The sequence below is a fragment of the Crinia signifera genome, chromosome 5 (genome assembly GCF_055691185.1).
Source record: "Crinia signifera chromosome 5, ASM5569118v1, whole genome shotgun sequence".
Lineage (NCBI taxonomy): Eukaryota > Metazoa > Chordata > Amphibia > Anura > Myobatrachidae > Crinia > Crinia signifera.
Genome location: NC_139221.1, coordinates 280,637,453 through 280,883,278, shown reverse-complemented (window position 1 = coordinate 280,883,278; position 245,826 = coordinate 280,637,453). Strand labels below are relative to the sequence as shown.

The window sequence follows — 245,826 nt, the reverse complement described above, 5'->3', positions numbered from 1 at the left end:
CCCCTCAGGGAATTCATCTAGGGGTATAGTGTACATTTCAAACCCCCAGGGGTTTCACCAATTTTGATACAACTGGGCTGTGCAAATGCAAAATTACATTTTTTACACAAAAATGCAGTTCTGGCTCAAAATTTTTCATTTTCACAAGGAATGAAGGAGACAAAGCACCCCAAAATCTGTGCCCCAATTTCTCCCGAGTACGGCAATGCCTCACATGTGACCAAAAAATACCATTTGGGTGCATGGCAGGACTCAGAAAGGAAGGAGTGATTTTTGGATTTTGCAGCTCAGATTCTGGTGGAATGTTGGTGGGTGCTATGTTGCATTAGCAAGACCCCCCAAGCACCAATACAGTGGAACCCCCCCACAAGTGACCCCATTTTGCAAACTACACCCCTCAGGGAATTCATCTAGGGGTATAGTGTACATTTCAAACCCCCAGGGGTTTCACCAATTTTGATACAACTGGGCAGTGAAAATGAAAAATTACATTTTTTTACACAAAAATGCAGTTCTGGCTCAAAATTTTTCATTTTCATAAGGTATGAAGGAGAAAAAGCACCCCAAAATCTGTGCCCCAATTTCTCCCGAGTATGGCAATGCCTCATATGTGACCAAAAAATACCAGTTGGGTGCATGGCAGGACTCAGAAGGGAAGGAGTGATTTTTGGTGGTGGAATGTTGGTGGGTGCTATGTCGCATTAGCAAGACCCCCAAAGCACCAATACAGTGGAACCGCCCCACAAGTGACCCCATTTTGCAAACTACACCCCTCAGGGAATTCATCTAGGGGTATAGTGTACATTTCAAACCCCCAGGGGTTTCACCAATTTTGATACAACTGGGCAGTGAAAATGAAAAATTACATTTTTTTACACAAAAATGCAGTTCTGGCTCAAAATTTTTCATTTTCAGAAGGTATGAAGGAGAAAAAGCACCCCAAAATCTGTGCCCCAATTTTTCCCGAGTACGGCAATGCCTCATGTGTGACCAAAAAGTGTCAGGACTCAGAAGGGAAGGAGTGATATTTGGATTTTGCAGCACAAATTCTGGTGGAATGTTGGTGGGTGCTATGTCGCATTAGCAAGACCCCCAAAGCACCAATACAGTGGAACCACCCCACAAGTGACCCCATTTTGCAAACTACACCCCTCAGGGAATTCATCTAGGGGTATAGTGTACATTTCAAACCCCCAGGGGTTTCACCAATTTTGATACAACTGGGCAGTGAAAATGAAAAATTACATTTTTTTACACAAAAATGCAGTTCTGGCTCAAAATTTTTCATTTTCAGAAGGTATGAAGGAGAAAAAGCACCCCAAAATCTGTGCCCCAATTTCTCCCGAGTACGGCAATGCCTCACGTGTGACCAAAAAGTGTCAGGACTCAGAAGGGAAGGAGTGATATTTGGATTTTGCAGCACAAATTCTGGTGGAATGTTGGTGGGTGCTATGTCGCATTAGCAAGACCCCCAAAGCACCAATACAGTGGAACCACCCCACAAGTGACCCCATTTTGCAAACTACACCCCTCAGGGAATTCATCTAGGGGTATAGTGTACATTTCAAACCCCCAGGGGTTTCACCAATTTTGATACAACTGGGCAGTGAAAATGAAAAATTACATTTTTTTACACAAAAATGCAGTTCTGGCTCAAAATTTTTCATTTTCAGAAGGTATGAAGGAGAAAAAGCACCCCAAAATCTGTGCCCCAATTTCTCCCGAGTATGGCAATGCCTCATATGTGACCAAAAAATACCAGTTGGGTGCATGGCAGGACTCAGAAGGGAAGGAGTGATTTTTGGATTTTGCAGCTCAGATTCTGGTGGAATGTTGGTGGGTGCTATGTGGCATTAGCAAGACCCCCGAAGCGCGGTGAAATGATGAACCTAATAATCCATAGATGTGTGGTATATTTTAAAACACTCCTTTATACATAGGCCGGGTTTGTCGGGGCAAGTTTCACAGTGGAAAATAGTTTCCTTTCTTATTCCCTTTTTATAGCAAACTTTGCACCTTTTTTGTGTCCTGCCCTTTCTTGCAGTGGAGGGGATTTCGTTCGGAAAATGCTGCCCTGGTACAATACGGAGCCAGTACTAGAAGTACTGGGGCCCTCTGCCTGCTGGTTCCCAAATACTAGGCCCTTTATGACTTCCTCTTGAAAGTGCATAAATGTCCCCCTCTGGCCGGTAGAACGGAATAGCACGTAAGCGTTATACAGTGCCATCTGGATGATATACACGGCCAGCTTCTTGTACCAGATTTTTGTTTTCCGCAGGGCACTGTACGGCTTCAGTACCTGATCTGAAAGATCCACTCCGCCCATGTACCTATTGTAATCCAGGATACAATTAGGTTTTGAGGTGTGGGTACTGGTACCTCGTACAGGGACGGAGGTGGTACTGTCTCCGTGAATTGTTGTCAGTATAAGGACATCCCTCTTGTCCTTATATTTGACCAACAACATATTTTCGGTGCATATTCCCCTGCTTTCACCCCTTCTCATTACTTGGGCAATGTGCGTTTTTGGGAGGCCTCTTTGGTTCTTGCGCACAGTACCGCAAGCTGCTGTACCTCTTGAACCAAGGGCCTTAAACAGGGGGATGCTAGTGTAAAAGTTATCCACATAGAGGTGATAACCTTTATCCAGGAAGGGGTGCACTAAATCCCAGACAATTTTTCCACTAACACCTACGAGGGAGGGGGGGCATTCTGGCGGTTCAATTCTTGAATCCTTCCCTTCATATACCCTAAACCTGTGAGTGTACCCTGAGGTGCTTTCACACAGCTTATACATTTTTATGCCATACCTTGCCCTCTTACTGGGAAGGTACTGGCGGAATTTAACCCTTCCTTTAAAATGTATAAGGGACTCGTCTATGCAAATGAATTTATCTGGGATGTACATCTCTTCAAATTTGGCACTGAAATGATCAATGACCGGCCTGACTTTGAATAGCCGGTCAAAGGTGGGATCATCTCTGGGTGGGCACTGTGCATTATCGTTGTAATGCAAAAATTTAAGGATCGTCTCAAATCGAGCCCGGGGCATGGCCATACGGTAAAATGGGGTGCTGTACAGAACATCTGTACTCCAATATTGCCTAATTTCTGGCTTTTTTACTATGCCCATATGAAACACCAGACCCCAAAACGTCATCATCTCTACTGCATCTACAGGGGTCCACCTAGCAAATGATGACGTGGGGTTTTGAGCAATAAACTGCTGGGCATATAAATTAGTTTGGTCCACCATTAAATTTATAAAATCATCAGAGAAAAATAATTTGAAAAAGTCAATTTCTCTGAGACCTGTGGAATCAAATTGGATTCCTGGCATGGCCAAAAACTCAGGAACCTGGGGCTCAAAATTGTCTGGTGGTGGGGTCCATACGAGATGAATTATTGGGGGGTGGGTCTCAGCTGCTCTACGGGGGCGTCTTTGAGGGGGTCCCTCATCACCAGAGGAGGAAGAGGAGCTTAAGACGAATCTTTCAAATTCCCCGCTTGCATCACTGGCTGTGTCAGAGTCAGAGGCAAGCATGGCATATGCCTCCTCCGCTGAATACATTCTTCTGGATGACTGGGATGACATTTGGGATGACATTTGGGATGACATTTTTATTTTTGTGTTACTGGTAGTGAAATGTTTCAACACGTGTATAGTGTAGGGGGGGGGGTACAAACTTTATTTCAACCCGGGGGGTATGTAGTGTGTAGTGTGTATGTAGTGCAGAAAAAAAAAATACTTTATAAAAAAAAAAAAAATTGAAGGGGTTAAAAAAAAAAAAAATTGAAGGGGTTAAAAAAAAAAAATTGAAGGGGTTAAAAAAAAAAAAAAAAAAAGGTCCTGCGCCAAAAATTGAGCACAGATGTTGGTCAGTAACGTCCGTCACTGAACAGCGCTCAAAGGCAACAGGAATTTGATCAAAAAAAAAAATAGATCAACCCTGTGCCGAAAAAGATGATCAGTGATGTACGTCACTGATCAGCGCACAGTGGCCACAGGACACCCACAAAATCACAGTGTGTGTAAAAAAAAAATTAAAAAAAGACCCCACAGCACCCACAAAAAAAAAAAAGGTGATCAGTGATGCGACACTGATTACCAGTGAGGGGCAGCAGGTGCACAACCTTTGGTGCAACTGACAGTGCAACTGGCAGGTATATATATAAAAAAAAAACCTCTGCACCCCCAAAAAGTTGCTGATCACCTCAGATATAGTAAACAGCACAAAAGGCGGGGGCAGCAGACACAAAATTTAGCACTCTCTATCACTCTCTGCCACTATCTCTCTCTATCTCTCACTATCTATCACTCTATGACACTGCAGCAGCAGCACTGACAGTTATATATATGAAAAATAACCCCTGCACCCCCAAAAAGTTGCTGGGGGTGCACAAAATGAGGGCAGCAGACACAAAATATAGCAGTCTCTATCACTCTCTGTCACTATCTCTCTCTATCTCTCTATCTATCACTATCTATCACTCTATAACACTGCAGCAGCAGCACTGACAGGTATATATATATATATAAAAAAAAACCTGCGCCCCCAAAAAGTTGCTGATCAGTTAATTTATACTGATCAGCACAAAAGGGGGGGGCAGCAGTCAGTTATATAAAAAATATATAGCACAATCTGTCACTATCTCTCTATCTCTCTCTATCTCTCTATCTATAACTCTATTACACTGCAGCAGCACAAAATATAGCACTCTCTGTCACTAGGCCTCTCTATCTCTCTCTATCTCTCTCTCTCTATCTCTCTATCTAATAACTCGCAGCAGCACAACACAGCACAACACAGCACAGGATGTCACAAGAAGAAGCAAGATCCAGGCAGTGATCAGGTAAGTATTTAGCAAGGTTCTGGTCAGTATATGGCGGCAGCTGGGCACGGTGACCGCACTGCACGCTATTCCAGACCGGAATGGAGTCTGCAGTGCAGTCACCGTTAGTTTAAACCCCCCTCCATGGCTGTGATTGGTCCGTCGGTCCGACGAACCAATCACGGCCTTTGGGGGCGGGCGGGGTGAGGTGGGGTGACACCAGTGTCACCCTTACACCCCGCGGTGATTGGTGCTGTACTTTACAGCACCAATCACCTCCGATCCCGTGTCACCGGCGAACGTTATTCGCCGGTGACACAGAAAACGCTGTGAATGGCTGTTCACACTGAACAGCCAATCACAGCGATCGCCGACGGGGGGGCGGCATCGCAGCCCCCCCTGTGCATGCAGGGACATGTCTGCTGTCAGGTACAGCAGACATCGTCCCTCTGTCACTGCGTCTCTAGACGCAGTGACAGTTTGAAGTCATGACGTATATATACGTCATTAATTGAGTCCACAACTGCAAAAACGGACCACTGCTAGTTTGTGCGCTCTGTTGTAAAGTCTGTGCGCACACTCGATGAGTTGTGTGCGCGCGCACGCGCGCACAGCTTAGAGGGAACACTGGCTGCCACCTGGTCCTCTGTTCACATCTTTACCATATTCTTCAGGTTTCATGAGTTTGCGTCGGAGGACGCTTCATTTGGGCGAGCAGTAATGAGAACTGCAAACCTGAGCATACCCTCCCAAAGGACCGGCTCTTGATTGTCCCATGGTTAACTGTGTCACCAGGATGGACGACAGAGAAAAGGAGATTTTTGTAAGAATTTACCGTTCAAATCCCTTTCTCTGAGTCCATCCTGGTGACACAGCGATCCCTCCCTTACGCTCAGTAAGTTTATACCGGTTCATATATTGTGATGTTATTTGGTTATATTTGATTGTGCATATTAATATGTTCAGGCGTTGTGCAGAGTTATGTATCCTAGTGTTTTAGAAGTTGAACTGAGGAATGCTGGGATGCAGAAGGGAGGAGCCTACCTCTCAAAGAAGTTAGCATAGGTGCCTTGCTCCTGCGGACCCTCCTACATCCCATGGTTAGCTGTATCACCAGAATGGACTCAGAGAAAGGGATTCAAACGGTACTGTAAGTTCTTACAAAAATCCCCACTTTTTTTGTGGGCACGTCCAGGAATGCGTAGGGTCAAATTTAATAGGATGACAGATTCAGAAAGTGAGAGATTTGGTAAGAAATCTAAATTTTTTGTAAAAAGTGGCAATCATTTACACTGCAAAATCACCCCCTAAGTGCAGCGCTATCAATACTGTGGGGGTAGGAGGATAAAGGCGTTTCACTGTGAGCTTTTTTGAGATTTATTGCTGTGGGGACTATCCCCATCTCCGAACAGTTGCTAACAAAAATTGAGCCTTTGACTTTATTCCTATAGATAATCATTCTTTCTGAATATTGCGGTGCAGTACTTTTCTTTTTTAGAAGCTTCAGTTAAATCTAGCCATAGGACTGGTTCTCCCTGCAGGAGTTCTAGATACTGTGATTTCTTAAATGAACTCTTAAGGAGTCCTGCCAAACAACAGACATTCTCCATCTCACTGGAACACTGCCAATCCCAGCATGCTTCAGTCCAAACAGTTACTTATCATACAGGATTTGCAGAGTTGTCCATCTATGGACAGGGTGTCAGGAGAAGACCAAAATCAAGTTTAACTCCTCATGTTTTGCAGTAAACTTACTGTGTAGACTGGTGAGCGGAGAACCATCTTTTGTGATGTCCGACTACAATTGGAACATTTACTAAAGTTTCAAAGAATGAAAAGAGGGGACCGAAAGAGTACCCGATAATGCAAATTGCGCTGAATCACATCATCATATGATACAACCGTGATAGGTATGGTACATACCAAAGCAGATATCGAAAGAGGGATGGAAGAGAGAAAAGTATGTCAAACATTTCCCCATTCCTTCTTTTGGGTCTTAATGGGGCCTACAATGATTTAGAGGCATTTTCTATTTTCTCACTAGATCCCTTAGAAACTGCCCCTACATTGCTCTGTTTGTAGGGGCCATAGCGATGCGCATTGCAATTTCCTGATGATTAATATCCACCACGCTGGATATTAAATCGGCCAGGGACAGTGTTCTCACCAGAGAACACTGGCCCAGACAGATCGCTCAGCACTTATCGCTGTGTACTGAGCGATCTTGATGAGCAATCTAGGTGAGGTGCCTGCATCGCAGTACCCCTGCTGTGGCCAGAGGCAGGCCCCCTCCCTCGAAAAGGTACAGGCAGCCACTGAAAACACAGGAGAACACAGGGATCAGAGATTCCCGCTGCAGTCCCCATTTGGTACATTGGGGTGATACTTAATATTTGCGGCTATCCCCCGAAAATGGGTGTTTTCAGGGATTTAGCCAAAATATTGCTTGTTAAATGCGGCCCTAAGTCAACAGAAATGGGCATTGTGGTTGGAGCCTGCCCTTCTCTCACACATCAGGAACCCTAATCTGACTTTTATAAAAAATCTCTCAGCAGAGCAAACACAAACATCTTCATAGGGTTTGTGAAATACTCAGTCCAGGAACTTGGAATAAATATTCTACCCATTTATCACTTATCAGTATTTCTACAACATGTACTGCAATTATCTGCTTGAGGAATAACACTTGCTTCAATACCCTAATTACTAATCATATACTACAAACCTTAATACCAGCTATGAGCTTACATACTTATTACAGTATTTTAACATTGCGATTGTGGAGTTTGGTCCAATACATAGCTCCAGATTTATAACATTGCGAGACTCTCTACAGTGGTTATATTTTTAATAATATTACATAAAGAAATAATAGACATCATACTTTTGAAGATTTTTTAGCTATGTTATTTTTACTCTGATTACCCCCATATTTGACTATTATTGACTATTTTGTTTATGCAATTTACAATTTACTCCCAGGAGTAATTTTTGTATGTGTGTAGATTCAATAAACTTTATTAACCTGTTGAGTGCCAAATGAATTTCACAAAATTGTTGTGAAAATTGCCAAGAAAACATTTTTGTTCATCATTAATGACCTGGAGCTTATATTGGATATATAATCTTTTTATAAAACAACATATCTTATTTGAATTTATATAACAAAGGTGAGCGACGCTGGCATTTTTTGCGGATATTTTGGACATCTCTCACAAAGATTTTGGCACTCAAAGGGTTAGATATTTATACAGTATTATTTCTGTACAAGTGCCACCTACTTGTCTTGAAAGTATGATTTTACAAGAGGAGTCTCTTCTAGGTACATGATTGCTAGTTCCCAGACCGTTACTATTACACACCTTAAGGCACCAGGATCTTGTTTGTGTTTATTGAGAAAAAAAAAAATGTACATGTATATAAGACTGTACCTTAAAAAAGATACAGAAGAAAAACAGGAGAACCTCAATTCACAGCCATAGAACTTTACCAGCTCTTCTTATATCTTGCTTTGTACTCACCTCCTAATTACATTAATTTTCATCCCTTACCAATCCTCAAATATTTTTTACTGCCTTTACAAAATGTACTGCCAAAGATGATTACTTCTCAATACACATCTTGTGTATTAAAAATAAATGTATTACGGAAGTTCTCAGGTCTAAACCACGGGTGCGCTGTGGGTAATCTTTAGTTTAGTATTATTACCTGGCAGTGATATATAAAGCAGACGAAGAAATGAAATGGGAAAATACACTGTTTTTCAAAGTTCTTTTTTTACATGTATACACTTTTATTTAAAAAATAATCAAAATTAAAAGGATAGAAATACATAAACAAGAATTGACATTTAAAAATGCTGAATTGTGATCTCACTTCCGGATTTACAACATAAACAAAAATGGTGGCCATGTTGAAGGAGGCTTCAATTACTATAGTCACAATTACCAGTTAACAATATCCTCTCTGTGACCATGACAATGCCTGAAAATGTATTTTCTTTAAGTTGCCTTATACGCAGCTCTGCTTGTGCACATACTTTGATAGTATTTCTAAAAAAATGGTTGCCGTTGTAATATGACTAAAAGCGGAGACGACATTTACTGTATTAATGCATACAATAATGATCCATCCTTTGTGTCCCATATTTCTTTTATTTTGTTAGATAATTGTAATCATACACATGAAAACAGTGATGACAACAGACATTGCACAGTAGTTAAATAGAATTAAATGTAACTTATTTTTTTGTTCATATTCTCCCTTTATAACTCCTGATCACAATAATGTTCAAGATGCCAGAAATGGATTATCACAAATACGCTATTGCTATCTCAGTTATCATCAAACATGCAAGTTAAATGCAAGTTATTTCATTGGTCATGTAATGTATACATTCACGTTTTTTTTTCTTTTGTTTACAGAGGACTTGTCCTGTCAGCGGCTCCTCACAGACGCATCACTTCCTGTGTTCTAAATATGCAGGATAAGCCTGTGAAAAAGCCTTTGAACATATTTATAGTGACATCACAATCCAGCATAGCAGTGCCAAAATCCTACATTTACAAGCATGAGAATTGAAAAACCCGCATTTTACATTGCATTGTCAGATGTGCTTTGGCTATAGCACAGGAATGTCTACCCATTATAATTAATGTGTATTGTTTACAGGGCACATTTATAAATAAATACACATTGCTGCATATGTGATAGGGCTCTCACTCTTGAGTTCATTGATCCCACTATCTATTCTATTTCAATAGAACTAAAATATAACGTTTATTTCCTCCTTTGGAAATATTAAAATCTAAGTGGCTTCCATTAAATATATGAGGTACAAACATCTGTATTTCCCAATAAAACAGAGTACCCGAAGATACAAGAGTGCAGTAATATTGCTTAGTATGGTTGTCCTGTGTGTGATATTCAGAGAAGTATGGTCTTATCCTATTGTATTTCCATTGTGTGTAACCTTCTCTGCAGGCGTACGGTGCAGCGATTCAGCGACTAGTTGATGCAACCAGACAGCAGGGTGATAATATCTCAGAGGTGAGGAGAGACGTGTTCCAATCAAAATTTATCCAATACCTGCACTAATGTAATGAGTTGTATTTTATTACCACAATCATTGCGCATGGTAATATCACTGCCGGCTGCCCATACCACACAAATATATTAAAGAAAAAAATGTATTAAAAGTCAGAAAACTGCTTCTGAGATTTACAAGAGCCTCTCTAAAAGATAATACTAGGTACTAGGGCCACGATAATAAATCACAGATGCTTTTCTTGGAAGAATTTAAGCTTTACTAAAAATTTACTTAAAGCAAACTTGCCTACTGTCCTAGAATGTCATGGAAACTCACAAACTGTAGTTAAGCTTTTCTGCTCCACCTCCTCTGTTTTACCAGATTTGATGCTATTTGTGTTGTATTACAGCTATGGTCAGCAGGGCTGCCATCAGGGAGTGACTGCTGAGACCCAAGTGCCAGGGCCAGAACAAAAATGGGGCTCCATGGCAGTGGTGTGGATTGGAGTGCACTGTAGCCTGCCTTGAGTGACAGTTTGAATTTGCACCTGGCTGCTAGTCAATCGGAGCTCATGGACTGTGGGGGAGTGGGGTTTGTTGTGTTGACTGGGCGAGGGGTCCTGCCTGTTCTGGCAGTCCCAGACCCCATTTTTGATTGCAACCCTGAAGGTGATTATAATGGCCATCCACAGGAGTGGATGGTAATATCTGAAAAACTTTAGAATAAGCACCTAAATCTGCTGAACTTGTGACAGAATGCTTACATTACCATCTAAAAAGGCACAATATTCATTACAAAAATGATTTAGATCAGAAAATATTGTAGGTGATGTCTTCCAAAACTCATTACAGGGGAGGGGTGTTCGCTAAGCACATCAACCTATCACTTACGGCAGTGATAGGATTTACATGCGACACTACCTCAACTCAATCTGAGCTCTGGGAGCGAAATCATTTTGCACTGCTGGAGTTGGGGAGATTTAAAATGGACACGGAGATTTAGATTGGGGGGGGGGGGATCCAAAATCAAATCTATATTATTCAGTACTATAAAAATAAACAGTTCAACACGGGCTTCGTGCAAAAGCTGGCAGTATTTAATCTGCATACAAAATTAAATAAATGTATTTGGTCCCTTTGCACTGAAACATGGTTTGTTCAGATGCAAAGTTACTTGTTTTGTCCTTTGCTCCTAATTTAGTATAAGCCCCTCTGTGAGAACCATACCCACCAAGATCTATACAGTGTTCATTCTAGCATCCATCTTTGAAAACCCATGCAGTTCCTCTTCCCTGCCTGAAAGCACTACAGCAGACAGCGACATCCCAGGCAGGGAAGATGCACTGCATGGGTTTTCAAAGATGGTGAGTGCTAGAATGAACACTTGGGGCCAAATGTAATAGGGTGAGAGTTTCAGAAAGTGAGAGATTTTAGGAGAGTTTACCCCCTTTTTTTAAAGGAGCAATCAATTACACTGCAAAACCAGGTAGATTTTGCCAAGTAATTGATTGCTGATTTAAAAATCTCTCACTTTCTGAAACTCTCACCCTATTACATTTGGCCCTATATTCTCTAATACAATTTCCACTTTGTGATTATGTAGTACAAATTCATCTGTAATATAAATAAATGGATTCCCTGACTGATAGAGGAAAATAAATGTTTTATAAATTTACATATAAAGAATATGAAATAGAAAGTATCTGTTTGCATAGACCAATTAAACTGTTACAAATCCCTATGGTAACCACCAATTTCTTTTTATAAGGCATTTCCTAGTTCCAAGGCACTGTAGTACATCATATTACAATAGCAAGCAATGTTTCACAATCTGAAAAACATGTCCTGTGAAGAGAACTTTATTATCATCGGATTTTGGTCACTCTGGTTTATTAAAAGACAATAATTTGAATAATGGAAATAGACATTGCAGAAATCAGCTAATTTAACATTAAGGGCCAGATGTACAAAGCTTACAAAAGTAATTAAGTGGAGAATAATTATCTACCAGCCAACCAGCTCCTGACATTTTTCAAACACAGCCTGTAGCCAGGGGTGCCAACAGGTCGGCCGGGCCTGGTGAAATGGAGGGGGTGTGGCTAACAGCCAGGGGCATGGCCTCTGGTAGAGGTAAAAGTACCCGCCCCCCCCTCTCGGTGGCTCTCCTATAGCATGCCAGTTAGGAGTTGATTGGCTGGTAGATTATCACTTTCCACTATCTCACTTTTCAAGGCTTAATAATACATCTCGCCCCAAGTGTTGCACACAAAGGTTTATATGGTGCATCATAAATACAAATATATATTTAATCTATCATGTACAAATATATACTGATTTACCAATCTTAGTCCAGTGCTATTCTCTACTGCAAAATTGTGTTTTATTTAGCTTTAAATATATGTTTTGCATGTCTCTAAGGAAAAACTAGGCTTACATAGGTATTGGTCGTCTCTGTTACATTTTCCACTTTATAATTATTATTTCATTGCTGAAGTATAAAGGTGCTGGTGCCATAAAGGAGAAATAGTAGCTCTTACTAAACAATATCTTACATGAAATGAAACATGCTAATAGCAATGCTCAGTATATTGGAATGGGATTATTTTGTTGTATGTGTGGGGGGACTCTTACAGAACAAAATAGGATATACTGGGGCAGACGTATTAAGCCTTAACAAGAGATAAATGCAAGTGTGATAAGGGGCGGGATGTACTAAAGGGAAAATGCGGTAAAACAGGGGTTTCACCGCATTTTCCAATGTGCCATTACCCGTCCGCCCCGTCTCCGCCGGGGCAGGGTATCGCCACCCTCTGGGTGGCGATACCCTATAGAAGCCTATGGGCTTCTATCGCTGCCCGCGCGACCCCCCCCTCCCGTCCTCCATCGATCTCCTCCTCCTCCAGCAGGTGTCACAGCCGGGAGGACATCAGGGGGACACTGACAGCCGCCGGGATGTGACCGAGACCCCCGCACACCACATTACAGGTATCGCGGGGGTCTCCGTCACAACAACCTGATGCTAGCCGCATATGTTAGTACATATGCGGTAGCATCGCGGCGGCTGGGCGGCGATGTATATTAATACATCCCGCCCAAAGAGAGATAAACGTCCAGCCAATCAGCTCCTTACTGACTTTTTTCAAACACAGCCTGTAACATGGCAGTTAGCAGATGATTGGCTGGATGTTTATCTCTCTTTATCACCCTTGCATTTATCTCTTGTTAAGGCTTAATACATCTGCCTCAATGACCCATGCATAGCAACATTATACAAGTCAGACTCCCTGAATGTCAGTGAGAGTCCCTGAAATAGTGGTGATCTCCCTGAGTCTAGGAACATTCCTAAAGCTGGGCGGGATGGTAGGATGTCACGACTCTTTGTAACCTCAATATGCACTAACATATGCAATTATTAACACAAAGGACAGCTCTTCCGATAAGAGCAGTCCTTTGCGAAGCAGCTCTTGTGCTGGACTTAAGGGTCTGAGCCCTGGGAGTCCCACTGTGCATGTGCAGATTGACGGCGTTGGTCGTGGGGTATGCTGGGAGAGATCCGTGACAGATCCCTCAAACAGAACTGAGAAGAGAAGTCCATAGGCTTCTACAGGGTAAAGCCAGCTTTTGCTGGTGATTCCCACTGCAGCGGACTTTAGTGCATTCCAAAATGCGGTGAAACCCCCGAAAACTGGGTTTTTACCGCATTTTTGCTTTAGTGCATCCCGACCTAAGGCAGATGTGTGCTACAAGAAAATGGCTGCCACTCTTCAATACATTAATGGTCCAAAGATGTGTAATGCATTACAGGTCATTTGTGCACAAGGTAGTGTGCTGATCTCTTGGAGAGAGCGTATGGCGTATGTACTGCATTATACACTTTGTGCACTGCATTACAGGGTCTGCGCGTAATAACGTGTGCCGCATTACGAGGAATGTGTGACAAATTGCATGGAAGGACGGGTTACAGGGATTATTTAAGATGCTATAATAAGTGATGCATCTTAATAATGCACAGTCTTCAGTTAATTTTATGACTGGCCACCCAGATGGTGTGGTACAACCAACACATAGGCGTTGCTTTCACAATCTCCCTGATATGCATTTTCAAACTTTGGCACATTAGATACAAGTTTATCAAATCTTTATGACGTAGAAGATCAACATCTTAATATTGTAGTGTTTGATGCATTTAAGTCAGTGGTAGGCAACAGCCAGCCTGCAGATGCATGTGGCCATGTAGTATACAGGGTGATTAGACTGCAAACTTACGTTCTTGGATTTCAATGCTATTGTGCACACTAGATGAGACTGGTTATGCTCCTTCCTTTTGAATCAAAGCCGTGATGGAGAGTGAATAGAACACAGAGAAGCCAAATCATGGAACATATATTATGGACACATAAAACTGTAACACAGACAGTTTGGAGAACACAGTACTAAAGTACTGTCATCAAATACAGTTAAGAATCATTGATAGAGTGGGTTAAGGCACACCATTTAAACATAACTGAGTCACACTGTCAACAGTTGCCATGTCAGATTCCTAATGTTGACACCACAATGTTGACATGGATCAACATGTTGATATTCTCAAAATTCGGAAGTTTTGGGTTAGGGTACGGAAGTGATGGCCACATGACTGCTGGGTTAGGTTTACATTCTATCAAGTAGACATGTCATCCGTGTAGACATGATGCATGGCAATCTAGCATAAGAAATCCATTTAAATGCCAATCAGCTATTGGACTCTGTATAATTCCTAAAACAGAAAGAGGTCTAGGCATACAATGGCATGTAGTGGCGAATTTTACCTTGTGGCAGCAGCCGGCCAGTAAAATCCACCACAGCACACCACTCCCAGTGAGCCCTGGTCCCACCATTCGCTGCTTGGTGTTGTAAGAGACGGCCCATGCTGGCAGTGGCCAAAATCAGACGTCAGTGAATGACATCATCATTAAGAATCGCATGCAGCTCTCGGAAGCCGTTACAATGCACAAAGCTGTACATTCACATAAGAAAGTAATGGTAACAAGGCAACTGCTGTGTAATGCACCTTCCTCCAAGCTAAAGTGTGGTTCCCATCAGAAGCTTCTTACACACAGCTGTTGCTCATCACTGTTTTAAAGACACCAATATGGTTTCAATGGGAATAAGACTCACAGTTTAAATCAAAGCATATGGCTGGTAAGTTAAAGTTATCTGTCTGGTGACCCTTGACCTTCCTTCTAGTTTGGAATATATATACTATAGACCTCTTACAAAACGTTCATTATGCAATACATTCTCTTCCAGTAGTGTCCACCAAACCCCAGGCTGGTCTAACAGGATGTTTTCCCAGTATCATCTCTGTGGCACCTGGAGGACTGCGATCAGTAGGAAGACAGATGTATCTGAGGGCTCCTCTTTCTGCATGTTAGAATCCTTCATTCGGTTTACATTTTTTCAGTGACAGGAAATAATTAAATACTATGACTAACAAAAGAATGCCTTAAAAGTTCCTCGGCTGTAGGCCTCCTTTTCTCTTCCACAAATATTTGTTTCATGAAGTCTCTACAGGAGTCGGAAACACTGTCTGGGAGCCGGGGCTTGGTTGGCTGAGTAGCAATTTTGAAAATGGCAGCCATGGCTTCATACTCCGCCCACGGTGGTTTCTCTGTGAGCATTTCCACTACCGTGCATGCCACACTCCTTCAATATGAACAGGAGAAGAGGAAGACCATTAGTTTGAATCATTCCATTGACAGGATCACTTACAGTATGACTCACAGAATTGGTATGTTCCTTATAAATGAAAAAAAATAACCATTTTCAGCCACAAAACATAATTTAAGTATTTATACTAATGCTCTCTCTTCCCAGTTTAGGATGAGGAAGACGTCTAGCTGATCAGTTACAGATGTTAATGTTAAAGCCCGGAAACGCCAAATATTTTCTTTATTTATGTGCACAAAGTACAGAGGAAAGCAAAAATGTGCCTGTAAAATGCAGTGTGTAATGTTGGTGCTATATAAAACTCAATAATAATGATAAGGCAGGAATAGTGTTATGGCAGTGGTGTCAAACTCATGTCCAGCTGTTATGGAACTACACATCCCAGCATGCCCTGCCACAGTTTTAGCAATCCATTATATAAAATCTGTGGCAGGGCATGCTGTTGGTGTTGGCCTGTGAGTTTGACACCGCTGTAATATGGTTTCTCCATCTCTGTAGGCTACGAGCGAGGGAAATTGGGAGTTTTTTCCTTGCCTACAGGCTGCAGGGAGGACAGGCGATTAAAGGATACAGGGACTTTCATAACCAAAGCTTAGCCTGACCTCAGAAGGTAGATCCCACTGGGTGCTTACTGGAAGCATACAGTCTGTGCCTTTACGTAACCAGAACAGTGGCCCTTATACTGATTCACTCACAAGGCAAATTCCTTCTCGAATGGATAAAACCATGTGCACTGCAGGGGGGCAGATGTAACATGTGCAGAGAGAGTTAGATTTGGGTGAGTTATTTTGTTTCTGTGCAGGGAAAATACTAACTGCTTTAATTTTACACTGCAATATAGATCTCACTTTGAAGTAAAACCCCACCCAAATCTAAATCTTTCTACACAAGATACATCTGCCCCCTTCCACCCTGCAGTGCACGTGGTTTTGTCCATTTCAGAAGGAATTTGCCTTTGCAAGTGAACCAGAATAAGGGCCAGTGTCTGATGACTGTGCTCCCTGCTCCTTACAGAAGGCAGTACCCCAACATCCCACAATGGCAGTGCCAAGTGCACACCAGATGTCAATGGAACCACCGGATCCCATAAACCCAGATAAGTGATCTTCCACTTTACCACTTCATGATTGGAAACTTTTTCTCACCTTTGTGTCTAGGCCAATAATTTATGTTTGGTGGGGGTATGGGTCATAGGGTTGACAGTCAATAGGTCAACCACTATTAGTCGAAAGGCAAAAGATCGACACATGCATTATGCCAACACAAGCAATCGGTTGACACGGAAAAGATCAACATGAAAATGGTCGGCATGCGGTTCTCATGTTTTTTAGTGGACTATGAAAAACCACCTGGGGGGGGGGGGGGGGGCATGAAAAACTCATGTTGACTGGTTCCATGTCGACCTATTGCTTGTGTGAACTTTTTGACCTTGTGACGATTTTTGTCTGTCGACCAATAGTGGTCCCCCTATTGACTGTCTACCTAATTACGGATGTCCGATTGACCGCATCTCGTATGGCAGGCAGTGGCGGATTCAGGGGGGGGGCACCCGGGCACGTGCCCCCCTGTCATTCATTTTGTAGATGAGGACCAGAGCTTTCCAACGAGCCCAGCCCCATGTCTCTAGCCCCCCGGGAACCGGAGATATCGCCTGGCAAATCTGTAACAGTTTTTCCCCATAGGATAATATGGGACCCCTCAATTCCGACCCCCACCTGGTTCCGACAGCTGCCAGTTGCCCCCCTGGCATCACAGGAGCTTGTGATTGATGTTATTCAATTCCAAATCGCTGGTCCTTCAATATGGTACCAGGATGGTCCACATCGGTCAATCGGTTCCAGAGATATAGCGTGTAAATCGATTTTTTTATTTTTGAAATGTAATTTCATGGCTGTTCATGTTCTTTGAGGGCAGATTACTCTGGAACCAAACGTTCCAGTTTTACTGGACCAAAATCATTCAAAGCCCACTCAAAAGTTCTTCAATATTATACTTGTCTCATGTAAATGGGTCAGTTATTTCCAAAGATATAGCCGGTTAAATGAGATAACTGGTTAAAGGGGGGGAGGGGTGGTTTTCTCTCCCCCTCACACCAGAAAATGCAGGGACTAGGCTGGTGTAAAAGGGGCCAACCTGGGAATGCATTTTCTGGTGTGAAATGGGTATTATTTCAAATATCTGGGACCTGCAGTGCTCGGAATACAGTCAGGCTCTGCCACTGTCAGTGGCTATCACTTCTGCCTGGCGGGGGCTGTCCCCCATTTACCATGAGCATGTATTCCCCATTGGCAATGAGCATGTAATCCCACATGGCAACGAGCATGGAACCTCTGGCAATGAGCATGGAACCCTTGGCAATGAGCATGTAGATAAGTAGCACTTACTGTATGTAGCATAATTTTTAACAGGCATTATGGTGTTTGGCATAATACATAATGGACATCATGCCGTGTAACTTAACGTGCAATGGACATTATGGTGTAAATGTGTAATGCGCGCCTTTGGTGGACAATGTCCCTGTTTATGAAGCGTATTGTGAATTTTGTCTCAATCCGTGTGGCATTATGTGAATTCTGGCTCAATCCATGTGGCATTATGTGAATTTTGGCTCAATCCATGTGGCATTATGTGAATTTTGGCTCAATCCTTATGGCATCTTATGAATTTGGCTCAATCCGTGAGGCATTATGTGAATTTTGGCTCAATCCATTTGGCATTATGTTAATTTTGACACAATCCATGTGGCATTATGTGAATTTTGACACAATCCATGTGGCATTATGTGAATTTTGGCTGAATCCATTTGGCATTATGTGAATTTTGGCTCAATCCGTGTGGCATTATGTGAAATATGACACAATCCATGTGGCATTATGTGAATTTTTACACAATCCATGTGGCATTATGTGAATTTTGGCTCAATCCATTTGGCATTATGTGAATTTTGGCTCAATCCGTGTGTTATTATGTAAATTTTGGCTCAATCCGTGTGGCATTATGTGAATTTTGACACAATCCGTGTGGCATTATGTGAATTTTGGCTCATTCTATTTGGCATCATGTGTAAGGGGCAAGTATAATGGGGTCTAGTATTTTGTTGCATAATGTGTAGAAGTTGTATATGGTGTTGTACACTACACTCAAGGACATGCCCCCTGTTGTGTGGCCTCACCCCCTTTTCCAGAGGGCGCCATCGGCGCGCGCACAACTACATCCTTCACTTTTGTTTCCATGGTGGGCCTGCGTACTTTAAATGCCAGGGCCTATTTTTAATCCCATTCCCACCCTCTCTCTGCTGCTCTCTTAGCATGTACACTGGCACCACTAACACTGGCCCTCCCCCACCTAAACCCTCTTTTATCATGGTGCCCCCCCTGTCATTTTATCCTGGATCCGCCCCTGATGGCAGGTGTCCATATTATTGCCTAGTAATGTGAGTTTTGTATTGTTTTTCTTGGGAAATATATGGATAGCTTTTATTAGGACAATGAAATAAGTGTGAAAGTATGTGAAAGCTTTATTGCCACATTTTAAAGTAGACAATGCATAGACAAATAATTAGATATATAGATACACACACTAGTATATTGTTCTGTTCCCCACCCCAAATACATGCCACTACAGGCTTGACCTAATACTACTGTTTGTTGGAGGAAGTCCTTCTTATGTCATGCAATTTCCTGTCTAGGAACAAAGTCGCTGCTATATGGCTGTGACCAAGGTGTCATGAAGCGAAGGAAATGGCTCCTGGCATATCCTCTGGGCACAACCAGGTTTCTGCACGTTTTATAGAGTGGCAAAGGGAGGCTAACGCATCACCATTTCCCATAGTGGCATTTCTAGAATAGGAGCAGAATTAAGGGGTCACACACACACACACACACACACACACTCAGCACCTCAGAAAACGACAAGACTGTGCAGAAGTAAAAAAAATAAAATAAAGTGCCACACATGCAGAAGATAGGAAAGAGTCATTGATATTTACTGTGCATGCACAGACACCATTTTTCCAATATACTGTAGCCCGAACCATCTTGCACATGTGCTCCCTTCATTTATAAATACATTCCTGGTTTCACAATGTCAGTGTAGTGCAGCTCAAGTATTGAACAAAAACATTGACAAACATTTTTTTTTTTTTATGAGCGTGCCCAAATTCTTTCTGTGCACAGTGCACGGAGCGAGAAATGCATACCCTCCAACTGTACCGTTTTAGCCGGTACAGTACCGTTTTTTAACGGTCTGTACCGGCTAAAATAAACTGTACCGATTGCACCGTTTTTTTAAACATCAGCTCAGGCTGACTGAGGGACTCTGGGAGATGTAGTTTATAACACTGCCGACTGCTCCCCAGGGAGCGTGGGGGAGCCGCCGGCCAAAACTACATCTCCCAGGGTGGCACGACGAAGGTACATACATAGCAGCCTCGCCTCCCCCTGCTCAGGTGGAGACTGCTGTGCTGTTGGGGGAGACGAGACAAGTCACAGTGTACTGTAGTGTGTGACCAAGCCGCCGCTGGGTTGAAAGAGTGGGCGGCGTGACGTCACCAGCGGGCGGCCAAATGTCCAACAGCATGGGGAACGCGGCGGCGGCAGGGACTTACAGCGGGCAATCTTCCTGCAAGATCCTGCGCAGCTGGCGGGACTGTGACTGACACTTAAAGAAATTGGTATGATATGTAATGGAACAGTTGAGGCCACGCCCCCTTTACCTATGACCACGCCCCTCTGTCTATAGCCACACACCCCTGTACCGATTTTCCTGTTGGAAATGTTGGAGGGTATGGAAATGTAGCGTCATTAGTTTTTTTTATTGTATACACTATTTCTGACATTACTCACCAAACTATATACAGTATATATTTTTGTTACTTGTCAATTGTTTTGCTATGTTTTACACCTCAGGTTGACAGACTATTTCACTGGTTGTTTCTTCATATTTATGGGACTGAATTTCACATCAATCAAGTAAATCTCTCAGCAGGAATTTTCTGCAGTACCTACCACACATCCGCCTTCCTTCCGTATCCTTCCCCGCTGATCACCTCTGGACTCATCCAGTATGGGGTCCCTGTCACAGATTTAATTCCGGTCCCAGACATACAGATGGTTTGGATTCGTTTGCTGGCCCCAAAGTCACCAAGTTTTACATTTCCAGCTGAGTCTCTCAAAATGTTGGCACCTGCACACAATGGATAAAACATCTGTAAAACAATTTGTTCAGAAGATAATCCAGTCTCTTGCCATTGTTATATATAAGTACTCGCTTTGCAAATCCAGGAAACAGCCAGGCAATATGCCATAGTTCAGCGGAGCTCAACGAGCCAGAGTTTTATCTCACAAACTCAGCCTTCCTGTGATTGCTGTCATTTCTTGTCTGCAATAAGTTCTCGTATCTCAATGATATTGTTTTCTTCTTCTTCTTCTTCTGTGCACTGCTACCAGATTGTGATCTAAAAATGGCATCACTCGATCGTCTTGTCCCCTGAATCATTCTTGTATAAGTACTAGCAATGAACGATCACTGTCCCACAATGTTAAACAGAATCTTGCAGATTCCCCTGAATCACGTCAGACAATATGTTGGAGTATACAGATCTAACAAGGAAAGTGCACTCTACCTGTTGTCCTGACTTGGCATTACTGTTATAGTAACAAATTATCATTATGCCCCCCAACATTTTTGAGATGTGACCCTAACGTTCTGTATTATTAAGGAATTGGAAATTTGACTGTCGACCTATCTCAGGTGTCGACCGTGACAGGTAGGAGCTGATTGGCTGGCTGTTTATAACTCTCCATTTTATCACTTTTGAAGCTTGATACATCTGGCTCTCTGTCTCTGAATAGTTCCTAGAGACCTGTGTAACTAAATGATGTCCGTGCACTATTTTGTGACAGACTTTCACCCCTAAAATTAATTTATAGATTGTAAAGAATGTAATTAAATGGATTGGCCACATCTCTGGAATGTTGGGGTTCCAGATACATTGCCCTCATCTGGAGTATGCTCCAAAGGTGCAAGCAGAGCGGGCCAGAAAATATGTGGTAAATTGAATCCATATTCTGCAATAAATATACCACTACTTGAGGTAAATCTGTGAATATTTTCCAACATTTGGATAGATAGTAAAAATAAGGTGAGCTTCTTTTTTTCTCTTTTTGTTAATTTTATTTAACTACCTGAGACAGCTGCAGATTGTTTCACTCAAACTAAACATTAAAAATGGAGTCTCTTCAGCAGCACAGCGGTGTCCTTTGTTAATGTTAATTTTGTCTTCTTAGTGCTGTTTTCTATGTATATATAAAATTGTGTATATTATTTGATTTTGTTTTATTTATATTAGTTTGTTATATTATTACTTTTAAAATACAGTTATTTATAGAACGGTATTAATATTGACATTGTATCTGTTGCCTATCAATCAGCAATAGGATTATCATGAACACAGTTCTGCAGAATCCAGACTGATACACCCGTCAGCCTCCCACATACTCACCTTTAATGTCCCTGTGCACGATCATATTGCTATGTAAGTAGGACACCCCTTGTAGGATTTGTCTTGTGTACCGCCTGGTAACATTCTCTGTGAGTGCCCCATACGATTTCAGCTGATCCTTGATTGAACCCTATATAAAATATATGAAATGGAAGACCTGTATCAGGGAATATGAGAGTGCCTTAAACCACAGAGCACAGAGATAGCAATGAATCACACAATACATATATTTAAGATCTGGCTTTGCCTGTGGATTGTGTTTGCGTCTAATAATGTCACTCTTAGTTGGCCATCATTGACATTATAATTACTGCTTCAAAGCACTGAGTTCTTGGGTACAATTCCCACTACGGTCCAAACTGAGTAGTTTTTATATTCTCCCAGTGTATTCCTGGGTTTCCTCTGACTTGTCCAGCCCCCCTCACCCTATCAAATTCCACATAATAATATCTGCCAAATTATAATATTTGCCCTCCCCCCATCGCACTTAAAGGGGGGTATCCAATCAGCTCTGACAAAACATCAGTAGCAAAAAACACAGTTTATCCCCCCCCCCATGATATTTCCCAAAATGTTTTCAAATACAATTTAAGGCTTCTATGAAATGTGTTATATACATCATACATCTAGCTTCAATACGCCGTGTAGCCCAAGATGCCTTGCAGGAGTGAGCTGCCAGGTTCCTCTGCTAATGTTGAGTGTCTTTTTTTCCTTACTGAAAAATGTTGGGAAAGGTGCCCACACACTAGAAAGATCTGCGCATAAATTAGCCTTGAAATCTTTTCTCCGTCCTGGAGTGCACATGTTCACCGAAGACTTCTCCTAAGATCCCATGTGCATTCCTAGGAATCTTTTTCTAAATCTTCTGATCTTTCATGCAGCATGTAAGATGAAAAGATTTAGCAAAAGATCCGCTGGAGCGCGCATCCGATTAAGATCGGCTGATTTGTGACCTATTTTGTGGTAAAAACCGGCTGATCAGTCGGCAAAAAAATCGTTCTAGTTTGTGGGCACCTTAAAGGCCCCCATCGACTAGTCAGATTTGGCCTGTTTTCTTCAGATTCAGAACAACCTGACAGACCGATCTGAAGAAAAAAAGGCCAAATTTGAGCTTCCTCAAATCAGATGAGCGGCTGAGTCTCAAATCCAGCTGACAAAAAAATCTTTTACGTGCTGCACCAAAGATCCATCTGATCTGAAGCTGTCAGGGGTTTAACATAGAATTGATCAGATGTACCTGAAGTGAAAAAAGTGAAAAATTAGCAAAGGGTCAGATCGAATTCCTGGGAGAGTTCAAGGGAAATCTGAAGAGATTTGCAGCTTCATATATGTCTGCGTAGTTAAGATGCACCATTAGACTGTGCTGATTAATATATGTGTGCGACTAAAAGGTGCCCATACATGGTACAATAATTGGATGCGTTTTGGACTACATTGCATCACGTCGTACCGTGTATGGGCACCTTTAGTCTCTGAGTCTGTACACAAAGTGCTACAAATGTTGCAACAACAGCTTTGTATGAGGACACATTGTATGTACATTGTTGACACAGAATACTGCACTGATACATTGTTCTATAGATAAAATACATATGTTGCCTTCCACTTTTTCATTCCCTTTGCATAAAGCTACAAACTTTAGCATGCTGGGTAATGTACTTCAGCAATATTCTGGATTGTAAGATTGCGAGCAGGGCCCTCTTTTCTCTTTATCGGTCTGTTACTACCCAGTTTGTTTTATCACTGTTGTTTCCAATTGTAAAAGCGCAACGGAATATACTGCGCTATATATAAAAAAATAAAAATGTAAATAAAAAAAGAAACAAAATTTGAATGAGAAAGGCTCTCCAGCCACCAGAGCCAAGGATTACACCCCACATCCCTTAGATATCCATATATGGGCTTCGCCAAAGTGAATATCACATGGCTACAAACACACGTGTGCCTAATTGGATGCAGAGTTTTTCCATTCCTAGATGTTATGTTTCAGTAACCCTGCAAACATCTCGCTGTAATCAGTACCAGTGCGTGCTTCTCTATACACGGAATTTCCTGCTCACCCCTGGCATGTATTCCACAAAGATGGAGAGCTTCTTGTCTGTGGGGTCCCGTAAGCAGCCATAATACTGAACTATTCTTTCATGTCTGTGAATTTTCAGCAGCTGGATCTCACATTCTAGAGCATTCACCTCCTGCAACCAAAACACAAGATGTTCTCGTAATGATCCCAACAGCCCAATACCTTCTACAGCAAACTGTGAGCTGTTGTGGAATTTTTTACTAAATGACAAAATAAAGTTTCTGAAATACACATTTAGTCACTTTAGGGGTCCACTACAAACTATTTCATGGGTGGGCAACAGACCTGGTTAATAAAAGATTTAGTAGGTAGGAGACACTTGTCAATTTTTAGCTCAAATGCTTTGTATACCTCGCCTTTCATACTAACATTTTACCATGTAAAGCAGGGACCACTATGGTAAGCAGCATAGAGGTAGTACCATGTAAAGCAGGGACCACTACGGTAAGCAGCATAGAGGTAGTACCATGTAAAGCAGGGACCACTATGGTAAGCAGCATAGAGGTATTACCATGTAAAGCAGGGACCACTATGGTAAGCAGCATAGAGGTAGTAACATGTAAAGCAGGGACCACTATGGTAAGCAACATAGAGGTAGTACCATGTAAAGCAGGGACCACTATGGTAAGCAGCATAGAGGTAGTAACATGTAAAGCAGGGACCACTATTGTAAGCAGAATAGAGGTAGTAACATGTAAAGCAGGGACCACTATGGTAAGCAGCATAGAGGTAGTAACATGTAAAGCAGGGACCACTATGGTAAGCGGCATAGTGGTAGTAACATGTAAAGCAGGGACCACTATGGTAAGCGGCATAGAGGTAGTACCATGTAAAGCAGGGACCACTATGGTAAGCAGCATAGAGGTAGTAACATGTAAAGCAGGGACCACTATGGTAAGCAGCATAGAGGTAGTAACATGTAAAGCAGGGACCACTATGGTAAGCAGCATAGAGGTAGTTCCATGTAAAGCAAGGACCACTATGGTAAGCAGCATAGAGGTAGTACCATGTAAAGCAGGGACCACTATGGTAAGCAGCATAGAGGTAGTAACAAGTAAAGCAGGGACCACTATGGTAAGCAGCATAGAGGTCGTACCATGTAAAGCAGGGACCACTACGGTAAGCAGCATAGAGGTAGTACCATGTAAAGCAGGGACTACTATGGTAAGCAGCATAGAGGTAGTAACATGTAAAGCAGGGACCACTATGGTAAGCAGCATAGAGGTAGTAACATGTAAAGCAGGGACCACTATGGTAAGCAACATAGAGGTCGTACCATGTAAAGCAGGGACCACTATAGTAAGCAGCATAGAGGTAGTAACAAGTAAAGCAGGGACCACTATGGTAAGCAGCATAGAGGTCGTACCATGTAAAGCAGGGACCACTACGGTAAGCAGCATAGAGGTAGTACCATGTAAAGCCGGGACCATTATGGTAAGCAGCATAGAGGTAGTAACATGTAAAGCAGGGACCACTATGGTAAGCAGCATATAGGTAGTACCATGTAAAGCAGGGACTACTATGGTAAGCAGCATAGAGGTCGTACCATGTAAAGCAGGGACCACTACGGTAAGCAGCATAGAGGTAGTACCATGTAAAGCCGGGACCATTATGGTAAGCAGCATAGAGGTAGTAACATGTAAAGCAGGGACCACTATGGTAAGCAGCATATAGGTAGAACCATGTAAAGCAGGGACCACTATGGTAAGCAACATAGAGGTCGTACCATGTAAAGCAGGGACCACTATGGTAAGCAGCATAGAGATAGTACCATGTAAAGCAGGGACCACTATGGTAAGCGGCATAGAGATAGTACCATGTAAAGCAGGGACCACTATCGTAAGCAACATAGAGATAGTACCATGTAAAGCAGGGACCATTATGGTAAGCAGCATAGTAGTACCATGTAAATCAGGGGAATACAATGGTTAGCAGAATAAATGTACCATCATGTAAAGAAGGGGACAGATTTGGTAACATAGGTACTGAAAGGTTAATCAGGGGGCACAATGGTAAGCAGAATAGATGGTAGCACCATGTAAAGCAGAGGACCAATATGATAAGCAGTGCAGGGATGCCACCTTTTAAAGAAGGGGGCAGACTTGGTAAGCAAAACAGTAATGCCGACATGTAAAGCAGGAACCACTTTAGTAAGCAGAATAGCGGTATGTACTACCATGAAAAGCAGGGGACCACAGTTATAAGCAGAATAGGTGTAGCACCATGTAAAGCAGGGGACTACAATGATATGTAGAATATAGGTAGCACCAAGTAAAGCAAGGGACTGCAATGTTAAAGAGAATAGGAAGAACCATTCTGTTAATCTACAATGGAACATCATGTACATAAAGTGGGTTTTCTCACCTTGCTCGTTTCTTGACTGTCTGGATCAAATGGCACCTGCTTTACTGCCAGTTCTCTACCAGTGTCCACATCATAACATAGGAAGACTTCGCCAAACGCTCCCCTTCCAAGCATCTTACCCAGCCTCCAGTTCTCCGGAGCCTGTGGGGCTACAGGAAAGAAGAATAACATGCAGTTGATCACCAGGTTTCATCATTTTAGAGACTTGTACGGGGATCCAGGAGAGATATAATTCTTCTAAAGTGAAAGATTATCAATAGGTTCTAGAATGAAGGAAGCCAGAGTACACTATACACCCAATGTTTCATAAGTTCAATATGAGATAACTTAATAAGGCTAGGAAAATATCTGAATATTGAATATGAATGCATTTGTCTATGGAGAGCTACTGGTACAGTATGAATGGTCAATTACCAAAGCACCAGGCACAACAGAGGAAAATATGCAAGTTTGTGCCCTAAACCTGCTCTACCCATAGTTGCTCTCCTCTGCTCATCCATCAACAACAATATGGAAGAGGCACAAACTAAAAGATGCCATAAATCCTGATATTCTCAGCTTGTATTACGTATCCCCTGATGGTAAAAATCACACTGAGCAGAATTGGTAGCTTCACTGTAACCATGTGCACAGTTTCACTTCATAAATCTGTATACAACATATCTAAAGGAAATGGGAACTATTTCAGCCATCAGCGGGCCCAGCACTTACACGTAGTGCAGTGGTCAGTCGGTGATGAGTGTGAGAACGGGAAGCTCTGCTCTGAGCTGCTCCATCTCGTCTTTCTATACTCCTCAAATTGCATGGTGCTGTCCCCGTTAACGCTTCTCGTTCTGCTACTGGGACCAAGCTGGAACAGATTTTCAGGAGGAACGTAACTTCTCGGAAACGTCTGTCGACCTTTATTAAACAAGAGGAACACAAGCTATAATGCCAGCCACACGGGACCTTTCTATGTAAAACTCAATACAGTATATCAGGGTTTTCTTATTCCGTTAGCTTGCTTAGCGGTAATTAAATAGCAGCAATCCTGTTCTTATTCCCAAACACCAAAATCTAGCAAACTCCAGGGTGTTATGTATAAAGGGAGGGCTAACAGTTGCATTATATAGGGATGTACCTTAACTAAGTGACTGAAAATCAATGAGTATTACCTCTTATACTGCCTTTGATTTATATGGTGTAGCGAGTGATCAGCAAAGGGGCATGAACCAGTGTAAGTGTCTGTGGGGTATTCTTTGAATAGACTATGGGGGAAATTTACTAAGATGGGAGTTCTATTTCAGATGGGATGTTGCTATGGGCAACCAATCAGATACTTTCTATTAACTTCTAGAAGGTGCTAAATCAATAAGAAATCGATTCTGATTGGTTACCCATAGCAACATCCCATGTGAAATACTGTAGAACTCCCATCTTAGTAAAGTTCCTCCTATCAATGGGGTGAAAGCCTACTCACTCCCTTATCTCCCTTTAAACTTGTTAATGGACTTTATATTAAAAAAAAATCTAATTGTCAGTTACAAAAACCATTAAAATCCACATTCACTTGAAATCGGTCCATGTTCTCATGAATGGCCGGGGCTAGGACCCTGATTTTCCCCTACCAAACCCCCTTTGTCTTCCTGAGCTGTCTGACCTACAGGTCATTTCTATTTGGGGCAGATCCAGTTCTTTATTATCCACAGAATATACTATATGCCTGACAAACTGTACCGTATGGGAAGTATTTCTGCCCCGCATTGCCCTGAATGTGGTGCGCAAGATGGCTCCTTTTGGCATTTACAATGGTCGTGTCCCCACATAGCTAATTTTTGGTTGGAGGTTACTGCCATTATAACAAATACCGGCATCCCGAGAGATGTTATCTCTCCTGCGGTGTGTCTTATAGCTACCTTGGATGAGGAGACTTTGGCTGCACCACCTAGACGCTATGTAATTGATCTCTGCACCCTGGCCAAGGTCTGTATCGCCAGAACTTGGCTTGCTAAAAATTTCTCGACCACACAATATTGGTTGTCATTGGCCAACGCAACTATTTCTCATGAGAAATTTACGTACCTGGCCAGGAAAGCATGTAACAAATTTCTAGCGGTATGGTCTAGATGGCTAGATTCCCCATACATGATGTATAGCTGCTTGTATGGCCAACTTTAGCCCTATGGCCCATTGTCAACCAACGACCCTATCGTTTTGCTCCGATTTCAGTCCTGAATGCTTTTACTGTATAAGCAATTGTTAGAGAAAGGGTTTTTTTAATTCCGCACTGAGAATTCTTTTTGTATGTCTTCCTATTGGTTATATTTTTATTTCCTTATTTATTTTTGTGCTACTATGTAGATTTTTACTATACAATTCTTTGTATCATATTCGTAAGGATACGGTGCTACCCTTCTCCTATTGGGAATTCACAATATAAGACAAAGAAGAAAGATTGGTGAATTGTGGGGTGCACTCCAAAAATATACCTGGAAGACGTCCAACTGATAAATCACAATCCTAAAATGTAACTTTTATTTCTGTTTTTTTTTTTTTAAATAGCACACCCCCCCCCTTTAAAAAAAAAAACAAACAAAAAAAAAACCACAGAAATAAAAGTTACATTTTAGGATTGTGATTTATCAGTTGGACATCTTCCAGGTATATTTTTGGAATGCACCCCACAATTCTCCAATCTTTCTTCTTATATTGATTTTACTGTATACCTTGTTAATAAGTTAGGTATTCATATATTGTATAAACTTATTCTGATCTGTTTTCACTACGAACTGTATACAAAGACACCACGAGAGGCTCTGTATGATCTAAATAGGTGTTTTATTTAGATTTCTGTTCTTTTCTGTTTTGCTTTTATTTCCTTGTTTAAATGTACTCTTTACAAAATTTCAATAAAAATTATTGCATAAAAAAAAAAAAAACACATTCACCCACATCTGAGCAATGTTGGTTGCACAGACAACCTTTAGGATTGTTCCTTAAAAAAAAAATGAACAGAACAAATCCATATTTCATGGAGCTATTTACATATTTCAAATATGTTTGAAATGTGTAAATAGTTCTATGTAGCTGCTGCTCTCTGTTATCATCAGTTGCCAGCTCAGACAAACACCAGTCTCAGGCCCATGCTGAAAGGAAGTTTGATATGGAGAAAGTCACGTCCTTGATGTAAACCTTAGTTACGCTTATACATTTGTGTGTGCTAGCCTACAAATGGCTTTCTTGTGTGAAGGAATTAGCATATTAGATCTTTACTCCCTGTAGAAAAAAACCCAGATCCATGTTGATCACCATCATTTAAAAAAAAATGCTTTATAGTTCCTGTGAGTATAATGTCCCTTTGCCTGAATATATTATAATGTTCAGTTACCACAATACCTGCCAACCTACTCACCATCAGTGTACGCCTTCCGGCTGTGGGAAAGATGATATTGTCTGGGAAACGTTCCTCCTTTACCAAACCGCTCACACATAGGAATTTCAAAGGCTGAAAGGAATACAGTATTTTTATTGGATAGATCTGGTTTATGGTCTGACTCCGTAGAGTGAGTTTATTTGTGAAAAGGCCCAGAGCCTGGGTACAGAGGGCAAATCAGTGCAAAATGCACAGTAGCGTCAGGAATAACATATTTACATGATAAGAAACAGACATTTTAAACGTATGGTTGATGCATAGACTTTAGTTTAATTATATGGGTTTAAAAAAGGAAATTGTGATTCTAGACTTTTATTTACTTATTGGCCCTTATTCTGGTTCACTCACAAGGCAAATTTCTTCTCAAATGGGCAAAACAATGTGCACTCCAGGTGGGGCAGATGTAACATGTGCAGAGAGAATTAGATTTGGGTGGGGTTTTACTTCAAAGTGAGATCTATATTGCCGTGTAAAAATAAAGCAGTCAGTATTTTCCCTGCACAGAAACAAAATAACTCCCCTAAAACGAATTTTCTCTGCACATGTTAAATCTGCCCCCCCTCCTGCAGTGCACATGGTTTTGTCCATTTGAGAAGGAATTTGCCTTTGTGAATGAACCAGCATAAGGGCCATTGTGTACAGTCATATGTGTATTTATAATGGTTGCAGGGTGTGCGGCATACACAGGCCCCTGGGTCATCGGGAACCCACACACCCTTTACCCAGAGCATGCTAACCTAGTACAGGCAAGTGTGTTCCTCCAGCCTACACAAAGCCATCTTCTCAGTGACATATCCAGACAGACGGCACCACATAGTCACGCCATGCCATCTTCTCAGTGACATATCCAGACAGATGGCACCACATAGTCACGCCATGCCATCTTCTCAGTGACATATCCAGACAGATGGCACTACGTAGTCAAAGCAAAATCTCTGGCACTGTGCCACTTTACTGATTATCGCTGGGCAAATGGCGGTGCATAGTAGTGGAAACCCACATTGTCGGCACCAGGTAGGATGTGGTAGGATTGGAAGGACGCTGCTCAACACAGGCACCTCCACCTTAACACAGCATGGTCACCTTAAGTCAAGAGATAAAGACTGCTCTGGAGTCCATATGCCCTAGAGCTGTGACAGGCAATCTGATACACCTCAGGAGCTGTGCTGAGTGGTCCAAAGGGCCATACATTACATTAAATATCAGTAATACATGTAAACGTCACATGTATTCAGGAGACACCTATCTGTAATACCATCAATAGGAAATCAAAACAAATGTTAAAGGTCAAAAATAAAGCTGGAACGAGACTTGGGCCACTGGTGAGGGCTTGCAGGGCTGCATGTGACCCAAGGAGGACTGGGCCTATAAGAATATTGGCCATTATTCAGATCTGATTGCAGTACAAATTTATTCTCAAACTGGGCAAAACCATGTGCACTGCAGGTGGGGCAGATGTAACATGTGCAGAGAGAGTTACATTTGGGTGGGGTGTGCTGAAACTGAAATCTAAATTGCCGTGTAAAAATAATGCAGCCAGTAGTTACCCTGCACAGAAACAAATAACTCACACAAATGTAACTCTCTCTCTGCACATGTTACATCTGCCCCACCTGCAGTGCACATGGTTTTGCCCATTTTGAGAACAAATTTGTACTGCGATCAGATCTGAATAAGGGCCATTGTCTCACTACCATTTGGCATTGTACAGATTTCTCATTGGAATAAAGCACTGTATAATATAAATACCATGGGCTATTGCCTCTAGCTTAACAAGTGTTGATTTCTATAGATGTCCTGACCCTTTCATTTGATACTAAGCATACTTTACCCTGCTTCGTTGTGACCACTTTATATTGAACCCCATAAAATCCACTCCCCACTTCTCCTCCCTGTTCTCTAGCTGCACACCTATGACATCACACCTAGCTGACATTTCTGCTTCATTTCTTGCCAACATGAAAGATGAATGTAGTGAACGTCTTTACCTAAATAATCAAAGCTGTCTTTGTGCAGGCCGTTTCTTCTTGGAACTGGTGTAGAATAAACTGGGCTGAAAGCCAAGACAAGAACCGTTGTGTTACACAGGGATTCCCCAGAAATAACATAACCACAGTACTGTTACAGGAAAAACAGAGTGAACTTGTGCTGCCTGGGCCTCAGAGATCTGACAAAGCTGGACTTCCACATACTGTGAGATACGAGGAAAGACCTGCATAAGATCTGCACATACATGACATAGATTGCCCTATTTATAGCTAGTGTAGAGCAGACACAACTTCCAAGTATTAAGATGATTTTTTTGTTTGCTGCAGTCGCACCCGTGTCTTTATGCTAACACCGTTACATTCCCCTTTCCTGGTGTACATCCAAATGTGAAGGGACTGAGACACCAGCAAACAGCAATATCTCTGTCAGGGCCAGATGCGTCAAGCTTCAGAAAGCGATCAAATGAAGAGTGATAAACAGTCAGCCAATCAGCTCCTACCTGCCATGTTACAGGCTGGGTTTGAAAAATGACAGGTAGGAGCTGATTAGCTGGTTGTTTATCACTCTACACTCTATCACTTTTTGAAGCTAGATACATCTGGTCCTCAGTCTTTTCAGCCACCCCTCTGTTATATCCCAGGCACGGTCCACAAATGCACATGATATTTTTACTACCATGTGACTGTACAAATAAAATCAGGGCACACGTGTGGCGGTTTGTATGAATGTAGGTGTAGCGAGTGACTCTGAATCACACCATTTGTCACCGGGCTGGCGCATCCACAACAATGTTCTGGTGGACGATGGAGCCCTACAACTCCCAATATGTGTACCGACAGGCTAGCAATGTACTTGTTTGCATTTAATAAATGCCTTTTAAGTAAATGAGAACATCAGTAGATTAAAGTTGAAGAATAGATGGTTGATAAAACCAGAATCCTATAAGTACATTTCCTGGCACACCTACCCTGAAACTAAGGCACAGAGGTGACTACGCATTATATCATCTGAGCCACATTGAAGCTCTAAAGTACAAATTGCCGTCAGTGAATAGATAACTGTATGTATACAACCACCTTTACATACTGTACAATGGTATTTAGCACTTTCACTTTACATAGTTTATCCATCTCTTGTCTCTCATCAGGTTAACTATACTATTAGCTATACGTTAGTTAAAATAAAGTGTAATTTAGCCTAAATCATCGCATAGTGTGTACCCGTCGATATGAGCACAGTGTCGATGCTGGTGGCAGGCAGCAACGGAGCGGTAAGTGGGGGCCATGTTGCCCTCATTAACAATACTCTCCCTCTTCTGTACACACTAATATTTCTTTCTTAGATTTGCGTTCAGTCTCCATCACACACACAGATTAAGTATGGCTGGATTTACTCTAGCGCTTCCCACATTCAGAAACACTGAAGCCTCATTTTTTAAAACCTTTTTATCAAAACAGTTTCTAAAGAGTATTTATTAAGCTACTTAACAGGCTGTGTGTGACAATCTGCACAACTCTAATGTACATAGGCGCTGATTCTGATCTGCTTGGCAAGCTGCGAAACTCGCAGCTTACCGAGCAGTTGTTGCGCCGTCCCGTCTCACCGACCATCAAATGATTTCTCCAAGGCTCGCAAATATAAGTCATTGGAGACTGACCTATATTTGTGGGTCCTGGACCAAAGACAGGGCAGACCACATCACTCCCACATTTACATGGGAACACCTAGCATTTATGTGTATATTTCTCACTCAGTGTGCAATTGGGATACAAAATATTTTTTTCCTAACACCTAGCATTTGCAAGGAAATTCCCATGAAACGCTGGGCGTTCCCATTGTCAGAGTGCTTCCACCAAAACCCCCATGGACTCCACTACCTGGTTCCAGGCCATTTACTTAAATCATACATTGTTACTATTGGAGGGCCAGGTACATGGTCCCTAATGGCAGTGCAGGCTGGTGCCATTTCATAAACAGGTGCGCCTACAGCTGCATTCCCCTGTTAGGCCTTTCATGCCCCAGTCTGACACTGCCACCCAAACGTCAACATTTAAACAATAAATATGGTAATACCTGCAAAAATGGCTGTAGCTCATTTATTACATAAGAAATGAAGGAACAATGTATTATTGTAAAAAATCAGACACAACATTTATTTAGCACTTACACATTTGCTACATGTCCGGAAACAACTCTGTAGGTTTGTCTATATAGTATTTGCGCGTGTGTGCTATCATTCAGTTAAGACTGTCACTAAACTAGGAGCAGCCACCTCTGTTATCTGAGGAATGTTTACCCAGGAGACACCCAGCTATGGGCCAAGGTTCTCTGTTTCCTATGGACACACTACACTTCCGTCTCCAAGGAACACAGGGGGAGATTTAGCAAACCTTCAGAAAGATGAAGTAGAGAAGTCAATGAAAATAATCAGGTTCTATCTGGCATTGTTCTAGAACAGCCTATAGAATGTCAGAACCTGAGACTTGATAAATCTCCCCGATACCCTGCAGATCACATGACCTTATCTATTCATGTCACTGATAGACTGTGGATTTATGGTTTGTTTAAACAGCAATGTTGTTAACGCAATGTGACACACTAGGGCTCTTGTTAAAAATTCCATTTAAGTGCACATTTTTATTACATCATAATAATAATAATAATAATATAACATAACAATTATTGTATGCTAAATGTTAAGAGGCATACAAACGGGGCAACCCATCCTTTGTGCTAAGCAATGGGCTTAAGAACGATCGCTCAGCACACCAGCGATACCCCCGTAATGCTGTGTGCTGAGGAATCGCGCTGAGTGGGGCATTGCCTACTGTTTATAGGTAAAGCCACGTGATCTAGCAGGAAAGCCAGTGCAAGCACTGGCTTTCCCTGCGGGCGACAGTGATGCGCGGCACCAGGCATTGTCCATCGCTGCAAGGCATACACACGGAGCAACCAGTGCTCAATTTCTAAGCGATCTAGTCAGATCGCTTAAAAATGGGGCTGAAATCTCCCCATGTGTATGCCCCTTTAAACACTGAAACCAAACTTCCTGGGTACGTTATTATAGTGTCATGCAATCTACTCTCTGCTTTGTATTTATATGGATGCTGTTGTCTATTGTGACAATTTGACATTGTTATTAACTGGCAAATACTTCCATGTCATGTGTTACTGAAAGACTTTTATTTTCATTTAGTAATGTGTAAAAGTGGCTGTGAGTGACCGACATACCTGTCCAATGACTGATCCAGGGACTGGCAGCTACTAGACAGGGAACCACTAGGACTAATAAAAGAGTCCAACACCTGAGGAGAGAGACAGAGATACTGTAGTGTAGGTTCTAGCAACACAGAATATCAATGTACTAATGTATGTTAGGTCTAGTAATACAGGACAAATGATCTAAGAAATGTTATCATCCCAGCTACTGTTGGAACCTTTAAGGAAGATTTATTAAACCAAACACAAACTATGTTTGAATAATGAAAGGAGTTGATTGGTTGATACTTTATCTCTCTCTCCAAGCTTTGATAAATCTCCCCCTTTATAATAATACAACTTTATTAGCAAAACTCAAATAATTGAATAGCCGCAATGGACGCGATCAACGCGATTTTCTGTTTCACCTGCAAATTAAGTGCTGAGTGACAGAAAATCGGGTCCATCGCGTTGATTGCATGCCTTAAGTACCTTAAACTTAAGGCATACAATCAACGAGACGGGTGCCGTGCTAGGAAACAAGTACCAAAAAAAACACAGTTTTTGGAATATTTCTGTTTTAATGTCACGTATGAAAACAAAACCACAATGCAGTGAGTAGACACTAATGCAGATCATCCCAGCACACGGGTGATTTACCTCAGGAATGAATTCTCCCTCACTGTTGATGCTGGTAATAGATTTCTGGCGGGCAATTTGCTGCTGTTCATCAGGAACGCTGCCCGGAGGGGGAGAACTCCGTCCAGTGTGTAGGGATCCTGTCAGGGGGAGAAGACGACAGAACGTTTGTTTGCAATACTGGCGTTTCATGAAGTAGGGGATGGATTGGAAAAGAAGGAACCTATTACAGCAATTCCTGAGATGTGTTTATAATCCCCATTTTGTCCAGCCAACTAGGATAACAGGGGAACGTAACTTGGTGTTGTAGAATACCCTATAGCTGGCACTGTGCAGGTGGAATTCATCTGCGGAGTACTGATAATCACATTACTGCACTTTCCTCCATACATGGGTTTTGTGGTCCAATAGACAAAACTGTATTAGGGTTCACCTGTCCAATAACAGGACATGGACGACCAGGTGGTTATTGAAATATTCCCTGATACAATGCCCGGAGAACTGACTATTAGATGGCAGTGAGAGTCACACTCTGCTACTGTATAGCGGGACCTGGTCATTCTCAAAGGAGAGAATTGTAACCTGACCAAAATGTTTCATCCACCGAGTACACTTAAATGTAATTATACTGCACAATATACTTCATTAGGAAAACCAGTTCTAGAGCTTTTCTATTAATAAGTTACATCAGCCAGTTCTCAGGTCATTGTTGTTGCTGCCAGAAAGATTTTATCCTTGGAAGAACAGTGCTCTGTAGTCAATGCGACATGTATAAGCTGTAAGTGTACAGTGGGACGCACGTGTGTGTGTGTGTGAGACACTGGCACATTCCCGTCTCAGCAAATGGCGCACAGAGACAGTCTGGCGTGCCGGCGGGTTGAATTAAGTGCAGCTCCGTCTGTATGCCAACTCATTAAAAGCAAAAAATATATATAAACTACCCACACACAACCAGATCAGCAGATATATCTTTAGATGTCAGATGTGTCTATAAACATCGATCACAGACATATCGGGTGCACACACCTGCCAACCAACTTTGCTCGAATGGTGCCTTTATTGTCTAGTGCACAGGTTCTCAAACTCAATCCCCAGGACCCCAAACTGGTCAGGTTTTTCAGGTCACCTGTGGATTTTTAAAATGTGACTATTGGTTATACACAGTGCTCCTGCTGGGGCGACCTGGAAAACATGAACTGTGTGGGGTCCTGAAGACTAATGCCACCCATACACGTCCCGATGCGGGTGTGCGTTCTGTGCTTAACTAGCACGCATCGCATTGCATGCCTTGTGCATGCGTTGTGCATGCAATGCGATGCGATAAAAACTAAGTACAAAACGTATGTGCAGCCCATACTGTTTGTACTGTGCGATGAGGTGCCGCGGGAGCGCGCACCTCAAAGCACACATCGCACAGCCGTGTGTGGCCACATTAAGTTAGAGAACTTGTCAATGTTGGGGTACCAAAATCTACTGCAATGCCAGCAGTTGACCACATTGCACTGAATTGAATTAGGGAAGAATATTGCCGTACTTACCTGTGGAACATTTTCTGCTCTTTCCAGAATCTTTATACAAAGAACCCAATATGTCTCCCATGGATTTTGATATCCTCATTTCATGGTGTTGCCTTGATCCAATTGGCTGGAGGTACTATGAATGACAAGACCAAGTTACTGCAGTCATTCAAAGCTCTATGTAACGGACTACAGCTGTATTCGCCATTTATAAGTGACGAGTATTACACTTTAATTTAGTCATCCATGAAATCATTTGTAAAATAAATTACAGATTTAGATTTTTATTTATAGCCCACTGAGAACAGAAACTCTACTTACTATGTTTTTATTTGGCACTTTCGCTATTATCTTCAAGTTCTTGTGAGAGCACATGTCCATGTTTTCTAAGGCTTTGTCCAAGTCATTCTGGGACTTGAGGGGGACAAGGAGCTGTAAACATACCAGGATAAACAGTTATTAAACACCTTATCCACAAATATCACAGTTGTATAGCTCTGTATAGTCTAATCCATGGGTCCTCAAACTGCGGCCCTCCAGGTGTGGTGAAACTACAAATCCCTGCATGCCTTGCCCCAGTTTTCCTATAAGGGAGTGTTAAAACGGTGGCAAGGCATGCTGGGAATTGTAGTTTCACAACATCTGGAGGGCCGCAGTTTGAGGACCCATGGACTCTATTCCAAATCATTCAGCTTTGTGACTTTTACATCTTGAGAAATGTGTTGGAACACCAGCAGAGGGCGCAGTGATGAAACAAACCAGCTCAAATTCAAGTCATTTCTAGAAACCAATTGAAAAAAAAAAAATCTTTACAGTGTGGGTATTAACCCTTTGAGTGCCAATATCTGAGAGATGCTCAAAATATCCACTAAAAATGCCAGCATCGCTTACATGTGTTATATAAATTTAAAAAAAAAATGTGTGTAAAAAAGGATAGTTCCTATATAAGATAAACATTAGGACATTATGATGAAATTAAATGTTTGCTTGGCAATTTTCACACCTCTTTTGATAAATTCACTTGGCGCTCAAAGAGTTAATATCATATTACAAGCCAGGTAATACTATCCGGAAAATGTTTGCTAATGCCAAAACAACTTATCCCGTACGAATGCCAAAATGAGCCACAAACAGCGGGACTTGGTTATAATCTTTGTTTGCTAGATTACAACAGATATTTTATTACACCATGTTTTGTTATTACTAAAATAAAACAAATGGTGAATTAGTGCTCACGATTAAACCGTTAATGTGTTTAGTAAGGTTGCTGGTGCCATTTCCTGCTCTGTTTACATTTTACAGTTTAACATTTTAAGAAATCAATCAAGCAAGGCTTCTGTTTACCCGGAATATAAACAATATGGTGTGGCTACAGCAGGCTCTCTCTTGCAGTGTGGCATTTGTAATGTGAACCACCAAGTAAGGGTAATGCTATAATGTTGTGTGTAGTGGCTGACCACTCATATTCAGAGTATTCAATTTACAATTAATCACATAATTGCGGTAGACTTTTCCGCTACCTACATTGTTTAGGCTAAAACTGGCACAGATAAAGCCAGCACGGCCAACAAGACTGGCACCACTGGTGAGTGCAAAGGGTTGATTACAGCATTGGACAGAGGCATAAAGGGCCCACCAGTTTATATAGTGGAAGTAGGCCCAAGCCTTTCAGTCACGACATAGGGACTTGGCCCACCATAAGAGAGGACATTCAAAATACAGGGCCCCGTTATAAAGGAGGCTTTTAGGACCACCCTCTTGGCAGGAGAGCTAATCTTGGTGTAGTTTCCATAAAAAGAAAACAAGCAACAAGTTAATCCATGATGGTGCTCCACCCAGTTACTGAATCCTAGAGAAAGGAGTAAGGGCTCTCTGACAGTGGGACCCAGTAGGCATCTCCCCAGTACACCTGTGGGCCAGTCCAACCCTGGTTAACTCTAGTGAGAGGTGCAATTCTCACACCTGTGAACTACCATGAGCAACCAATGAGAACATTAAGAAAAAATAAATTTAACACCAGCGAATGAGAACAAGTGACAAAACCCACCAGTCCTCCACCCCAAAATGTCATAATTTCTCCAGTAGTCAGAGAAGTATGCCTCCTATACAATTACCTCATCAGAGGATGAACATATTGACAATGGCATAAAAAAAACAGAGATCAATTGCAAAATCCTCACTATTGATCAACCAGGTCACTAATGTGTTACAGGGGTACACTTGCTGAGATCTACAACCTAGAGAGTGGATTGTTTCTATAAGAGCCTGGAGATCAACACCTTCAATCCAGGGTTCTTACACCTCGTCCAGCCCACCTCAACCAATAGAAATAATAATAATAATAAAAAAAAGTTCTACTACGTGTTATATTTGCTTCCATAATACAAAAAATGGACCTGAATCTTGTTGGGAACGGTGCTTTTGTTTTGTCCCCTTCTGGCTCAGTACTAGAAAGTCTACTCACAAGGGGCCAGATGCACTAAGCTTCAAAAGTGATCAAATCGAGAGTGATAAACTGCCAGCCAATCAGCTTCTACCTGCCATGTACAAGGCTGTGTTTGAAAAATGTTAGGCAGGAGCTGATTGGTTGGTTGTTTATCACTCTCCATGTTATCACTTTTGAAGCTTAGTGCAACTGGCCCAGAACTTTTGCTGACTCTAAAAAAAAGAGATTTCTTTCAAATTCATGATGAGAGGATCTTTTGGATCACCCACAATTCTGAAACATGGATCCAGGGCTATAAAATAAGGTGAATTCAGTTGTATTTCAATTCGTCTTTCTTGCCAAAAACTTATGAGAGACTCTACAAAAAATGTATACAAGTAGAGAATCCTAGGTTCTGATCTGTTCAATGTCTTTTATCGTCAAAAGATTTGTGTACACTAGGACACTCTCCACAAGAACATGGAGTAGGTACAGACAGAACAGAAAAAGTGACTTCACTTCTGTCTGTATAAGGGGGTTTCACATAAATGATGTAAAGTCAGTTTTGATTCCTGCTCAGAATATTACATCACGAGACATGACTTTTTTTTTAAAGATCACAGAGAAAGATAACATAACGGGCGGTATACAAAGCCACAGCAAGGTGGAAACGGCGAATGAAGGGGAGGCAGTTGAATACTCTGATGGCGAGCTATCGGCTATCTTACTGCTCACAGAGAGATGGGGAGGTATCAAACTTACTAATAAGGTGTTGGCCATAGTGCCCAATCAGATTCTGACTATCATTTCATATAATATACTTGATAAATGATAGGTAAAATATGATTTTTTGTTACAGTATAATAATTTCTAACCATGGTAAACTAGCCAATCGAGTCTGTAGTTTTAGCTTATATATTGTTAGGTCTCAGAAAGAAAGATGCTTCCCCACCACCAGAGTCTCAGCGTGGCTTCATTCCCACTTACCTTACAGAGCTTCCCTCACCCATCTACCAAATGCCAGCTAGAATCTGATTGGTTGCAATGGGCAACACCTCCATGTGTTATATTTGGACGGTGCTATAAAATCTCACCCTTTAGTTTAATGGGCCCCCAGGATCTAATTCGGGGGTAGATGTATGAAGCAGTGATAAGGGAGGAGAAGGGATAAAGTGCCTGGTACTTTATCACCAGCCAATCAGCTCCTGACTGTTAAGTTACAGGCTGGCTTTAAAAAGTAACAGTCAGGAGCTGATTGGCCGGTGATAAAGTACCAGGCACGTTATCCCATCTCCTCCCTTATCACTGCTTCATACATCTACCCTTCAGTTACCACCAATTTTTCCATAGGTCTTCTCAGAGAGCAATACGTATTACCTTGTGGATTGTTTTTGGTTGAAAGGCTTCAACTTTAAGATCTTATTGTTCAGCTCTGGAGCTACTGTTACTAATAAAAGCGGGGCTAATTCAAATCCTGCATACAGATTTCCCATTCTTCGCTCATTTAAAGGACACGTTCTGCGCCAGAGGGTCCTTCCACATAGAACGCAGTACCGCATAAGATGATTGGGCAGAACAGGTCCTGCGCATACACAAAGTAATGAACATCGGTACTCTGCGTATGATATCACAGGTGCGACCACACCTTAATGACCCTATTATTAGTTAGCAAACAATTGTTTTAAAAAAAGATTTTGAAAAAGGAAATAGCAATGAGCCACCAAATGCAAATAGAGGCACTACCAGCAATGTGCAGCCACATCTATAGTGTTACTATTTAAGCTGCCAGAATGTATAAGACATTGTAGTGCACGTTGCCTGGGTATGCAAGCTGCTGCAGAACTCTCAGGAGTCCATCATGACTAGATAGTGACTGACAGAGAGCACCAGGAAATGCAGTCACTGCACGCTAGCAGCACCGGGATGTGCCCCTCCAGTGACACGAAGCACACATTACCTCATTGTTTGCATAGTACAAGTCCATTGTTTGCCCAAAGACATCTGTAACTTTCTGCAGCACATCCTTGAGTTTTATTGGCCTCCTGAACTCGATAATTCTGAAAAGGGTGAAAATAAATAACCATTGGTGACACTCGTCAGTAACATACACACTGCAGTCAATAATACACACTGCAGTCAGTAACAATACTGTCAAAGGTTCATGTTCATGAGAGAATTACACCAAATACCTATTAAAGGTGTAAACAAACCATGGACAAAGATCAAGATTTTGTTTACTCTTTTATACAAAACCTTGAACTTTGCCCTTGGCTATTAAGGCAGGGTACAGATCAGAACGATGTGTATACAGCCGGCCCAATTCCCGATGGGACAATGTATCGGGGGTCAGTAGACCAAGATATCCTTTTGTCCCACATTTAGGGGCACATGTATTAAGCCTGGTGAAGAGATAACATGGAGAGAAGTACAAGGTGATAACCCACCGGCCAATCAGCGATGTTTGAAAAATGACAGTTAAGGGATGATTGGACAAACCATGCTACACTGCAAGGGTCCAAATACATACATTTTGTTTGCATGCAGGGTGAATACGGTCTGCTTTTGCAGGTAGCAAACAAACACTGGGCAGCTTTATTTTTAGGTAGTATGAAGAAAGAAAAGAGTTTGCTCGGTGGATGCACACCAAAGAGTTTGATTTCTGTTTTATTTAAAACTTAACCTTTATTGGTTTATTTTTAAAAGGGTAGAGGGGGCCTTGATGTCTGTGTTCCTTTCCATTGTGTGGAATCACAGGTCATGGTCCGCTCCGCTCAGCTTTATTTTTACACTGCAATTTAGATTTGAGTTTGGACACGCCCTTCCCAGATCTAAATCTCTGCACAATTTACATCTGCCCCACCTGCAGTGCAGTACTGAGTTTATGCGAAGAAGAAAAAGGCTTTGCACTGTAGACGGACACCAATGACATGTTAAAACTTAAACTTTTATTGATTCTTCTTTGAAAGGAAAGAGGGAGGGATCCTTGCGGTCTTTTAATGTATAGGACCGTGGTGGAGGCTCCTCTTTGCTAGGGCAAAATTTTTAGGGGTTAAAATAATGACATACACAACACATAAACATTTAATAAAGTGCTAACAAAATAGGTAGAAATAGTTTGTAAAGATTTTAAATTGAAGGGTTAGCAATCAGATATGGTCTCTATATTGCAATTTTAATTATTCCCTATTATCTGGGGATAAATTCACGGGATCTGTGTCAGAATGACAGATGATCTGTTTTCTTTCTTACTTTATTCCTAAATGAGAATCAGGCCCATCGGTGCATCTGTGGGGCACTTTTCCATCTGCCTTTGCCAATTAGATTAGTACATGATGGCAATACGAGAATACAACTATGCATATCTATGAAGCCTATCTTGTCCTCTGTTCTTAGGTCTGCAAATGCTATTAGTATCAGGGCTTACATCAGCAAGGTGTACAACAGACATCTCATATCTGGCCATACGATGGGTAATAACATCGCTCAACTCACACTACCATGAGATTGATCAGTTACTTGCGATCAACAGTCATCTCCCAGTTATCGCACAGAAACGCCTGATTAACAGATAGTGTGCTCCATGCGTGTACACTAGCTAGTTTACGCCTGACCTGGTGCATGAGCAGTTGGCAGTTGTCGCATACACTGTCCATATTGCCAGTTGCACCTAGCCCAATGTGCACAAACATATGAATTCTGTATTGTGTATATTCCCCCTGCTCTTCTTTGGGGCAGAAGAGTGGAAGGGAAACTGATGGGAGAGGGAGAATGCAAACAATTCAATTGGAAAAAGTATGACTGAAACAGGGCAGGTATATGGATTTAGGGAGAGACACAGTGGTTGAGATTTAATAGGATGAGAGATTCAGAAAGTGAGAGATTTGGGAAGAAATCTCCAGTTTTTTTTAAAGCAGCAATCATTTACACTGCAAAAACCAGTTTGGTTTTGCAGTGTAAATGATTGCCGCTTTAAAAAAACTGGAGATTTCTTCCCAAATCTCTCACTTTCTGAATCTCTCATCCTATTAAATCTCACCCAGTGACTGGCACAAAAGCGGATAAAATAATGTAGATAAGAGCACCTCAAAATGTATTTTACTTCAAACTTCAATAAACTGTACTGAGTAACGTCCCTGAAGATTGGGGCTATTGATGTGGTATGCGAACTGGCACTGCTCACCCCTCTGATCGGTGAAGTGAGTCACATTTGCCTGTTCTCTTGTCCAGATCATTTGCAAGTAATTCCATCATTCACTAATACTGTTATTGTGTCTGGAGTGTATGGTGGAGACATATTAATGTTTAACGACTCTGGCATGTTAAGCCTCTTTTTATATTGATGTCCAGTAATAGAAATGGCGCTGGTAGGTGGTGGCATTCTGGCAGTACTTTCCGCTGCAGATCAGACCACTTTAGCTGTTTCCAATTTATTTGGAAACCTCAATCATGTCTCTGCTATTTTATTTAACCACCGAAGATCCCTCACTGGTGCTTAAATAAATAATAATAATTTCTGTTTACCCAAAGAATATTTGGTACTTGTTTCCTAGCACGGCCACACCGATTAAGATCGGGGTGGTCGTGCTGAAAAAAATCGGTCGATCGCATCGCATGCGATTTGGTCGCATGCGATGCGATCAACGCGACCGACCGATTTTTGACCCGATTTTTTTCATTGAATCCAATGTAAATTGGGTCCCTGGGACCCAATTTTACATTGTATTCAATGAAAAAAATTCCCAACCCCCCCAAATTGAAGCGCGTAAACAGCAGCCCACGATAGACGCATACCCGAAGCGTGGCGAGCGCAGCGAGCCCGCCAGGGGCGGCGGTACGCGTCCTCCGACCTTTTCATGCCCTACTATCCACTAGGGCGTGGAGTGAGAATAGAATAGTGTGGCGAGCGCAGCGAGCCACCGAGCCCGAAGCGTGGCGAGCCCCGCGAGGGGACGCGGATACCTTCACAGGTAAACGCGTCCCTTCGCGGGCTTCACAGGTGTCCGCGTCGCCACGGACACCTGTGAAGCCCGCAAGGGGACGCGTATAACTGTGAAGGTATCCGCGTCCGCTCGCCACGCTTCGGGCTCGGTGGCTCGCTGCGCTCGCCACACTATTCTATTCTCACTCCACGCCCTAGTGGATAGTAGGGCATGAAAAGGTCGGAGGACGCATACCGCCGCCCCTCGCGGGCTCGCTGCGCTTGCCACGCTTCGGGTTGGCGTCTATCGTGGGGCGACGACGGGGACATCTATAATGTGAAATGGGTCATATGGACCCATTTCACATTTTTTGACATTTTTACACCATTTCAATGTTAAAATTTTTTTTAACATTGAATCCTATGCAAAAATCGGGGGCATCGCGTCGGGACCAATGTTAATGGTCCCGACCGACGCGATGCCCCCGATATTTTACCTTCCCGACAAGATTTCAATGTTAAAATATTTTTTAACATTGAAGTCTATGGAAATATCGGGGGCATCGCGTCGGTCGCGTCGGGACCAATGTTAATGGTCCCGACCGACGCGATGCCCCCGATATTTTATCCTAGCCGGCAAAATGGACCTGATTTCAAAAGAAATCGGGTCCATCGTGGGTAATCGTGTCCCTTAAGTAAGGGACACGATTACTCACGATTGTGGCCGTGCTAGGAAACAAGTACCGAATATTTTTACTCTTTGCTGGGCACTGCACAATATTCCCCTTCATCGCCATCAAGCGTAAACGTGATAACTGCGCTGATGATTATTACTTTTTATCTGTAACCAATTTGTATGATGGTGTTAACCTACTGTATTTATGTATAATACAGTATGTCTGACATTGTGAGAACCAATGTCTTTCATTCCCAGTCAAATATGTGCTGTACACGATCTGCTTCTTGGTTTCTTAGTAAAGTTGCCTTAGTTACTGTAATTCTACATACTCCAAGGTTTATAAGATTACTTAATTAGTATGTACTCCATGTTCCCTAAATTAATCAAAAGTGGTGATGTTCCATTGGAGTACATGGCTAATTTAACTCCTAGGCAAACACAGGGTGGATTCCAGTTTTAACACCATACACAGTAAACGCTTAAGGCCCATACACACTGGGCGACTTTGAGCTGAAAGACGCTCGAAACAGCAGGTTTGAGCGGCTTTCGGCTCAAAGCCGCCAAGCTGAGCGGTGAGCGCTGCTGCGCACTCCTGCTACACCGCTGGGAAAGCCGTTCATCTGCTGGTTATACCAGCAGATGAGCGGCATTCAGGACGGCTTTGCATAGCGCTCCACTATGCAACGCCGTCCTCCCCCTCTCCGTCGGCACCGGGCAGGGGGAAAGCCGCTCGGTGTGTATGCACTAAGCGGCTATCATCGCTGTCCATACACGCTGGGCATAGTCGCCCAGTGTGTATGGACCTTTAGTGTCTTTTCATCAACAAGAAAATCTTACTAAATACTTTGGGGTTCATTTGCATTTAGATGTAAAGCCTCATACACACAAGATACTTTGCTCCGGGAGCGATATCATTGACAATATCGTTGGAGCTCCCGGGCAAACGATATAGTGCATACACACGGAACAATATCATTAATGATATCGGTCAGTGACATCACCCACCCCCTGTTGCTAGCATGCCTTTGACAATATACTGTAGTCAACATTGAGCATGCGGGCAGTGGACGAGGGGGTTCGTTAATGAGGCTAAGTGATATTATAAACACTATAGCTCAGAAGAGCCAAAATTAGCTATATAGTTTATAATATCGCGTAGTATGATTTCAGAGACCATCGTTTAGGTAAACGTCGCCCTGCCGCCGCACCGCTCCTGTGCATGGCTGCGAATCCATCCGCACCCATCGACGAGTAAGCCTTGACTTACTCAGCGCGGTAATGCCGTGGGGAGAAGCGCTCCTCCAATGACCGGGAAATATCTTTGTTTTCTGGGACACTATTGGAAAATGCTGTGTTTTTGCCTCCAGGGTGTCACTCACCCTGCGGGAAGCCTGCGGAGGTTGGCCGTCGCAGGCTTCCTTCGGACAAATGGCTCGCGCATGCAAGCCGTTTGATTGCGCAGTCATTCGATAATAGCCCATGCTGAGATTTATTGTAGCTCTGATACCATAATAAACACAATTCTGTGTAAAACGGATATATTTTTAATGTAACAACTGCTCTAATCTGTCTCTGTTTAAAAAGATAAATGGCTTTTTTATCAAAATATATATCATTTGTAGATTGTGGCTAACACAAAACCAATCTCTGACTGATTCAAGCTCCTTATTTTGAACTTGTGTTAGAACCTACCGATGTGTGTCTTGTTGGCCTGTGTATTGTGTATGTTGAATATTTGAACAAGGCCTTCTAAATGTGTCTTTACCTAGCTATCGGGCATAGATATCAAAGAATAACAGTATTGTGACAGCAAACATGTCAATGCTTGTTCTGTTTGCTACTTGTATGGAAAGTACAGGACAGAGGGGGAGAGGTCTCAAACCTGGGAGAGAGTACCATATAATTAGCTTACTAGCTAGAATTTTATGGGCTGTGTTTAAAACAAGGACAATTGGAAGCTGATTGGCTGGTACTTTATCTCTCTTCAATGTTTGAGAAATCTCCCCCACAACCGTGGATCACAGAAACTAACACAGGAGTGCCTACTTTACATGGATAGTTTGAATCGACCTATCCTCTAAACCAGGCATGTCCAAACTATGGCATTCCAGCTGTTTTGAAACTACACATCCCATAATACCTTGCCACAGTTTTGCTATTAGGGAATGCTAACACCATGGCAAGGCATGCTGGGATGTGTAGTTTCACAACAGCTGGAGGGCCACAGTTTGAACATGCCGGCTCTAAACTATCCCATGTCCCTCCACAACTTTTCCAATGAAACAAATTCTAAAATGTATTATAAGACAAGTGAACAGGCGTTATGTAACCTAATATTACGCTGCACCTAAAGGAGCCCATATACTAGGGGGACTTATCTGAGGGTTCCATTGAATTCTCCGGTAGCTTCCCGGGAGTCCTACAGGTCAGATTTTGTACTTGAGTGCTTCTTTTATAAGAGATCATTTATCAAGCCGTGAGAAATGTGATCAATCTTACTGCATACACATGTACCATATGATTTATCTTATGGGCTGTACTGGGCTATAATGCCAATCATATCACCTGTGATTCTGATAAATCTATTGTGCAGCCCGTGCGATCTTCAGGCTCCAATGCTAGACACATGCGATTTCTCATCTGATCTCTCGGAATCTGAGAAAAAGGGCCCAAATTGCCCTAGTGTATGAGCACCTTAAATCTATAGATATGTAACTAGAAGTAGTAATAAGAAAGAACTGCTAAAGAACTATGGGATATCAGAACTTTAACACAAGTCACTCGGTGTGTTTGATGCTTTTTATGCAGCCATTAAACGCTAATGGAGACGTTCTCCAAGAACTTGGATATGGCAGAAATAAGGATGAAGAAAGTGTCCCCTGCTCCCCCTACTGACATGTGCTAATATCTTGCTCTCAAAACCTGTGTCTCCCTGTCAATATTAATAGCAGTGTAGCTTAGAACTGTGGTCATCATAGTGTGGTCATAGTGAGAGGAAGAACCTCCTTCTCATTATCATGTCAGGCCCAATCTATCATATCCCTATCACCCCCCTTTGTTGTCTCACGGACATATCAGCATATTATGCCACATAGTAGTGCAAGCAGGAGGTTGGCGTAATTAAAGTGTGGCGGGGGTATTCTATGTATGTGAGTCACTATCAGGTGGTTTTCTGAGTAAAGTTAGGTTTCTATCATTTGAATCACCCCTCCTAAAATGTAGTAAAATTACATTTAGCAAGGTTTAATCCTATATATATATATATATATATATATATATATATATATATATATATATATATATATATATATATATTGCAGCGCTCCTCATAGTGACTGCAGAAACAGACTCCTGGTTACCTTGTTTGTAGGCATAGCAGCATATACCTTTGCTTTAAATCTGTAAACAACACATCTCCGAACATGCAATCCCATATCTGTGTGCAGACAGCAGGGTTTACCCCTTCTCATGCACAGCTACAACAAGTGACACGTGACGTGGGAGTGGGAAACTACCTTTTCTCTCCATTGTATTCAAACTTGATCCTGGCGTCCTGCTGGAGAGAGGAGAACAGACCAGTTAATTACACTTTCACAGACATATGAGCATGTGGAATTATTGCAGCAGCTAATATATAATGTAAGAATCATTTTTCTTTTTCCATGGAATTTTTTTAAGAGCGGAGAATACAATTTAGTAGCAGCCAGCAGAATATTGTAGGCACAAATTGCGTCAGTGTCAATGGTTTACAGTATCATCCTGAGAATTGGCTCAGAGACAGATATAGTATTGTACGCAAACCAAATGGTACAACTTTGATGGTGAGTGGACTGCACAAGTGACGGAACTGCAGTGTGCATGTGCTGCGATGCAGCTGCGCCCCCAGTCACAGTGCCAGGGTAGCTGCAGCTTGAGTGACAGGCTGCAGCTGCTTGGGGCGAGAAGGGCGTTAGAAGCAAATCAGATGCACTGGAGTGGAGGGAGCATCATTATGTATGTTCTTTTTATAACATAGGATAAAGCCAGGGCCGGCGCCACCACTAGGCAAATCTAGGCATTTGCCTAGGGCGCCGGCCACTGGAGGGCGGCACTTCGCCCCTCACCTCTCGCATGGAGGCTGCAGGGGTGTCCGTGCCGGGTACCTGCGGCGCTGTGTGATCTGGCGACGGGGTCCTGCAGTGATGCGCTCTATCTGGCAGCCTGGCGGCGCGGGAAGCGCTGCTGGGTTTGAAAACATTCCGCATGCTGATTGGCTGAGATTCAGCCATTCAGCCAATCAGCGTGCGGCGAGTTTTCAAACCCATCAGCGCTTCCCGCGCCGCCGCCTGGCTGCCGGATAGCGCGCATCACTGCAGGGACCCCGCCGCCAGATCACACAGCGCCGCAGGTCGCCCCCCCACCCCCCCCCCCCCCCTCGCCTGGGGCGCTCCGGAGCCTTGCACCGGCCCTGGATAAAGCACTGTAAGGTCTCCAGCAAGTTGGTGAACAATCATCAGGTCGACATAACTGAAGGATGACAGGGTTATTAGGTTGACACAAGCATTAAGTCAACATGGGGAAGGTTGACAGTCAAAGGGTCGACATGGGGTTTTTCACATTTTTTTGTCCCGAATTTCGACACAGTTGACATGGACACTGAAACCTAGCACCACGTCCACTCAACATGCTTTGGGCACGGTGCCTCGCTATGCTCGGCACACTATATTATTCTCCTTCCATGCCCTAGTGGATGGTAGGGCATGAAATACCGCCTGTCGGCACATGTCGGCTCAAAAAGAAGTGAAAAACCTCATGTCAACCTAATGCTTGTGTCGACCTAACCCATGTCGACCTTCAGGCATGTCGACCTTCCTGCATGACGCCCTAATGGTTGTCGACCCAATGCTTGTAGCCCTAATGACCGCATCCCCTACTTAGTACAGTGTTACTTACAAAGGTAACTAGGTTTGCTGCAACTTTTATCAATCCAGGTGTATGACGGAGTATGTGGAACAGACTTTTTAATAAATATGGCAGCCTACAGTGAGCATTTTCTAAATTGAGTATTACGCAACACAGTTGAATAGAAACAGATTTCTCCACACCATTCTTTACTGGGTAAACTGTGACAAATGTGACAAATGTGAACTATTCATCTTTTACAGGATAGATATGAATTTATTGTAACTAGTGCTGACCATACCACGGAGTACCAGTGATGGATTCTATCACCAGCATATGGGGAAGTAATCCTAGAGCGAGGGGTTTGCTTTACAGTACAATAACCTAGGGGAAGTGCATACTGTAGATAGGTATATATGAGAACAGTAATGTATGGTACATATCAATATAGACCTGACATGCAGGTGTACATATAATAGATAGTACAGCATGAGTAACGCCTATTTACAATATATAATTATAGACGCACATACTTTTGAGGCCCAAACATGAAACTCTGCCATCCTCCATCATTGCCCGATACTTACTACAGTAACGCCTTTATAATGTATTACATTGGCTGCATGTAGTGCATATTGTTTATGTCCCCTTAACAGGGCTGATCTTGTGGCCTAACTGCGCTGGTTACTTATGTCCCAGTGACACACCTCAAATCTCTTGATTGGAAAATAATCAGCGTTGTGTGGGAGGCCTGAGGAATTTCATGTATTTACAACTTGTCTGAAAGCCTAGAACATAAAAGCCTCAAGTTTCCATAATCTCATTCTCTCTCCATGAGGAGGAAAGAGAGAAAGTTCCTCCTATCTGCTCTTATTGAGCTGAATAATACAGCTGTTCTTACTTAGCTTTAACCCCTGCACAGGCAGCTGCCCAAACAGCGCAGCAATAGAGCCATCCGCCTGACAGCAGAGGAGGACCGATGAGTGCATCGAGCACAGAGCTCTTGCTATTATTTTTGCTTAGTATTTTTTTCACAAGAATGCATTCTGGCCTACATACTGTAATTCTATCCGTAAATATGTTGGAGGGCTGATTCTGCATCTCCACTGTATGGATGATACTGACTTCGGCAAAGAATCAGCGGTGCTTTGATTTCGCTACTATCTAAGGGGCCTATTCATTAAGGTTAAACAAAGACGAGTGATGGGTAACTGGTTGGATCAGATGCATAGGTGATTGGCTACATCAGATAATGCCCAGCTGTTCATCTCCTATATCCAGGGCCGGCGCCACCACTAGGCAGCTTTAGGCATTGGGCGACACCACTGGGGAACGGCAGTTCGGAGCCAGGTGTCCCTCCCCCCTCGGATGGAGGTGAGCGGAGGTGAACTCCTCCCCCCCTGGCTATATGCAGCAGGGGGGTCCGTCCATGCTGTCTGAGGGGTCCCTGCGGCGCAGGCCACGGTCAGAGGGGTCCCTGTGGTGCTATCCGGCGGGGGGGCTATATGCAGCAGGGGGTCCGCGCGGTCTGAGGGGTACCTGCGGTGCCCCCACCGCAACTTACAGAGCCCCGTCGGGTGCCGCCGTTCGGCCAGGAGAGAGGGAGCCGCCCGTTGTACCGCCCAGCCGGAGTGAAGTGCTGCCCGCTGCGGTCCATCACTTCTGGGTTTGAAAACACTGGCTGCACACTGATTGGCTGAGATTAGCCGGACTGAGGCACTCGACGGGGCTCTGTAAGTTGCTGGGGGTGCCGCAGGTAACCCTCAGACCGCGCCCGCGCCCCCCCCCCCTGGTGTAGCGGGTGGGCACCGGGGCGCCCCATCCCCCCTGCCTTGCACCGGCCCTGCCTATATCAAGTGGGCCAGACCCTTGTGGCTTTAGTGTGGCCTGTCAATGTGATCCACAGATATCTGCTTTTATTTCTGTGCTCGAACACAGCTTTATTACCTTTTATAGGATCAGTCTCTGGCATCTTGGTTGTTATAGGGTGTATGCACAAAGCTTATTTCTGTGTATCAAGAAAGATATAACCTACAGTAGACCTGGGCACAGATGGACACTGAGGATTGGCGCTATACACAAAGATGCTGGGGCTGAGCAGCCATTTTCAAATTTATTAAAAATACTGTCCAGACTCTGGCCCAGTTGTATCAAGCTTCAAAAAGTGATACAATGGAACCAGCCAATCAGCTCCTACCTGCCATGTCACAGGCTGAGTTTGAAAAATTACAGATCGGAGCTGATTGGCTGGCTGTTTATCACTCTACATTTTATCGCTGTTTGAAGCTTGACACATCTGGCCCACTATCCTTTATTGTGTATAAGACACTGCACTACATTATACTGTGTACAAACAGGGTAGTGCACTTTTGTCTGTACTGCTAATACGGTGTTATTTTGAGGTTAAAGAACACACACTGTGCATCAGTGTACATTCATAGCACAAAAACATTCAGCTCTACATTGCTGTCTACCAACGGTTATTAAGTCTTCCACCAAGTCTGGGCTAATATATGAACAATTTCATTAATGGAGAAGAGGCAAAAGTTAAGTATTCACACTCAACTACAGTATTTCAGAATACCGATGGTGACATCCTGACTAGTAGCCAGAAACCCAGTGCCTTAATCCCAACATCGATGAGTATACCAATGCCAGAATCCAGACTTGAGTAATTATACAGGGCGGGTTAGGGTAGGCCAGGGGGAGGGTTAGGTTTAGACACTAGGGAAGGACTTCCAGTTAGTGTAGAGGCAATGAACTAGGAAACTACGATATATATGTGAGGTACGCTCCTCTATGACCATAATATCGACACCTTGAGGACATATTTATTAAGGTTGTATACAAAATCCCGCTGCTCATCATCACAATGGTCACGATCCTGGCAGTAGAATACAGACGTTCAAAATCCCAATGGATTTTGGTATTTTAACGCTAATTTCAATCCGGCCCTCGCACAGCATAACCCTATATATATATATTGCTGTTCTAGGCTATATCTTTGCATATAATGGAACATTTGTATCCTATGTATGCACTATTTTGCCTTTCCATTTAAAATCAGTGCATGTAAATCCATACAATATATACTTTCATGATGTAGTAAGTGCATATTTCTGCCAAACTACACAAGCCTGTGGCACATGACATATTTATACTATGGCGTTGTAGTGTAACATTTTATTGAAATTATGCGGCTTAGTCACACACAGTGATCACACCTAGAAAATGTCTGATGTGGGCAGGTCTCCCAGAATAACCTTCCTACAATCCAGAATTGGCTCAACAGTTTAGTTACCATGGCATCGGCCCTATGGCACCAAATGCCTAAACGGTCTTCTTCCTTCCAAGGGAACATTCGCAGTGTAGCCCAGTAAGGCCAACAGACCTGCTCCGTATCCCTGGTTATAGTGACATTAAAACAAAACATTATTATTATTAGCCATAATTTATTAAAATGTAACATATTAGTCACAAGATGCTGTTTCAGAATACAACGCAACCTGGGGGTTATTCTAATTTCTTTGGTCCCATGTGCATTCGATGTTTTGCATCTGCACATGCGCAGGGTGTGAGCGGGCATGGCGAACTACATGTTCACCAACCCACTTGCACCTAACCGTGCAGGCGCGCGGGGGGGGCATGGGTCGGTGGCAGGGCGCACAGCCCATGGGAATGCCCAACGTTTCATGGGTGTTCCCATGAGAACGCTGGGTATTCCCATGCAAATCGCCCGTTGATGCGGGTGAAGGGGGCGGGCAGCTGACATCAGCAGATTGCTTCCGCAATCAGATCTGCGAGCGCTGGAGAAATAATCTGATGGTCGTTGACCATTGAATGATTTCTCCCCTGCACCCAAGGCTGCAAATGGATGATTATGCAAATCATCCATTCGCAGCCGTGTGGAGGTCCGAGGGTGGGCGGAGGCGGCAGCAGGGGAGCCCCCAGCGTTTTATGGCCGTTCCCCTGGGAGCACAGGCGTGTTGATGCCTGCGTCGGGTGGTCAGCTGAAATGACATCAGCAACCGCCCACTTTTTAGTGATCTGCAAATGGAAAAAAAGTCAGGTTAGACTGACTTATTACCTAAGGGGAGAGAAATCATTTGACTAACGAATGATTTCTCTCCCGTTCAGCCACATACATCCCCTTACATGCTAGCGACGGGACATTCAGCCGGCCGGCATTTACCTGTTCGCTAGGCTGTGGACATACGCAGCGTAGCCAACAGGTCTGAATCAGGTCCACTGCCTTCACGAGAGCACTCTGCAACAAGCCAGTTCGACCTCCTAATCCTTTCCGGACAGGGACGGGGGAGGGCTGCATGCAGCCTCTGTGTGCAATACTGTCCTCACTGATGCATTTCTTCCTTGAAGCTGTGCAATTGCATACAAACATGAATCAGGCCCACAAGTAGGTTATATACAAAGAAACATAGAAACAGAAGATACGTGCTCTGCCTACACAAGCATACACATTTATCAGCACAAGGAGAGATACATTTAAATACAGTAAGAAATAATGAGTAATATTCTACATAGGGGGTTATTCAATCTGTGACGATATTTCCGACAGTCGGAAATATCAGCACTTTCCAACAATTATCGGTCAAATTATATTAACATTCAACCGATTCAAGCTCAGAGCTCATAGTCGGAAAGCACGTAGATCGGCAAATAACTCACTGACGCACGTGGTTACCGCGGATGTACAGTAGATTCAACTTTAAACAAAGGTGGCCGATAACGGACACATTGAATAGGGTTGTCCGGATGGGTAGCCGAAAAGGATAAAATACCCATAGGCTGATATCCTATTACCTGCGATAGATTACTGCAGGTAATAGCCTTGCCTATATTCCTGATAAGTTTATTGAGGATTAGTTCCCCTACATCAGGTAAGCAAAATCCAAAACCCTAAAAGCAGCCCTGGGAAAAACACACAGCTTTCACTGAACCTATGGCTTTTCGGGAGAACATGTGTCTCTGACTGGGTGATCCAATAAGATAGCCGGAAAAAAAAAAACCATTGGCAAAACATCTGGAAAAATAGTGAAAGATGGACGTTTTTCACTCAAGGGGGTTGATCCTATTAACCCCGAAGGTCGCGGATGATTTGCGAGTTGCGAATCATCATGACACCGGGCGCACTATACGGCGGGCCAAATTCGCTGAAAAGTGTTGGCACCTCCATAGGGGTGCGAGCAATTTTCAGCGAATTTAACCCTAAGAAGGGTGCGAGTCCGGGCTAATTCAGGTGCTGTTTTCAGAGTGAAAACCGCACCCGAACGGCAACTCGCACCCTTCGGGGTTAATAGGATCGACCCCCAATATGTGTATTCTGGGGGGGTAACTAGATACCTCTCATATCCTGCAGTCTCTCACAATGATATGAACAGTAAATTATATGGATCTATCACTGTCTATATTAAATGATGAATCTTCTTTAGGTCGCTAAAGTAAATGTATTATTTTCAACTATAATCAATGAAGGTAAATACATGGAGAAATAGGCATGTACATAGGTTAGACTAGGTACAGTACATAGGACTAGTTTGCTTATTGTGCAAAAATTCCCATGTAATCCTACTTGTAGCGTTCTTTCTTTTCAGCAAGTGAAGGGTGAGCAGTGATGGAACATGTCTCTCTGTTTGTGTATGCAACTATGCCAAAAAAACAAAGCCATATTTTCTTTCTTTCTCGCTCTCCGCTCTGTCCCAAAACTTCCGCCCACTCCTGTCGCTCCTCCAAATACGACAATCTGCTGTGGCCAAGATCCAAACAAAATAAACTCAACCATAGAAATTTCTTCCACTTGCATGTAAACACAAATAGTTAGAGAGTATTCTGGCTTACAGCAGTGCTAGATATAGAGGTGCCACAGAGGGAGAAGGGAAAATATCAAAATGTATATGAGGAGCCTCACATGAACCAGGGATACCTGTGTTTCCTCACTATGGCCCTGGTTTTGGTTGACTCGCAAAGTAGCTGTATTTTTCTGCTTTGGGAGCCAACAGCCGCCGCCCGTCCGAATGCCCGACCCCCCAACCCCCGCCAAATGTCCCAGCAGACCTGCGAATAGGTGTTTTCCATAAAAATCCATTCGCAGCCTTGCGTGTTGGCCCAAAATCATTTGATGCCTGCTGACCATCAAATGATTTCTGAAGCGCTCACTAGTCACTCCCTGCTCCGAGAACAGGACAGGCAGCTGACATCCGTGACGTCAGCTGCTCACCCTCGGAAGGCAGGAAGCCGCCCACGTTAGCATGCAAACGACCCCAGCACGCCTCCTGCATGCCCCTCCCCAGCTGTGAGCGCTTCGGAGACTATGCAAATGCCAGAAGCGGAAGTTCGACATGAATATGATAAGGTGATGCGTTCCACTATACGCTTATCTGGAAGAGCCCATCATAATGGGGGTGTAAACTTCCGCTTCTGGCATTTGTGACTTTGAGGAGTGACTACCAGGCAGTCGTCTGCGTGTCATGGCAGTTTTTTTTATTATTATTCATTAAAATCCTTTTAAGCACCTATCATTACTTCTTTTTTGGTATCTACATTGCCCTACATATATTGAAAATTTCGAGGTCTGGTGACCCACAAAGAAACCTATATGTGTATGGCAGTGGTTCCCAAACTGTGCGCCTAGGCTCCCTGGGGTGCCTTGGGACACTTGCAGGGGTGCCTCGGGTTGTCCAATTATTTCTGGACAAAACCAGTGCTGGTTGCTGCCAATCATAAAATGTGTACAATCAGAAGCAAATCCTGCCCTTTACCACACAACTGAACCTAAGAAGCACATATAAACACAAATCTACTTAAATTGATATATATTTTTGGAAGCCTAGGGGTGCCTTGGAAAAATTCTGATACTCTAGGGTGCCGTGATAAGAAAAAGATTGGGAACCCCTGGTGTATGGTGTTTCTGTTTAATCCATAAATCTCCATTCCTTCACACTATTGGGTGTCCTCTGGTGGATACGGGTACCCTGGTGATAAAGATATTTTATGTGAGAAGAGCGCATCATAACCACGTGAGTTTGGTATGCTATTACCTACAGGAAAAAGATACCTTTATATGAGGATTTTACTCCACTTGAGTACGGTATGCCACCTCCATAAAATCCCTTCGGATCACTTTATGGACCTCACTAGAAGTACTTCCCTATTTTAATACGAACATACTACATTATATATGGTATCTTCTTTTACATTATATATGGTATCTTATTTTCCATATCAGAACACAGAGGAGAAAAGAAGACACAAAAACATATGAACCGTTTGGAAAAAAAAAAATAACTTTTAAGTGGTTTACCCATATTTCTTTTAGGTTGCGAGCGCTGCGGGTGACAGGTGAAGATTTTTTTTCTGTATTCATGCGTTGTTAAAGGTTGAGTGACCATTCCTTTGCTTTGTTCATGTGGCTGCTCTAGAGTGCGCTTATGGGGGTACTGACAACTTCTTTTTTGATCATTTGTGTTTCAACTGACCCAACACCCATCACCTACTCACACTTCTTAAAACTAGTAACATTGCCTGATGCCACACTGCTACAGGTGGAGAACCTGGTAGAATTGCAATGTTACCACACGCTCTCTGACATTAGAGTTTATCAGTTTGTATCATCCAAATTAAAGCTACATTTACATTTCATTGTATACCTTGTATTTATTGTATAACTTTCTTATATAGCGCACACATATTCCGCAGCACTTCCTTATGATCAAACTCTTGTAATACTTCTATCCTTGTAGACTGAACCACTCATTGTCCAAGTGAATTAATATAAGATACAATTTAAGGAATACTGGTTCCATGTTAATTAGACTATGTGCAAGCGGGATACATACAGGTGACCGGTGGTGTCGATGTTCTCAAAATGGACAAAACCATGTGCACTGCAGGTGGGGCAGATGTAACATGTGCAGAGAGAGTTAGATTTGGGAGAGTTATTTTGTTTCTGTGCAGGGTAAATACTGGATGCTTTAATTTTACACTGCAATTTAGATTTCAGTTTCAACACACCCCACCCAAATCTAACTACCCCCCAAACACATGGACGATTCACATGCAATTTGGGCTTTTGGTACTTGTTTCCTAACACTTAAGGTATGCGATGGGACCTGACGGACCCGATTTTCGGGCTTTTTTCGAGGTTTCCCGCCAAATGTAAAATCGGGTCCATCGCATGCCATTATTATGGCATGCGATGCGACCGACCCGATTTTACATTGTAAGCATTGTATGTAATGTTAAATTCCTATGTAAAATCGGGTCCATTGTATGCCATTATAATGGCATACAATGCGACAAATCCGATGGACCCGATTTTACATAGGAACCAATGTTAAATGGCCCACCATACCCAATTATTGATTGTATACCCACCCTGATGGGTAATTTCTATGTCAAATGCCCCCCCCCCCCATTGTTAACGCCACCCCACGATGAACGCCAACCCGAAGCGTGGCGAGCGCAGCGAGCCCGCGATGGGTGGCGGTACGCGTCCTCTGACCTTTTCATACCCCCACTATCCACGTCGGCGTGGAGTTGACTTTATATAGTGTGGCGAGCGCAGCGAGCCCGAAGCGTGGCGAGCCCCGCGATGGGACGCGTAATACGTCTGAAGTAATGCGCGTCCGCTCGCCACACTTCGGGCTCGGTGGCTCGCCACACTATATAGAATCAACTCCATACCGACGTGGATAGTGGGGGTATGAAAAGGTCGGAGGACGCGTACCACCGCCGCTCGCCACGCTTCGGGTGCACGTTGATCGTGGCGTGGCGTTAACAATGGGGGGGCATACAATGAAAAATGGGGTCTGGGGGCATTTAACATTAGGGCCAATGTAAAAAATCGGGTCGGTCGGGTCAATCACATCGCATGCAATTTGGTTGCATGCGCTGGGCCCGATTTTTGCTACCCGATTGCATATAAATAAAATCGGTCTCGCCGTGCTAGGAAACATGTACCGGGCTTTTTTCATGTGATCGCAGCAATCAAGAGCATGAAAACCGTCCAAAAGATATATGATTGACAGCAGGTCCGATTTGATGCGCAATGATGTGCGCATGGCACCAGTGCCTACGGGTCACACTGGCTGCAGAAGCAATCAGTTGGATTGCTTCCGGGCCTAGCAGGCTTTGCTGGGATTGCAAGCGATATATCGCATGCAAAAGTACTTGCGATCCTGGCTCCCGAGAAGGTCCCAAACGCCTCAATAGGGGATCGCGGGTGACTTCTCCAAGGGGAGAAGTTGCCCTAGTGTATCTATAAGTCTCTTTGCATGCTACATTTGCCCCAACTGCACAGGGTTTTGCCCATTTTGAGAACAAATTTGCCCTGCAATCAAGCCTGAATTAGGCCCATTATATTGGGAGCTACAATGGGATAGGGAATAAAATGAATTGCATATATTATCTGTACAGCGCTGTTTAAACGGGATGCGGTCATCTATTAGAATGAACTCAGGTCTACAGTCATTAGGTCGACCCCACTAGGTCGACTGGCAGGAAGGTTGACCTGACTTAAGGTCGACATGGACCAAGGTCGACATGACTTAAGGTCGAATTTGCATAAAGGTCGACATGAGGAAGGTCGACTGGTCATAAGGTCGACATGGGTTTTTCACTGTTTTTTGAGCCGACATGTGCCGACAGGCGGTATTTCATGCCCTACCATCCACTAGGGCGTGGTGGGAGAATAAAATAGTGTGCCGAGCGCAGCGCACCGTGCCCGAAGCATTGCGAGCGAAGCGAGCGATGCGAGGGTCCGATTCTCATTGCCAACTGTGTCCATGTCGACTGTGTCGACATTCGGATCAAAAAAACAGTGGAAAAACCCATGTCGACCTTATGAGCAGTCGACCTTCCTCATGTCGACCTTTATGCAAATTCGACCTTAAGTCATGTCGACCTTGGCCCATGTCGACCTTAAGTCAGGTCGACCTTCCTGCCAGTCGACCTAGTGGGGTCGACCTAATGACTGTAGACCTAAATGCAGTCTGACGAATGATCCCATTCCGTTTAAACTGAGCGGTAATAATAATAATAATAAGTAACTAAACTTTGACACATGGTTACATTAATTAGGTATGAACTCATTTTACAGTGTTTGAAAGAAACACTATGTTACTGGACGTACATAGCATAAACTGGAAACATCCTGGTACTGGAAAAGAACCTGGTACTACAGATGAATACTTGCATGAAACACACCCTAGCTGCATTAAATCACACCCTATTCTAGCTTGCCAATTATGTTTTTCTACTGGGACCTATGGGGAGAAGGCAATGTGTGTGGACTGGCTTAGACTGAAAGAAAAGGTTGGACTTTCTACGCACAATGAAGTGAGCACTGACACACTGCAGTGCATGTAAAGAATTTATTTTGAAAAATCCAGACACAGGGGGATAATTCTGTAAAATAAGATACTCCCGGAGAACAAATCGCAGCTTAATGAGACAGCGACCTGGACTTTTTCTTCTCCGTTAATTAGACGATGTATTTTGGAACTTTGGCTTCATTTTCAGTTTATATCAGTAAAATGGAAGATCTATATTCTGGTATTGCTTTAATATAAAGAAGACTGAAATATCATCACATAGTTATTTTATCTATTGATTTTAACTCTTTATAATTCATTTGAAGACAATGTGCAGCTCCAGGTAGACTAACAAGTGGCAGAGGTGAAGTCTCTGTTATGCAGGTGGGGAGAATAGGGCTTACAAGTCTCTAACCTTTGAAATGTCTTATACAAAGGCCAAACCTATTAGTGAAATGATTAGGAAGCTGAAGGAGACAGACCTCCAAGGAAGGAGGAGGAACTGGCCAATTACTTTTTATTAAAGGGGGCAGTAGTAATTAATTTTGCTTTATTTTGGGCAGCATTTGTCTGATCACTCTTCAAGTAGTGGAAAGTCCCAATCATCCTCCCCCAGATATGTCTGTCTGCCCTGCACCTAGGCCTTCTATAAGCTAGTTGTATGCAAGAGGAAGCATGCAGTGATAACTATTATGATTTCTAAATGCAGGAAGTACAGAAGAGGAAGTGGGCATATAAACCTGCAATGACACTCTTTATTGAATATATATACAGGTTGAGTATCCGTTATCCAAGTATCCGTTATCCAAATTATTTAAAAAACCATCGTCTCCAAAATGTGGCCACACTCCGCTACATGATTATTGATCATGTGCCGCCCTCTATGAGGGGTGGCAATCATTCTGAAAAATTATTAAAGAGTGAAACACTGTGGATTTACCATCTTGGAACATTGTCACCATGTGGCCTCAATAAAGAATTGGGGTTACGTTTGTTTTTATAACATGGTGGTCCCGTATTGTCCAGATCTATGATACCAGTTCACGAATATTTTTCTATAAACTATTTTTTCTATTTGATTGTTGTGATGCCGTACTGCTATGTAATATTATGCTTTGTATTGTATTGTATTACTTGCATCCATATTATCATGTTGTTCCTCATCGCTGCTTTTTTAATGTGATTTTAAATGTGGTATGGTAACGAATGTGGTAAGGCAACGAGTCAGACTCTGATTACGTCACGGTTGTGCGTCCAGATGCCGGTCTCTGACCCAGAAGGCGGGATTTTTTTGTGCACATGAGGGGGGATATAAGGTGAGATTTGTCTGTATGTTTCATATTTGCCTGACGACGATGTGAATAAACATCGAAACGTTGCAGTAAGCTGTTTACCGTGTCTACTTTCTGAGTGCCGCTCCTTCTATATTTGGTGTTCCTCCTGAACAACCAGTGGTGAAGGCACCTAAAAATTAAATGTATGCTACAAGTTGCGAGTGTGCTGCCCTCCTGGATGTTATAGTTATATACAGTATATATATATATATATATATATATATATATATATATATATATCAGGGGTTGAGGTGCCCAGGTGCACGGAGAGGTCAATCAGGCTGACAATAATAGCAGAGAGGGTGGATTCCCAGCACTCTCTGGGTTTGCAAATAACAACAGCAACACGTATAGTCAGATCGATGTTTCGGTTTTAATAACCGTTTTCAAGATCACCATCACACACACACACACACACACATAGATTCCCTGTTGTGGATCCATGCTGTGCACACATCCTCAGTGCATTCACTATTAATTGGCGGTGGTAATTATCTATTGACTCTTAGCTCAGCTGAGCTTACACCTTATTCTTTGAAAATAATTGCACCCGTGGATGATCCATATATCGCTCATATGGATGCTCCAAGTCTGGAGAGTTGTATATACACTTTATTGGATGTTAACTTTGGATGGCAAATAGTTGTATCGGTTTTATTGTTGCCCCTGATGAAGTCAATGTTTGTGCTGGAAGGACATGTACAGCCGATGTCAGTCATCAATGTTTCAGAGCCGCTATGGTCCTTTTCTCAATAAATAATTGTCAAGTAAGCAGTGTAATTATATATACACTTTTCCACAGTGCTTATTTCCAGTGTTGCACTGGGATATATAGGGAACCAGCCACAGGAGGGGGTATGGCCAGCTACCACTGAGGGACTTGGCCAGCCATTACTGATGACATGCATAGAACAGGGCCCTTTAATAACAGAGGGGCAGAGGTGTGTCAGAACCACCAACTTTGGCAGGAGGTGTTCGTCTATTCTCCTGCTCCACCTTGTAACTGACCCGTAGAGAAGGAAAAGGGGCCCTCAGGCAGTAGCAGCTACGAGGGATTTCCCCTCTTCACCTGTGGGCCTGTCCGAGATTGCGTATTACTTGTATCAAAGTGAATAGCAGAATAGGTATATGCCCTATTGCTTTATTACAGGACTTTATATACCTATACTATTATACAGCTGTGGCTGCATGCAGGATGCAAGAAATGGATATTCAGGGGAGTATTCAATCCCCTGCCGCTATTTCCGACAGGGGAAATAGCGGCGGGTGCCTATTCAATGCTGTATTTCCCGACAGCATTGAGCAGGCATCTCTGCAAAGCAAGCCTGAAAGTAAAAGCAGTCTGGCTCGTTTTGCCAAGAAGGGCCGTGGATTGTCGAGCTCACGGCCGGATCTTGACGATTCACGGCCGTTTCTCGTGGACACGCCCCCTTTTTGGCACTCAGCAGGCGGGACATTGAATCCCGCCTGCTGAGATGCAGTCGAGCGGGCCGAGCACAGGACCGGGTCACGACTGTTGGGTCGACCCGACAGTCGTGACCCATGATTTAATACCGCCCTAGATGTAACTATTAGTTCCCCCTTGTTAATAACCAAATCCTTAAAAATTCTGTCCAATACACAAAAATGCTTGTCAGTTAGTAAGTTGCATTCTCCTATTAAGAAATTAATGACTTTTACCCCTCGTCACCCTCGACACAAGCAGCCAAGTAGAGTTGTAGATCATTACCACCTGGCGCGAGTCATGTTGCCCACCTGTACACTCGGTTAGGGCAACACACATTTTCCATAGCAATGGGTATAATATTGCTAGAGAAGCAGGTGTAAAGCATATATATCTCCTAGGAAACTAGCCTATTTTCTACATATTCTTAACATCTGGATTTACTTGTGATATCCCATAATAAGACATGTCCCCTGACACGTGAAGCAATGACAGCAGACTGCTTACTAACTGGATGCAGAACATAGCTCCTCCTGCTGCAGTTGCCAGGTTACAGGCAGAAACACGCACAAACAAGTGACACACAGCCAGCCTCTGTCCAATCCCTGCTTCCAATTAACCGCTCGTAACCTCCGGGATATTTTAAATACTTTACAGATTTTAAGGTTAAGATCCTTAAGAGATTGCAGGGAATTATTCTGCAGGGTCCAACTACTGACACACATAGCCAACACCTGAGTCATTATCATTCTAGAGCCAGGAGGGAAACCTATATATAGTGAAAGCTCTCATTCAGCAGTGCACGGAGTACAGTAGAAGCACCAACTAGTATTGTAGTGTATCTATCACCTGCTGTTTTCTTCTTGTAGCCATACCATGGACTGAACCATATTCACAATAATACAGGTCACTACTAGAAGCCAGCAGTGCCGAGGCACGAAGCACCAAAAGAAACAAAATAATAAAGCAAAATGAGTGATTATATAAATATATATCTACAAGCCATAAATCTAACAATGGAGTAGATTATTATAGCAGAACAGCTAGTACTCGATGTCTATGAAGACGTGCATGAGACCTTTCAGAGCTGGATTAAGGCTCCATGGGGCCCAAAGTACTTAAGACAAGTAAGTGCTGCTCTGTTTGGTGTCACTCTACTGATGGATGACATCCTGGTGCAGGCCGCACCCCCTTCGTGACGCCAATGGTTAATGCACCAACCAATCAGCTGTTTATGAAACATGACAGCTAGGAGTTAATTGGCTAATGCGTTATCATCTTCCACTTTATCACTGCTTCATCCCCACTTCACCAGGCTTAATACATCTGCCCCAAAGTGATTTGTGTACTGGTGCAGAGAGCACTGCTGTTTGAGCTCTCTGTGAGGAGCCACGCGTGCAGAGAGCCCCGGCCAGAGCATTGCCAATTGGAATGCTGGCTGTCGGCAATCCGGCAGATGTTCAGGTGTCGGTCTTCTGAAGGTAGACAGGATGCCAGTATTGGTATACTGAACGCTGGCATCCTGACTGTTGGGATGCTGACTGCATCGCAACTTAATGACTAATTTCTTTTATGTTTTTGTTACCATAATAAATGGGTGATACAAGCAAAAAAAAAAAAAAAAAAAGCAAACTCAGCCCTATTGTCAGATGACAATTAATTACGCTGTGTATATTCCATGAGGAAAACTATACTAAGCAACTTGTATTTAACCGAACTGCCCCTTAAACATTACTAAGCTTGTGGATTGTCCTTGTGCTTCCCTTTAAGACTGCAGGAATTCTTCTCAAATCCCCTACAAACACTGTGTTATTGTTTTGGGTTGAAGTTCAGAAAACTCTTCACTTAATCATAACATGACGGTCTTTCCTCTGCTGCGTGTTCCCAGACAAGATGACATCTCTGTGTTTCCTACTTGGTGGAAAGGTTACCAGCTGTGTTGTTTCATTACAGTGTGATTTCAAAAAGCCTTCACCTTACAGCTACATACTGCTTATTTGTGCAGAATATGTGAATTGTGGTGTATTTATTAAATGGCTGAGATTCAAAAAGTTACTTTAGAGCAAAAGGAAAGAACAAACAACAACAAAAACACTACTGATCCCAAACACTGAAACTTTCAGATGAACTATAAAAGGAAAAATACATTTTTGAGCAGTAACTTGGCATTCCACTAAAACTGTTTCTGATCAAAATATTACATTCCCAATCCATTGTAGTCTGCTGGAATTCACCCCCCTTTCACATCTTCAGGACAGTGCCAGTGCCTATATGACCTCCCTTTTAGAACATAAGTGCTCACAAGTAGGGCCCTTTCTCCACATGGGACACATGTAATAGGCTGAGAGAATCAGAAAATGAGAGATTTCAGGGGAGTCTTCACAATTTTATTTTATTTTTTTAAGTGGCAATCATTAACAAGGTGAAATCAACCTGGTTTTGCAGTGTAAATGATTGCCGCTTTAAAAAAAATGGGAAAGCTCATTCCAAAATCTCTAACTTTTAGATTCTCACACCATATTACAATTTGCCCCATGTGCTTTTTTCCTCTATAAGAATATATCTATTAGAATATATATATATATATATATATATATATATATTTTCTTCCTTACAACAGCACCTAACCCTAGGTCTCTGCTACCCTAATCTAATTATCAGTGTCCTCTCCGCTGATGCAACTATCTTCATTTACCATGTGTTTGTACTTGTTTGTCACTGCAAAACGCTCCATCATCATAGACCAAGTACCCAAATCCCTTAGGGGGGGCAACCGCAACAAGGCATTGTTACAAAGAGAGAGTAGATGGATCTATCGGCTGGGGACCCTGGCCCCAAATGGTCTCAATGAGACTTTGGATCGTCTATATTTTCTTATCTATTGTTTTGTATCCTACTTTTCTATTTTGCATTTGGTCGCTCCATATACACATTTAGTACTTTTCCGTTAGTATATCCCACCTCTACTGTATTTCAACTAAGTTAGGGCATTTACATATGACTACGGTTTTTTCAGACTACATAAAAAGTCATGGGGGTTAAATAACTTCAATCACCATCCTGTACTGCTTGATTAAAAAATTTTTTTGATCCTGCAGTTCTCTATTTAGTTTTCCCTTCTGGTAACTATACCTCTGTCCATCTATGTTCTATGTTATTATGTTTTTTTTTTTCATGTATTTTGTATGATTCTCATATTTGTTGTGATATATGCATATTGTGTATGTCTAAACCTAACATTTTACAGGTTCTGCGATATGGTGCGTCTGTTGCTATGGTGGTTGCTATGTAGGTGATCCATGGTAGTGAGGGGATTACCCGCTCCAGAGTCGCATGCATTAGTAAGCCACCCATTGCATTCACACGCACCAGTTCTATAAGGCATTATTTGTCTTTAATATGAGGATTTTACTGTATTGTGTTTGTTTATGTATTGTTATTCTTTTTTGTTCAAACAGTTATTAGGTCACTTATTGTGCTCCGTCCGGGGAAGTAGATATCTGGCCGCATTTCCGGGTGTGGTTGGCTGGCCGCGGATTGTGTGGTTGGCGGAAGTGTGACAGCATGTATTTGCTGTCCTCCGCTTATTCTGACACTTCTGGCTGGCGGCTGACCGCTTGGTTAGCGGTAACGGAACCTTGCTTCCCTGGCTGTTGGGCGTGGGGGACACGTGCAGCTGGAGGGCTTCCTGGCCCAGACGGCATGTGCAGCTGATCCCATGAGCCCGACAGGTGGGTGCAATTGGTGAGTAATTGGGCGAGGGGCGGGCATTGCTCTTGTATAAATATGTTTCAGTTTCTCCGGTTACCCAGGGTTTTCCCCTTGACTCTTCGCTGAATTTGCTGTAACACTGAACCTAAAGCCTCTTGAGAAAGATCCCCTTGTGTGGGATCGAAACGTCGGGGCATGTTCTATAAAACACTTGTGATCTTATCTACCTGACACCGTGTGCAAATTGAATAAACTTCAGTTATTTGGATTTTACCAAGCCTGTTTGGGACTCATACTTTGGAGAGTGCTGGATATTCTACACCTGAATAGGTGTGGATACACCCTGGATTATATATATATATATATATATATATATATATATACATATATATTCTTCCTTACAACAGCACCTAACCCTAGGTCTCTGCTACCCTAATCTAATTATCAGTGTCCTCTCCGCTGATGCAACTATCTTCATTTACCATGTGTTTGTACTTGTTTTTCACTGCAAAACCCTTGTGGCACCATATAAATAAATGATAATAACAACAACAACAACAACAACGGTGGTATCTGATTTCTAAAATAAAGTTGCTGTGTTATCACCAGCCCTGCCCTGTTTATGAAATAATAACCAACACTGTGCATTTCTGGAAAGCAAGTCTGCTCCGCTGTAATGAGCCATACGGGGCGATTACAGACACATTTCTAAGAGCTCTGTCTAGATTGCTTAGAAATTAAGCACGGATCGCACCGTGTGTATGGCCTCTGGCGACCATGATGCGCGGTCTCGCTCGTCGATATGGAAGGACTAGATTTATACTGCATGCAGTATAAATCTAGTCATCGCCAGTGTTCTCTCGATAACACTGGCCATGACAGATCGCTCAGCACACATCACTGGTGATCGCTCAGCACACATCGCTGCTCAGCCCTGTGTGCTGAGCGACCTGTGCTTAACTAGATCTCTAAGCACATTGCTTCCGTCGCCCAGCGTGATCAGGGCACTAGCCACAGTCAGTTTGTATATTATTAATATTATTATTATTGAAGCACCTCCTTGCTAACATGACAGCAGCCTGCTTCAGAACAGATATATTTAATTGCAACTGTATAAAACACTAATGTAGAATGTATACTGTACTACAAATATATTACGGTATTCAGACATTTAGCACCATTTATAACATATTATAATACAATGTAATGTCTCTAGATCCCCATATACATGTTTAAATACATGGATAAGAGAAAATAAGTGCTATGTCTGAGTTAACCCTTTGCAGTCCAAATTTCCCTTTTCTGAAATTCAAACAGTCTGGTTTAAATGTTTAAATTAATTGTAACTTTTTTTTTTATTCAAAAATGGTCTACATTGAATGTTCAACGATTTTAATGTTGTTATTTCAAAGTGTCTCACCATTGGATCTGCTACTAGCACTAGGGCTGTTGAGCCTGACTAGATGTTTGACCTGAAAGGGTTCATAAAGAATGCACTGGGGCGATTAAATTCAAATATTCACAGAATATTTCAATATTAACAATGGGAACTTCCAGGCATGTTTGTGCAGTGAGAACTTCCTCATAGGATTATGCAATGACCTCTATTCCAAGATCAGAAAAACAGTTACACTTCTGTCATTGTCATTTTCTGCAGTAGATTCCTACTTATACACATATGGGGGTAGTTAATGTTGGCCGATATTTCCGACAGACGGAAATATCGTCCATCAGTATTCAACATGACTCCTCTCATGCAGATTCGACTTTGTTTAAAATTGAATCTGCAATGTCGAAAACGTTCGCTGGATTGTCTATCCACAGAGTTTCAGACTGTCGGAATCTATTGTCACTATATTCACTCTATGCCAGCCCCAAATGTGAGCAGCATGTTACTTGCAGGTTTCCTCTTCCTGCCATAGGTTGCTTGCTGACTATGATGCAAGTTCCCTGATATTAATAAAGCATTGGAAGAGCCTGCTGATCTTACAGGGAGGATATGTTCCCATTTATGCTTTGGCAAAGTGCATCAAAAAAATCATTCTTGTCCTGCATTTTTACCTACTATGGGGGATATTCAATCTCTCACTACTATTCTCAATGGGGGAAATAGCAGCGGGGCCCTATTCAATGCTGTCTTCCCCGACAGCATTGAACAGGGATCTCGGCAGAACGTGCCCGACTTTACAAGCAGTCGGGCATGTTCTGCCAGGAACGGCCGGGAATTCTCGAGCTCCCGGCCTGCAGCTCGACGATTTCCGTCCGCTTCTCGCGACCACGCCCCCTTCTCGGCACTCGGCAGACGGGGCATTGAATCCCGCCTGCCAAATCATTGTCGAGCCTGCCGAGAACGGGACAGGGTTACGGCTGTTGGCCCAGCCCGACAGCCGTGACCCTGTATTGAATACCACTTAAATCTCCTTGCTGATGGCAAGCTTTAAAGCAGAGAAGTAGGTTATGTGCTGCTATGGAATTTGATGTGTTGCAATATTACTACACAATGGTGTCAATCTATTTATCTTCTATGTAATGTTTATATAAAGCCTCAGTATATCTTTCTGTGTGACCTACTGACAGGAATGTGCCGGTGAGGCAATCGGTATAAGGGTGATGTAATGTGAAACCAAAAGACAGGTCCACCAAGTCTAATGTTTTGTAAGACAACATATAGTCCCTGCCGACCAGGGTCGTATTAAGTTTTAGTGGTCCATGGGCACTTTAAACGGGTGTGCAGCCTTCACTCATCCAGCTCTCATCCTCTTGGCAGCACTACCCCAAGGCTAGATCCATAACACTTGTTGCCTTTCCACTGCCACTTGCCAAGGTATAGTAATCTAGAGGCAAATCAGGCAGGGAGAAAGGAGACTGCTTCTGCTTAATGGCAGCTGCTCCTTCTCCAGCAAAGCAGCGCATGCTGGGCTGAAGAGGGCCCAGGGAAGCCATTGAGCAGCAGCAGTCTCCTCATTCCCTGCATAATGTCCCAGTGCTGTTATACAGCTGCCAGCATAGTGCACAGGTAGTACTGCTCTGGCCGGGGAGTTACCTGATAGAGGGGGACGAGGCACTTCACCTTAATCTGGCCCTGCTGCCAACCATTTGCCAAATAACCTAATAAATCAGATGAATGGCCTTATTTGCCAATGATATCTACCATCTCCTAAAAGAAATGTACCAGATGATTCAAAAAGTGAGTTCAAATATGATGGAACATTTATGTGTGACACTAGTTTTACTAGTGTTGGCAGGTTTACTAGATGAACTTGGCTCCAGTCACCAAAGACAAACCCCTGCCTCTGCCTATATCACAGAAAGATCGGGAAAATAATTATTGGTGGCTTGCCCCAATAATGACATGTCTTAACATCTGTAAATTACACTCAAGCATATACTTTGGGTGTAACATAAATGTCAGATTGTTTTTTTTTTTTATGCAAGATCTATACAGTAGGGGGATATTGTTATATACACACACAAGACTAGTCATCTAGCAATACAATGTACAGAAATAAACTGATGCTAAATCACCTGCTTGTTGTTTTTGTTGCGATTACTGTCCAGTAATCCTCCGCACCTCCCCAGTGCAGCTAGGTCCTTCATGATCAGATTGAGGGCTTCCTCTTCATCTGCAACAGATTGCAACAATGATTTAGCTTTGGTATTAACAGTATTGACCTTTATTTATACAATATCAAAATATTACATATTACTGAATATATACAAGTACTGAAGTAGCATCACTGCGGACAGGAGGGTCATTCCATGGTAACTCACGTTACAAATTGTGTGCTCATTTGGATGTTACAGAAAAAGTATAATTAAATATTTTTCATTGCCCCATCCACAACTACCAAAAGACTTCAAGCTGTCATTGATGTTAAAGGGGGCAAAACACGGTATTAAGAACTGGGGTATGTAAACTTTTGCTCAGGGCCATTTGGGTAGTTTCTGTTGTCATTATGATTTAAAAAGTGTAAACACAGTTGTTTGACAATAAATGGCTTCACCCAACGGCCAACCACTAACCATGAGTGAAAGAAAAGTTTGTGAGTTATCATTCATATTCTCTGACAAATGGCCATAAAATCACAAATTCTGCTAGGGTATATCAAATGATGAGCACAACTGTGGACGAAGTCCTCCAGTGACGAAACGCGTCAGGGCGTGGCTTACGACGCTCCAGCTGCCCTGGTCACCGGTGTCCCCGACCTGCCTTGAATTTCCACGCTTCCCAGCAATCCAGCTCTGCGGTGTTTGAATGCAAGCAAGTCCCTGGTCCTGGTACAGTGTGAGCAGCATATGCCATTGGTTTTAAACCCATGCCTTGTGGTACCCAGTCCACAGTGTTTTTATATGTGGTACGAGTTTTATCTTGCCTACATCCAGGAAAACTTTCTTTAATAAATTTCATACTTTGAAATATTACACCATGAAGCGCCTTCTTTCTACCCATTTCTAGATATATATATATATATCTATATCTATATACACATATCTATATACACAGGTTGAGTATCCCGTCCCCGGTGTCTCCAGGCGGCCTTCAGGATCCTCTTCAGCAACATCTTCGGTCCCAGGGTTGCATTGTGTGAGTACGTGGGCGCGCCGGTGACGTCACCACTTGCTAATGCACCCCGCAGACTGGAGATGCCGCTGAAGAGGATCCTGAAGGCCGCCGTGGACATCGGAGGATGAGGAAAGTCTGAAAAAGAGTTGGGGTAACACTACTTCCCCACCTGCACAAACCAATTTAACACAATAAAGGCATTTACAGGTTAAGTGGGCACAGTATACCAGACATGTCCCTCCCGCACAAACCATATTCCACGCAATAAAGACGTTCACAGGTCAAGGGGGCGGAGCCCCTTACGACGGTATGAAGAGCGCCCGTAGGGCACGATGAATCACCTAGTATATGTATTTATATTATATTCCATGATATTATAGTATATAGAAACAGAAATTGACGGCAGATAAGAAACCACTTGGGCCACCTACACTGCCCATGTACATAGACATAAGGGTTCATATTCGTTGGGAAACAATTAACCTGCCAGTATATGTTTGGATTGCGAATGGAAACCAGAGTACCAGGAGGAAATCCATGCGAGTACAGAGACAATATACAAACTCTGCACAGTTTTGGCCCGTGGTCAGAATCAAACCCACAACATCAGTGCTATAAGGCAGTAATGCTAATCATTAAACCTTATGTATTATTCATTGATATTGTATGTTTGTTTGTATTTTTTTTTTTACCTTGGAACATTGTTATTTATCTTTTGCGCACATTTTATACAATGTAAAGTATTGTTATATTTTGCACCATTAGAGAACAAAGAAAAAAATCTGAGAACAATGAGGTTGAAGCATTTCTGACCTTCTCATGTTTTCTAGCAGTTTTGTGTCTTTTCTCTCATTATATTGAAACGACCTCTTAACGCCTGAATTGAATTGTCAATGATGTGTATAATTCTCTAACAATAACATTGGGCTGTACATTGTACTACTCTTAAAAAATAAAAACCAATAAGTAAAATATTATATAGTCCTGTACAAACATATGGTATAAACTAATTTCTGATATAAAAAAAAAAAACCATTCAATAAGTCCTTGTGCCTAGGAATGCTGCAAGTGGAATAAACTGGACTCGTCTGAGAGGTGTAATGCTTTTTGTAGACTTGTTTGCAACATAAAATGTCACCACAAATATACAGTAGATAGGAGGAACATATCTATGTGTTGACTTTTAGGCTTACCATGAAAAATACAAATTGGTGTAAAACAAAATCAATCATTAAAATATGTTACTAATATGTACTAACAACATTCTTCTCCCAGTTATTAACAATCCTGGGTAAACTCATGGCAATACAGCTACAAACCAATCTTTTAATGCTATTGCCGGAACATCAGCTTGGGTTTGTACACTGTTGTTGCTCAGCCAAACTGCTAAAGCAGTAGTTGCGGGTGTGGATCATATTGTCGACCCCACTTAGGTTGACAGTCATTAGGTTGACACTGTTAGTCAACAGGTGGAAAGGTCGACAGGTTTCTAGGTCGACATGGGTGAAGGTCGAAATGGGACAAGCTCGACATGGGTTTAGGTCGACAGGTCGACATGTTTTTTAACTGTTTTTTTTTTACCCGAATGTCAACACAGTCAACATGGACAAAGTTAGAAGTCAAAAGCAGCCCCTCGCTTCGCTCGCGATGCTTCGTGCACACTATTTTATTCTCCCACCACACCCCAGTGGATGGTAGTGCATGAAATACCGCTTGTCGGCACATGTCGGCTCAAAAAAACAGAAAAAAACCCATGTCATCCTTCCGACCTGTCTACCTAACCCATGTTGACCTAACGTTGTTAACCCATGTCGACCTAAATCCATGTCGACATTGTCCCATGTCGACCTTCAACCATGTCAACCTAGACACCTGTCGACCTTGCCACCTGTTGACCCAATGGTGTCGACCTTATGACTGTCGACCTAAATGGGGTAGACAATACGACCGTATCCCATAGTTGCAGCTTCTTCTGCAACCTTCACTTTTAACATGTTGTTCGCAGAATTGGGAGTTGCGTAATTCTTCTACTACCAGTGATAGTGACGCGAAGGAGTGTGCTATGAACTCTACAACACAGCGATAAATGCTTAATTTCCAAGTGATCTAGAGAGATTGGTCCTGCAGCAGGGAGCAGTTCGGTTCCTTAAGAGGCCTGCAACTGACCCTTCCCCGGCTTCCTACAAAGCAGGAATGCTGTATAGCCCAAACAGCAAACCCAAAATAATAAAGTACAGCAAACTGAAGAAAAAAACTCTCTGGAGCTCCAGGCATGTGCATCCTCTCCTGAGGGCAAATTTTATTAAACTGGCTTGTGGGTGGGGATGTAAAGGGGAGGAGCCAATACACCCATATTGAAGAAAGTTTTATGTGCCTGTATCCTGCGGAGGACCCTCAATTCCCCATCTAATTGAGACCCCAGTATCCCATATGGATGGTAGAGAAATGATTTTTGCCACATTTGTCTCTATGGATTTTCTTGTACACTCACAAGCATGAACCTTCTAATTCGGTTTTAGCAAATCTTCTTTTAATGTCAGTGAAAAATTATGGTTCATATAATGGCACAAATAAAATAAAACTATATATATATATATAGCCACAAAGAATGAGGACACTCACCGGTCTTCTTGAAAATAGACAATTTTTTCTTTATTTAGTCCATCTCACCAAAATAAAGTGCAAAGTGCATGACAGTGGGCCTGCACTTTGCACTTTATTTTGGTGAGATGGACTAAATAAAGAAAAAATTGTCTATTTTCAAGAAGACCGGTGAGTGTCCTCATTCTTTGTGGCTATACTGGTGAACTGGATTTGTCCAGGATTTCCTGAGGTGACACCCCGGCAGTCGACTTTGGTTGGAGGAGGGTGTGATCCCTACCTCTGGATATATATATATATACACATACATACATACACACTGTATCTATCCATTTGTCATTTCTGGATATCCTGAATGGAAGTACTGCACATCGGACACCCTTTCACTTAAGGACCATACACGCTGGGCGATTATGCCCAGCGTGTATGGACAGCGATGATCGCTCTCATTGTTGTGGGGAAAGCCAATGATTTCCTGCCTTGGGTTCATGGAGTAAGTTCAACTAGGCACCAAAAACCATGAAAAACTCACTTTTTTTTTTATTGTCAACCGTTACCATGTTGACCTATCACCATGTCTACCTAAGGTATGTCTACTAATTTTGTCTACATTTCATGTGTTGGCCTGTCGACCAATAGTGCTCAACCTATTGACTGTTGACCCCATGACCCATACCCCTCAGAACTCCCAGAGAAAAAAAAGCTTAAAATGGTGTTTTATATTAGAGGGACACAGATGACTGTAGTTTTAGCCCAAGGACACTCATCTGGACTATACACTTTACAAATCAACAAGAAATATAGGAGTCTAAAATAACAGACAATTGAACAGATTTTTCAGACTCTTTGAATCACTGACTGAGATTAGAAAAGTCATCAGACTGATGGTCAGCAACATGGAGTCGCGATCCCATGCTGAGAAGGTCGGAACCCACTTGTGGGGTCAGGACCCACAATTTGAGAACCACTGGTCTAGAACATGGTGAGCTTCAAATTCGTCTTTGTTTAGAAGTGATGGAATAAGCGCGATATCATGCAAATCAATAGAGCTCTCACAAAATTTATATGGGCAGGCAAACGCCCGAGAATTGCGCTATTCAAGCTACAGCAACCCCTATCTCTTGGAGGTATTAACCTCCCTAATATTCAGGACTATGCACTAGCATCAAACATGAGGTACGCTCTGGACTGGATACAGGGAACCAATCACTATGTAGATCGGGTAATAGACCAAGCATTTCTACCGAACTCCACATTAGCGGCGCACCTACACTCCCCAATGGGAACTATAGAAACGGACATTAAATCTAACCCTCTGCTGCATACCCCGTACATAGCCTGGCGATCATGGAGACAACGATCCAAACTATGCCCCACACGGTCTCTGTTCTCAACCCTGACAGGGAATAGAGACTTTCAAGAGGGCACCCCAGATCAGATATATGAGAGATGGCATAATCAGGGCCTTCAACTGATACATCACTTCCTCAACTCAGACCATACTACCATTCTTACACTATCAAACTTAAAAGAAAAATTCCCAAACATCCACATTCCAATATTTGCATACTTCCAAGTCAGAAGTTATATCACCAAACTACTACCCACCCTACCGAAGGCCGAATTCACTAACACCCTAAATAACCTGATAATTACAAGTGAGGGAAGGTCAATTTCGACATCAGTAATACATGAGTTTATCAGGAAGAAAATTGACCTAACCACCAATACCGCGGGCCTCTCCAAATGGCAAGACACATCGCCAGACCTGAGCACCCTGGATGTAATCAGACTCACAGTTAAACTCAACAAGCAAATGGTTTCAGCTTCATATGCAGAAATGCAATACAAAATCCTACACAGGGCTTATTTCACTCCAAAGCTCAGACACATAACTGGAATAGCAGACAATTCAAACTGTTTTAAATGTTCCTCACCAAATGCAGAAATCACACACTGCCTTTGGTCCTGCACGGTAGTACAGACCTTTTGGGACAAGATACAGGCATATATCACTGATACACTACACATCACGTTCAAGATCAATATGAACTGGGCGCTATGGAATTATTATCCTCCTTCACTTAACCCCAAACTCGCACAGGGCACAAGACTCCTGCTAGCTAGAATAGCGACAGCAGCAAAGAAAACCATACTCTCTAGGTGGATTCATCCAGAGGACATATCATTTTCGCTATGTATGCCTAGACTGATGTATATGTATCAAATGGATTGGGTCGAATGCATGGAGGATGTGGAGACCAGATCGGAGAAATTCTTTGATATATGGCTACCCTATGTAGCAACTCTCACGGCAAGTGAAAGGGACACTATAAGGAAAATTGTCCACTTATCTACCTGGTATAACATGGCTGTTTTAGCGACAGGTAAACCACCCTTCTAGGCTATATCTAAACTGATATGCTCATAACATGTTTAAGAAATGCACTCTGGTGAATTCTATATCTGTGATCACTCATTCATGATTTGCTGCTGTACAATGTGCCTATGCCGATGAAACTGTATGAACAATACGCAAAAAAAAAAAAAAAAAAAAAAAAAAAAAAAGAAGTGATGGAAAGGCAAATGACTGCATAAAATGCATTAGGCATATGAGAATGGCATTATTCATTTGAATGTAACCAAATTAATCAATTGTACAATCTGAAAGAATCGAAGGAACAGTGCTGAGAATGAAGGTTTCGGGTAGATAGCCACGCTTGGTCTCCAGACTCTAAATTTGGCACAGGATGTCATTTTCTGTCCAAGAATAATGTATAGCCATCAGATGACCTTTATGAGATTTTCCTTCATATGAGCCAAATTTTTAGAGCAATTAGAAACAAGATAATCGCTTGCAGGAACTTCAGATAAAGTGAGCGAGGCTAGTTCTAGAGGAACAGGATGACAGCTGTAAATGATGAAAAATGGTGAGGAAGAGGATGATTCCTGGCAATGATTATTGCAAGAAAACTTGGCCCAGGGTACAAGATCCACCCAGTATATAAAAGATAGACCGGAATTACTTACTTATGGTTCAACACGGATAGAAAAGTAGTTTCAGTACTAAACACCGATATCATTACCAGCACTTGTACGTAACAAGATAAACATTGTATTTTATGCGTGCAAATATTATTTGCATGCTGTTACTATATTAGCTGTTAACTATGTTATATGAGATTAAGACCATTTTTTGGTTAATATATGCCTCCTGCAGTCACAGCCATAGAATCTAAATTCTACAAACTGGAATTTTCCCTTGCCAAGTGCTATCTGTTTAGATATCTTCAATTGCAACATGCACTGGAGGTCCAGTTTGACAGAGGAAAATCAAACATAAAAGTGTTACTGCCTAAAAAAATTACTCAAAAGATCTCCAACTAGACATGAGGTATCCTTCTTTTATAAAGTTCTTAAAGACACACTACAAAATTATGGATTAGAGGGGGTTAAGGCCAAATGGAAAAAGGGGACGACTGTAGAGAAGCCCTGGCAAATGTATGTAGAGCAAAAAACCAAGCAAGGTTTCAACAAGTCCAATTATATTTAATATATAGGACCTATACAAGAACGTATACTTAAATTTGGAGGTAGAACTGGATGCCAAACACCCCAGATGCTCAGATGACAATGGTTCATTTTAGCACCTGCTTTGTTTATGCCCAAAAGTAGCTGAATTCTGGATCTCAGTAATAGAAATACTAACAACAATGGGTATTCCAAAAAATAGTTGTACTATGAAAACATGTGTGCTATCCATAATGGAGAACGTATCATTGGACAGGAGTGCTAGATACTTTTTGATCAATGTGTTCATCCTGGCAAAGATATGTATGTATAGGAAATGGATGGCAAGGGAAGGACCTGAAGCAGCTATGTGGTTGGCTTTGGTAAACTCGACCAAGGAACATGAGAGATATATCCACATCGCTAGGGGGACGGAACGGAAGTTCCATATGATCTGGGATAGATGGGGGGGAACATATAAGGAGCAAAATAAGATGGTGACTAAACTGGAAATGGGAAATAGATATGGGGGGGGGGGGTAATAAATGTGGTATCTATCCAAATGGTATATAAATGTAGCAGGGTCAAACCGACAGATATGGACAGGTCTGGGAATGTTAACCTAACGGGGTAGGGAAAAGGAGGGGTGGGTGGTAGAAAAGTATGTCGATACAGTTTGTGAAATTGATGTTATAACTGTTAAGTTTTGTGTAAAAGAGGAAGGCATGGCATCCCTGTCAATGGGCAGTATTCAATGAGAAAAATTCGCTGTGATTTCTGGAGAGTTTGTGCTTTTCACGCGGTGGAGAGAGGTTTTTTTTCTCCAAAGGCGAGCCACCCTATTCAATGTGAAATATTCTCCGTCTTTCTAAGTGATTCTCGCCGTCTCTCTCCGTGTAGAAATTCTCCATCTTTTGATGGAGAGCAGGAATGTGAACTTTTAAACTAAAAGGGTGTTTTTTTTTAATTTTGGTGTAAAAAAATCAGGTGTTTTTTTCTGTGAAGGGCCATGTTATTTTTATTCATGTGCCTATAGCACATGAATATATATTTAATTTTAAAAAAAATATTTTATTACATTTTTTTTTTTTTTTTTACACAGTGCAGCCAGCAGGGGGCCGGAGCGCTCGAGCCGCTCATTAGATATTCATATATTCACTGCACCCGATGCACGTTCGGGTACAGTGAATACTGGGTCCCCCGCTGGCTATAGGGGGGGCAGCCTGTGCTGCCTGGGTCCAGGGGAGCCCTGCTCCCCTCCCCATATCCCCTGCAGCAGCCAAGAGAGACTTTAATCTCTCTTGGCTGCTACGTCCCCCGGCTCCCTGACAGCTCCCTGCCGCGGACGCTCGTCCGCTGCAGGGGTTAAGACTCGCCGCGAGTGGCGGCGAGTCTTTAACACGTTGAATAGGGGGAGCAGGAGGCTCCGGAACACGGAGAGTGCATGGCGAGAGAAAAAATCTCTCGCCATGCACGGAGAATATTTTACATTGAATACTGCCCAATGAGTTCTCACAGTAGATAAGTAGATATATAAGTAATAAGAACATTAATATATATGAATATTGGAATGGGACGAATAATAGCAAAATAATAAATCACAAAGTTTGGAATTTAAAGGCTTAGTCTAAAAACACGGTTTAATATAATAAAGACAAGATCACTATAATATAGTAAAGAGACATAAATAAATTTGGGAGATGAATTCAATTTAATAATAATAATAATAATAAAACACAAAAACACTAGAGTAGCATAAATTTTATTAAAGAGAGGACGTGGGAAATAGCAGCGGCTTTCTATTCAATGCTGTCTTTTGCAACAGCATTGAAGCGTGATCACGTCAGAATGGGCCAGACTTTAGATAACGGCCATGGATTGTCGCGATCCCGGCTGCAGATCCCCAATCCATGGCCTTTTTCGTGTCCATGCCCCCTTTGTGCCGAGCGGCAGGCGGGACATTGAATCCTGTCTGTCATTCTGCGGTTGATCAGACCACAAACGGGACAGAATCACGTCTGTCGGTGGGATTGTGCATGCCCCCCTAAAGGAGGCAAAAAATAGGAGAAATATATAACTGAGAAAATAAAATTATGACCTTGGTGTCTAGGGATGCATAGAAAACTACTACAATTGATAGAAAACATGCAACTGTAGTAGTTTGTGATAAGACCTCACGAATTGGACATGGAATGTGATAGCATATAACTATGGGCCTTATTTTGGTTCACTCTTTCTGACAAAATCCTTCTTAGATGGACAAAACCATGTGCACTGCAGGGGGGCAGATGTAAAATGTGCAGAGAGAATTAGATTTGGGTGAGTTATTTTGTTTCTGTGAAGGGAAAATACTGGCTGCTTTATTTTTACACTGCAATATAGATCTCACTTTGAAGTAAAACCCCACCCAAATCTAATTATATCTGCACAAGTTACATCTGCCCCACCTGCAGTGCACATGGTTTTGCCCATCTAAGAAGGATTTTGTCAGAAAGAGTGAACTAAAATAAGGCCCTATGTTTTAATTGCAAAATCAAAATTAACTGGCAACTAAAAAGTGCCAGTGTAGCTCACATTTGTTGTATGAATTAAAATAAAAAAAAAAATTTAAATTCTACAAACGACATGTAATATGGACAGAAGATCAGAACGGTTTCAATAATAATGACACTTCAATATTCCATAAGCAGCAATTGCAGATCTTACTACATCAGTTTCCCAACCTTGGTCCTCGTAGCAAACAAATGGTGCAGGTTTTAGTGGTATACATGCAGAATAAATCTAGACATCTCCGGTGTTCTCTCCCTCGTGCCATATCGTTCAGCACACATCGCTGTTGCATTGTTGTGGGCTAAACGCGATCTGTACTAAGCGGTACCGCTCAGCCCGGAGACTCCCTTGCCCCGTGTGTACGGGGCATAACTCCGATTTTTCCTCTTTTGTTCAGTATTTAACAAGCATACTCCATTCTGATTCAGGATCAGTTATTATTTAGGTGTACAGTAGGTCTTGGAACCCTATCCTATTAGTACTGCCTCTGTTTGTATTTCTGAAGTGCCCTACATGTTTATGGCTGTGCGTCACCCTGTTCCATATTTTTTTATTTCCTTTGCCAATATGACCTTGTCTTGCAATCTCACTTTTTTTCTCTTGTTTGCTGACTTTATGGATTGTGTCCATTCTTTTTCTAGTTCAATAAAGTAAATAAAACTTTGCTTACGCACTGTCAAGTTCCATTTCAGTACAGTAAATAATTTTCTGTACCTTAAAGTGTCAAGTGATAAGTGTCTGTATAGCCAGAAATAAATAAATTGCTGCTTGCCCTCCGGGAATTTGAAGAGAGATGAAATGGAAATGTTTTCCAGGATAGTAAAATCACAAAATGCTTTCTGCAGTTTACCAGTTAAGTAAATTGGGGATGTTCCCCTCCAATGCTTTTTTTCGGTACTGATGTAATATCTGGGCTCCCGGTTTTCTTATGAGACCGTGTTCGCTCGCCACGCTTCGGGCACGGTGGCTCACTGCGCTCGCCACACTATATAAAATCAACTCCATGCGTAGTTGGATAGTAGGGTTATGAAAAAATGGGGTGCATTTAACATGGGAGTCCAGATAATACATAAGTACCCTTTATTCTCTATTATAACCATGTCATATAGGACTCATGTAACTTGTGACGAATGTGCTGGACACATTCTACTTACATATATAATGAAAATACTATAACCCTGCTGTATAAACTAGACAGTATGTGACATTTATCCTGGAGATGGGACCCAAATCTATACACAGAATACATTTGTTTCATCTCTGCTTCACTATTACTGCTTTCACATAAAAAAAACCCTGCTCTGACCCAGTATTTGTGAAAAAAAAAATTGAAATAGGTCTGAGGAAGCGAAACCCCTTTCACATCGCATGTTGGACCCAGTTTATTACTGGGTTATTAAAGGGATATTACTGGGTTGGTGCCTTTCACACTGAACCTGGTTCACCCATAGAAAACAGTGTAAAGTAATTGTAATGGACTTTTATGGCTCACAGATTTGTTTTGTAGCTAAAAATAAACCCGTTTGTTTATGTTTATGTACTGGACCAATTACAAATGTTTTTATATATTAGAAAATCCTTTACAGTGCCAGTGATTTGCATGGCAAATTCTGACATCTCTGTTATTCTAAGTGACTCCCTCACCTTCTCATTAGTCCATGCTGCCATAACTGTATGTTCTATAGTGTAGAAATATGCCAGCAATGCTTCTCCGCTACTTCAAATGCTATTTCTCTTGTTTCCTGATTCAGGATAGAGTCATCTGGCAGGGAGATAGCCCATCTATCACCTTCTTTGGCACAGTCATGTGTTCAAAATACCAGGCCTGAGTTTTTCTCACTGCAAATAGGGATGGCCATCGGTGCAGTCAGTATCGATGGTGATTCTGCAACCAGCCATCGATAGTCATAAACTATGTGATGGATAACCACTAATCGATGGTTATCCATTATCTTTGACTGAATGGCCTGTGGGCCGATCAGAAAGTGGGGCGGGTCTTCAGTGTGTCAGGGGCGGAGCTATGCTTGGGATAGGCATATGAATATCCTTACAAAGAAATAAGGATCAAAAAGGGTTGAGATTACCTGAAGGCTAAAAAAGGGGCAGACTAGATGGGCCAAATGGTTCTTATCTGCCGTCAAATTCTATGTTTCTATGCTCAGTGTCCCGGCTCCTTAAAAAAAAAAAAATGATAAAATTGGTTCTCCTTTGCCATCGATGTAGGGAAACCATCTGGTTCTCCCACATCGATGGCAAAATTATTCAACATCGGTCATAATCCATTGATTTCAAGTCATCGATGGTTGATGGCCATCACTAACTGCTAAATTAATCGCCTTTCAACAATCTAGGATCCTTCTTTTTAAACAGGTTCAAATACTTTTATTTTTTTTATTTTACCTGGAACATTGACTATGGAGATTGCATACTCCACCTAGAATCAGGTTGACATACTTAAAAATATCGGCATTATACCATGTTATAGCTGCAGTGTGAAAGGGGTATAAATCTCTGGAAAACTCAACTTAAATAACACCTACCATTTAAGCCCCAAACACACTAGACAAGAAGGGCCCTTCTGAGTGATATCTTTTACTATCTCGTCTAGTGTGTACACGCAATATCAACGATGAACGTTTCCGCGCATCCTTAACAAACCCCCTTTTAGGAATCAGGAAACACTATCAGCCTCTTCCCCCTTCAGTAGAGAACTAATTGTACTATTAAAAAAACTGCATTATGGGAACAAGTTTATTGATCAATCAGTGAGCATTGTTATACACTTGGTTGTTGTGTTTCAGGTACACTGCTTTGCAGACGTCATAGTGATGACATGATAACAGGGGAAGAGATCTCCAACCGTTAATCTCCTGCACAACAGCAGCCAGACATAAAATCTCAGCTACAGTAGTAGCTCACTTTTAATGTCACATTTACACGCTGGTGGCAGCCATTTTGTGAGCTGAAACAATAATTACTATGTATACGAAAAGTCTAACCATCTTTATTAAAACTGTTTTTTGGGGAGGAAATCATAGGAAACCTTTTTTTCACTTCAATGTGATCTTGAAATGAACAAAATGAAAAAGAAATGAACAAAAAAAAACATATTGGTAGCAAAAAAGTACTAAAAAAATAAACAACATACAACATGCCCTTATTGTAGCAGGGAATTTTTTTAAATAAGTATTTGTCAACTTTTTATACCCAGCCTTTTCCATTTTATTCCAGCAAAAAAATTCCAAGGTCCTTCAAACAGTGAAGGTATCTCCTGAGCACAGTCCTCTTATACCCCTTTCACATTGCACCTCAGAACCAGGTTATTGCCAAGTTGGTGATGTATGGACCCAGGTCGAAGTGCAGTGTAAAAGTACCACAGCATATTATAAAGTCAAGTGTACACAGCGGGCAATAGCGATGTTTGCCCCTGCAGCATCCCTATCGCCTGGCTAAATAGAGGGAATAGATTGGAGGGTTAGAGGGCAGGGGGAAGTCAAGTATACTTACCTGACACCTGTCAGGATTCCCTCCATCAGGATGCCAGCAGCACCAGTCATCCATATGTATCCCATCTTTTAGAATTACTGCCAAAATGTTCTACCTTGGTCTCAACAGAGCTCTGCGATACAGTATCCTAATAACTAGTAATTAATACATTTTAGATGGGCTTAGGTTTCCTTTTTGTGTTAGAAATGGCAAGTATCTCTCCACCCACTCTGTGAAGAGGACATGCGTGGAGTTATCAGTTACTGCCAGAACTGCCTACAGCTCCCTTAGTGTTGCCGTAGGCCTCGAAACAGTCTCCATGATTAGTTTTAACCTTATCCTATCATGAAATTGGTGGGAAATCTTGATCTTGGCATGGGCTCTGTTCTGGCACATTTTTATTTCCGTTTTGATGATAGTCATCACAGTTTCGCATGCCCTTTGAAATTATTTATACCCCTGTCCATATTGGCACCATTCAACTATGAAACTGCAAGTAATTCCTACAGGAAAGCTGATCTTTATTTAGGATTAATCACAATATCTCTAATTTCTGGAAGGTGTATGGTAGCTTTCTAAGGAAATGATTGTGACTATCTAACTAGCAAGTGTCACAATATAAAAGGTCTGCAGACTTCATGCAACCAGGGTAATGTAAGTTTTGTATTTACACAATATACAAAAATGCAATTTTCTGGTTTCAAGGTCATGTAAAAAGGTGGCAAAAATTGTCTGATATGATTTACCCTTTATTTCAGGTTTTACATCACAAATGTTTGTACAGGTCGGGTATCCCGTATCCGAGCATCCCGTATCCGAATTATTCCAAAAACCGTGGTTTTTTGGAATAATTCAATTTTTTTTTTTCCCCTCCCTAACCCTCTTTTAATACTTACCAAGTCCTCCGGCGTCCACGGCAGGCCTTCAGCATCCTCTCCGGCGTCTCCAGCGGTCCCAGGAGTGCTTTGTGCGAGTGCGCGCGCGCGCCGGTGACGTCACCGGCGCGCCTGGGAACTTGCGCAAAGCACTCCTGGGACCGCTGGAGACGCCGGAGACGGTGCTGGTGGCCTGCTGTGGACGCCGGAGGACTCCATGGACGCCGTGGGACCATCGGGGACCCACCAGGGGCAGGTAAGTATGACAAAAAAAAAATTATTCCAAAAACCGGAATATTCCCTTATCCGGAATGCTCGTGGTCCCGAGCATTTCGGATAAGGGATACTCAACCTGTAATTTCAATACGGGTGTGAAGAATTATATATTTGATGTATGAAAATATATCTTAAGGATTCACTAGGAAACTCTGACATTGGTTCAGCTACCAATGTTTCAGCAATGGGTAGACAATTATTTTCGCAAAAGTAACCTTCAAGTACAATGTTTTCTGTTTGGTTTGTCATTAGTTTCACTACTTTGTATGTTGTGCTAATATTTCATTATAAACAACTTATGAGACTCTGCTGGTTGTGGAATCTTGCACAGACTGTGTACCAATGCTGTACACGCTGGTCACATGTCATGAGCATGGCGAGAACATCTGTACAAGTGTTTTGATAGGCGTGTTGTGAAATAATCTCATGGGAGCAACATTACAGGCTCAATGTACGAGAAAACATCTGTTTGCTGTTACCAACTGCGTTTATATGGGAAAATGAGACACCCGATTCACGGGGGAAATTAAGATTAGGTAAAAGCACTAAATTATAGCATAGGAAATTCCATGTTTTCATATATTTTTATAATGCAATTTATGTCCCACAATGAGTAGAAAAATGACTGACACCTAATTATAGAGATGTCACTGCATCTCCTTTCCAGGCTGCTAACTGATAATAGTTCCTGCTACATCTAGGATCTAGGTCTGTTGCCTGGTTAAACCAGATCAGTCCTAATATATATATATATATATATATATATATATATATATCCTATATATTTGGCTACATCTGTCACTCAAAGTGGGTGTCTGTGTCTATAACGCTCTGTTCCTGGACTTTCCTCTTAATGTGTGATTGCCTTCATCTGTGCTGAACACCTTTCTGAGAAATTAACCTGTTTAAAACAGGTGATGGCAATCATACATTAAGGGGAAGTCTAGAAACAGAGCATTGTGTCCCTCCTGGAGAGGGTAATGTTGGGAGGTATGTGACAGAGAACCAGCCCAGTGAGCCCACAGACAGTGCCAGACACCCACTGCCTTCCCATGTTGCCCAGCACTGCTACTCCACAGCCACCAGGTGAGCGCCCCCCTCCCGCGATTTGCGGCAAAACCTCCCCCGCGCGCCCCCCCCCTCCCGCGATTCGCGGCAAAAACACCCGCTCCCCCGCGACCCCCCCTACCGCGATTCGCAGCAAAAACACCCCCGCGACCCCCCCTCCCGCGATTCGCTGCAAAAAGAACCCCCCCACGACCCCTCCCGCAATTCGCGGCATAACCACCACCCCGCGACCCCCCCCCTCCCGCGACTCGCGGCAAACCCTCCCCCGTGACACCCCCCCCCCCCCGATTCGCGGAAAAAACACCCCCCGCGACCTCCCTCCCGCGATTCGCGGCAAAAAGAACCCCCCCGCGACCCCCCCTTGCACGATTGGCGGCACCCCCCCTGCGACCCCCCTCCTCGCAGCAGCCCCAGGATTAAATGGCACATGCAAAACACTGACATGGCTATGGTCGACAATGAAAAAGGTTGACATGAGTTTTTGAAGATTTATTTTTAATTTTTTCATATTCATTGTCATGTGTCGACATGGACACCAATGAAGTGGCACACTTATGTCAACATTTACATGTGTTGACATTTCTGTGTTGATTTTTTCTTGTGGCGATTCGCGTCACACCCCCCCGCAACCCCCCTCCCGCGATTCGCGGCACCCCCCATGACCCCCCACCTCCCGCAATTCACGGCAACCCCCCACGGAACCCCTGTGAACCCCGCCCTCCCGCGATTCGCGGCACCCACCCCCGCGACCCCCCCTCCCGCAATTCGCGGCACCCCCCCGTGATTCGCGGCAGCTCCAGAATTAAATTGCACATGGAAAACACTGACATGGCTATGGTCGACAATGAAAAAGGTTGACATGAGTTTTTGAAGTTTTTTTGTCATTTTTTGAATATTTTCATATTCATTCTCATGTGTCGACATGGACACCAATGAGTGCCACTTATGTCAACATTTACATGTGTTGACCTTTCTGTGTTGATTTTTTTCTTGTGGCGATTTGCGTCACACCCCCCGCAACCCCCCCTCCAGCGATTCGCGGCACCCAGGCACCCCCCTGCGACCCCCCCCCTCCCGCAATTCGCGGCAACCCCCCACCGGAACCCCCATGAACCCCGCTCTCCCGCGATTCGCGGCACCCACCCCCCGCAACCCCCCCCCTCCCGCAAATCGCGGCACCCCCCGCAATTCGCGGCAGCCCCAGGATTAAATGGCACATGCAAAACACTGGCACGGCTATGGTCGACAATGAAAAAGGTTGACATGAGTTTTTGAAGATTTATTTCATTTTTTGAATGTTTTCATATTCATTGTCATGTGTCAACATGGACACCAATGAAGTGGCACACTTATGTCAACATTTACATGTGTTGACCTTTCTGTGTTGATTTTTTCTTGTGGCGATTTGCGTCACACCCCCCACTCCCGCGATTCACGACACACACACACACACACACACACACACACCTCCCCCGCGATTCTCGGCACCCCACCCCGTGACCCCCCCTCCCGTGATTCACGGTACACCCCCGCGACCCCCCCTCCCATGATTCGCCGCAACCCCCGCCCCGTAACACCCCCTCCCGCAATTCGCGGCACCCCCCCGCGATTCGCGGCAGCTCCAGAATTAAATTGCACATGGAAAACACTGACATGGCTATGGTCGACAATGAAAAAGGTTGACATGAGTTTTTGAAGTTTTTTTTTTATTTTTTGAATGTTTTCATATTCATTCTCATGTGTCGACATGGACACCAATGAAGTGCCACACTTATGTCAACATTTACATGTGTTGACCTTTCTGTGTTGATTTTTTTCTTGTGGCGATTTGCGTCACACCCCCCGCAACCCCCCCTCCAGCGATTCGCGGCACCCAGGCACCCCCCTGCGACCCCCCCCCTCCCGCAATTCGCGGCAACCCCCCACCGGAACCCCCATGAACCCCGCTCTCCCGCGATTCGCGGCACCCACCCCCCGCAACCCCCCCCCTCCCGCAAATCGCGGCACCCCCCGCAATTCGCGGCAGCCCCAGGATTAAATGGCACATGCAAAACACTGGCACGGCTATGGTCGACAATGAAAAAGGTTGACATGAGTTTTTGAAGATTTATTTCATTTTTTGAATGTTTTCATATTCATTGTCATGTGTCAACATGGACACCAATGAAGTGGCACACTTATGTCAACATTTACATGTGTTGACCTTTCTGTGTTGATTTTTTCTTGTGGCGATTTGCGTCACACCCCCCACTCCCGCGATTCACGACACACACACACACACACACACACACACCTCCCCCGCGATTCTCGGCACCCCACCCCGTGACCCCCCCTCCCGTGATTCACGGTACACCCCCGCGACCCCCCCTCCCATGATTCGCCGCAACCCCCGCCCCGTAACACCCCCTCCCGCAATTCGCGGCACCCCCCCGCGATTCGCGGCAGCTCCAGAATTAAATTGCACATGGAAAACACTGACATGGCTATGGTCGACAATGAAAAAGGTTGACATGAGTTTTTGAAGTTTTTTTTTTATTTTTTGAATGTTTTCATATTCATTCTCATGTGTCGACATGGACACCAATGAAGTGCCACACTTATGTCAACATTTACATGTGTTGACCTTTCTGTGTTGATTTTTTCTTGTGGCGATTTGCGTCACACACCCCCCCCCCCCGCAACCCCCACTCCCGCGATTCACGGCACACACACACACCCCCGCGATTCTCGGCACCCCACCCCGTGACCCCCCCTCCCGTGATTCACGGCACACCCCCCGCGACCCCCCCTACCATGATTCGCCGCAACCCCCGCCCCCGTAACCCCCCTCCCGCGATTTGCGGCAACCCACCCTGCGACCCCCCTCCCGCGATTCTCTGCAATCCCTCCCCTCCCGCGATTCGCAGCATCCACCCCCCCACAATCCCCGCTCCTGTAATTCGCGGCACCCCCCGCGACCCCCCCTCCTGCAATTCGCGGCACCCTCCGCGACCCCCCCTCCCGCGATTCGCGGACACCTAAGTTGCAATACAGGGCATCTTTCATACAATTCTAACCATATTTCTCATATACAAACGTTCACAAATTAAGGGGGCGCAGCCCCTTACGACGGTGTGAAGAGCGCCCGTAGGGCGCGATGAATCACCTAGTATATATATATGTGTGTATGTATGTATGTATGTATGTATGTGTGTGTGTGTATGTGTGTGTGTGTGTGTGTGTGTATGTATGTATATGTATATGTATATATATATATATATATATATATATATATATATATACACACACACACACACACACACAAGTGCGCCACAAACAAGCAACTACTCTATAGGACCCCCCTGTTAGCGGGAGACAAATAAGGTATAGACAAGAAGAAGTTATAGAGAGCGCTAGAGTATTCCACCACCTGATTGTTTATTTAACCTGTTTTTCAAGTATAATAAAGTATAAACAATTTATCGTGAAATGAACAAATCTTTTATTAAAATGTTTCCAATCCCATGATTGTATCCATTCATTTTTTCCAAGATGATGCAACAACCCAATGCGTTTCATCTTTAAAAATACTTCATCTGGGGTTTTTTTTACACAATGAAAAAGAAATGATTCGACCAATGTAGTTAATACCACTCTTTTCAGAGGTCTCACAATAATGGGTTAAAATGTTCCATCAAACAAAATATATGGCCTCTGTCTTATGGAAAGTGTATCATTCTATTGTCCAACAGCAAACAATTTGGATAGGACACAGGCCCAAAAGTTATAGTAACCTGTCACATAGACGATTGGATTAGGCATAACTTTTCTCAATAGTAAGTGGTAGGTAGGGTCGATACCCCAAATATGTCGGAGCCTGAACAAATCCTCCAGCAGACAGACTTGTTTATACTTTATTTTACTTGAAAAACTGGTTAAAAAAACATTCAGGTGGTGGAATACTCTAGTGCACTCTATAAATTCTTCTTGTGTGTGTATATATATATATAATCGTTGCAAGAGCTGGCACTCAACTCCAGATACTTTTTTTCAGCCCGGTGCCCTCAGTAATGGTGCAGGTAATACTGCCCAGCATACAACAAGATATAGGACCGCGTCACTTGGGACTTAACATACAAAGACAACTCGTAACCACTCAGGAATAAGTTGACGTTTCAGCCTTTCGGTTTATAATATATATATATATATATATATATATATATGTACATTTATATGTCCAAACGAGATCCGGCACTCCCACTGTAGACCAGGACTTGCCGGTGCCTTCCCAGGACGAGCTTGTAGGCTCGAAACAATTGTTGGATTTGCTGAATAAAGAATCACTTTCTGCAAGTCTCGGAGTGACGCCCCTGCTTTGGTGAGCTATTGTGCTGTATATATATATATAAAACGTGTTACCCTCATAGCTCTGCCTCACGGAGCTGGTTGCCCTCTCCCGGGGTCAGATGTACTAAGCTTCAAAAAGTGATAAAATGGAGAGTGATAAACAGCCAGCCAATCAGCTCCTACCTGCTATGTCACAGACTGTGTTTGAAAAATATTAGGCAGGAGCTGATTGGCTGGTGATTTATCACTCTCCATTTTATCACTTTGGAAGCTTAGTGCATCTGGCTCCCGGAGATGGCAGCCAGGAATTAGGCAACCCTGATTTAGCACCTTCTAGAAGATAACAGAATCTGATTGGGTGCCCCGAGCAGCATCCCATGTTCAATAGAACCCCCATCTTAGTAAATAAACCTCTAAGGGTAATTTACAAACCACAAATTTGTACACCTGCAACCCGAATGCCCTTTGTGACATTGTGCTTCTACTTTGGAACAACTGTATCCATTTTACAGGGAGTACACACCAGCGGCTTCCTCCCCAAAAATACTTTTTGCTGGCATCTCCAAGGTATCAGAAATTGAGATTTATCAGATAAATTAATCAGGGCACAATGTGAGCCTCTCCGTGGCTAGGCTAACTTTGACCAAAAAGGTGTATTCTACTAGAGAATAAGAAGGGCACCTGAAGTATTAGAGGTTTCCCCAAAGCAGCTGCTGGAGTATAGGGGTAGTCAATCCCTATTGTAAACTAGCAAGAGAAAACAGCGCAAAGAAGCAGCGCTGAAACTACAATGAATAGAGGACTCAATGAATATAAAGGTTCTGTTTATGTAAAATTAATATGATTGACACTACAATAACATTGTCACACATACATATAACATAATATTTAAGAACTATTTAAAGAAATAATCTCACTCGCAGGAGGGAAGGTGGAGCCAGAAGGGCCTTAGGCTCTTTGGAAACTTGTCCAATTGAGGTAAGTGCACTTTACCAAAGCTGCTATTTCTAATACCTCTGCTTTTGGATGGAACAAGGGTGGGGAAGGGATCACAGGTCTTCTCTATGCATACGGTATCCCAATCTGGTGCCGCTGGAGGAATCTGTGAAGCCAATCTACAGGAACTTTCAAATGGAGCCCAGAGTCCTCTCTGATGGAGCGGGACCCTCAAGGACCGCTGGAGGATGAATGGTGGGCAATTGAAAATCCCAAGTGGGAATGTCCTCCTTCAGGTGGCTATAGATAGAAAATTCACCTGGGGGTATCCAATTGTTTGTCTTGTCGGGGGTCACAGTAAATCCTCTGGGGTTTTTCCCCAAAGAGACACTGACCTCTGATAGGTGGCTATAGATGGCAAGGCTCACCTGGAGGCTTGTATCTGCTGGATGTCCCAAATGAGGGCCATCCAGCCAGAGGGTTATATGTAACATGTACGAAGTACATAACCAACAGTTAATAAATAAATTGTATACCCATGGTATGTTACCAAATGCGATTCCCTGCAGTCCTGCAGCTTTCTATGTTCCTAAAGTAATCCTGTGCACAGTAGACGATACTAGCATCAATATCGTTCAGAAAGGGCTTGCTGAATGATATTGTAAACAATAACTTCCAGTGTATACACAATGCATCGTTAACGACACACTCCCGCTTGTCGTTAAAGTCCAATGTTCGGACAAGGGAGGTCATCGTTAACGACGGCCATGTTGCAGCATGACTGTCATTTCCCCCCGCCGCCGGCCCCCTCGCGTGCAGAATTGGCAAGTGGGTATGCACTTGCCGATGCCGGGTCCCCACTGCCGCCATTATCGGAGTCGTCGGGGATCGTTTTAGTGTGCATAGGGCTTTAGTGTGCTGCATTCTAGGGACTACTGTGCTGTAGGTACTATAAATGTGAAGTAGTAGATTTTCTAAGATGGGAGTTCTATTGAAGATGGGATGTTGCTTTGGACAACCAATCAGATTCTATCTATTATCTTCTAGAAGGTGCTAAATAAATAAGTAGATTCCACAAAGTCCACAAATAGGTGTGATAATAAAATATGACGATATTGTAAAATAAAGATTTGAGCTACAGATTTATATTGCAATATGTTACCAGGTATGGAGACATGAGACCTAAACTGTGTCTAATCGATGGCTGCTTTGCATTTAGTCAATATTTACCCTGCATTACTTCCAAGTCAAAATCGCAGCCTATAGAGAAGTTGTACACCTTGTCGCTGGGTGCTCTGTGAATACACAGCGCAGGGCCGCTATATTTGTGGCTCATAACCATACCTTAATCGGCATTGTGCATGACATTGTACATAACACTTCCAAAATGAGTCACATAATACAACTAAAAGTGTCTGTGTACCTAATTATTTTTTTATCGTTCCTTATTCCCAAATGACAAGATGATTCAGCAGAGCCAGAGTTGGGGGATGCGAAGCAACTCATCAGCCACAACAAGCTTGGGTGTGAGGACGTGGTGTCTATGACACTTTTCTTATTCTCCTTTTTTCTGCTGAGTGCCCAGTCAGTGTTTAAATCTGGCCAAACATCAGGACGACCTGCATACGACCTGATCATATGCAGGACGTGGAGCGGTGGAACGTGCGATCGTATGTGCTTAAAAAGCCCATATGATCTGCTTACGACCGCAGTGCAGCATGCCTGATCTGAGGGCCGACCTCTCGACCCATGGGACTACACACAATGTGCACGCAGTCTGTTGCACGACCCGTCGAGATTGTGCGTTCGGGCTCAATATCGTTCAGGTGCATGAGGGCCTAGAGTGGTCACTATCATGTCTTCTACCATGTACTGTAGGAGGGCTATGCAAATTTATTTCACTATGCTAAATGTATGCTTGTTAAAAATGACCCTAATAAACAGTTTAAAAAAAATAAAAGGCAATGCATGACAACAAAGTATTATGGGGAGACAGCAGAGTGACTCATTTTGCTCTATCACCCTAGAGCTCTGTTCAAGGATAGAGGATGTAAAAGTGCCTTATTATAAAACATTGACTGCAGTCAGGGGGTCATAGGGGTAAACAGGAGTACTGGATTGTATAATAAGAAACACGGACTGGTATGTAAAGGGTCAAAGGCCCGTTTACTAAGGGGCATGCACAAAGGTATAATAATGAGGGGCTAGGTAGTGTGTTCATAGGGCAAAGGAGTAAGGGAAGTGTGCAGTATTAAGGGACCACAATAAAATGTTGTGATTTCCTGCAATATACTTCTTTCAGTGCATTAGATTCCTGTCATTAAAATGCTCATCGGTCATAATGTACATTCCACTACAGCTAGGCAGAGGTGTGTACGTGACCACAGGCTTCATATTAATGCTTTTATTGTTTTCAGATTATTGGAACCGGCCAGCTGCCAAGACACCTACATTATCTCATAAATGGGAAGATATATGAAGCCTGGTGAAGTGATAAAGTGGAAGGTGATAACATACCAGCTAATCAACTTCTAACTCTCACATTAGAGGCTACGTTTGAAAAATTACAGTTAGGGGCTGCGTTATTACCTTCCACTTTATCACTTCTGATGAATATAGTCCACAAATTGGGGTTTACAAGTCCTGGTTCGGGTGTCCGTGCAAATTTGTAATCCGCAATGGAGAACGGCTGACGCGTTTTGCTGAGGCTTGAAAAAGCTTAGGTGCCCTCAGAGAAATGCGTCAGTAGATTGACACCCCTTCTTTTATTCCTCCATTGCAGATTCCAAATTTGCACGGACACCCGAACCAGAGCTTGTGAACCCCAATTTGTGGATTATATTCATCAGCTAAGGAGCACCAGCAGCTGCCACCACTCCACAGGGTATCAAGACTCTGCCTTGCAGGAAATTTTGAGTGGTCCAAGCTTTCCACCTATTGCTAACTGAGGCTACAAGTCCAATATACTGTAGGAACGGGGATCCACATTAAGAGGTCTCATGGGGTGCTTTACCCAATATTTTAAACTATTCAAAGCTTATGATCACTACATGCATGTACATTAATTTTGTTATCATGTACTAGAGAATTTTATGTTGTTGTTATTAAACCAACTTTTTTTTTTTAAATTTAATGTTGTGTGAATAGCAAGTCTTTCCTCAGTTTCACTTTTATTTATTTTTTTTTAATCAAAGGGACTGTCTGTCCCAAATATTTAAGCTGCTGCTATTTGAGAAGTCCCTGACTACGCCTACAGGTTTATCCTAGTGATAAATTCTCATCTCCTTTTCTATCCATTTTTTAATCGAAAATTATCCTGAAATGAATAGCACCGTGTGTACATACAAATGTATAAGGACAGAACAGAACATTTAAGGGAAAATGTATCTAATCTTTTCATAAAGGATACAAGATAAGAGATATTTTCTTTCATTTCTGGAAAAGATTCTAGAAAATAACTAAAATCTAATTTGGGGCTACGGTAATTCCTCCTTTTTTCCTTTTTAGGAAATTTAGTGTTCATTCTAGCACCCGCTATTCTTGAAAACCCATGCAGTTCCTCTTCCCTGCTTGGGGTGTCGCTGTCTGCTGTGGTGTTTCTAGCACAGGTCCGGTTTGCATATCAATGCTGATATACAGACAACACTAAGCTAGAAGCACTACAGCAGACAGCGACACCCCAGACAGGGAAGAGGAACTGCATGGGTTTTAAAATATGGCGGGTGCTAGAATGAACACTAAAATTTGATAAATCCCAACTTGGTAACGTGGTGAATGATGGCGAGTAATGTTTCACAGTCCTATGAGAGAGATATACAGTATCAAAACTTCCAAAGCATTCATGTGGAGAAGTTGCCAATTATTGCTAATTATATGGGATGTACTGAAAAGATAAGAAGCTCATGTGACTATGGGCCTTATTTTGGTTCATTCTTTCTGACAAAATCCTTCTTAGATGGGCAAAACCATGTGCACTGCAGGTGGGGCAGATGTAACATGTGCAGAGAGAATTAGATTTGGGTGGGGTTTTACTTCAAAGTGAGATCGATATTGCAGTGTAAAAATAAAGCAGTCAGTATTTTCCCTGCACAGAAACAAAATTACTCACCCAAATCTAATTCTCTCTGCACATGTTACATCTGCCCCCCCTGCAGTGCACATGGTTTTGTCCATCTAAGAAGGATTTTGTCAGAAAGAATGAACCAAAATAAGGCCCTATATGACTATGTGCAACTTCTCCCCTAGTTTTCTTTAGAAGGGCTAATACGTTTCTTCACTGATTGATAGTCACTGTCTTAGCATCACTGGGTTTACATGATGATTGGCAGGTGTGACTAGCAGATGTCACTGTGACCCGTGACCCTCTGCGACATTCTCATTGGTGTTTTTTTTGAGGGCACCGGCCACTCACTGAGATTTGCAGTCAATTAATCTGCAGTTGCTGAAATGTTTCGTACAATGTGACGTTTCAATACTGGGCAGTACGGATGGTGTAATGGTTAGCATTACTGCCTCACAGTGCTGAGGTCATGGGTTCGGTTCAATCATGGCCCTAACTGTGCGAAGTTTGTATATTCTCCCTGTACTTGTGTGGGTTTACTCCGGGTACTCTGGTTTCCTCCCACAATCCAAAAATATACTGGTAGTCTAATTGGCTCCCAACAAAATGAACCCCAGAATGTCTGTGTACGTGTATATGTGGTAGGGAATATAGATGGTAAGCTCCACTAGAATCAGAATCAGAATCAGAATCAACTTTATTGGCCATGTATGCTTGCGCACACTAGGAATTTTTTGTGGATTTACAGTGCAGCATCAAGCAGGGATGAAGGTGGGGGGGTGAAGGCATTACATACATTACATTAAGACATTACATGTGGGGAACACATACCCGCCGAGCTGCACAGCGCCTAGGCAGCCATCAGCGGCGCCACTGGTCGCTGCAACAGCCAGGAAGGTAACATTAAGTACAGTTATCACATAGGGAGCACATACCCTCCGAGCTGCACAGCGCCTAGGCAGCCATCAGCGGCGCCACTGGTCGCTGCCAACAGCCAGGAAGGTAACATTAAGTACAGTTATCACATAGGGAGCACATACCCACCGAGCTGCACAGCGCCTAGGCAGCCATCAGCGGCGCCACTGGTCGCTGCAACAGCCAGGAAGGTAACATTAAGTACAGTTATCACATAGGGAGCACATACCCACCAAGCTGAACAGCGCCTAGGCAGCCATCAGCGGCGCCACTGGTCACAGAAACAGCCAGGTAGGTAACAATACAAGCAGAGAGACAGTACAGTTATCACACATGGAACATATTTGGCTGAGCTGCACAGCTCCTAGGCAGCCATCAGCGGCGCCATCTTGATCATGCTGCTCAAAGGCAGCAGTAATAATATTATTTTCATGGCAACGGAAGCATGAGTTCAACCGGATGCAGCACTTTTCTTCCAAAGCTGGCACACCCTGCCAGCTTGTTGTTCAACGGGTGTGCAACTAGTGATGGTACAGCATACAGGCTTTGCAAACAGTGGTTACGGTACAAATCATTGTAAAGAGACAGTAAACAAAGAAAATACATAGCTTTCATCGGCTTAGAGGCTGAGAGAGATGGTAATTGGTGAAAAATAAAATGATGCCATGTGCGGGTGTAAGTCCAAATCCAGTCCAAACTCCAGTCAAACTCATGCTTCTGTTGTCATGCTTACGATGCAGGCTAAGAGCAGGCAAAGCCTTTAAAGCAGGCTTGCAAACATTTCCAATATTAAAGGAAAGTTTGGGTCAGCTGGTACAGGGGGAGGGGCTGGTGTTTGCACAAATTCCTCAACAGGCTAATTAGTGGAAGGGGGAAGTTGCAGGCTCCAAGTAACAAAACAATTCACAATGCAGACTGTTCTTTAAATGAAAGCATCAGATGTTCAAATGGGATTCATGTACCTGTAAAATAGGAGATGAGATGGCAGGGCAGGGACTGATGTAAATGTTCAAATATTCTCTGTAAAGTGCTGCGGAATATGTGTGCGCTAGATAAGAAACTGTTAATAAATAAATAAAATACTGCAATATGTTAAGCGCCGGCAGGACGAATGCAGCTTTTCAGTGAAATCACAGTATTGCCGCATTCAAGGCAGAATGCCAGCACAAACAAGCATGAGTTTAACATTATCCAGTACACATACGTCTAATTTCCGTGACATAAGAAACTGGGACAGAATGTGGAAACATTTGCCTTGTTGATGACACTTGAACCAATGCAATGACTCTATTGCCTCCCACACAAATGTCTAGGGGAGTCAACCAAAGTCTTCTATCCCTAGCTTAGGCAACTTTAACTATTCACATTTCCATCTAGACCTACACAGGGTAATAACGAGGCTGATTGCCCCGTAACATCCCTGAAGATTAATTCAGCTCCGTTCTACACAGTATATAGAATGCGCCGAACACCAAAGAAAAAGCGTAAACACAACACTTTACTTAATGTCAACAAAATGATCAAAAGGAAATTAAAAAGTAAACTATTATCTAAAAATACATATTGTTTTCAGCCAAAAGGAGGAGGAAAATAAAACAAGCAGGCCCAAGTCATTTTTAATCGCTGGCTGACACCGGGAAGAGGCGAGAAGTATCAGCCATCATTAAAAATTGTCAACATAACAGTAAAACTAAATAATAATAACAATAATAATAATAATAATAATAATAATAATAAAAATAATAATAAATTGTTCGGCTTTTAAACAGTGATTTAGCATCCCAACTGTTTTATGAGGTTTAAAAAATTAGCTGATTGGAATTTTTGGTACTTGTGAGTTATCCGGGCTGCCGATTTTTTCATCGCGCCCGAAATCGTGGGCATCGCGTCGGTCGTGGCCGTTATAAGGAGCCGCGACACGATGCCCACGATTTCCCATAGACAGTAATGTTAAAAGACACGATGGACCCGATTTCCGACACGATTTCCCATAGACAGCAATGTTAAAATAAAATTACAATGTGAAATTGGCCAATATGTTTTTAAAAAAAATGTTTCATGGCCCCCCACCACCGTTAACGCCACCCCGCTATTGACGCCAACCCGAAGCGTGGCTGGCGCAGCGAGCCCGCGAGGGGCGGCGATACGCGTCCTCCGACCTTTTCATGCCCTACTATCCACTAGGGCGTGGAGTGAGAATAGAATAGTGTGGCGAGCGCAGCGAGCCACCGAGCCCGAAGCGTGGCGAGCGCAGCGAGCCCCGCGAGGGGACGCGGACACCTTCACAGGTATCCGCGTGCCCTTGCGGGCTTCACAGGTGTCCGCGTGCGCTCGCCACGCTTCGGGCTCGGTGGCTCGCTGTGCTCGCCACACTATTCTATTCTCACTCCACGCCCTAGTGGATAGTAGGGCATGAAAAGGTCGGAGGACGCGTACCGCCGCCCCTCGCGGGCTCGCTGCGCTCGCCACGCTTCGGGTTGGCGTCAATAGCGGGGTGGCGTTAACGGTGGTGGGGGACCATGAAACATTTTTTTTAAACATATTGCCCAATTTCACATTGTAATTTTATTTTAACATTGCTGTCTATGGGAAATCGGGTCCATCGCGTCTTTTAACATTACTGTCTATGGGAAATCGTCGGCATTGCGTCGCGGCCCCTTATAACGGCCACGACCGACGCGATGCCCCCGATATCGTGTCTTTTAACATTACTGTCTATGGGAAATCGGGGGCATCGCGTCGCGGCCCCTTATAACGGCCACGACCGACGCGATGCCCCCGATTTGGAGCTAAATCGTGGGCATCGCGTCGGTCGGGTGTCCTTAAGTTAACCAAACTTAAGGACAAAATCGGCAGCCCGGATAACTCACAAGTACCGAATTTTTATTATAATAAAAGTATTAGACGGCTCTGTGTACTTTATATACATATACAATGTCATCAAAATCAATGTTTATGTGTATTTTTTAAGGTTTAATCCATGGGTCCTCAAACTGCGGGCCTCCAGATGTTGTGAAACTACAAATCCCAGCCTGCCTTGCCACAGTTTTGCTATAAGGGAGTGTTAAAACTGTGGCAAGGCATGCTGGGATTTGTAGTTTCACAACATCTGGAGGGACACAGTTTGAGGACCCATGGTTTAATCCATGAGAAAAAGAGAGGGGTCTATGCACTCTTGGAGACAGATGAAGTAGACAGAGATACCAGCAATTGAGCAATTAATGCTGGCCACACATCAGATCAACTTTCCTCCAACCATCCAAATAGTTGGTTGGATGGAATAAAAATCTCAGACAATGTACTGTAGTTGGATCTTTTTGATTTATACAATTTCACTGAATGTTTTTATCCATTCTCCTGAGTTTGTGAGCAAATTGCTTATTGGCATTTTGCCCCCATACAGTACCAGATTTTCGGTCCAACCAACCAACCAACCAACTGGTTGGATGGTTGGAGGAAAGTTGGTCTGATGTGTGGCCAGCATTACTGTATTAAAAAAGCCTTAAGAACCCCCCACCACCAAACCACCCCCCCCCCCCCCACACACACACGTAGAGATTTAGGGCTATTTTCTAAGTGATCTGTCCAGATAAGTAAGCACAGATCGCTCAGTGTGAACAGGCCATACCAGCGGCGACGCACAGACCCACGGGTCGCCTGACTAGATGTTGACTGCATGCAACAGTCAACATCTAGTCAGATCGACTGTGTTCTGAACGGAGAACACTAGTCCACACATATTGCTCAGCACACATCACTGGTGCATCGCATGTGTGTCAGTGATGTGTGCTGAGCGATCTGAACTTAAGTACATCGCTCAGCACAGGGCTCTAGTCACAATGTGTGTACGGAGCTTTAGGGGGTATTCAATCTCGGCTGATAATTCCGCCCTAGGGAAGACAATCAGCATGTGTGGGTGTATGTGACCTGCATGGATGGATGGATGGATTCATACCCAAATCAGTCGAGACTCGAGAGTGCTTTCCACGTGGATGAGTGGGCCCAGAGAATCCGTGAAAACATTTCCCAGACCCTAATGCTTGTGCCTCCAGCTTGGTTTCTTCCAGCAATCAACAGGAATGTTCTCCAGGTTGTATGTTTGCTGATGTTTCTCGCCTAACACACCAGCGTCTATCCATTCAATGAAGTAGAAAACCTGATTCACCAGAGAAGGCAACGCTTTGGCAAGCAGTCACTCATGCATCTTCATAGCGAACGTTCACCTCTCACATCAATGCACGTCGATTATCCACAATGGTGCCATTTGTCCAGTCATGATGCACCTTCACCACAGCAGCATGTAAACAGTTTGCAAACTGCGCTGATTCATAAATGATGCCAACCCTTGCCTAAAAGCCAATAATCATCATATTTTGAAACAAATCGGCCCTTTTACCCATAATGGCAACGAGTAATATGCGTGCGTATACCCACCAAGCCAGTGCATGGTACAGTCATTTCCATATATATTGGGACATCGACACAATTCTCATATTTTGGGCTCTATACACCACCACAATGGATTTGAAATGAACCAAACAAGATGTGCTATAACTGCAAACTTTCAGCTTTAATTTGAGGGTTTATAGTACATCCAAATCAGGTAAATGCTGTAGGAATTACAACGGTTTCTATATATGCCTCCCTCTTTTTTTTTTTTCCATCAATAAATTTTTATTGTGACAGATTTTTAATACGGGGAACAGAAAAGAAAAAGGGGACATTTGGGGGGGGGGGGGGGGTAGGGAAGGGGGGATCGGGTAACAAACATATCCATTATACAGTGTGTTTCGCTACGCAGAGCGAATAATATAGATGTATATATCTAAAACCTAAATATTACATACATAAAAGAAACAAGCAGACAGAAATATCTTCTGGTAACGTTGTCAAATGAAATCAGAACATTTAACTAACCAGTCACAAACCCCCGGTCATACATTTTCCCGTAGGGGGGATATTAACTGGCAGGGTGAATTTGCCAGGCATATTAGGTTATTCTGAGCTCTCTGGGGTTTCATTTAGGTTAGGCTGACATGGATCCACCGAGTGGGAAGGGGGGAAATGTGCAGCACCTTCACCTTCTGCTATGTGTGTGTGCCACGGGAGCCAACGCATATGGGGGGAGGTGGGTGAGGAGACAAATGGGACGAAGTTAGTTTCCATAAGGAAATGATGATTCGTCTTCATGACTACCTGGAGAAGGGGTGGAGGGGAGGGTTGTTTCCAATGTTGGGCCAGGTTGGCTCGGGCAGCTATAAGGATGTGACCTAGAACATATCTATCCCTAGGGGGGACAGTCTGAGGGTAAACGTGGAACAGGGCGAGGGATGGGTCCGGAGTTAATGTCATCTTCAACACTGTAGATATCAAGTTAAAGACCTCAGACCAATACTGTTGGATTACTGGGCAGGTCCAGAAAATGTGGTAGATGTTGCCAATGCATCCGCATAGCCTCCAACATTTATTAGAGCAGGATGGCCAGAAGGTGTGCAAACGATCTGGGGTTAGATATAATCTATTAATTAGTTTAATGTGCATTTCCGTATGATTTAAGCATCGGGACATTGCATAGGAAGTGTGAAAAATTTGACGCCATTGCAGGGGCGAGAAGGTCACGCCTAGGTCTGATTCCCATTTCTCGTGGGGGAATGTTTTGGAGAAAACAGAGGGGGTTACTAAGGCTCTATACCAAAAGGAGATGTCGCCTTTAGTTCCTGTCATAAAAGGTCTGGATAGAAGTGTCTGAGATGTAGCATCTGGGGGGGTATAGGGAGAGAAGAGGGCCTTCCACCAGTGTGCTACTTGTAGGTAGTGGTGGTGTTCGGAGGGGGGAATGGAATATTGGCGTTGTAGGGTGGAGAATGGTAGCAAGGAGTGGGATTCTAACAAGTCTCCCAGGGTGTTGATGCCCAGGGTTTTCCATGAGTTTAGATTGAGATTTGGGATTAATTTGGCTACTGTCGTAATGGAAATGGTGGGTATGACGTTCGTCGAGCTAGATAGATTGACAAGTAGTCCATCCCATGCTCGCAGAGAGGCTTTGGTGGATGGGAGTAGTGGTAGATGGGTAGGTCTGGCTTGTTTTGGAATTCTGATTAGATCTGCAAGAGGGATTTGAGGGGTCTTGGCTTGTTCTATGGACACCCATCCTGTGGCGGAAACGGTGTCCGTGTAACATTTGAGCGGGGCTAGGAGGCATGCTGTATGGTAACTAGCTAGGTCGGGAAGGTCCAGGCCGCCAAATGCCCTAGGTAGGGACATTTTGGAGCGGGCAATTGCTGGGGGTTTTGTCGACCACACATACTTCAACAGAATGGACGTGCCAAGTCGTAAGAATTTTTTAGGGATTGTGTATGGTATAGTGCGAAACAAGTACATTAGTTTAGGGAGTAGTGTCATTTTAAAGGCGGCCATACGTCCCATCCAGGAAATATCGTAGGATACCCAGGATTTTGTTAGGGTAGACAACGTTTCAAGGAGGGGGGTGAAGTTGACATTAAAAACATTGGGTGTGCTCGCGGGGATGTGAATGCCCAGGTACTTTATCGCTTCAGTTTGCCAGTTGTATTTGTAGAGTGATTTTAATTGGGGTAGGTGTCTTGAGAGGTTAATCGGGAGAGCGTCCGTCTTAGTAGTATTTAGCTTATAGTATGATGCTGCGCTATAGGAGTCTAAGATCGTGTGGAGGTATGGGAGAGTTCTAACAGGGTTGGTCACGAAAAGCAGAACATCGTCGGCAAAAAGGCTTAACTTATGACAATGTGGGCCTATCTGCAGACCGGTGAAATTGTGGTCATTGCGTATAGTAATGGCTAGGGGCTCTATTGAAAGGGCGAAAATCAAGGGAGAAAGGGGGCAACCCTGTCTGGTGCCATTCGTGATATTAAAGGGATCTGACAAGAATCCATTGCTGAGCACCCGGGCCGTGGGATAACTATAGAGCGTCAGGATCGAATTGAGAATTCGGTCCCTGAAGCCAAAGCGTGTGAGCACTTCTTGCATGTATTTCCAATTCAGCCTATCGAAAGCTTTTTCAGCATCGAGGGATAGGAGAAGGAGATCTTGCTTTTCAGTAAGAGAGTCGATCAGGTTGAATACTCTCCTTGTATTGTCAGAGGCCTGTCTTCCCGGGACAAAGCCTGTCTGGTCCGGGTGCACCAGCAACGGTAGATACTGATTAATGCGGAGGGCCATTAGTTTGGCAAATAATTTAATATCACAATTTAACAGTGCTATAGGACGATAATTCTGGCAGAAAGCCGGGTCCTTCCCTGGTTTGGGGATGGTCACTATACGGGCTTCTAGTAGTTCCTTTGGGGAGGAGCCTAGGGAGGATAGTTCATTAAAGAGGTTTGTTAGAAGTGGGGTTAGCGGGTCTTTGAATGTGATGTAAAAGTCGGTTATGAAGCCGTCTGGGCCTGGCGCTTTGTTGCGGGGGAGGGATCTTATGGCAGATTGGATCTCTGATTCAGACCATGGGGCGTTGAGGGCTTCTAGTTGTTCCGGCTTTAAGGATGGGAGCTGTATATTGTCTAGGAAGGAAGAAATTGTGATGTTGGTGGGTTGTGGTGTGGAGGTATCAGATGAAAGATTATAGAGCTGAGAGTAGTACTTAGCGAACTGGTTAGCGATGTCCTTTGGGTTTAAAAGTTTCTCTTTGGTAGGGGTAATGATTTGTCTGATTCTGTTTTTGGCTTGTTGAGCTCGCAGTTTGCGGGCAAGCATTCTACCCGATCTATTACTGGACAGGTAATATTTATGGCGCATTCTGTTCAGGGCTAGTTGTGTACGAGCTAAGAGGATTTTTTGGATTTGATTACGGATATTTGATATTTCCAATTTCAAGGCTCTAGATGGGGCTGTTTTATTTTGGGTTTCTAGCTTCGATAGTTTGGTCTCTAAATCTTGCTGGGCCTTAATGGAACTGCGTTTGAGATATGAGCCAGCCTGTATAGCTGCTCCTCTCGTAACTGCCTTAAGGGCACACCAATGGTTGGTGATAGACGTTTCCTGTGGGGAATTGTTAGAGAGATAAGATTTGATAGCATTTAAGATTGTTGCTTTGGCCGTAGGGTCTTTTAACAGGTGGGGGAAGAGACGCCAAGGCCTCGGGGGGGAGGTTGATGGATTGGGGCACCACTTCCATGTGACGGGAGCGTGATCGGACCATGTGATCGGGAGGATATCAACATCTATGGTGTGCTGTAAGGACCACTTATCGCAGAGGATATAATCTATTCTGGAATAGGAGTTATGTACCGAAGAGTGAAATGTGTAGTCACGGCCAGTCGGGTTTTTAGTCCTCCAAATGTCGTGTAAATCAAACTCTAATAGAAGGTTGCGTAAAGCTAGGGATGGGCCAGACGTCTGGGAGGGACGGGATGTGGGTTGTTGGGATTTGTCTATCCTGGGATCTAGAACCAAGTTAAAATCTCCTAAAAGTATCAGGGAGCCTCTGTATGATTTCCGGATAAGGAGAAATAGTTTACGTAAGAATGGGATTTGGTTGGTGTTTGGTGCATACAGGGATACTATAGTAGTTGGTTTGTCCTCTAACAGACCTGTCAGTATCAGGAATCTACCATTTTTGTCAGATTTTTTAGATTGTAGGACAAAGGAGGTGTGCTTATTGAACAGAATGGCTACTCCGTTACGTTTGAAAGGGCCACTTGCATAATAACCGGATGGATAGTTCACATCTTTGAACATCGGGGGGTTAGTGGAATTGAAATGGGTCTCCTGTACCGCTACCACATCTGCTCTCTGCCTGTGAAAATAAGAGAGAGCTAGTCTTCTTTTATTAGGGGAGTTTAACCCCTTAACATTCAAAGATAGAAATTTAGGCATTGTGGAGTTAGGGGGGGATGCTGGGAGGATTTAGGTCTTAACCCTAAAGAGACATTATGCCATAGCGTTGCTGTTGTTACTTTTGCCGTCACCCTATTGGAGAGGTCGGCTGGGGAGGGGGGACACGGGGGGAGGGGAGGTACAGATGGAGAAGGGTAAGCATAGGGAGAGGTAAAATAGAAGGGTCCGGTATATTGGACCCGCATGACTACTGCAGGGGAGAAAGGGTCGTGCAGTAGTGTGAGAGAGGTTTGGGGGGTGGCAAGGCTCGTAGAACGTAAGCCGCCACTCACTTTTAACTCACAGAAACTATCCTATTATAGGGAAAGTCTAGTAACTTGAAAATACAACCTTCTAAACCTATAACACCTCTGGGTTCAGAGAATTTGAACCGGAGGGAAACATAGAATTCACAGCAAACAACAATTGCTAACCGGGTAAATCGAGTGCCAAGAGTCCTGCATTATGAGGGATACAAACAAATATGATACTTAACGTTTGGGTCCCATCCCGGTGGAGGGGAGAGCAGGAACTCGGGCCTCGGAGAACTGCAGTCTAATTGGTTTTGACACGAAGCAGGACGTTGGTAATCAGGTAGCCGACCAATCTTGTTGTAGAGCTTGTGGGCGTCTCGGCTCTGGAGGCTTTGTGACTGATATGTCCCAGTCCATTAGAAGTTTCACTCCTGCGTCCAATGTCGATACGGAGTATGAGGTGTCTTCATGGTATATAATTAGTTTAACCGGGAATCCCCAGCGGTACCTGATTTCGTGGGATCTGAGAGCAGCGGTGATAGGTGCGAATGCCCTTCTATTGGCGATGGTTGCCGGAGAGAAGTCCTGGAAGATTTGCAGCCCGCCTAGAGTGCCTGAGTTTTTGGATTCCCGGGCAGCTCTAAGTATGCGTTCCTTGACCGTGAAGAAATGGACTCGCAGAAGGGTATCTTTGGGTAGATCTGCGGAGACCGTTCTTGGTCTGGGGAGACGGTGTATGCGGTCAATCAGGAACTCTTTGGGGTCTGTTGTGGGCAGCAGTTTGCAGAACAAGGTGGTAGCGTAATCTTCCAGCTCTGAGTTAGCCACCGAATCGGGGATACCTCTAATTTTGATATTGTTGCGTCTGGACCTGTCCTCCAAATCTGCTAGTTTAGATTGGAACTGGGCAATGTCTTGTTGTTGGCGGTCATAGGAGGATACCAGATCATTGTGTGAGGCAACTATTTCCTCCATTTTGCGTTCTAGTTGATCGGTTCTGTCCCCTATAGCCACCAGCTCTGTCTTGACTTCGCGGATTGCCGATTTTAGGTCTCGGGACATCTCGGCTTGAAATGCAGTGAAGACTTGGCACAGGGATTTCACCGTTACTGGCGCTTCTGACTCAGTGTCCACCCCAGCCATCTCGATGGGGGAGGGGTATTCTGACTGGTTACCCAGAGCAAGGGGGGGTTGTTTCAGGGGGCTAGTGGTGGCTGGAGGGGGTTGTGAGGATTTCCTGGAGGGGAGGGAGATTTTGGATGGAACTACATCCTTGGGTTTCTTGGCCGGCATGGTTATGAATGGGATCCTCTGCTAGATAGATAGAAGGCGCACTGACTCAGGTACCGGGGTAGGATTATAGGATTGTTATAGCATTTATGCTGCCCTGTTTACATCTGTAGTGAGTGGCAGCTAAGGAGATGCAGTTTTCACATATTTATTCTTATTCTTAAGCTCCTGGGGGATTAGACAGTGTTTTTCTTTAGATGTGAAATCCCGTTTTGTGCAGCCCCTGATCTGTGAGTGGCAGGGAGCTGTTACCTCTGCGGGTGGAAGTCAGTTGTGATTGGCCCTGTTAGAGGGTAGCTGCACCTCAGTGGGCACAGATGTTGGTCAGCAGAGGGTACTTGGCACTGTAATATCAAAAGCTGGTCTGTAACTGCCTCCACCTCTGGTGGACAGAGCCAGGGGGGCAGCTGGGGTGGATGTCACAAATGTAGGTGCTGAGGATAGGTTTTGTTAGGGACAGGACGTTTTGTGTGGCTTATATGCTGCGCAGCAGCTTCCAAGATGGCTCCGGCAGGACAGTGGGGACAGGCGAGGTCTCCGATCAAGGTCTGGTAAGGAGCTATTACTGAGGCTCTATCTGTGGGGTCTCCAGCGGGCTGAGTACGGTCTGGCCTGCTCTCCCGGCTGTGGTGTCTGTCACTCACCGCCTCCTCCGTCCTCCGGCTGTAGCTCCGTTCCCGTCCGCCGCTCGTGATCTCAGTCGGCGGCGGGCGTCTGGCGGGAGCTCTGGTAAGGCAGCAGTCTTGTGGGGAGTCGCCGCTGCCGTGCTGTCCTCAGTCCCCTTCTTCTTATCGGCGGGCGTCTCTGGTATCGGGCGCCCCTCCGGTCGTAGCGGCGCCTCCTGCAGGAAATTTAGGTCCCGGCTCCGGCCTTCCGACTAGGCCGCAACCCGCGGGAGCGCTTAGAAGCACTCCCCGGCTCCGCGGTAAGGATCGGAGGCCGGCCGGACACAAGGAGGACTGGGTCTGGGGTATAAGAGGGTTTGGGATGGGGTATAAAGCGGTTGGGGGTAGGTTGAAAGGGTGGTGTAGCGGGAGCTCTGCAAAAGCGTGGCTGCTCAGGACGCTTGCCAAGCCACGCCCCATGCCTCGCTCTTTTTAATGGACCAAAAGTAATGGGACAATCAACTCAAAAGCTATTTCATGGACAGGTGCGGGCTATGCCCTCATTATTTCATCATGAATTAAGCAGGTAAAAGGTCTGGAGTTGATTCCAGGTGTGACATTTGCATTTGGAATCTGTTGCTGTCGACTCTCAATATGAGATCCAAAGAGCTGTCACTATCAGTGAAGCAAGTCATCATTAGGCTGAAAAATCAGAACAAACCCATCAGAGAGATAGCAAAAACATTAGGTGTGGCCAAATCAAGTGTTTGGAACACACCAAAGAACTCAGCAACACCAAAAGATCTAGAAGACCACGGAAAACAACTGTGGTGGATAACAGAAGAATTACTTCCCTGGCGAAGAAAAACCCCTTCGCAACAGTTGGCCAGATCAAGAACACTCTCCAGGAGGTAGGTGTATGTGTCAAAGTCAACAATCAAGAGAAGAACCTGGCCTGAATCTGATTGAGCATGCATTTTACTAGATGAAGACAACACTGAAGGGAAAATGCCCCAAGAATAAGTAGAAACTGTAGACATTTGCAGTAGAGGCCTGGCAGAGCATCACCAGGGATGAAACCAAGCGTCTAGTGATGTCTATGCAGTTTCAGACTTCAGGCTGTAATTGACTGCAAAGGATTTGCAACAAAGTATTAAAAAGTGAACGTTTGAATTGTTTCGTTTGTCCCATTACTTTTGGTCCCTTAAAAAGTGTGAGGCACGTATAGACACTGGTGTAATTCCTACACCGTTCACCTGATTTGGATGTAAATACCCTCAAAAGAAAGCTGAAAGTCTGTAGTTAAAGCATAGCTTGGTTCATTTCAAATCCATTGTGGTGGTGTATAGAGCCCAAATTATGAGAATTGTGTCGATGTCCCAATATATATGGACCTGACCGTACTTCATGGGCTATGCGCTGCCGACATCAAATGTGGTAGGTGGTCGTAATAAATGTGATTTGACTGTGTATAATTCCAGAAACATCCTTGTTTATAGGAAAATCAAATAAACGTATTGTTATGACTCACCCATGTTTAAGATATCAAGTCTGCATTCCCAAGGATATCTGTTTGATGGTGCACCCTTAACCTGCAAAAACATAAAAATAAACAGATTATATTGATATTGATATATTGCAAAACAAATTACGGTCACAGAAGCCACGTTTAAAATTAAAAATTCCATTTTGGATGCTGTTGTACAGGTTAAACATGAATGCAAAATGTTTTAACAGGTGTCCATTGTTCTGACAGGGAAGTACCTGTACATCTGCCAGAGGCAGGAACTCCTCGCTGCTGCTGTACTGTTCACGGAGAACATGGTACCTGTATAAAAATGCTACTAAGAGATTACCGGGAGGAATTCAATTGTTTTGGGGAGTAATGGGAGCCGAAAATGCACAAGGTTTATATGTGAAAAGGCCGTACACACTGGGCAATTTTGAGCTGAAAGCTGCTCAAACTTGCTGTTTCAGCTCAAAGCCGCCTAGTGTGTACGGGCCGGTGATGAGTGGTGATGCGCGCTCCTGCATCATTGCCAAGAAAGCCGCTCATCGGCTGGTATTACCAGCACATGAGCGGCTTTGTAGACAGCTTTGCATAGCGCTGCACTATGCAAAGCCGCCCCCCCCTCCTCCCCCGCTGACAGCACCGGGCAGGGGGAAAGCCGATCAATGTGTATGCACTGAGCGGCTTTCCCCCCAGCGATGACAGCGATCATCGCTGTCCATACAAGCTGGGTGAAATCGCACAGTGTGTATGGACCTTTAAGCCTGTGTCAGGCACGCTGTCAAAATAGCAGTATGGGCACCCAAAATCCTGAATGGGCATAATGTTGCTTTCCACGCCAGGAGGGTGTGAGCAGAAATAAAGGGTGACTCTTTGGCACAAACAACTTGATAGCTCAAGCTAATTTAGACAGGAGTCGCAGGTGCCCAAAAAACACCCGAATTCCCCTATAGAATCCCCCTCTAGGACTCTCTACCTGCTAGAACCCATATTCTACTTTAATGATTCCCGACTCCAGGCCTTAGGGAACCCTGACAGTGCATGTCTTCTATACTCTGTGCAGGAGCACAGGTATAGTCATAATATACACCAGTGGTTCCCAAACTGTGTGCCTAGGCACCCTGGGGTGCCTTGGGTTGGTGGACCAAGATCAATTCATACTACTTATGGTCAATGTAGCATGCAAAACCAGTGCTTGTGGCTGTCAATCATAATATATGTGGACAAAGAGAAGCAAATCCTGCCCCTCACCACATAACTGTGACATATAAACACAATGCACTTAAATTTAATTTTTTTTCCTGAATTTCTCGATAAGACGCATTTGGCCTAGGGGTGCCTTGAAAATATTTGATGCTCTAGGGTGCCGCGATTCAAAAAAGTTTGGGAACCACTGATATACACAGATGGTGCTAATAATTTCACATGTGGTCCTGTAAAGAGACACAACCCGCTGGCACTGGTGATGCAACCTTGATATCCACTGCATTATGCAGAATTCCTGCCAAGATATACTCTATGCACAAACGTAATTACCAGCTGCGCGCCCAATTTTTATTTGCATCTTAAAGTTTGTCCAAGGAAAATGTTGTCCTGGAAAAGTGCCTGCTGCTCAATATAGAACATATGCACAATACAATGCCACTTATCCTGCAGACTCTGGATACTTGAGCCCTCGAGCCCTCTTGTTTTGTGGTGGTCTTTAATCATCCACAGGTGATATCATCTATATTGCTGGGTCAGTACCCCACCTGTTTCCACATACAGAAAACCTCAAAGCACGATCTGTTTGAAAACCGTTAAGATCGAGATTTATAGCATAAAGGTGCATACACATGGGGGGTGGGGGTATTCAATGCTGCAGCGAGCAGCCAGCGAGGGGGCTAAACAGCGAGGATTGCAAATCGCTGTTTTTAGCCGCGAGTCTCGCTGCTTCTGGAGCCGCATCCGCCAATTCTCCCTCGCTCAAAAAACGGAGCGAGGGGGAATTGGCGTATGCGGAGGGTGTGTTGAATACTGTCAGGGTGAGTGGTGACAGCGAGCAGGAAGCCCTGCTCGCTGTCACCACTCGCAAACAGCATTAAATACCTGCCATGGAACGATTTGACAAACTCATTAACAATCAGAACTCCTGGACAAACGATTTGGTGTAAATAGTGAAAGATTGGACAAACGATTTCACATGAATGATTGATCTTTAATAATGGTGGAGAGGAGTGGGAGCCAGTCAATCAGCTTTACTAAATCAAGACAAAAGATTGGAAATAGTCCCAAGGACCAGTCGTGAATTCCTGCTGCCAGCACTCGTTGAAATTGAGGATCACCACGAAATCCTCGTTTGGTAGGGATTGAAACAAGAACGGTGAGTGCAAAGGCGCTGGAATTCTGTTTGGTCCCCCTAATCCTCACACTCTCCTCGAATGGTATACCACATACTGTATACACCCATTATATCAACATTATCCAGGTGTGGGTTTATCATTCGTCACTCTGTTGGTGATGCGACTGAAAGACACCTTTACACAATTGTCTGACTTTGTGGCGGTGTGACGGAGGGTACGCTTACCCGTTGTGCCACTTGCACCCCTAGTGTTAGTTCATATCCTCCTGGTTACAAACCTTGCTTTCTCCATTTCTCCCATCTCTTATATGTGGTATACCATTTGAGGAGAGTGTGAGGATTAGGGGACCAAACAGAATACCAGCGCCGTTGCACTCACCGTTCCTGTTTCAAGCTTTACCATCGTGCATACACATGAAACGATTTGAACATATTGCAAAAGATTGGTCTATGATCTTTCTGCATGCCTGAGAGATCATAGACCTCTCTTAACGAGCGATCGGTCATTCTGATCGATCGGGACCACCCAAATCGTTTCGTGTAAATGCACCTTAAGATTTAATTCTTACACTCTAGGATAATTTTTTGTTGGCTGTTAATTAACCTACCGGTATATTTTTGAGGTGTGGGAGGAAATAGGAACAACAGAGGTAATTAGTAAAATTAGTATCTAGGATTAGTAAAACGCACTTTGCATGCAGCAGACAAAGGGAAGTATTTCATGCTTTTTGCGAGCTGTGACAGCGAGCAGTGTTGACGCTCGACGGGCAGTATTCAACTGGGTCGCTGGGTTTTAACAGCGACATGGAACTGGCATGTGCGGCCGCTAAAACAGCGAGGCTGGCAGCTAATTGCAGCGGGCTTCCTTCATTAGCTGAGAGCCTCGCCGTTTGAGAAATCCTCACCATCCTCTGACATTGAGGATTCTCCCGGAACGTTGAATACGGTGAACGCCCAGCACAGGGGTTAAACGGCCCAGAATACGGCCCAGAGTTTTCAGTGCTCTAGACACCATGGAACTGATTCAATGAACCCTATGGTTCTGTATAACTTTTGTACAATATGTTGTTACATTGGGAAATTTTTTCAACAGACAGCAAAACGAAGTGATGTTTTCTACCATAATTGACTTTATATATAATTATTTTGCACCGAAAAAAAATTGCATGAGACTGCTATGGGACCTTGTATTTAATGTTTAGAAAGGTAGATGACATGGCTGCTGCATTATCCATTCAGTATTCTAGACACAACAGCAGAGACAGTGGCAGCCAGAGATTTAATGTGCATATACACAGGTCCAATTTGACCTGTTTTCAACTGATTCCGGCTGATCAGGATGACGGATCTGGTGAAAAGTGGCAGAATCGGACCTATATTGACATCCGAACTGATGCGCTGTCCCGTGTGCATCCGATCAGAGTCAGAGATCATACGTCACTGCAGAGGGGAACAGGGATTGCATGCAATAGGTCATGCGCAGAAGGACCGAATGCGATGTAACACATGCGATCCTGCCCCTCCGGAAGGTCACAGGCAGATCAAAAGGGATCGGATGCCAATATAGTGTATGACCACCTTAACCCTGGGGTGGACAGGCCTACAGCTCCAGACCTCCACATAAAACTAAGCCCATCATAATAACAGCATGATGAAGAACAGCTCACTCAAATCATCTATATATAAAAGCCAACTACTCCTTAACTCTGAGGTGAAGTACCGCCACCGACCACTAGAGGCCACTCGATGAACCAAATTACTCCTTTGCGAGCTAAAAGATGTCATAACCGAAAGTGAAAGCAATTTTTGCAGGGATCCTGATCTGTTTCAAACTTTCTGGATATGGAGAGGGGGAGGTGTGAAGACAGATTGGAGGTAGCACTGCGGGTGGGGTGGAGAGATTGTGGGCAAAAAAAACGGTCACAGTTCACAGTGAAAGTACAAACTGTCACAGCTCAAAGTGAAAGTACAAACTGTCACAGCTCAAAGTGAACCTATATTTCAGAAGCCATTTTGCAATTTTTCTACTTTTTGATAATAAGGTAGACATGGGTGCAGCCATTATAGCGGGATGTACAAGCCCATGTGGCCACACCCACTCAGTACTGGACACACCCACTCTTCATGATTAATTTTATCACATTACCAGGCCCATATGTCCCTGATAATGGGCGGATATATATCTACTGTTGAATCATTCGGGGGTTATGATTGAAAGAATGGCAAGTTATTTTTTTAGCCACCATTCTCCAAGATGGGGCCGGGGTGCATTATATCACATTCTGTGTGTCACTCCAGTGCTTTAATTCTATTCACGCATGAAGAATAATATACTCCTTATGCGTGGCTTTTTATTGCTGCTTACAAATCCTTGTAAATCTAGATATACATATAATGTGGTTTGTTATTATTTTTGCTCTGTGAAAGAATTTAAAGTTTTATGTGTATTAAATTTACAACTCAATTTTGAAGAGCAATTATTTCTTGGTAGGCTATGTCCCATTTGTGCACTTTTTTTTGGCCAAAATAAAGAAAAGACCTTTTGAAAATACATATAATGGCCCCTTTTATGGGTACACTTCGAGAGAGAGCACAATGTACAATTTGGATGGAAATGTGCCGAAGATCAACATGTACAGTCTGTTTTGTTCCACAAGAGCCAAATGGATGCGGAAAGTTTCCCCAGACTAATCCTGGCTGTGAGCTGTGCCGAATACAGTACACAGCGGCGCTATGCCAGGAACACAAAAAAATGGTTCTTGTGTGTGCTGCTAAAATATATCTTTGATAACAATTAAAAAAAACTTAAATAAAGTCCTTTACATGGTTTCATTTAGCTACTGACACTAGTAATGTGTTTTTTTTTGGTACTACCTTATCTTTGCAGCCACCAGTTAATCCAGTTACGTTAGCCGCTATGTGGATCGCGATTGCCTGCTCGCCACACTTCGGGCTTGGTGGCTAGCTCCGCTTCCCTCACCACACCTTTACTAAATGGTGGCGTGGGAAAAGGAGGGTGGCGTGGATCACAAAAATAGCCCTTGTGGCTTGCCGTACGCTACGTAAGTTCCGTAGCGCAAGCAGTGGTCGCAAAAATGAGGAAGTACCGTTTTTTTTCCACCCACAAAATAGAAATGGATAGGTCCAAAAAGTTCAAATATAATAATTATTATTATTTGTCTTTATTTATATTGCACCACAAGGGTTCTGCAGTGACCAGCAAAGTACATATCTAAATGAGCAAAACAAAAAGAAAACAGTTACTTACAGTAGAAGACATTGGGGAGTATCCAATTATCCATGGGTAATTTGCTTCGCAGGGGGCTATGCATTTAGCCCCGATAAGCTGGTGCATGCAGCAGCTTATGGGTGATTTTATTTTACCTGACTCAGACAGGTGAAACCAAATCCCCGAAAAAGAAGCCGTTTCGAAAACACACACAGGTTTCACTGAACCTGTGTGGTTTTGCAAAAAAAACAATTCCCAGTGATTACATTGGATCTGCTCCAGATCCAATCCCGATCAATACCCAGTTGAAGGGGTCATTTTCAAATCCTACCTGCAGCAGGTAGGATCTGAAAAACCACCAAACGACCTGTGGGGCCATGCATTGGATCAGCAATGGCCTAAAACATACAATAAAATGGCCTAAAATTTACAAGTCGGTCGAGATTGTATCTAAATCAGGTGTTTTGAGGCCAAATCATTCTGGTGTGTAGCCTACATAACCCTAATCATTTTCCACACCTGCACCTTAACCCTAAAAGCCCCAATCCACTAGTCCAGAGGTTCCCAACCCTGGTCTCAAGTACCCCCAAAAGTACATGTTTTCCAGGTCACCCGGCAGGTGCACTTATTATTCAGACACATTTTAAAAGATCCACAGGTGGAGCTAATTATAGCACTTGTGATTCTCTGTGGAGACCTGGAAAACGTGCACTGTTGGGGGTACATGAGAACCAGGGTTGGGAACCACAGCACTAGTCAGATTTGGCCTATTCTTTGAGATTCTGATGGATCTGGCAGACCGATTTGAAGAAAAGATCAGATCGCATCAGATCAGATGTGCTGCAGAGTCTCAGATCCATATGTGCTGCACCAAAGACCCATCTGATCTAAAGCTGGATCAGATGGATGCGATGCGATTTAGCACAAAAAAGTACCGGGTAATCTGTACATGTATGGGCACCTTTAGAGAAGTAAGGCAGTCTGCCAAGTTTCAAACACAGAGTGGCGCGCGCTGCCGCCGTGAAACTAAACAAGTACCTACTATGCAATATGCAGTTTATAAGCAACTTAAAACCCACATTTCCAAAGTTTTTTTCTCTTACAGGTGCTTTTGGTGGCACCAATATCATATAAAAGGTGGCAGGTTGGCACAGAAGGTACTCTGTCTACATCCTGTCCCCAAAGATTTCAAAGAGGCGCAGGAAAAGCAAGAGCCATAGACATTCTAGTGATGAATGCAAATTCACCCGGTCCTGCAATCATTTCAAAGCTTAAATACCATTAAGGTTTTTGGGCTAGGGCAGTGGTTCCCAAACTGTGTGCCTAGGCACCCTGGAGTGCCTCAGGACACTTGCAGGGGTGCCTTGGGTTGGTGGACCAAGATCAATTCATACTACTTATGGTCAATGTACCAGGCAAAACCAGTGCTTGTGGCTGCCAATCTCCTATATATTTGGCTACATCTGTCACTCAAAGTGGGTGTCTGTGTCTATAACGCTCTGTTCCTGGACTTTCCTCTTAATGTGTGATTGCCTTCATCTGTGCTGAACACCTTTCTGAGAAATTAACCTGTTTAAAACAGGTGATGGCAATCATACATTAAGGGGAAGTCTAGAAACAGAGCATTGTGTCCCTCCTGGAGAGGGTAATGTTGGGAGGTATGTGACAGAGAACCAGCCCAGTGAGCCCACAGACAGTGCCAGACACCCACTGCCTTCCCATGTTGCCCAGCACTGCTACTCCACAGCCACCAGGTGAGCGCCCCCCTCCCGCGATTTGCGGCAAAACCTCCCCCGCGCGCCCCCCCCCCCTCCCGCGATTCGCGGCAAAAACACCCGCTCCCCGCGACCCCCCCTACCGCGATTCGCAGCAAAAACACCCCCGCGACCCCCCTCCCGCGATTCGCTGCAAAAAGAACCCCCCACGACCCCTCCCGCAATTCGCGGCATAACCACCACCCCGCGACCCCCCCCTCCCGCGACTCGCGGCAAACCCTCCCCCGTGACACCCCCCCCCCCGATTCGCGGAAAAAACACCCCCCGCGACCTCCCTCCCGCGATTCGCGGCAAAAAGAACCCCCCCGCGACCCCCCCTTGCACGATTGGCGGCACCCCCCCTGCGACCCCCCTCCCGCGATTCGCGGCACCCCCCCCCCCCCCCCCCCGCAATTCGCAGCAGCCCCAGGATTAAATGGCACATGCAAAACACTGACATGGCTATGGTCGACAATGAAAAAGGTTGACATGAGTTTTTGAAGATTTATTTTTAATTTTTTCATATTCATTGTCATGTGTCGACATGGACACCAATGAAGTGGCACACTTATGTCAACATTTACATGTGTTGACATTTCTGTGTTGATTTTTTCTTGTGGCGATTCGCGTCACACCCCCCCGCAACCCCCCTCCCGCGATTCGCGGCACCCCCCATGACCCCCCACCTCCCGCAATTCACGGCAACCCCCCACGGAACCCCTGTGAACCCCGCCCTCCCGCGATTCGCGGCACCCACCCCCGCGACCCCCCCTCCCGCAATTCGCGGCACCCCCCCGTGATTCGCGGCAGCTCCAGAATTAAATTGCACATGGAAAACACTGACATGGCTATGGTCGACAATGAAAAAGGTTGACATGAGTTTTTGAAGTTTTTTTGTCATTTTTTGAATATTTTCATATTCATTCTCATGTGTCGACATGGACACCAATGAGTGCCACACTTATGTCAACATTTACATGTGTTGACCTTTCTGTGTTGATTTTTTTCTTGTGGCGATTTGCGTCACACCCCCCGCAACCCCCCCTCCAGCGATTCGCGGCACCCAGGCACCCCCCTGCGACCCCCCCCCCCTCCCGCAATTCGCGGCAACCCCCCACCGGAACCCCCATGAACCCCGCTCTCCCGCGATTCGCGGCACCCACCCCCCCTCCCGCAAATCGCGGCACCCCCCGCAATTCGCGGCAGCCCCAGGATTAAATGGCACATGCAAAACACTGGCACGGCTATGGTCGACAATGAAAAAGGTTGACATGAGTTTTTGAAGATTTATTTCATTTTTTGAATGTTTTCATATTCATTGTCATGTGTCAACATGGACACCAATGAAGTGGCACACTTATGTCAACATTTACATGTGTTGACCTTTCTGTGTTGATTTTTTCTTGTGGCGATTTGCGTCACACCCCCCACTCCCACGATTCACGACACACACACACACACACACACACACACCTCCCCCGCGATTCTCGGCACCCCACCCCGTGACCCCCCCTCCCGTGATTCACGGTACACCCCCGCGACCCCCCCTCCCATGATTCGCCGCAACCCCCGCCCCGTAACACCCCCTCCCGCAATTCACGGCACCCCCCCGCGATTCGCGGCAGCTCCAGAATTAAATTGCACATGGAAAACACTGACATGGCTATGGTCGACAATGAAAAAGGTTGACATGAGTTTTTGAAGTTTTTTTTTTATTTTTTGAATGTTTTCATATTCATTCTCATGTGTCGACATGGACACCAATGAAGTGCCACACTTATGTCAACATTTACATGTGTTGACCTTTCTGTGTTGATTTTTTCTTGTGGCGATTTGCGTCACACACCCCCCCCCCCCCGCAACCCCCACTCCCGCGATTCACGGCACACACACACACCCCCGCGATTCTCGGCACCCCACCCCGTGACCCCCCCTCCCGTGATTCACGGCACACCCCCCGCGACCCCCCCTACCATGATTCGCCGCAACCCCCGCCCCCGTAACCCCCCTCCCGCGATTTGCGGCAACCCACCCTGAGACCCCCCTCCCGCGATTCTCTGCAATCCCTCCCCTCCCGCGATTCGCAGCATCCACCCCCCCACAATCCCTGCTCCTGTAATTCGCGGCACCCCCCGCGACCCCCCCTCCTGCAATTCGCGGCACCCTCCGCGACCCCCCCTCCCGCGATTCGCGGACACCTAAGTTGCAATACAGGGCATCTTTCATACAATTCTAACCATATTTCTCATATACAAACGTTCACAAATTAAGGGGGCGCAGCCCCTTACGACGGTGTGAAGAGCGCCCGTAGGGCGCGATGAATCACCTAGTCATAATATATGTGGACAAACCGAAGCAAATCCTGTCCCTCACCACATAACTGACATAAACACAATGTACTTAATTAAATTTTTTTTTTTCAGAATTTCTCGATGAGAAGCATTTGGCCTAGGGGTGCCTTGAAAATATTTTGATGCTCTAGGGTGCCGTGATTCAAAAAAGTTTGGGAACCACTGGGCTAGGGCAACTAATTTGTGCCCCCTCCTATTTGCACAATGATGCACAAAACCCCCAGTATTAAAATTATGCCCACACAGTAGCCCGAGGATGCCACACAGTGCCCTCAATATTATTATGCAGCAGTCTCCCCAATATTAATATAATTTTACCCGGGGCCCTAGTAACCCTGATATTAAGCCCCACAGTATAGCAGTGCCTCAGAGAACTCACCTCTCGGGTGCCCAGCGTAGGACATACAGAGCAGAGTGCCTCCTTTGATGCTGATGAGGGGACTCTGATGGAGTGGCTTTGCCCTGTATGTATTGTGCATGCAGAACACAGAACTGTGGCATCCTAAAACTGGAACAGGTGCCTTGGCAGTTGCAGAGTCATTCATTTTATTACATTTTATTTCTAAGGCGCCACAAGTGGTTTACAATGCTGTACATATAGCACACGTCAGAACAATACAGGGTACACAGGACTAAACAGAACTGAAGCACGAAAGCAGAGCACAGCTCATGCTACCAGGGGTGGGTTGTCATTGGTAGAGATGAATGAACACAGGTGAGAAGAGATGCGGGTAGAGATGGCAGGTGAGTGAGAGCTGTAATTGATGTGTGAGAACAGGAGGGAAGAGGGCCCTGCTCCAAGGAGCTTACAGTCTAGACGCACACACACACACACACACACACACTATCCCTTCCTACCTTACACTTGGGTGAACCTTCTGTCTCTCCCTCCCTTAGAACGTCTTTTACTGTTTACTATATCATCCTTTCCATCAAACAGGCCCAAGCATCACGGATTGTTAAATCCAGTTCCAGTGGAGTGTATACATACCCTCCAACTATACCGATTTAGCCGGTACAGTACCGTTTTTTAATGGTCTGTACCGGCTAAATCAGACTGTACCGAATGTACCGCTTTTTGATAGGCAGCTCCTCCGTCTCTGGGAACTGTAGTTTTCACTGCTGGCTGCTCTTTGTGTGTGAGTGGCCTGATAGACTACATTTCCCAGGTAGCAATGCAGGGGGACTCAGCGGGACGGCCGTCCTCCCCTTGCATAGTGATTTCTACCCTCGGAACCCCTGCACCACGTCTCCGTTTCCAGGGGAGGGCAAAATGTGCGCACACCACAGTGCAAAAGGGGATCGCCGATACAGGGCTGATAGCCGGCTGAGGAGGGTAAAGGAAGTGGGGTGGGCGCTGCTTACATGATACCCGGCTCATCCTGGGGCCCCGGGTACATAGTGTGAATGACGCCAGTCCACATTCGAAAAAGGGGGTGTGGCCATGCCCCCTTTTCCACTGACACGCCCATTTGGCCACGCCCCTTTTCGGATGTGCACCGATTTCTACCCTCCAGATGTTGGAGGGTATGGTGTATATAACTGCATTAGGTTGTGATACAGGACAACAGCACAATGGCTGCATATCAATGACAGCAACCGGTTTCAAATATGATTTAGAGAATTCCTTAGTGCAGAACAGAAGTGTCAGTAATGGCATCATTAATCCATAATTGTATTAACAATACATTTTGGTGCCAGCGTTGACACAGCCGAATACAGGTGTCAGAAACATCTGCTCCTTTTTAACTAGATGTCATCATGTAAGGCAGCATTTACACATAAATCAAAGCACACTAAAATATACTAATAATAGGTGGACTTAAAGAACAAAAAACTTTAATTCCATGTTTGAATAGGACTAAAATGTGTTTTTATGACTGATATATAAGGTCTGACTGAGGGGAACATGGCCTAACAGGTTAAAATAACAATGAACTCTGGCAATAAGTGATGATATAAAATGAGATGTCAAATAAAATCATACAAGTACTTGACTTTATTGCTTTGTATACCTCCAACACTCGTGAAAACCACTTGGCGCTGAAAGAAAAAAAGAGCAACAAGCAAACGAGACAACTATTCTTGTCATGCTACCCCTCCTGCATTGCCAAAGTATTAAGGGTGGACAGCACAAATATTTGGGAAGCTCACCCACATAGCTGCCAACAATGTTTGTTAGCACAGTGTCACAACAGACAGCTCATATTGAAACTGAAATTAAGTTGACTTTTTTTATCATCCATATTGCCATATTGCTTAGAATTATGGTCCCATTTGAACATGTAATATAAAATGAATTCGGGTGCCTGGACTTGCACATTGACATGCTAATATTTGAGCCGGGAGCTGATTTTATTTGTGTTTGTTGCTCTCAATAGCATCAAGTTTAGCAGCACAACTTAAGTATTGGGCTCAAAAAATTCTGGGTATTCCACCACCAAAAACGGAACCCAATGAATAGTCACAACTATACAAGGAGACACACTGTAAAAATACACATACACAGTGATTATAGCATACATGCGTGCACATATTTGTTTAAGTGTAGGGGATACAAACCAGGCAGCTCTTGCAGACATTTACAAACTGTACAGCCAGATCCACAAATGAGATGGAAACTTGAATTATAGGAAAACATTCCGAGGGGGAGGAATAGTGCGGCCAGCACGAGCTGGCTCCCACCACCTGTGTCACGGTGCAAATGTTCTCATTACTATTATAGCAAGCCCTTTCCTCAGAGAAATACATTCCTATACCCACGCCTACAGGCAAACACAGACATGTGCCCGAAGTGAGAGATTTTAGGAGTTAGCCATGAGAAACTACGTTGTGCCAGGAACACATTCACAGTAGTAATACATCTATTGCATACATAAGAGGGCAGCTGGCATATCATACAGCATCCGATGAACACCTATGGTCATCAAGAGATCTATCCAGTGGACTGCAGGTTTACAGGTTTTGTAAAGAAACAACCAAAAGGTACGTCCCAACACACATTCCAGCCGGGCACTCACCTTAATCTGCATAGGCAAATGCAGGGGGGGGGGGGGGGGGGGTTCTGGTTGCCCGGAAACTCCCCTCCTCTTGGCAAGTGCCTTAAATTATGACAATAGCCCTGGTACATAATTTGATCAACAGAGCTGCCACCACATCATGCAGTGTAAGGGACAGAGCAGAGCTACTGCATATACCCAGTGTACCAGCTTATTCTACCACATTTACTGTATATGTGGATCTGAGCCCTCAAACATTACAATGGACCAGAGAGTAGCTGCCAGAAAGAAGAGACAGGAGACTTACAATGAAGTGGGAGGGGGGTTCTATTATGTTTGTGTATTTATTATATATTTAACATTTTCCTGACCACTTATCTTATTTAAATGTTTGAAACAGCCTATGCTATGTACTGTTAGACCATATGTACTGTTAAATATCAATACTGTATTCCATATACTATCCAATGTACAAAAAGACCAATTTTCAGGGCTGTTAACACTCCCCCCAGACTTCCGTACTTACTTCAGTGCAGAGTGGGAGATTTTGGATTATATTTGGAAACCCCCTTCTAAAAATCCTGCGTTTGCCACTGATCTGAGGGTTGGGTAATCCTGGTTCTGACTTCCACATGCCATAATATCAGTACAGAAGCAGGGCTATGAGAAAGACATTGTGCGGCTGAAACCTAAGCGGTATACAGGGTCCTCTGGGGACAGCTCATTTAATCTGGGCTCTCCACAGAGCAGATAAAACTGAAAGGGACACCGACTAAACCCATTAATGTTCTGGTTATACACTGTACGTACTGTGTGGCCCAATTGAATGCACTGTGCACCTGCAACAATTTATTCAGCCAGCTCTTTCCAATCTCAATCTAAAGTGGTTTGCAGAGAAAACAATCTAAATGCCCATTATTATGTAAATAGATTGTGTTGCTTTACAGTCAGATCTACAGTTCTACATATGAGGAGAATTTAGCAAAACAGATGCGAGTTTCCATGAGTTCCAAGTCACAAATGAAAAGGAGACTTTTGCTGTTTGCTAATTGCAGTGGGTTAATGTGTTTTTCCTAATTACACATGTGTAGTGAACGGCTTCACCTCAGGTTCTTCATTTCTGGAAAGATGTTTTGCGCGGTCGGATGCATGATGGATTCCTCCAGGTCAGCAAATTTATCGCAGGATGAAAGCGGTTTATGAGAGCAGCGTCTCGCACGGCGCACCATTTGTGAATGAGATCCTCCACAGCAAAAATCGTGGCAGGGTTGGTGACAGTGTATGCCTGCCCAGACCGTGGCAATCCTTGATGCTTTCGCTTCCCGCCTCATAATGCTGACACCACCGGAATATGGTGCACCGTATGAGACACTGCTTTCCGTACACCACCTTCATCCTGCGATACATTTCTGAAGCATACCTGCCTTCTGCACGAAGAAATTGGATAACAGCTCGTTGATCTGCATGGAATCCATCATGCATCCGACTGTGCAAAACAACTTTCCAGGAATGAAGAAACGGAGGCGAAGACGTTCAATACACATGCTCAACTGGGAAAAACACCACGCCATCTATCGACAAACACATTAACCCACTGCGATTAGATACAACACCGCTACAGCAAAACTCTCCTTTTTATTTTGCACACCTCACAGTATGCCAATGTATATGCCTTTATTTTAATTTGTAGTATGTGTCGTATTACAGTTATTGTTGGATCCACGTCCGTGGATGTGTATTTTGTTGTTAACGCTGAAAATGTTCAATAAATTGTTTTTGTAAAAAAAAAAAAAAATGTCCATTGTGAGCAGTTTAATTTGACTCTATGGTCAATCCCATAATTTTTAATACTTGTATGTAACTTTATGGTTGTGTTCATGCATATTAATACTTGTCTTTTATTAGCCATTAAATCAGTTTTTTATTATATCCGCAAGTGGTTCATAGTTTCCCACTGAGGCTTTTAATAATTCTGAAGCTCTGTTGCTGTATACATATTTTGTCTTTCTTGGAGTGACACAGTCTATGTAATACAGCTGCTTTGGATAAACTACTCTAAAGCTGGCCATACACCAGAGCGATTCTAGGCCACAATTTTGACAGATCGTACAGTTGATTGTGTTCACATCGTGAGGTATTTTGGTACGATGAAGGTGCCCACACACTAGAAAGATCTGCGATCTTAAGATGTGCGCATAAATTAGCTTTGAAATCTTTTGTCTGTTCAGGACAAAAGATTTCAGGCAAGCGCACATCTTTACCAAATATTTCTCTTAAGATAATGTGTGCGTTCCTATGGATCTTTTGTTAGCCAAAGATCCACGGGAGCGAGCATCAGACCGATATCGGCATCGGACGATATATCAGCCATTTTATCGGAAATCGGCCCCCAAAAAAACTTTCTAGTGTGTGGGCACCTTAAGATGTGAGGTCCCGCGGGTCGAGAGGACGCTCCACTTATCATATTTATGATCAGTCGGGACGGCTTGCGGTCATAAGCAAATCGTATGTGTTTTAAAGTAAATACGATCAATCGTTCGATCAATCATACGACCTGCATTGTATGCAGGTCATTTTAATGTATGGCCAGTTTAAGTAGCACCTGGTTGGTTATCTTTAATAACATCATTTGCATCATACATTGGAGGGAAATCAGCTGCTAATTGATCCTGTTGGGGCTATCCAATTAGAGAGCCGGCACTCAATCGGGTTTTATTTATTTGGCCTGCCCATGATCCTCAAGACCTATCCTGAATTCTGTGTAATTAAAAAAAACTGAATTACCTGAAAAATTGAAATGTTTTTGAACAGAGTATAATTATATAGCCAAAAATTGCATATTACCCTATTTTTTTTAGTGCGTGAAAATATATTGTCGTCAACTGAAACAAACACACACATCCCTATAGGTAACTTGATGTTGCACTGCATCTCTGATAAAGCTGCTTTCCCTGGTGAGAATCACTACTGGTCCTCTCGATGGAGTCCAAGAGGTCATTCATGCAACTGTTATATCTGAGTCTCAATGAGCCCCTGCCTAACACAAATGTAAGATAAACTTGCCCAGACTTGTCTAAATTTACCTACAGTGTGAGTCACGACTAGAACACGGCTAAACAATAGAACATTCACACACTCGCATTTTTGTTATAAAAGGTCAACATAATTTCATTTTTTTTCCAGCAGTCCATTTGCATATAAAGACCATTAGAAGAACAGTCATACAGTATGCTGCCCTATTGTCTTACACGCTGATTACTTTACCATCCACATATACAGTATGCTGTACTACATGCACAAATGTATAGTATGAACTCACCCCTTCTCAGCACTGTGTTTGGCCACTGTACTCACTCCCACTTTTCATACTCTAAAGGTCCATACACACTGGGTGACTATGCCCAGCGTGTATGGACAGCGATGATGCTAATCATCGCTGGGGGGGGAAAACCGCTCAGTGCATACACACTGGGCGGCTTTGAGCTGAAAGACGCTCAAACTGGGTGTTTTGAGCGACTTACAGCTCAAAGTCGCCCAGTGTGTATGGGCCTTAAGTACATACTGTAAACCCAAGGATACACCCATGCAGGCTCCACAGGCAAACATAACCGGAAAGCTCAGTGACTTTCAGTGCAGCACTTTTATATCATGCCACCTTTCCAGCAAGGCTGTGCAATGTCTGCCCTAGAGAACGGCAAGTGCTGTCATTGTAAAGCAACACATCAGCAGCTCAGCCACTAAGCGGTAGCCCGCGGAGGGTCACAGAACAGAACTGCCAAGTACTAACAAACTTAGGATCTGATTCAGACCTGTTTGCTGGGCTGCGAATGTTCTGAGACCAGTGAGCAGATAGCGGCCACCCCGCAGAATGCACGCCCCCTTGCACTCAGGACTCACTCAGCGTCTCAAAGGCCGTGGGGAGAAGGAGGCCACTGGTGACATCAACAGCCCTCCAGATGGATGGGGAACGCCCAAAAAATGCTGACAGAATGCCCACAAAGTGTCAATCATCCTGTGCACAGCGAGCGAAGACTAACCTTCGCTTGCTGCCTTCGGGCGGATGGATCGCACATGTGAACAGCTTACAGCATGTGTGGTTGTTCTATTATTAGACGGGCTGCGAATTTGCAGCCCATCTGAACGTGTCTGAATCGGGCCCTTAGCACATATACATCATCTTTCCTCAGGTGCAACACACACACAGATTCCTAAAAGCACCAGTACCTGTACAGCCTGGGCTCTGTGCATGGTTTTTCAATGACCAAGAAGCTGCACACACACACTCCAGAACACAATGCCAAACATTGGCTACAATGATGTAATTTGTGGCCATATCTGGGCTTAGTTCTTCCTGCCCAAATAATAACTGGTGACTGTAAAGTTTGGTGGAGGAGGAATAATGGTATGGGGCTTGTTTTCATGGTTTGGCCTGTGCTCCTTACTTCCTGTGAAGGAATATCTGAATAAATACAGCATAAATAAATAAGCGATGTCCATCACAAAATTATTTCCCCAGTTCAGTGTGGTGGAACTTGACTGGTCTGCACAAAGCCCGCCCCTGACCTAAACCCATCAAACACCTTTGGAGTGGTGAACGGGAACATTAACAGCAAGCACAACATATTGGGGGCGGTTAGAGCATCAAAGGGGACAGCAAATCCTACATTAATGCGCATGGGTTGGGCCATGAAGTATATGTACATGAAACACTCTGTTTCAGTAGGGTGAGTTGGGTGTAGTGGTGTACCATGTTATATACACAGTAAATGGATGATAAATTTCTCAGGTGTTGCAATGGTATTCGGCAGTAGATATTAAAGCGTTTTTAATTTTTTTTAAAAAGCTAATTTTGATAAAAGAAAGTGACCCCCAATGATGTGTGCTTCACCTAACTCAGGTTTTAATGGTCAGCAATCTGATATGGAATCATCATCATCCTCTTCATGGTTCCACCACGGCTGAGGGATCCCAGGGAAATTAATATATGCTGGCTGGGGGTCCAGCCATAGATCACTTGGCCTGGAACCTGTCCAACACTGGTTCATCATTGTGAAGAGACCGGTGAATACAACAAATAGGATCATTGCTGAACAATTACACATATTGGAAAATATATACCTTAATTAGGAGCGCGGGTTCCATTCCCCTTTTTAGAGACTCTGATTAGTTCCAGGAGGGAAGTAATGAGAAACTAGTGTAAGGGAAAAGATGCTGACAATCAGGCAATGTTCTTCAGAGAACAGAGAGTAGGATTATGCAGAACTGACCTGCCAAAGTGCTGTGCAATGTCAGCCTTGGTGTTCCATGGGAAACTACAACTCCCAGCATGAATTCATGCTGATACAATATAAAGACATGTGGACAACAGAAATCCAAAAAAGTAGATGGTAAAGGTAACCTTAGATATTGCCAAGCTTAGCCACCTACTGTATGAATGGAAGTTGGCAGAAAACACGGTAAATGGCCAACATTTTATTTTTTTGCATCAATATTTGGTACTCTTTACTTAGAAGGGCGCTCATCTCGGCCATCTCGGGCATTGAATGCACTAAAAAATCAGGTGCGATGCGACAGACGAGATGCCCGAGATTTCCCATAGGGAACAATGTTAAATGTCTCAATTGACCCGATTTTCCTGTTCAATGCCTCAATTGACCCAATTTTTCCATAGGAAACAATGTTAAATGGGCCACAGAGGCCAAATAGGCACCCTGAAGTGAATAATGGCCACCCGAATTGTTAACGCCACCCCACGATCAACGTCAACCCGAAGCGTGGCGAGCGCAGCGAGCCCGCGAGGGGCGGCGGTACGCGTCCTACGACCTTTTCATACCCCCACTATCCACGTCGGCGTGGAGTTGAGAATAGAAAGTGTGGCGAGCGCAGCGAGCCACCGAGCCCGAAGCGTGGCGAGCGCAGCGAGCCCCGCGAGGGGACACGGATACCTTCACAGGTATCCGCGTCCCCTCGCGGGCTTCACAGCTGTCCGCGTGCGCTCGCCACACTTTCTATTCTCAACTCCACACCGACGTGGATAGTGGGGGTATGAAAAGGTCGTAGGACGCGTACCGCCGCCCCTCGCGGGCTCGCTGCGCTCGCCACGCATCGGGTTGACGTTGATCGTGGGGTGGCGTTAACAATTCGGGTGGCCATTATACACTTCAGGGTGCCTATTTGGCCTCTGTGGCCCATTTAACATTGTTTCCTATGGAAAAATCGGGTCAATTGAGGCATTGAACAGGAAAATTGGGTCAATTGAGACATTTAACATTGTTCCCTATGGGAAATCTCGGGCATCTCGTCGGTTGATCGCACCCGATTTTTTAGTGCATTCAATGCCCGAGATTTTTTACTAACGATGCCCACGATCAAAATCGTGGGCGCCCTTCTAAGTAAAGAGTACCCAATATTTTTTTTTTTTTTGGGCCACATTTTATTGCTGCTTCTCAATATAGATAAATAATTAAATAACTGTTCAGGAGCGTTATTGGTTTGGTTTATTCCCATAGATATGCGCATTTGTCAGCTGCCTCAAGCATGCACATTGGTGCTGATTGTCCATATTTGGGCTTTCCATTCTGTTTAGTTAAAAATAAATAAATAATATTTAAAAACCTTTATACATAAAAAAAAAATGCTTTGTTCTGAGACCATGATAAGAATACAGGAATACTTGCAATGTAGCTTTTCCAATGCTTCGGGCAGCACGGACAGTGTAATGGTTAGCATTACTACCTCACAGTGCTGAGGTCATGGGTTTGATTCCCACCATGGCCCTGTTGATGTTTCCAAAAAAATAAAGAAATATCAGCGTGAAAAGATCGACAGTTAGGTCATCAGGGTCAAAAGGTCGGTATGCAAATGGTCGAGACTTTTTACCTTAACTCTAGCTCTCCCTCCCCAACATTTAATGGTCTACCTTTTGACCCTGTCAACCTATTGACTGTTGACCATCAGGTGTAGACCTGTTGACTGTCCATTCTCTGTCCATCTTCTAGATACAGCCTAAGGGCGGGATGTTGTAACATCCGCGCCCATTATCGCCGGCTACCGCATTATTAATAACGGCATATGCTGTAATATATGCCGTTATTAACGCAAGGGACAGCTCTTGCGATAAGAGCTGTCACTTGCGATGCGGTGCCGGCACTGGACTTCCGGGTCTGTGACCCGGGAGTCCATCTGCGCATGCGCAGACCCCGGCGCCGGCCGCAGGGCACGCTGGGAGGGATCCGTGACAGATCCCTCAAACAGCGCTGCGGTAAGAAGCCCATACCCCATAGGCTTCTGCAGGAAATAGCCAGCTTTTGCTGGCGATTCCCTACGCAGCGCTGGCACTGCGGAGGGGGCATATAGCATATAGAAATGCGGTAAAAACCCCGAAAACGGGGTTTTTACCGCATTTCTGCTTTACAGAATCTCCCCCTAAAACTGATAACATGCTCAGGCAGAGCTCCATATATATACATACATATGGCAAACTGTAGTACAATGTCATCCACTTTACATCCTGCATATTGGAGATAGATCTTCCCTGTTATACAATGTATATGGGCACCCCTGGCTATCACCCTGGGTGCATGTTAGTATGTCTTCCAGATGCTGCACAGCAAAATGGATGAGGTAAGGAACAAGGAAAAAGGATGGCTTGGGAATATTACTGCATAGCTTCCTTGCAAATGTCACTTGGACAGCTACATACCACCTTATATGACACAACGTCAACACCTGTCAAACAATAATAATAGCTGGATGGTTAGAGAATCCCAATGTTACATATTACAGTGCTGAGGTAGCCAAATACTGGGAAGAGTTCACTTCCTGGCTAATTACTGTACTGTGCCTGCGGAGACGAGAATCACTTTATCAGGTAGGCACGCAGTGAGTCATCGTGTAGACATCTAGGCCATTCTGTGGAATAATCAGGAACACAAAGTCTAGTTATCTGCAATCAGTGCACTGCCACTGACTGTTATGGGGGCCTTCACACGGGGAGATAGGCTGAGCATTCTGGGCGATGCTAGATCACTCACCACACAGTGATGTGCCAGTACTGTGTGTTGAGCGATCTGTAAGGATTCTTTGGTGAGAACACTGGCCCTGACACTGGCGGTTATAGATTTGTCCAGCATGCTGGATATTAATCGCCGGGTGATAGAGACGCACAAGGCCGTGCACAAGTGAGATCAATTAGACAATGTCCTGAAATTGCCCCATGTGTACAGATGGAGCAGCTCCCGACGGATCCACAAATCACTACGTATGTAAGCCCCATGAGTTCCACCACGTCAGGATGACTAAACTTGGTACGGGACATTGCAGTTTCATATTTCTTTAAGATTCCATTCATTGCAAGGGAAACGTCTTAACCATAAACTCCACACAATTTCCACCCAGTCTGCTCAGCATCAGATGGCTCTGCAGCGCTTGCAGCTTTGGGGTTTCCTGTCTGCAATTACGTACATATCCTGCCGGCCAGCAAGATAACACTAGACTTTCATTGTGGGCAGTGCATTTAAATGGCACGGTCGTTACTAAGCAAAATATAGCTTCCACTCAGCAACACATTTAGAATGAGGGGACAATAAGTCATTCTGTCTTCATATAGCAACACACACAAACAAACTGCTGAAGGAAAATGCACCCTATGTATAGGTTATTTTTATACAAAGGAAATGTACGTGTGAAATGCGAGGTCTGTATAGTGTTCATTCTAGCACCCGCTATCTTTGAAAACCCATGCAGTTCCTGTTCCTTGCCTGGGGTGTCACTGTCTGGTGCTGTGTTTCTAGCACAGGTCTGGCTTGCATATCAGTGCTGAAATACAGACCACACTGTGCTAGAAGCACTACAGTAGACAGCGACACCCAGGGCAGGGAAGAGGAACTGCATGGGTTTTCAAAGATAGCGGGTTCTAGAATGAACACTATCTGTATAGCACTCATTGTTGTACTGCGTGATACTACTGAATATACTGGGTGTTACAGAGCTGGTGCAAATCACAATGATGGGTCCTGCAGCTTTAACATGTCTACATGCTCTGTAGACATGTGCACATATCCGTTTCAGAGTCATACGCATACCAGTCAAATCTCTGCTTCCAAGTGAAGGAGTGTAACTGCGACGGGGGCTGTCAAATGTAGGTTACATTTAGGGGCATATTTATGAAACTTTAAGAAGAGGAGGGGGCCCTCATTGTGCCAGAGTCTACTGTTCCCGCAGACACCTCTATTGCTCTGTGCAAATCCCCCCAAAATGGCTGCAGCTGACATTTTCCCAGGGATATTTGCTGCTGCACTGCTGATGCCTAACTGACAGAGGTTAGCATGATTACGTGGGTGCAGGTTGCGTGGTGTGTGGGCCCCCTAGAACCATGGACTTGTGAGCACTACACACTACTGACCGATCATCTCTGAACTGTAAATATTAGCATTGCACATATCTCAGAATTAGAACTCCTACATGCATGCAATGGAATGTAATCAGGAACTACTAGCTGACAGGACTGAATCGGCCGTTAAGTGTAGTCTGTGATGTCTACAATCCTCTACAGCACCCATTCCTATTTTCTGTCTCTTATAACACTTTTACATCAGCAAGCGCGGGTCGCAACAGGGATTTTGGATTCGGCCCCAAGCCGGGTGCGACCTGGCTTGTGCCCCCCTTTTAGACCGGCTTCCCGACCTGGCATAATACCGGGCGGGTTATTTCACCAGAGGAGGGACCTGAGCATGCACTGGGAGATGGATTTCCCAATGCAGTGAACGGGTCCCGGGTCTTACCCGTTTACACTGCACAGCGATCCGGGTTGAACTAGTGTTCAACCCTGAGTGATTGCCAGGTTGAATCAAGGGTCGATCTTTTACACCAGCTGCAGACCTGGGATTTTGCGAGTTCCTGTGCAAAAAAGACGGGTTTGCAGGGCTAGTTTAAAAGTTATATTAAACTGCGGTAGCAAGTGTAAGCATTAATTACACTAAGCTTATGTGGGCAAATATACATCTCCAAGAGCCGGCTCAGGAACGGTGTAGGTAAAAAATTTGGCGGGACAGCCACTAGTGTAAAAGGGTCGCACCCAGTTTGAAGCTGGGTCCAAAAACCTGGGTGCGATTTTGGTGTAAAAGGGGTATATGTGACTTACTCACCCACAGCTGGCTGTCACCAATGATGTCTGTCTACTGACTACTTTGTGGTTAGGCCACCTCTGCTGTGGACTCCATCCTGCTTCTACCCAGACTGCATCGGAGGTACCAGCGGCCATCCGGGATTTGAAGCCCCCTACACACGGGGCGACGGGAGCATAAGCATACTCAGCACAGACTGACACACAAATGTAATGCACCAGCGATGTGTGCTGAGAGATCTGTGCTAACCCATGTTTTTCCTACGCTTGCTAGGCGATCTTACTTGGAAAGTAAGATATGAGTGGGTGATGGCGATGCGCAGGACTGAGCATTGCCATTGCTAGAGGGTGTACAGATGGAGTGATCCATGTTTACTTTCTAAGCAATCTAGACAGATCGCTTAGAAAACAGCCCAAAATCACTCCGTGTCTATGGGCCCTTATGTGATATAAAAAATAACTATACCAAAGAAGAAATGTAACAATAATGAATGAAGACGTATGGACTGCAGATGGAGCATATCTATAATGGGTGCAGGATGTTTGGTGCCCATGCTGATACCCTGCTCCCATAGACTTTACTTACTGCCCTGCATCAAAGAAATCACCAAATCATTGGGGAAATGGCACCATTTTCCTGGAGATATGCCCACATGCAATAGAGAAATCACAAGGGAAATGTCCCTGTGTGCCCTGAGATACCTCTTGCACAGTGCAAGGTCTGCTAGAGTATGAGTAGTAAGGAGGACGGTGGTGGTGGTGGGGACGCACAGAGCCTGCAAAGGTGCTTAGGAATTGGGAAGTGTGAATCCCGCTACTCACTGGGTTTTCTTAAGAATAATAATCTTATTGCAGGATCAGAAACATATTGCAAAGTGTAACTAAAAATAAATAAAGCTAGAAGACTCTCCAGCTCTAACAACAAACGCTCACCGGCAGGACTACCGGTAACCTCGCTGCCAAGGATGTTACTGGAACTGAGGAACACAGGAAGTCTGCAGGAATGAAAGCCTGGTTCCTACTTAAGTTAATCACCAAAACGCTTCTTGTACATTTTTTTTTTCCTTTCCAAAATCTTAGTTTAGTCAACACAACAATTTCCTGAGCTGTGTACGGCTGGGATCTCATGGGATACCACAACTCTCGTGTTTCTGTCTTGTGGTTCTTGTTTGATGCGTACAGTACGTGGCAAGATATCCTATTGTTCATAAAGGCAATTCATTAAGGTGGTCAAGACAAGTTTTAGCGTCAGAGTAAAATGTATCACACAAATAACATGCAGCGTATCAACACAAGCTGCATCCTATACTTACAAATACCACTGCAAATATATATGTGAAGGGATGCTATACCCATACCCTCCAACATGACCCATTCCATTAAGTACAAAGTGCTCTGTTTCTGGACTTCCTTACCAGTAGCAGTTGCAGAGGTGAGGCTGCAGCACAGTCCAATATTCAAAAAGGGGAGCCACACCTACTGCCACCCAAAACATCACTGTCCTGGAGTCACTGGCAGTTGATATGACCCCCCTCTTTGAACATTGGACTGTGCTGGAGTCCAACCTCTGTAACTGCCACTGACAGGGAAGTACAGGAACAGAGCATTTTGTACCTAATGGAATGGGTCATGTTGGAGGGTATGTATACCAAGAATGGTCATCAAAGGGTCGACCATCAAAGGTGCCATCGGTGCTCTACATCGATAGTATTTAGTGTTCCTTCTAGGAAACGTGGCAGGCAGGGGGCACTGCTGCACGGGGCAGCGTTAAAGGGGGGGACCAGGCCCACCAACATCACAAAAGGGGCAAAGGTGCTTAGGGCCAAATTCTCTAAGCTTCAAAAGTGATAAAATGTAGAGTGATAAGCAGCCAGCCAATCAGCTCCTACCTGCCATGTCACAGACTGTGTTTGAAACATGTCAGACAGGAGCTGATTGGCTGACTGTTTATCACTCTCCCTTTTATCACTTTTGAAGCTTAGAGAATCTGGCCCTTTGTCCTCTATTGGACCACCTTTGTTCCACACCTAGCTAAATGTTTGATTTGGAATGATGGGCCCGATTCAGCCTTGATCGCAGGGCTGGGAATTGGCACAGTGGCCTATAATCAATGAACGGCGCATGCATATGGGCCGCAATGCATGTATGCGATGCTGGCCAGCAATAAAGTCTTGCTACTTTTCTATTTGCCAGCTGTTCCCAAGGCGATTGGCAGGAAGTGGGCGTCTGTGGGTGATAACTGACCGCTTCAATTAGTGATAGCCAGTGGGAAAATAATTGGCGATGGTAGGCCTCTAATGAAGGGTTTGGGAAATTTTCACTCAGCTGCGACATCTTTGCAAGGCGTACAAATCCATTCACACAGTGTACACATTACGGGGGTGATTCTAATGCATTCGGATGGGGCCGAATTCGAATTGCTGGTGCTCGGTATACTGCGAACCTCACAGCTTACCAAGAAAACTAGAATCAAGCCCTAAATCCCAAAGGTGGGATTTCACTATAACAGGGCAGTGTCTACCTGATCACTGGCCGCTGCACATTCGCGAACGTGCATTCAGGTCTGAATTAAACCCCCCAATGTTATACAGTAATTTGGTACAATTGGGAAGCGTGAATCCCGCTTCTCACTGGGTTTTCTTAAGAATAATAATCTTATTGCAGGATCAGAAACATATTGCAAAGTGTAACTAAAAATAAAGCTAGAAGACTCTCCAGCTCCAACAACAAACGCTCACCGGCAGGGCTACCGGTAACCTCGCTGCCAAGGATGTTACTGGAACTGAGGAACACAGGAAGTCTGCAGGAATGAAAGCCTGGTTCCTACTTGAGTTAATCACCAAAACGCTTCTTGTACATTTTTTTTTCCCTTTCCAAAATCTTAGTTTAGTCAACACAACAATTTCCTGAGCTGTGTACGGCTGGGATCTCATGGGATGCCACAACTCTCGTCTTTCTGTCTTGTGGTTCTTGTTTGCGTACAGTACGTGGCAAGATATCCTATTGTTCATAAAGGCAATTCATTAAGGTGGCCAAGACAAGTTTTAGCGTCAGAGTAAAATGTATCACACAAAGAACATGCAGTGTATCAACACGAGCTGCATCCTATTCTTACAAATACCACTGCAAATATATATGTGAAGGGATGCTATACCAAGAATGGTCATCAAAGGGTCGACCATCAAAGGTGCCATCGGTGCTCTACATCGATAGTATTTAGTGTTCCTTCTAGGAACCGTGGCAGGCAGGGGGCACTGCTGCACGGGGCAGCGTTAGGGGGGGCGGACCGGGTCCGCCGACATCACTGTTGTGGGCAGTCCCGGGCCGCCAACGTCACAAAAGGGGCATGCCCGGGCCATGCCGTCACAAAAAGGGGCAACTCCGATGGTTAGGCTCAGCACTGTGCATGTATGATGTGACATGCAGAGACCATGTACAGCCAGGGGCAGCGACAATGAGCATTTAAAATACCAGCCTCATTTTGCAGGGGCCTGGGTCTGTGTGTTACAATGCAGATATCCTGGCCTCTGCTGGATGGTTACACAGACCATCCCGAGTAACATCAGGGTTACGAAAATTACCAATGTTCAAACACTGCATCTTCGGCACAGCAGCTGATCACAGAACCACGCAGGACACTTTTACTTAACCCTTTCAGCGCCAAGTGAATTTGTCAAAATTGGTGTGAAAATTGCCAAGCAAACATTATTATTCATCATAAAGACCGGTAATGTTTACCTTTTATAGCAAATATAATCTTTTTTTTACACATTTTTTTCATTTGCATTTATATAACGAATGTGAACAACGCTGGCATTTTTAGCCAATATTTTGCGCATTTCTCACAGAGATGTTAAGACACCTCCTGTTGCTTCTGCATATTTTAGACGCAGCTGCTATATGAATACCCCTACTTTAGTTATTTCATCTAAAATAATTCCCATATAATTAGATTTATGGGACATTGAGGCTGTCTTCCATTCCATGTGGCACATTAATCAGTATTTAAACACTGAGAAATGTGCTTTCCCCTTCACAGTGTATCCGATCCTCTCTACCCACAAGGACCTATGGAATAGGTGTGGTATAATAAACCTGCAGTTTCTAGGTAGGCAGTCATTGAGTGGACATGCATCAGGTTGAAAGGGTCAAAAGGTCAACAGGTAAAAAGTAGACAGGAAGTAACAAAAGGTCAACAGGGTCAAAAAGGTTTACATGAAGATAGTCGACACAATTTATTATTATTATTATTATTGTTTTGTGGTTATTGTGTGGATATTGTGGGTGTTCATCATATGTGACTACAAGCAGTGGAAATGTGCATTGCTCAGCATGCTTCAGAAGGTTACTATTCCCAATTGTAGGCCATAATAGTAAATCCAGCCTAAAGGGATCAATCAGAAGCAATCCAAGCTAACTGCTGAACATTGGGTATACAAAGTGTAGACCTGCCATCCCCATCTCGAGGAGATTGAAGATACAATAGAAGTTTGAAGAAAATATGTTGCGGTAGCCATCAGGCAAGCAGAGGCCTAGCTACATAAGGGCAGCATAATATAGCAATTCCAGCATCGAGGCACAATTCTGCTATGTTGTCGGAATTACTGCCATGTTGTTCTGTAGCGGATGAGAGGGGGGTATTGGAATGTGTGGACAGTCAGCCCTGGTCCTCATCAATGCAGAGTTTAACATAGTGTTTAGGGGTTAATCCCAGGCCGCCGGGGTTTAATGTGAAAGTGCCGAAGCCAGGTCAGACATGGGAACAATTGCGACGTGAATGCAGTATTAGCTGGATTTGCTCTTAACGTTAAGCAGTCTATTAATTTGTGGTGATAAAATAGTTCATTTTCATTGTTACTTCATTTAATAAATATTTTGTAATTTTTTTCTATGTTTCATAAATGTAGCGGCAAAAGTGTTCTTGCTATGGCTCTCTCCAACGTGAAGACATGCTGAGCAGAACGTCTACAGTATGTAAGAATAACTTTACCAGTGTAGCTGGCTCTCACAGTGCACAGCCCCAGATGACATCACTGTTAACTTTGTACAGAGAGATAAACCAGCGACAAGGGAAAGTGTAGCTAGGACGCAGTTCGAGAATAGCGAAGTTCTGAGCTTACATATCCGGTGGGGGAAGTCCGGGTTATATGCTACACACTTTTAAGAACTTATTAATCATGGAACTCAAGCAATAAACTTCAGGTCAGAGCCAAGGGCTGAAACATTCTGTACTATTTGTATGCAGTTTCAGGCATTTGCCAGCTAATGGAAAGGACAGCAACAACAGAGAGGTGAGAATGTCAAGTTAAACATCCATATATAATATACATACTGAATGTGTATCTGCACATACACTGACAGCAGAATACAATACAATTATCTATATAGAAAATAAGGTACTCTTTACCTAGCACGGCGCCCACGATGTCCATCGCGGTCATCGGGTGTAAAAAATCGCGGGCATCGCATGCACTACAGTAACGGGTGCGACGCGACCGACGCGATGCCCGCGATTTCCCATAGGGATCAATGTTAAATTTTTCAATGGACGCGATTTTTCAGTTCAATGCCTCAATGCCCGCGATTTTGCCATAGGAAACAATGTTAAATGGGCCACAGAGCCCAAATAGCCACCCTTAGCAGTGAAATGTCCCCCACAATTGTTAACGACACCCCACGATCCACGCGAACCGGAAGCGTGGCGAGCGCAGCGAGCCCGCGAGGGGCGGCGGTATGCGTCCTCCGACCTTTTCATACCCCCACTATCCACGTCGGCGTGGAGTTGAGAATAGAATAGTGGGTACTTGTTTCCTAGCACGGCCACACCGATAGCAATCTTGAGAGTCTTGAGCATCGCGTCGCATCGGTGGTTTTTTTGTATGGTAACGATGCTCCCGACCGATAAGATACCCCCGATATAGTTATGTACTCACGATGTTTTTTTTTCGCGTCGGTTTTCATATCGGCATCTTGTTGATTGAGTCGTGGCCCTTTTAATTGTATACCCCCGACCGACGCGATACTACCGATTTACTTCTTTTCTCACGATCTCTCTATTAAATCGCGTCGGTCGCGTCGCATGTTTAAGTTAAACCCCCCAATGCTCACGATGCACACGATTTTCATCTGTCCCATTGGCCCAACGATTTTCCCGCTGTTTAGGCCCATTTTAATAGGGCCAATTAATCTATATAGTCCGACCCCCTATAAAATCTACCTAGTAACATATGTTTTAATGTGTTGGAGTGTGTGTTTCTATGTCAATATGAAATCTTCCCTCTGTAATCTGCTCAGTTACAGCATCAATGTCAATATTTATTGTGATAGTCCGGCCCCTTACTTTGACAGCCCCTTCTGTTCTTTTTTCCCCTACTGCCTTTGTGGGTTTGTCTCGGTAGGAGTGAGACGTGTATTCAGTTGCTGGTGATTTCTTGGCTGATTGATCCTTTGCTGGTGATATCTCCCTGATTGATCTTGTGCTTTGAATACTATTTGCTGTTGTTCGTGAGCCTTGTGCTGCGGATTGCTGCTGTTCCAGTGGATTATTGCTGATCCTGATTATTCTGCGATTGATTTCTGCTGATCCTGACCCTGAGCCGTGCTGATCGTTAGTCCTGAGCTGTGGATTGGTCTGCTGTGGAGTGCTCTGTGGGTGATTTCAAGACCTCTGAGATGGCTGAGGTGAATATGTTCTCACTGCCTACAAGTGAGGAGGAGGCAGTGGCGTTTCTGCAGCGCCATCATCTGCTGCCATCAGAGGCTACATGCGACAATGGTCATCCGATGCGGCTGAATTTGAAGGAGACCATGTGGCGCTGTAACGTGAGGGACTGCCGTTTGAAGAGGAGTCTGAGAGCAGGACTGTTCTTTCCTGGCTGTCGTTTGCCTTTCGCTACGCTGGTCCGCTTCATATTTTCCTGGGTGCAGGAATATACCAGCATTGACTACTGCGAGAACAATTTGTCCCTCTCTAAGAAGACGGCTGTCCTGTACAACAAGTATATGAGGGAGGCCTGCCTGCTGGACCTCATGGCGCAGCCGCAGCGCCGGATCGGAGGTCCCGGCATGATTGTCGAGGTGGATGAGACCCTCTTCGTCAAAAGGCAAGCCAATGTTGGCCGAGTACTGCCCCAGCAATGGGTATTTGGTGGCATATGCAGAGAAACTGGCCAATGTTTCGCCACCAAGGTTGCCACTCGGGACGCCAACACCCTCATGCAAGCTATCCTGCAGTTTGTGGAGCCGGGCTCTCATGTGTACACTGACTGCTGGAGAGCCTACAGTACAGCCCAGCTGAATGCTGCAGGATATGAACATGCCCAGGTCAATCACCGTTATAACTTTGTAGACCCTACAACAGGGGTACATACCCAGAATGTTGAACGGATGTGGGGGGCATGTAAGTGGCGGAATAAACGCCACAGGGGCACCGCCAGGCATATGCTCCAGAGCTATCTGGAGGAGTTCATGTGGCGGAAGAGCCTGGGACAAGAGAATCCTTTTGCCCGCATACTAATTGCCCTGACTTTATTGCCCAAGGACTCTTGAGATTTACCCCCATTTCTGTGTCCCCCATTAATGCTGATGTCATATGTTTTGTTTGCCATTGAAGTTTTTCTATTTTCAATTCCAAAGTAAATTTTCAAAAATGCTTTTAAAACACTTGTGTTTCTTGTCTCAGGTGAATGATTTGTGATGGATGAATGCTATGGAGTCACACCACCACTATCCAAATAATTTTTGGAGCGCGGTGAGTGTAGTGGAGTACTAAGTTAAAATCGTGGTAAGCGCAGCAAACCCCAAGAAGCCTGTGTGGGTTATTAACATTATAATTGTCATAGGCTTCTGGGGCTTGGGGCCCTCACCATGGTTTGGACACAGAGAACCACTTTTTTTAAGCATACTAAGCATGCTCAACTTTAAGTTGACATGTTTAGTCGACATGTCAACATGATACACATGTTGACATGTTTAAAAGCATATCGCGTCGGCCGCAATGTACTGTGAGCTTAACAGCTCAATGCTGCCGACCGACGTGACATGTACTTGATTAAGCACTATATAGTGCTTAATCAAGATCTTAACATGTCCGTCGCGTCGGGGCCGTTTTACAACGGCTCCGAGCGACAAGACCGATCAGTATAAGCACTATACAGTGCTTAATACTGTTCTTAACATGTCCGTCGCGTCGGGAACATTTTACAATGGCTCCGACCGACGCGACCGATCAGTATAAGCACTATACAGTGCTTAATACTGTTCTTAACATGTCCGTCGCGTCGGGAGCATTTTACAATGGCTCCGACCGACGCGACCGATCAATTTTGAAGTAACTCCCTGTATTACGCGCGGTATTACGCGCTACACCGTCAATGTACAAAGAAATATCGCGTCGGTCGGTCTTATGCATTGTCGTGAGCGTAACATCACCGCCCGACCGACGCGATTTTTCTGCCTGCCGGAAAAAACGCGCCAAAAGCACTCTGGGGAAGGACATCAGCAGCCATTTTGATGCTAATCAGTGAGAGCACTACGCAGCAGCTGTGTCTGTCTCCCTGCCCCTGCACAAAACAGTAAGTAGATTTACAGACTTACTGAGCATAGGTGGGCCTTTGGGTTTGTGAACAATATATACAGGGTTAGAAGGGTGGGGGTGGGGGGGGGATTTGGAGAGGTAGGGGTGCTTACTGTGGTTATACATGTGTCCTTCATATATCATTTGTTTGAGGATTAGGGGTTTATCATTGGCTGTATAGAGTGGATAATGCTTATGTTCAAGGGGTAGTGCTTATCTAAATAGCTATAAAGTGTTTATGTGCAGTAGTTAATGAAGTGTATGACTTTAGTGTCAAGGAAATAATGATAATATGGATAACACAGGTTTATGTGCAGAGAATATGTGCCTGGAAATGATGTACTGTGTGTTATAATACATACAAAATAGTCTGTTGTTTCTGATAGTAATGCATGGTGACATAGACTGTAATGATTTCTTGGTACATATTTGTTAAATAGAGCAGTTTGAGGTGTGTTGTGCTTGTTATTGAAATGGTGCAGCAGGCAGTATGCTGTGTCTACTTTATAGTAATTTGCATGTAAAGTGGTTGGTAATTGAAGTGTGAAATGGCCCCCACAATTGTTAACACCAGCCCCACTATCCACGTGAACCCGAAGCGTGGCGAGCGCAGCGAGCCCCGCGAGGGGCGGCGGTACGCGTCCTCCGACCTTTTCATGCCCTACTATCCACGTCGGCGTGGAGTTGAGAATATAATAGTGTGGCGAGCGCAGCGAGCCACCGAGCCCGAAGCGTGGCGAGCGGACGCGGATACCTTCACAGGTAAGCGCGTCCTCTCGCAGGCTTCACAGGTGTCCGTGGTGATGTGGACACCTGTGAAGCCCGCCAGGGGACGCGCTTACCTGTGAAGGTATCCGCGTCCCCTCGCGGGGCTCGCTGCGCTCGCCACGCTTCGGGCTCGGTGGCTCGCTGCGCTCGCCACACTATTATATTCTCAACTCCACGCCGACGTGGATAGTAGGGCATGAAAAGGTCGGAGGACGCGTACCGCCGCCCCTCGCGGGGCTCGCTGCGCTCGCCACGCTTCGGGTTCACGTGGATAGTGGGGGTGGATTTGTATGTCATTCCATTTTGATTATTGATGTTTTTTTTATCTGTTTTGTGTAATTGCAGTTGCGGTTATTGGTGAATTTACACTACAATACTTTGGAAGACAATTTCCTTTTTTGAAAAGAATAATGTAAGTTGTGCTTAAATTGTGCTTCTAATTAATTTGTTAATGTACCCAAAATGCCTTTTTTTTCACAGTGTACCAGCCCCACTATCCACGTGAACCCGAAGCGTGGCGAGCGCAGCGAGCCCCGCGAGGGGCGGCGGTACGCGTCCTCCGACCTTTTCATGCCCTACTATCCACGTCGGCGTGGAGTTGAGAATATAATAGTGTGGCGAGCGCAGCGAGCCACCGAGCCCGAAGCGTGGCGAGCGCAGCGAGCCCCGCGAGGGGACGCGGATACCTTCACAGGTAAGCGCGTCCTCTCGCAGGCTTCACAGGTGTCCGTCGTGATGTGGACACCTGTGAAGCCCGCCAGGGGACGCGCTTACCTGTGAAGGTATCCGCGTCCCCTCGCGGGGCTCGCTGCGCTCGCCACGCTTCGGGCTCGGTGGCTCGCTGCGCTCGCCACACTATTATATTCTCAACTCCACGCCGACGTGGATAGTAGGGCATGAAAAGGTCGGAGGACGCGTACCGCCGCCCCTCGCGGGGCTCGCTGCGCTCGCCACGCTTCGGGTTCACGTGGATAGTGGGGGTGGATTTGTATGTCATTCCATTTTGATTATTGATGTTTTTTTTATCTGTTTTGTGTAATTGCAGTTGCGGTTATTGGTGAATTTACACTACAATACTTTGGAAGACAATTTCCTTTTTTGAAAAGAATAATGTAAGTTGTGCTTAAATTGTGCTTCTAATTAATTTGTTAATGTACCCAAAATGCCTTTTTTTTCACAGTGTACCAGCCCCACTATCCACGTGAACCCGAAGCGTGGCGAGCGCAGCGAGCCCCGCGAGGGGCGGCGGTACGCGTCCTCCGACCTTTTCATGCCCTACTATCCACGTCGGCGTGGAGTTGAGAATATAATAGTGTGGCGAGCGCAGCGAGCCACCGAGCCCGAAGCGTGGCGAGCGCAGCGAGCCCCGCGAGGGGACGCGGATACCTTCACAGGTAAGCGCGTCCTCTCGCGGGCTTCACAGGTGTCCGTGGTGATGTGGACACCTGTGAAGCCCGCCAGGGGACGCGCTTACCTGTGAAGGTATCCGCGTCCCCTCGCGGGGCTCGCTGCGCTCGCCACGCTTCGGGCTCGGTGGCTCGCTGCGCTCGCCACACTATTATATTCTCAACTCCACGCCGACGTGGATAGTAGGGCATGAAAAGGTCGGAGGACGCGTACCGCCGCCCCTCGCGGGGCTCGCTGCGCTCGCCACGCTTCGGGTTCACGTGGATAGTGGGGGTGGATTTGTATGTCATTCCATTTTGATTATTGATGTTTTTTTTATCTGTTTTGTGTAATTGCAGTTGCGGTTATTGGTGAATTTACACTATAATATTTTGGAAGACAATTTCCTTTTTTGAAAAGAATAATGTAAGTTGTGCTTAAATTGTGCTTCTAATTAATTTGTTAATGTACCCAAAATGCCTTTTTTTTCACAGTGTACCAGGCCCACTATCCACGTGAACCCGAAGCGTGGCGAGCGCAGCGAGCCCCGCGAGGGGCGGCGGTACGCGTCCTCCGACCTTTTCATGCCCTACTATCCACGTCGGCGTGGAGTTGAGAATATAATAGTGTGGCGAGCGCAGCGAGCCACCGAGCCCGAAGCGTGGCGAGCGGACGCGGATACCTTCACAGGTAAGCGCGTCCTCTCGCAGGCTTCACAGGTGTCCGTGGTGATGTGGACACCTGTGAAGCCCGCCAGGGGACGCGCTTACCTGTGAAGGTATCCGCGTCCCCTCGCGGGGCTCGCTGCGCTCGCCACGCTTCGGGCTCGGTGGCTCGCTGCGCTCGCCACACTATTATATTCTCAACTCCACGCCGACGTGGATAGTAGGGCATGAAAAGGTCGGAGGACGCGTACCGCCGCCCCTCGCGGGGCTCGCTGCGCTCGCCACGCTTCGGGTTCACGTGGATAGTGGGGGTGGATTTGTATGTCATTCCATTTTGATTATTGATGTTTTTTTTATCTGTTTTGTGTAATTGCAGTTGCGGTTATTGGTGAATTTACACTATAATATTTTGGAAGACAATTTCCTTTTTTGAAAAGAATAATGTAAGTTGTGCTTAAATTGTGCTTCTAATTAATTTGTTAATGTACCCAAAATGCCTTTTTTTTCACAGTGTACCAGCCCCACTATCCACGTGAACCCGAAGCGTGGCGAGCGCAGCGAGCCCCGCGAGGGGCGTCGGTACGCGTCCTCCGACCTTTTCATGCCCTACTATCCACGTCGGCGTGGAGTTGAGAATATAATAGTGTGGCGAGCGCAGCGAGCCACCGAGCCCGAAGCGTGGCGAGCGCAGCGAGCCCCGCGAGGGGACGCGGATACCTTCACAGGTAAGCGCGTCCTCTCGCGGGCTTCACAGGTGTCCGTGGTGATGTGGACACCTGTGAAGCCCGCCAGGGGACGCGCTTACCTGTGAAGGTATCCGCGTCCCTTCGCGGGGCTTGCTGCGCTTGCAACGCTTTGGGTGCGTGTGTATAGTGGAGGGACACAAATATATAATTACTTCTGTTGTCAAATGTGGTGTAAATTGCATTTATTATATCATATGCTATCAATATCTCAGATAAAATTTTTTTTTTTTTTTGCGGATTGTATTTCAGTTTGATTGTGTTTTTTTGGCCGTTTAAGGGAATTAGTTTAAAACTGTTTTTTTTTTACACCTGCTACTGACTGAGGTAAATATTAGTTTTTTTTTGTAGTGTGTTAATGAATAACAGTGCAGTGCGTTCATTTTAATAGTGTAAACCTAATTTTTTTTTTTTTTTTTACAGAATGGCCCGTGAGGTTGATAGAAACATCATGAAGAAGTTGATCGATCTCTACAAAGAGAATAGATGTCTGTGGCGAAAAGATCACATAGATTTTCACAACCAGGCAAAGAGGAATGAGGCCTTTGGGAAGATCTCGGCCTACGCTTTGAGACGTGTCCCTAATGCAAACGTCACGTGGGTCCGAAAGAAGTTCACTAATATGCGGACAGTGCTGGTGAAGGAGCACAATCGGGTCCAGCAGTCGCGATCTTCAGGAACTGACCCTGCAGATGTGTACCAGCCGAAGTTGTGGTACTACGACCGTATGCTCTTTATTGTGGAGGAGCAAGGAAGGAGGGAAGCAGAGGGAACTGGTACGGATGAAGACTCTTCATCCACTGCACAGGAGAGTGCTGACGTAGCAGTTCCCTCTGAGTCGTCGCAGCAGGGTGAGTCGTTGTCGGAGGTGGCGCCTCCTGTGGTGGCGAGCACCTCATCAGCTCCCCCCAGGAGGCGTAGAAGGAGACGGGCGACAAGACCTGCTGCTACCGGCCAGGAATATTGCTGCCCATACAAGGAGGAAGCAGTAAACAATCCCTCAGATGACTGCAAAATGTTCACGAATCATGTGTGCGCAGAAATGCGAAAGTGGAAGGGATCAACGCAACACCACTTTAAGCGTGTGCTGTATGGCCTGATGTTGCAGGCAGCAGAGGATGATATCTGTGCTGACTGCAACGGAACGTCATGCCGCAATGCGCACAGACAGCCACCACGCCCACACCCACATCACCCCCCCATGTTCAGTGCGCCGGTTGCTCCTCCGCCTGCCCCTTACTATGCGCCGGGACCCCCTATGCCACCTCCCACTGATCCCTCGACTTTGCCTGGTGCTGTGTACTCCGCATTGCGGAATGTGCAGCCCTCCACCCCAGGCGAAGAGCGTTATTCAAATTATTAATTCGGCTAATTCGGCTAATTTGACTTTTAATTTATAATTTGGCAGCAATGTTCTTGTTTCTCTTCCTTTCTGAGTACTCTACAATAATGAGTTTTTAGTCATGTACTACAATTTTGGTTGGTGAACGTTGCAGTGCGGTCTTCCTGAATTTTGCGATGGCTGTACTAGTTTTGCTCCTTCACTAACCACTGTTCTGCATATTTGTAACTTCTTTCGGATTCATGTGATTGTTTGCATTAGTGGGCACTGTTTTGTAGTGTGCCGTGATCTTCCCACGCCTCATTTCAATTTGCCTGGTTGTGATAGCCAGGCATCTATTCTCTTTGTACTGATCGATCAACTTCTTCTGATTTCGTATTTTGTGTGTTGACATTCCGATTGTTTAAAAATAAAAAAAAATGAACAAAAAGAAAAATCTCAAAAAATATTTTCAAAATGACATTTAAATTGTTAAAAAAAAAAAATTAAAAAAAAAAAAAAAAAGAAAAGACAAAAAACATAATATTTGTATTTATTGATTGTTTTCTATGTAATGTAATAAAATATGTTTCATTAAAAAAAAAATAAAGGAAAAAAATAATAAATTTTTAAATACGTTTAAAAAAAAGAAAGGTAAAAAAAAAACTTTTCAATAAAAGTGTTGAAATATATTATCATGTGTCGTGTTATTTATTATTTCGGGTGTAAATGTGTGTTTAAATTTGCGTCGCTCGCATCAGGGCCATTGAATAATGACATTCAGTGCTCCCGATGGGAACGATAGTTCAGGTGTAGTTTGAAATAGTGTGTAAATTGTAAATGGGTGTTTGCAATAAAAAACATTTAATCGCTCGCGTCTGGGGTATTGAATACAGACATTCAGTGCTCCCGATGGGAGCGATAGTTCAGGTTTAGTTACGCTCGCGTCAGGGGTATTGAATACAGACATTCAGTGCTCCCGATGGGAGCGATAGTTCATGTTTAGTTATAAATTGGGTGTAAACTGTAATTGTGGGTGTAAATGTGGGGTTCAATTGGAAGCAGCCATGTAAAACCATAAAATGGCTGCTTTTGATAAAAAAAAATTTCGTCGCTCATGTCAGGGGCATTGAATAGTGACATTCAGTGCTCCCGATGGGACCGATAGTTGAGGTGGAGTTAAAAATAGGGTGCAACTTGTAAATGTGGGTGTAAATGTGGGGTTGTATTGGAAGCAGCCATGTACAACCATAAAATGGCTGCTTTTGATAAAAAAATCGCGTCGGTCGCGTCGGGGGCATTGAATACTGACATTTAGTGCTCCCGATGGGACCGATATATGTTAAAACCTCAGATATCGTTGAATTCTTCAATTATCGCGTCGGTCGCGTCGGGGACAATAAATCCTGTCATTTAGTGTTCCCGATGGGACCGATATCTGGTAATCCACCCGATTTCAGGAAAATCTTCAATTATCGCGTCGGTCGTGTCGCGGTAATTGAAGCATGGTACACGATACACAGGATTAGCAAAAATCAAGAGAATCGCGTCCGTCGGGGGTGATCGCGGCCCTTAAAGTGCACTAAATAAGAGCCGCGACCGATCCCGATTGTGGCCGTGCTAGGAAACAAGTACCGAATAGTGTGGCGAGCGCAGCGAGCGAGCGCAGCGAGCCACCGCGCCCGAAGCGTGACGCAAGGGGACGCGGATACCTTCACAGGTAAACGCGGCCCTACGCGGGCTTCACAGGTATCCACGTCCGCTCGCCACGCTTCGGGCTCGCCACACTATTCTATTCTCAACGCCGACGTGGATAGTGGGGGTATGAAAAGGTCGGAGGACGCGTACCGCTGCGCTCGCCACGCTTCGGGTTCGCGTGGATCGTGGGGTGTCGTTAACAATTGTGGGGGACATTTCACTGCTAAGGGTGCCTATTTGGGCTCTGTGGCCCATTTAACATTGTTTCCTATGGCAAAATCGCGGGCATTGAGGCATTGAACTGAAAAATCGCGTCCATTGAAAAATTTAACATTGATCTCTATGGGAAATCGCGGGCATCGCGTCGGTCGCGTCGCACCCGTTACTTTAGTGCATGCGATGGACGCGATGCCCGCGATGGGCGCCGTCCTAGGTAAAGAGTACCGAAAATAATATTATAATAGTATAGCAAAGGGAAAACAAGTGGAGCCGCTCTAATCCTATATGCATGCAGCTGCACCTACAGGTCTGCCAGGACCAGGGTCGGCTCTACCATTAGGCAGCTGTCTAGGGTTGTGGGGCTTTGCTGCCCCCTCCTCCTTGTACTCTGTTGTGGGTGACAAAGGAAGGCCTCCAGAGAAAGCAAGGGACTTGCCCACCTTGCCGGGGGGCTGGGAGGACCACCTGTTTTTTGGAAGCTACCCAGCCATTGACAGAAGTTTAGGCAAGTATGTCTTAAGGGGTTAGAAAGTGGGTATTGGTGGCCACAGGGGGGGGGGCGCAGTAGGTTGAAGTTTTGCCTAGGAGGCTGAGAAGCCTTACACTGGCCCTGGCCAGGACTGCACAACATTAGAACTGATATGAAAAAGTCAACAGACTTATGGACCTATTCAGGATAGCTTCCGCCCCCCTTGCTTAGGCTTAGGCAAGTTACATACTCACCGGGCGTCCTTTTAAAAATTCTGGATGCAGGCATGATGTTCCCTGCTCGATGCGGGGGGGGGGGGGGGGGCGCTGACGTCACATGAAGGCAGCACCCGCCCCCTCTTTGGCGGACAGAAATAAAAGGAAGTTTAGACTGACGGGGGCCATTGAATGATTTCTCTCCCCTTTGGCCATATGCAAGAGAATCTGAATGCGTACGGGGGGGGGGGGGGGGGGGGGGACGGGGGGGGACGGGGGACAGTGGGACTTCATTACACAGGTGACTTGTACGTTTCAATATTCTGATTCATTTTAATGTTTGTTTTGAATATAGGTGCAACATGTGTCTTATTCTCACTTCAGGAGAGACGTTCCTGACCCAGCCATCTATGCTACCTATAAAACTAATTGCATTTCTGCAAAACCATGTGACCTGACAACATCACATTTCCTGGTCTCCAGTGCTACATGTGAAATGAATGGGAAATATTTACCTGGGTCCGGTTGATAGATCTACAGTGTTTAGACAGACAGTCAATAGGTCTACCTCAAAAGAACAACATGCTATAGGTCAACAGAGTCAAAAGGTCGACAGATACAAAGTTTGAGTCAAAATGTTGACATGAAAAAGGTAGACACATGACAAGGTTGAGTTTTCTTCACCATCCATGCCGGCATAGAGCAGGAATAGGCTTGCCAAGCCTGAAGCATAGTGAGTGAAGCTAGCCACGAGAGGGTAGCATTACACTAATTGGGGGTCCAGTTGGACATTGACACCAAAAAATTGAAAAACTCATGTCAAACTTTTCATGACAACATTTTGACCCTATCGACCTTTCCCATGTCCAGCTTTTGACACCTATATTTACCATGTCGGCCATAGCCACTATAATAACCGACCATCAAATGATTTGGCACTTAAGGCTGCAAATGGATGTCTATGTAAAACATCAATTCACAGCCGTGCAGGGGAATCCACGCAGTGAGGGGGGCAGGTGGCCGGCACTGCGGGCGGTGTTTTATCCACACGCAATGCTGTGAATTTCCCAGCGTTGCGTGTGGACCAGAATAAGGCCCATAACTTCATAAACAAAATACCGTCCATTTCATTCGCCTAAATGAAGCCGAATAAATGTTGTATAGAAATTGTAAATAGAAAGATGTTTATTTTGAAAAGATAATGAAGATTACTGCCCATTTATCATGATTATTATAAACATGGAATACTATAGTGCTAACGATGCTTGCACTGAAGAGGAGAAAGAATCCGCAGCATGTGATAACAGTGTGGGATATGTGATGATGGTACAATACCTGGAAGTTGTAAACTATCAAAAAATAAATAATTAAATAAAAAGTCCATACACAGCTGTGAAATTGTCATGAGTGCAGCTGTGGAAGGCTTACAGGTCGTTTTCACCTTTCAGGGAGGTGGGTTCTGGGAAGCATGTGGTACATATCGGTGGATTGGGGGGGGGGGGGGGGTGTAGCACATAATGTAATGAGTTTTCCCCTGTCCCCAAACACTTCCCAATCACCCACTGACTCTCTCTAGTCACGCTATGCCTCTCCCTGCTACACTCTGCAGGCTTTAACCTCTCTCCCACTGCCACCCTCTGCCTCTCCCTGCCACCCACTGCCTTTTCTTGTCAGTTTGCACAGTCTCCTACTGCCTCTTCCTACCATCCTCTGTATCCCCGTCAACCACTGCCTCCCTGCCATCCCCCAAGTCTTCATATGAGGTATAAGCTTTAACATTTGCATGAATATATTAAAAACACAAGCAGGGCAGCTACTCCGAAAGTAGCTAATCTCTGCAATTGTGTAAGAAATTAAGTTATCCTATTAGTTTTGTGCCTCTGCAATGTGGCGGCCATTCTGCACTAACTTGCTGGGGGCCTGAAACAATTGTGGGGTCCCAGAGCAAAATAGTTTTGAAAACATTTGTCTATCCCTACTCATATATTGAGATGAAAATTTCGTTTTTGCACTTTCAGCATACATAATAGTATACGTAATATGCTTCTGCAAGCTTAACTTTCCATGTTCTGAATGCTGCATCCTTAAATCTACCACATTGATGCGCCCATGAGCAAATATACACTAATCATCAACATTGACTGCAAAACTGCTCCAGCATTGATAAGCACAGGGCTTACACTTAGGAAGGAACATATTACAGGTTGAGTATCCGGTATCCGTTATCCGATTTATTCCGAAAACCATACATTCCAGAAAGTGAAAAAAATATTTTTTTTTGCTAAAAACTTACTGGGGACATTTGTAACAACACTAATGAGGACATGATATGTAACAGAACTATATATGTGCAAAAAAGTGATTGCTTGGCATTCACATTCAGTGCCTGAGATAGTACACAAACTTTGTTTCATGTTTTGAAACCTTGTTTTTTGAACAAATAAAATACATGTGTGTATTTCATGTGGTTGATGTGTTTATACAGCATAAATGCAAGATACTTCAAAATACATCATTGAAAAATTAAAATATTCCAAAATACAGAATAATCCGTTATCCAAAATTCTCCTGGTTCCGAGCATTTTGGATAAGGGATACTCAACCTGTACAAATAACTAATTTTGGGACTAAGTAAAAAAGCGGAACTGAACCAGACCTCGGAACGCCGGACCAGACTATCAAACTCTGTATTCCGGAGCTTGTTACATCCAGTCCAGTGGCGCGCCTGTCTGGGGGGAATGTCCAGTCCGGGGGGGCTTTAACCTGGGACATGGGGAAGGGTCAGATTACAGCTGCCTCGTATGGACCAGACCGTTCTGGATTTATTACACCCCCAAACCATGCAGGGAGGCTTTATTCTCCTCTCCCTGGTGACAGGTGTCACAGCAGCCCTACCGTACGGGATACTCCCCTGGAAATGCACCCCCGTCCAGCATGACAGATATTGATGAATGAAGCCCGTCCGGTCCGGCTTTCCGGGGTGCTGTCCGGTTCAGGGTTTTCCCCATACCCGTGAATCTTTGATGTTTTTCTTATTTGGTGAAAATTCTAAGAGGCCTTTTGTTGTCCCACCACTATCTAACTGCACCTGTGCAGGAATGCTCCCGATCTGCATTCACAGCGCACAGCACTGTAGGTAATGGAGTTGTGCAGCTCAAAACACTTGTTGTAAACATCTGATGAGTTTTAAGTGTTGTACAAAATTAGGACCCGCAGATGCAATTAAATCAATTAACTTTCACCTACTTACCCATCACAGGAAAGACATTATGTTAAAGGCAAAACTAAAATAAATAGCATTTGTATGCATCTAATAATAAAATCCATCACTTCTGATACACTGGACTGCCTCCCAATTCTATTCCCTTTGAATGCAGCACATATCATGGCAGGTGTACACCAATTTGAATGAGACCTCCCCAATTACCAGGCAAATTGGGACAACACAATTACATTTGGGAAAACAATACTGAACCCTCAAATTGGGAATTGCCTAAACTAGAATAGGCCTTCCTCCATTGCATGTGGACTACAAACACCACCCCATTTGGATACGTGAACCAGGACTCAATGTTGGACTCTACCCCTGCCCGGGCTGGATTGAAGCCATTACAGTAAGAACAACAAGCTGTGCCACACTCCAAAGGGGACCTTCCATCTGCTGCAAGCCTTACAGCAATAATTACCCTGCCACACGTGAGTGATATAATAATAACTGTCCTATTCAGCTTCACCATCGCAATACCATCTGAGCCCAATAGGTACAGGATCCTATCAAGGAAGATAAGAGGGGTGCTATTCCCTTAAATCCTACATGCACCTTTATACAATCAATTGCACCTTTTTCTAGAGGTTTTATTCATGTTATTATTATGGAATCGGTACATCTGTCAGAATGAACTTAGGTCTACAGTCATTAGGTCGACCCCACTAGGTCGACTGGCAGGAAGGTCGACCTGACTTAAGGTCGACATGGGCCAAGGTCGACATGACTAAAGGTCAAATTTGCATAAAGGTTGACATGAGGAAGGTCGACTGGTCATAAGGTCGACATGGGTTTTTCACTGTTTTTTTATCCGAATGTCGACACAGTCGACATGGACACAGTTGGCAATGAGAATCGGACCCTCGCATCGCTCGCTTCGCTCGCAATGCTTCGGGCACGGTGCCTCGCTGCGCTCGGCACACTATTTTATTCTCCCACCACGCCCTAGTGGATGGTAGGGCATGAAATACCGCCTGTCGGCACATATCGGCTCAAAAAAAAGTGAAAAACCCATGTCGACCTTATGACCAGTCGACCTTCCTCATGTCGACCTTTATGCAAATTCGACCTTAAGTCATGTCGACCTTGGCCCATGTCGACCTTAAGTCAGGTCGCCCCTTCCTGCCAGTCGACCTAGTGGGGTCGACCTAATGACTGTAGACCTAAGTTCATTCTAATAGATGACCGCTTCCCATTATTATTACTACTTTTTATTATGTGTATGTGATGTCCTGTAAGTTTTAACTCAATTTTTTATCATACTGGTTGGTAAATTATTCCTCAAAGCGCAGTTTCTCTTATTTTTTTATCTTGTTAATTACTAAGGACTGACCAAAACTGCTGCTAAATTTGAGAAAAACCCTAAGCAGCGCCTGGTATCAACCCCAGTGGTGATACATCCCATATATTTTTTATTTTTAGAGGAGAAGGGACATCTGAGCGTGCAGTAGGCAAGTGCCCGAAATTAGGGGGCATGACTTACTATCGTGGTACTCCTGCAAGGCCACACCCATTTTTCCCAGTATGGGGGCATGGCCAGTGCTCGGAGAGCTGCTGCCCATTCCCACAACCTATCGGAATAGATGCTGACGCGTTACACTTAGACAGTGTCCATGTCCACCTATGTCGACATAGACACCCTCAAAACATTAAAAACTCACGTCGACCTTTTACTTGTCGACCTTAAGATCCTGTTGAACTTTTTAATGTCGACCTTTCACCTGCCGACCTTTTGACCCTGTCGATCGTTAGTGGTCAACCATATGACTGTCTATGATAAGTTTGTCTATGACTTATACCATAACCGCTTGTGTGACCAGGCAATAGAGTAGGAGCAGTCAGTGGGGCCTGCATATCATCCATCCCACAGCAGAGCGGGACTTGGGGGTGGTGTCTGCACAGTTTTGAGTGGGCGGGCTGGAGGGCGCTGTGCGAGATGCGGCGGCGGAGCTGGGTAGCAGACAGCCGCTCTCTTCTGCAGTAGAGGTGAAGGGGGAGCGGCGCCAGCAGTGTGGCTTAAAACACTGCATATCATCAAATGCGCAGCAGGACTTGGAGATGGTGTCTGCACAGTTTTGAATGGGCGGGCTGGAGGGCGCTGTGCGAGATGCGGCGGCGGAGCTGGGTAGCAGACAGCCGCTCTCTTCTGCAGTAGAGGTGAAGGGGGAGCGGCGCCAGCAGTGTGGCTTGGAACACTGCATATCATCAAATGCGCAGCAGGACTTGGAGATGGTGTCTGCACAGTTTTGAGTGGGCGGGCTGGAGGGCGCTGTGCGAGATGCGGCGGCGGAGCTGGGTAGCAGACAGTCGCTCTCTTCTGCAGTAGAGGTGAAGGGGGAGCGGCGCCAGCAGTGTGGCTTGGAACACTGCATATCATCAAATGCGCAGCAGGACACGGAGGTGTGTCTGCTGCGCAGCTTTGAGTGGCCAGGCAAGGCGGCCCTAAGCAGGAAGCAGCAGGGTTGAAGGGGGATCGGCGGTGAGTGACTGGGTGCGGGGGAAGCCGCGGATGTCACACTGCTGAGGATGCTCAGAAGGATCTCCTCAATGGGAAGGGGGAAGTTTTGGTCAAATTACTGTAAGAATTCAGCAGCTTTGTGGCATACTTAAGCATAGACAGGAGACATACTGCCGCTGTCCTATATCCACGGCAGACCACACCCCTTCCCGTATCTGATCGCCATGGAGGAAACTTTAATCGCCGTGGCGACCTGGTGCTCGGGGTTTGTCAAGCCCTGTTTTAAACCATGAAATACGCAATTTCATAGTATTAAATGGAAAAAAATTAGAAGAAAATGGAATATTATACACACTGTGATGAATCATTCATGCAGTGCTATTTTTCACCAGGAACCAGCAGGAACTCAGTTCCTGAAACTCTAATGAAATATGACATCGTCAGGAACTAAAAATGTACTTTCCATAAGATACGTTTTACTTTAAAGTCACCTGCGAGTGCCTTTCTTTCTAATATAATATATACATATAATATATACATCTATCTCTCCCTCTCTCTATTATATAAATATTTTTTTTTTATTTAATTGATCCACCCCCAGATCTGGAGTTCCTGGACCTATTTTTCCCAAAAAATAGTACTGATGAAAAGTAGCCCAGAGCTGTGTGTAGGGGAATGGAAGAAGTATTAATGAACTTGCCTCTGTATAAGGACAATGTTTTGTCTACACTCTTAACCATCATTGTGTTTAAACATTGGTGTTTACGAACTGCTTGTGCTCTATGTGATGTATAGAGGAAGCCTTGGAGTGCCATGGTATGAATGTCTCAGATGAAGACTGGGAGATTGGGGGAAGCTATTGTCACTGTTCTATGACTGGGAACGTAGGCAGACACAGACAGACAAACAACTGGCTTTTAAAGAATGAGGAATAAAGTCTACATAGACAGCAGCTCCAATTGCACAATACACTCCCACAATACAACAGTAAATCCTGTGTATGAGCATTTTCATCTCTATAAAACAGTAAAACAGTGACATCACCCTTTCACCTATGTTGAAAGATGCAGAGATATTATGCGCTGCTTTTAATCACATTATGGACATTATGTACTAGTGTTGCTTAGGGGTGTAAACCTCCACTAATACAGACATTTGTTATATCTCTGTAACTTGCACTACATAGACCAATCTGATTGGCTGCTGTGGCTAGAGACATTTCAGCAATGTTTATGCATTAACCCTATAGTTAATATGGATTTTTCAGCGGTATTGAATCTCATCTATACTACACTTATCTGTCAGTAAATAAAATGGAACAACCGCTACAAAAAGAGGGAGTGACTTTTTTGCTCAATCAGCCATTTACACGTCTGTGAGGAAGTCCACAGAGCACTTTACAGAGCTCAGTGACTCCTGCCAGATCCTTTATACTGCTTTCACATTGCAGAAATGGGTAATGACCCTGTATTCTTAAATGGGACTTTAAAACGGGTCTGAGCCTTGAGACCTTTCACATTGCAGGTGAAAACTGTTTTAAAAATCATTTAATACCATTCAAACATTCAACCCGTTTAACCCCCAAGGGACACGTTTAAAGCCATTAAAATAGAGCTGTTCAAACTGCCAAAAAAACGGCTTTAAAACGTGTAGGACTCTGCTTTTTAACCGTGTTGAAATACCGGTTAACTTTAACCGGTAAATCAACTCTGGCACTTTCACATTGCAGCCTTAAACGTTTTAAAATGGAAAAAAAACAGCAATATACCGTTTTAAAAGTGCGATGTGAAAGGGGTATAATACTTAATTATCACTGTTATTGTTTATATTTTTACGCCAGTTTCTGCACACTGAATTACACACCGTCCAATAGGAAAAAATATGTTCATGATCTGTGAGAAAGTTCCCTTTTCCCACAACAAGGCCCATGACTGTTTGGCACAACATGAATATTTACCTCCACAGGAAGGACCTGGAATTTATGCCGAAGTTTAGCCAAAATAACAAAACATCATACTGTGGAAAATAGGGTCAGCAGTCAGAGACCAGTCTACTGCTGACCTCTGAGCATAACCAACGCGTGGAACATCAGCCATCGCTGCATGAGAAGATCAGCACGGAAATAACAGGGAGCACAGTCACAATGCACTGGTTCATTCTGTGTAGTGCATGAAATTACAAACTAATGCTGGGTACACTCCGGAATGACCATGATCGTGAGACGATGGTCGCACGATCTTGTTGGAGCATACGATCTGCTCACAATCTAATGTAGATTGAAAAATCTTTAGTGCAGTAGGTAAATCTCCAAAGCAACCAAACGACACATTTAAAACATGCCCAATTCTGCTCTTTTTACATACAATAGGTCGAAATTGCATCGAAATTGGGGGAATTGTGCCCAAATCGTTCTGGTGTGTACCCAGCATTCGTTTTCTTCACTTTTTTTGTAATAACTTAGAACATGTGCTAGTTTACATTACTTAGGCATTCATTTAGGCAACTCCATTGACCTCTAGGGCTGGCAAGTCTACTTCTGCTTTTGATCCCGATGCCACGCATCGTGATCAAATCTGCATCAAATCCAGCTCACACTGTGCGATTCAGTGTCATTTTTGGATTTGATTTTATCTATATAGTCCAAATCAAATCAAAAAGTACACTGAATTGCACCGTGTGTGCACAGCGTAAGTCGGTTATTCCCAAACACGTTCAAGAGACCGGAACAGTCCAGGTATTAAAGCTATTTTAAGGCTATTTATGCACAGATCATCAAACAGAGGTAATAATTATGGGGTCTATGTACTAAACATTGGCGAGAGATAAAGTGAACAGAGAAAACTACCAACCAACCAGTTGTCATTTTGCTAACACAGCCTGTAACACAGCAGCTACAAGCTGATTGGCTGTTGCCCACTCTATCTCGTTCCATAGACACATTACAGGTTACTGTGTTTTAGTATGGATATCTATCAAACCCGGACTGTAATTAGGGTGCCCTGATGCCTGCATTTGGGAAACAGTGATTTATACCCCTTTTCCACTACCTGGGTCAGACCCGGTAATTTGTACCCGGATCGATACCAGATTGGACCTGGGTTTAAGACACATTTCCACGACAGTGCTACCCGGTAAATTGCTGGATCAGCCCCATTTACACTTACTCCAGGTAAAGCCTGTTTTTTTCTATAGATTACATAAGAAAAGGCCTTTTTAAAGGGCTTTACCAAAGGGAAGGTCATAAAACAGGGCCACCACTACCCAAAAGGGCCACCATTAAACAAAACATTTTCTGATTAAAGAATAGACCAGAAATATTTATTTGAAAAAGTTTTGCCTTTATTTTAGTCCCAAATATTCAATATGAAACCTTTTCAAATACAATACATAGAACAATACATCAGGGGATTAGCAGGGGATAAAGTTGGCTCACTTAATCCTATTAAAGGGATAGATGAGGATGGCTCTATCTGTATATGACATATTGTGCGGATTAGTTGATCGCAACGTTATTGGCAACAGTCAATAAGTCAACAGGTAGAAAAGGTCAACAAATGAAAGGTCGACGGGTACAAAAGTTTCACATAACAATGTATCTTTTGTGTTCTAGGACCACAATCAGCCAAACATAGACCTTGTGGGCTCACTTTGTGCGAAGGGGTTTGCTGTTATTGCCACAGGTCTCTATTCCCAACATATGTCCATGTGGATACTAAATCAAGTAAATGTTGGGAAAACATGAGACCATGGCCATATGGACCTTCTGTACCGGTCAACCTTATGCATGTCGATTATATGGTGTCAAGCTTTTGGCCAATACACTGTCAATCTATCATCTGTATACCACTTGACACATGGGGGCAGACGTATTAGGCCTTAAAAAGAGATAAACACGAGGGTGATAAAGTGATAAACAACCAGCCAATCAGCTCTTAACTGCTACATCCTATAAGTAGGTCAGTAACTGACTGGTTCTTACTAATATATCAAATCAGACCAATACTTATCCAGGGAAGATGCATAAAACATAGAAATATGCCATACAGATTACTGCAGTATAACATGCTGGTCAAATTACTGTTTAAATTCATGTACTGCAACTAAACTTGTATTCCTGAATAATAGAAGACGTCTGTGGGATGACAACAACAATTCCTATTTTTTTTTTGGGGGGGGGGGGGCGGGGGCTTCGTATTCTGAACACAGGAACATATTTAGGAATAAAGAGGCCCGACTCCTCTGCACAAGAGTGCTTTGCACGGGCATGTTTATTAGGCTAAACAATTTTGCACTTACTGTTTATGCTGGTTACCGACACGGGATGCGGTCATTTGGTCTACTGCATTATGGTAGAAAGTCATTAGGTCGAATCCATTAGGTCGACATGCTAAAAGGTCGACATGACTCTAGGTCGACATGGGAAAAGGTCGACATGATTCTAGTTCGAAAGGTCATTAGTTCGACAGGTCATTAGTTCGACAAGGTCATTAGTTCGACATTGTCTATGTCGACATTCACAAGGTCGACATGGAGTTTTTCACTGTTTTTTGAGCCAACGTGCCGACAGGCGGTATTTCATGCCCTACCATCCACTAGGGCGTGGTGGGAGAATAAAATAGTGTGCCGAGCGTAGCGAGGCACCGTGCCCGACGCATAGCGAGCGCAGCGAGCGATGCGAGGGGATGCAGTGCACTTTAAACTGTGTCCATGTCGACTGTGTTGACATTCAGGTAAAAAAACAGTGAAAAACCCCATGTCGACCTTGTGAATGTCGACATAGACAATGTCGAACTAATGACCTTGTCGAACTAATGACCTGTCGAACTAATGACCTTTCGACCTAGAATCATGTCGACCTTTTCCCATTTCAACCTAGAATCATGTCGACCTTTTAGCATGTCGACCTAATGGATTCGACCTAATGACTTTCTACCATAATTCAATAGACCAAATGATCCCAACCCTACCGACACACAGAAGACATTCCTAATACAAGAACACTGATGCATTCATTGAATGCTGTCAGCGGTGTTCAAAGTGCAAAGCAGCACTTGTATGTCTGGAATATGCTGTACATGTGCTTCCTGAAACATACAGGAAAACACAGCTCTCCCAAAGGGAGAGTATACATGGGCAGACAAAGCACCCATATGCTGATGGCCATAGGGACCAGTATTACAATCGGCCTCTTGTGTTTATCAGCTTGTTTGCATTGCACAGGGACGGCAACAGAAATCTTGGGGCCCCATACACTGATATTTCTGGGGGCCCCACCCCCTCCAGCACTAGTAGTTGTGTGGAGCAGGGAGGAATGGTGGGCATATTGGTGGCAAGGAGTCCCATATAATTGCTGCCCCCAGCGCAGATAGTCTCACTTCTGAATTGACAACTAATACACATTATGCCACAAATCATGATGCCTACTTCATATTATACCACACACCTTAATGCCCATTAGACAATTGATGTTACGCACCATGGCAACCGCCGCACGATGATGATGCTAACCAGGGTTGCATCACCTTTCAAGTGGCGTGAGTTAAGGTGCTTGGTGTTACACGCGTTTCCATAGTAACCGACAGGGTAGGTGTGTGATTTTCACCCGTGTATTATCCTGATGACGATGTGGTAAAATACATCGAAAACATTTGAACTTCAACTGCATGATTTCCTTCTTTCTTACCCATGTGCAGCCTTTGTGGAGTGTATGTGTATATATATACACATATACACACACACACACAGACACACGTGTGTGACCAAATTCAGATATTTACTGCCAGTTTGAAGCCATACGTCCTTAGAGACCAATTCAAGTGCAGTATGTTAAATCAAAGCATTGACAAGAGACTGCTATCCAGACCTGAGCTAACACTAGACACGGCCCCGAGAAGCAGCAGTAGAGACCCAAAGTGCACCCCACATATAAAGATTTCTCACCTTAGATGCTTATTTATAATGAGCACCCACAATGGTCTGGGGACATTCGCCGGGACACGCAGCTCTTGGCTGCCGCGCAAACAGCCTGTGGACGGTCCGCTGGGACACGCAGCTTCCGGTGGACCGTCCCGGCGGACCCTCCACAGGCTGTTTGCGCGGCAGCCAAGAGCTGCGTGTCCCGGCGAATGTCCCCAGGCAGCCCCCATGTACTGCAGGCTCAATTGTCTCAGCGGCACCACGGCCACGCTAACAGTCAGAGGATGAGTGGCCCGGCGGCCAAGTGGGGGCTGAACTTGGGGCCCCTCTGATACTCGGGGCCCGTCACAGCTGTACCCTTTGACCCCCCCAGTCGCCGGGCCTGGCATAGCATTCTGGGTTATGATTGTTCTTATACTGTACAACATTTTTTTAAGATGATGCTTTCAAATACAAAAGATTATATTATACTTGGGTCCAGTGGCCATTTATGTTGGCTGCTGAAACACCTTAAGGACACATTAATTTGTCCAGCAGCAAAGACTTCCAGAAGATGGGATTTATTTGTGACTCAAAGGGGAATCCTTATAAAGACTGTTCTATGGTCAGTTGTGTGGAAAGGGCCATGTGCACATAGCAACCAGAAAATTAAAGCTGATTTGTTGCTATGGGCGATGCCACAGTTATCTGTGGAACCAGTTTAATTTTTTAGGGAAAATATATGCTACAGGATAGGGTGTTCTCAGCCCTCACTGTTCTCGGTGCTAAAAGACAATAATCATTCTCTGAAATCACATCCTGTACATAAGAAAGGCAGAACGCGTACTTAAAGGAATCTTATTCCATGTGACTAATTTATCACATTGCTTTGTTGAACATCCTTTAAATTAGTCAACCTCATGATTTTATTGTTAATACCAAACAATTATAATTGCCTGACAACCACTTTACTATAAAGGGGAGATGTATCAGCCTTAGACGAGAGTTAAACTGGAGAAGTTTCCAAAAGGAACCTTCTAACAATCATTTCAAAGACTGGTAGAAGCTGATTGGTTACTTTGGGCAACTACTACACTTTATCTCTCTCTGGGCCAGATGCACTAAGCTTCAAAAGTGATAAAATGGAGAGTGATAAACAGCCAGCCAATTAGCTCCTATCTGCCATGTCACAAACTGTGTTTGAAAGATATCAGGCAGGAGCTGATTGGCTGGCTGTTTATCACTCTCCATGTTATCACTTTTGAAGCTTAGTGCATCTCTCTCTCTCCCCCCCAAGGCCATTATTATGCCAAAAATAAGTACCCCAATATATATTTATCCCACTCATCAGTGCCCACAATATATAATTATTTTGTACTGTGGATTTACAACCACCATTTTCCCCCAGCAAACCCATTTACCCATCCTGACAGCATCCATTCAACAACCAATACCTCACCCATACCCCATTACCCTCAAGAATCCATTTACCAATGAACTAATTTCTTCAGGAACCCAACAATCCCCTTAAGCATCCAATAACCTGTTCCGTCCACTCCATTGACATGTTACTCTCCCAGCACATTATAATATTCGGTACTTATGTATTATCACGGCGCACCCGATACACTGCGATGCGATTTAAGCCCCCTATGCGATGTTAAATTGTATAAGCACCCTAATGGGTGCTTACAATGTTAAATGCACACCCACGCCACCCCCCAGTATAAATGTGAACCCAAAGCGTGGCGAGCACAGCAAGCCCGTGAGGGGCGGCGGTAAGCGTCCTCCGACCTTTTCATACCCCCACTATCCACGTCGGCGTGGAGTTGATTTTATAAAGTGTGGCAAGCGCAGCGAGACACCGAACCCCGCGAGGGGACGCGTATACCTGTGAAGTTATGCTCTTCCGCTCGCCACACTTTATAATATCAACTCCACGCCGACGTGGATAGTGCGGGTATGAAAAGGTTGAAGGACGCGTACCACCGCGCTCGCCACGCTTCGGGTTCACGTTCATAGTGGGGGTGGCGTGAGGGTGCATTTAACATTGTAAGCACCCATTAGGGTGCTTATACAAGTTATAATCCCATCCCATCGTATGCCATATACAATGCCATACAATTTTAAAATTGTATGACATTGGGGAACATCACGCAATATCGCATCGCATACCATCGCATGCCTTATGGTCTGCGATGCGATGGGCGCCGTGATACTACACAAGTACCTCATATTCACTCAACCTACCAGCACTCACATTTTTCCATTTGCACTTGACTTGAGGGTAAGTGATGGTAGGGAATCCTTAGTTAAGGTTAAACCCCATTACACCTGTATTTTCTGTGAATAAGTATTTTCTTTTATTTACAATAATAATAATAATAGTGCAGCACAGATGATGGTTTCTGCACTGTACGCTTTCAGTAACACTTCATGAGTTTCAGTTCAGCATTTTACAAGTTTAATACAAAATGCAATCACACGTCTGACAATCTCACAGAAACATCTTACTCATCCTCCATGATGAAATGTACAAAGATCGTCTATGCGTTGTGACCAAACAAAGAAGAGTATGGCAGTCCAATCGCGGGTTCAGACACATAGACAGAGGCAGAACTCTGGGAGGCAATGGAGTCATCTGCCGCCGGGCTCTTGCCCCCAAGGGAGCACCTCGCTTCCCCATTAAGTTTGAATCAGTTAACATAATTTTTGCAAGTATCATACCCTGCATTAGATCCCGTGACCTTACCGGAGACAGACACCTTACTGATTGAGCTATTTGGGGTGGGGCACCAATACTTATCTTGCCTCCGGGCAACTTGGATGAACTTACGCCACTGCACATAGATGTATGAGTTTCACAACAACAAGTGTTCCCAGATCTTCCAAACGCAGTATCATTACTTTTCAATCAGCCCCCGTATTTTTCTATTATCTATTCTATACTGTATATATATTGTCTGTTTATATGTGTCCGAAACACAGTTGACAGCGAAACTACATCTCTTTCTCTCTCATACCCCTTTCCCACTGCAGATCTTAAATGGTAATTTGCGTTTTTTTTAGGCTTTTTAAACGGGTAGAGCTACAGTGGGAATGCTCCAGGTTGCTTTACCCGTTTAAAAATACAGGTTTTTTTTAAACGGGTAAAAAGCAGAGTTTTACCCGTTGAAAAGTCCTGGAGGCATTAGTGGATTGAGGCTGAGGCTGCTTGGGGGTTTGAGGCATCTGCAATAGGCCCAAAATGAATGGGGGAGCTAATAATGTGCCTAGGGCAATGGTTCCCAATCTTTTTTGGATCACGGCACCCTAGAGCATCAAAATATTTTCAAGGCACCCCTAGGCCAAATGCTTCTTATCGAGAAATTCAGAAGAAAAATATTAAATGAAGTACATTGTGTGTATATGTCACAGTTATGTGGTGAGGGACAGGATTTGCTTCTGTCTGTCCACATATATTATGATTGGCAGCCACCAGCACTGGTTTTGCCTGGTACATTGACCATTAATTATATGAATTGATCCTGGTCCACCAACCCAAAGCACCCCTGTAAGTGTCCTGAGGCACCCCAGGGTGCCTAGGCACACAGATTGGGAACCACTGGCCTAGGGGCAGCCCGGCCTCTAAATTCACCCCTGGTTCTTGTCCCTTCTTATCTGTTGGCTCATGTTGTGTTACTGATCCTGCCTTGAGTGGTATGCGATCCCTCAGTTGACAATGTCTAAATTGACAGTCACTAGGTCGACTACTTATGGTCAACAGTGTCTAGGACAGCACCTAAGAATGGTTGACATTGACAGAAGGTGAACATGAATAAGGTCGACAGTTTTTCACAATTTTTTTTTAAAGGTGGTTTTTCAAACGTTACTATCCAAGAGTGAGAATAGAATTGTGCCGAGCACAGCAAGGCATCGTGTCTGAAGCATAGCGAGTGCAGCACGCCATGCGAGGGGACGCAGTACACTTATATGGTGTCTATGACACCACAAAAACATGAAAAACTCATGTCAACCTTATTCATGTCAACCATATCCATGTAGACCTTCTGTTAATGTTGACCATTGTTATGTGTCGACCTAGTCACTGTTGACGATTAATGGTCAACATAGTGATTGACGACCTAGACATTGTCTATCATCTATACAGTGACCTAGTGATTCCCCAACTTTTTTTAATTCATGGCACCATAGATTATCAGAATGTTGTCACGGCACCCCTAGGCGAAAATATTCTTATACATTTTTGCCTTTAAATATTGTACTAAGTAAATTGTGTTAATATGTCATACAGAGGTCCAGATATGTGATGAGGGTTCACTTCTGTGTGTCCACATATTTTTGGATTGGCAGCCACCAGCACTGGTTTTGCCAGTTACATTGACCATACATTTTTTGCATTAGTCCGGAACCACAACCCAGGGCACCCCTGCAAGTGTCCCGAGACACCCCAGGGTGCCACGGCGCACAGTTTGAGAAAGGTCCTAAAGGGACTGAAATGTACACACGTGGGCGATATTGGCTAAAATCGCTGGGAATATGGTCGCTGAGCGACCATATTGCCAGTGATTTGGAGTGCTACTGGCAATAAATCGCCAGCTGCGCGCTCCTGTGTGTACTCCCTAATGGTCGCGGCGACCAGCAGCTTCCCCCCATCAGCGCCAGGGAGGACAGCGGCAGAAGGATTCCCTCCTTCTGTTTTAGCAAATTTTCATACAGCAGCTGCCAATGTGCTTACTGCACCCATCTTTGAATTAGGCCTTTATACATAGGGCCTGATTTTAAAGGCCTATACACACTGGGTGATATTGAGCTTAAAGCAGCTCAGGTTTGCTGTTTAAGTGGCGTTAGCCGCCCAGTATGTACGGCCCGACGATAAGCGCTTATGCGTGCTCCCGCATCATCACTGACCGACACCGCTCGTCTGCTGGTATTACCGGAGGATGAGAGACGGTGTGGATAGAGTTTCCTAACAGGACGCTATGGAAAGCTATCAGAAAGAGGCTTTCCTTCCCCAGAACACAGAGCATAAGATGCATGCCCACGCTAGACCCACAAAACAGGTTGGTTCCCTGTGCTCACGTTGTCACAGCTCAGGAGCCGCCAAATTCCATCTGTGCAGGTGCCTGACATTTACGCCGTGCACAGAGATATGTCCAGCTCTGAATCTGGTCCATCAACGTCCATCCTAGAGCATTATTCTCTAGCACTACTGAGGTCCATTTAATACATTCTAATAATGCAAAATGCATGGTGAGGCCATAACTATACTTTAATGTGAGGCTATTACGATAGACACCAAAGTATGTGAAATGTACAGCAGCAGGTAGACTCTCCTGACACAGGAGACATGACATACGAAGCCAACCAAGCACAGAAAAAAATCAGCGAGCATGAAAGAAGCAGTTTACAGAAATCAACAGGAACCAGAGGAGTAGTGATCTGTGGTTTGCACTTAAGTGGAAGTGTGTTGTAACATCGAAGTGAGAGCTGACGTCAGGTTTCTAGAACAACCGAGGAATGAAACAGCCACATGAATCTACTGAGAAAGGCGATGCATGTGCAGCGGAACTTTTACTTTATTCTAATTATACCATATTGTCACTTCATTATTGTGTAGATATGGAGGTCTGCCAAGGACAGGTGCAGACCCATCTTCTATGTTTTAACCCTACGTCTCACATAAAATGATTGCCACAGGGCCTGTTTTGGATTTGTCAGTAAACCTGACAGTTTACATAGAAATCTGATGTTGGCTGTCCCGCGCATCCTGTATGGTTGCTCACAGTCTTCCCTTAGCTGCATCATGATTGGCATATTGCTGACTTTGGGGGCGGAGACTGGGAACTTTGTACAGAACAGAGTCCTGTTGCCCCCATTTTGTAAGCGGGCCGAGTACATGGTGTACATCGTCACACAGACATCCTGGACCGTGCAGTGGATTTTCTGACGGCTAGTTTGAGTAAGTTTAGGCTTACGCAGATGATGGTAACTGCGATCTGATGCTGAGCCATCAGATCTTTTTCCTACAGGCACCTTCATGCTGCATTAGAATATTAATTATACAGTAACTGTGGCTGCTTCCCTGCAGCTGTGCAATACTGTTGATATTGGAATCAGGCCACAGCCAATAGTGCTGGGGCTGTCAATCAATGTCATGTGGTGATACATCACTAAAGGGTTCAGACCTGGATGCAAATAGGCTTCTGGCTGACATGAACTGTCCTTGGGGATAGATAGATAGATAGATAGATAGATAGATAGATAGATAGATAGATAGATAGATAGACGACACAAAATAATACCAATTTATATTACACAGCACAGTTGTCTCCAATATTCAAATTACGGCAGCAGAGTTCCCCTTTTACAGATTACAGCAGCAGAGTCCCCCTTTTTACACATTATGGCACAATGTAACGATACCCACCATGAAATGCATTAAAAGTAATCAATGCCACCAAAAAGATTTTGTATTAATACTCACATGACTATACTGTACATCACAGACCAAACGCACAATCCTACACCAGCACGGCTGTGAGACACTGCTGATATAGTGAATGAAAATATAGTGATATATCTCCCGCCGCACTCGGCCCTGTACTTCAGCCCGCGGCGTGAGGTCAGCTCCCTCCCGACACGCTCTGCCCTGTACAGGCTGTACTTCTGCGTGGTTGACGCCAGCACGCGCTCCCTTAGTGCTTAGGCCTGGGAGCACCCACGGAATCGGTGCCTATGATTGTATGTGCTAAGAACACATATGATCTGCTTAGGACTGCAAGCCATCCCGACTGATTATATGTGCAGCATATAAGATCAAAGGTGCGACCTCTAAACCCGCTGGAACGCGCATCGCCATTGTTCTGAAATACCTCACGATGTGCACACGATCCATCGAAATTGTGCATTCGGGCCTAGAATCACTCTGAAGTAAGACCAGCTTAAGTGCCATCTTATAACTTTTAAACTACAAAGATCTATTAGCTGTGGTATACCGCCAATAACCGCAATAGACATATAGGGGTCAATTTGCTAAGATTAGAGTTCTATTGAAAATGGTATGTTGTATATAGAATCTGATTGGTTGTCATGGGCAAAATCCCAACTTCAATAGAACTCCCATCTTTTAGTAAATTTACAGTGTGCAGTATTCCTGCGATTATGCCCTCCCCAGACACATCCCTGACATAACAAGCCTGTCAGTAATGTCACTTTCTGACACTGCCTCCTGCCATCTGCAGTCACACGGATTCCTGACACCACCCAGGGCTACAGCAATCCGCAACCCATCGCGCACAGTGCAATTCGCCACTATTGTAGAAGTTTGAAGCTTCCATGCATAGGTACCCATGTAACAACTCAACCCAAACCCCAGGTCCCAAAGTAACATGAATTTATGGCTGTCTGGATGCAAAATAGAGAGTACTATTAACAATTAAGATGTGAGGGAGTAGGTTATAAACAATTTCACCAGACATGTTGCATTGTGGCCAGGTAGTGTGTGCACAGGGCTGTGCAGTACTTGCTCACACACATGCTAGTACTGTATATGTAACACGTATATGCTGACGGGATATAATGAACACACAACAAGTATCCATACTGACAGAAGAGCAGGGTAATGTCCGACCGTGTACTTGGGACTGTGCCACACAATTGCAAATGGAAAGTGGCTGTGTAGTATGTGCACAGGATAACTCAGTGACATGGAGAGGGGCCATTACCCTACACAATGGCTGTGGTTTAAGAGTCTGGGGGTGCAGAGATTAGGAGTACTGTACTTACGCTCACTTGTTGCTTGCTTGGAGTGATGCCCCCCAATAATCCAGTACCCAGTGGGGTGATCATGCATACAGATCACGGGTGTCCCGGCCGCTGACTGCCCATTCTCAGGTCTTCATTTGTGGAACTTTTATGGCAGGAGAGGTATACAGTATAATCCACAGAGATCCTGCAAACGCCAAGATCCCAGGAGATCGCCCGGTAGGAAAAGAGGGTACAACACCGTGCACACTGCAAGACACCCGGATTTACTTTCCACAAACAAGAGAAAGAAGCTAGAGCTCTAGCAACAGCCGCAGACACGGAACGTCCAGCTGGGAGGCTGCAACCAGAAGTGTGATGTCAGCAGCAGGAGCAGCTCCCCGGGAGGCAGGAAACTACCAGCCGTCCACTAAGGGTAGAGGCTGGATACTTTACTCTCTGCCGCCCCCCAGTGGCTAATGTGTGATAATGCGATACCGAAACTATTTTATTATAATATTATTACTTTTTTTTATTATTTCCACCTATTACTCATGGTGTGTACACACTATTAGAGGTATCTTATAAAATAGACCTTATCTCACTTAGTACATTGGCCACAACAAACACAACAATACTTCGAAAGTAAAACTCAATACATAATAAAATATAGTTATTCATTGAAGCATACTAATGAGCAGTTAAATGGCCATTTTTTACATTTATTTATTTTATTTATTAACAAGATCTTACATATAACCAGAGTTATATAACACATTGATCATTTACATGAATGAAAACCTTTCTCTCTAGGGTACCTTCAAAGTTGTAGCAATATTGGCCATTCTGCGGGTACGCCTATGTACTAGAGTTGTCTACCCTACCGAAACCTACAGAAGAGTCCTATTCATTGGCAGATTTTGTCTACGGGCTGCAGTCCTGTAAAAATCTACCACTTTACTCAGCCTTACTGAAGCCAGATGCAGCAGGGTTGCCTACCCTCCCGGAATGGCCAGGAGGGTCCCGGAAATCGGGTCCCCCTCCCGGCCCCCCGGAAAGGGGGGCAACCCTCCTGCATTAACCCCAATCCCCCGCGATCCGCCCCTCGTCGGGGGGGTCCGTGAGTAAAATGCAGCGATTGCGTCATTTTAACCCCGCCCCCCGCCGTGCAATGCCTGAAATACCGGCCTCTTTTTAGCCCCCGGCGATAGCCCCGCCCCCCTGTATAACAGAGCTGGCTGCCCTCTCCCGGAAGGCAGCCAGCAAAAGTCGGCAAGTATGAGATGCAGTCTGTGAGACTGCACTTGCATCACTGTGACTGGTAGTGTCTTCATATTGGAAGTCGTACCTGCTAGTCACCCGCATGACAGGCAGTCCCATTGGGTATGTTCCCTCCATCCATGGAGGGTGACACCAAGAGTTACAGCGCCATGTGACACCAAATCTAGTGACGCACACTGGGTTTAGCGGCACAAGTGTTGCAATAATACATGTCCCCCATTCAGGGGAGCCAACAGTTCACCCAGGCCCAGGTAAAATTTGAGGGCATGATCAATGGAGCAGGCAATTAAATACAATTAAATTAAATTGTCCATCTGGCAGCGCACCGGGCTTTCCGTGTCGGCACAGCGTTTGTCAGAGAATGGAACCCCATTTGCGGAAAATCTCCACCGTGCCGGCCGAATGAACGAAGGTGGCTCCATCTGTAGTTTGTGTGTTGGTTGGGAACCAGTGTCTAATACAGCGGGCAGTGGGGTGTGGGAGTATTGAAACCTGCATGCAGGGAGAGAGGACAGAATGCCACTGCCTCTCTACCCTGCTCAGTACAAAGCACTACGCAGATTGTGCTGGGATGGAAAGAGAGGCTGCTGCAGCAGAAGTTAGTTCTCCCTGCAACTGGGGAGGGGGGAGTGGAAGATCTGAGGAAGCCACTGAGAGTCACAAGGCGGAGAAACGCATTATTGAGCCTAAGTTCCAGCTCATAGTGCATCCGGATGCCATTATTTCCTGCTTTGGGTACCTCATTGACACAGTACCACCTCTGAGTGTGACAGGTTACCTGTGATCTTGCATATTCATCTTACAATTCTATAGGAGGGAGCCACAAACAGGAACTTGAGGACACACTCCACAAGATAGTGGGAGAATGAGTTTAATGACAAAACCACTTTTCCCAACTCACAGCTGGTCCTGGATGGGGAATGATCTCCTGGTCGGTATTCAATTACTGCCTAAAAATCATTGGGTATGAAAAACAGACACATTTAGCATTTTTCCCCTATGTATTGCTGATTTTTTTGGGCTATTCAATTTGATCACTTGAAAAAATAAAATTGCTTGAAAACACACAGTTTCAGTGAAACCTGTGTGTTGCATGCGCAGCAAATGTTCAGTGTAAGCACCAAATTAAATGTTATATCGGTGTGATCCACTGGATTAGACATCTGTCATTGTGTACCCATGTTAAGAAGTATGAGTGGATAAAGGGAATGTATATACCGGTAGTTTCATCGATTTTATTTATATTTGATTATTGCATTTTTTATATAACAGCAGCATAATATATATCTAATTTATTGGTACTTGTTTCCTGGAACGGCGCCCACTAAGCAGTGGGCTATTCTGCGTAGGGAAATCGCATCGCATGGGCCATTTAAGCATGCAATTTTATAGGGTGTGCGATGGCATGACATTAGGTATACAAGAATATGATTGTATGTCCCAAAAATAGGTTTAACGCACACCCCCACTATCCACGCCACCGGCGGAAGGCGTCCTCCGACTTTTTCATTACCCCACTATACACGTCGGCGTGGAGTTGATTTTATTTAGTGTGGCGAGCGCAGCGAGCCACCGAGCCCGAAATGTGCCGTGCGCAGCGAGCCCCGCGAGGGGATGCGGAATACATGTAAAGTAATCCGCGTCCCCGCGCGGGGCTCGCTGCGTTCGCCACGCTTCGGGCTCGGTGGCTCGCTGCACTCGCCACACTATGTAAAATCAACTCCACACCAACGTGGATAGTGGGGTAGTGAAAAAGTCAGAGGAGGTGCTCCGCCACGCTTTGGCGTGGCGTGGATAGTGGGGGGGGGGGGGGGGGGGCGTGTTAAATCTATTTTTGGGACATACAATCTTATTATTGTATACCTAATGTCATGGCATCGCACACCCTATAAAATCGCATGCGATTTTGCGGGACATGCGATGCAATGCGATGCGATATAGTGGGGTACAATGAGACAAAAATGTACATGAAAAAATCGCATCGCATCGTATGCCGCTATAATGGCCCATGCGATGCGATGCAATGCGATTTCCCTACGGTGTCGTACATACTGTAGGAAAGCTGGGCGCCATTCTAGGAAACAAATACCAATTTATCTATATACATTATAAGCTGCTGCAAACACTTTGAAGCACTTTTAAATACAACAATAATAATAATGAAAATAATAATGATAATAATAATAATAATAATAATGTAAAACTGATGCATGGAATGAAAACCCTAATTTAAGATATGGATAATCAGCAGATGACATGTTACTGCTTGAATATTTTAGGCAAGAGCATCAGCATCAGCAATACACGGTATGTACTACTACTCACATAACTAGAGGACCCCTAGTGGCTGCCTTGTGTAATGCAGCTGCTCTCAGAGGGAAGGAGGAGGGGACGATTCTCTGTCGTCACTGAAGTAGGCTTTGTCCGAAGTGATTGATTACTACCTACTCCAGCAGCGGCATCACATCACAGACTGGAGCTTCCCGGCTTCAGCAGTTCAGCACTATGAGTGTCCCGGCTAAAGTCATCATTTGCTTGCTGAGGAATGACCTGAGGTTTCACGACAATGAGGTGGGGATAGCTGGTGACTGGCCCTGTGCTGCTGTAGTACTACAAGCATGTATTTGTGTATTCATTCATGTGCTTACTAATTGCAGACCCCCATGTGCATGCTACTTTTATAATGCAGACAGAGTACAGGCACAGTATATCCTCCTCTATAGAGGGTCTGTGTTACTCACAGTGAGCCAGCAGCTGTTTTACTGACATGTGCAGAACTGGTTATACAACAGCCTCACTGCTTCTAATTATACAGTATGTGACTTGTCTGTGATGAGTGCAGTGCAGCTTGTTGTATAAGAGAGGCGGGGTCTCCCATTAAATGTGGCATCTTCTCACTTTGTCAACATGGCCTTTTGTCCATAAATAATATAAATAAGTTGTTAAATCAAATAAAGTTCGGAATGTATAATGCCTACTATATCATATATACTTCAGGTAGTATAGATCCTCGTTGCCAGAATGTATTTTGGGCCGTCTTAACAGCTTAACAGCAGTGTAGGCCTCTGGGTGCACTGGTGCCCCTACACATGCACCCATGGAGGTTATTCTCCTGCCATATGCAGGAAACCGGTACTTGTGCAATGTATGATGGGCATGCTCCCAGAGTGTTGTCCAGCAGCAAAAAGTGTTTGCTCAGAACTCAACTAAACTCACTGGACTAAACATAGACTTCTCTTTAACAATGCACATGTGCAATGTAAATGTCTTGGAAGATGATCCAGTTACGTTCTATGTATTGTAGGTTCTACTCTGGGCTCACAGGAATGCAGATCATATCATCCCACTGTATTGCTTTGATCCAAGACACTATTTGGGAACTCATAATTACAATTTTCCCAAGACTGGACCCCATCGCTTGAAATTCCTGTTAGAAAGTGTGCAGGACTTAAGGGACACTCTGAAGAAGAAAGGAAGGTATGACAGCGTTCCTAAACCTTCTTGTATATAGATTTATATGCATTTCCAGCACTTCACATTCTGTGTATCCACATAGCAACCTGTTACTGAGGAGAGGAAATCCAGAGGATGTCATCCAGGATCTCATCAAGCAAGTGGGTCCAGTGTCAGCGGTCGCACTACAAGAGGAGGCATGTATAACACGCTGGCTGCTGATAGCTTATTTATTGTCTAATGGTGTGTACACACGGCGAAGATATGCCGTGCTATGCGAGTTCTGATACGATCAGATCGTATTGGGACTCGCATGGCACGGCATGCATGCAGTGGCATAATTTTGACTATATAGTGCAGATCTGCACTATATAGTCAATGCAGCCAAGACTATCTGTCTTGTGATACGTGAACGCGCATTGGGATCGCAAGCAGATCATAAGGTTTAAAACCCTTGCGATCTGCTTGCAATCTGCATGCGATGCCGACACGATGTTGACTGTATCGTCAACATCGGAAGGCATATCTTACCGTACACACTATTAGGCAGGGGTTCCTAATCTTTTTAGAATCACGGCACCCTAGAGTACCAGAATTTTTCCACGGCACCCCTAGGCCCAAAAAAAAAAAATATAAAATGAAGTAGCTTGTGTTTATATGTGCTTCTTAGGTTCAGTTATGTGGTAAAGGGCAGGATTTGCTTCTGATTGTACACATATTTTATGATTGACAGCCACCAGCACTGTTTTTGACCATAAATAATTGATCATAAATAATTTGAATTGGTCCTAGACCACCAACTCGTGGCATCCCTGCAAGTGTCCCGAGGCACCCCAGGGAGCTGCGGCACACAGTTTGGGAACCACTGGTCTAAAGGCCCCCATACACTAGCCGATTTTGGTCAGATTTCAGCCAGATCAGTCGGATCTGGCCGAAATCGGACCAAAATCGGCTAGTTTTGATGTCCCCTCAGATCCGATGCGCGGTCCCGTGCGCATCGGATCTGCGTCGGGTGGTCGGACCTGCTGCACGTCCGACCACCCGACTTGGGACCTAGTGGGGCGGCGTGGCGGTGGAGGGAGCAGGGGGGGCTGGGGATGCGGCGCGGCTGCGGGGGACACAGGCGGCATAGAGCCGGGCAGGGGAAGCCGGCCGGGAGCTGTCAGTAATGAATAAAAAAAAAAAAGCCCATACAATGAATGGGCGGCCTGTGATTGGCTGAGCGCTCTCTCAGCCAGTCAGCAATTGGCTGAGAGAGCGCTCAGCAGCCAATCACAGGCTGCCCATTCATTGTATGGGCTTTTTTTTTTTAATTCATTACTGACAGCTCCCGGCCGGCTCCCCCTGCCCGGCTCTATGCCGCCTGTGTCCCCCGCAGCGTCCCCAGCCCCCCCTGCTCCCTCTACCGCCTCGCACAGACGCTGTCCCCAGCAGCGGGGGACACAGACGTGTCCCCCGCAGCGTCCCCAGCCCCCCCTGCTCACTCTACCGCCTCGCACAGACGCTGTCCCCCGCAGCGTCCCCAGCAGCGGGGGACACAGACGTGTCGCCCGCAGCGTCCCCAGCCCCCCTGCTCCCACCTCTGTAGCCCCCCCCCCCCCCGCTCCCCGGGTTTTTTACATGTGATAAATCGAGACGATTTATCACATGTAAAAAATGGCACATCAAGTGCCAATCTAATCAAGCTCCCCCGGGGAGCAGCCGGGGAAGTTCAGGGGGAAGTCGGGGGCGACTTGTCCCAAGTGTATGTGGGGCCTTAAGGGGTCTATGTACTAAGCCTTGGGCAAAGATGAGATAAGGCCCTGATCGCAAAGCTCCTTTTTTTCTTAAATAGACAAAACCATGCTGGACTGCAGGTGGGGCAAATGTAACAGAGAGATTTAGATCTGAGAGGCCGTTTCTGACTTGTCTGTGCTGGCTTCGAATTCGCAACCTTTCTGATTATTGATTGACTGCGCACGGTTTGATGTTCGCATGCCTGAAGGCTGCGAGTGAAGGCAGATGGCACCCAGGGTGATTGACACCCTGCAGGTGTTTGGGGGAGTGTTCCCTGACCTTCAGATGGAGGGCCGCCGGTGTCATCAGTGACCTAATTCTCGCCACTGCCATTGCAGCGCTGAGTGAGTCCTGGCAGACTCTGTGCATTACAAGCAGAGGGAAATCATCTGTTGGTGAATGATTTTCCCCGTGTGCATGGCTGCTTAAGTTCAAAGGGGTGGCGGCTACGTGCTCCCTGGGCTCTGAACACTTGAAGCCCAGTGAGCAGGTCTGAATCGGGCCCTGTGAGGTTTGTTAAAACTGAACTCTAAATTGCGATGTAAAAAAAAAGCAGCCAGTATTTACCCTGCACAGAAACATATCTCGCCTAAATCTAACTCTCTCTGCACATGTTACATCTGCCCCACCTGCAGTACAACAAGGTGCTTTGCAATCAAGTTTTAATAACTCCCTACCAGCCAACTAGCTACTAACTACTGTCATTTTTCAAACACAGTCTGTAAGATGGCAGTTAGGAGCTGATTGGTTGGTACTTTCATTCCCCATGTTAGCTCTCTCCAAGGCTTAGTATATATTATTTGTATATTTCTATACCATCAACATATTCCATTGCTATTTACAGCTGGGAACACAACAATAATAAAACAAGACAGATAGGACAAAGGCCCTGCTTGCTAGCTTCCATACTTATGTATTGAAGATACTGGCTATTTGGTGGACTGTTTGGTGCACGGTGCGATATTTGGTGGACATGCAATGCAATGTGCGCTCCCACGGGCATCGCATCATACAGTGCAAAAAGTATGTGCTGCACATACTTTTTGTACTGCCCACGGATCGCATTGCATGAAAAATGCATGCAATGCGATGCGATCCAGCCCATAACGGGTGCGATCATCGCACCGTGTATGGGCACCTTAAGAGATACCTTAGCATTGTTGTATCTCCTTTAAGTGGTTTCCATGTGGTATCTGCAGTGTCATCCACAATTGCTGTCTTTTATTTGGATATGGGATAAGAGATTAATATGAAGCAAATACATAAATAATAGCGTCACCTCTCCTACTAGCTAGAATTGTACATTGAAACTTCAGCCCCTCTCTTCTGTGTTCCACCTTGGGGGTAAAGTGAGGAGCTGGCTTTCTGGTGGCAATAAATTAGGCCCACTGTGCCACAGGTGTGAGGCGGTTATTGTGTTTTTTTTTATTATGCGGTCATCCTAAGTAGAAGTAGGCATTCATGCACATTCCTTCCATAGACTGGAAACTGTATGTAAGAGACGTAATCATTAGCTGGATATTTACAATGTCAACATTCATAATGTTGCCAGACATGGTGACATTATTAAAATGTCTACATTAGGGTTAGTCTGCAGGACAGGTGGGAAACAGGTAATAGGGTGTGGTACTACACTCCGACGGTTGTGTTTCCGACGGTCATTAGTCTGACATCGGAATCCCAACAGTGCTACAAAGCTTTTTGCGGGCGCGCTGTGCTCGCCACACTGGGGGCCCATTGGGCTCACACGAGGATAAATTCTCCCACTATGTGGTTTGTGGACCCAACGAGGGAGATTAGGTTGGGCTTTTACCAGTCGGGATTCCGACATCAGTCTGCTGTCTGTCAGAATCCAGACTGTTAGAGCGTCATCCAGCACCCAGGAGAAGAATACTGGGACATCAGATGACTACACAGGAAGTGATGGTCACATGACTGTTAGCCCCGCTGGAGCCATCAGGAGCAGGTAAATGACTGCTGCATCACCAGGGACAATATGTTGGTATTCTAACATGAAGATTGTTGACATATCATACTACCATGCATGCAAGGCTATTGTCAGTTATGCAGTGAACCTGCTTTGACTCTTTATCTAAATTGAAAACTATATTCTGTATCCAGAATGTAATCTCCTTTGTGTAGGGAGATGGAAGGCCAGAAATACTTCACTAGAAAAAACTACATTTTGTGTATAATGCTATTATTTATTACTTTTGCATCAACATTGACCGCTCTGTATCTCCAGGTAACGAGTGAAGAGCTCGATGTTGTGACATCCATAAAACAAGTCTGTTCCCAATATGGAGTAAAATTTCAGTCAATTTGGGGATCCACTTTGTATCACCGTGAGGATCTTCCATTCAGACCTATCTCAAGGTGAATGTTCCAATATTCTGCTATTGCAAGAGAATAGATTGGTGCCTGGCTGGGGTAGGTACCTTGTTACACTCCAGGTGCTGTTACCAGAGAATAGACTGGTGCCTGGCCTTACAGGGGTAGGCACCTTGTTACACTCCAGGTGCTGTTGCCAGAGAATAGACTGGTGCCTGGCAGGGGTAGGCACCTTGTTACACTCCAGGTGCTGTTGCCAGAGAATAGACTGGTGCCTGGCAGGGGTAGGCACCCTGTTACACTCCAGGTGCTGTTGTCAGAGAATAGATTGGTGCCTGGCTGGGGTAGGCACCTTGTTACACTCCAGGTGCTGTTACCAGAGAATAGACTGGTGCCTGGCCTGGCAGGGGTAGGCACCTTGTTACACTCCAGGTGCTGTTGCCAGAGAATAGACTGGTGCCTGGCAGGGGTAGGCACCCTGTTACACTCCAGGTGCTGTTGCCAGAGAATAGACTGGTGCCTGGCAGGGGTAGGCACCCTGTTACACTCCAGGTGCTGTTGTCAGAGAATAGACTGGTGCCTGACTGGGGTAGGCACCTTGTTACACTCCAGGTGCTGTTGAACTCCACCCTTTACCATGCCTTGCCACAGGTTGCCTATCCCTGTTCTGAGACCAGATGTCAGGGAAGGATGAGAGAGCTATTGGGAGATGTATCAAACCTTCTAAAGAAGAGCAGTGAAGAAGTTGCCCTTAGCAACCCCCCCCCCCCCCTCCACTGCGTAGTTTCCCCCCAGTGACTCCCTTATTGTGTATTGCAGGTTACCAGATGTCTACACCCAGTTCAGAAAAGCAGTGGAGACACAATGCAAAGTCCGGCCAACGCTTCAGATGCCAGAGTCGCTGAAGACTTTGCCAGGAGTCCTCGAGGAGGGAGCTGTGCCGACAACAGAGGATTTGGGGCAGCAGGGTGAGAATGGTCTATTAGCTGCTCACTACTTTTATTGATCAAGCCATCCAGGATGCATTATATTCACTTAAACATTTAAGTTCTTCAGTGTAGTCGTTTGTAGTAATTTGTATGTCATTGTGGGGTAGATGTATGAAGAAGTAAGCCAGAGGAGAAGTGCCCCATGGCAACCAATCAGCTGCCCTATATAAATTTATATTATGCAAGTTACTTCAGTGCTGATTGGTTGCTATGGGCCACTTCTCCTCTGGCTCACCTCCTTACGTATCACTATTTCATACATCTACCCCTGTATGCGTTATGGCAATTTGGGCAGGATGTACTAAGCTTTTTAACGTACCAGCATTAATTACACTGAGATGTCCTTAGAAATGTGACTTAAATGACAAAGAACAGCTCTCCCAATGAGCTGTCCTGTGCAATATATATAGGAGGACCGGGTTTAGGACAGACTGACCGGTGCACGTGGGGGGGGATCCGATTACATCCTTATTAGGGGGAATTCTATTGGATAACCAAATCAAGATAGCGATACCCACTGGCTCCAAGCTTCTTCAGAATGGATCCTATTACGGAGCTTGGTACATATGGCAAATGCAGACAAATTTTCAGATTTCTGGCCTCAAACAATTGACCCCATGTTAAAAAAACATATCACCAGCATAAATATGCTGTTTATTACAATATATTGTTTTTTTCTCCAAATGGTATTATACAACAAACATTTGTGCTTGAATCTCGACCGACAGAAGTTTATTTGTCTTAGTAACTGTCAAATGGCCCATACAGGCATAACTTTTAATGCTTGCATTGGTTGCACAACCATTTGCTGTGTTTTTCACACACAAACTTTTTAAATTGTCTTTATTTATAATTTTTCAACATATCACATTAAATAGAAAAACATCCCCAAAACACAGATAAACCAAACAAATACAAACTTATACATACAACATTCATACAAGTACAGTACAGTTTATTTTGCTTCCTTATTACATAATTCATTGCTTTGCCCTTGCTATCCTAATTTTACCCTTCGGACCCCTCACTTCCGTTTTAACCTTTTATTGGCAAACCGATTAGTTTTTTTTACTACTAACATCCAAATTATCTTTACGTTGTTTATGCAACATTTGTGTCTATCAAAATTTGTGCCGAATTAATTATACGTTTGTACCCAACGCTTTTATACTATTATGCAAATTTCACACACAAACTTATTGCACTCATTATAGATACATTTGGTTTTCTTGTCCTTTGATCTGAGATAAATGTAGCATCCCTTGCGCTGTGTGGAATGGCGCTGGATGCTGCTTGGAGCTGATGAAGATTCCATGGGAAGTATTTGAACCCAAATGGAAATAAACCTAAATCCAAAATAAACAGAAAGGGCCATATGTATCAAGCTTCAAAACAACCAGCCAATCAGCTACTACCTGCCATGTTACAGTCTGTGTTTGAAAAATTAACAGGTAGGAGCTGATTGGCTGCTTGTTTAACACTCTCCACTTTATCACTTTTTCAAGCTTAGTACATCTGGCACAAAGACACAAAAAATGTGTTAGGAAAGACGTACAAAAAATATGTTAAAGGGAGGTCACTTATTGTGATAGTTTAAAAAAAAATATGGATCCAAGGGGAGTCAGTTTACAGAGGTTAAGGATGTGCAGTAGTTTCCTTGCTGACTGTTCTTTATGGCTTTATGGCTGACAGATCCTCTAACTGACCCAAGAACTGCGTTTCCGTGCAGTGGTGGTGAGAGTCAGGCGCTACAGAGGTTGCAGCATTACTTCTGGGACACAGTAAGTAATAGTTATGCACCAATAACAAATGTGCACCAACAAAATGGACACTTGGAGCAGTCAAAGTGAATCACGGCAACATAAATTCTGTGCTTTCCATCACACTATAGAGGATACCTCTGTTGAATGACTGAACATTGATCCCTGACCACATCGCTGTGAATGTTTAGGAAAATATAATTATTTAATGCTGTATGCTCTAACAATGTTTGTTACAAGGAATATTTCCAAGCAACAAAAGTTGCCTCTTAATATCTGGGGATGGCCATTGCTGGGTTACCCATGTGCAAGATAATCCTCAATGATTTCCCCTATTGATGGTCAACAATGCTTTACAATGCGTTAGGCTATGGGCCAATGACAGCCTGTGGGCGGGGCTTCATGAGTGTCGGGGGTGGGACTAAGTCTGTCTACTAGCACCTTGGGATATAGTCCAAATAATAATATATTTTTAATAAAAAATAAATAATAGTTTTTGCTTGTGTATCATCAATGGTGGAAATCATCCAGTTCTCCAAACAGTATTCAGCATTGGTCATAAACCATTGATTTTGAATCGTCCATGGCCATCCCTTAAGCTGGGTACCCAATAGATGTCCTTTTGAATGATTTGGCCAATTCTGACTGTTCAGAAAGACCAACCGCTCAAATTGTCCAATGTGCCTTACATGCAGGATGACAGATGGCATCGCAAGCGAGGAATGTGCTGTGGAAAGCAGCATGGCCACCACCGGTGCTCTGTAGCTGCCAGCACCGGCAGGTGTGTATGCACTTGCCGATGCTGGGTTCCTTTTATCCGCAATATCTCGGTATATAGGTCATCAAGTGTGTACCCAGTATTATGTTTTCATTTATCGCAGAGCTGTTTCTATTTCTTACCACTAGAGGGAGCCCTTGGATTTACAAACTGATTAACTGTATCTGCTTTTCAAACCCCCCCCCCCCCCTCCCCCCATTTTACTTTTCTCTTATTTCCATTTTCAATACAGAATCTTGTTGCTTCCTATAAAGATACCCGTAATGGACTTATAGGTCTAGATTATTCAACCAAATTTGCTGCATGGTAAGGTTCAATGATATAATAGTGCAATGATGAGTAACTTTAATATGTAAATATGTAAATTGGGGAGGGTCAGCTGTGTTTATTTTATTTATTTTTTATGTTATCCACTGTATATTATATTCTTCTGTTTTATATTCTTCTTCTTATTTTTCTTATTTATATACAATTAAAATAAATAAATAAATACAGGATAAACACTAAAGGGAATAAGCAAAAAAGAGTTGCCGCCCAGAACTAAATCTAAAGGTGCTCACACACTAGACAGATATGCGATCTTAAGATGTGCACGTAAATTAGCCCTGAAATCTTTTGTCTGTCCTGCACCCAAACATCCGAATCCATGGGCGCCCGAACACCCAATCGTATGAACGTGGCCGAAGACACCCGAATCCCTGAGCGTCCTAACTTGTCCGAGCATGCCCGAATACCTTAGCGCGCCAACTCCCAAATACCCAACCGCGCGAACATGCCCGACTATCCAAGCATTCAAACGCATCTGAACACCTGAGCCTGCAAACTCCCCCAAAAATTGTATCCCTGAGCACCCGAGCGTGCAAACACGCCTATGCGCACCAACTACCAAATGTCCAACCGCACGAACGCGCACAAGTGCCCAAATATCCGAGCATCCGAAGTTCCCAAACACACCCCAGAGACTGAGCGCCCCATCTCCCAAATACCCGAATCCAAGAAAACCTGAGTCCCACAGATCTTTAGCTGCAGGTTCTGATCTTCCCCGCAGCAGGTAAGATCAAAAGATCCTTCTAAAGATCCACCAGAGTGCGTATTGGCTCGCGATCGTTTGTGATTGCGAAGGATTTCTCTATTTTATTTTCTTACATCTGCCCCATGATTTTGTCCATTTTCTAAAAAAGCAGCTTTAGGGTTGCTTGTGTGAGACTGCTACTTCTGCCTCATGCGAGGGTGTCGGAAAAAGACCTAACTAGGGTAGGCCATCAGCACCTCTCACCCTGCACCCTAAAATTCGAGATTAATGACTTGTGTTTACCACATGTCCAATCTGTTTTGCTGTATTTCAGGCTTGCATTGGGCTGCATATCCCCTAGATATATTTTTGAGCAGATCCAGAAATATGAAAGAGAACGAACTGCAAATCAAAGTACATACTGGTAAGAATTATAAAGCAATTTTCTCCTTTTATTGTGTTTTTGAATCATCCCCCCATTCTATGTTTCTATGTTAATCTCTTACTTAATCCTTATACACTGTGGCTTCAGTCGTGCCAAGCAGCCCTCTGGATGCGACAAAACTACTCTGCTAGGCTGCAGTGATTAATGTAATGTGTGGCATTGGTACATCTGTATGTGACTTTGCCTGGACCTGTGTAAGGGTGCTGTATTGATGCTGCCGCTGCTTTTTCCATCTTTGACATTTTATATTTTCAAAACAAATTCCTATACGATTGTAGTCACAGCCCAGTGTCTCTTGCACACTTTTACTGGTGTTTTGTGCCATCTGTGATACTAAATGCAAAGTTTAGAAAATAAAATGTTTTATTTTAGGGTTATCTTTGAGCTTTTATGGAGAGATTACTTCCGTTTCGTAGCTCTGAAGTATGGGAAAAGAATATTCTATCTGAGAGGTAAGATGGTATCTGTGGCGTGACTATACAATTTGCACCCCCCACCGAATATTTGGGCAGCGCCCCCCATCGCCAGTAAAGTTAAGACAAACACAAAACCCCAGCCATGCCTTACCCCCCTCCATGCTTGGCATTGCCACATCTGTGGCTGGGACCTGCAGGTCTATTTGTCTGCGGTCCTGGCGCTCCTCCTGGCTCCTGCTAATGAAAAATTACTGCTGTAAGGGGGCAGACATTTTGTGAGGGCCATTTTTCAATAGCAGGAGCCAGAAGGAGCGCCGGGACTGCAGACAAGTAGATCTATCGGTCGCAGCAGCGGTGCAGCGCAGCAATAGCCCCCCCAGACCCCCGGCTCCCACCCTTACTCATCACCCCCCCCCACCACGCGGTCTGTGGGGCTTTTGTTACGCCACTGGGCGATGGGATATTGGATTCTGTGCTTGGTATGCATACATCCTTCCTGTGCAATGTATGTATTGATGGGGGAAGGAATAGTAAACCAGAAAACTGCACGCAAACATTTTAAGATGATGGTCCCTAAATATGTAATATGGCCTGATAGAATACACATAATAGTTTAATAAACACAGGAGTGTAAAACAATATAGACCTTTAAAAAAAACAAAAACACGAGAATATTTTTTAAATACTATCGTATAAATGTAAAGTACTGGTTTTTAATGTGTCTATTGCTAGAATTGTGTTCATTTAGTAAATATTTTTATTCTGTCAAGCTGTACAGGTATTACATATTTGTGCCACTGTCTTAACCCTTTGAGTGCCAGGTGAATTTGTCAAAATAGGTGTGAAAATTGCAACACAAACATTTTTAATCATCATAAGGACCTGTCATGTTTACCAGTATATAGGAAATATATTATTTAAAAATATATATATATTTGAATTCATATAACAAATATGAGTGACGCTGGAACTTTTAGCACATATTTTGCACATCTCTCACAGATACTGGCACTCAAAGGGTTAAGGCCCCCATACATCAGTCCGACTTGTCTTAAGGGCAAGTCGGACCCGATTTACCTTGAGTTCCCCCGGCAGCTCCCAGAGAAGGCTGACAACGGACTTCATATGTCATTTTTTAAACCACTTTTCGATTTATTGCTTGTAAAAGGACTCCTGGGGAGTTCCTCTGAAGTCGTATGCAATACATCGCGGGTGCTAAAAAGAACATGCGTTGTGCTACTAATGGCTACACATCCAATTGTATCTTCTGTGCAGCACGTCAGACCTCTGACTCTGAACCAATGCTCATGGGTACTTGCATTGTTTCGGAGCGTATGTCAAGCACATGCGATTTGGCCATGTATGTGGGGCATTTAGATTGTTTTACTGTAGCTCTGTATTTCTTGTTTACTATTCCATATAATAACTACCTGCCAGCATAACCCATACTATGGCAGTACCCGGTACCTCGTTGCTGAATGATTTGCTCCCTTACAGTGACCTATTCAAATATTTAGGTCTTCAAGATAAAGAGGTACCCTGGAAAAAAGACCCGCAGCTATTTGATGCCTGGAAAGGTCAGTGCGTGTCTGGTTCTCTTCCTCCTGTCACATACAGATGCTAATATTGTATGCTTGTAATGATCTGCTATTCCTCATTATAGAAGGTCGAACTGGGGTTCCTTTTGTTGATGCCAACATGCGTGAACTGGCAATGACTGGTTTTATGTCAAACCGAGGGCGCCAGAATGTGGCCAGCTTTCTCACCAAGGACCTTGGCATTGACTGGAGAATGGGTGCTGAATGGTTTGAATATTTACTGGTAAGGAAAGAGCTGAATTACAGCATATTGCTTGTCATATGTTCCAACCCGCCAGAGGGACAATGCAGGTGTATGGCCAGCTTAACACTCCTACTTAGCCCAGGGTACTATGCGACCAAAGGAGCCCGGTGTAGCAAACATTTGTACAGTACTAGATGATCACAGAGACTGGTGGCCCTTGTGTTTTGTATAATCATTTTTTATTGATTTTCAAGGAAAATAGGGAAACATGGGAGGCATAGGATGAGACACGTAAACAGCCAACAGATCTCGACGCAGCGAGATGAAATAAAAAAATAATAAAAAATAATAGCATATACGCTGCTAATATCTTCCTCCAACATTATTACAGTTCAAATAACATGAGTTAAACTAGGGAGGTTGTATTGCGTCTATTCGGTAAGGTTAGTAAATCGGAGTCAATGGGACGAATACAATTGGGGAGAGAAACAGAGAAGGAGGGGGGAGGGGCAAGGGAGGAGAAGGTGGAGGAGGGGGGGGGGGGGAGGTGACCTTTCCCTTACATGGTGCTGTTTATGCATTTATAGCTAGTGTGGGCTAGTGTTAGTCCAGGTATTTTCTTTACACGAAAAGGGCCTTGTATTCCTGTGTGGACTTGTACTCCATCCAGGGGAGCCATGTGACTGTAAATTCGGAGAGTTTATCTACTGATGAAAGCAACACATCCTCCATAGACATATAGTATTCGATTTTTGTAAACCAGGATTTGCGTGTGGGTGGGATTGTGGATTTCCATAAGGCAGGTATACTGGCTCTTGCTGCGTTGCCAAGGTGTCTGATCAAAGAGGTTTTATAACAGAAGAGGGGAGTGGTAGAGTGGTTCAGCAGCCAGAAGGCAGGGGTCGCAGGGATGGGGGAGTGGAGAATTTTCTGTGAGGTCTCTATGACCTCATTCCAGAAGGGTGTGATTAGCGGGCAGTCCCACCATATATGCATGAGGGATCCAGTGGACTTCTTGCATCTCCAGCAGGTTGCTGGGGTGCTAGGGTTCATGATGTGTAGGATGGAGGGGTGTCTGTACCATCTCATAATTAATTTGTACTGTGTTTCTCTGGTTTGGATGCATATAGAGCTAGTGTGGGCCTTTATGTAAATTGATTCCCATTCCCTATCAGATATGTGTAAATTAAGGTCCCTTTCCCACGCCCTGGTGAATGATGAGGTGATATCGCTGTTTAGGTCTTGAAGAAGTTTATATAGCAGTGAAATTGTGTGGGTAGTGTCGCAAGTGGATATACAGAGTCTTTCAAACGCTGTCAGTTCTCGGGATGAGGGGGGTGTTCTGGAGCCTGTTTGTATGTAGTGTCTGACCTGTAGGAATTTCCAGAAGTCCCTTGATGGGACATTCCATTTTGTTTGTAGGTCTGAGAAAGGGCGCATGCTTGAGCCTAGCATCATCTGTCCTACTCTGAAGAGGCCTTCTAGTGCCCAGTGAGAAAAGTCTTGTGTGCTTAGCCCGGGTTGAAAATCCGGGTTGAATAAAAATGACGTTAGTGGGCCAAAATCGGATGATATGAGTGGGTTTCGGCGTAAAAGTTTCCAGGTGTTCAGTGTGGGGGGGATGGTTGGGTGAGAGGGTGGCGGTTTGGGGAGAGTGGGTAGCCAGGGAAATATTTCAGGGAATTGTTTCACACACACTCCTTCGAGTTCTACCCACTGCTTACTTATACGATTCCTGGTCCAGTCGAAAACTCTATTTAAGTGAATGGCATGATAGTACTTCTTAATATCGGGCAACCGGAACCCTCCTCTTTCGGTGCTTCTCGCTAGGATCTCTCGCTTAACTCTGGGTCTTTTGCGTTGCCAAATAAATTGTTGGGTCAGCGTTCGAATAGTGTTGAACCATGTGTCAGGGATAAAGATTGGTAGGGTCTGGAGTATATAGAGTAGCTTGGGTAGAGAGTTCATTTTAGTGACGTTTATTCTCCCCAACCAGGATAGCTGTTTGTTGTGCCATCTGCTATATTCTGCACGGAGGGATCTGAGAAGGGGCTGGTAATTTAGGGTGTATAGGCGGGTTAAGTCGCTGGGTAGTTTGATGCCTAGGTATGTAATGTGGGAATGTTGCCATGCGAATGGGAAGGAGCTTTTGAGCTGGGGGATTAACCCGGGGGGAGTGGAGATGTTAAGAATGCTGGACTTGGACATATTAACTTTAAAATTTGAGAGGGAGCCGAATCGTTCTAATTCATTTAGGAAATGGGGGAGTGATGCTGCTGGTTGTGTGATGATTGCCAGTAGATCATCTGCAAATAGAGCTAGTTTGTAGTCTGTCTCTCCAACTCGTATACCAGTGATGTTTGTGTTTGCTCTTATCGCCCTGGCCAGAGCCTCCATGCATAACACGAAGATCAGTGGCGAGAGGGGGCAGCCTTGCCTTGTTCCGTTGTTAATAGGGAAGGGGTCTGATAGAAGGCCGTTAGTCCTCACTCTTGCTGTGGGCGTATGGTATAGGGCCAGAATTCTATGGAGGGCTTTTGTCCCCAGTCCAATGTACTCCAGCACAGACCGCATGAAATCCCAGCATACCCTATCAAACGCCTTCTCGGCATCAGTTGAGATAAGAATAGTGGGGATGTTGTGGCGAGAGGCTAAATGTATTAAATTTAGTACCTTGGTGGTATTGTCCTTTGCCTCGCGGCCTGGAACAAATCCCACCTGGTCATTTTGGATCAGAGCGGGGAGAAATCTGTTTAGTCTGTACGCCATTAACTTTGCAAATAATTTAATATCTACATTGAGGAGGGAGATGGGTCTGTAGCTGGAGCACACCGAGGGGTCCTTCCCCGATTTCGGGATCACCGTAATGTGTGCTTCTAGAGACTGTTTGGAGAAGTGTGCTTCTGCTGAGATGGAGTTGAAGGCCTGTAATAGTTTGGGGATGAGTAATTCTTTGAAGGTCTTATAGTATACTGCTGTAAAGCCGTCTGGGCCGGGGCTTTTGCCTAGAGGTAAGGATGATATGGCCGAATCTAGCTCTATCTGGGAGAGTGGTTCTTCAAGTAGGTCCCTGTCGCTAGGGGAGAGGGTTGGGAAAGCAACTGAGGATAGGTATTCCTTTGCTTGAAGCATTTTCTGTAGATGTTCTGTTGGTGAGGGGGCTTTGTGTAAGTTGTATAGTGAGGAGTAGTAGTTTTTAAAGCATGACGCAATCTCCGGGGTTTTAAAGCAGTAGGTATCTGCATCTTTCTTTATCTTGTTGATAAAGGAGGCGGATCTTTGAGCTCTTAGAGCTTGCGCAAGCAAGCGACCAGGCTTATTACCCCATTGATAGTACTTATTCTTGCACTTACGTATTTCCATTTTGGTGCGTTCGGCTAAGAGTTTGTTCAGTGTGTTTCGGGATTCGATTAGCTCAGTTAGGGGTGATGGTGAGGCCCCAGACTTGTGTAAGGTTTCAAGCTTATGGATATTTTCTAGTAACGCTAGAATCTGTGCAGCTCTTTGTTTTTTCCTATATGTGCCCAGCTGTATCAGTTTGCCCCTGATGACGCATTTATGTGCTTCCCATAGGGTTATTGCGGATATACCTGCGGTGTCGTTCAGCTCAAAATATTCTAAAAGTGCTTTGTCTAATTCTGCCTTGCAGTGTGTATCCTGTAGTAGTAACTCGTTGAGTCTCCATGTCCATTGGCCAGGGGTCTGTTGGGGAGTTTCTAGCGTTATTGAGATTGGGGCATGGTCTGACCAGGTAATGGAGCCTATTGAGGCGTCTAGGAGTAGGGGAAGGTGTCTGTGACTCAGGAATATGTAGTCTAGTCTGGAGTAGGTCTGATGGGGATGGGAGTAAAACGAGTAGTCTCTACTAGAAGGATTGAGAGTTCTCCAAGAGTCGGCCATTTGTAGGTCATGGAATATCTTTTGAATTTTTAGATATTTTTGTGCCGTAAATCTGCTGGAGCCTGTGGAGGTATCAGTAGTTGGATCTAAGGTCCAGTTGAGATCTCCTCCTAGGATTGTCGTACCTTCCAGTAGAGAGTCTAAATGTGTCAGGTGCGTGCGGAAGAATGAATATTGGTCTTGATTAGGGGCATACACCACTACGAAAGTGTAGGGTTGTGCAGAACTTTTACATTTTATGATGAGTATTCGACCGGGGGCTGGTTTCAGAATTGATACGTCAGAGAGCTGGAGATGTCTAGCAAACATTATTGCCACTCCTTTAGACTTGCTATTAGGGGTATTGCAGTAGTAGGCAGTAGGGAAACGGTGGTTGGAAAGAGATGGGTTTTTAGCGGATAACCTAAAGTGTGTTTCCTGGATTAAGGCAACATCTGCTCTTTCTGCCCAGAGGGTCCTGAGCAGGCTGCTTCTTTTCTCCGGGGTGTTTAGGCCCTTGGCATTAATGGAAATGATTTTTAGTTTACCTGTTGAGGTCATAAATGCCGAGGAAAGGTTTGGTCTGCATATTGTTGTGAAAGGTCAGGGGTGTGGAGGTGGGATGGGGGGGGGGAGGAGGCATGGAGGAGGGAGGAACGCTTAAACATTTCTAAAACACAAAAATAACAATGAGAGAGGAACATGAAAAAAAACAGAAAAACAAGAAACATAAGCAAAGGGGGACAAAGAACACAGTACAATCCCGCTGTGAGGCGACCAGTGGTGGGGAACCACTAGCGTCTCAAAGGGCAGTAGAGCCTAAGGCGGGTGTGGGGCAGGGGGAGTCACCGCGGTTAAACAGTGCGTAATTTCTCCCAAAGGAGAGATAATGGAGAATGAAAGTGCAACTGAGAACAGGAAAGAGAAAGGGGGACATTACACTTTTACATCCCCCGTGGGTAAGTGCTTGAAACGATACTAATAGGGGAGAATGGGCTATCTCCTTTTAGACGTACACAGAGAAGTTAACTGTCTAGTGATATGTATTAAGCTAAATTAGAATTACATTGTAATATCACCATAATATAACATTATAATCACCAGTCCTGGGTACGGTCTAAGATCTGAAAAGGGTCTTGGCGAAAGTGAGCTTGTAGATCTTCAGGTGGATCCGAGATCGGGGGGTATCCAAGCTTGGCTTTGTTTCTTTCTGGCATGTTGTGATTTTTGCCAGGGTTGGTCTTGTCGTCGTTGCTGAAGAGGGGGGAGATCTGGATTGCTGAACTCCCAATTGGGTATATCAGGAGTTGGTAGGCCCAAGGCTGTGCAAAACGTCGGAAGGTCAGAGAAGGAGTTTAGCACATGGTGTTTGCCGGCGGAGGTTACTTGCAGGTTGAAGGGGAAGCCCCATTTGTATTTTAACTGTCGCTTACGGAGCTCGGCGGTGAGTGGTCTTAACGCCTTCCGCTGCTGGAGTGTATGCCAGGACAGGTCTTGATAAATTTGTACGGTAGAGCCATTAAAGTCTATACCATCAAGTTGCCGTATCTTGCGTACAATACTCTCCTTCTGCGAGTAATAATGTAGACGACATATCACGTCGCGTGGGCGGTCAGACGGTGATCCTCTAGGTCTCAGTGCCCGATGTGCTCTATCCAGGATGATAGATTCTGAGGGGTCGTTTCCGAGAATCTCGTTGAAGATCTTGGTGAGTGCATCTTGCAGGTTGTCTTGCGTGACTTCCTCGGGCAGTCCTCGCAGGCGGAGGTTGTTTCTTCTCCCCCTGTTGTCCAAGTCTGTCAGGTGCAGTTGTAGAGAGCGGATCTCCGCGGCTTGAGCGGCGAGGGTTTCCGTGAGAGAATTGCAGAATGTATTGGTTGCATCTTGGGATAATTCTAGGGAGGTGGTGCGATTGGATAGTTGGGACAAGTCCTGTCGTACAGCAGCAAGTTCTTGGCGAACCGTATCTTGAATATCCTGCTTTGTTGGGAGGGTTTTCATGTATGATAGGGCGTTCTTGATTTCGGCCAGCTCCGTTGCCAGCATGGAGGTCTGGAAAGTCGAAGGCGGAGCAGGTGATGCAGGGGTTGGCGTGCCATCTGCTTGCGTAGATGATGTGGACTGTAGAAACGGTCTCATATCGGCTTGAGACATGTTTTCTTTGGGAAGAGGAGTAGTGCCTTTCTGCAGAGCCTTTTTGCCTTTGACCATAATTAGCTCAGAAGCTTGGTGTAGAACGCAAAAGGGGGGGGGGGGGGTTCTCGGATCCAGAGGGGTTGTCTTAAGTCGCACTCACATTGAAGCAGCTCATCTCATTGGGCGGTGACTCCCGGGGACCTGGCTTCAAGGGGACATCTTCATTTAGGATGTGTCATATTTGGAGAGCTTTGACCTTTTCCCACTTCTGGGCGCTGTAAGCGCTGCTGTGAGGTGATGGCAGAGGTTTGGCTTGCACTACTTTGGCTGGTTGATAGGTTGGGGTATAAGGTATTCACTTTATCAGTAGCTTGCCTTGTTAAGTTATTGACTGTGCTTAGTGCTTATAGACACTAGAGGGCAGTCTTGCATATCATATGGGATTCCTATAGTCTCTGGAAAGGCAGCTGAGATTGTATGCTGTTTGCAGCCAGATCTGTGAGGGCAGGAACAGAAGGAAACAGGTACTTTAGTCCAGTCGTTAGGGGTGCTCTGGGGAGTAGCACCCCCCTTCTCAGCTTTGGGCTTTGTGTAAGCTCCTGTTTCACTACTGCTTCCCCTCTTAGTGTGAGCTGGGGGCAGGGAGGGGTGGATAAATGCAGGAGTTTGCTTGGGACAGTATCTCTGGGGGGGGGTATCCGTTGCTGGTGATGACTGTGGTAGTAAGCAGTTACCCAGGGTTCAGGGCTCTAGAATGGCTGGCGTGGGGTAATGGCAACTGCCCTCCCGCTGCGTCACCCAGTGGAGGCTATCTCCTCGTCCCCCTGGTCACCTACTGTGTGCACGGTCCCTCTCGGGGCTTGTGCTGTGTGTGCTGCTGCTGTGAAGGTCTGGGAGGCCTCCGTCCGGGGTGCGCACGCTCTGGTGTGGCAGCGCGCGTGTACCGGTCCCTCCCTTCTGAAGCCTGACCTGGGGTGGGCGTCTGCTGGGGGGCTCCCGCAGGTCGGATACCCCCTGCTCCTGCTGCTGTCTCTCAGGACCCGTCCGTCCCGCGGCACTGTTTCGCGGGTCCCGCTCGGTCGGCGCTGTAGAAATTGAGGCCCCGGCTCGGACCTGTGACTAGGCCGCAACCCGCGAGAGCGCCGGAAAGCACTCCCCGGCTCCGCGACACCAGTCAGCTGCCGTCCGGGCGTTAGGAAGCAAGGACGTATTGCAGGGGTAGGTGTGTGGTGGGTTTTTTGGCTGTATATAGCCTTTATCAGCGTCCCAGTCCGGAGCTCTGGTATGGCGCGTCTGGTCAGGTTGCTTGCCAGGCCACGCCCCCGGCCCTTGTGTTTTGGTATGGCCCTAAGCCATTTATATCTATCATTTTTGGCTCTGCTGTTCTTCCTACAGCCACTTACTGATCTGTAGATTTAGGCCGATATCCTATAACCCGTGATCGCTATCTATCTATAATGTCAGTTCTTCGCTAGCGATGTGTTAGTGGGGGTAATAGGATAACCTTCTTAGATATACAGTAAGGCAGTATCCTGTAATTAGAAAAAAATGAAATGGAAAGTTAATGTTAGTCACTATGTTGCTTGTCCACGGTACCTCTACAAGGATCTTGCACATCAGTCAGGTATCACTCTGTATTTTAATATGCTTACCTAATTAGCCAGGGTCAAGATCTGTATATTATAGATGAATACTTATCCATTACCAAAAATAACCCAAGTCAATGCAAGTTGACGCGCTTCGACCTGGGCTTTTTGCTAGTGGGAATACAGAATCCTGGGTCAGTTCAACCCGGGTAGTGGAAACGAGTAACACGGGTCGATGGGACCAGGGTCTCTTTCACTGCACTGTAATGGTGCCGCTGGAAAATGGCAACTTCAGCATGGATTTTTTATTTGAGGAACATCACAAATATCAAAAGCAGCAAAAGCAATTTACCTAGGTCTGTGAGCCGTCACTTATTGCAGCTTGACCCCATCAGATTACACCATTGTAGACTTGAGGGTAAATTTTGTAAAACTTTTAAAAGCTGCCCATACATAGATTGTCGTTCTGCGTTGGATACATTTTAGATAAATGCAGGATACTCTTATACAGTCTTACACTTATCCACTATTTACAGTATATAGGTGACAATCCTAATTCTTATTAGAGAATAGAACATTCTATAGACCTCATCTGCTATACTCCGGCACATGAGATTGTTAAACAATAAATTTATAATATATATACGATTTTGCACAATCTCCCATTTATGATGATAAATGGGGAAGTGGGATCTTGGGCAGAGCCGTTGTGCCTGTTTGCTCTGTGTAAATAACAGAATAAAAATAGGGAACTGATTCCATCTGTGGTGGACTTTCTCCTAATTGCATTGACACGGAGACCGGGAACCTACTGTATGTTACTGTAAATACATTTCAATATCTTTTAAATTCAATACTTTTTATTGACATTTTGTTTTCTAAAAAAAAAACAGACATCGATACTGTTCATGCGTATTCTCGCTCTATTTCCTTGTCCTCTTTGTTGTCTCTGACATTTCAATATATTGCTACTAAATATAAGTGCCCTGGAGATGTGGCCATCACTCAGGGCTCAGTGCTTTACACTGAGTTTATGAAATGGCTAAGATGTAAATTGGATTCAGTGGGAGAAGTTTTCATGTAAATAGTGTATCACATTGACCCATCTTAGTTGTCTTAGTTCCCCAATGCAAGGAAGTGAAATAGGAAAAATATCAACCTGGGAGAATATTATATATAACCACTGAAAGGTGCCCATACACTATCAATTATTGTATGCACCAGTAATGAATTAAACTAAAATACACTCATAACTGGAATACACCACACTTGTATATTTATCAATAAACTTTTTTATGTTAATAAAGTTATTGATTATTACAAGAGAAAACTGAATACAGCATAAGAAATGCAAGTAAGGCATGTAAAAGTAAAGTGCCTTTTATTGTAGCTTTCCCCCTTCCCAGGCGCTGTCAGTAGGGGGAGGATGGCTTTGTATAGCGCAGCGCTATGCAAAGCTGTCCTCAAAGCCTGTCCTCTGCTGGTAATACTAGCGGATGAATGGCTTTCCCGGCAATGATGCGAGAGCGTGCACAGGCGTTCACCGCTCATCGCCAGGGCATACACACTGGGCGGCTTTGAGCTGAAAGCTGCTCAAACATGCTGTTTTCAGCTGCTTTTAGCTCAAAGTCGCCAAGTGTGTATGGGCCTTAACTGAGATGATTGGAAGACATTGGATATCTGTGACAGACCGGTCATTTTTCCATAACCTAAACCAAACCGTTAGCTCTTTACATGTACAGAGAGAGAACTTATATATATTCTATGTATCATGTACATTCCCTTATGCTAGGCGTTACACCTTTACAGAACCAATAGCTTTACACATAGCCTGTTTGTGGGTATGGGTCATTAGGTGGACAGTGTCTAAGTCAACCACTATTGGTCAACAGGCAATAGGTTGACAAAAAGGTCGACATGGACTCTGCACTGTGCCTGAAGTCTGGTGAGTGCAGCGAGCCATGCGAGGGGATGCAGTGCACCGATACAGTGACTGTGTTGACATTAGGGACAAAAAAGTGTAAAACCCATGTCAACCTTTTGGCTGTCGACATTTCCCATGTCGACCTAATGTTCCCGTCAACCTAATGAATATGTTAACCTTAAGTGGTTGACCTAATGCGTATGTCGACCTTAAGTGGTTGACGTAATGCATGTCGACCTTCCTGTGGCCAAAAAAATTATCCCAACCCAGCTCAGCTAACAAGGAAATAACCCCTGCAGAGCTTGTGTGGCCTGTGGCATGTGCTGGTGGAAAGTCCCTAGTTGGCCGGCTCCCTGCTATGCGAGTACTGAGTTGCTTGGAGAAACCTGAATCTGCTGCAATAAACGTGTTTACTCCTGTGCTTCCAGGTGGACTACGATGTGTGCAGTAATTATGGGAATTGGTTATACAGCGCTGGAATTGGGAATGACCCGAGAGAAAACAGAAAGTTCAATATGATTAAACAAGGGCTGGATTACGATGGCAATGTATGTATCACAGTAAATATAATTCCTCTAACACAACTTGCTGTGAAACAGTGGTAAATGCAAAATTATACCCAGTGTTCTCATTTTATTACACTGTAATATACTGTATATAAGCACACGGCCGCTTATCTTTAACCTGTCCCAGCTTCTCCCAGTCGCTCCCCCCTCCCAAAGTGCCACTCATTAAAGCCCACAGCATGACACTTCCACTGCCCCCCCCCCCCCCCCAATTCGACCACTCCCCACTACTTAACTTAGTACAAAATTGCATTATACCCCTTTCACATCGCACCTAATTACCGGGCTCATGTCGGCTTCTTGCTGTTTTGACCCGGTAATTGTTGCAATGTGAAAGGGGTTAACGGGTCCCACAAACCGGTAAAGAAGAAGGGCTCTTACCGGTTCGTTGCCGTGTTGCTTTACGCTGTGAACAGGTTAATCGGGTCGAGCTTCCTGTTTTCCGTTCACACCAATGGAGGAGGCAGCGCTTGGCGCAGCGCCATCTCTAAGCGCTTCCTCCTCCCCCGATAATGCTCTGCCACGCCCACGGATGACGTCAGCGAACTGGCAATATTGCTGGTTTGCTGAGGAGGTCTGAACCAAAATACAGGATCGCATCGGAACTGAACCGTTTCAAAGTTCCGTGCGACCCTACATTTTGCGGTCTGAATGCGGTATTGCTGTGTCAAATAGGAATGCAATTTTAATACTTATGATGATGGCCAACTGGTGTCTGTCTGGTAATCGTCATGCTTTTCGCTGGTCTATGTACTTATGCCTATGATTAGTTGTCGGATGCCAGATTTATTGTGCTGATTTGTGTTTCCCACTCTCTCTATAAAAGGGTGATTACATCCGACTTTGGGTTCCAGAATTGCAGCAGATAAAAGGGGGAGATGCACATACTCCTTGGGCACTGAGCAATGCCTCACTAGCACATGCCAATGTAACTATAGGAGAGACATACCCACTTCCAATTGTCATGGCCCCAGAGTGGAGTAGACACATCAATCAGAAAGGGGTAAGTGCTATTGTGCTTTGGATACACGTATAAATAATATGTATATGGCCATACCTGTATAAATGAAGTTGTCCAACCATACTGTAATATTCAACTAGTGAATGATAAGGAACAGTAGATTATTATTAGAGGTGCTGCTACAATGATCCATGCTCCAGACAGTGTCCTCATATAGGGCAAAGATCGCCCATCTGGATCACAGGTGTGACAAGACATCGCATACCGGGCCATATGCACCAAGCTTCAAAAAGTAAAAAAATGGAGAGTGATAAACAACCAAAGATAAAAACAACAAAAGTTACAATGACCATTAAAATGTCCCTTATAATGTCACTTATAAAAATGGAGATGGAAGGAGAAGGAATAAAAAGCACCCAAAGGGTGGAGGACAACAGGGGTAAAGGCAACCATCAAGGGAAATTGTGTAAATGTCCAAGTAACTCAAGGAAGGGGGGTGGGGAGGTTTAGGTGGAGGTGTAGGAGGGTTAGGCTGCAGGTAGGGAGGATTAGGATTGGTGTGGGCAGAAAGAAGGTAACTATACTTACCTGGCAGTAGGGTAAACCGTACAGATACCCTGCGCTCTGACTGATCAGTATGTGTTCTGGGCTGCTGCTAGTTTATGCTTGCCTGTGTGTTTTCTAATGCCACAGATGTATTGGATTTCCTTGTGCTTTATGTTAAGTAAAAATGGTTTACAATATAATGAAATTGCAAGTGGAGATTGTGTTCATGAATTGATCAATGCATTTAAGCCTGCAGCCCCCTTCACGGGACCCCACTTTTCTGCAGGTCCTAACACTATCACTCAAAATGGCTACAATACACATAGCTATCACATCAACCCTAGATAAGCTCATTTACCTGAAACCTGTGACAGCTGCCCCTTTAATACTAATTCAGGTGCTGTGTTTGGGATGGTCTCACCTTTAAAAGCCATAAAGTACTTGGCAGGTGAGCTTAATCCCAAGAAAAAAAAACACATGTTCATTTTAGCTATGACGTGCAATCAGTTGCCAGGTTCCCATGAAAACCAGTTGTTAGTGTAGGACAGGCATGTCCAACGTTGGCCCTCCAGATGTTGTGAAACTACACATCCCAGCATGCTTTGCAATAGTTTTAACATTTTCTAATAGCAAAACTGTGGCAAAGCATGCTGGGATGTGTAGTTTCACAACATCTGGAGGGCCAACGTTGGACATGCCTGGTGTAGGACTTGCAGTAAAATGGGGTCCCTTGGCGATGGGCTGCAAGCTTAAATGCATTGATCAATTCATGAACTAAAACCCCATTATTTATTTAATTGATTATTTGAATGTTAAGGTGAGTCAGTTTGTTGTAGTGAGTGCTGGGCCCCCTGTGATATATATATTACCAATTTAAGTGTAGTAATTACCTTGAAAATGAACATTCAGTGAGACCATGTTTGAAACCTGTGGTATGAAGAGGATCATTTATCCTTTTGCAGAGGGCTGCGTGCTGCTGCTCTGTGTTGGTAGTCCGATGGTCCACAGTAATATACAAATAGGATTTTCCAAACTGTATGAGGCGCAAAAAACTGTCCAGATGTTATCCCAACAGTCAAATTTCCATCCAATCTTCCTAACCGTTATACAGTGGGTCTCGGAGCGTATCAGGAAAAAGAAGAAAGAAGACCACCGATTAGATGTAAACTAGATCAGAAGACTTTTACTAATGAAGTCAAGAGAGTTGAAGAGCACAAGTGGGCGTACCCAACTCACAGTAGGGATAGCACTGTATGTGCACGTAGCGGGTACTTGTTCCGTTATTTGCGAATCTTCTATATTCTCCCTCTCGGCCCTCAGTGTTGTATGCACCATAAAAGAAATTTGAACAAAAATGTGTGACTCTGAATAGATCAATACTATATATATTATTGTGACAGGAGAAGAGCTTTCTAGGCGCACCTCACTCACTTATAACAGGAGGGAGGCACACATATAAAGGTTTCTTTTCCAGTGTTAGTGCATCAGGTATATACACAAGTGAAGTGAGGAATAGTAGGCGTACCCTACTCACGGTAAAAGTAGGATGGTCTAAGCCCGTAACAGGTTCTTTGTCTTTCTATTCAGAAAGAATTTCGTGACTTGTTCCACAAGTTGTGAATCTTCTATGTTTCCCCTCTTTGCTCCCGGTTTTTTGTGTACCGTAGAGACAAAAATTAAACAACAGTGTGTGACTCCAGATAAATCAATACTGTGTGTGTGTGTGTGTTTTATAACGGGAAATAGACTTTGTAGGCGCACCTCACTCACTTATAACAAGAGGGAGGCACACATATAAAGGTTTCTTTCTCGATATAGTTGCATCAGGTGTGTGCACAAGTGAATTCAAGAATGGTAGGCGTACCCTACTCACGGTTAAGGTAAGATGGTATAGGCCCGTAGCAGGTTCTTTGCCTTCCTCTTTCAGAAATTCGTGACAATTATAATTATCTCCGTCCCATGCGTGTGGGTATTAAAAAGACAAAAAAAGGTGCAATGTGTAGTCTCGTCATTAAATTTCTATATCTCAATAGATAATTTATGAGATTGTGAGATATTTCTAATACCAATGATTATGGTGAAATACTGTGTATATCCGTACCAAAACTCACACAGAAAGGTGTTCTCAGATTGTGCATAAAGGTATCTTTTGGTGCTCTCAGTTTGTGAGTAGATATCCTCCACCAGATCACAAAGAAGTTTCTATACCCCATGTGAATAGAACATTTTGAGTGTAGATCGTATCGGCGTACCCCGACTTACGATTAGACAGATGTTTGTACTCCCGTAGCGTTTTCTTTATGCCCTGGTTTGTTGGTGTTGTACTGGAGTATTCTCATCCAGACAAATACCCAAAACGTAGAGGGCAAAAAAGAAAAAAAGACTGTTTCAGAGTTTGTACCCCAGGAGCAGAAATTCTCCCTATTTGGCAGTCTAATGCCCCAATAAATGCTCAGTGTTTTTCCTCCGTAAAGGCTGCCGACGCGTTTCGGTGTAGGACACCTTTATCAAGACATCCTACACCGAAATGCGTCGGCAGCCTGTGTGGAGAGTGAGCAGCCATCACATCTATCCTATCCGACACTGGATGTATGTATAAAACTTTAAATTTTTTAAAAAAGTTTTTTTTTTATTTTTTTTTTTTTATTTTTTTTGGACATTTTATCTTGAACTTTATCTTGTGTATGACCACTGTGGGTCTTATCTGTTGGGATTTGTAACATCCTATCATTGTGGGGATGAAGGATTTTTAAGTGGAAAATAAAAAAGTCTTTTTACGGAGGAAAAACACTGAGCATTTATTGGGGCATTAGACTGCCAAATAGGGAGAATTTCTGCTCCTGGGGTACAAACTCTGAAACAGTCTTTTTTTCTTTTTTGCCCTCTACGTTTTGGGTATTTGTCTGGATGAGAATACTCCAGTACAACACCAACAAACCAGGGCATAAAGAAAACGCTACGGGAGTACAAACATCTGTCTAATCGTAAGTCGGGGTACGCCGATACGATCTACACTCAAAATGTTCTATTCACATGGGGTATAGAAACTTCTTTGTGATCTGGTGGAGGATATCTACTCACAAACTGAGAGCACCAAAAGATACCTTTATGCACAATCTGAGAACACCTTTCTGTGTGAGTTTTGGTACGGATATACACAGTATTTCACCATAATCATTGGTATTAGAAATATCTCACAATCTCATAAATTATCTATTGAGATATAGAAATTTAATGACGAGACTACACATTGCACCTTTTTTTGTCTTTTTAATACCCACACGCATGGGACGGAGATAATTATAATTGTCACGAATTTCTGAAAGAGGAAGGCAAAGAACCTGCTACGGGCCTATACCATCTTACCTTAACCGTGAGTAGGGTACGCCTACCATTCTTGAATTCACTTGTGCACACACCTGATGCAACTATATCGAGAAAGAAACCTTTATATGTGTGCCTCCCTCTTGTTATAAGTGAGTGAGGTGCGCCTACAAAGTCTATTTCCCGTTATAAAACACACACACACAGTATTGATTTATCTGGAGTCACACACTGTTGTTTAATTTTTGTCTCTACGGTACACAAAAAACCGGGAGCAAAGAGGGGAAACATAGAAGATTCACAACTTGTGGAACAAGTCACGAAATTCTTTCTGAATAGAAAGACAAAGAACCTGTTACGGGCTTAGACCATCCTACTTTTACCGTGAGTAGGGTACGCCTACTATTCCTCACTTCACTTGTGTATATACCTGATGCACTAACACTGGAAAAGAAACCTTTATATGTGTGCCTCCCTCCTGTTATAAGTGAGTGAGGTGCGCCTAGAAAGCTCTTCTCCTGTCACAATAATATATATAGTATTGATCTATTCAGAGTCACACATTTTTGTTCAAATTTCTTTTATGGTGCATACAACACTGAGAGCCGAGAGGGAGAATATAGAAGATTCGCAAATAACGGAACAAGTACCCGCTACGTGCACATACAGTGCTATCCCTACTGTGAGTTGGGTACGCCCACTTGTGCTCTTCAACTCTCTTGACTTCATTAGTAAAAGTCTTCTGATCTAGTTTACATCTAATCGGTGGTCTTCTTTCTTCTTTTTCCTGATACGCTCCGAGACCCACTGTATAACTGTTAGGAAGATTGGATGGAAATTTGACTGTTGGGATAACATCTGGACAGTTTTTTGCGCCTCATACAGTTTGGAAAATCCTATTTGTATATTTCTGTATTATTGTTTTGGTTATTTGGTGATAACTAGGGACGAGTACGCACTAGAGGCAGCATTGCGCCATAGAAAGGCCATATCCCACAACTTGTTTTTGTACGATGGTCCACAGTGCTGGGGAAAAACATTTGTGGTTAAGTTGAAGAAAGGAGGGAGTCTAGATTGAATATGATGCCATTTGTATGTGGATTGGCTGAAAACCGGCACAACACTTACCAAGGCTCACTCACATTTACACCTATCTGCGTACAAGTGGCAAAAAAATACACGTGCACTCTCCAAAAATTACAAATCAGAACTATAACAATTGCAGCAATGTAATATCATGTAAAAGTGAAGTTCTTTAAAATACTGAATATTAATGCCTTGAGAATGCACATACGCCAACAGTGTGACTGGTGCTAGATAGTCTGTCGCAAACCACCTCTATTTTGTGACCATAGTTTTCTGCTGTTTGTCTTTTATTTATTTATTTGTTTATTTCTCATGCTACAGAAATCTGAATGATTCTCTTTTACAAAAGAAAATGAGGTTTTCTGACTAATTTGACTTAAATCCATACGATGGTGTTCTAATCATCCATTAGTCTTCTAACGTGATTAACAAGCACAATCTATCATTAGATTCAAGAGATCACTGGAGTGATGGTTACTGGAAATGGGTCTTTATATACACCTATGTAGATATTCCTTTAACAACCAGACTTTTGCAGCTAGTATAATCATTTACCACATTAACAATTATTTGTTATAAGTAATTCTGATTAATTTAATGTTCTTTTAATTGAAAAAAACAAAAAAACAACAACAGGGCTTTTCTTTCAAACAAAAGTACATTTCTGTGACTCCAAACTTTTGAACAGTGGTGTAGATCCAATTTTTTCTTCTTTGCAAAATCCTTCCCCCCATTTTTCACATGAATTTTGGAGATCTTATACTACTTTAAAATGAATGGTTTTCTCTTACATGGTAAATAGGTTTGACCTCTTTATTTTTATTTTTATTACAGGGTAGCAGCGGTGTTCCATCTGCTAAGAGAGGCAAAGGTCCCTCACACACGCCTAAACAACACAGAAACCGAGGGATCGATTTCTACTTTTCTCGAAATAATAAAAATGTGTGATTATAAGAACTGGATGTACAGTAACTGGGACAATGCAATAGTTCCCCCGGTTATAAGTTTCAGGGGAAATGGACACGGGTGTCTGCTATGTTATGTATCCAATAGGCATATGCTCAGCAGCAGATAGAAATGTATTTATTTGAATAAGTTTCGTATATGGCACAGCAAATGTTATTGTGCTTTACAGTTGGAATATGCAGTAATAACGGTCATAATAGGATAAAATGCCTTGAAGACATAAAATCTATTTTCTACATACCTGCAAAGTCAAACTTGTGTAAATGATAATGGGAATGAGTGCATCTGATTGGTTTATGCAAATGAGAAAAGTTGAGACAAGGTATGAGCCAAAAGCCAAACATTGACTCTGCATTGGCTGGCTGTTGATAAATTACAATTACTGGTAGCGATTTCTCTGTTGTTGAAGTCTTCATGCCCTTGAGCATGGAGAACCATTGGTTGTCCATCAACTAAGATACACAAAAATACACCAATATTTTTAAAACTAGTGCTGGGACTATCTGTAGGTGCCCTTATACCAGTAATGTTTAGCAATACTTTTCTGGGGTTTTTTCAACTGGTGCTGGGGCCATCTGTCTAGTCTTAAAGCTGCTGTATTACCCAACCAAACTTAACCAATGGTTTTCTATTTTGCAACTGTGTCCTAGTGACAGTCTTAAGCCTTTGAGTGCCAGCATCTCTGTGAGAGTTGTTTAAAATATTTGCAGAAAATGCCAGCATCTCTCACATTTGTTATATAAATGAAAATAAAAAATGTGAAAAAAAGATTATTTCTTCTTCAGGGTTCCTGGGTCCCACAGGGGTTGTAGGCAGATCCAGAGGACTGGGCACCAACTTCTCCAAAGCTTTCATAGCTTCCCATCATGCCTAACTCCTTTACCATATACTCCCCTACCCTATAATCCCACCTCCCTTCAAGGCTAGTCAGTTTTTTGTTGGTGCTTCTAATTTTTACTTGAGTTTTTTCCCCCATATATTTTACACTGAGCGGGCAGTGCTGCGAGCATAGCGGCTACAGCGCTGCCGCTCCGACACCCCTGCCAGCGTCCATTACCTCCTGTCGCCCCCGGGGCATACACAGGACAGTGGACGGAAGTAGGGACTCAGTTCAGCACACTGATCAACGAATCTTCATGAACAGCGCGGCCGGACCGCGGGAGGTAAGCGATCTCCGAGAGAGAATAAATCGCTGTTCTGGCATAGACTCTGTGGAAGCAGGTCACAGTGCTGGTGTGGACAATGCCCCCCCCAAAGCAGGGATTCCACTAGACCACCAGGGACAGGGAGCGCAGGCAGGGGGCAGCTCTCCTAAGAGGGATGCTGTCCTCCATTTTTAATTAGGCTCCATTTCACCAGTGGGGGAAGTCCAGCATAGGGGGAGGCGGCGCTGGCCTGCAGCCTCTCCCCCCAGTTCTCCTCACTGCTGGGTGCCTATTTGCTGCAGATTTGTTGACAGTTGTTGGTGTGGGTTTATATCTCTCTCTCTCTCTACTGTTGTATGTGTGACTCTATGTGCTGTTGATCTACTGTACTGTATTCTCCTGTGTGTTATATTTACACTGTACATTCTCCTGTTTGCTTGCATAGACTGGGGAAACATTGGTTTTAATCACACGTTAATAGGCTCACTGGGCTTTAGGTGTGACTGGGGTTCCCATAAGTTGCTGCCTGCAATGGCCAGTAAGGCACACCAACAGGCATGCCCAGTACTGCGTTCTTGTACTTCATTTGCACCGGGGCTGTCCGTTCTGTAAGCGCAGGATGGCCTATGTTATGCTTGCCATAATCCGGTGACTCTTTCTATAGCTCCACAAGTCCCCATGGGCAGCTTTTACTCAGTTGCTGGGCACATTAGTGGATAGGTTGTCTCCCGCAGTGGTCCCTGCTCCCCCAACTCCAGCACCTATTGCACAGGCAACTCTTCCATGGGTGGACTCTTTGTCTGAAACCATGTTGTCATTAACTTAGTCTTTGGCAGCTCAAAAAGCTACTAAGTTTGTAACACAGGGCTTTAAAAGACCTAAAAAGCAGATGTTGTCATTGTCGACATTAGTGACTGACACCACTGATTCTTCAGATGGAGAAGCTGATAATGACACGGATACCTCTGAGGGTGAGCCTGAGTGGGGGAGGTGACTGTCACCACGGTAAATATTTCCGACCTTATAACAGCCATTAGGGTGGTCCTCCTGTCTGAAGAGGAGGAACCGACACCAGTGGCACAGAAAGTGGAAGTGGATAAATCCTGCAAGGTGATCAGGGCTGAGTTCCCGCATTCAGATAATTTAATGGAAATTAGAACAAGGTTTTGGAAAACCCCAGGAAAGAAATTTCCAATACCTAAAAGGGTGACCACTAGATACACTCTACCGGTAGAGGATTATAGGTTATGGGAAAACCCACCCTCGATGGACTCCTACGTGACCCAGCTGGTAGAACCCTCAGTGTTACCGGTCATGTCGACTGCCTCTCTAAGAGACATCACTAAGAGACGTTTGGAGCAATGCCTAAAATCAATATTTTGTCTGGCTGGAACGGTTAACAGGCCCACTATTGCCACGTCCTGGGCGGCAAAATCTATGCAGGACTGATTAAAGATCATTGAAGTGGAATTTCCTACAGATATTTCAGAAGAATGTGCGGCGTGTTAACTACACGTGCATGAGGCCGTGGATTACATTTCAGAAGCCATGATTGATGCAGGACAATTGACTGCTAAATTCTCTACTGTGTCCATACTTTCCAGACTCATACTATGGCTGTGTTCCTGGAAGGTGGGAACTGAGTCCAAGAAGGCATTTGAGGTTTTGCCCTTAGCATGATTGATCCTGTTTGGGGAAGAATTAAACAAAATAGTGGCTTCCCTGGCGACAGCCAAGACAGCATGCCTCCCTTCGGCCTCTACATCTTCTCAGACTAAGGTCAGCTCCTTTCATCCCACAGGATAAAGCAAGGGACAGGTGTTCGGCAGACAGTCTAGTCAGACCAAATCAGCCAAACCCAAGTCAAGACACCCGGGGTAACAAGACAGGCTGCACCTAAAACAGACAAGCATACAAGCCTTCCACCTAAAGGGGTGGGCCTCTCTTTGGGGGATCCCAGGTTGGGGGGGTTGACTTCTCTCCTTCTCAATGGAGTGGCTGGAGACATCATCATACGCTTGGATGAGGAAAGTAGTGACCCATGGCTATGCCGTGTCCTTCAATGGATGCCACCCAAACCAGTATCTTCCTACAAACCTGCCAAAAGACCCGTTGAAAAGGACCAGTTTACATCATTTCAGGTGCCTCTACGGAGGGACCTACTCAGTTAGGGTCTTTGTCTACATCTGTATCTGAAGGGGCTAAGTTTCACAGTGTGGCTCTTAAGACAGCCGTCCTGAGGAACAAGAACTAGAACTTTGATCCAGGCCAGAAAACCGGCCTCGTCTAGGATCTATTATAGGGTGTGACACATACTTTACTTGGTGTAAGGCAAGATCTCTCGATACCAAGCAGTTTAAGGTGGCAAGATTGTTGTCCTTCCTTCAGAGTGGTCTGGATAAGGTTTTGCGTCTGGCATCCCTTAGGGTCCATGTATCTGCCTTATCGGTGTGGTTTCAAATGCAATTAGCCACCTTTCCAGATGTCCGCATGTTCTTTCAGGGAGTGCAGAGGATTCGGCTCCGTACACTCCTCCAGTAGCTCCGTGGGACCTGTCGGTAGTTCTAGCAGCTCTTTCTGAACCGCCCTACGAACCTTTGCACTCAGTTGAGTTGAAATGGCTTACAGCCAAGGTGGTCTTTCTGATGGCAATTGCCTCAGCCAGAAGAGTATCAGATTTGGGGGTATTTTGTAATTCCCCATTCCTTATTTTTCATAAGGATAGGGTCATCCTTAGGACTAAGCCTTCGTACCTCCCTAAGGTTGTTTCAAATGTCTGCACATTCCACTAGGTTGGTTGGTCCGTAGTGGGCTGCCAGACATGGTGCTTCCGCTGAGCAGCTGTGCCTTTGATACATCTGCTTCCCAAGATGCTGCGTTTGGGCGCCAAGTTCTACTGACCCCTCAGGCGTATACCCTCCCTTAGAATACTGCTTTGGAACATCCCCAATGTAATCCCTGTGGGACCCAGGAACCCTGAAGAAGAAATTGGGAGTTATGGTAAAACCTATCTTCGTTTAACTTACTGGGAACCCACCCTATTATGTCTGATGTCTGTGGAGCAAGCGGTCTGGTGGCTGTCCTTTGTACGTTTACATGAGTGTACATGTGCGCCCCTGTGTTTGTGTACTCTGTCCTACTCTGCTTCCTGCTGGGGCTTAATAAAATAACTGACTAGCCTAGCATGAAGGCGGGGTTTTAGGGGAGAGGTAAACATTGCAGGTCATTATGATAAATAAAATGTTTGCTTGCCAATTTTCACACTTATCTTGAAAAATTTCCTTGGCACTCAGAGTTGAACAACAAGTACAATAAACTGTACAATTTTTTGTTATCACCTACCATCCATCAGCAGCTGGCTTTATACAGCCTCCTTCTATGTCATGTAATGGTGACCAAAGTCTACCGTATACAAATAATTGTGGAACTTAGTGCCTGATTGGTTTAATGATATTAGAGCAGCTGTGACAAGTTATTAGCTAAAAGCCAAAATTCTCTGCATTGTTACCTCCCTGCCAACTGTATTGTATGTAAGGCAGCAGGGAGATCTCGGTGACCTACCCACTGTACTATATGTAAGGCAGCACGGAGACATTGATGACCCGCCAACTGTACTGTATGTAAAGCAGCAGTGACACCAGCCTTACCAGACTACTGTACTGTACATAAAGCACCCCGCCCACTGTACTGTATGTAAGATAGCACGGAGACCACTGTGACTCACCCACGGTACTGAATGTAAAGCAGCAGGGACACCACTCTCACCCGGGAACTATACTATACGTAAAGCATCCCGCCCACTATACTGTACATAAGGCAGTATGGAGACCACTGTGACTCGCCCATGTGTATGTAAAGCAGCGAGGATATCTTGGTATTCTGCCCACTGTTCTGTATGTAAAGCAGTATGGAGGACATCCTGACCCATCATTGTACTGTATGTAAGGCATCATGGAGACCCCGGTAATCCGCCCACTGTACTGTATGTAAAGCAATAGGGAGGACACCCTGGCCCGCCAACTGTACTGTATGTAAGGCAGCATAGAGACCTCCCTGATCAGCACACTACTGTATAAAAATCAGCACAGACCGCCCTATTCGCCCACTGTACTGTACGTATAGCAGTGGGGAAACCTCCATGATCGATCCACTTTACTGTACAGTATGTAAAGCAGCTGGGTGATCTTGGTAATCCATCCACTGTACTGTATGTAAGGCAACATGAGGACCACTCTGACCAGCACACTGTACTGTATGTAAAGCAGCTGGGAGATCTCGGTAATCCATGTAAGGCAACATGAGGACCAGCAAACTGTACTGTATATAAGGCAGCAGAGACCTCAGAAATCCTTGTATTATGTATGTAAAGCAGAAGGAAGGGCACCCTGACCTGCCCACTGTACTGTATGTAAGGCTGCACGGAGTCCACCCTGACTCGCATACTGTACTGTATGTAAAGCAGTAGGGAGACCTTCCTGACCCGCCCTCTCTACTGTATGTAAGGCAGCTGGGAGACATCGGGTAACTGCCCATTGTACCGTAAGTAAAGTTGCATGGAGACCACAGTCATGCTCCATAGTACTGTGGCCCTTATTCTGGTTCACTCACAAAGGCAAATTCCTTCTCAAATGGACAAAACCATGTGCACTGCAGGTGGGGCAGTTTGTTTCTGTACAGGGATTGCTTCATTCTTGCACTGCAATCTACTGTAGATCTCACTTTGAAGTAAAGGCCCACCCAAATCTAAATCTCTCTGCACATGTTACATCTCCCCCCTCCCCCCCCCCCCCCCCGGCAGTGCACATGGTTTTGTCTATTTGAGAAGGAATTTGCCTTTGCGAGTGAGCCCAGAATAAGGCATACCCTTTAACATGACCCATTCCATTAGGTACAAAATGCTCTGTTCCTGTACTTCCCTGTGGCAGTTACAGATGTGAGCCTGCAACACAGTCCAATATTCAAAAAGGGGAGCCACGGCCTGAGACCAGACGAAGTATAGCAGAGCTCCCACACTTGGCTGCTATAACCAGCCTGTTTTGCCGATTGCCGCCCGCTACCATCTCTTCAGACAGGAGCCCTCATCAGCCGGACTCCTGCCGGGGCAAGCTGCAGAGCCGGGAGACGCCATATAGCATCTCTGCAGGTTGCGGCCCTCCCCGCCGCAGAAGCTGGGGACTAAAGTTAGGAGGCCTGCCGGGACTTGGGCTCCGTGACACTGATCGCGGGATCACGGACCTGGAAAAGGTATCTGAGCACATCCTCACACTCACCACAATCTCCCCTACATCTGGAGACACTTGTAGAAGATCTCCATAACGCCTCAGTGTAGCTCCAGAGGTGAAGAGGAGCAGCTTACCTGCTGCTTTTGATGCACGGGCCTGCAGCACTGGCGGCCATCTTGGTCCAGTTTCTCTCTATACAGTGACTCCCTGATATTTTAACATGGCACAAACAAAAGGGTAAATCCCTAGCTCCATAGACGCGACCTACACAGCACCTAAAGCCGAGACCTATAGTGTCGCAGAAGACCGGGCTCCAGAGTGCCGTGGCCTCGCACACAGACGGATGGAGCCGCGGAGGAGCTGGATTGGCTACTGTTCTGTGGAATCCCCGCGCCCCCCCCCTGGAATCACCTAAGCTACTGGAGAGACCTGCGCTAAAAGTCAAAGGGTGAGACACTGCAGACTCCAGGGCTGCACCCCGCTGGGCTCTGTGGTGGCCATCTTAGTTCCACAGAGGCACTCCTAGCCCTCCTTACCTGATCCCCTCACATTCCCCTCATCTACCCAGGGACTTATATTGGTCTGCATGGAGTGGTGGTTCCCTGCCAAACACCCAGCCCTAGTGGATATCCTGTGCTTCTGGGTCTACATAGATTCTAGCTGTGTCCCCCCCCCCCCCCTGCAGAACTTGACAGCTGACCTTAACCAAGTCAGGTCGGGGGCCTATTAAGCGACAACCATTACTGTGACGATCTACCTACCCCCCCTTAGGAGTAAACAACTTCGGGAGCCCTTGCCCACGTGGGCCCCTGCTACCTGAACTCCTGGCCCATTTCTCTCCCTGATCCAGGACCCCTGATCTGATGACCTTCTGAGGAGGCAGCCCATCCCTCCAGTGGTTATTTACCAGGTCTTCTATAAGCCCACTTGGACCTTCTATTACCCCGCCACATTATCACAAACTCTTCCAGCTCTTCTATCATCATGCAAAGAGGAGGAGGTGATATCTCTCAGCATTTTGCCAAAAATGACAAATCCTCGAAGAACACTGACCTTCCTTCTCCTGGCAGCCCATAAATGGATAAAAAGGATTTGTCCTCATCGGCCCCTTCAACCAAAGACTATATTCTAGCCCTGCGATCCCTCTTCGAGGATCTAAAAGATTCACGGGGAATCCACTACCACTGAAGTTTCCCATTCAAGCTCTTGGTCGATTTGAATGGAAAGACTATCGTCCTACGTGATCCCAAAGAAAGAAAATACTTTCTCACACATTTAGAGGAAGCGAGACCTTCCATTGATCCTCCTCTGAACACTTAATTTTGTAACTATATCAATAGTTAACTTAATGTTCATGTATACCTTATGCTGATCCAAATAAGAGATATACTAGTTCTCATTCTAATTTCAAAGTCATTTCATATAATCCTCCCCCAGATGGCCTTTCTGTGTTTGTACCCTGGTACATGTTTCTATTGAGTTAACAGAAAATGTTGAGCCTCAGAACTTTAGTTTAAGACATTTAGTATAGTATTGTGCCGCCCCCTCTTTTTTTTCTTTCTTCTCTTTGCCCTCCCTCCCTGGCACGCGCTTTATCTAGAACTGGCTTTGTTGACAACTATAGGGTGTTCAAAAGGTATTTTTGTCTGTTCAAGTTCTATAATCTAACCTCCTTAGGGTAATACAAATTTTGATGACCCTATTATACAGGCCGAGATGACAGCTCCATACAGTATGTTCGCTACCCACTGGAGGGATGTTACCCTCCATTTGTCTATTTATAAGTTTTACAACTTAATTCCATTTATATGAATTGCTTCTATTTCAGCGTATTTACTATTATTTCTACCACCTAACCACCCTTTGAAGTAGCTTGGCCCTTTCCTCCAGGATACCCCATTTTGGACCCAGAGGTCCCGAACTCTGGGCGTGTTGCCCTCCGCTGGACATGAGGCCCACTCTCCCAGATCCTCCTCCCTACATAACTACCAAGTGATCCATACCTTCCCTTTCCCCCAGCGACAGTTCTGAATCTTTTCTCCCCTCTCTCTGCACTTAATCTAATCCTTTCCTACCTAAACATGCCCCTCACACTGTCCTCCATGAATGTTAAGGGACTAAACACTCCTCAAAAACGCATATTACGATATTAAAGCTGACATTCTACTAATACAAGAAACCCACTTTAAAGCTAACTCCCACCCCTCTCTCAGTTCCAAACGCTTCCCTACTGTCTTTTACTCATCCAGCCAAACTAAGCACAATGGCGTCACCATTATGATAAGCAGTCCCCTTCCTGCTTCACTCAACCCGCCATTATGATAAGCAGTCCCCTTCACGCTTCACTCAACCCACATTGTTCCAGACGGGCGTTTTATTATCATCACCGGCTCGATAGCCCACCTAGAATGTACAATCGTGAACATATATGCCCCTAACTCGGGTCAATACTCAAAGCCTTTTTCTCAGAACTTGAAAAGAAATTAAAAGGTTATCTAATTCTAGGTGGGGACTTCAATGCTATATTAGACATCTCTCAAGACAAATCTCGCCCCTCCACAAGTCCGCAGACTAATTCTACCTCTCGCTCACTGAACATATAAAATAATCGGGCTTTTTTGAAGTCTGGAGAGCACATAGCCCTACCTCCAGAGACTACACATTTTTCTCAACACTGCATCAGTCTTACTCCCATATAGACATGTTTTTTTGCTGCCCTTCAGTAGCCCCACATATCCTAAATTCCTCAATAATCCCCAATAAAAAGGGGAGCCACCCTGAACATCACTGACAGTTGATGTGACCCCCCCCCCCCCCCCTCTTTGAATATTGGACTGTGCTGGAGCCCCACCTCTGTAACTGGCAGGGAAGTCCAGGAACAGTGGGGTAGATTTATTATAGCGGCGCTAAGAGCTGGACTGCGCATGCGTGGGATCTCGCTACTCACGCGAGATCCCAGCGCAGCTCAGCGCCAGCAGCAGGGACAGCGCTGTACCTGCTGTAGGTATAGGGCATCGCCGCCTGCAGCTGTCGAAGTCGATAGCTGCAGGCGGCGGAACGGTCAGCGATGCTGACCGTTCATAAATGAGGCAGGGGCGCAGCACGAAATATCGTAGCTGCGCTATGCCTCCTGCCCCACACCGCCACCGATAAAGTACCCGGCCAGCAGGTGTGATAGATCAGGGGAAGCGCTATCCCCTGCCTTAAGGCACGGGGATAGCGCATATTCCCCTGATCGCCAGATAATAAATCTCCCCGAGAGCATTTTGTACCTAATGGAATGGGTCATGCTGGAGAGTATGATAAGGGCCTGTATGTACAGCAGTGGGGAGACCTTTCTGTCCAACCCACAGTACTGTATGTAGGGCAGTTGGGGAGTAGAGATGGGCATTGGAAGCCCACCATCAAATGATGACTATGCATCCAACATTGAATCTTCCAATAGACTAAATATTCATATGATTTGTGCATGCGAATAAAAGAAAGAAAAAAAACTCTGCGCATGCGCAAACAGCTTTAGCGTGGCAGGGCGCAGAAGGACTCCTGGGGGTAGCACCATCAGAACACCAGCAAATGCCATGGAATCAGAGATGGGTCATTCGCGTACGAAGCAAATCTTTTGGGCGAATCCCATAAAAGAGTGGGTGATCCCCCGATCCCAAAAAGGTGAACCGTCATTCTTTTACTTTCAGTTTAGTTTTTAATTACAATGCATTTGCCTGAGCTCAGCACTGCCACCTGTGGCAGCTGAGATGTACTAACTCCGGAGACTGAGTACAGTGCTGCGACTGCAAGTGAAAGAAAGAATAACAAGGCTGTTGCTGCTAGGGATGGCCACCGGAGCAGACGCCATTGATGGTTGCCATCGATGGCAATTCTGCACCCAGCCATCGATCAGTGTTTTACTCGGTTATGTGTGTTCTTATTTGTTCAGCTCACTGTTTAAAAAAAAAAAAAAAAAAAGGTACTTGTGTATTATCTGGGCGCCCATTGCATCGCATACCACTAATTAAGGCAGGCATGTCCAAACTATGGCCCTCCAGGGGTTGTGAAAGTCCCATCATGCCTTGCCACAGTTTTGTTATTAGGGAATGCTGAAACTATTGCAAGGCATGCTGGGATGTGTAGTCTCACAACAGCTGGAGGGCCACAGTTTGGACATGCCTGAATTAAGGCATGCGATGGGACCCGATTTCCGGGCGCACAGACCCGCACTGTGCGATAAAATATTGCATTGCATGCCATTACAAATGGAATGTGATGCGATATTAAATTGTACAGGCACCCTGATGGGTGATAACCACCCCCATTGTTAACGCCACCCCCACTATCAACGCCCACCCGAAGCGTGGCGAGCGGCGGAGGTACGCGTCCTCCGACATTTTCATACCCCCACTATCCACGTCGGCGTGGAGTTGACTTTAGATAGCCTGAAGCGTGGTGAGTGGACACAGATTACATGTGAAGTAATCCGCGTCCGCTCGCCATGCTTCGGGCTTGGTGGCTCGCTGCGCTCGCCACACCATCTAAATTCAACTCCACTCCGACGTGGATAGTGGGGGTATGAAACAGTCGGAGGACGCGTACCGCCGACCATTACGGGCTCGCTGCACTCAACACGCTTCGGGTGGGCGTTGGTAGTGGGGGTGGCGATGGGGGTGCATTTAACATAGTAATCACCCATCAGGGTGCCTGTACAATTAAAAATCGGGTCCACTTTGGTCGCATCGCATGCAATCGGATCGCATGCGATGAAGGGGGCATGGCCATGGATAAAGTGGGCGTGGCCACACCCCCATTCCGAATGTTCACTGGGCATTTTGGCACCCCCCACCCTCCACGTCATCTACCACACGCACAGCAACACCGCAGGCACTGCTTACTGGTGGGTGTCTTGGGGAAAGAGAGTGCTTCTTCATCCGGCCACCAGCTCTTTTAAAATAAATCCTGACAGCCTGGGAGCTTGAAGTTCCTTGAGGGGAGGAGCTGCGCTGCGCACTGCAGATAATGGATAGAGTCATATTCGGGAGGCAGGCAAGGTTCCTGGCCGGCACCTGGCCCCTCTGTTAAGGTCGCGGGCAGATGACACGTCACGCCCGTGACCAGACACTTGAGCCCCGGCCCAGTCAGCATCACAGCCACCCAGCCTCCCTGTGGTCACGGTCGGATGTGGCACATCACGCCCGTGACCAGAAACCGGCACCGGCACCCACAATCACGGAGCGGGAGCAACAGTGGATGCTGTTAAAGCTCCGCTCCTCCTTTCTTTGACCCCAGGAGCCGGACTCCAGAGACAATGGCGACTCCATTGCCTCTGGCAGATAAAAACCAGTACAATCGGTACATCCGTTTTTAGCGGGTACAGACCGTTAAAAAACGGTACTGTACCGGCTAAATCGGTGCAGTTGGAGGGTTTGCATGAGGGAGCACAAGAGATTGCTGTTATTTCAGGGAGTCTCCTGCAGAATGCAGGTGGGTAGGCAACTATGGTTATAACCCACCGAGATGCAATATCCATACTTTGCGGGGAGATCTCCTTGAGACCCTCTATTATATGTAAACTTTGTAAAGCAACATGGAGCCCGTCATCTCAGTCACGTGTGCCACTCCCACTGTTATGTATGAGCAGAGGGTATAACCATGAGCAGAGACCATCCCGACACGCCCTCTACTACTGTGTAAGGCAGCACGTGTGTAAGGTACTACTGTGTAAGGCAGACCTCCCTAGCCCGCCCACTGTACCGTATGTAGAGCAGCAGGGGGAGACCTCCTTGTACGCGGAAACAGGCGCAGTGATCAGCCAGAGCAACATCATCATTTCCCAAACATTACAGTGCTGACTTCCGCAAACTGGGCGCATTCCATTCTACAAATATAGGGGAGGGGGGTGTCTGGGATCCTTCCAATATACACTGCAAGCTCCTACCATACCTTCATCATGCATTAGATTAGGAGCTTCCCCACATAACTGCGCATAAATACAGTAGTGCACATGTATGAGTGCATTGCGTCTGACCTCTGTTAGTGTCAGGTGAGGCGCCCACACCCCCGGGTGCTGCAGTGGCAGAGTCCCAGTACTCCCAGCAGCTTCTTCATATACTGACGTCGCGGTAAACAGAGAAGTAGGACCGATTCAGCTGGTAAGGTGAGTTGGTGTTGGGGAAAATGGTATGTTATTGCCATCTTTATGTAAGGGTCTCCCGGGTATGGGTAAAAACCGGACCAGGACAAAACCGCCGGACCAGACATCAAACTCTGCATTTTGGAGTTTGTAGCGTCCGGTCCGGGGGATGTCCTGTCCGGGGGTGTCCTGTCTGGGGGTTCTGCCTGTGACACCTGTCACCAGGTAGAGGAGGAGGGGTAGAATAAAGTCTCCCTGTATGGTCCGGGCATGTAGCAAAAACCGGACGGTCCGGACCACAGGGGGAGGCTGTAATCTCCCCTTCCCCATGTCCCTGATGATAGCTATCACAGGGACCCCCCCCCGGACAAGACACCCCCCCCCCCCCCCCCCCCGGACCGGACCCTATAAGCTCCGGACTGCAGATTTTGATGTCCTGTCCGGCGGTCCGGAGTCTAGTCCGGTTTTTACATAGTCCCGGGTCTCCCTGGGGTCTACTGCTGGGTACTGGCAGGGAACAAATGGTGTAATAGTGAGCGTGGGCAAAAGCTGCACCTAATAAGCCCATCAAATAGGGTGTTTGTTTTGTCTACTTAACGTTAGTGCCCATATATTGGGTAACTATTGAGTGCCAAAATAATTAGAAGGCTATACAGAGTCCATATATGATGCTGCTCTGTGTGTCTATGCATCATGGCAGGTAGCCTGTTGGGAGGCTTATGTGAGTATGGAAATAGTCAGGGCTGCCTCTGCCTACTTTACACTGAGTGAACTGCGATGGCAACAAAGGGTTAAGTTAAATAGAAATATATATATATATTCTGGACAGAAATCAAATCTCTAAAATTGCGCTAAATATTAAATAATATTTCTTAAGTCGGTCGCTATTAACACAAAGTTCCCTACTAGTAGGAACTCACGACACTAATCACCAATACAATATCAACAGCGCCCAATATTCAATAGGAATTATTCCATATTAACAAACAGGATTCAAACATTTTAAATAATTTATTTATAAAATACAATAAAACTTAGGACAACTCCTTATGGCTGGAGTGAGTCTTGATGTAAACAGTAGTTTGTAATCACAGATGTAGCATATCCAATGCATCTCGTCTCAACAAAAAGACTTTGGGGGGATGTTCTAACATCTGCCACCCATCGCATTTATAATTATCGCATATGCACTAACATATGACATAATTATGGCAAAGGACAGCTCTTGTGTTAAGAGCTGTCCTTTGTGGTGAGAGTCAGCGGTTCCCATGGGAACATATCGCTGGCACATATCGCTGGCATTATGAAATCACTGGCAATATGGTCGCTCAGCGACCATATTGCCAGTGATTTCATGTGCTGTGGTAGATAAATCGCCCGGGAGCGCGCTCCTGCTGCCAGCCCTTCATGGTCACTGGTTGCAGGAGCATGCTCCTCTGATATGGCTAGAAGTTGCTGGTGCACAATGCACTGTGCATAGGGATGACCATTGATGATTCTAAATCATTGATGGTTCATGGCCGATGTCAAATACTTTTGCCATCAATGGGGGAGTACCAGATGGTTTCCCTCCATCGATGGAATAGCAAAACGATGTTTTGTTTTGCTATTTTTTTTTTTTACCCAAAGTGCTGGGACACGGAGCACAGCTCCGCCCGCCGACACCCGCGAAGCCCCACCCCCTTGTTTTGATTGGCCCACAGGCCATCCATTGCATAGTTAAGCACTATCGATGGCCAGTTGCTGAATTGCCATCGATGGCAACCATCGATGACAATGGCCAACCCTAACTATGCACCAGTGACCATCAATTTCTAGTCAAAATGAGGTAGAGACAAAATAGCTTGCAATTTTCAGCCAAAATCGCTGATCGCTGATGAAAACGGTACACTGAGCAATATATTGTTGAGAGATATTGCCAGTACACTGCTCAATATATTGCTGAGCGATTTTAAGCCAAAATCGCTCAGCGACCAAATCGCACACAGCTTAAGTCTGCCGCACTGTTTTTCCCGGTGTGATGTGTGCTCTGAGATGCGCGCTCCTGCGGCATCTCATCGCACAGTACAAAAAGTATGTGCTGCGTTTTGATCTCATCGCATGCACAACGCAATGTTATTTTAGCACAAAACATACCGTGTAATCGTTACGTGTATGGGCAGGTCTAGGGTATAGTTAATCAATAACGATCAGTGTGATGGAGCGCTATCCTGATGGCTCCCCAACTAAGATTTTGTTGTGTGATTTATTCCTTATTGAGCAAGAATTTTCCTTGGTTGGTTGCCTTCATAAAATGACACAAAGTACTAAAAAATCTCTTATGCCATCCAGAAAAGATAATAAATGGGCAAATGGAGAGAATATCATTTCGGTTTCGTTGAAAAAAAATCCACCTCCTTAAAAACATAAGTGGAAATGGGACAGAAACCATTCCTAGTCCTTGCCAAACTTGTGTGTCCTCCAGTGTATCCAGCTCACAAACGATGTCAGCTGCTCGCCCTCTTCCTGTGCAGGGAGCACACAGATCTATGACCCCAGAGAGTGTCTTAGATCTCCATGCACTTTAGAAATTATTCGATGGTCGGCGACCATTGAATGATTAATTACGCGCACACAATCTGCGAATGGATGTTTATGCAAAACACCCATTTGCATGCGTGCAGGGACATTGGCTGTGCATGCTTTGGGCGTTTGTGCGGGTGGCTTTTAAAGGACACGCAAAGCTGCGAATTTCTCAGCTTTGCATGTCAACCAGAATGAGGGCCTAAATCCGGGTTGCCCATTATCCAGATTGCGACCCAGGTTTAACCTTTCTTATAACCTGGGTCGAACTACAGGGTTGGTCGATCCAGGTTATACGCTGTGGTGCTCTCACACCGCACCTCAACATGGCTCCATACGTCATCCACCCGGCAATAATCCGGGTCCAAGGTACGATGTGAAAGGGGTGTCACTGTCTGCTGTGGTGTTTCTAGCACAGGTCTGGTTTGCATATCAGTGCTGATATACAGACCACACTGTGCTAGAAGCACTACAGCAGACAGCGACACCCCAGGCAGGGAAGAGGAACTTCATGGGTTTTCAAAGATAGCGGGTTCTAGAATGAACACTAGTATTGCTAGTAAATGTACATGACATATGCCAGGTCAGCTTAGTCCACCCGTATCCCATTCTGTTCCCTTCTATCTCTGTCTCTCCTGTTTCCATTCCACTTCATCTCTGCTGTATTCTTTCTGGGGAAGAGTGTTCAGCTACCTTCAGTGGTCACCTTGCTAGTCCACTAATGACAGCTGAAGCTCCTCCCCCATTGTGTTATGACCATATTTTTATTGGATCTCATACAAGTCAAAAAGCTGATTCTGTAGCCTTTTGAGGTACCGCAGCAACAATATCCCTTAACCTGAGTATACATCCACCAATATACACAATGCATTTTTGCACAGCAAAGCTGATCCTCAATCTGCCTAGTTAGAGAAGCTCCTCCCACGAACATGACAACAACCTTCTGGAAATCCGATAGTTAAGTGTTTTGTACAGCTCAGTATTACACCACATTTCCCAACTTGTCCTCTTAAGTTCTTCACGAGATCTACGTCTCTCATCCACACGCATTACCTGTTCCCATTAACGATTGCAGGACTTTCTTCGGGCTGCACCCACTCTGTGGAATGCTCTCCCACGCACAATAAGACTCTCCAGTCTCCAAACATATAAATGTTCCCTGAACCTTTACCTTACTTCTTCAGGCAAGCTTATCACATTCCAGAACCACCCACATTACCTTCATAAAGCTTATCCTATCCAATTACATCCTTTATAGCACAAACATGCTCACTTATTTACGCTCTTATTTTCTTACTGACCCATGGATCACCATATCATTCATCCCACCAAGAACCTTTGAAATCCAGTGTACCATATGTTTGCTTTTTATCATTCTGCTTTAACCACTTCGGTGGTATGGCCAGATATTTTCTGGGCTCAGCTGTATAACACAATACAGTATGTAGGTGAGCGCCAGTGGTGCCTCCAGCACTGGCATGCAACTACATATTGTACACCTCTCCTCCCCCCCCCCCCCCCCCCCTTCACCTGTCCAAGCCTGCTCCCGAGCGCACTCCTCGCCGCTGCAGCTGGGTGCCCCCCCCCCCCCCCCTCATGAGTGGCCGCTCGGGGGTGCCGCTGTTACTGCTTCTTCTGGCTGCAGCACCTGCAAAAGTTAGTGGCTGCAGCTTGAGTGGTGGGTTTTCCTGGGACAGGACAAACCTGCCCTGGTAGGTTTGTCCTGCTCCAGGAAAGCCCACCACTCAATGGGTTAAATGTTGTTGACACCATGCATTTCACTGTTCTGAAAACTGAAACATTTGTCATTTCTCACAGGCATTGTTTTTCCAAATTCAAAAAAAATAAACGTAGATTTGGAGCAGATGTTGAAAATTTTGATGAACATGGTTCAAAGTCTGAACAGAGATTACAGATAAACCAAAATCTAGTGTGATGGCTTCCTGGTAGCACCACAGAACGATGGCGTGCGGGTCAAGTGTAGAGGACTCCGACATGAACTCGATTCCACTTGTAGCTTTGAATTATAATACAAGACACAAGCTGTCTTTATACCTAAACCCCGATGCGGTGGTTGCTGCAGGCTGGACTCATCTTGCAGAAGAAATGGACTATTCCTACTTGGAGATAAAGAATTTTGAACGGGTTCCTAACCCAACCCAAGCACTTCTGGAAGATTGGGAGAGAAAGTGCCCTCGGGCAACTGTTGGGAAATTCCTGGAATTGTTGAAGAAAATTGAGAGAAACGATATTCTAACAGACCTCTCATCATTAATAGGTAAGTAGTTACTGAGCTGCCGGCCTTTATAGTGTAATATTTAAACAGGTGCTGACCACCACCTGCATTTGGGAACCTTTGGCTAAAGGTTCATACAAACTGTGCGACTATGCCCAACGTGTACCGCTGTCATCGCTGGAGTGAAGAAACGCTCAGTGCGTACACACTGAGCCGCTTTCCCCCTGCCCTGCCCCGTCAGTGGGGAGCGGACGGCTTTGCATAGTGCAGCGCTATGCAAAGCCGTCCTCAAAGCTGCTCATCTGCTGTTATTACCAGCAGATGAACGGCTTTCCTGGTGATGATGAGGGAGTGCGCAGCAGCGCTCACCGCTCATCTCCAGGGCATACATACTGGGCGGCTTTGCGCTGAAAGACATGCTGTTTTGAGCGGCTTTTAGCTCAAAGTCGTCCAGTGTGTATGGGTCTTTAGGCATTTACAATATGTCATATACTTGAGTGACACCAAACTTCAGTATTTTACTAAAGCAACCTCCTCATGTTATTGTATACCACTAACTACAGTCTTGAAGTGTGTGAAATAAATAAAATAAAATATATATCGCACTATATGGACAAAAGTATTTGCCCACACCTCTTAATTATTGAATTCAGCTGAATTTCAGGCAGACCAGTTGCCACAGGTGTATAACATCTAGCACGCTGTTATAGCTGCAAAAGGAGGACCAACTCTATATTAAATTATATGTACTTTAATACGATGTCATTACAGTCCCTGCTGGTGTATTGGTCAGACGGCGAATACTTTTGTCCATATAGGGACCGATTCCAGATCACTTGGAGTGAACTGAATTTGGCCCCTGCCTCGAAGGTCATGGTTTGCACATGTGCATTTCTGCGCAGGTGCAAACCCCCACTGCGAAACGGGCGCACCAATTTTGCTATGTCACCAGGCCATACGCATGGAACACTGCGGGCTGGCATTCCCATGGGACTGTGGGCTAGACAAGGTGTGCCGGGGACAGGCAGCTGACTTCACATGACGTCAGCCACCCACCCTGTCTTTGTCCTGCTGCCTTCAAATATCTTGGTCTCCATTGACTTATATTTGTGCAGGCAGGAGAAACCAATCCATGGTCGCTGACCATGGCATGATTTCTCCTGCATGCGGTCATGAAGACCCATCCCCTCACGTGGTTGCAAGGGGAAACGGACAAGGGGGGCGCGCATTGGCAGAGGCAGCAGCAGAAGGACTCTGTAAGCTTACAGAGGCAACTAGAATCATCCCCATAGTTTATGTATATTGTTCATTCTAGCATCCTGCATCTTTCAAAACCCATGCAATTCCTCTTTCTGTCTGGACAGTACTGTTACATAGGGCAAGGTGTTGCTTAGTCGTTGGCATGTTATAGTCTTCCAACAATGCGTAAAGCTTTTAGTATATTGTCTACATAAATTTTCTTCTTTAACTTAGTGTTGCTTTGGTAACTGGGCTGACTAAGCATAAACTTACAAGAATGCAGACTATGGGCTAAAGAGTTAACAGAGGCTAGAAGAAATAATTGTCTATGTTCTGTGTGTGACGGTATAACTTTAAAATGGTAATACTGCTTCTGGCCGCTAGATAGGGCTAAATACCAGTGTTAAGTCTTATGGCTAGAAAATATATGCCCTATACCTCCAGCGAATAACGCTTATTTCAGAAGTAGTCTCTGTGTTATAGCTGAGCTGTATGCTATAAGTTTTTGCCAATGTATTAAGAGGACCCAGCATTAGACCTAAATTTTTTTTTTTTTTTTTTTTTTTTTTTATTCCTGCTTGTGTGCATTTCCTGTATATTGTCAAACCAGTGCAGTTCCATTTGTGATTGGCCACATAGGGTTGATTGGCACCCATTCTCCAAGAGCCTGACCTCCCCGGGGTCATTTAGAAGCCACCACTCCCCCAGCCAATCGCACCACCCGTTACTGCATTGGAGACACAATTCACAGGCTCCAGCTCTGACCAATGTGATATGGTTGCTAGGTCGACACAATGAAGTTCGACCACTAAAGGTCGACAGATTAAATATGTCAACATGGCTAAGGTCGGAAGGTCTACACAAGCATTAGTTTGACAATCAAAAGCCCAACATGAGTTTTTCAAAAACACTTTCCCCAAAAAGTATATCATACCCTACCATTCACTAGGGTGGGGTTGGCAACAGGTGGCCCGCGGGCCACATGTGGTCCACAAACAGCTCCTGACTGCCCTGCCACTTGACGCTGCTGTATGTTTGTCTGATGGCGACTGTGTGTTTGCGCGGCGTAGTCCTGTGTAGCAGGCGCAAGGTGCGGCCCGGTGCATGCACGACAAACCACAGGACTACGCCGCTTGCACACACACAGCCGCCATAGGACACACATACAGCAGCATTCTGGAAACTATGGATAAGGGATACTCAACCTGTAATAGTGTGCCCAAAGCATGGCAAGCACAGTGGTACACTAATACGGTGTCCATGTCGAAATTGGGCTGCCAGCCATCATGGGTCAATGTTTTGGCTCACTGTGGAGCCTTTGTCAAACCATGTAGATACCCTTTAGTGCATAGTCAGTGCCAATCCACTGACTATGCACTATGTACTAAAGGCTGTCTACATGTCTTGACCTCCACAGTGAGTTGAAACATTGACCTATGATGCGGTGGCGATGATTATTTAAATTTCTTTGGTGATGCTTGAAAGTCTGGAGAATGACCTCTATTTGTACCCCAATTTGAATATTGGATGCCTGTAACCAGGTTTCCAGAATTTCACATTGGATCTATTATGAATAAGCGAGTGTGGCCCTATTCTGGGACCAAAAAGAAAAAAGGTCTGTCTCTCTCTCTGTCTCTCTGTCTCTCTCTCTCTCTCTCATATGCCGGCACTCCAATGTACAAGTGTATAAGACCCAGGTGCCTGTAATAGAAATATACAGTCCAAATTCACAACAAGCAGGACAATAACGGCACTCAAAGGGATTTTGCAGCTTGAGAAAAAAAAACTGTATTAAGATACAGACATTTGCAGTATAATGGGTAACGTTTCGGGGGACAAACCCCGTCTGTAGGAGGGTCTGAGGACGGGGTTTGTTACCCATTATACTGCAAATGTCTGTATCTTAATACAGGGTTTTTTTTTCTCAAGCTGCAAAATCCCTTTGAGTGCCGTTATTGCCCTGCTTGTTAGGACTTTGGACTATATATATATATATATATATATATATATATATATAATCTCTTTTTCAACAGGCTCCACCAGGAACTCAGGCCCTTATTCTAGTTCACTCTTTCTGAAAAAATCTTTCTTCGATGGACAAAACCATGTGCACGGCAGGTGTAAAACCCCACCCAAATCTCTGCACAAGTAACACCTGCCTCACCTGCAGTGCACATGGTTTTGTCCATCTAAGAAATATTTTGTCAGAAATAGTGAACTAGAATAAGGGCCTCAGTTCCTGCTGGAGCCTGCTGAAAAATAGCTGTGTGTGTGTGTGTGTGTGTGTGTGTGTGTGTGTGTGTATATATTCATTTTCCTGCTACTCAACAAATGTATGTTTGTACCTTGATTGAACATTTAACCATGATTACACTATTTTCAGCCATTCCTGTACATGCATAAAATGGGCATTAGTGAGTGCCAACTGGCTGTACGCATATAAGAGAACCATCCTGTGGGCATGTAGCTAGAAACACACTTTTGTGAATGAGTATGCTGAGCGGACACCAGTTTCAGTCCTATCTCCAGCACCTGTCAAGGAGTTATATGCCTAGTTGCTACGCTCAAACAATTTATTTGACCTCTTGACCTAACAAAGTAGGGTGTTCCTGTGCATTGCATCTGTTACTCCATACTACAATAAATAAATAAAACACATTATCCTTTTGTCTCTTGGTGGCTTCTTTCTCATTATTCTGCATTGCATAATTTAATTTGTGTCATTTTGTCTCCTTTTGTGTTTTAGAATCTGACTGTAACAAATATTTAAATAAGCAGAGGTTGAGTAGCCAATCACACCCATTGCAGGATGGCACCGTAGACAGCAGCATTGGACAGGACATCGCTGGTATGTGTTTGTTTCTTTTGACAACATTTTCAGAACCATTTTTCCTAGAGTGGTTTGTAAAGGTGCCCACAGACGCTACAATTGTACTGTGCTATGCGTTCTTTTCTTTACAATGGTTCTATACAATTTTTCTTCCAGCTTGCGATGCAATGTGCACTTGGATGCATGCGATGTGATGTGATGAACCCATGTTTGTAATGTTAAATTTCAGATGTAGTCTAAAAAAAACATGCAGCACGTACTTTTTTTAGACATACAATATCGGGCTCCCGGGAACGCGCATCGCGTCGCACAAGCCCATAAACACCATCCAATAATTGTACATAAGATGCGTTTTGTGCTTAAAAAGTACAAAACGCATTCGATAATTGATGCGTCTGTGGGCACCTTAAGATCACATTTATTTATTTATTAAGAGTTTCTTATATACTGCAGCACTTTTACAGAGTATGACAAAAAAAAAGATGGCAAACACAGTAATGAAACCTCAATGAAAAAATAGATAAAATTGGATAATCTTTGACATAGATTTAATATTGCATAATAAATTAGAATACAGTATTCAATAAAATATATATATTCTAATATAGCACCACAAAAATTTATAAAAACAGGCCATTCCTAGAATACCCCTATGGAATGCATGGGACATAAATGGGGATTAGTTACCACCCTTGGTGGTCGGCCCAAGGCTGGCAAAAATAACTGAAGTCTACCGGAATGGGTTGGCACTCCAATCCGCAGATGAATTTGCAAGTGTGCTTATATCCAGGCAAGTATTTGGCCAGTCTTTCAAAAATATATTTTCAAATTCAACAGCCTCTTACTGCTTTGCCACCCGGCAAATGCCGCTACCAGCTCCCAGCAGCCCACTGTGCGGACGCTGCTGCTGCACATAGGTGGGTGCCAGCAGGGGGGCTGAACATCAGAGCTAGAGGTGGGGGTTGTACAGGGGCCGGCAATGCAAGTGTAAAAGGTGGACCCGCCATCTATAATGGTGCTGGGCTTCCCCCCCCCCCCCCCCCCCCAAGCGCACCAAGGGGTTCAAACATCAGGCTGTTCTAATAAGGCGCTGCTAGAGGAACAGGGTGTTTTTTTGCCATTAAAAATCAGGCAGGTGTGGCACCCTGCTAAAACAGCCTAGAGTGAACAGTACATTTGGCAACTTACTGCCTTTTCTGTAGGTGGGTAATGCATAGAATCATCATTTTATGCACCGGCACTTCTTTATAAGAATAATGTCCTGTAACTAACTAGTATTATAATATTGTGGATCCCTATATAAATGTTTACTTTTGTCTTGCATTCTTCTGTCTTCTTACCATGTATTCTTATTTTACTCATATGTATGTTCCATATCTACCTACAGGACAAGTCCCTGAGCAATTTGATGCATTCATCTGTTACTGTGCCCAGGATATTAAGTTTGTGCAGGAGATGATCCTCCGATTTGAGCAGTCTGAACATAACCTGAAGCTGTGTGTGTTTGACAGGGACGTCCTTCCCGGTACATGTCTGTGGTCTATAACCAGTGAACTTATAGAGAAAAGGTAATTGTCACACATTTCTCCCAATAATAAGGTGCGTCTGACCTGGACGGTTTGAGACAGTGGGGGCTGCAGGATATGGATGACTTTCTACGTTGACAGTCAATAGCTTGACATTGACAAAAGGTCAACATAAGATTTAACTTTTTTTTTTTTTTTTACTTTACCATCCATGTGGACTCCAATTGGCCTGAAGCGAGGGTATGTGGTACACTAATTGGGGGCCCACATGCTCAAGTGTCGACACTGACTGGACTTTACATGCGGCGTGATTATTTCTCATATACACATCTAGTAATTTTGTTATTGCCAGGAAATGTTCTAGATGTTATTTAGTAAAACCTGAGCATTTGTCTTATATAGATTGTGGTCTGTTTTACAGGTGCAGGAAGATGGTGGTAATTATATCTGATGATTACTTGGACAGTAACGAATGTGACTTTCAAACAAAATTTGCTCTTAGCCTTGGACAAGGTATATTTACAAGCATACACTGTTTGTTACATTCCAGCATCACCACTAGGAGGTAGTAATGGGAAATGTAACGGCCTGTGTGTATAAAATCCTATCTGTGTGACTTGAGGAAAGGGATCAAGTACATCCGATCAGTTCCTAGCAGTTATTATTCAAACATAGCATGTAACATGGTGGTTAGCTGATTGGCTGGTACTGATCACTTTTTTTCTAGGCTTAGTACATCTGCTCCTGAGAGTTGCCAGTTGCCTGTGAGCCTTCCCAATGTACTAAAGATGCAATAATTTAGAAGTCAAATCCAACCTGATTTTGCTTTTAACCCCTTCATGACAGAGCCAGTTTGTGCCTTCATGACAGAGCCCTTTTTTTCAAATCTGACATGTCTCACTTAAGTGGGGATAACTTTTTTTTGCTTTTACTTATCCAAGTGATTTTGAGATTGTTTTCTCGTGACACATTGTACTTCAAGTTAGTGGTAAATTTGGGTCGATACAGTCTGTGTTTTTTTGTGAAAAATACCAAAATATCGTGAAAAAATGGAAAATTTAGCAATTTGCAAAATGTTAAATTTTCTGCTTGTGAGACAAATAATCATACCACTCAAAATAGTTAATAACTAACATAGACCATATGTCTACTTTATGTTTCCATCATTATTTCAACTTCCTTTTCATTTTTTTGGACACTAGGAGGCTTACAATATGAATAGCAAATTCTCAAATTTTCAAGAAAATTTCAAACACTGATTTTTTTTAGGGACCAGTTCAGTTCTGATGTGACTTTGAGGGACTTGTATGTGAGACACCCCCATAAATGATGCCATTTCAAAAACTGCACCCCTCACAGTATTCAAAACAGCATTTTGGAAGTTTGTTAACCCTTTAGGTGTTTCACAGCAATTAAAACAAAGTGTAGGTGAAATTTCAAAATTTCTTTTTTTTTGCAGAGTTTCAATTTTAATACATTTTTCTAACGAATACAGTAGATTTTACTAGAGAAATGTGACTAAAAATTGATTCCCCCAATTATTTTGTTTTCAAAAATATCCTATATGTGGCCCTAGTGTGTACGTTGACCAAACCACAGGCTTCATAATAGAAGGAGCACCTACTTGATTTTGGAGCCTCCTTTTTATGAGATTTTTTTTTAGGCACCATGTAGGTTTCTAGGCACCATAAGTGCTAAAAGTTAGGAACCCCCCCACAAGTCACCCCATTTTGCAAAGTACACCCCTCAGGGAATTCATCTAGGGGTATAGTGTACATTTCAAACCCCCAGGGGTTTCACCAATTTTGATACAACTGGGCAGTGAAAATGAAAAATTACATTTTTTTACACAAACATGCAGTTCTGGCTCAAAATTTTTCATTTTCACAAGGAATGAAGGAGACAAAGCACCCCAAAGTCTGTGCCCCAATTTCTCCCGAGTACGGCAATGCCTCACATGTGACCAAAAAATACCAGTTGGGTGCATGGCAGGACTCAGAAGGGAAGGAGTGTTTTTTGGATTTTGCAGCACAGATTTTGGTGGAATGAATGGTGGGTGCTATGTTGCACCAATACAGTGGAACCCCCCCACAAGTCACCCCATTTTGCAAAGTACACCCCTCAGGGAATTCATCTAGGGGTATAGTGTACATTTCAAACCCCCAGGGGTTTCACCAATTTTGATACAACTGGGCAGTGAAAATGAAAAATTACATTTTTTTACACAAAAATGCAGTTCTGGCTCAAAATTTTTCATTTTCACAAGGTATGAAGGAGAAAAAGCACCCCAAAATCTGTGCCCCAATTTCTCCCGAGTACGGCAATGCTTCATGTGTGACGAAAAAATGTCAGGACTCAGAAGGGAAGGAGTGATATTTGGATTTTGCAGCTCAGATTCTGGTGGAATTTTGGTGGGTGCTATGTCGCATTAGCAAGACCCCCAAAGCACCCATACAGTGGAACCCCCCCACAAGTGACCCCATTTTGCAAACTACACCCTTCAGGGAATTCATCTAGGGGTACAGTGTACATTTCAAACCCCCAGGGGTTTCACCAATTTTGATACAACTGGGCTGTGAAAATGTAAAAATTTAATTTTTCATTTTCACAGCTCAGTTGTATCAAAATTGGTGAAACCCCTGGGGGTTTGAAATGTACACTATACCCCTTGATGAATTCCCTAAAGGGTGTAGTTTGCAAAATGGGGTCACTTGTGGGGGGGTTCCACTGTATGGGTGATTCAGGGGTCTTGCTAATGCGACATAGCACCCACCATTCATTCCACCACCAAAAATCACTCCTTCCCTTCTGAGTCCTGCCATGCACCCAACTGGTATTTTTTGGTCACATATGAGGCATTTCCGTACTCGGGAGAAATTGGGGCACAGATTTTGGGGTGCTTTGTCTCCTTCATTCCTTGTGAAAACGAAAAATTTTGAGCCAGTACTGCATTTTTGTGTAAAAAATAAAAAAATTTTACACAAAAATGCAGATCTGGCTCAAAAGTTTTCATTTTCACAAGGAATGAAGGAGACAAAGCACCCCAAAATCTGTGCCCCAATTTCTCCCGAGTACGGCAATGCCTCATATGTGACCAAAAAATACCAGTTGGGTGCATGGCAGGACTCAGAAGGGAAGGAGTGATTTTTGGTGGTGGAATGAATGGTGGGGGAGGGGGGCTGGCGCTGCGACTGGTGGGGGGTGGGAGGGGTGCTGGCGCTTCGGCTGCCGGGTGGGTGGGAGGGGGGCTGCCTGGTGGGAGGGGGGGGGGGGCTGGCGATCGGTGGTGATCGGTGCTGTACTTAACAGCACCGATCACCACCGATCACTGTGTTACCGAGCGGCTTAGCCGCCGGTAACACAGAAAACGCTGCAATTGGCTGTTCACATTTGAACAGCCAATCGCAGCGATCGGCGGCGAGGGGGGATGTCTGCTGTCAGGGACAGCAGACATCTCCAAACTGTCACCGCGTCTATAGACGCGGTGACAGTTCAAAGCCATGACGTATATATACGTCAACGGTCGGGAAGTACCACCCGACCATGACGTGTATATATACGTCATATGTCTGGAATATCTATCTATCTGTCTATATATATATATATATATATATATATATATATATATATATATATATATATATATATATATATATATATATATATATATATATATATATATATATATATATATATATATATTTCATTTTTTACATTATGTGGATTTTTACATGAGGGGGGGTTGGAGCTGGGGGGGCGGCATCTTGATGACAGGGAGCGAGGGAGGGGGAGCGGCTGCCGGAGGGAGCGCGGCTGCCGGGCGGGTGGGAGGGAGAGCTGCGGATCGGTGGTGATCGGTGCCAGCACCGATCACCGCCGATCCCTGTGTTACCGAGCGGCTTAGCCGCCGGTAACACAGAAATAGCTGTGATTGGCTGTTCACATTTGAACAGCCAATCACAGCGATCGCCGACCGGTGGGGGCATCCCTGCCCCCCCCGGGCGGCGAGGGGGGATGTCTGCTGTCAGGGACAGCAGACATCACCTAACTGTCACTGCGTCTCGACGCAGTGACAGTTTGAAGCCATGACGTATATATACGTCAACGGTCGGGAAGTACTTCCCGGCCATGACGTATATATACGTCAAATGTCGTGAAGGGGTTAAATGATCGCCACTTTAAAACATTGTGCACACTCATTGTGAGCTCGCCGATGCCGACATGTCATCCAAAACTTATAACTCGTGTCGAGCAACCCGGTGTTTCAACCCTAGTTATAAGATGTGTTAATATAATATAATAAACAGTGACCTGGGTTTATTGTAAAACTGCCAGACCTGGGATCCCGATCTGAAAGGGATTTTACATGAACTCCTATGACCACTGAAGTTAGGCTTTCAGACCATTGTTAGAGAACGTACAGAATGTTTTTTTTTTTTTTAACTACAGTTCATAGATAACAAATGCTAAAAGTATGGGTAATGGAGCAGATTCAGTCCCATTTGTAACGGGCCGAATTCGGGTCATCCATGATGTCCGGGTTTTGCGCATGCACACTCCTTCACACTCACCGGGCCTTTCGCTGAAGGAGGGGCAGGCAGGGTGTGGTAGCAGGGGGACTCAGCATTTTATGGCCATTCCCAGAACAATTCTGGGTGTCTCCCGATAAAACGCAGCCTAACGAACAGGTCTGAGCCAGGCCCAATAGTATTTTTTTTTTCTTTAGAAAAACCTGTAAGCAACGGGCATTTGTATTGGTGATCTATATATATTGTAGAAATGAAGCAGAATTTAGCCGTGGCGGTGTGTTTCGCTGTGCTGGAAGTCTCATGTTTGTATAAATGTCCTTTTAATGCAGCTGCTCAAAAGCGAAGACTGATTCCAGTGAAATATAAACCCATGAAGAGGGAGTTTCCCAGCATCCTGCGCTTCCTTACCCTATGTGACTATACAAACCCCCACATCCAGGCCTGGTTCTGGGACAGGCTCGCCAAGGCCCTGAAGACTTGAGAACTCATGTGATTGCAATGGTGTACTCGGGTTTCCTTTCTCTCCAGCTGTGCCTTAATAACTAACTTTATTTTGGGGTAATTCTAACTTTACTGTGCAGTGGCTGCTATCCGGTCAAGTTCTCAAAAATGGATCTGTACAAGCGGACCAGAACAAGGCACCTGCTTTTCAAAAATTGTGTTTTCTTTAAATCAAACATCATGCTTGAACCGCAAAAGCCATTATTGCTTTTTACTGTAGGTGGAAATCTAAAAATGGTGTGGTAATATTTTTATTTTTTTAAGCACTTTACTGCTATGTATCCAAATGTGTCTGTCTTTGTTTATTGTATCTAATTATTGCCTATTATAAACGCCTCAAAGACCTGTAAACAGTGATTTTCATACCTTAACTGAACGCCAATGTTTTCATTTTTTAATATGGGAAGGATTTCCACTTCATGTTCTTTACTGTGTTAGAAACTCTGAGATCTGGATGTCAGCATAAGTACACAAATGCACTTTTATCTGAAATGTGCAGTAACCCATAGCAACAGCCTAATGCTTTTTTGTTTTTATTCTCAAACTTGCACTAGTTCCATCTAAGTTAATAGCTGCTGCTGTTCCCAATGAATAGTAACAGGCTGTTCCTCGCAGGGTGATATGTTTACAGCTCAGACCTGTATACACCTATTTAGGAAGAGTGTAAAGGAGCCCATACACGGTCCGTTCATCAGATCTGTTCTGTACTTAATGTACACATCGTATCGGATCGCATCCCTTGTGCATGCACTGCGATCCGATACGATGTTTACCTAGTACAAAAAGTATGTGCAGCACATACTTTTTGTACTGTACTATGTGATGCGCGGGAGCGCGCATCGCATAGTACAGAACGGAGCCGGTCCACAACAGACCGTGTATGGGCTCCTTAATGTTGGTCTGCACCAGTAGAAACCTGTGTAGTGCTGGAAAACTCTGATATAGGCAAAATGTCATATTAGGGACTGAGCAACATCATGACCTCAAATGTATTTAGATTTCATATATACAGGAATGTGTAGGGAGGCATGTGGAGAAATTTGATGTTATTTTACTTTTACCATCTATTTTTTTTTTCTACAAATAATAGAGCCGAGAGGCCTTAGAGATTATTGTGCTTGTAATGTAGTGCACAGATACTATATTAGGTTGTATTCACACCTATGGAACTCTATAGATATTTATTCTTTTTATTATGGCCAAAAGTATGCCCAAACATGTCTTTCCTTCCATAGATATATTTTTTTTATAAAAGTAACTTCTCATTTCGAATCTTATAATCTCGTTTCCCTTCCCCTTGTACAATAGTAGCAATACGTTTTCCCTTCACTGGAACTAAAGGGTCCAGGCCAAGCCATAGACAACAGACATTGGCCCTTATTCAGATCTGATCGCAGTACAAATTTGTTCTCAAAATGGGCAAAACCATGTGCACTGCAGTTGGGGCAGATGTAACATGTGCAAAGAAAGTTAAATTTGGGTGGGGTTTGTTGAAACTGAAATCTAAATGGGAGTGTAAAAATAATGCAGCCAGTATTTACCCTGCACAGAAACAAAATAACACACACAAATCTAACTCTCTGCACATGTTACATCTGCCACACCTGCAGTGCACATGGTTTTGCCCATTTTGAAAACAAATTTGTACTGCGATCAGATCTGAATAAGGGCCAATTTCCCCTCTCTTAAAACAAAAAAATGTTCTGGAGTGGTGTTGTAAATGCAGGCTACTTGTTACATGTCATGCTACCAGAGTAAGTAAGCATTTTGTGAATAGTTGTCATTCGTCTATCTCAGAATGGGCACAGGCAGAAAAAGTTTTACACATATATTAACTTTAAAAAAGTGCTGTTTTTTTATCTCTGTAAAAATGTATTTTTATGTTTTCTAAAATAAAAATCTTCAGAAAGGTTCTAGTAGATCGGTCTGACTTCTTTTTTTTTTTTTCTTTTTTTTTTGTGCTATACTGTAAATGGCACTACATACGCGGAGATTTGTGCCAGAGATTGATAACGGGAGATTCAGCATGAGAGATTTCACTCTCTCAGATAATGAGCCACACACAGACAGAGATTTGTGTCAGAGATTCATAATGGGAGATTTCAAATCTGTCACAGAAAGTGACATAAAAAAATGCACTTCATCACAAAAATAATGTTATATGGTTTATACAGTAATTTCCTATCCACCACATAAATAATGTATGTTTCCATTTAACCTCTATTTAATCTAATGTCATAATGTATTTTCCTAAACCTGCAGTACACCCACCCATATTGACTCTTTCCACATTTAACCTAGGGGCATTTGCTGACATGACGTGCATTGAATGAAACAACAAAACATTATTAGAGTCCTTATAAATAAATGTTGGTGGCATAGTGCCTCACCCCAAACAAATAAACATTGGTGGCATAGTGTGTGCCCCCCCCCCCTCCCCCATCCAAATAAATGTTGGTGGCATCGTGTGTGTGCCCCATCCAAATAATCTTTGGTGGCATAATGTTCTTTCTCCATCAACTCTCACTGGTGGCTAGTGGACCCCCCTTCCCCCTCCCAAAAAAGGTGTCAAATCATTGGGGGATAGTAGCCCCCCCCCCCCCCGCAAACGATCGTTGGTGGCACAGTGGGAGCAAAATCAAATAAATAAATAAAAAAAAATATATATATATATATATATATATATATATATATTACACACACTTACCCAGTCCAGCGTTTCGTCCTCTCACTCCCACAGTGTCCTCTGAGTGAAGAGAGCGGACGCGTCGCGGCGGACCAGGAGGCAGCGTCAGCGGGACTGCAGGTAGGCATCGGCGGAGCACCTGGGTGGTGCCATCTTCAGTCGCTCAGACAAAGCCCTGCTCATCTGCCCGCGGCCACATATGCGGGAGATGAGCAGGAGCTTTCTGAGCGACTGCTCTGAAATGTACGGCGGTTCCGATCTGAATCTTGAACAGATTCAGAACGGCGGGGGGCGTGCATGTAAATCGCTGTGTGGGCTATACACAGTGATTTACATGCGTTTTCAGGTATTTTCTGAGCGATTTGTTAAAATCGCTCAGAAAATGCCTGCTAGTCGCACTGTGTGTGGGGCCCATTAGTGCTTTCTGCAACTTTTGTGCATAATTTTATGTCCATCATCGATCTTTCAACTTACTCTGGACTGATTTTTCAGGAGTAGTGCTGGTAAGCCAACTCTTTTTGTCCTGAATACAGCAGTGATCCTCACATCAGGTCCTCTGGTGCATGATCTCCAGGTCTCCTCACAGGTGAAATATCTCGATCACCTCTGAATCTGTTTTCAGTATGTCAGCAACTTGTGTTCCTGTTACAAATCCAGTTCTTGATTTGAATAACACAGGGTACATTGGGGCAGATGTATTAAGCCATAACAAGAGATAAATGCAAGGGTTATAAAGAGAGATAAACGTCCAGCCAATCACCTGCTAACTGCCATGTTACAGGCTGTGTTTGAAAGAAGTCAGTAAGGAGCTGATTGGCTGGGCGTTTATCTCTCCTTATCACACTTGAATTTATCTCTTGTTAAGGCTTAATACATCTGCCCCATTATATGTTAAGACAAAAAAGATGTTTGAATTGTATTTATTTTGTATAATGCCTGTCTCTTCCCACCTCCCTCCCAATCATTTGATGGGGTCCCTCCAAGGCAGCTTCAGCTTCTGTGGCACTGACAGCTGGAGGTGGTGTAAGCGCTACCAACCAGCACTGCCTGATCCAACCTATGCTGTTCCGTAGCTGAGATAGCATGGGGAAGTGGCTGTTGTAGTTGGCTGTCTGACTATTTTGACTACATTGGCCTGATGTCCTGTACTGATGACGCTGCCTTCTCCTGACTTATATTTGAAGTCTGCAATGTTTTAAATGTGTAGAGGGGGGTGTCTGCAAGAAGCAGACCAAAAAGACAAATGTGCCTTTTTGGGCGCACTCTTAATAATATGAATTTGATATGATTATTACATTAAGACATAACTTTTAATCAACTTCTTGCACTAAAAGACTATGAGCATTCATCAGTTTACGATCAATCGTTTGATGAATATTCAATTTAATTATAGGTCGAAAAACATGACATCACATCTAACATAGAGATAAGACATGGAAAAACGAACAATAAAAGACATGCTGTACCGATGGCTATGTCTGGATATGCAACCTATTACGGGTCACATTGTGATATCAATTGCCTCAGCAAGATATCGTTTTATCTGTATTGTTATCAACAATTTTTATAAGATTAAATGCCTCAGCAAAACATCAACTGATGGCTCAGCCGCTCAAACTCTGACCATCTCTCGTGCTCCTCAATTAAAACATCAGGTTATGTGCTGCCCCTTATGATCAGGTGGACAGGAGAACATACAAAAGAAAATCCTCGTCTGGTAGTTGAGGGTGGGGAAAAAAAAGGTGAAAGAAGGAAAAATAACCACAGTGAACAGTACTCCTACAACCGGTGGCTCCTGAGTGTCTACTGTTCAATCACCCGTCTGAGTTACCCACCAGTCAGGTCGCCAGGAGTCTCCTCTCTGGTTAGTGAACTGGCCCCATCAAGGCACCGCTGGAATCTGGCCTATGTGGGGATATCAGGGTAACCTGTTGGACTGAGTGTTGAATGTGAGTGTCAGGTTGGTTGTTATATGGGAGTTAGTTAAAGTACACTTCTGCTGTCCAATTCAGCTTCGGGAGTCACCTTGGTGCTATTCAGTATTGCAAGGAGACACCACGGGCTGAATGGATGAGAGAGTGTTTACAGAAAAGGTGAATCCCAGTAACAGATTGTCTGTTGACCATTAAATGGGACTTCTGCTTTCAGAGATCTGCAAGCATCGAATCACTGATGAGAGAGACCCAAATGAATGGATACCTAACCGACATGAGAAAAGGCTTTAGAATTAGGAGTAGAAATATGATAGCGGAGAAAAGGTGATAAAGATTTGGGCAAACATATTAATCTATAGATGTTATGTATTGGAACACACTGGGTGGCTGAAATCCAGCGTCACTCAGGGTATCCCAGTGTGTACCAAGTCCCAATCAATCTGTTAATAGTCCTCTAATTAAATGAATTATCTCCTGAAAGGGTGCAACAGATTTTGTCTTATTGTACAGGGCAGTCAGATTACCATAATGTTAAATCACTACTTCAATTTGCTAGGTAGCTTTTATCTAAAATGGATACAGTGTGAATTCCAAATTTATACTAAACAATATTAGCGTTTGCACATGATATTGTTACAATTCTGTATTGCTCAATTGACACTCTATGCCCTCAGTCTATTAAATAGGAGGTCAAAGGAGCTCATTAATATAACAACTGACAGCAATGTGAGTTAAATGTCTAGTATTGTGATTCAGCTGTATCCACACAAGTTTGAACACGTGCAAGGGACCTTTGGTGATTTGCTATCAAAAAGATATATATATATATATATACACAAGTCAAAAGCTACAGAACAAATGACAAATAGCAAAAAAATAGTAAGAGTGCAGTTATTGGTAATACCAGCTCACTTATTGAGGAGTTGCGCTGCCCGCCGCCTCCCAAGAAAATTTGCAAAACATATAATTGTAAATACAGGCATAAGTCAACTCAACATCAGAGAATAACTTGTACCTATAGAGATAGCCGTTGATATCTGCCAATTCTCAGGTGCATGTTGCCACACGCATCTGCTATGTAAGCTCCGTTACGGCTAAAGCACCTGTGGGATTAATCATTGGGCATTAAGGCAGTTCACCTGGGGCTATGTGGGGATGGCTGTGGAAGCGCAAAAAAAATTATAGAGAAAGCCTGGAACATTAATATATACAGCCCGCACAAGTTGAAAAGACAGTATCTAAATATAGCTGGCAATAAATTGATACTCTAATTTAAGTGTGCCAAAACAGAGTTTGTATAGCTCCGTGGGGCTGTAGACTGACAGGTGTATAAACCTGCAGTGTCTTTCGCTCGCAAGCTCAGCGGAGCTGCGGCGAAGGTTACCTCCTCTATGCGCTGGTTTACCACTGTCGGTGGCGGCGTTAATGGGATGTGGCTGCTGGCGATGGTTCCTCCAGAGAGCAGGAGATGGTCCGGGTGTGAGCGGCTGGCGGTGGCGGGGACGCGTTTCGCCTGTGGCTTCCTCAGTCCGCCATCTTGCTTGTGGGCTCTTGCCCACTTCTTATCTCTGATCTCCAAGTCAGCCATTGGTTGGGTACTTGGAGATCAGAGATAAGAAGTGGGCAAGAGCCCACAAGCAAGATGGCGGACTGAGGAAGCCACAGGCGAAACGCGTCCCCGCCACCGCCAGCCGCTCACACCCGGACCATCTCCTGCTCTCTGGAGGAACCATCGCCAGCAGCCACATCCCATTAACGCCGCCACCGACAGTGGTAAACCAGCGCATAGAGGAGGTAACCTTCGCCGCAGCTCCGCTGAGCTTGCGAGCGAAAGACACTGCAGGTTTATACACCTGTCAGTCTACAGCCCCACGGAGCTATACAAACTCTGTTTTGGCACACTTAAATTAGAGTATCAATTTATTGCCAGCTATATTTAGATACTGTCTTTTCAACTTGTGCGGGCTGTATATATTAATGTTCCAGGCTTTCTCTATAATTTTTTTTGCGCTTCCACAGCCATCCCCACATAGCCCCAGGTGAACTGCCTTAATGCCCAATGATTAATCCCACAGGTGCTTTAGCCGTAACGGAGCTTACATAGCAGATGCGTGTGGCAACATGCACCTGAGAATTGGCAGATATCAACGGCTATCTCTATAGGTACAAGTTATTCTCTGATGTTGAGTTGACTTATGCCTGTATTTACAATTATATGTTTTGCAAATTTTCTTGGGAGGCGGCGGGCAGCGCAACTCCTCAATAAGTGAGCTGGTATTACCAATAACTGCACTCTTACTATTTTTTTGCTATTTGTCATTTGTTCTGTAGCTTTTGACTTGTGTATATATATATATATATCTTTTTGATAGCAAATCACCAAAGGTCCCTTGCACGTGTTCAAACTTGTGTGGATACAGCTGAATCACAATACTAGACATTTAACTCACATTGCTGTCAGTTGTTATATTAATGAGCTCCTTTGACCTCCTATTTAATAGACTGAGGGCATAGAGTGTCAATTGAGCAATACAGAATTGTAACAATATCATGTGCAAACGCTAATATTGTTTAGTATAAATTTGGAATTCACACTGTATCCATTTTAGATAAAAGCTACCTAGCAAATTGAAGTAGTGATTTAACATTATGGTAATCTGACTGCCCTGTACAATAAGACAAAATCTGTTGCACCCTTTCAGGAGATAATTCATTTAATTAGAGGACTATTAACAGATTGATTGGGACTTGGTACACACTGGGATACCCTGAGTGACGCTGGATTTCAGCCACCCAGTGTGTTCCAATACATAACATCTATAGATTAATATGTTTGCCCAAATCTTTATCACCTTTTCTCCGCTATCATATTTCTACTCCTAATTCTAAAGCCTTTTCTCATGTCGGTTAGGTATCCATTCATTTGGGTCTCTCTCATCAGTGATTCGATGCTTGCAGATCTCTGAAAGCAGAAGTCCCATTTAATGGTCAACAGACAATCTGTTACTGGGATTCACCTTTTCTGTAAACACTCTCTCATCCATTCAGCCCGTGGTGTCTCCTTGCAATACTGAATAGCACCAAGGTGACTCCCGAAGCTGAATTGGACAGCAGAAGTGTACTTTAACTAACTCCCATATAACAACCAACCTGACACTCACATTCAACACTCAGTCCAACAGGTTACCCTGATATCCCCACATAGGCCAGATTCCAGCGGTGCCTTGATGGGGCCAGTTCACTAACCAGAGAGGAGACTCCTGGCGACCTGACTGGTGGGTAACTCAGACGGGTGATTGAACAGTAGACACTCAGGAGCCACCGGTTGTAGGAGTACTGTTCACTGTGGTTATTTTTCCTTCTTTCACCTTTTTTTTCCCCACCCTCAACTACCAGACGAGGATTTTCTTTTGTATGTTCTCCTGTCCACCTGATCATAAGGGGCAGCACATAACCTGATGTTTTAATTGAGGAGCACGAGAGATGGTCAGAGTTTGAGCGGCTGAGCCATCAGTTGATGTTTTGCTGAGGCATTTAATCTTATAAAAATTGTTGATAACAATACAGATAAAACGATATCTTGCTGAGGCAATTGATATCACAATGTGACCCGTAATAGGTTGCATATCCAGACATAGCCATCGGTACAGCATGTCTTTTATTGTTCGTTTGTCCATGTCTTATCTCTATGTTAGATGTGATGTCATGTTTTTCGACCTATAATTAAATTGAATATTCATCAAACGATTGATCGTAAACTGATGAATGCTCATAGTCTTTTAGTGCAAGAAGTTGATTAAAAGTTATGTCTTAATGTAATAATCATATCAAATTCATATTATTAAGAGTGCGCCCAAAAAGGCACATTTGTCTTTTTGGTCTGCTTCTTGCAGACACCCCCCTCTACTCAGTTACAAATACTGAATGTGTTGGGCGCACCACCAATCCACGACTACTCCAATTTATTATTAGTAGTCCAATATATTGGTTTTACTTATGTTTTTCTGATATACATAAAATCAATCCATTAGTCTGTGCGGATCCATACCCCCCTTTTTTTTTCTTTGCAAATGTTTTAAATGTGGCGGAGTATGTCCCTCAATGGAGCACTATGATTAATGCCAATCGTATGTGTACAGTCCATGCTACACAGGATGTAGATTTCTCATCAGAAATGATGAGACCTTAATGACTGATCTTCACTATATTAGCCCGCAAGGAGCTTTGTCGTGCTCACCCCGATGTCTGAGTCCCCACAGTTGGCATTCCGACGTCGGGCTAATGACTGTCGGTGTGTTGTACCACACCCGCGCATGCGCAGTCTAATTCCGAAATCTCAGGATTGGAAACTCCAATCCCAGGATTAAAATCCCTGCATTTTTGTGGCCAAATCTCAGGATCCTGTCTATTGACCACCCTACTCAGAATCCTTATATGAAGTGCTACAATGTAACAATGTAACTAATGTAATGTAATGTAACTGTAGACTCGGTCACACACAGATACTGTATATGTATCACATATCAAATTGATCACAGGACCTGACAATTTACCAGGTATCTCGAACTGAGTGGCGTATTGAGCCTGCATGTATGAGGACACATATGTAATTATTTGGCAGCAGCTCAATATGGGTGCTGATCAGCAGTATGACTGACCGGCAGTCGGGTTCCTGGCAGTCATTACACCGACATCAGAATTCAGACAGCTATAAGCCCGACAGACGGGCAGCAGCTATTCTCCCTCGGGGGAGAGGGGGAATAGAATAACTATAGCGAACCACTGTGCCCGCAGCGCGTCGAGCCTGCAAGGAGCTTTGTTTTGGTCACCCCGCTGTCTGAGTCACCGCAGTCGGGATTCCGACATTGGGCTAATGACTCAATACATTTAATTACTCCTGCATGACCCAGAAGATAAATCATTTTTAGGCCAAATAGAAGAATGGGGAACAAACATATGTGCTCTAAGTGACTGACCATAATTGGTGCAGGATGGTTAACGCTTGAAAACTGTCGGTCTCCTGCTATTTCCATGCACCGTAGTCTCTAGAGTAGGCATGTCCAACGTTGGCCATCCAGATGTTGTTAAACTACACATCCCAGCATGCTTTGCAATAGTTTTAGCATTCTCTAATCGCAAAACTGTAGCAAAGCATGTTGGGAAGTGTAGTTTCACAACATCTGGAGGGCCAACGCTGGACATGCCTGCTCTAGAGCTTACAGATAATATAATGTGGTTTAAAACATTATTGGGAGTTAGCCGCAAATATTAAGTACCCTCTGCATGTATGAACCATGGATTCTAGGTTTCTATGAGGGGCTGCTTCTTGTACCAATACCAGGAATGGCTCTGGGCCCTTGCAGCCAATGGGCTCTGCACTGATGGCTGAGTAGTGGGTTCCTCCAGAAGTGGCAGCTGTGCAGCGTGGTTTGGGTGACTGTGCATGCACAGGCCATGGGCAGCCGGTAGGACACCTTGCAGGGACAGCTCTCTTTTCGGGACCCTTGTCCCTGCAGCTCCATGCATACCGACGATGGAATTGGATATTACAATGTAATCCTGGGTGGTAAGATCACATTGAATATGTCATCCATCCTAAATGGGCCCCCTAGTGAGCAGTAGCTCTGGGACCAATATTTCCTTGTAAGCGACAAAAGTTATAGGATATCCACACTAGATAGCCACAAAATAGGCTATCGCCGACCACACTCAGGTTCCACTTTCAACTAAGAACAGGAAACCAAGGCTACAGTGGGCGCAGGCTCACCACTACTGGACTATAGAAGATAGGAAAGATGTACTGGGTTATCTGATTATTGTTCTCAGATTGTGATTTTTGGGAGATCTGCACATGCAAACACTCAAACTTTGTGCACCACCTTCATGCCCTTGCCCTGTGCTGGACAGCCCCCACTCAGCCTAACACCGGCAGTTGAACTCTTGCGAAGTTCTCAATCGGGCCCATAGTGCATTCATTTTAAGGCCACTCCAAATCTGCAGTAACTGCATGGTGCTACTCTGTCAGCGTAGGTGACAATCTTCAGGTAATATTTCCAGAATCTAGTTGAATCCATGCTTTGAAAAATTCAGTCTGATCTCGGTTCAAAAAGGGCTTTCACCCAGTACTAGAGAGGTGTAGCCATTGATACTTGTTATTAACCATGCTGCCATTTTCTAGATTAGTCTCTCTCTCATACTGGGCTGCGAGTGGTAATATTTATTCTGGAGGGAGTGTGTATTGCCTAGTCATTGGAATTGCCATGTCTAACTGTTTGGAAGATGCCCACATGTGATCTGACGTTCAGGTAAGTACATGGTGAGAGGAACATTTCCCAGAAAATAGTAATTATAATATATAATAGTAATATATATATATATATATATATATATATATATATATATATATATATATATATATATATATATTAGGGCGGAGTGAAAAAGTTTAAATTGAGATATTCAAAATCGGCTAGTGTTGAAAAGTTGTGACTTGACCTGAATAAGAAACGTGCAAAAGCATTTTGATCTAAGTCAATATCTTCTGTCCGGTAAGAGACCTAAAGTTTCCCTTTTTAGATGAAAATAACGAAACGTATGAAAAAGCTCCAATCTAGTTAAAATTATGTCAGGATGTCTTAGAGTGGTTCAGTAATATACTTTAGCATTGTAAAAAAGAGTACGAGCTTGTCCTAGTGCAAAGTGACTGACTTTGGCAGGAGAAAAAATCCCTGATAATTGACCCATTTTCATGGTCACAATTGTGAATATTGTGTTTTCTCCTGAACGTGTTTTTTTTTGGGAGAGAATGCTCTGTAATTGTAGTGACCAATAAAAAAAACTTGGGGCAAAAAAATCAGGGTAAATCCCCTTTGTTTGCCCTTTAATAGAATAATGCACACCTCTTTTAATGTCTAATTAGAACGTAAAATAAACTTGTGGCAGTTTATTTTAAACATGAATTGGTCTGAAAAACAGTTTTGCATCCCCTATCCTGGGAACATGATTCGGCTGCATGACATAATATAATTATGCAAAAGATAAACCAATATACAGTATTAACAGTTAAATACGTTAAAGTGCATTATGCTGTAATAAACACATAAATCTAATGTTAAGAAAAACAAAATCAAGAAGTTTGATTAAAAAATAAACGGTTTCAAAGATGTTGCACATACAGTATTGTCTTGTTTTTTTTCATGTTGTGTTTTTAGTTGTTTTATACAAATTACTTGGTTTGATGTCCACTATTATTAGACTGTTAAATTGGGTCAGTAAGCACATAAAAAGGAAATAAAGTATTGCTGATCAATCCTGCCTAGTAATTAACACAGTGATTGGCATATACTGTATGTACTGCTGGACACCACTGATAGAATTAATAACTCTCAATAGCATATCCAGTAGAATATGGGGTCAATCCTATTATTGCTGAAGGGTGTGAGTTGCCGTTCCGGTGCCGTTTAAATGCTTAAAACAGCACCCAAATTAAGTCTATCTCACTATGCACTTTACGGCAGGGCCAAATTCACTTAAAAGTGCTCGCAACCCTATGGAGGCGCGAGCACTTTTAAGCGAATTCAGCCTGCCGTAAAGTGCACCCAGTGCTCGCGAATCATCTGCACATAATAGGATCGACCCCTTTTTTTATTATTTTCAATACACATAATATATCTGATTTTAGAATTATGGCTTGAAAGTTGTGGGTGTCAAATTTTTGCATAGCATATGGGTGTGGTATGACTTGTCGACAGTGACCATGTTCACATTCAGTATGTCTTCATGGATATGTCGACATGATGAACTGTCAACAAACCATCCCTGGTTGAATATTGGTCTCTTACCATTTCTCATTGGCAGTTCCAGCTTCTCAGTAGACCTGTAATACTCTTGCTGTCACACCTGGGGTCTGAGTCAATGTGACGAAGGCCTCAGGCGTAGGCTCGGACCGATGAATAAATCAGGGAGGCTTGATTAGACCCTTGTACATAAATTGTACAGTAGTGCACCCAGAGGCAGGATGAGCAGGAAGCAGGCAGGAGTAAAAGTACAATCAGTTTTATTGAAACTTCATTGGTTACCTGTATTGGTTACCTGTATTCTAAACCACACTGAGGGCAAAGTATGTTACTTGGGGTGCCTGGGAATACTGATGACTTGGAATTATCATTAGAACATCGATGACAGGAATGGTTATAACATTGATGACTGGAACAATGGTTGGAACATCGATGACCGGAACGATGGTTGGAACATCCATACCTGAGCCCTCTGACGCATTTATTTAATTTGATCCCACAATGAAGATGAAGTATCTGCAATTTTCTCTTCCTCCCACTCTAATACCGCTCCTCTTGACACTATACCCTCACAAATAAGTGCATCTCTGTCTCCTGTGCTCATCCCAATCTTAACTAAAATATGTATCCTCTCTTTCTCTACTGGTGTTTTTCCTTCATTGTTCAAACATTCATTTATTACTCCAATTCTGAAAAAAACTGAATTCTGATCCAAGCTCTTTCTCTAACTACCGTCCCATTTCTCAACTTCCATGCACCTCCAAACTACTTGAGAGACTTGCCTACACTCGCCTTGCATGCTTTCTTAGCTCGCACAACTTACTGGACCCGCTTCAGTCAGGCTTTCGTGCCCAACACTCCACAGAGACAGCACTGACTAATGTTGTGAATGATCTGGTCACTGCTAAGTCTAAAGGCCACTATTCACTACTAATTCTTCTAGATCTCTCTGCTGCTTTTGACACTGTTGACCACACACTTCTCATACAAACACTACAATCCCTAGGTCTTAAAGACACAGCCCTCTCTTGGTTCTCATCCTACCTATATAACTGCTCCTTTAGTGTTTGTTTCTCTGATTCTACCTCCTCTTCGCTACCTCTTTCAGATTACCTCAGGGTTCAGTTTTAGGCCCTCTGCTTTTCTCATTCTATACCTAATCTCTTGGCAAACTAATCAGCTCCTTTTGATTTCAGTATCATCTGTATGCGGATGATACTCAGCTCTACCTATCCTCCCTGGACCTGTCCCCATCTGTATTGAGCCGTGTCTCTGAATGCCTTTCTGCTGTTTCATCCTGGATGTCATCTCGCCACCTCAAACTTAATATCTCAAAAACATAATTAATTATATTTCCGCCAATAAATAGTAGTTACCAACCTGATATCTCTATTGCTGTTGAGAAGATGTCAATCACTCCTACCTCTCAAGCTCGCTGCCTAGGTGTTATCCTTGACTGAACTTTTCTTTGTACCCCACATTCAATCTGTCTCAAAATCATGCCACATGCACCTAAAAAACATATTTAAAATTTGCCATTACCTTATACAAGACACTGCAAAAACTCTAATCCATGCTCTCATTTATCTCACGCATTGATTATTGCAATAGTCACCTTATTGGCCTTTCCCAATACAGACTCTCACCACTACAGTCCATCATGAATGCAGCTGCGAGGCTAATCTTCCTAGGCAGACGTTCATGGTCTGCAAAGCTACTCTGTCAGTCACTTCATTGGTAACCTGTATTCTACAGTACTCAATACAATATTATTTTACTTACACACAAAGCCATAAACCATACTACACCAACATACATATCTTCTCTTATCTCAAAATGTCTTCCAACACAACCTCTGCGTCTCTCATCCACACTCATTACTCGCACACATTACTCACTCCCATTCCCGACTGCAGGACTTTCATCAGGCTGCACCCACTCTGTGGAATGCCCTCCCAAGCACAATAAGACACTCCCCCAGTCTCCAAACCTATAAGCGTTCCCTAAAAACTCATCTCTTCAGGCAAGCTTCAGGCTGAGCTATGCGTTTCCATGGAGACGCATAAGCCCAAGACGCTATCAGCCTCTGTAGCGCTGGGACATCGCTACAGAGGCTGTTATCTATGCCGAAGAAAGCCGTCTCAGCCCGCTGTCAGTGCGGGGTGAGCTGGCTATGCAGGAGACAGACCAGCACTGGATCCTTTATTGGTAAGTATATTGGTGTAAAAGTGAGATGCGTGTTTGTGTGTGAAATAAAGTTATACTTTTCTGTATGTGTGTTTTATTTTAACATTCTTTTTACTGGTGAACTACAAGTCCCAGCGGGCCCATTAATGCCCCGTGTGCTGGGACTTGTGGTTCTCCAAGTCCCAGCATGCGGGGGAGGTCTGCTCCTGCATAAAACAATGTTAGGTATGGGAGATTTAACCCTATCAGGCCGACGTCCACTGGCCATAGACGCCGGTGACAGCCCCGGGCTTCAGCCCTGGACGGGTGAAGCCTGGGGGGGGGACACACCCCTTTATTGGGTGGGTCCCCACTCCTCCAGGTACACCGTCCAAGGCTGACCAGCCACGGTGCTCATGTTTCGGCCGGGGGACCTTATATAAAAAGTGTCCCCCGGCTGTGGCATGATACCGCAGGCTGTTGGAGCCTGGCTGGTTTAAAAAAATGGGGGACTCCCAGATTTTTTGTCCCCTGTATTTTTGGAACCAGGTCTGGCTCAATGAGCCCAAGGCTAGTAATGCTCTGGAGGGGGGACCCCACGCCATTTGAAAAAAAAACACTTCAACGTGTTTTTTACACAGGACCATGCACAGATGTCAATGATCTGTGCAGGGTTGTGGCCAATTCGCATATCAGAACCTAGTCTACATGTTTGGCGATTTTTAGGCACATTTTCCTGAATTCGCATCTCATTAAAAAATGCGAATTCTATACTTTTCGATGGGAAAACATCTGGATGCGAGTTACAGTGCGACTAAAAATCACACTTTCAGAATGTGCGATTTCACGGCGGATTTTGCAGTTTTTCGCCTCTCATTAAATATGCGAATTCGGGAAAATGTGTTTTTGGCAGAGAATCGCAAAAGTCGAATTTTAAAATGGACAGTTTTGTACGCCATTGAATGGAATTGAAGAGACAGTCTGTTCTTCCGATATTAGCACATAGTAGCTATTGTGAACGGCAAAAGATAGCAACAGCAATCGCATGAACAATGGATGATGAAAATCAATTGTCGACTCGTGTAGCAATAATTGTTTTACAGTTCTTGTATAGGGAGCACTTGACTATGGATAAAATCAGCTACTGCTGTCTAACGCCTATGGCAGTGGTTCCCAAACTGTATGCCGAGGCTCCCTGGGGTGCCACGGGACACATGCAGGGGTGCCCTGGGTTGGTGGTCCAGGATTATTAATGGTTCATTATTTATGAACAAAACCAGTGCTGGTGGCTGCCAATCATAAATGGTGTACAAACAGAAGCAAATCCTGTCCTTTACCACATAACTGACCTTAAGAATCACATATAAACCCAGTCTAATTATTTTATTTTTGGCTTAGGGGTGCCGTGAAAAAATTCTAATACTCTAGGGTGCTGTGATTCAAAAAAGATTGGGAACCCCTGGCCTATGGTATGATCACTGAAAGTTCACTCATATGTAATGGTAAATGGAGCGAGCTAAAAATGTGGTCAAGCCCAGAAACAGGTTTTATAGCATTTTTGTGTCTACAGAGAAATGAAATGGGGATTGTTTATTATACGTGTGGTATGTTTTAGCTAACATTTGCTTTGCCATTAGACTCAGTGATCAAAGCTAATTGTAGGTTGCTCCGTTTAACTACATTAACACACTTTACCTAAAATAACAAATACAAGCTGACTCTTTTTTTATATTATAAAATGCCCTCACCTGTCTCATCTATGTCAAGCACAGCGGATGCCTCGGCACTCACCCCCATCCCCAACCGCTCCCACTGCTATGATGAGATAGCACAGAGAGACCAACCATCGGCAAAATCGGCGGGTTTTGCCGTTGTTTGCATCTCATTAAATATGCGAATTCGGGAAACAATGCGATTTCGGACGTTTTCGGCAGAAAATCGCAAAAATCTAATTTTCGCATCTCATCAAATGTGACCCAAAAATCTAGCTCTCTCGACACATCTGCCCCACCTGCAGTGCACATGGTTTTGCCCATTTTCCAAACAAATTTGTACTGCGATCAGATCTGAATAAAGGCCAAAGTGTGGTTGTGGTGTGTGCACCTTCTCTCAAGTCAAAATGGAGCAGCATAGGAAGGTTATTGGGTAGTAGAATGGATTTGTGAGTTTGGACGGGTGTAGGAATGGGTTTGTGACTGTTATCGGGCCTAACCACCATGCATACCTCACTTAAATTACAGTGGGAGAAGTGCCAACACCAGGATGGGCCAGGAGCACCCCTGTAGCACTTCTGGACTGTCCAGTATATAGCAGTGCTGACAGAACAGCATGTCATACAGGGGTCCTGATGTACTAAGCTTGAAATGTAATAAACCACCGACCAATTATTATTAATAATATTATTATTATTACAATTGTTTATTTATATGGTGCCACAAAGCGTCCGCAGGGCCTAACAATACACAGATGAGCAAAAACAGATAACGAATGACAGTATAAGACAATTTAGGACAAATACATGGTAAATAAGGATACTTGCATCGGGGGACAGGACACTGAAGCAATTATGAGGGTGGCAGAGATATAGATATTTTTTTTTCTAAGAAAAACACATGGAGAGGGCCCTGCTCGTGAGAGCTAACATTCTAAAGGGGAGGGTTAGACGGACAGGGGTGACACAGAAGGGGTAGCAGTGAGCATAAACAGAAGGTTAGGATGAGAGATGGTTGGGTTTTATGCAGGAGGGTGGGAAGAAGATCAGCTTAATCTTTTATATTTGAAGTCTAAAAAAGCGATTTGGTCATCCAAGAGTAGATAGCAGAGAGAAAGTTGGCGATATGAGTGAGGATAGAGGGAGAGAGATCAGGAAAGGAGAGACATAGTTTAGTATTATCAGCATAGTTGTGATATTGGAAGTCAACTGAGCAAATGAGCTCACCCAGAAAGGAAATGCGGAGAGAAAAGAAGAGGACCAAGAACAGAATCTTGAGAGACACCTACTGTCAATGGAAGGGCAGGAGAGTTTGAGTCATTAGAGATGTATCTGGGCATTTTAAAATGGACAGTTTTCTACGCCATTGGATGGAATTGAAGAGACAGTCTGTTCTTCCGATATTAGCATATAGTAGCTATTGTGAACGGCAAAAGATAGCAACAGCAATCGCATGAACAATGGATGATGAAAAACAATTGTCGTGTGGCAATAATTGTTTTACAGTTCTTGTATAGTGAGCACTGTCTTGACTATGGATAAAATCAGCTACTGCTGTCTAACGCCTATAGTATGATCACTGAAAGTTCACTCATATGTAATGGTAAATGGAGTGAGCTAAAAATGTGGTCAAGCCCAGAAACAGGTTTTATAGCATTTTTGTGTCTACAGAGAATTGAAATGTGGATTGTTTATTATACGTGTGGTATGTTTTAGCTGACATGAGCTTTGCCATTAG

General features: G+C 44.3%; 3 protein-coding genes and 1 long non-coding RNA gene across 8 annotated transcripts; 2 read left to right on the top strand and 2 right to left on the bottom strand.

Moving 5' to 3' along the window:
- Nucleotides 1-11,504: 11,504 nt before the first annotated feature.
- On the bottom strand, nt 11,505-167,287 carry LOC146081123 (mitogen-activated protein kinase kinase kinase 3-like). 4 transcript variants are annotated; one of them, XM_083189096.1, is made up of 17 exons: nt 166,930-167,287; nt 108,689-108,749; nt 70,517-70,614; nt 48,809-48,846; nt 41,654-41,753; nt 37,593-37,703; nt 37,293-37,407; nt 35,776-35,894; nt 35,149-35,222; nt 31,917-31,981; nt 29,908-30,000; nt 27,228-27,416; nt 26,517-26,665; nt 24,133-24,264; nt 22,073-22,202; nt 20,577-20,754; nt 11,505-15,546 (listed from the first exon to the last, which is right to left on the bottom strand). In XM_083189096.1, the coding sequence occupies exons 1-17, from the start codon at nt 166,990-166,992 to the stop codon at nt 15,318-15,320; spliced, it is 1,944 nt and encodes a 647-aa protein (XP_083045222.1). In that variant the 5' UTR covers nt 166,993-167,287; the 3' UTR covers nt 11,505-15,317. The 4 variants fall into 4 exon arrangements, with proteins under 4 accessions (XP_083045222.1, XP_083045220.1, XP_083045223.1 ...); XM_083189094.1 differs by having other exon boundaries at nt 48,809-48,849; nt 166,930-167,286; XM_083189097.1 differs by lacking the exons at nt 108,689-108,749; nt 166,930-167,287 and adding an exon at nt 76,588-76,592 and having other exon boundaries at nt 48,809-48,849; nt 70,517-70,615.
- Nucleotides 167,288-170,544: 3,257 nt separating this feature from the next.
- On the top strand, nt 170,545-199,875 carry LOC146081121 (cryptochrome DASH). Its single transcript, XM_083189093.1, has 14 exons — nt 170,545-170,739; nt 171,473-171,645; nt 171,725-171,818; nt 175,643-175,773; nt 176,548-176,696; nt 178,410-178,498; nt 179,488-179,561; nt 180,602-180,691; nt 181,085-181,164; nt 182,646-182,705; nt 182,792-182,949; nt 192,864-192,983; nt 193,828-194,004; nt 199,753-199,875. The coding sequence occupies exons 1-14, from the start codon at nt 170,674-170,676 to the stop codon at nt 199,864-199,866; spliced, it is 1,575 nt and encodes a 524-aa protein (XP_083045219.1). The 5' UTR covers nt 170,545-170,673; the 3' UTR covers nt 199,867-199,875.
- On the bottom strand, nt 178,036-195,517 carry LOC146081122 (uncharacterized). Its single transcript, XR_014475063.1, has 3 exons — nt 195,399-195,517; nt 194,059-194,245; nt 178,036-178,063 (listed from the first exon to the last, which is right to left on the bottom strand). It is a non-coding gene; the product is annotated as an uncharacterized LOC146081122 (long non-coding RNA).
- Nucleotides 199,876-211,984: 12,109 nt separating the features above from the next.
- On the top strand, nt 211,985-229,714 carry MYD88 (MYD88 innate immune signal transduction adaptor). Of its 2 annotated transcripts, none has more exons than XM_083189092.1 (6): nt 211,985-212,391; nt 216,753-217,212; nt 221,156-221,257; nt 222,627-222,807; nt 223,187-223,278; nt 227,624-229,714. In XM_083189092.1, the coding sequence occupies exons 2-6, from the start codon at nt 216,897-216,899 to the stop codon at nt 227,773-227,775; spliced, it is 843 nt and encodes a 280-aa protein (XP_083045218.1). In that variant the 5' UTR covers nt 211,985-212,391; nt 216,753-216,896; the 3' UTR covers nt 227,776-229,714. The 2 variants fall into 2 exon arrangements, with proteins under 2 accessions (XP_083045218.1, XP_083045217.1); XM_083189091.1 differs by having other exon boundaries at nt 211,985-212,396.
- Nucleotides 229,715-245,826: the final 16,112 nt, after the last annotated feature.

What these genes read in the sequence shown, in the direction of transcription:
- LOC146081121 (XM_083189093.1), top strand. Translation starts at nt 170,674, where the DNA reads ATGAGTGTCCCGGCTAAAGTCATCATTTGCTTGCTGAGGAATGACCTG. An exon ending in TGAGGTTTCACGACAATGAG is followed by an intron (nt 170,740 to 171,472) that starts GTGGGGATAGCT and finishes TATGTATTGTAG; the next exon opens with GTTCTACTCTGGGCTCACAG. An exon ending in GCAAATCAAAGTACATACTG is followed by an intron (nt 180,692 to 181,084) that starts GTAAGAATTATA and finishes GTTTTATTTTAG; the next exon opens with GGTTATCTTTGAGCTTTTAT.
- LOC146081123 (XM_083189094.1), bottom strand. Translation starts at nt 166,992, where the DNA reads ATGATCACCCCACTGGGTACTGGATTATTGGGGGGCATCACTCCAAGC. An exon ending in CAAGCAAGCAACAAGTGAGC is followed by an intron (nt 108,750 to 166,929) that starts GTAAGTACAGTA and finishes ATGTTTTTGCAG; the next exon opens with GTTAAGGGTGCACCATCAAA. An exon ending in AAGTGCCAAATAAAAACATA is followed by an intron (nt 37,408 to 37,592) that starts GTAAGTAGAGTT and finishes TGTCATTCATAG; the next exon opens with TACCTCCAGCCAATTGGATC.
- MYD88 (XM_083189092.1), top strand. Translation starts at nt 216,897, where the DNA reads ATGGCGTGCGGGTCAAGTGTAGAGGACTCCGACATGAACTCGATTCCA. An exon ending in CATTGGACAGGACATCGCTG is followed by an intron (nt 221,258 to 222,626) that starts GTATGTGTTTGT and finishes ATCTACCTACAG; the next exon opens with GACAAGTCCCTGAGCAATTT. An exon ending in AGTGAACTTATAGAGAAAAG is followed by an intron (nt 222,808 to 223,186) that starts GTAATTGTCACA and finishes TCTGTTTTACAG; the next exon opens with GTGCAGGAAGATGGTGGTAA.